This window comes from Pleurodeles waltl, chromosome 1_1 (genome assembly GCF_031143425.1).
Source record: "Pleurodeles waltl isolate 20211129_DDA chromosome 1_1, aPleWal1.hap1.20221129, whole genome shotgun sequence".
In the NCBI taxonomy this organism is placed as follows: domain Eukaryota; kingdom Metazoa; phylum Chordata; class Amphibia; order Caudata; family Salamandridae; genus Pleurodeles; species Pleurodeles waltl.
In genome coordinates this window covers 474,627,034-474,915,391 of record NC_090436.1, presented here as the reverse complement: position 1 = coordinate 474,915,391, position 288,358 = coordinate 474,627,034, and positions in this window count along the sequence as shown.

The window sequence follows — 288,358 nt, the reverse complement described above, 5'->3', positions numbered from 1 at the left end:
TCTCCCGATACAAAGGATACCTCACTTGTGTGGGTAGGCCTAGCGCCCGCGACAGGAAACGCCCCAAAGCGCAACGTGGACACATCCAAATTTTTGAAAGAAAACAGGTGTTTTTTGCGAAGTGCCTACCTATATATTTTGGCCTCTAGCTCAGCCGGCACCTAGAGAAACCTACCAAACCTGTGCATTTCTGAAAACTAGAGACATAGGGGAATCCAAGATGGGTGACTTGCGGGGCTCGGACCAGGTTCTGTTACCCAGAATCATTTGCGAAACTCAAAATTTGGCTAAAAAAACACATGTTCCTCACATTTCTGTGGCAGAAAGTTCTGGAATCTGAGAGGAGCCACAAATGTCCTTCCACCCAGCGTTCCCCCAAGTCTCCCGATAAAAATGATACCTCACTTGTGTGGGTAGGCCTAGCGCCCGCGACAGGAAATGCCCCAAAGCGCAACGTGGACACATCCAAATTTTTGAAAGAAAACAGAGGTGTTTTTTGCAAAGTGCCTACCTGTAGATTTTGGCCTCTAGCTCAGCCGGCACCTAGGGAAACCTACCAAACCTGTGCATTTCTGAAAACTAGGGACCTAGGGGAATCCAAGATGGGGTGACTTGCGGGGCTCGGACCAGGTTCTGTTACCCAGAATCCTTTGCAAACCTCAAAATTTGGCTAAAAAAACACATGTTCCTCACATTTCTGTGGCAGAAAGTTCTGGAATCTGAGAGGAGCCACAAATTTCCTTCCACCCAGCGTTCCCCCAAGTCTCCCGATAAAAATGATACCTCACTTGTGTGGGTAGGCCTAGCGCCCGCGACAGGAAACGCCTCAAAGCGCAACGTGGACACATCCAAATTTTTGAAAGAAAACAGAGGTGTTTTTTGCGAAGTGCCTACCTGTAGATTTTGGCCTCTAGCGCAGCCGGCACCTAGGGAAATCTAACAATCCTGTGCATTTCTGAAAACTAGAGACCTAGGGGAATCCAAGATGGGGTGACTTGCGGGGCTCGGACCAGAGTCTGTTACCCAGAATCCTTTGCAAACCTCAAAATTTGGCTAAAAAAACACATGTTCCTCACATTTCTGTGGCAGAAAGTTCTGGAATCTGAGAGGAGCCACAAATTTCCTTCCACCCAGCGTTCCCCCAAGTCTCCCGATAAAAATGATACCTCACTTGTGTGGGTAGGCCTAGCGCCCGCGACAAGAAACGCCCCAAAGCGCAACGTGGACACATCCAAATTTTTTAAAGAAAACAGAGGTGTTTTTTGCGAAGTGCCTACCTGTAGATTTTGGCCTCTAGCTCAGCCGGCACCTAGGGAAACCTAACAAACCTGTGCATTTCTGAAAACTAGAGACCTAGGGGAATCCAAGATGGGGTTTCTTGCGGGGCTCGGACCAGGTTCTCTTACCCAGAATCCTTTGCAAACCTCAAAATTTGGCTAAAAAAACACATATTCCTCACATTTCTGTGGCAGAAAGTTCTGGTATCTGATAGGAGCCACAAATTTCCTTCCACCCAGCGTTCCCCCAAGTCTCCCAATAAAAATGATACCTCACTTGTGTGGGTAGGCCTAGCGTTCGCGACAGGAAATGCCCCAAAGCGCAACGTGGACACATCCAAATTTTTGAAAGAAAACAGAGGTGTTTTTTGCGAAGTGCCTACCTGTAGATTTTGGCCTCTAGCTCAGCCGGCACCTAGGGAAACCTACCAAACCTGTGCATTTCTGAAAACTAGAGACCTAGGGGAATCCAAGATGGGGTGACTTGCGGGGCTCGGACCAGGTTCTGTTACCCAGAATCCTTTGCGAACCTCAAAATTTGGCTAAAAAAACACATGTTCCTCACATTTCTGTGGCAGAAAGTTCTGGAATCTGAGAGGAGCCACAAATTTCCTTCCACCCAGCGTTCCCCCAAGTCTCCCGATAAAAATGATACCTCACTTGTGTGAGTAGGCCTAGCACCCACGACAGGAAACGCCCCAAAGCGCAACGTGGACACATCCAAATTTTTGAAAGAAAATAGAGGTGTTTTTTGCGAAGTGCCTACCTGTAGATTTTGGCCTCTAGCTCAGCCGGCACCTAGGGAAACCTAACAAACCTGTGCATTTCTGAAAACTAGAGACCTAGGGGAATCCAAGATGGGGTGACTTGCGGGGCTCGGACCAGGTTCGGTTACCAGAATCCTTTGCAAACCTCAAAATTTGGCTAAAAAAACACATGTTCCTCACATTTCTGTGGCAGAAAGTTCTGGAATCTGAGAGGAGCCACAAATTTCCTTCCACCCAGCGTTCCCCCAAGTCTCCCGATAAAAATGATACCTCACTTGTGTGGGTAGGCCTAGCGCCCACGACAGGAACCGCCCCAAAGCGCAAGGTGGACACATCCAAATTTTTGAAAGAAATAAGAGGTGTTTTTTGCAAAGTGCCTACCTGTAGATTTTGGCCTCTAGCTCAGCCGGCACCTAGGGAAACATAACAAACCTGTGCATTTCTGAAAACTAGTGACCTAGTGGAATCCAAGGAGTGGTGACTTGCGGGGCTCGGACCAGGTTCTGCTAACCAGAATCCTTTGCGAACCTCAAAATTTGGCTAAAAAAACACATGTTCCTCACATTTCTGTTTCAGAAAGTTCTGGAATCTGAGAGGAGCCACAAATTTCCTCCACCCAGCGTTCCCCCAAGTCTCCCGATAAAAATGATACCTCACTTGTGTGGGTAGGCAAGCGCCCGCGATAGGAAACGCCCGAAAGTGCAACGTGCACACATCCAAATTTTTGAAAGAAAACAGAGGTGTTTTTTGCGAAGTGCCTACCTGTAGATTTTGGCCTCTAACTCAGCCGGCACCTAGGGAAACCTACCAAACCTGTGCATTTCTGAAAACTAGAGACCTAGGGGAATCCAAGATGGGGAGACTTGCGGGGCACGGACCAGCTTCTGTTACCCAGAATCCTTTGCAAACCTCAAAATTTGGCTAAAAAAACACATGTTCCTCACATTTCTGTGGCAGAAAGTTCTGGAATCTGAGAGGAGCCACAAATTTCCTTCCACCCAGCGTTCCCCCAGGTCTCCCGATAAAAATGATACCTCACTTGTGTGGGTAGGCCTAGCGCCCGCGACAGGAAACGCCCCAAAGCGCAACGTGGACACATCCAAATTTTTGAAAGAAAACAGAGGTGTTTTTTGCGAAGTGCCTACCTGTAGATTTTGGCCTCTAGTTCAGCCGGCACCTAGGGAAACCTAACAAACCTGTGCATTTCTGAAAACTAGAGACCTAGGGGAATCCAAGATGGGGTGACTTGTGGGGCTCAGACCAGGTTCTGTTACCCAGAATCCTTTGCAAACCTCAAAATTTGGCTAAAAAAACACATCTTCCTCACATTTCTGTGGCAGAAAGTTCTGGAATCTGAGAGGAGCCACAAATTTCCTTCCACCCAGCGTTCCCCCAAGTCTCCCGATAAAAATGATACCTCAATTGTGTGGGTAGGCCTAGCGCCCGCGACAGGAAACGCCCCAAAGCGCAACGTGGACACATCCAAATTTTTGAAAGAAAACAGAGGTGTTTTTTGCGAAGTGCCTACCTGTAGATTTTGGCCTCTAGCTGTGCCGGCACCTAAGGAAACCTAACAAACCTGTGCATTTCTGAAAATTAGAGACCTGGGGGAATCCAAGATGGGGTGACTTGCGGGGCTCGGACCAGGTTCTGTTACCCAGAATCCTTTGCAAACCTCAAAATTTGGCTAAAAAAACACATGTTCCTCACATTTCTGTGGCAGAAAGTTCAGGAATCTGAGAGGAGCCACAAATTTCCTTCCACCCAGCGTTCCCCCAAGTCTCCTGATAAAAATGATACCTCACTTGTGTGGGTAGGCGAGCGCCCGCGATAGGAAACGCCCGAAAGTGCAACGTGCACACATCCAAATTTTTGAAAGAAAACAGAGGTGTTTTTTGCGAAGTGCCTACCTGTAGATTTTGGCCTCTAACTCAGCCGGCACCTAGGGAAACCTACCAAACCTGTGCATTTCTGAAAACTAGAGACCTAGGGGAATCCAAGATGGGGAGACTTGCGGGGCACGGACCAGCTTCTGTTACCCAGAATCCTTTGCAAACCTCAAAATTTGGCTAAAAAAACACATGTTCCTCACATTTCTGTGGCAGAAAGTTCTGGTATCTGATAGGAGCCACAAATTTCCTTCCACCCAGCGTTCCCCCAAGTCTCCCAATAAAAATGATACCTCACTTGTGTGGGTAGGCCTAGCGTTCGCGACAGGAAATGCCCCAAAGCGCAACGTGGACACATCCAAATTTTTGAAAGAAAACAGAGGTGTTTTTTGCGAAGTGCCTACCTGTAGATTTTGGCCTCTAGCTCAGCCGGCACCTAGGGAAACCTACCAAACCTGTGCATTTCTGAAAACTAGAGACCTAGGGGAATCCAAGATGGGGTGACTTGCGGGGCTCGGACCAGGTTCTGTTACCCAGAATCCTTTGCGAACCTCAAAATTTGGCTAAAAAAACACATGTTCCTCACATTTCTGTGGCAGAAAGTTCTGGAATCTGAGAGGAGCCACAAATTTCCTTCCACCCAGCGTTCCCCCAAGTCTCCCGATAAAAATGATACCTCACTTGTGTGAGTAGGCCTAGCACCCACGACAGGAAACGCCCCAAAGCGCAACGTGGACACATCCAAATTTTTGAAAGAAAATAGAGGTGTTTTTTGCGAAGTGCCTACCTGTAGATTTTGGCCTCTAGCTCAGCCGGCACCTAGGGAAACCTAACAAACCTGTGCATTTCTGAAAACTAGAGACCTAGGGGAATCCAAGATGGGGTGACTTGCGGGGCTCGGACCAGGTTCGGTTACCAGAATCCTTTGCAAACCTCAAAATTTGGCTAAAAAAACACATGTTCCTCACATTTCTGTGGCAGAAAGTTCTGGAATCTGAGAGGAGCCACAAATTTCCTTCCACCCAGCGTTCCCCCAAGTCTCCCGATAAAAATGATACCTCACTTGTGTGGGTAGGCCTAGCGCCCACGACAGGAACCGCCCCAAAGCGCAAGGTGGACACATCCAAATTTTTGAAAGAAATAAGAGGTGTTTTTTGCAAAGTGCCTACCTGTAGATTTTGGCCTCTAGCTCAGCCGGCACCTAGGGAAACATAACAAACCTGTGCATTTCTGAAAACTAGTGACCTAGTGGAATCCAAGGAGTGGTGACTTGCGGGGCTCGGACCAGGTTCTGCTAACCAGAATCCTTTGCGAACCTCAAAATTTGGCTAAAAAAACACATGTTCCTCACATTTCTGTTTCAGAAAGTTCTGGAATCTGAGAGGAGCCACAAATTTCCTCCACCCAGCGTTCCCCCAAGTCTCCCGATAAAAATGATACCTCACTTGTGTGGGTAGGCAAGCGCCCGCGATAGGAAACGCCCGAAAGTGCAACGTGCACACATCCAAATTTTTGAAAGAAAACAGAGGTGTTTTTTGCGAAGTGCCTACCTGTAGATTTTGGCCTCTAACTCAGCCGGCACCTAGGGAAACCTACCAAACCTGTGCATTTCTGAAAACTAGAGACCTAGGGGAATCCAAGATGGGGAGACTTGCGGGGCACGGACCAGCTTCTGTTACCCAGAATCCTTTGCAAACCTCAAAATTTGGCTAAAAAAACACATGTTCCTCACATTTCTGTGGCAGAAAGTTCTGGAATCTGAGAGGAGCCACAAATTTCCTTCCACCCAGCGTTCCCCCAGGTCTCCCGATAAAAATGATACCTCACTTGTGTGGGTAGGCCTAGCGCCCGCGACAGGAAACGCCCCAAAGCGCAACGTGGACACATCCAAATTTTTGAAAGAAAACAGAGGTGTTTTTTGCGAAGTGCCTACCTGTAGATTTTGGCCTCTAGTTCAGCCGGCACCTAGGGAAACCTAACAAACCTGTGCATTTCTGAAAACTAGAGACCTAGGGGAATCCAAGATGGGGTGACTTGTGGGGCTCAGACCAGGTTCTGTTACCCAGAATCCTTTGCAAACCTCAAAATTTGGCTAAAAAAACACATCTTCCTCACATTTCTGTGGCAGAAAGTTCTGGAATCTGAGAGGAGCCACAAATTTCCTTCCACCCAGCGTTCCCCCAAGTCTCCCGATAAAAATGATACCTCAATTGTGTGGGTAGGCCTAGCGCCCGCGACAGGAAACGCCCCAAAGCGCAACGTGGACACATCCAAATTTTTGAAAGAAAACAGAGGTGTTTTTTGCGAAGTGCCTACCTGTAGATTTTGGCCTCTAGCTGTGCCGGCACCTAAGGAAACCTAACAAACCTGTGCATTTCTGAAAATTAGAGACCTGGGGGAATCCAAGATGGGGTGACTTGCGGGGCTCGGACCAGGTTCTGTTACCCAGAATCCTTTGCAAACCTCAAAATTTGGCTAAAAAAACACATGTTCCTCACATTTCTGTGGCAGAAAGTTCAGGAATCTGAGAGGAGCCACAAATTTCCTTCCACCCAGCGTTCCCCCAAGTCTCCTGATAAAAATGATACCTCACTTGTGTGGGTAGGCGAGCGCCCGCGATAGGAAACGCCCGAAAGTGCAACGTGCACACATCCAAATTTTTGAAAGAAAACAGAGGTGTTTTTTGCGAAGTGCCTACCTGTAGATTTTGGCCTCTAACTCAGCCGGCACCTAGGGAAACCTACCAAACCTGTGCATTTCTGAAAACTAGAGACCTAGGGGAATCCAAGATGGGGAGACTTGCGGGGCACGGACCAGCTTCTGTTACCCAGAATCCTTTGCAAACCTCAAAATTTGGCTAAAAAAACACATGTTCCTCACATTTCTGTGGCAGAAAGTTCTGGAATCTGAGAGGAGCCACAAATTTCCTTCCACCCAGCGTTCCCCCAGGTCTCCCGATAAAAATGATACCTCACTTGTGTGGGTAGGCCTAGCGCCCGCGACAGGAAACGCCCCAAAGCGCAACGTGGACACATCCAAATTTTTGAAAGAAAACAGAGGTGTTTTTTGCGAAGTGCCTACCTGTAGATTTTGGCCTCTAGTTCAGCCGGCACCTAGGGAAACCTAACAAACCTGTGCATTTCTGAAAACTAGAGACCTAGGGGAATCCAAGATGGGGTGACTTGTGGGGCTCAGACCAGGTTCTGTTACCCAGAATCCTTTGCAAACCTCAAAATTTGGCTAAAAAAACACATCTTCCTCACATTTCTGTGGCAGAAAGTTCTGGAATCTGAGAGGAGCCACAAATTTCCTTCCACCCAGCGTTCCCCCAAGTCTCCCGATAAAAATGATACCTCAATTGTGTGGGTAGGCCTAGCGCCCGCGACAGGAAACGCCCCAAAGCGCAACGTGGACACATCCAAATTTTTGAAAGAAAACAGAGGTGTTTTTTGCGAAGTGCCTACCTGTAGATTTTGGCCTCTAGCTCTGCCGGCACCTAAGGAAACCTAACAAACCTGTGCATTTCTGAAAATTAGAGACCTAGGGGAATCCAAGATGGGGTGACTTGCGGGGCTCGGACCAGGTTCTGTTACCCAGAATCCTTTGCAAACCTCAAAATTTGGCTAAAAAAACACATATTCCTCACATTTCTGTGGCAGAAAGTTCTGGAATCTGAGAGGAGCCACAAATTTCCTTCCACCCAGCGTTCCCCCAAGTCTCCCGATAAAAATGATACCTCACTTGTGTGGGTAGGCGAGCGCCCGCGATAGGAAACGCCCGAAAGTGCAACGTGCACACATCCAAATTTTTGAAAGAAAACAGAGGTGTTTTTTGCGAAGTGCCTACCTGTAGATTTTGGCCTCTAACTCAGCCGGCACCTAGGGAAACCTAACAAACCTGTGCATTTCTGAAAACTAGAGACCTAGGGGAATCCAAGATGGGGTGACTTGCGGGGCTCGGACTAGGTTCTGTTACCCAGAATCCTTTGCAAACCTCAAAATTTGGCTAAAAAAATACATGTTCCTCACATTTCTGTGGCAGAAAGTTCTGGAATCTGAGAGGAGCCACAAATTTCCTTCCACCCAGTGTTCCCCCAATTCTCCCGATAAAAATGATACCTCACTTGTGTGGGTAGGCCTAGCGCCCGCGACAAGAAACGCCCCAAAGCGCAACGTGGACACATCCAAATTTTTTAAAGAAAACAGAGGTGTTTTTTGCGAAGTGCCTACCTGTAGATTTTGGCCTCTAGTTCAGCCGGCACCTAGGGAAACCTAACAAACCTGTGCATTTCTGAAAACTAGAGACCTAGGGGAATCCAAGATGGGGTTTCTTGCGGGGCTCGGACCAGGTTCTCTTACCCAGAATCCTTTGCAAACCTCAAAATTTGGCTAAAAAAACACATATTCCTCACATTTCTGTGGCAGAAAGTTCTGGTATCTGATAGGAGCCACAAATTTCCTTCCACCCAGCGTTCCCCCAAATCTCCCGATAAAAATGATACCTCACTTGTGTGGGTAGGCCTAGCGTTCGCGACAGGAAATGGCCCAAAGCGCAACGTGGACACATCCAAATTTTTGAAAGAAAACAGAGGTGTTTTTTGCGAAGTGCCTACCTGTAGATTTTGGCCTCTAGCTCAGCCGGCACCTAGGGAAACCTACCAAACCTGTGCATTTCTGAAAACTAGAGACCTAGGGGATTCCAAGATGGGGTGACTTGCGGGGCTCGGACGAGGTTCTGTTACCCAGAATCCTTTGCGAACCTCAAAATTTGGCTAAAAAAACACATGTTCCTCACATTTCTGTGGCAGAAAGTTCTGGAATCTGAGAGGAGCCACAAATTTCCTTCCACCCAGCGTTCCCCCAAGTCTCCCGATAAAAATGATACCTCACTTGTGTGAGTAGGCCTAGCACCCACGACAGGAAACGCCCCAAAGCGCAACGTGGACACATCCAAATTTTTGAAAGAAAATAGAGGTGTTTTTTGCGAAGTGCCTACCTGTAGATTTTGGCCTCTAGCTCAGCCGGCACCTAGGGAAACCTAACAAACCTGTGCATTTCTGAAAACTAGAGACCTAGGGGAATCCAAGATGGGGTGACTTGCGGGGCTCGGACCAGGTTCGGTTACCAGAATCCTTTGCAAACCTCAAAATTTGGCTAAAAAAACACATGTTCCTCACATTTCTGTGGCAGAAAGTTCTGGAATCTGAGAGGAGCCACAAATTTCCTTCCACCCAGCGTTCCCCCAAGTCTCCCGATAAAAATGATACCTCACTTGTGTGTGTAGGCCTAGCGCCCACGACAGGAACCGCCCCAAAGCGCAACGTGGACACATCCAAATTTTTGAAAGAAATAAGAGGTGTTTTTTGCAAAGTGCCTACCTGTAGATTTTGGCCTCTAGCTCAGCCGGCACCTAGGGAAACATAACAAACCTGTGCATTTCTGAAAACTAGTGACCTAGTGGAATCCAAGGAGTGGTGACTTGCGGGGCTCGGACCAGGTTCTGCTAACCAGAATCCTTTGGGAACCTCAAAATTTGGCTAAAAAAACACATGTTCCTCACATTTCTGTTTCAGAAAGTTCTGGAATCTGAGAGGAGCCACAAATTTCCTCCACCCAGCGTTCCCCCAAGTCTCCCGATAAAAATGATACCTCACTTGTGTGGGTAGGCAAGCGCCCGCGATAGGAAACGCCCGAAAGTGCAACGTGCACACATCCAAATTTTTGAAAGAAAACAGAGGTGTTTTTTGCGAAGTGCCTACCTGTAGATTTTGGCCTCTAACTCAGCCGGCACCTAGGGAAACCTACCAAACCTGTGCATTTCTGAAAACTAGAGACCTAGGGGAATCCAAGATGGGGAGACTTGCGGGGCACGGACCAGCTTCTGTTACCCAGAATCCTTTGCAAACCTCAAAATTTGGCTAAAAAACACATGTTCCTCACATTTCTGTGGCAGAAAGTTCTGGAATCTGAGAGGAGCCACAAATTTCCTTCCACCCAGCGTTCCCCCAGGTCTCCCGATAAAAATGATACCTCACTTGTGTGGGTAGGCCTAGCGCCCGCGACAGGAAACGCCCCAAAGCGCAACGTGGACACATCCAAATTTTTGAAAGAAAACAGAGGTGTTTTTTGCGAAGTGCCTACCTGTAGATTTTGGCCTCTAGTTCAGCCGGCACCTAGGGAAACCTAACAAACCTGTGCATTTCTGAAAACTAGAGACCTAGGGGAATCCAAGATGGGGTGACTTGTGGGGCTCAGACCAGGTTCTGTTACCCAGAATCCTTTGCAAACCTCAAAATTTGGCTAAAAAAACACATCTTCCTCACATTTCTGTGGCAGAAAGTTCTGGAATCTGAGAGGAGCCACAAATTTCCTTCCACCCAGCGTTCCCCCAAGTCTCCCGATAAAAATGATACCTCAATTGTGTGGGTAGGCCTAGCGCCCGCGACAGGAAACGCCCCAAAGCGCAACGTGGACACATCCAAATTTTTGAAAGAAAACAGAGGTGTTTTTTGCGAAGTGCCTACCTGTAGATTTTGGCCTCTAGCTCTGCCGGCACCTAAGGAAACCTAACAAACCTGTGCATTTCTGAAAATTAGAGACCTAGGGGAATCCAAGATGGGGTGACTTGCGGGGCTCGGACCAGGTTCTGTTACCCAGAATCCTTTGCAAACCTCAAAATTTGGCTAAAAAAACACATGTTCCTCACATTTCTGTGGCAGAAAGTTCTGGAATCTGAGAGGAGCCACAAATTTCCTTCCACCCAGCGTTCCCCCAAGTCTCCCGATAAAAATGATACCTCACTTGTGTGGGTAGGCGAGCGCCCGCGATAGGAAACGCCCGAAAGTGCAACGTGCACACATCCAAATTTTTGAAAGAAAACAGAGGTGTTTTTTGCGAAGTGCCTACCTGTAGATTTTGGCCTCTAACTCAGCCGGCACCTAGGGAAACCTAACAAACCTGTGCATTTCTGAAAACTAGAGACCTAGGGGAATCCAAGATGGGGTGACTTGCGGGGCTCGGACTAGGTTCTGTTACCCAGAATCCTTTGCAAACCTCAAAATTTGGCTAAAAAAATACATGTTCCTCACATTTCTGTGGCAGAAAGTTCTGGAATCTGAGAGGAGCCACAAATTTCCTTCCACCCAGTGTTCCCCCAATTCTCCCGATAAAAATGATACCTCACTTGTGTGGGTAGGCCTAGCGCCCACGACAGGAAACGCCCCAAAGTGCAACGTGCACACATCCAAATTTTTTAAAGAAAATAGAGGTGTTTTTTGCGAAGTGCCTACCTGTAGATTTTGGCCTCTAGCTTATCCGGCACCTAGGGAAACCTAACAAACCTGTGCATTTCTGAAAACTAGAGACCTAGGGGAATCCAAGATGGGGTTACTTGCGGGGCTCGGACCAGGTTCTCTTACCCAGAATCCTTTGCAAACCTCAAAATTTGGATAAAAAAAACAAATGTTCCTCACATTTCTGTGGCAGAAAGTTCTGGTATCTGAGAGGAGCCACAAATTTCCTTCCACCCAGCGTTCCCCCAAGTCTTCCGATAAAAATGATACCTCACTTGTGTGGGTAGGCCTAGCGCCCGCGATAGGAAACGCCCCAAAGCGCAACGTGGACACATCCAAATTTTTTAAAGAAAATAGAGTTGTTTTTTGAGAAGTGCCTACCTGTAGTTTTTGGCCTCTAGCTCAGCCGGCACCTAGGGAAACCTACCAAACCTGTGCATTTCTGAAAACTAGAGACCTAGGGGCATCCAAGATGGGGTGACTTGCGGGGCTCGGACCAGGTTCTGTTACCCAGAATCCTTTGCGAACCTCAAAATTTGGCTAAAAAAACACATGTTCCTCACATTTCTGTGGCAGAAAGTTCTGGAATCTGAGAGGAGCCACAAATTTCCTTCCACCCAGCGTTCCCCCAAGTCTCCCGATAAAAATGATACCTCACTTGTGTGGGTAGGCCTAGCGCCCACGACAGGAAACGCCCCAATGCGCAACGTGGACACATCCACATTTTTTAAAGAAAACAGAGGTGTTTTTTGTGAAGTGCCTAACTGTAGATTTTGGCTTCTAGCTCAGCCGGCACCTAGGGAAACCTATCAAACCTGAGCATTTCTGAAAACTACAGACCTAGGGGAATCCAAGGAGGGGTGACTTGCGGGGCTCGGACCAGGTTCTGTTACCCAGAATCCTTTGCAAACCTCAAAATCTGGCTAAAAAAATACATGTTCCTCACATTTCTGTGGCAGAAAGTTCTGGAATCTGAGAGGAGCCAAAAATTTCCTTCCACCCAGCGTTCCCCCAAGTCTCCCGATAAAAATGATACCTCACTTGTGTGGGTAGGCCTAGCGCCCGCGACAGGAAACGCCCCAAAGCGCAACCTGGACACATCCAAATTTTTGAAAGAAAACAGAAGTGTTTTTTGCGAAGTGCCTACCTGTAGATTTTGGCCTCTAGCTCAGCGGGCACCTAGGGAAACCTAACAAACCTGTGCATTTCTGAAAACTAGAGACCTAGGGGAATCCAAGATGGGGTGACTTGTGGGGCTCGGACCAGGTTCTGTTACCCAGAATCCTTTGCAAACCTCAAAATTTGGCTAAAAAACACATGATCCTCACATTTCTGTGGCAGAAAGTTCTGGAATCTGAGAGGAGCCACAAATTTCCTTCCACCCAGTGTTCCCCCAAGTCTCCCGATAAAAATGATACCTCACTTGTGTGGGTAGGCCTAGCGCCCGCGACAGGAAACGCCCCAAAGCGCAACGTGGACACATCCAAATTTTTGAAAGAAAACAGAGGTGTTTTTTGCGAAGTGCCTACCTGTAGATTTTGGCCTCTAGCTCTGCCGGCACCTAGGGAAACCTAACAAACCTGTGCATTTCTGAAAATTAGAGACCTAGGGGAATCCAAGATGGCGTGACTTTCGGGGCTCGGACCAGGTTCTGTTACCCAGAATCCTTTGCAAACCTCAAAATTTGGCTAAAAAAACACATGTTCCTCACATTTCTGTGGCAGAAAGTTCTGGAATCTGAGAGGAGCCACAAATTTCCTCCCACCCAGCGTTCCCCCAAGTCTCCCGATAAAAATGATACCTCACTTGTGTGGGTAGGCGAGCGCCCGCGATAGGAAACGCCCGAAATTGCAACGTGCACACATCCAAATTTTTGAAAGAAAACAGAGGTGTTTTTTGCGAAGTGCCTACCTGTAGATTTTGGCCTCTAGCTCTGCCGGCACCTAGGGAAACCTAACAAACCTGTGCATTTCTGAAAATTAGAGACCTAGGGGAATCCAAGATGGGGTGACTTGCGGGGCTCGGACCAGGTTCTGTTACCCAGAATCCTTTGCAAACCTCAAAATTTGGCTAAAAAAACACATGTTCCTCACATTTCTGTGGCAGAAAGTTCTGGAATCTGAGAGGAGCCACAAATTTCCTTCCACCCAGCGTTCCCCCAAGTCTCCCGATAAAAATGATACCTCACTTGTGTGGGTAGGCGAGCGCCCGCGATAGGAAACGCCCGAAAGTGCAACGTGCACACATCCAAATTTTTGAAAGAAAACAGAGGTGTTTTTTGCGAAGTGCCTACCTGTAGATTTTGGCCTCTAACTCAGCCGGCACCTAGGGAAACCTAACAAACCTGTGCATTTCTGAAAACTAGAGACCTAGGGGAATCCAAGATGGGGTGACTTGCGGGGCTCGGACTAGGTTCTGTTACCCAGAATCCTTTGCAAACCTCAAAATTTGGCTAAAAAAACACATGTTCCTCACATTTCTGTGGCAGAAAGTTCTGGAATCTGAGAGGAGCCACAAATTTCCTTCCACCCAGTGTTCCCCCAATTCTCCCGATAAAAATGATACCTCACTTGTGTGGGTAGGCCTAGCGCCCACGACAGGAAACGCCCCAAAGTGCAACGTGCACACATCCAAATTTTTTAAAGAAAATAGAGGTGTTTTTTGCGAAGTGCCTACCTGTAGATTTTGGCCTCTAGCTTATCCGGCACCTAGGGAAACCTAACAAACCTGTGCATTTCTGAAAACTAGAGACCTAGGGGAATCCAAGATGGGGTTACTTGCGGGGCTCGGACCAGGTTCTCTTACCCAGAATCCTTTGCAAACCTCAAAATTTGGATAAAAAAAACAAATGTTCCTCACATTTCTGTGGCAGAAAGTTCTGGTATCTGAGAGGAGCCACAAATTTCCTTCCACCCAGCGTTCCCCCAAGTCTCCCGATAAAAATGATACCTCACTTGTGTGGGTAGGCCTAGCACCCGCGACAGGAAACGCCCCAAAGCGCAACGTGGACACATCCAAATTTTTTAAAGAAAATAGAGTTGTTTTTTGCGAAGTGCCCACCTGTAGTTTTTGGCCTCTAGCTCAGCCGGCACCTAGGGAAACCTACCAAATCTGTGCATTTCTGAAAACTAGAGACCTAGGGGAATCCAAGATGGGGTGACTTGCGGGGCTCGGACCAGGTTCTGTTACCCAGAATCCTTTGCGAACCTCAAAATTTGGCTAAAAAAACACATGTTCCTCACATTTCTGTGGCAGAAAGTTCTGGAATCTGAGAGGAGCCACAAATTTCCTTCCACCCAGCGTTCCCCCAAGTCTCCCGATAAAAATGATACCTCACTTGTGTGGGTAGGCCTAGCGCCCACGACAGGAAACGCCCCAAAGCGCAACGTGGACACATCCACATTTTTTAAAGAAAACAGAGGTGTTTTTTGTGAAGTGCCTAACTGTAGATTTTGGCTTCCAGCTCAGCCGGCACCTAGGGAAACCTACCAAACCTGAGCATTTCTGAAAACTAGAGACCTAGGGGAATCCAAGGAGGGGTGACTTGCGGGGCTCGAACCAGGTTCTGTTACCCAGAATCCTTTGCAAACCTCAAAATCTGGCTAAAAAAATACATGTTCCTCACATTTCTGTGGCAGAAAGTTCTGGAATCTGAGAGGAGCCAAAAATGTCCTTCCACCCAGCGTTCCCCCAAGTCTCCCGATAAAAATGATACCTCACTTGTGTGGGTAGGCCTAGCGCCCACGACAGGAAACGCCCCAAAGTGCAACGTGCACACATCCAAATTTTTTAAAGAAAATAGAGGTGTTTTTTGCGAAGTGCCTACCTGTAGATTTTGGCCTCTAGCTTATCCGGCACCTAGGGAAACCTAACAAACCTGTGCATTTCTGAAAACTAGAGACCTAGGGGAATCCAAGATGGGGTTACTTGCAGGGCTCGGACCAGGTTCTCTTACCCAGAATCCTTTGCAAACCTCAAAATTTGGATAAAAAAAACAAATGTTCCTCACATTTCTGTGGCAGAAAGTTCTGGTATCTGAGAGGAGCCACAAATTTCCTTCCACCCAGCGTTCCCCCAAGTCTCCCGATAAAAATTATACCTCACTTGTGTGGGTAGGCCTAGCACCCGCGACAGGAAACGCCCCAAAGCGCAACGTGGACACATCCAAATTTTTTAAAGAAAATAGAGTTGTTTTTTGCGAAGTGCCCACCTGTAGTTTTTGGCCTCTAGCTCAGCCGGCACCTAGGGAAACCTACCAAATCTGTGCATTTCTGAAAACTAGAGACCTAGGGGAATCCAAGATGGGGTGACTTGCGGGGCTCGGACCAGGTTCTGTTACCCAGAATCCTTTGCGAACCTCAAAATTTGGCTTAAAAAACACATGTTCCTCACATTTCTGTGGCAGAAAGTTCTGGAATCTGAGAGGAGCCACAAATTTCCTTCCACCCAGCGTTCCCCCAAGTCTCCCGATAAAAATGATACCTCACTTGTGTGGGTAGGCCTAGCGCCCACGACAGGAAACGCCCCAAAGCGCAACGTGGACACATCCACATTTTTTAAAGAAAACAGAGGTGTTTTTTGTGAAGTGCCTAACTGTAGATTTTGGCTTCTAGCTCAGCCGGCACCTAGGGAAACCTACCAAACCTGAGCATTTCTGAAAACTAGAGACCTAGGGGAATCCAAGGAGGGGTGACTTGCGGGGCTCGGACCAGGTTCTGTTACCCAGAATCCTTTGCAAACCTCAAAATCTGGCTAAAAAAATACATGTTCCTCACATTTCTGTGGCAGAAAGTTCTGGAATCTGAGAGGAGCCAAAAATTTCCTTCCACCCAGCGTTCCCCCAAGTCTCCCGATAAAAATGATACCTCACTTGTGTGGGTAGGCCTAGCGCCCGCGACAGGAAACGCCCCAAAGCGCAACGTGGACACATCCACATTTTTTAAAGAAAACAGAGGTGTTTTTTGCGAAGTGCCTATCTGTAGATTTTGGCCTCTAGCTCTGCCGGCACCTAGGGAAACCTAACAAACCTGTGCATTTCTGAAAATTAGAGACCTAGGGGAATCCAAGATGGGGTGACTTGCGGGGCTCGGACCAGGTTCTGTTACCCAGAATCCTTTGCAAACCTCAAAATTTGGCTAAAAAAACACATGTTCCTCACATTTCTGTGGCAGAAAGTTCTGGAATCTGAGAGGAGCCACAAATTTCCTTCCACCCGGCGTTCCCCCAAGTCTCCCGATAAAAATGATACCTCACTTGTGTGGGTAGGCGAGCGCCCGCGATAGGAAACGCCCGAAAGTGCAACGTGCACACATCCAAATTTTTTAAAGAAAACAGAGGTGTTTTTTGCGAAGTGCCTACCTGTAGATTTTGGCCTCTAACTCAGCGGGCACCTAGGGAAACCTAACAAACCTGTGCATTTCTGAAAACTAGAGACCTAGGGGAATCCAAGATGGGGTGACTTGCGGGGCTCGAACCAGGTTCTGTTACCCAGAATCCTTTGCAAACCTCAAAATTTGGCTAAAAAAACACATGTTCCTCACATTTCTGTGGCAGAAAGTTCTGGAATCTGAGAGGAGCCACAAATTTCCTTCCACCCAGTGTTCCCCCAATTCTCCCGATAAAAATGATACCTCACTTGTGTGGGTAGGCCTAGCGCCCACGACAGGAAACGCCCCAAAGTGCAACGTGCACACATCCAAATTTTTTAAAGAAAATAGAGGTGTTTTTTGCGAAGTGCCTACCTGTAGATTTTGGCCTCTAGCTTATCCGGCACCTAGGGAAACCTAACAAACCTGTGCATTTCTGAAAACTAGAGACCTAGGGGAATCCAAGATGGGGTTACTTGCGGGGCTCGGACCAGGTTCTCTTACCCAGAATCCTTTGCAAACCTCAAAATTTGGATACAAAAAACAAATGTTCCTCACATTTCTGTGGCAGAAAGTTCTGGTATCTGAGAGGAGCCACAAATTTCCTTCCACCCAGCGTTCTCCCAAGTCTCCCGATAAAAATGATACCTCACTTGTGTGGGTAGGCCTAGCGCCGGCGACAGGAAACGCCCCAAAGCGCAACGTGGACACATCCAAATTTTTTAAAGAAAATAGAGTTTTTTTTTGCGAAGTGCCTACCTGTAGTTTTTGGCCTCTAGCTCAGCCGGCACCTAGGGAAACCTACCAAACCTGTGCATTTCTGAAAACTAGAGACCTAGGGGAATCCAAGATGGGGTGACTTGCGGGGCTCGGACCAGGTTCTGTTACCCAGAATCCTTTGCGAACCTCAAAATTTGGCTAAAAAAACACATGTTCCTCACATTTCTGTGGCAGAAAGTTCTGGAATCTGAGAGGAGCCACAAATTTCCTTCCACCCAGCGTTCCCCCAAGTCTCCCGATAAAAATGATACCTCACTTGTGTGGGTAGGCCTAGCGCCCGCGACAGGAAACGCCCCAAAGCGCAACCTGGACACATCCAAATTTTTGAAAGAAAACAGAAGTGTTTTTTGCGAAGTGCCTACCTGTAGATTTTGGCCTCTAGCTCAGCGGGCACCTAGGGAAACCTAACAAACCTGTGCATTTCTGAAAACTAGAGACCTAGGGGAATCCAAGATGGGGTGACTTGTGGGGCTCGGACCAGGTTCTCTTACCCAAAATCCTTTGCAAACCTCAAAATTTGGCTAAAAAAAACACATGATCCTCACATTTCTGTGGCAGAAAGTTCTGGAATCTGAGAGGAGCCACAAATTTCCTTCCACCCAGTGTTCCCCCAAGTCTCCCGATAAAAATGATACCTCACTTGTGTGGGTAGGCCTAGCGCCCGCGACAGGAAACGCCCCAAAGCGCAACGTGGACACATCCAAATTTTTGAAAGAAAACAGAGGTTTTTTTTGCGAAGTGCCTACCTGTAGATTTTGGCCTCTAGCTCAGCCGGCACCTAGGGAAACCTAACAAACCTGTGCATTTCTGAAAACTAGAGACCTAGGGGAATCCAAGGAGGGGTGACTTGCGGGGCTCGGACCAGGTTCTGTTACCCAGAATCCTTTGCGAACCTCAAAATTTGGCTAAAAAAAACATGTTCCTCACATTTTTGTGGCAGAAAGTTCTGGAATCTGAGAGGAACCACAAATTTCCTTCCACCCAGCGTTCCCCCAAGTCTCCCGATAAAAATGATACCTCACTTGTGAGGGTAGGCCTAGCGCCCGCGTCAGGAAACGCCCCAAAGCGCAACGTGGACACATTCAAATTTTTGAAAGAAAACAGAGGTATTTTTTGCGAAGTGCCTACCTGTAGATTTTGGCCTCTATCTCAGCCGGCACCTAGGGAAACCTAACAAACCTGTGCATTTCTGAAAACTAGAGACCTAGGGGAATCCAAGATGGGGTGACTTGCGGGGCTCGGACCAGGTTCTGTTACCCAGAATCCTTTGCAAACCTCAAAATTTGGCTAAAAAAACACATGTTCCCCACATTTCTGTGGCAGAAAGTTCTGGAATCTGAGAGGAGCCACAAATTTCCTTCCACCCAGCATTCCCCCAAGTCCCCCGATAAAAATGATACCTCACTTGTGTGGGTAGGCCTAGCGCCCGCGACAGGAAACGCCCCAAAGCGCAACGTGAACACATCCAAATTTTTGAAAGAAAACAGAGGTGTTTTTTGCGAAGTGCCTACCTGTAGATTTTGGCCTCTAGCTCAGCCGGCACCTAGGGAAACCTAACAAACCTGTGCATTTCTGAAAACTAGAGACCTAGGGGAATAAAATATGGGGTTACTTGCAGGGCTCAGACCAGGTTCTCTTACCCAGAATCCTTTGCAAACCTCAAAATTTGGCTAAAAAAACACTTGTTCCTCACATTTCTGTGGCAGAAAGTTGTGGTATCTGAGAGGAGCTACAAATTTCCTTCCACCCAGCGTTCCCCCAAGTCTCCCGATAAAAATGATACCTGACTTGTGTGGGTAGGCCTAGCGCCCGCGACAGGAAACGCCCCAAAGCGCAACGTGGACACATCCAAATTTTTGAAAGAAAACAGAGGTGTTTTTTGCAAAGTGCCTACCTGTAGATTTTGGCCTCTAGCTCAGCCGGCACCTAGGGAAACCTACCAAACCTGTGCATTTCTGAAAACTAGAGACCTAGGGAAATCCAAGATGGGGTGACTTGCGGGGCTCGGACCAGGTTCTGTTACCCAGAATCCTTTGCGAACCTCAAAATTTGGCTAAAAAAACACAGGTCCCTCACATTTCTGTGGCAGAAAGTTCTGGAATCTGAGAGGAGCCACGAATTTCCTCCACCCAGCGTTCCCCCAAGTCTCCCGATAAAAATGATACCTCACTTGTGTGGGTAGGCCTAGCGCCCACGACAGGAAATGCCCCAAAGCGCAACATGGACACATCCAAATTTTTGAAAGAAAATAGAGGTGTTTTTTGCGAAGTGCCTACCTGTAGATTTTGGCCTCTAGCTCAGCCGGCACCTAGGAAAACCTTACAAACCTGTGCATTTCTGAAAACTAGAGACCTAGGGGAATCCAAGGAGGGGTGACTTGCGGGGCTCGGACCAGGTTCTGTTACCCAGATTCCTTTGCGAACCTCAAAATTTGGCTTAAAAAAACACATGTTCCTCACATTTCTGTGGCAGAAAGTTCTGGAATCTGAGAGGAGCCACAAATTTCCTCCACCCAGCGTTCCCCCAAGTCTCCCGATAAAAATGATACCTCACTTGTGTGGGTAGGCCTAGCGCCCGCGATAGGAAACGCCCCAAAGTGCAACGTGCACACATCCACATTTTTGAAAGAAAACAGAGGTGTTTTTTGCGAAGTGCCTACCTGTAGATTTTGGCCACTAGCTCAGCCAGCACCTAGGGAAACCTACCAAACCTGTGCATTTCTGAAAACTAGAGTCCTAGGGGAATCCAAGATGGGGTGACTTGCGGGGCTCGGACCAGGTTCTGTTACCCAGAATCCTTTGCAAACCTCAAAATATGGCTAAAAAAACACAGGTTCCTCACATTTCTGTGGCAGAAAGTTCTGGAATCTGAGAGGAGCCACAAATTTCCTTCCACCCAGCGTTCCCCTAAGTCTCCCGATAAAAATTATACCTCACTTGTGTGGGTAGGCCTAGCGCCCGCGACAGGAAACGGCCCAAAGCGCAACGTGGACACATCCAAATTTTTGAAAGAAAACAGAGGTGTTTTTTGCGAAGTGCCTACCTGTAGATTTTGGCCTCTAGCTCTGCCGGCACCCAGGGAAACCTAACAAACATGTGCATTTCTGAAAACTAGAGACCTAGGGGAATCCAAGATGGGGTGACATGCGGGACTCGGACCAGGTTCTGTTACCCAGAATCCTTTGCAAACCTCAAAATTTGGCTAAAAAAACACATGTTCCTCACATTTCTGTGGCAGAAAGTTCTGGAATCTGAGAGGAGCCACAAATTTCCTTCCACCCAGCGTTCCCCCAAGTCTCCTGATAAAAATGATACCTCACTTGTGTGGGTAGGCCTAGCGCCCGCGACAGGAAACGCCCCAAAGCGCAACGTGGACACATCCACATTTTTGAAAGAAAACAGAGGTGTTTTTTGCGAAGTGCCTACCTGTAGATTTTGGCCTCTAGCTCAGCCGGCACCTAGGGAAACCTAACAAACCTGTGCTTTTCTGAAAACTAGAGACCTAGGGGAATCCAAGATGGGGTGACTTGCGGGAGCTCGGACCAGTTTCTCTTACCCAGAATCCTTTGCAAACCTCAAAATTTGGCTAAAAAAACACATGTTCCTTACATTTCTGTGGCAGAAAGTTCTGGTATCTGAGAGGAGCGACAAATTTGCTTCCACCCAGCGTTCCCCCAAGTCTCCCGATAAAAATTATACCTCACTTGTGTGGGTAGGCCTAGCGCCCGCGAAAGGAAACGCCCCAAAGCGCAACGAGGACACATCCGAATTTTTGAAAGAAAACAGAGGTGTTTTTTGCGAAGTGCCTACCTGTAGATTTTGGCCTCTAGCTCAGACAGCACCTAGGGAAACCTAACAAACCTGTGCTTTTCTGAAAACTAGAGACCTAGGGGAATCCAAGATGGGGTGACTTGCGGGGCTCGGACCAGGTTCTGTTACCCAGAATCCTTTGCGAACCTCAAAATTTGGCTAAAAAAACACATGTTCCTCACATTTCTGTGGCAGAAAGTTCTGGAATCTGAGAGGAGCCACAAATTTCCTTCCACCCAGCATTCCCCCAAGTCCCCCGATAAAAATGATACCTCACTTGTGTGGGTAGGCCTAGCGCCCGCGACAGGAAACGCCCCAAAGCGCAACGTGGACACATCCAAATTTTTGAAAGAAAACAGAGGAATTTTTTGCGAAGTGCCTACCTGTAGATTTTGGCCTCTAACTCAGCCGGCACCTAGGGAAACCTAACAAACCTGTGCATTTCTGAAAACTAGAGACCTAGGGGAATCCAAGATGGGGTTACTTGCGGGGCTCGGACCAGGTTCTCTTACCCAGAATCCTTTGCAAACCTCAAAATTTGGATAAAAAAAACAAATGTTCATCACATTTCTGTGGCAGAAAGTTCTGGTATCTGAGAGGAGCCACAAATTTCCTTCCACCCAGCGTTCCCCCAAGTCTCCCGATAAACATGATACCTCACTTGTGTGGGTAGGCCAAGCGTCCGCGACAGGAAACGCCCCAAAGCGCAACGTGGACACATCCACATTTTTGAAAGAAAACAGAGGTGTTTTTTGCGAAGTGCCTACCTGTAGATTTTGCCCTCTAGCTCAGCCGGCACCTAGGGAAAGCTAACAGACCTGTGCATTTCTGAAAACTAGAGACCTAGGGGAATCCAAGGAGGGGTGACTTGCGGGGCTCGGACCAGGTTCTGTTACCCAGAATCCTCTGCAAACCTCAAAATTTAGCTAAAAAAAACATGTTCCTCACATTTCTGTGGCAGAAAGTTCTGGAATCTGAGAGGAGCCACAAATTTCCTTCCACCCAGCGTTCCCCTAAGTCTCCCGATAAAAATGATACCTCACTTGTGTGGGTAGGCCTAGCGCCCGCGACAGGAAACACCCCAAAGCGCAACGTGGACACATCCAAATTTTTGAAAGAAAACAGGTGTTTTTTGCGAAGTGCCTACCTGTATATTTTGGCCTCTAGCAAAGCCGGCACCTAGAGAAACCTACCAAACCTGTGCATTTCTGAAAACTAGAGACATAGGGGAATCCAAGATGGGTGACTTGCGGGGCTCGGACCAGGTTCTGTTACCCAGAATCATTTGCGAAACTCAAAATTTGGCTAAAAAAACACATGTTCCTCACATTTCTGTGGCAGAAAGTTCTGGAATCTGAGAGGAGCCACAAATTTCCTTCCACCCAGCGTTCCCCCAAGTCTCCCGATAAAAATGATACCTCACTTGTGTGGGTAGGCCTAGCGCCCACGACAGGAGTCTCCCCAAAGCGCAACGTGGACACATCCAAATTTTTGAAAGAAAACAGAAGTGTTTTTTGCGAAGTGCCTACCTGTTGATTTTGGCCTCTAGCTCAGCCGGCACCTAGGGAAACCTAACAAACCTGTGCATTACTGAAAACTAGAGACCTAGGGGAATCCAAGGAGGGGTGACTTGCGGGGCTCGGACCAGGTTCTGTTACCCAGAATCCTTTGCGAACCTCAAAATTTAGCTAAAAAAACACATGTTCCTCACATTTCTGTGGCAGAAAGTTCTGGAATCTGAGAGGAGCCACAAATTTCCTCCACCCAGCGTTCCACCAAGTCTCCCGATAAAAATGATACCTCACTTGTGTGGGTAGGCCTAGCGCCCGCGATAGGAAACGCCCCAAAGTGCAACGTGCACACATCCAAATTTTTGAAAGAAAACAGAGGTGTTTTTTGCGAAGTGCCTACCTGTAGATTTTGGCCTCTAGCTCAGCCAGCACCTAGGGAAACCTACTAAACCTGTGCATTTCTGAAAACTAGAGACCTAGGGGAATCCAAGATGGGGTGACTTGCGGGGCTCGGACCAGGTTCTGTTACCCAGAATCCTTTGCAAACCTCAAAATTTGGCTAAAAAAACACATGTTCCTTACATTTCTGTGGCAGAAAGTTCTGGTATCTGAGAGGAGCCACAAATTTCCTTCCACCCAGCGTTCCCCCAAGTCTCCCGATAAAAATGATACCTCACTTGTGTGGGTAGGCCTAGCGCCCGCGACAGGAAACGCCCCAAAGCGCAACGTGGACACATCCACATTTTTGAAAGAACAGAGGTGTTTTTTGCGAAGTGCCTACCTGTAGATTTTGGCCTCTAGCTCAGACGGCACCTAGGGAAACCTAACAAACCCGTGCTTTTCTGAAAACTAGAGACCTAGGGCAATCCAAGATGGGGTGACTTGCGGGGCTCGGACCACGTTCTGTTACCCAGAATCCTTTGCGAACCTCAAAATTTGGCTAAAAAAACACATGTTCCTCACATTTCTGTGGCAGAAAGTTCTGGAATCTGAGAGGAGCCACAAATTTCCTTCCACCCAGCATTCCCCCAAGTCCCCCGATAAAAATGATACCTCACTTGTGTGGGTAGGCCTAGCGCCCGCGACAGGAAACACCCCAAAGAGCAACCTGGACACATCCAATTTTTTGAAAGAAAACAGAAGTGTTTTTTGCGAAATGCCTACCTGTAGATTTTGGCCTCTAGCTCAGCCGGCACCTAGGGAAACCTAACAAACCTGTGCATTTCTGAAAACTAGAGACCTAGGGGAATCCAAGATGGGGTGACTTGTGGGGCTCGGACCAGGTTCTGTTACCCAGAATCCTTTGCAAACCTCAAAATTTGGCTAAAAAAAACATGTTCCTCACATTTCTGTGGCAGAAAGTTCTGGAATCTGAGAGGAGCCACAAATTTCCTTCCACCCAGCATTCCCCCAAGTCCCCCGATAAAAATGATACCTCACTTGTGTGGGTAGGCCTAGCGCCCGCGACAGGAAACACCCCAAAGAGCAACCTGGACACATCCAATTTTTTGAAAGAAAACAGAAGTGTTTTTTGCGAAATGCCTACCTGTAGATTTTGGCCTCTAGCTCAGCCGGCACCTAGGGAAACCTAACAAACCTGTGCATTTCTGAAAACTAGAGACCTAGGGGAATCCAAGATGGGGTGACTTGTGGGGCTCGGACCAGGTTCTGTTACCCAGAATCCTTTGCAAACCTCAAAATTTGGCTAAAAAAACACATGTTCCTCACATTTCTGTGGCAGAAAGTTCTGGAATCTGAGAGGAGCCACAAATTTCCTTCCACCCAGCGTTCCCCCAAGTCTCCCGATAAAAATGATACCTCACTTGTGTGGGTAGGCATAGCGCCCGCAACAGGAAACGCCCCAAAGCGCAACGTGGACACATCAACATTTTTGAAAGAAAACAGAGGTGTTTTTTGCGAAGTGCCTACCTGTAGATTTTGGCCTCTAGCTCAGCCGGCACCTAGGGAAACCAAACAAACCTGTGCATTTCTGAAAACTAGAGACCTAGGGGAATCCAAGATGGGGTGACTTGCGGGGCTCGGACCCGGTTCTCTTACCCAGAATCCTTTGCAAACCTCAAAATTTGGCTAAAAAAACACATGTTCTTTACATTTCTGTGGCAGAAAGTTCTGGTATCTGAGAGGAGCCACAAATTTCCTTCCACCCAGCGTTCCCCCAAGTCTCCAGATAAAAATGATACCTCACTTGTGTGGGTAGGCCTAGCGCCCGCGACAGGAAACGCCCCAAAGCGCAACGTGGACACATCCACATTTTTGAAAGAACAGAGGTGTTTTTTGCGAAGTGCCTACCTGTAGATTTTGGCCTCTAGCTCAGACGGCACCTAGGGAAACCTAACAAACCCGTGCTTTTCTGAAAACTAGAGACCTAGGGCAATCCAAGATGGGGTGACTTGCGGGGCTCGGACCAGGTTCTGTTACCCAGAATCCTTTGCAAACCTCAAAATTTGGCTAAAAAAACACATGTTCCTCACATTTCTGTGGCAGAAAGTTCTGGAATCTGAGAGGAGCCACAAATTTCCTTCCACCCAGCGTTCCCCCAAGTCTCCCGATAAAAATTATACCTCACTTGTGTGGGTAGGCTTAGCGCCCACGACAGGAAACGCCCCAAAGCGCAACGTGGACACATCCAAATTTTTGAAAGAAAACAGAGGTGTTTTTTGCGAAGTGCCTACCTGTAGATTTTGGCCTCTAGCTCAGCCGACACCTAGGGAAACCTAACAAACCTGTGCATTTCTGAAAACTAGAGACCTTGGGGAATCCAAGGAGGGGTGACTTGCGGGGCTCGGACCAGGTTCTGTTACCCAGAATCCTTTGCGAACCTCAAAATTTGGCTAAAAAAAACATGTTCCTCACATTTCTGTGGCAGAAAGTTCTGGAATCTGAGAGGAGCCACAAATTTCCTTCCACCCAGCGTTCCCTCAAGTCTCCCGATAAAAATGATACCTCACTTGTGTGGGTAGGCCTAGCGCCCGCGACAGGAAACGCCCCAAAGCGCAACGTGGACACATCCAAATTTTTGAAAGAAAACAGAGGTATTTTTTGCGAAGTGCCTACCTGTAGATTTTGGCCTCTAGCTCAGCCGGCACCTAGGGAAACCTAACAAACCTGTGCATTTCTGAAAACTAGAGACCTAGGGGAATCCAAGATGGGGTGACTTGCGGGGCTCGGACCAGGTTCTGTTACCCAGAATCCTTTGCAATCCTCAAAATTTGGATAAAAAAACACATGTTCCTCACATTTCTGTGGCAGAAAGTTCTGGCATCTGAGAGGAGCCACAAATTTCCTTCCACCCAGCGTTCCCCCAAGTTTCCCGATAAAAATGATACCTCACTTGTGTGGGTAGGCCTAGCGCCCGCGACAGGAAACGCCCCAAAGCGCAACGTGGACACATCCAAATTTTTGAAAGAAAACAGAGGTGTTTTTTGTGAAGTGCCTACCTGTAGATTTTGGCCTCTAGCTCAGCCGTCACCTAGGGAAACCTACCAAACCTGTGCATTTCTGAAAACTAGAGACCTAGGGGAATCCAAGATGGGGTGACTTGCGGGGCTCGGACCAGGTTCTGTTACCCAGAATCCTTTGCAAACCTCAAAATTTGGCTTTAAAAACATATGTTCCTCACATTTCTGTGGCAGAAAGTTCTGGAATCTGAGAGGAGCCACAAATTTCCTTCCACCCAGCGTTCCCCCAAGTCTCCCGATAAAAATGATACCTCACTTGTGTGGGTAGGCATAGCGCCCGCAACAGGAAACGCCCCAAAGCGCAACGTGGACACATCCAAATTTTTGAAAGAAAACAGAGGTATTTTTTGCGAAGTGCCTACCTGTAGATTTTGGCCTCTAGCTCAGCCGGCACCTAGGGAAACCTAACAAACCTGTGCATTTCTGAAAACTAGAGACCTAGGGGAATCCAAGATGGGGTGACTTGCGGGGCTCGGACCAGGTTCTGTTACCCAGAATCCTTTGCAAACCTCAAAATTTGGATAAAAAAACACATGTTCCTCACATTTCTGTGGCAGAAAGTTCTGGCATCTGAGAGGAGCCACGAATTTCCTTCCACCCAGCGTTCCCCCAAGTTTCCCGATAAAAATGATACCTCACTTGTGTGGGTAGGCCTAGCGCCCGCGACAGGAAACGCCCCAAAGCGCAACGTGGACACATCCAAATTTTTGAAAGAAAACAGAGGTGTTTTTTGTGAAGTGCCTACCTGTAGATTTTGGCCTCTAGCTCAGCCGTCACCTAGGGAAACCTACCAAACCTGTGCATTTCTGAAAACTAGAGACCTAGGGGAATCCAAGATGGGGTGACTTGCGGGGCTCGGACCAGGTTCTGTTACCCAGAATCCTTTGCAAACCTCAAAATTTGGCTTTAAAAACATATGTTCCTCACATTTCTGTGGCAGAAAGTTCTGGAATCTGAGAGGAGCCACAAATTTCCTTCCACCCAGCGTTCCCCCAAGTCTCCCGATAAAAATGATACCTCACTTGTGTGGGTAGGCATAGCGCCCGCAACAGGAAACGCCCCAAAGCGCAACGTGGACACATCAAAATTTTTGAAAGAAAACAGAGGTGTTTTTTGCGAAGTGCCTACCTGTAGATTTTGGCCTCTAGCTCAGCCGGCACCTAGGGAAACCAAACAAACCTGTGCATTTCTGAAAACTAGAGACCTAGGGGAATCCAAGATGGGGTGACTTGCGGGGCTCGGACCCGGTTCTCTTACCCAGAATCCTTTGCAAACCTCAAAATTTGGCTAAAAAAACACATGTTCCTTACATTTCTGTGGCAGAAAGTTCTGGTATCTGAGAGGAGCCACAAATTTCCTTCCACCCAGCGTTCCCCCAAGTCTCCCGATAAAAATGATACCTCACTTGTGTGGGTAGGCCTAGCGCCCGCGACAGGAAACGCCCCAAAGCGCAACGTGGACACATCCACATTTTTGAAAGAACAGAGGTGTTTTTTGCGAAGTGCCTACCTGTAGATTTTGGCCTCTAGCTCAGACGGCACCTAGGGAAACCTAACAAACCCGTGCTTTTCTGAAAACTAGAGACCTAGGGCAATCCAAGATGGGGTGACTTGCGGGGCTCGGACCACATTCTGTTACCCAGAATCCTTTGCGAACCTCAAAATTTGGCTAAAAAAACACATGTTCCTCACATTTCTGTGGCAGAAAGTTCTGGAATCTGAGAGGAGCCACAAATTTCCTTCCACCCAGCATTCCCCCAAGTCCCCCGATAAAAATTATACCTCACTTGTGTGGGTAGGCCTAGCGCCCGCGACAGGAAACACCCCAAAGAGCAACCTGGACACATCCAATTTTTTGAAAGAAAACAGAAGTGTTTTTTGAGAAATGCCTACCTGTAGATTTTGGCCTCTAGCTCAGCCGGCACCTAGGGAAACCTAACAAACCTGTGCATTTCTGAAAACTAGAGACCTAGGGGAATCCAAGATGGGGTGACTTGTGGGGCTCGGACCAGGTTCTGTTACCCAGAATCCTTTGCAAACCTCAAAATTTGGCTAAAAAAACACATGTTCCTCACATTTCTGTGGCAGAAAGTTCTGGAATCTGAGAGGAGCCACAAATTTCCTTCCACCCAGCGTTCCCCCAAGTCTCCCGATAAAAATTAAACCTCACTTGTGTGGGTAGGCCTAGCGCCCGCGACAGGAAACGCCCCAAAGCGCAACGTGGACACATCCAAATTTTTGAAAGAAAACAGAGGTGTTTTTTGCGAAGTGCCTACCTGTAGATTTTGGCCTCTAGCTCAGCCGGCACCTAGGGAAACCTAACAAACCTGTGCATTTCTGAAAACTAGAGACCTAGGGGAATCCAAGGAGGGGTGACTTGCGGGGCTCGGACCAGGTTCTGTTACCCAGAATCCTTTGCGAACCTCAAAATTTGGCTAAAAAAAACATGTTCCTCACATTTCTGTGGCAGAAAGTTCTGGAATTTGAGGGGAGCCACAAATTTCCTTCCACCCAGCGTTCCCCCAAGTCTCCCGATAAAAATGATACCTCACTTGTGTGGGTAGGCCTAGCGCCCGCGACAGGAAACGCCCAAAAGCGCAATGTGGACACATCCAAATTTTTGAAAGAAAACAGAGGTATTTTTTGCGAAGTGCCTACCTGTAGATTTTGGCCTCTAGCTCAGCCGGCACCTAGGGAAACCTAACAAACCTGTGCATTTCTGAAAACTAGAGACCTAGGGGAATAAAATATGGGGTTACTTGCGGGGCTCAGACCAGGTTCTCTTACCCAGAATCCTTTGCAAACCTCAAAATTTGGCTAAAAAAACACTTGTTCCAAACATTTCTGTGGCAGAAAGTTCTGGTATCTGAGAGGAGCTACAAATTTCCTTCCACCCAGCGTTCCCCCAAGTCTCCCGATAAAAATGATTCCTCACTAGTGTGGGTAGGCCTATCGCCCGCGACAGGAAACGCCCCAAAGCGCAACGTGAACACATCCAAATTTTTGAAAGAAAACAGAGGTGTTTTTTGCGAAGTGCCTACCTGTAGATTTTGGCCTCTAGCTCAGCCGGCACCTAGGGAAACCTACCAAACCTGTGCATTTCTGAAAACTAGAGACCTAGGGAAATCCAAGATGGGGTGACTTGCGAGGCTCAGACCAGGTTCTGTTGCCCAGAATCCTTTGCAAACCTCAAAATTTGGCTAAAAAAAACATGTCCCTCACATTTCTGTGGCAGAAAGTTCTGGAATCTGAGAGGAGCCACGAATTTCCTCCACCCAGCGTTCCCCCAAGTCTCCCGATAAAAATGATACCTCACTTGTGTGGGTAGGCCTAGCGCCCACGACAGGAAATGCCCCAAAGCGCAACGTGGACACATCCAAATTTTTGAAAGAAAATAGAGGTGTTTTTTGCGAAGTGCCTACCTGTTGATTTTGGCCTCTAGCTCAGCCGGCACCTAGGGAAACCTAACAAACCTGTGCATTTCTGAAAACTAGAGACCTAGGGGAATCCAAGGAGGGGTGACTTGCGGGGCTCGGACCAGGTACTGTTACCCAGAATCCTTTGCGAACCTCAAAATTTAGCTAAAAAAACACATGTTCCTCACATTTCTGTGGCAGAAAGTTCTGGAATCTGAGAGGAGCCACAAATTTCCTCCACCCAGCGTTCCACCAAGTCTCCCGATAAAAATGATACCTCACTTGTGTGGGTAGGCCTAGCACCCGCGATAGGAAACGCCCCAAAGTGCAACGTGCACACATCCAAATTTTTGAAAGAAAACAGAGGTGTTTTTTGCTAAGTGCCTACCTGTAGATTTTGGCCTCTAGCTCAGCCAGCACCTAGGGAAACCTACTAAACCTGTGCATTTCTGAAAACTAGAGACCTAGGGGAATCCAAGATGGGGTGACTTGCGGGGCTCGGACCAGGTTCTGTTACCCAGAATCCTTTGCAAACCTCAAAATATGGCTAAAAAAACACATGTTCCTCACATTTCTGTGGCAGAAAGTTCTGGAATCTGAGAGGAGCCACAAATTTCCTTCCACCCAGTGTTCCCTTAAGTCTCCCGATAAAAATGATACCTCACTTGTGTGGGTAGGCATAGCGCCCGCGACAGGAAACACCCCAAAGCGCAACGTGGACACATCCAAATTTTTGTAAGAAAACAGAGGTGTTTTTTGCGAAGTGCCTACCTGTAGATTTTGGCCTCTAGCTCAGCCGGCACCTAGGGAAACCTAACAAACCTGTGCTTTTCTGAAAACTAGAGACCTAGGGGAATCCAAGATGGGGTGACTTGCGGGGCTCGGACCAGGTTCTGTTACCCAGAATCCTTTGCGAACCTCAAAATTTGGCTAAAAAAACACATGTTCCTCACATTTCTGTGGCAGAAAGTTCTGGAATCTGAGAGGAGCCACAAATTTCCTTCCACCCAGCATTCCCCCAAGTCCCCCGATAAAAATGATACCTCACTTGTGTGGGTAGGCCTAGCGCCCGCGACAGGAAACGCCCCAAAGCGCAACGTGGACACATCCAAATTTTTGAAAGAAAACAGAGGTATTTTTTGCGAAGTGCCTACCTGTAGATTTTGGCCTCTAACTCAGCCGGCACCTAGGGAAACCTAACAAACCTGTGCATTTCTGAAAACTAGAGACCTAGGGGAATCCAAGATGGGGTTACTTGCGGGGCTCGGACCAGGTTCTCTTACCCAGAATCCTTTGCAAACCTCAAAATTTGGATAAAAAAAACAAATGTTCCTCACATTTCTGTGGCAGAAAGTTCTGGTATCTGAGAGGAGCCACAAATTTCCTTCCACCCAGCGTTCCCCCAAGTCTCCCGATAAACATGATACCTCACTTGTGTGGGTAGGCCTAGCGCCCGCGACAGGAAACGCCCCAAAGCACAACGTGGACACATCCAAATTTTTTAAAGAAAACAGAGGTGTTTTTTGTGAAGTGCCTAACTGTAGATTTTGGCTTCTAGCTCAGCCGGCACCTAGGGAAACCTAACAAACCTGTGCATTTCTGAAAACTAGAGACCTAGGGGAATCCAAGATGGGGTGACTTGTGGGGCTCGGACCAGGTTCTGTTACCCAGAATCCTTTGCAAACCTCAAAATTTGGCTAAAAAAACACATGTTCCTCACATTTCTGTGGCAGAAAGTTCTGGAATCTGAGAGGAGCCACAAATTTCCTTCCACCCAGCGTTCCCCCATGTCTCCCGATAAAAATGATACCTCACTTGTGTGGGTAGGCCTAGCGCCCACGACAGGAGTCCCCCAAAGCGCAACGTGGACACATCCAAATTTTTGATAGAAAATAGAGGTGTTTTTTGCAAAGTGCCTACCTGTAGATTTTGGCCTCTAGCTCAGCCGGCACCTAGGGGAACCTTACAAACCTGTGCATTTCTGAAAACTAGAGACCTAGGGGAATCCAAGATGGGGTGACTTGCGGGGCTCGGAACAGGTTCTGTTACCCAGAATCCTTTGCAAACCTCAAAATTTGGCTAAAAAAACACATGTTCCTCACATTTCTGTGGCAGAAAGTTCTGGAATCTGAGAGGAGCCACAAATTTCCTTCCACCCAGCGTTCCCCCAAGTCTCCCGATAAAAATGATACCTCACTTGTGTGGGTAGGCCTAGCGCCCGCGACAGGAAACACCCCAAAGTGCAACGTGGACACATCCAAATTTTTGAAAGAAAACAGAGGTGTTTTTTGTGAAGTGCCTAACTGTAGATTTTGGCTTCTAGCTCAGCCGGCACCTAGGGAAACCTACCAAACATGTGCATTTCTGAAAACTAGAGACCTAGGGGAATCCAAGGAGGGGTGACTTGCGGGGCTCGGACCAGGTTCTGTTACCCAGAATCCTTTGCAAACCTCAAAATTTGACTAAAAAAACACATGTTCCTCACATTTCTGTGGCAGAAAGTTCTGGAATCTGAGAGGAGCCACAAATTTCTTCCACCCAGCGTTCCCCCAAGTCTCCCGATAAAAATTATACCTCACTTGTGTGGGTAGGCCTAGCGCCCGCGACAGGAAACGCCCCAAAGCGCAACGTGGACACATCCACATTTTTTAAAGAAAACAGAGGTGTTTTTTGCGAAGTGCCTTCCTGTAGATTTTGGCCTCTAGCTCAGCCGGCACCAAGGGAAACCTAACAAACCTGTGCATTTCTGAAAACTAGAGACCTAGGGGTATCCAAGATGGGGTGACTTGCGGGGCTCGGACCAGGTTCTGTTACCCAGAATCCTTTGCAAACCTCAAAATGTGGCTAAAAAAACACATGTTCCTCACATTTGTGTGGCAGAAAGTTCTGGCATCTGAGAGGAGCCACAAATTTCCTTCCACCCAGCGTTCCCCCAAGTTTCCCAATAAAAATGATACCTCACTTGTGTGGGTAAGCCTAGCGCCCGCGACAGGAAACGCCCCAAAGCGCAACGTGGACACATCCAAATTTTTGAAAGAAAACAGAAGTGTTTTTTGTGAAGTGCCTACCTGTAGATTTTGGACTCTAGCTCAGCCGGCACCTAGGGAAACCTAACAAACCTGTGCATTTCTGAAAACTAGAGACCTAGGGGAATCCAAGATGGGGTGACTTGTGGGGCTCGGACCAGGTTCTGTTCCCCAGAATCCTTTGCAAACCTCAAAATTTGGCTAAAAAAACACATGTTCCTCACATTTCTGTGGCAGAAAGTTCTGGAATCTGAGAGGAGCCACAAATTTCCTTCCACCCAGCGTTCCCCCAAGTCTCCCGATAAAAATTATACCTCACTTGTGTGGGTAGGCCTAGCGCCCGCGACAGGAAACGCCCCAAAGCGCAACGTGGACACATCCACATTTTTTAAAGAAAACAGAGGTGTTTTTTGCGAAGTGCCTACCTGTAGATTTTGGCCTCTAGCTCAGCCGGCACCTAGGGAAACCTAACAAACCTGTTCATTTCTGAAAACTAGAGACCTAGGGGTATCCAAGATGGGGTGACTTGCGGGGCTCGGACCAGGTTCTGTTACCCAGAATCCTTTGCAAACCTCAAAATTTGGCTAAAAAAACACATGTTCCTCACATTTCTGTGGCAGAAAGTTCTGGCATCTGAGAGGAGCCACAAATTTCCTTCCACCCAGCGTTCCCCCAAGTTTCCCAATAAAAATGATACCTCACTTGTGTGGGTAAGCGTAGCGCCCGCGACAGGAAACGCCCCAAAGCGCAACGTGGACACATCCACATTTTTGAAAGAAAACAGAGGTGTTTTTTGCGAAGTGCCTACCTGTAGATTTTGGCCTCTAGCTCAGCCGTCACCTAGGGAAACCTACCAAACCTGTGCATTTCTGAAAACTAGAGACCTAGGGGAATCCAAGATGGGGTGACTTGTGGGGCTCGGACCAGGTTCTGTTATCCAGAATCCTTTGCAAACCTCAAAATTTGGCTAAAAAAACACATGTTCCTCACATTTCTGTGGCAGAAAGTTCTGGAATCTGAGAGGAGCCACAAATTTCCTTCCACCCAGCGTTCCCCCATGTCTCCCGATAAAAATGATACCTCACTTGTGTGGGTAGGCCTAGCGCCCACGACAGGAGTCCCCCAAAGCGCAACGTGGACACATCCAAATTTTTGAAAGAAAATAGAGGTGTTTTTTGCAAAGTGCCTACCTGTAGATTTTGGCCTCTAGCTCAGCCGGCACCTAGGGGAACCTTACAAACCTGTGCATTTCTGAAAACTAGAGACCTAGGGGAATCCAAGATGGGGTGACTTGCGGGGCTCGGAACAGGTTCTGTTACCCAGAATCCTTTGCAAACCTCAAAATTTGGCTAAAAAAACACATGTTCCTCACATTTCTGTGGCAGAAAGTTCTGGAATCTGAGAGGAGCCACAAATTTCCTTCCACCCAGCGTTCCCCCAAGTCTCCCGATAAAAATGATACCTCACTTGTGTGGGTAGGCCTAGCGCCGCGACAGGAAACACCCCAAAGTGCAACGTGGACACATCCAAATTTTTGAAAGAAAACAGAGGTGTTTTTTGTGAAGTGCCTAACTGTAGATTTTGGCTTCTAGCTCAGCCGGCACCTAGGGAAACCTACCAAACATGTGCATTTCTGAAAACTAGAGACCTAGGGGAATCCAAGGAGGGGTGACTTGCGGGGCTCGGACCAGGTTCTGTTACCCAGAATCCTTTGCAAACCTCAAAATTTGACTAAAAAAACACATGTTCCTCACATTTCTGTGGCAGAAAGTTCTGGAATCTGAGAGGAGCCACAAATTTCTTCCACCCAGCGTTCCCCCAAGTCTCCCGATAAAAATTATACCTCACTTGTGTGGGTAGGCCTAGCGCCCGCGACAGGAAACGCCCCAAAGCGCAACGTGGACACATCCACATTTTTTAAAGAAAACAGAGGTGTTTTTTGCGAAGTGCCTTCCTGTAGATTTTGGCCTCTAGCTCAGCCGGCACCAAGGGAAACCTAACAAACCTGTGCATTTCTGAAAACTAGAGACCTAGGGGTATCCAAGATGGGGTGACTTGCGGGGCTCGGACCAGGTTCTGTTACCCAGAATCCTTTGCAAACCTCAAAATGTGGCTAAAAAAACACATGTTCCTCACATTTCTGTGGCAGAAAGTTCTGGCATCTGAGAGGAGCCACAAATTTCCTTCCACCCAGCGTTCCCCCAAGTTTCCCAATAAAAATGATACCTCACTTGTGTGGGTAAGCCTAGCGCCCGCGACAGGAAACGCCCCAAAGCGCAACGTGGACACATCCAAATTTTTGAAAGAAAACAGAAGTGTTTTTTGTGAAGTGCCTACCTGTAGATTTTGGACTCTAGCTCAGCCGGCACCTAGGGAAACCTAACAAACCTGTGCATTTCTGAAAACTAGAGACCTAGGGGAATCCAAGATGGGGTGACTTGTGGGGCTCGGACCAGGTTCTGTTACCCAGAATCCTTTGCAAACCTCAAAATTTGGCTAAAAAAACACATGTTCCTCACATTTCTGTGGCAGAAAGTTCTGGAATCTGAGAGGAGCCACAAATTTCCTTCCACCCAGCGTTCCCCCAAGTCTCCCGATAAAAATTATACCTCACTTGTGTGGGTAGGCCTAGCGCCCGCGACAGGAAACGCCCCAAAGCGCAACGTGGACACATCCACATTTTTTAAAGAAAACAGAGGTGTTTTTTGCGAAGTGCCTACCTGTAGATTTTGGCCTCTAGCTCAGCCGGCACCTAGGGAAACCTAACAAACCTGTTCATTTCTGAAAACTAGAGACCTAGGGGTATCCAAGATGGGGTGACTTGCGGGGCTCGGACCAGGTTCTGTTACCCAGAATCCTTTGCAAACCTCAAAATTTGGCTAAAAAAACACATGTTCCTCACATTTCTGTGGCAGAAAGTTCTGGCATCTGAGAGGAGCCACAAATTTCCTTCCACCCAGCGTTCCCCCAAGTTTCCCAATAAAAATGATACCTCACTTGTGTGGGTAAGCGTAGCGCCCGCGACAGGAAACGCCCCAAAGCGCAACGTGGACACATCCACATTTTTGAAAGAAAACAGAGGTGTTTTTTGCGAAGTGCCTACCTGTAGATTTTGGCCTCTAGCTCAGCCGTCACCTAGGGAAACCTACCAAACCTGTGCATTTCTGAAAACTAGAGACCTAGGGGAATCCAAGATGGGGTGACTTGCGGGGCTCGGACCAGGTTCTGTTACCCAGAATCCTTTGCAAACCTCAAAATTTGGCTTAAAAAACATATGTTCCTCACATTTCTGTGGCAGAAAGTTCTGGAATCTGAGAGGAGCCACAAATTTCCTTCCACCCAGCGTTCCCCCACGTCTCCCGATAAAAATGATACCTCACTTGTGTGGGTAGGCATAGCGCCCGCGACAGGAAACGCCCCAAAGCGCAACGTGGACACATCAAAATTTTTTAAAGAAAACAGAGGTGTTTTTTGCGAAGTGCCTACCTGTAGATTTTGTCCTCTAGCTCAGCCGGCACCAGGGAAACCAAACAAACCTGTGCATTTCTGAAAACTAGAGACCTAGGGGAATCCAAGATGGGGTGACTTGCGGGGCTCGGACCCGGTTCTCTTACCCAGAATCCTTTACAAACCTCAAAATTTGGCTAAAAAAACACATGTTCCTTACATTTCTGTGGCAGAAAGTTCTGGTATCTGAGAGGAGCCACAAATTTCCTTCCACCCAGCGTTCCCCCAAGTCTCCCGATAAAAATGATACCTCACTTGTGTGGGTAGGCCTAGCGCCCGCGACAGGAAACGCCCCAAAGCGCAACGTGGAAAAATCCAAATTTTTGAAAGAACAGAGGTGTTTTTTGCGAAGTGCCTACCTGTAGATTTTGGCCTCTAGCTCAGACGGCACCTAGGGAAACCTAACAAACCCGTGCTTTTCTGAAAACTAGAGACCTAGGGGAATCCAAGATGGGGTGACTTGCGGGGCTCGGACCACGTTCTGTTACCCAGAATCCTTTGCGAACCTCAAAATTTGGCTAAAAAAACACATGTTCCTCACATTTCTGTGGCAGAAAGTTCTGGAATCTGAGAGGAGCCACAAATTTCCTTCCACCCAGCATTCCCCCAAGTCCCCCGATAAAAATGATACCTCACTTGTGTGGGTAGGCCTAGCGCCCGCGACAGGAAACGCCACAAAGCGCAACGTGAACACATCCAAATTTTTGAAAGAAAACAGTGGTGTTTTTTGCGAAGTGCCTACCTGTAGATTTTGGCCTCAAGCTCTGCCGGCACCTAGGGAAACCTAACAAACCTGTGCATTTCTGAAAACTAGAGACCTAGGGGAATCCAAGATAGGGTGACTTGCGGGGCTCGGACCAGGTTCTGTTACCCAGAATCCTTTGCAAACCTCAAAATTTGGCTTAAAAAAACATGTTCCTCACATTTCTGTGGCAGAAAGTTCTGGAATCTGAGAGGAGCCACAAATTTCCTTCCACCCAGCGTTCCCCCAAGTCTCCCGATAAACATGATACCTCACTTGTGTGGGTAGGCCTAGCGACCGCGACAGGAAACGCCCCAAAGCGCAACGTGGACACATCCAAATTTTTTAAAGAAAACAGATATGTTTTTTGCGAAGTGCCTACCTGTAGATTTTGTCCTCTAGCTCAGCCGGCACCTAGGGAAAGCTAACAGACCTGTGCATTTCTGAAAACTAGAGACCTAGGGGAATCCAAGATGGGGTGACTTGTGGGGCTCGGACCAGGTTCTGTTACCCAGAATCCTTTGCAAACCTCAAAATTTGGCTAAAAAAACACATGTTCCTCACATTTCTGTGGCAGAAAGTTCTGGAATCTGAGAGGAGCCACAAATTTCCTTCCACCCAGCGTTCCCCCAAGTCTCCCGATAAAAATTATACCTCACTTATGTGGGTAGGCCTAGCGCCCGCGACAGGAAACGCCCCAAAGCGCAACGTGGACACATCCACATTTTTTAAAGAAAACAGAGGTGTTTTTTGTGAAGTGCCTACCTGTAGATTTTGGCCTCTAGCTCAGCCGGCACCTAGGGAAACCTAACAAACCTGTGCATTTCTGAAAACTAGAGACCTAGGGGAATCCAAGATGGGGTGACTTGTGGGGCTCGGACCAGGTTCTGTTACCCAGAATCCTTTGCAAACCTCAAAATTTGGCTAAAAAAACACATGTTCCTCACATTTCTGTGGCAGAAAGTTCTGGAATCTGAGAGGAGCCACAAATTTCCTTCCACCCAGCGTTCCCCCAAGTCTCCCGATAAAAATTATACCTCACTTGTGTGGGTAGGCCTAGCGCCCGCGACAGGAAACGCCCCAAAGCGCAACGTGGACACATCCACATTTTTTAAAGAAAACAGAGGTGTTTTTTGCGAAGTGCCTTCCTGTAGATTTTGGCCTCTAGCTCAGCCGGCACCAAGGGAAACCTAACAAACCTGTGCATTTCTGAAAACTAGAGACCTAGGGGTATCCAAGATGGGGTGACTTGCGGGGCTCGGACCAGGTTCTGTTACCCAGAATCCTTTGCAAACCTCAAAATTTGGCTAAAAAAACACATGTTCCTCACATTTCTGTGGCAGAAAGTTCTGGCATCTGAGAGGAGCCACAAATTTCCTTCCACCCAGCGTTCCCCCAAGTTTCCCAATAAAAATGATACCTCACTTGTGTGGGTAAGCCTAGCGCCCGCGACAGGAAACGCCCCAAAGCGCAACGTGGACACATCCAAATTTTTAAAAGAAAACAGAAGTGTTTTTTGTGAAGTGCCTACCTGTAGATTTTGGCCTCTAGCTCAGCCGGCACCTAGGGAAACCTAACAAACCTGTGCATTTCTGAAAACTAGAGACCTAGGGGAATCCAAGATGGGGTGACTTGTGGGGCTCGGACCAGGTTCTGTTACCCAGAATCCTTTGCAAACCTCAAAATTTGGCTAAAAAAACACATGTTCCTCACATTTCTGTGCAGAAAGTTCTGGAATCTGAGAGGAGCCACAAATTTCCTTCCACCCAGCGTTCCCCCAAGTCTCCCGATAAAAATTATACCTCACTTGTGTGGGTAGGCCTATCGCCCGCGACAGGAAACGCCACAAAGCGCAACGTGAACACATCCAAATTTTTGAAAGAAAACAGTGGTGTTTTTTGCGAAGTGCCTACCTGTAGATTTTGGCCTCAAGCTCTGCCGGCACCTAGGGAAACCTAACAAACCTGTGCCTTTCTGAAAACTAGAGACCTAGGGGAATCCAAGATAGGGTGACTTGCGGGGCTCGGACCAGGTTCTGTTACCCAGAATCCTTTGCAAACCTCAAAATTTGGCTAAAAAAAAATGTTCCTCACATTTCTGTGGCAGAAAGTTCTGGAATCTGAGAGGAGCCACAAATTTCCTTCCACCCAGCGTTCCCCCAAGTCTCCCGATAAAAATGATACCTCAGTTGTGTGGGTAGGCCTAGCGCCCGCGACAGGAAACGCCACAAAGCGCAACGTGGACACATCCAAATTTTTGAAAGAAAACAGAGGTATTTTTTGCGAAGTGCCTACCTGTAGATTTTGGCCACTAACTCAGCCGGCACCTAGGGAAACCTAACAAACCTGTGCATTTCTGAAAACTAGAGACCTAGGGGAATCCAAAATGGGGTTACTTGCGGGGTCGGACCAGGTTCTCTTACCCAGAATCCTTTGCAAACCTCAAAATTTGGATAAAAAAAACACATGTTCCTCACATTTCTGTGGCAGAAAGTTCTGGTATCTGAGAGGAGCCACAAATTTCCTTCCACCCAGCGTTCCCCCAAGTCTCCCGATAAACATGATACCTCACTTGTGTGGGTAGGCCTAGCGCCCGCGACAGGAAATGCCCCAAAGCGCAACGTGGACACATCCAAATTTTTTAAAGAAAACAGACGTGTTTTTTGCGAAGTGCCTACCTGTAGATTTTGTCCTCTAGCTCAGCCGGCACCTAGGGAAAGCTAACAGACCTGTGCATTTCTGAAAACTAGAGACCTAGGGGAATCCAAGATGGGGTGACTTGTGGGGCTCGGACCAGGTTCTGTTACCCAGAATCCTTTGCAAACCTCAAAATTTGGCTAAAAAAACACATGTTCCTCACATTTCTGTGGCAGAAAGTTCTGGAATCTGAGAGGAGCCACAAATTTCCTTCTACCCAGCGTTCCCCCAAGTCTCCCGATAAACATGATACCTCACTTGTGTGGGTAGGCCTAGCGCCCGCGACAGGAAACGCCCCAAAGCACAACGTGGACACATCCAAATTTTTTAAAGAAAACAGAGGTGTTTTTTGTGAAGTGCCTAACTGTAGATTTTGGCTTCTAGCTCAGCCGGCACCTAGGGAAACCTAACAAACCTGTGCATTTCTGAAAACTAGAGACCTAGGGGAATCCAAGATGGGGTGACTTGTGGGGCTCGGACCAGGTTCTGTTACCCAGAATCCTTTGCAAACCTCAAAATTTGGCTAAAAAAACACATGTTCCTCACATTTCTGTGGCAGAAAGTTCTGGAATCTGAGAGGAGCCACAAATTTCCTTCCACCCAGCGTTCCCCCATGTCTCCCGATAAAAATGATACCTCACTTGTGTGGGTAGGCCTAGCGCCCACGACTAGAGTCCCCCAAAGCGCAACGTGGACACATCCAAATTTTTTAAAGAAAATAGAGGTGTTTTTTGCAAAGTGCCTACCTGTAGATTTTGGCCTCTAGCTCAGCCGGCACCTAGGGGAACCTTACAAACCTGTGCATTTCTGAAAACTAGAGACCTAGGGGAATCCAAGATGGGGTGACTTGCGGGGCTCGGAACAGGTTCTGTTACCCAGAATCCTTTGCAAATCTCAAAATTTGGCTAAAAAAACACATGTTCCTCACATTTCTGTGGCAGAAAGTTCTGGAATCTGAGAGGAGCCACAAATTTCCTTCCACCCAGCGTTCCCCCAAGTCTCCCGATAAAAATGATACCTCACTTGTGTGGGTAGGCCTAGCGCCCGCGACAGGAAACACCCCAAAGTGCAACGTGGACACATCCAAATTTTTGAAAGAAAACAGAGGTGTTTTTTGTGAAGTGCCTAACTGTAGATTTTGGCTTCTAGCTCAGCCGGCACCTAGGGAAACCTACCAAACATGTGCATTTCTGAAAACTAGAGACCTAGGGGAATCCAAGGAGGGGTGACTTGCGGGGCTCGGACCAGGTTCTGTTACCCAGAATCCTTTGCAAACCTCAAAATTTGACTAAAAAAACACATGTTCCTCACATTTCTGTGGCAGAAAGTTCTGGAATCTGAGAGGAGCCACAAATTTCTTCCACCCAGCGTTCCCCCAAGTCTCCCGATAAAAATTATACCTCACTTGTGTGGGTAGGCCTAGCGCCCGCGACAGGAAACGCCCCAAAGCGCAACGTGGACACATCCACATTTTTTAAAGAAAACAGAGGTGTTTTTTGCGAAGTGCCTTCCTGTAGATTTTGGCCTCTAGCTCAGCCGGCACCAAGGGAAACCTAACAAACCTGTGCATTTCTGAAAACTAGAGACCTAGGGGTATCCAAGATGGGGTGACTTGCGGGGCTCGGACCAGGTTCTGTTACCCAGAATCCTTTGCAAACCTCAAAATGAGGCTAAAAAAACACATGTTCCTCACATTTCTGTGGCAGAAAGTTCTGGCATCTGAGAGGAGCCACAAATTTCCTTCCACCCAGCGTTCCCCCAAGTTTCCCAATAAAAATGATACCTCACTTGTGTGGGTAAGCCTAGCGCCCGCGACAGGAAACGCCCCAAAGCGCAACGTGGACACATCCAAATTTTTGAAAGAAAACAGAAGTGTTTTTTGTGAAGTGCCTACCTGTAGATTTTGGACTCTAGCTCAGCCGGCACCTAGGGAAACCTAACAAACCTGTGCATTTCTGAAAACTAGAGACCTAGGGGAATCCAAGATGGGGTGACTTGTGGGGCTCGGACCAGGTTCTGTTACCCAGAATCCTTTGCAAACCTCAAAATTTGGCTAAAAAAACACATGTTCCTCACATTTCTGTGGCAGAAAGTTCTGGAATCTGAGAGGAGCCACAAATTTCCTTCCACCCAGCGTTCCCCCAAGTCTCCCGATAAAAATTATACCTCACTTGTGTGGGTAGGCCTAGCGCCCGCGACAGGAAACGCCCCAAAGCGCAACGTGGACACATCCACATTTTTTAAAGAAAACAGAGGTGTTTTTTGCGAAGTGCCTACCTGTAGATTTTGGCCTCTAGCTCAGCCGGCACCTAGGGAAACCTAACAAACCTGTTCATTTCTGAAAACTAGAGACCTAGGGGTATCCAAGATGGGGTGACTTGCGGGGCTCGGACCAGGTTCTGTTACCCAGAATCCTTTGCAAACCTCAAAATTTGGCTAAAAAAACACATGTTCCTCACATTTCTGTGGCAGAAAGTTCTGGCATCTGAGAGGAGCCACAAATTTCCTTCCACCCAGCGTTCCCCCAAGTTTCCCAATAAAAATGATACCTCACTTGTGTGGGTAAGCGTAGCGCCCGCGACAGGAAACGCCCCAAAGCGCAACGTGGACACATCCACATTTTTGAAAGAAAACAGAGGTGTTTTTTGCGAAGTGCCTACCTGTAGATTTTGGCCTCTAGCTCAGCCGTCACCTAGGGAAACCTACCAAACCTGTGCATTTCTGAAAACTAGAGACCTAGGGGAATCCAAGATGGGGTGACTTGCGGGGCTCGGACCAGGTTCTGTTACCCAGAATCCTTTGCAAACCTCAAAATTTGGCTTAAAAAACATATGTTCCTCACATTTCTGTGGCAGAAAGTTCTGGAATCTGAGAGGAGCCACAAATTTCCTTCCACCCAGCGTTCCCCCACGTCTCCCGATAAAAATGATACCTCACTTGTGTGGGTAGGCATAGCGCCCGCGACAGGAAACGCCCCAAAGCGCAACGTGGACACATCAAAATTTTTTAAAGAAAACAGAAGTGTTTTTTGCGAAGTGCCTACCTGTAGATTTTGGCCTCTAGCTCAGCCGGCACCTAGGGGAACCTTACAAACCTGTGCATTTCTGAAAACTAGAGACCTAGGGCAATCCAAGATGGGGTGACTTGCGGGGCTCGGAACAGGTTCTGTTACCCAGAATCCTTTGCAAACCTCAAAATTTGGCTAAAAAAACACATGTTCCTCACATTTCTGTGGCAGAAAGTTCTGGAATCTGAGAGGAGCCACAAATTTCCTTCCACCGAGCGTTCCCCCAAGTCTCCCGATAAAAATGATACCTCACTTGTGTGGGTAGGCCTAGCGCCCGCGACAGGAAACACCCCAAAGTGCAACGTGGACACATCCAAATTTTTGAAAGAAAACAGAGGTGTTTTTTGTGAAGTGCCTAACTGTAGATTTTGGCTTCTAGCTCAGCCGGCACCTAGGGAAACCTACCAAACATGTGCATTTCTGAAAACTAGAGACCTAGGGGAATCCAAGGAGGGGTGACTTGCGGGGCTCGGACCAGGTTCTGTTACCCAGAATCCTTTGCAAACCTCAAAATTTGACTAAAAAAACACATGTTCCTCACATTTCTGTGGCAGAAAGTTCTGGAATCTGAGAGGAGCCACAAATTTCTTCCACCCAGCGTTCCCCCAAGTCTCCCGATAAAAATTATACCTCACTTGTGTGGGTAGGCCTAGCGCCCGCGACAGGAAACGCCCCAAAGCGCAACGTGGACACATCCACATTTTTTAAAGAAAACAGAGGTGTTTTTTGCGAAGTGCCTTCCTGTAGATTTTGGCCTCTAGCTCAGCCGGCACCAAGGGAAACCTAACAAACCTGTGCATTTCTGAAAACTAGAGACCTAGGGGTATCCAAGATGGGGTGACTTGCGGGGCTCGGACCAGGTTCTGTTACCCAGAATCCTTTGCAAACCTCAAAATGTGGCTAAAAAAACACATGTTCCTCACATTTCTGTGGCAGAAAGTTCTGGCATCTGAGAGGAGCCACAAATTTCCTTCCACCCAGCGTTCCCCCAAGTTTCTCAATAAAAATGATACCTCACTTGTGTGGGTAAGCCTAGCGCCCGCGACAGGAAACGCCCCAAAGCGCAACGTGGACACATCCAAATTTTTGAAAGAAAACAGAAGTGTTTTTTGTGAAGTGCCTACCTGTAGATTTTGGACTCTAGCTCAGCCGGCACCTAGGGAAACCTAACAAACCTGTGCATTTCTGAAAACTAGAGACCTAGGGGAATCCAAGATGGGGTGACTTGTGGGGCTCGGACCAGGTTCTGTTACCCAGAATCCTTTGCAAACCTCAAAATTTGGCTAAAAAAACACATGTTCCTCACATTTCTGCGGCAGAAAGTTCTGGAATCTGAGAGGAGCCACAAATTTCCTTCCACCCAGCGTTCCCCCAAGTCTCCCGATAAAAATTATACCTCACTTGTGTGGGTAGGCCTAGCGCCCGCGACAGGAAACGCCCCAAAGCGCAACGTGGACACATCCACATTTTTTAAAGAAAACAGAGGTGTTTTTTGCGAAGTGCCTACCTGTAGATTTTGGCCTCTAGCTCAGCCGGCACCTAGGGAAACCTAACAAACCTGTTCATTTCTGAAAACTAGAGACCTAGGGGTATCCAAGATGGGGTGACTTGCGGGGCTCGGACCAGGTTCTGTTACCCAGAATCCTTTGCAAACCTCAAAATTTGGCTAAAAAAACACATGTTCCTCACATTTCTGTGGCAGAAAGTTCTGGCATCTGAGAGGAGCCACAAATTTCCTTCCACCCAGCGTTCCCCCAAGTTTCCCAATAAAAATGATACCTCACTTGTGTGGGTAAGCGTAGCGCCCGCGACAGGAAACGCCCCAAAGCGCAACGTGGACACATCCACATTTTTGAAAGAAAACAGAGGTGTTTTTTGCGAAGTGCCTACCTGTAGATTTTGGCCTCTAGCTCAGCCGTCACCTAGGGAAACCTACCAAACCTGTGCATTTCTGAAAACTAGAGACCTAGGGGAATCCAAGATGGGGTGACTTGCGGGGCTCGGACCAGGTTCTGTTACCCAGAATCCTTTGCAAACCTCAAAATTTGGCTTAAAAAACATATGTTCCTCACATTTCTGTGGCAGAAAGTTCTGGAATCTGAGAGGAGCCACAAATTTCCTTCCACCCAGCGTTCCCCCACGTCTCCCGATAAAAATGATACCTCACTTGTGTGGGTAGGCATAGCGCCCGCGACAGGAAACGCCCCAAAGCGCAACGTGGACACATCAAAATTTTTTAAAGAAAACAGAGGTGTTTTTTGCGAAGTGCCTACCTGTAGATTTTGGCCTCTAGCTCAGCCGGCACCTAGGGAAACCAAACAAACCTGTGCATTTCTGAAAACTAGAGACCTAGGGGAATCCAAGATGGGGTGACTTGTGGGGCTCGGACCCGGTTCTCTTACCCAGAATCCTTTACAAACCTCAAAATTTGGCTAAAAAAACACATGTTCCTTACATTTCTGTGGCAGAAAGTTCTGGTATCTGAGAGGAGCCACAAATTTCCTTCCACCCAGCGTTCCCCCAAGTCTCCCGATAAAAATGATACCTCACTTGTGTGGGTAGGCCTAGCGCCCGCGACAGGAAACGCCCCAAAGCGCAACGTGGAAAAATCCAAATTTTTGAAAGAACAGAGGTGTTTTTTGCGAAGTGCCTACCTGTAGATTTTGGCCTCTAGCTCAGACGGCACCTAGGGAAACCTAACAAACCCGTCCTTTTCTGAAAACTAGAGACCTAGGGGAATCCAAGATGGGGTGACTTGCGGGGCTCGGACCACGTTCTGTTACCCAGAATCCTTTGCGAACCTCAAAATTTGGTTAAAAAAACACATGTTCCTCACATTTCTGTGGCAGAAAGTTCTGGAATCTGAGAGGAGCCACAAATTTCCTTCCACCCAGCATTCCCCCAAGTCCCCCGATAAAAATGATACCTCACTTGTGTGGGTAGGCCTAGCGCCCGCGACAGGAAACGCCACAAAGCGCAACGTGAACACATCCAAATTTTTGAAAGAAAACAGTGGTGTTTTTTGCGAAGTGCCTACCTGTAGATTTTGGCCTCAAGCTCTGCCGGCACCTAGGGAAACCTAACAAACCTGTGCATTTCTGAAAACTAGAGACCTAGGGGAATCCAAGATAGGGTGACTTGCGGGGCTCGGACCAGGTTCTGTTACCCAGAATCCTTTGCAAACCTCAAAATTTGGCTTAAAAAAACATGTTCCTCACATTTCTGTGGCAGAAAGTTCTGGAATCTGAGAGGAGCCACAAATTTCCTTCCACCCAGCGTTCCCCCAAGTCTCCCGATAAACATGATACCTCACTTGTGTGGGTAGGCCTAGCGACCGCGACAGGAAACGCCCCAAAGCGCAACGTGGACACATCCAAATTTTTTAAAGAAAACAGACGTGTTTTTTGCGAAGTGCCTACCTGTAGATTTTGTCCTCTAGCTCAGCCGGCACCTAGGGAAAGCTAACAGACCTGTGCATTTCTGAAAACTAGAGACCTAGGGGAATCCAAGATGGGGTGACTTGTGGGGCTCGGACCAGGTTCTGTTACCCAGAATCCTTTGCAAACCTCAAAATTTGGCTAAAAAAACACATGTTCCTCACATTTCTGTGGCAGAAAGTTCTGGAATCTGAGAGGAGCCACAAATTTCCTTCCACCCAGCGTTCCCCCAAGTCTCCCGATAAACATGATACCTCACTTGTGTGGGTAGGCCTAGCGCCCGCGACAGGAAATGCCCCAAAGCGCAACGTGGACACATCCAAATTTTTTAAAGAAAACAGACGTGTTTTTTGCGAAGTGCCTACCTGTAGATTTTGTCCTCTAGCTCAGCCGGCACCTAGGGAAAGCTAACAGACCTGTGCATTTCTGAAAACTAGAGACCTAGGGGAATCCAAGATGGGGTGACTTGTGGGGCTCGGACCAGGTTCTGTTACCCAGAATCCTTTGCAAACCTCAAAATTTGGCTAAAAAAACACATGTTCCTCACATTTCTGTGGCAGAAAGTTCTGGAATCTGAGAGGAGCCACAAATTTCCTTCCACCCAGCGTTCCCCCAAGTCTCCCGATAAAAATGATACCTCACTTATGTGGGTAGGCCTAGCGCCCGCGACAGGAAACGCCCCAAAGCGCAACGTGGACACATCCACATTTTTTAAAGAAAACAGAGGTGTTTTTTGTGAAGTGCCTACCTGTAGATTTTGGCCTCTAGCTCAGCCGGCACCTAGGGAAACCTAACAAACCTGTGCATTTCTGAAAACTAGAGACCTAGGGGAATCTAAGATGGGGTGACTTGTGGGGCTCGGACCAGGTTCTGTTACCCACAATCCTTTGCAAACCTCAAAATTTGGCTAAAAAAACACATGTTCCTAACATTTCTGTGGCAGAAAGTTCTGGAATCTGAGAGGAGCCACAAATTTCCTTCCACCCAGCGTTCCCCCAAGTCTCCCGATAAAAATTATACCTCACTTGTGTGGGTAGGCCTAGCGCCCGCGACAGGAAACGCCCCAAAGCGCAACGTGGACACATCCACATTTTTTAAAGAAAACAGAGGTGTTTTTTGCGAAGTGCCTACCTGTAGATTTTGTCCTCTAGCTCAGCCGGCACCTAGGGAAACCTACCAAACCTGTGCATTTCTGAAAACTAGAGACCTAGGGGAATCCAAGATGGGGTGACTTGCGGGGCTCGGACCAGGTTCTGTTACCCAGAATCCTTTGCAAACCTCAAAATTTGGCTTAAAAAACATATGTTCCTCACATTTCTGTGGCAGAAAGTTCTGGAATCTGAGAGGAGCCACAAATTTCCTTCCACCCAGCGTTCCCCCAAGTCTCCCGATAAAAATGATACCTCATTTGTGTGGGTAGGCATAGCGCCCGTGACAGGAAACGCCCCAAAGCGCAACGTGGACACATCAAAATTTTTTAAAGAAAACAGAGGTGTTTTTTGCGAAGTGCCTACCTGTAGATTTTGGCCTCTAGCTCAGCCGGCACCTAGGGAAACCAAACAAACCTGTGCATTTCTGAAAACTAGAGACCTAGGGGAATCCAAGATGGGTGACTTGCGGGGCTCGGACCCGGTTCTCTTACCCAGAATCCTTTACAAACCTCAAAATTTGGCTAAAAAAACACATGTTCCTTACATTTCTGTGGCAGAAAGTTCTGGTATCTGAGAGGAGCCACAAATTTCCTTACACCCAGCGTTCCCCCAAGTCTCCCGATAAAAATGATACCTCACTTGTGTGGGTAGGCCTAGCGCCCGCGACAGGAAACGCCCCAAAGCGCAACGTGGACACATCCAAATTTTTGAAAGAAGAGAGGTGTTTTTTGCGAAGTGCCTACCTGTAGATTTTGGCCTCTAGCTCAGACGGCACCTAGGGAAACCTAACAAACCCGTGCTTTTCTGAAAACTAGAGACCTAGGGGAATCCAAGATGGGGTGACTTGCGGGGCTCGGACCACGTTCTGTTACCCAGAATCCTTTGCGAACCTCAAAATTTGGCTAAAAAAACACATGTTCCTCACATTTCTGTGGCAGAAAGTTCTGGAATCTGAGAGGAGCCACAAATTTCCTTCCACCCAGCATTCCCCCAAGTCCCCCGATAAAAATGATACCTCACTTGTGTGGGTAGGCCTAGCGCCCGCGACAGGAAACGCCACAAAGCGCAACGTGAACACATCCAAATTTTTGAAAGAAAACAGTGTTGTTTTTTGCGAAGTGCCTACCTGTAGATTTTGGCCTCAAGCTCTGCCGGCACCTAGGGAAACCTAACAAACCTGTGCATTTCTGAAAACTAGAGACCTAGGGGAATCCAAGATAGGGTGACTTGCAGGGCTCGGACCAGGTTCTGTTACCCAGAATCCTTTGCAAACCTCAAAATTTGGCTAAAAAAAACATGTTCCTCACATTTCTGTGGCAGAAAGTTCTGGAATCTGAGAGGAGCCACAAATTTCCTTCCACCCAGCGTTCCCCCAAGTCTCCCGATAAAAATGATACCTCAGTTGTGTGGGTAGGCCTAGCGCCCGCGACAGGAAACGCCCCAAAGCGCAACGTGGACACATCCACATTTTTGAAAGAAAACAGAGGTATTTTTTGCGAAGTGCCTACCTGTAGATTTTGGCCTCTAACTCAGCCGGTACCTAGGGAAACCTAACAAACCTGTGCATTTCTGAAAACTAGAGACCTAGGGGAATCCAAGATGGGGTTACTTGCGGGGTCGGACCAGGTTCTCTTACCCAGAATCCTTTGCAAACCTCAAAATTTGGATAAAAAAAACACATGTTCCTCACATTTCTGTGGCAGAAAGTTCCTTCCACCCAGCGTTCCCCCAAGTCTCCCGATAAACATGATACCTCACTTGTGTGGGTAGGCCTAGCGCCCGCGACAGGAAATGCCCCAAAGCGCAACGTGGACACATCCACATTTTTTAAAGAAAACAGACGTGTTTTTTGCGAAGTGCCTACCTGTAGATTTTGTCCTCTAGCTTAGCCGGCACCTAGGGAAAGCTAACAGACCTGTGCATTTCTGAAAACTAGAGACCTAGGGGAATCCAAGATGGGGTGACTTGCGGGGCTTGGACCAGGTTCTCTTACCCAGAATCCTTTACAAACCTCAAAATTTGGCTAAAAAAACACATGTTCCTTACATTTCTGTGGCAGAAAGTTCTGGTATCTGAGAGGAGCCACAAATTTCCTTACACCCAGCGTTCCCCCAAGTCTCCCGATAAAAATGATACCTCACTTGTGTGGGTAGGCCTAGCGCCCGCGACAGGAAACGCCCCAAAGCGCAACGTGGACACATCCAAATTTTTGAAAGAAGAGAGGTGTTTTTTGCGAAGTGCCTACCTGTAGATTTTGGCCTCTAGCTCAGACGGCACCTAGGGAAACCTAACAAACCCGTGCTTTTCTGAAAACTAGAGACCTAGGGGAATCCAAGATGGGGTGACTTGCGGGGCTCGGACCACGTTCTGTTACCCAGAATCCTTTGCGAACCTCAAAATTTGGCTAAAAAAACACATGTTCCTCACATTTCTGTGGCAGAAAGTTCTGGAATCTGAGAGGAGCCACAAATTTCCTTCCACCCAGCATTCCCCCAAGTCCCCCGATAAAAATGATACCTCACTTGTGTGGGTAGGCCTAGCGCCCGCGACAGGAAACGCCACAAAGCGCAACGTGAACACATCCAAATTTTTGAAAGAAAACAGTGGTGTTTTTTGCGAAGTGCCTACCTGTAGATTTTGGCCTCAAGCTCTGCCGGCACCTAGGGAAACCTAACAAACCTGTGCATTTCTGAAAACTAGAGACCTAGGGGAATCCAAGATAGGGTGACTTGCGGGGCTCGGACCAGGTTCTGTTACCCAGAATCCTTTGCAAACCTCAAAATTTGGCTAAAAAAAACATGTTCCTCACATTTCTGTGGCAGAAAGTTCTGGAATCTGAGAGGAGCCACAAATTTCCTTCCACCCAGCGTTCCCCCAAGTCTCCCGATAAAAATGATACCTCAGTTGTGTGGGTAGGCCTAGGGCCCGCGACAGGAAACGCCCCAAAGCGCAACGTGGACACATCCAAATTTTTGAAAGAAAACAGAGGTATTTTTTGCGAAGTGCCTACCTGTAGATTTTGGCCTCTAACTCAGCCGGTACCTAGGGAAACCTAACAAACCTGTGCATTTCTGAAAACTAGAGACCTAGGGGAATCCAAGATGGGGTTACTTGCGGGGTCGGACCAGGTTCTCTTACCCAGAATCCTTTGCAAACCTCAAAATTCGGATAAAAAAAACACATGTTCCTCACATTTCTGTGGCAGAAAGTTCCTTCCACCCAGCGTTCCCCCAAGTCTCCCGATAAACATGATACCTCACTTGTGTGGGTAGGCCTAGCGCCCGCGACAGGAAATGCCCCAAAGCGCAACGTGGACACATCCAAATTTTTTAAAGAAAACAGACGTGTTTTTTGCGAAGTGCCTACCTGTAGATTTTGTCCTCTAGCTCAGCCGGCACCTAGGGAAAGCTAACAGACCTGTGCATTTCTGAAAACTAGAGACCTAGGGGAATCCAAGATGGGGTGACTTGCGGGGCTCGGACCAGGTTCTGTTACCCAGAATCCTTTGCAAACCTCAAAATTTGGCTAAAAAAACACATGTTCCTCACATTTCTGTGGCAGAAAGTTCTGGCATCTGAGAGGAGCCACAAATTTCCTTCCACCCAGCGTTCCCCCAAGTTTCCCAATAAAAATGATACCTCACTTGTGTGGGTAAGCGTAGCGCCCGCGACAGGAAACGCCCCAAAGCGCAACGTGGACACATCCACATTTTTGAAAGAAAACAGAGGTGTTTTTTGCGAAGTGCCTACCTGTAGATTTTGGCCTCTAGCTCAGCCGTCACCTAGGGAAACCTACCAAACCTGTGCATTTCTGAAAACTAGAGACCTAGGGGAATCCAAGATGGGGTGACTTGCGGGGCTCGGACCAGGTTCTGTTACCCAGAATCCTTTGCAAACCTCAAAATTTGGCTTAAAAAACATATGTTCCTCACATTTCTGTGGCAGAAAGTTCTGGAATCTGAGAGGAGCCACAAATTTCCTTCCACCCAGCGTTCCCCCACGTCTCCCGATAAAAATGATACCTCACTTGTGTGGGTAGGCATAGCGCCCGCGACAGGAAACGCCCCAAAGCGCAACGTGGACACATCAAAATTTTTTAAAGAAAACAGAGGTGTTTTTTGCGAAGTGCCTACCTGTAGATTTTGGCCTCTAGCTCAGCCGGCACCTAGGGAAACCAAACAAACCTGTGCATTTCTGAAAACTAGAGACCTAGGGGAATCCAAGATGGGGTGACTTGTGGGGCTCGGACCCGGTTCTCTTACCCAGAATCCTTTACAAACCTCAAAATTTGGCTAAAAAAACACATGTTCCTTACATTTCTGTGGCAGAAAGTTCTGGTATCTGAGAGGAGCCACAAATTTCCTTCCACCCAGCGTTCCCCCAAGTCTCCCGATAAAAATGATACCTCACTTGTGTGGGTAGGCCTAGCGCCCGCGACAGGAAACGCCCCAAAGCGCAACGTGGAAAAATCCAAATTTTTGAAAGAACAGAGGTGTTTTTTGCGAAGTGCCTACCTGTAGATTTTGGCCTCTAGCTCAGACGGCACCTAGGGAAACCTAACAAACCCGTGCTTTTCTGAAAACTAGAGACCTAGGGGAATCCAAGATGGGGTGACTTGCGGGGCTCGGACCACGTTCTGTTACCCAGAATCCTTTGCGAACCTCAAAATTTGGTTAAAAAAACACATGTTCCTCACATTTCTGTGGCAGAAAGTTCTGGAATCTGAGAGGAGCCACAAATTTCCTTCCACCCAGCATTCCCCCAAGTCCCCCGATAAAAATGATACCTCACTTGTGTGGGTAGGCCTAGCGCCCGCGACAGGAAACGCCACAAAGCGCAACGTGAACACATCCAAATTTTTGAAAGAAAACAGTGGTGTTTTTTGCGAAGTGCCTACCTGTAGATTTTGGCCTCAAGCTCTGCCGGCACCTAGGGAAACCTAACAAACCTGTGCATTTCTGAAAACTAGAGACCTAGGGGAATCCAAGATAGGGTGACTTGCGGGGCTCGGACCAGGTTCTGTTACCCAGAATCCTTTGCAAACCTCAAAATTTGGCTTAAAAAAACATGTTCCTCACATTTCTGTGGCAGAAAGTTCTGGAATCTGAGAGGAGCCACAAATTTCCTTCCACCCAGCGTTCCCCCAAGTCTCCCGATAAACATGATACCTCACTTGTGTGGGTAGGCCTAGCGACCGCGACAGGAAACGCCCCAAAGCGCAACGTGGACACATCCAAATTTTTTTAAGAAAACAGACGTGTTTTTTGCGAAGTGCCTACCTGTAGATTTTGTCCTCTAGCTCAGCCGGCACCTAGGGAAAGCTAACAGACCTGTGCATTTCTGAAAACTAGAGACCTAGGGGAATCCAAGATGGGGTGACTTGTGGGGCTCGGACCAGGTTCTGTTACCCAGAATCCTTTGCAAACCTCAAAATTTGGCTAAAAAAACACATGTTCCTCACATTTCTGTGGCAGAAAGTTCTGGAATCTGAGAGGAGCCACAAATTTCCTTCCACCCAGCGTTCCCCCAAGTCTCCCGATAAAAATGATACCTCAGTTGTGTGGGTAGGCCTAGCGCCCGCGACAGGAAACGCCACAAAGCGCAACGTGGACACATCCAAATTTTTGAAAGAAAACAGAGGTATTTTTTGCGAAGTGCCTACCTGTAGATTTTGGCCACTAACTCAGCCGGCACCTAGGGAAACCTAACAAACCTGTGCATTTCTGAAAACTAGAGACCTAGGGGAATCCAAAATGGGGTTACTTGCGGGGTCGGACCAGGTTCTCTTACCCAGAATCCTTTGCAAACCTCAAAATTTGGATAAAAAAAACACATGTTCCTCACATTTCTGTGGCAGAAAGTTCTGGTATCTGAGAGGAGCCACAAATTTCCTTCCACCCAGCGTTCCCCCAAGTCTCCCGATAAACATGATACCTCACTTGTGTGGGTAGGCCTAGCGCCCGCGACAGGAAATGCCCCAAAGCGCAACGTGGACACATCCAAATTTTTTAAAGAAAACAGACGTGTTTTTTGCGAAGTGCCTACCTGTAGATTTTGTCCTCTAGCTCAGCCGGCACCTAGGGAAAGCTAACAGACCTGTGCATTTCTGAAAACTAGAGACCTAGGGGAATCCAAGATGGGGTGACTTGTGGGGCTCGGACCAGGTTCTGTTACCCAGAATCCTTTGCAAACCTCAAAATTTGGCTAAAAAAACACATGTTCCTCACATTTCTGTGGCAGAAAGTTCTGGAATCTGAGAGGAGCCACAAATTTCCTTCCACCCAGCGTTCCCCCAAGTCTCCCGATAAAAATTATACCTCACTTATGTGGGTAGGCCTAGCGCCCGCGACAGGAAACGCCCCAAAGCGCAACGTGGACACATCCACATTTTTTAAAGAAAACAGAGGTGTTTTTTGTGAAGTGCCTACCTGTAGATTTTGGCCTCTAGCTCAGCCGGCACCTAGGGAAACCTAACAAACCTGTGCATTTCTGAAAACTAGAGACCTAGGGGAATCTAAGATGGGGTGACTTGTGGGGCTCGGACCAGGTTCTGTTACCCACAATCCTTTGCAAACCTCAAAATTTGGCTAAAAAAACACATGTTCCTAACATTTCTGTGGCAGAAAGTTCTGGAATCTGAGAGGAGCCACAAATTTCCTTCCACCCAGCGTTCCCCCAAGTCTCCCGATAAAAATTATACCTCACTTGTGTGGGTAGGCCTAGCGCCCGCGACAGGAAACGCCCCAAAGCGCAACGTGGACACATCCACATTTTTTAAAGAAAACAGAGGTGTTTTTTGCGAAGTGCCTACCTGTAGATTTTGTCCTCTAGCTCAGCCGGCACCTAGGGAAACCTACCAAACCTGTGCATTTCTGAAAACTAGAGACCTAGGGGAATCCAAGATGGGGTGACTTGCGGGGCTCGGACCAGGTTCTGTTACCCAGAATCCTTTGCAAACCTCAAAATTTGGCTTAAAAAACATATGTTCCTCACATTTCTGTGGCAGAAAGTTCTGGAATCTGAGAGGAGCCACAAATTTCCTTCCACCCAGCGTTCCCCCAAGTCTCCCGATAAAAATGATACCTCATTTGTGTGGGTAGGCATAGCGCCCGTGACAGGAAACGCCCCAAAGCGCAACGTGGACACATCAAAATTTTTTAAAGAAAACAGAGGTGTTTTTTGCGAAGTGCCTACCTGTAGATTTTGGCCTCTAGCTCAGCCGGCACCTAGGGAAACCAAACAAACCTGTGCATTTCTGAAAACTAGAGACCTAGGGGAATCCAAGATGGGTGACTTGCGGGGCTCGGACCCGGTTCTCTTACCCAGAATCCTTCACAAACCTCAAAATTTGGCTAAAAAAACACATGTTCCTTACATTTCTGTGGCAGAAAGTTCTGGTATCTGAGAGGAGCCACAAATTTCCTTACACCCAGCGTTCCCCCAAGTCTCCCGATAAAAATGATACCTCACTTGTGTGGGTAGGCCTAGCGCCCGCGACAGGAAACGCCCCAAAGCGCAACGTGGACACATCCAAATTTTTGAAAGAAGAGAGGTGTTTTTTGCGAAGTGCCTACCTGTAGATTTTGGCCTCTAGCTCAGACGGCACCTAGGGAAACCTAACAAACCCGTGCTTTTCTGAAAACTAGAGACCTAGGGGAATCCAAGATGGGGTGACTTGCGGGGCTCGGACCACGTTCTGTTACCCAGAATCCTTTGCGAACCTCAAAATTTGGCTAAAAAAACACATGTTCCTCACATTTCTGTGGCAGAAAGTTCTGGAATCTGAGAGGAGCCACAAATTTCCTTCCACCCAGCATTCCCCCAAGTCCCCCGATAAAAATGATACCTCACTTGTGTGGGTAGGCCTAGCGCCCGCGACAGGAAACGCCACAAAGCGCAACGTGAACACATCCAAATTTTTGAAAGAAAACAGTGGTGTTTTTTGCGAAGTGCCTACCTGTAGATTTTGGCCTCAAGCTCTGCCGGCACCTAGGGAAACCTAACAAACCTGTGCATTTCTGAAAACTAGAGACCTAGGGGAATCCAAGATAGGGTGACTTGCGGGGCTCGGACCAGGTTCTGTTACCCAGAATCCTTTGCAAACCTCAAAATTTGGCTAAAAAAAACATGTTCCTCACATTTCTGTGGCAGAAAGTTCTGGAATCTGAGAGGAGCCACAAATTTCCTTCCACCCAGCGTTCCCCCAAGTCTCCCGATAAAAATGATACCTCAGTTGTGTGGGTAGGCCTAGCGCCCGCGACAGGAAACGCCCCAAAGCGCAACGTGGACACATCCACATTTTTGAAAGAAAACAGAGGTATTTTTTGCGAAGTGCCTACCTGTAGATTTTGGCCTCTAACTCAGCCGGTACCTAGGGAAACCTAACAAACCTGTGCATTTCTGAAAACTAGAGACCTAGGGGAATCCAAGATGGGGTTACTTGCGGGGTCGGACCAGGTTCTCTTACCCAGAATCCTTTGCAAACCTCAAAATTTGGATAAAAAAAACACATGTTCCTCACATTTCTGTGGCAGAAAGTTCCTTCCACCCAGCGTTCCCCCAAGTCTCCCGATAAACATGATACCTCACTTGTGTGGGTAGGCCTAGCGCCCGCGACAGGAAATGCCCCAAAGCGCAACGTGGACACATCCAAATTTTTTAAAGAAAACAGACGTGTTTTTTGCGAAGTGCCTACCTGTAGATTTTGTCCTCTAGCTTAGCCGGCACCTAGGGAAAGCTAACAGACCTGTGCATTTCTGAAAACTAGAGACCTAGGGGAATCCAAGATGGGGTGACTTGCGGGGCTTGGACCAGGTTCTCTTACCCAGAATCCTTTACAAACCTCAAAATTTGGCTAAAAAAACACATGTTCCTTACATTTCTGTGGCAGAAAGTTCTGGTATCTGAGAGGAGCCACAAATTTCCTTACACCCAGCGTTCCCCCAAGTCTCCCGATAAAAATGATACCTCACTTGTGTGGGTAGGCCTAGCGCCCGCGACAGGAAACGCCCCAAAGCGCAACGTGGACACATCCAAATTTTTGAAAGAAGAGAGGTGTTTTTTGCGAAGTGCCTACCTGTAGATTTTGGCCTCTAGCTCAGACGGCACCTAGGGAAACCTAACAAACCCGTGCTTTTCTGAAAACTAGAGACCTAGGGGAATCCAAGATGGGGTGACTTGCGGGGCTCGGACCACGTTCTGTTACCCAGAATCCTTTGCGAACCTCAAAATTTGGCTAAAAAAACACATGTTCCTCACATTTCTGTGGCAGAAAGTTCTGGAATCTGAGAGGAGCCACAAATTTCCTTCCACCCAGCATTCCCCCAAGTCCCCCGATAAAAATGATACCTCACTTGTGTGGGTAGGCCTAGCGCCCGCGACAGGAAACGCCACAAAGCGCAACGTGAACACATCCAAATTTTTGAAAGAAAACAGTGGTGTTTTTTGCGAAGTGCCTACCTGTAGATTTTGGCCTCAAGCTCTGCCGGCACCTAGGGAAACCTAACAAACCTGTGCATTTCTGAAAACTAGAGACCTAGGGGAATCCAAGATGGGGTGACTTGCGGGGCTCGGACCAGGTTCTGTTACCCAGAATCCTTTGCAAACCTCAAAATTTGGCTAAAAAAAACATGTTCCTCACATTTCTGTGGCAGAAAGTTCTGGAATCTGAGAGGAGCCACAAATTTCCTTCCACCCAGCGTTCCCCCAAGTCTCCCGATAAAAATGATACCTCAGTTGTGTGGGTAGGCCTAGGGCCCGCGACAGGAAACGCCCCAAAGCGCAACGTGGACACATCCAAATTTTTGAAAGAAAACAGAGGTATTTTTTGCGAAGTGCCTACATGTAGATTTTGGCCTCTAACTCAGCCGGTACCTAGGGAAACCTAACAAACCTGTGCATTTCTGAAAACTAGAGACCTAGGGGAATCCAAGATGGGGTTACTTGCGGGGCCGGACCAGGTTCTCTTACCCAGAATCCTTTGCAAACCTCAAAATTTGGATAAAAAAAACACATGTTCCTCACATTTCTGTGGCAGAAAGTTCCTTCCACCCAGCGTTCCCCCAAGTCTCCCGATAAACATGATACCTCACTTGTGTGGGTAGGCCTAGCGCCCGCGACAGGAAATGCCCCAAAGCGCAACGTGGACACATCCAAATTTTTTAAAGAAAACAGACGTGTTTTTTGCGAAGTGCCTACCTGTAGATTTTGTCCTCTAGCTCAGCCGGCACCTAGGGAAAGCTAACAGACCTGTGCATTTCTGAAAACTAGAGACCTAGGGGAATCCAAGATGGGGTGACTTGCGGGGCTCGGACCAGGTTCTGTTACCCAGAATCCTTTGCAAACCTCAAAATTTGGCTAAAAAAACACATGTTCCTCACATTTCTGTGGCAGAAAGTTCTGGCTTCTGAGAGGAGCCACAAATTTCCTTCCACCCAGCGTTCCCCCAAGTCTCCCGATAAAAATTATACCTCACTTATGTGGGTAGGCCTAGTGCCCGCGACAGGAAACACCCCAAAGCGCAACGTGGACACATCCACATTTTTTAAAGAAATCAGAGGTGTTTTTTGCGAAGTGCCTACCTGTAGATTTTGGCCTCTAGCTCAGCCGGCACCTAGGGAAACCTAACAAACCTGTGCATTTCTGAAAACTAGAGACCTAGGGGAATCCAAGATGGGGTGACTTGCGGGGCTCGGACCAGGTTCTGTTACCCAGAATCCTTTGCAAACCTCAAAATTTGGCTAAAAAAACACATGTTCCTCACATTTCTGTGGCAAAAAGTTCTGGCATCTGAGAGGAGCCACAAATTTCCTTCCACCCAGCGTTCCCCCAAGTTTCCCGATAAAAATGATACCTCACTTGTGTGGGTAAGCCTAGCGCCCGCGACAGGAAACGCCCCAAAGCGCAACGTGGACACATCCAAATTTTTGAAAGAAAACAGAGGTGTTTTTGGCGAAGTGCCTACCTGTAGATTTTGGCCTCTAGCTCAGCCGTCACCAAGGGAAACCTACCAAACCTGTGCATTTCTGAAAACTAGAGACCTAGGGGAATCCAAGATGGGGTGACTTGCGGGGCTCGGACCAGGTTCTGTTACCCAGAATCCTTTGCAAACCTCAAAATTTGGCTTAAAAAACACATGTTCCTCACATTTCTGTGGCAGAAAGTTCTGGAATCTGAGAGGAGCCACAAATTTCCTTCCACCCAGCGTTCCCCCAAGTCTCCCGATAAAAATGATACCTCACTTGTGTGGGTAGGCATAGCGCCCGCGACAGGAAACGCCCCAAAGCGCAACGTGGACACATCAACATTTTTTAAAGAAAACAGAGGTGTTTTTTGCGAAGTGCCTACCTGTAGATTTTGGCCTCTAGCTCAGCCGGCACCTAGGGAAACCAAACAAACCTGTGCATTTCTGAAAACTAGAGACCTAGGGGAATCCAAGATGGGGTGACTTGCGGGGCTCGGACCCGGTTCTCTTACCCAGAATCCTTTGCAAACCTCAAAATTTGGCTAAAAAAACACATGTTCCTTACATTTCTGTGGCAGAAAGTTCTGGTATCTGAGAGGAGCCACAAATTTCCTTCCACCCAGCGTTCCCCCAAGTCTCCCGATAAAAATGATACCTCACTTGTGTGGGTAGGCCTAGCGCCCGCGACAGGAAACGCCCCAAAGCGCAACGTGGACACATCCACATTTTTGAAAGAACAGATGTGTTTTTTGCGAAGTGCCTACCTGTAGATTTTGGCCTCTAGCTCAGACGGCACCTAGGGAAACCTAACAAACCTGTGATTTTCTGAAAACTAGAGACCTAGGGGAATCCAAGATGGGGTGACTTGCGGGGCTCGGACCACGTTCTGTTACCCAGAATCCATTGCGAACCTCAAAATTTGGCTAAAAAAACACATGTTCCTCACATTTCTGTGGCAGAAAGTTCTGGAATCTGAGAGGAGCCACAAATTTCCTTCCACCCAGCATTCCCCCAAGTCCCCCGATAAAAATGATACCTCACTTGTGTGGGTAGGCCTAGCGCCCGCGACAGGCAACGCCCCAAAGCGCAACGTGGACACATCCAAATTTTTGAAAGAAAACAGGTGTTTTTTGCGAAGTGCCTACCTGTAGATTTTGGCCTCTAGCTCTGCCGGCACCTAGGGAAACCTAACAAACCTGTGCATTTCTGAAAACTAGAGACCTAGGGGAATCCAAGATAGGGTGACTTGCGGGTCTCGGACCAGGTTCTGTTACCCAGAATCCTTTGCAAACCTCAAAATTTGGCTAAAAAAAACATGTTCCTCACATTTCTGTGGCAGAAAGTTCTGGAATCTGAGAGGAGCCACAAATTTCCTTCCACCCAGCGTTCCCCCAAGTCTCCCGATAAAAATGATACCTCAGTTGAGTGGGTAGGCCTAGCGCCCGCGACAGGAAACGCCCCAAAGCGCAACGTGGACACATCCAAATTTTTGAAAGAAAACAGAGGTATTTTTTGCGAAGTGCCTACCTGTAGATTTTGGCCTCTAACTCAACCGGCACCTAGGGAAACCTAACAAACCTGTGCATTTCTGAAAACTAGAGACCTAGGGGAATCCAAGATGGGGTTACTTGCGGGGTCGGACCAGGTTCTCTTACCCAGAATCCTTTGCAAACCTCAAAATTTGGATAAAAAAAACACATGTTCCTCACATTTCTGTGGCAGAAAGTTCTGGTATCTGAGAGGAGCCACAAATTTCCTTCCACCCAGCGTTCCCCCAAGTCTCCGGATAAACATGATACCTCACTTGTGTGGGTAGGCCTAGCGCCCGCGACAGGAAACGCCCCAAAGCGCAACGTGGACACATCCAAATTTTTTAAAGAAAACAGAGGTGTTTTTGCGAAGTGCCTACCTGTAGATTTTGGCCTCTAGCTCAGCCGGCACCTAGGGAAAGCTAACAGACCTGTGCATTTCTGAAAACTAGAGACATAGGGGAATCCAAGATGGGTGACTTGCGGGGCTCGGACCAGGTTCTGTTACCCAGAATCATTTGCGAAACTCAAAATTTGGCTAAAAAAACACATGTTCCTCACATTTCTGTGGCAGTAAGTTCTGGAATCTGAGAGGAGCCACAAATTTCCTTCCACCCAGCGTTCCCCCATGTCTCCCGATAAAAATGATACCTCACTTGTGTGGGTAGGCCTAGCGCCCACGACAGGAGTCTCCCCAAAGCGCAACGTGGACACATCCAAATTTTTGAAAGAAAATAGAGGTGTTTTTTGCAAAGTGCCTACCTGTAGATTTTGGCCTCTAGCTCAGCCGGCACCTAGGGGAACCTTACAAACCTGTGCATTTCTGAAAACTAGAGACCTAGGGGAATCCAAGATGGGGTGACTTGCGGGGCTCGGAACAGGGTCTGTTACCCAGAATCGTTTGCAAACCTCAAAATTTGGCTAAAAAAACACATGTTCCTCACATTTCTGTGGCAGAAAGTTCTGGAATCTGAGAGGAGAAACAAATTTCCTTCCACCCAGCGTTCCCCCAAGTCTCCCGATAAAAATGATACCTCACTTGTGTGGGTAGGCCTAGCGCCCGCGACAGGAAACACCCCAAAGTGCAACGTGGACACATCCAAATTTTTGAAAGAAAACAGAGGTGTTTTTTGTGAAGTGCCTAACTGTAGATTTTGGCTTCTAGCTCAGCCGGCACCTAGGGAAACCTACCAAACATGTGCATTTCTGAAAACTAGAGACCTAGGGGAATCCAAGGAGGGGTGACTTGCGGGGCTCGGACCAGGTTCTGTTACCCAGAATCCTTTACAAATCTCAAAATCTGGCTAAAAAAACACATGTTCCTCACATTTCTGTGGCAGAAAGTTCTGGAATATGAGAGGAGCCACAAATTTCCTTCCACCCAGAGTTCCCCCAAGTCTCCCGATAAAAATGATACCTCACTTGTGTGGGTAGGCCTAGCTCCCGCGACAGGAAACGCCCCAAAGCGCAACCTGGACACATCCAAATTTTTGAAAGAAAACAGAAGTGTTTTTTGCGAAGTGCCTACCTGTAGATTTTGGCCTCTAGCTCAGCCGGCACCTAGGTAAACCTAACAAACCTGTGCATTTCTGAAAACTAGAGACCTAGGGGAATCCAAGATGGGGTGACTTGTGGGGCTCGGACCAGGTTCTGTTACCCAGAATCATTTGCGAAACTCAAAATTTGGCTAAAAAAACACATGTTCCTCACATTTCTGTGGCAGTAAGTTCTGGAATCTGAGAGGAGCCACAAATTTCCTTCCACCCAGCGTTCCCCCATGTCTCCCGATAAAAATGATACCTCACTTGTGTGGGTAGGCCTAGCGCCCGCGACAGGAAACGCCACAAAGCGCAACGTGAACACATCCAAATTTTTGAAAGAAAACAGAGGTGTTTTTTGCGAAGTGCCTACCTGTAGATTTTGGCCTCTAGCTCTGCCGGCACCTAGGGAAACCTAACAAACCTGTGCATTTCTGAAAACTAGAGACCTAGGGGAATCCAAGATAGGGTGACTTGCGGGGCTCGGACCAGGTTCTGTTACCCAGAATCCTTTGCAAACCTCAAAATTTGGCTAAAAAAAACATGTTCCTCACATTTCTGTGGCAGAAAGTTCTGGAATCTGAGAGGAGCCACAAATTTCCTTCCACCCAGCGTTCCCCCAAGTCTCCCGATAAAAATGATACCTCAGTTGTGTGGGTAGGCCTAGCGCCCGCGACAGGAAACGCCCCAAAGCGCAACGTGGACACATCCAAATTTTTGAAAGAAAACAGAGGTATTTTTTGCGAAGTGCCTACCTGTAGATTTTGGCCTCTAACTCAGCCGGCACCTAGGGAAACCTAACAAACCTGTGCATTTCTGAAAACTAGAGACCTAGGGGAATCCAAGATGGGGTTACTTGCGGGGTCGGACCAGGTTCTCTTACCCAGAATCCTTTGCAAACCTCAAAATTTGGATAAAAAAAACACATGTTCCTCACATTTCTGTGGCAGAAAGTTCTGGCATCTGAGAGGAGCCACAAATTTCCTTCCACCCAGCGTTCCCCCAAGTTTCCCAATAAAAATGATACCTCACTTGTGTGGGTAAGCCTAGCGCCCGCGACAGGAAACGCCCCAAAGCGCAACGTGGACACATCCAAATTTTTGAAAGAAAACAGAAGTGTTTTTTGTGAAGTGCCTACCTGTAGATTTTGGCCTCTAGCTCAGCCGGCACCTAGGGAAACCTAACAAACCTGTGCATTTCTGAAAACTAGAGACCTAGGGGAATCCAAGATGGGGTGACTTGTGGGGCTCGGACCAGGTTCTGTTACCCAGAATCCTTTGCAAACCTCAAAATTTGGCTAAAAAAACACATGTTCCTCACATTTCTGTGGCAGAAAGTTCTGGAATCTGAGAGGAGCCACAAATTTCCTTCCACCCAGCGTTCCCCCAAGTCTCCCGATAAAAATTATACCTCACTTGTGTGGGTAGGCCTAGCGCCCGCGACAGGAAACGCCCCAAAGCGCAACTTGGACACATCCACATTTTTTAAAGAAAACAGAGGTGTTTTTTGCGAAGTGCCTACCTGTAGATTTTGGCCTCTAGCTCAGCCGGCACCTAGGGAAACCTAACAAACCTGTTCATTTCTGAAAACTAGAGACCTAGGGGTATCCAAGATGGGGTGACTTGCGGGGCTCGGACCAGGTTCTGTTACCCAGAATCCTTTGCAAACCTCAAAATTTGGCTAAAAAAACACATGTTCCTCACATTTCTGTGGCAGAAAGTTCTGGCATCTGAGAGGAGCCACAAATTTCCTTCCACCCAGCGTTCCCCCAAGTTTCCCAATAAAAATGATACCTCACTTGTGTGGGTAAGCGTAGCGCCCGCGACAGGAAACGCCCCAAAGCGCAACGTGGACACATCCACATTTTTGAAAGAAAACAGAGGTGTTTTTTGCGAAGTGCCTACCTGTAGATTTTGGCCTCTAGCTCAGCCGTCACCTAGGGAAACCTACCAAACCTGTGCATTTCTGAAAACTAGAGACCTAGGGGAATCCAAGATGGGGTGACTTGCGGGGCTCGGACCAGGTTCTGTTACCCAGAATCCTTTGCAAACCTCAAAATTTGGCTTAAAAAAACATGTTCCTCACATTTCTGTGGCAGAAAGTTCTGGAATCTGAGAGGAGCCACAAATTTCCTTCCACCCAGCGTTCCCCCAAGTCTCCCGATAAACATGATACCTCACTTGTGTGGGTAGGCCTAGCGACCGCGACAGGAAACGCCCCAAAGCGCAACGTGGACACATCCAAATTTTTTAAAGAAAACAGACGTGTTTTTTGCGAAGTGCCTACCTGTAGATTTTGTCCTCTAGCTCAGCCGGCACCTAGGGAAAGCTAACAGACCTGTGCATTTCTGAAAACTAGAGACCTAGGGGAATCCAAGATGGGGTGACTTGTGGGGCTCGGACCAGGTTCTGTTACCCAGAATCCTTTGCAAACCTCAAAATTTGGCTAAAAAAACACATGTTCCTCACATTTCTGTGGCAGAAAGTTCTGGAATCTGAGAGGAGCCACAAATTTCCTTCCACCCAGCGTTCCCCCAAGTCTCCCGATAAAAATTATACCTCACTTATGTGTGTAGGCCTAGCGCCCGCGACAGGAAACGCCCCAAAGCGCAACGTGGACACATCCACATTTTTTAAAGAAAACAGAGGTGTTTTTTGTGAAGTGCCTACCTGTAGATTTTGGCCTCTAGCTCAGCCGGCACCTAGGGAAACCTAACAAACCTGTGCATTTCTGAAAACTAGAGACCTAGGGGAATCCAAGATGGGGTGACTTGTGGGGCTCGGACCAGGTTCTGTTACCCAGAATCCTTTGCAAACCTCAAAATTTGGCTAAAAAAACACATGTTCCTCACATTTCTGTGGCAGAAAGTTCTGGAATCTGAGAGGAGCCACAAATTTCCTTCCACCCAGCGTTCCCCCAAGTCTCCCGATAAAAATTATACCTCACTTGTGTGGGTAGGCCTAGCGCCCGCGACAGGAAACGCCCCAAAGCGCAACGTGGACACATCCACATTTTTTAAAGAAAACAGAGGTGTTTTTTGCGAAGTGCCTTCCTGTAGATTTTGGCCTCTAGCTCAGCCGGCACCAAGGGAAACCTAACAAACCTGTGCATTTCTGAAAACTAGAGACCTAGGGGTATCCAAGATGGGGTGACTTGCGGGGCTCGGACCAGGTTCTGTTACCCAGAATCCTTTGCAAACCTCAAAATTTGGCTAAAAAAACACATGTTCCTCACATTTCTGTGGCAGAAAGTTCTGGCATCTGAGAGGAGCCACAAATTTCCTTCCACCCAGCGTTCCCCCAAGTTTCCCAATAAAAATGATACCTCACTTGTGTGGGTAAGCCTAGCGCCCGCGACAGGAAACGCCCCAAAGCGCAACGTGGACACATCCAAATTTTTTAAAGAAAACAGAAGTGTTTTTTGTGAAGTGCCTACCTGTAGATTTTGGCCTCTAGCTCAGCCGGCACCTAGGGAAACCTAACAAACCTGTGCATTTCTGAAAACTAGAGACCTAGGGGAATCCAAGATGGGGTGACTTGTGGGGCTCGGACCAGGTTCTGTTACCCAGAATCCTTTGCAAACCTCAAAATTTGGCTAAAAAAACACATGTTCCTCACATTTCTGTGCAGAAAGTTCTGGAATCTGAGAGGAGCCACAAATTTCCTTCCACCCAGCGTTCCCCCAAGTCTCCCGATAAAAATTATACCTCACTTGTGTGGGTAGGCCTATCGCCCGCGACAGGAAACGCCACAAAGCGCAACGTGAACACATCCAAATTTTTGAAAGAAAACAGTGGTGTTTTTTGCGAAGTGCCTACCTGTAGATTTTGGCCTCAAGCTCTGCCGGCACCTAGGGAAACCTAACAAACCTGTGCCTTTCTGAAAACTAGAGACCTAGGGGAATCCAAGATAGGGTGACTTGCGGGGCTCGGACCAGGTTCTGTTACCCAGAATCCTTTGCAAACCTCAAAATTTGGCTAAAAAAAAATGTTCCTCACATTTCTGTGGCAGAAAGTTCTGGAATCTGAGAGGAGCCACAAATTTCCTTCCACCCAGCGTTCCCCCAAGTCTCCCGATAAAAATGATACCTCAGTTGTGTGGGTAGGCCTAGCGCCCGCGACAGGAAACGCCACAAAGCGCAACGTGGACACATCCAAATTTTTGAAAGAAAACAGAGGTATTTTTTGCGAAGTGCCTACCTGTAGATTTTGGCCTCTAACTCAGCCGGCACCTAGGGAAACCTAACAAACCTGTGCATTTCTGAAAACTAGAGACCTAGGGGAATCCAAAATGGGGTTACTTGCGGGGTCGGACCAGGTTCTCTTACCCAGAATCCTTTGCAAACCTCAAAATTTGGATAAAAAAAACACATGTTCCTCACATTTCTGTGGCAGAAAGTTCCTTCCACCCAGCGTTCCCCCAAGTCTCCCGATAAACATGATACCTCACTTGTGTGGGTAGGCCTAGCGCCCGCGACAGGAAATGCCCCAAAGCGCAACGTGGACACATCCAAATTTTTTAAAGAAAACAGACGTGTTTTTTGCGAAGTGCCTACCTGTAGATTTTGTCCTCTAGCTCAGCCGGCACCTAGGGAAAGCTAACAGACCTGTGCATTTCTGAAAACTAGAGACCTAGGGGAATCCAAGATGGGGTGACTTGCGGGGCTCGGACCAGGTTCTGTTACCCAGAATCCTTTGCAAACCTCAAAATTTGGCTAAAAAAACACATGTTCCTCACATTTCTGTGGCAGAAAGTTCTGGCTTCTGAGAGGAGCCACAAATTTCCTTCCACTCAGCGTTCCCCCAAGTCTCCCGATAAAAATTATACCTCACTTATGTGGGTAGGCCTAGTGCCCGCGACAGGAAACACCCCAAAGCGCAACGTGGACACATCCACATTTTTTAAAGAAATCAGAGGTGTTTTTTGCGAAGTGCCTACCTGTAGATTTTGGCCTCTAGCTCAGCCGGCACCTAGGGAAACCTAACAAACCTGTGCATTTCTGAAAACTAGAGACCTAGGGGAATCCAAGATGGGGTGACTTGCGGGGCTCGGACCAGGTTCTGTTACCCAGAATCCTTTGCAAACCTCAAAATTTGGCTAAAAAAACACATGTTCCTCACATTTCTGTGGCAGAAAGTTCTGGCATCTGAGAGGAGCCACAAATTTCCTTCCACCCAGCGTTCCCCCAAGTTTCCCGATAAAAATGATACCTCACTTGTGTGGGTAAGCCTAGCGCCCGCGACAGGAAACGCCCCAAAGCGCAACGTGGACACATCCAAATTTTTGAAAGAAAACAGAGGTGTTTTTGGCGAAGTGCCTACCTGTAGATTTTGGCCTCTAGCTCAGCCGTCACCTAGGGAAACCTACCAAACCTGTGCATTTCTGAAAACTAGAGACCTAGGGGAATCCAAGATGGGGTGACTTGCGGGGCTCGGACCAGGTTCTGTTACCCAGAATCCTTTGCAAACCTCAAAATTTGGCTTAAAAAACATATGTTCCTCACATTTCTGTGGCAGAAAGTTCTGGAATCTGAGAGGAGCCACAAATTTCCTTCCACCCAGCGTTCCCCCAAGTCTCCCGATAAAAATGATACCTCACTTGTGTGGGTAGGCATAGCGCCCGCGACAGGAAACGCCCCAAAGCGCAACGTGGACACATCAACATTTTTTAAAGAAAACAGAGGTGTTTTTTGCGAAGTGCCTACCTGTAGATTTTGGCCTCTAGCTCAGCCGGCACCTAGGGAAACCAAACAAACCTGTGCATTTCTGAAAACTAGAGACCTAGGGGAATCCAAGATGGGGTGACTTGCGGGGCTCGGACCCGGTTCTCTTACCCAGAATCCTTTGCAAACCTCAAAATTTGGCTAAAAAAACACATGTTCCTTACATTTCTGTGGCAGAAAGTTCTGGTATCTGAGAGGAGACACAAATTTCCTTCCACCCAGCGTTCCCCCAAGTCTCCCGATAAAAATGATACCTCACTTGTGTGGGTAGGCCTAGCGCCCGCGACAGGAAACGCCCCAAAGCGCAACGTGGACACATCCACATTTTTGAAAGAACAGATGTGTTTTTTGCGAAGTGCCTACCTGTAGATTTTGGCCTCTAGCTCAGACGGCACCTAGGGAAACCTAACAAACCTGTTATTTTCTGAAAACTAGAGACCTAGGGGAATCCAAGATGGGGTGACTTGCGGGGCTCGGACCACGTTCTGTTACCCAGAATCCTTTGCGAACCTCAAAATTTGGCTAAAAAAACACATGTTCCTCACATTTCTGTGGCAGAAAGTTCTGGAATCTGAGAGGAGCCACAAATTTCCTTCCACCCAGCATTCCCCCAAGTCCCCCGATAAAAATGATACCTCACTTGTGTGGGTAGGCCTAGCGCCCGCGACAGGCAACGCCCCAAAGCGCAACGTGGACACATCCAAATTTTTGAAAGAAAACAGGTGTTTTTTGCGAAGTGCCTAACTGTAGATTTTGGCCTCTAGCTCTGTCGGCACCTAGGGAAACCTAACAAACCTGTGCATTTCTGAAAACTAGAGACCTAGGGGAATCCAAGATAGGGTGACTTGCGGGGCTCGGACCAGGTTCTGTTACCCAGAATCCTTTGCAAACCTCAAAATTTGGCTAAAAAAAACATGTTCCTCACATTTCTGTGGCAGAAAGTTCTGGAATCTGAGAGGAGCCACAAATTTCCTTCCACCCAGCGTTCCCCCAAGTCTCCCGATAAAAATGATACCTCAGTTGTGTGGGTAGGCCTAGCGCCCGCGACAGGAAACGCCCCAAAGCGCAACGTGGACACATCCAAATTTTTGAAAGAAAACAGAGGTATTTTTTGCGAAGTGCCTACCTGTAGATTTTGGCCTCTAACTCAACCGGCACCTAGGGAAACCTAACAAACCTGTGCATTTCTGAAAACTAGAGACCTAGGGGAATCCAAGATGGGGTTACTTGCGGGGTCGGACCAGGTTCTCTTACCCAGAATCCTTTGCAAACCTCAAAATTTGGATAAAAAAAACACATGTTCCTCACATTTCTGTGGCAGAAAGTTCTGGTATCTGAGAGGAGCCACAAATTTCCTTCCACCCAGCGTTCCCCCAAGTCTCCGGATAAACATGATACCTCACTTGTGTGGGTAGGCCTAGCGCCCGCGACAGGAAACGCCCCAAAGCGCAACGTGGACACATCCAAATTTTTTAAAGAAAACAGAGGTGTTTTTGCGAAGTGCCTACCTGTAGATTTTGGCCTCTAGCTCAGCCGGCACCTAGGGAAAGCTAACAGACCTGTGCATTTCTGAAAACTAGAGACATAGGGGAATCCAAGATGGGTGACTTGCGGGGCTCGGACCAGGTTCTGTTACCCAGAATCATTTGCGAAACTCAAAATTTGGCTAAAAAAACACATGTTCCTCACATTTCTGTGGCAGTAAGTTCTGGAATCTGAGAGGAGCCACAAATTTCCTTCCACCCAGCGTTCCCCCATGTCTCCCGATAAAAATGATACCTCACTTGTGTGGGTAGGCCTAGCGCCCACGACAGGAGTCTCCCCAAAGCGCAACGTGGACACATCCAAATTTTTGAAAGAAAATAGAGGTGTTTTTTGCAAAGTGCCTACCTGTAGATTTTGGCCTCTAGCTCAGCCGGCACCTAGGGGAACCTTACAAACCTGTGCATTTCTGAAAACTAGAGACCTAGGGGAATCCAAGATGGGGTGACTTGCGGGGCTCGGAACAGGGTCTGTTACCCAGAATCGTTTGCAAACCTCAAAATTTGGCTAAAAAAACACATGTTCCTCACATTTCTGTGGCAGAAAGTTCTGGAATCTGAGAGGAGCAACAAATTTCCTTCCACCCAGCGTTCCCCCAAGTCTCCCGATAAAAATGATACCTCACTTGTGTGGGTAGGCCTAGCGCCCGCGACAGGAAACACCCCAAAGTGCAACGTGGACACATCCAAATTTTTGAAAGAAAACAGAGGTGTTTTTTGTGAAGTGCCTAACTGTAGATTTTGGCTTCTAGCTCAGCCGGCACCTAGGGAAACCTACCAAACATGTGCATTTCTGAAAACTAGAGACCTAGGGGAATCCAAGGAGGGGTGACTTGCGGGGCTCGGACCAGGTTCTGTTACCCAGAATCCTTTACAAATCTCAAAATCTGGCTAAAAAAACACATGTTCCTCACATTTCTGTGGCAGAAAGTTCTGGAATATGAGAGGAGCCACAAATTTCCTTCCACCCAGAGTTCCCCCAAGTCTCCCGATAAAAATGATACCTCACTTGTGTGGGTAGGCCTAGCTCCCGCGACAGGAAACGCCCCAAAGCGCAACCTGGACACATCCAAATTTTTGAAAGAAAACAGAAGTGTTTTTTGCGAAGTGCCTACCTGTAGATTTTGGCCTCTAGCTCAGCCGGCACCTAGGGAAACCTAACAAACCTGTGCATTTCTGAAAACTAGAGACCTAGGGGAATCCAAGATGGGGTGACTTGTGGGGCTCGGACCAGGTTCTGTTACCCAGAATCATTTGCGAAACTCAAAATTTGGCTAAAAAAACACATGTTCCTCACATTTCTGTGGCAGTAAGTTCTGGAATCTGAGAGGAGCCACAAATTTCCTTCCACCCAGCGTTCCCCCATGTCTCCCGATAAAAATGATACCTCACTTGTGTGGGTAGGCCTAGCGCCCGCGACAGGAAACGCCACAAAGCGCAACGTGAACACATCCAAATTTTTGAAAGAAAACAGAGGTGTTTTTTGCGAAGTGCCTACCTGTAGATTTTGGCCTCTAGCTCTGCCGGCACCTAGGGAAACCTAACAAACCTGTGCATTTCTGAAAACTAGAGACCTAGGGGAATCCAAGATAGGGTGACTTGCGGGGCTCGGACCAGGTTCTGTTACCCAGAATCCTTTGCAAACCTCAAAATTTGGCTAAAAAAAACATGTTCCTCACATTTCTGTGGCAGAAAGTTCTGGAATCTGAGAGGAGCCACAAATTTCCTTCCACCCAGCGTTCCCCCAAGTCTCCCGATAAAAATGATACCTCAGTTGTGTGGGCTGGCCTAGCGCCCGCGACAGGAAACGCCCCAAAGCGCAACGTGGACACATCCAAATTTTTGAAAGAAAACAGAGGTATTTTTTGCGAAGTGCCTACCTGTAGATTTTGGCCTCTAACTCAGCCGGCACCTAGGGAAACCTAACAAACCTGTGCATTTCTGAAAACTAGAGACCTAGGGGAATCCAAGATGGGGTTACTTGCGGGGTCGGACCAGGTTCTCTTACCCAGAATCCTTTGCAAACCTCAAAATTTGGATAAAAAAAACACATGTTCCTCACATTTCTGTGGCAGAAAGTTCTGGTATCTGAGAGGAGCCACAAATTTCCTTCCACCCAGCGTTCCCCCAAGTCTCCCGATAAACATGATACCTCACTTGTGTGGGTAGGCCTAGCGCCCGCGACAGGAAACGCCCCAAAGCGCAACGTGGACACATCCACATTTTTGAAAGAACAGAGGTGTTTTTTGCGAAGTGCCTACCTGTAGATTTTGGCCTCTAGCTCACACGGCACCTAGGGAAACCTAACAAACCCGTGCTTTTCTGAAAACTAGAGACCTAGGGGAATCCAAGATGAGGTGACTTGCGGGGCTCGGACCATGTTCTGTTACCCAGAATCCTTTGCGAACCTCAAAATTTGGCTAAAAAAACACATGTTCCTCAAATTTCTGTGGCAGAAAGTTCTGGAATCTGAGAGGAGCCACAAATTTCCTTCCACCCAGCATTCCCCCAAGTCCCCCGATAAAAATGATACCTCACTTGTGTGGGTAGGCCTAGCGCCCACGACAGGAAATGCCACAAAGCGCAACGTGAACACATCCAAATTTTTGAAAGAAAACAGAGGTGTTTTTTGCGAAGTGCCTACCTGTAGATTTTGGCCTCTAGCTCTGCCGGCACCTTGGGAAACCTAACAAACCTGTGCATTTCTGAAAACTAGAGACCTAGGGGAATCCAAGATAGGGTGACTTGCGGGGCCGGACCAGGTTCTGTTACCCAGAATCCTTTGCAAACCTCAAAATTTGGCTAAAAAAACATGTTCCTCACATTTCTGTGGCAGAAAGTTCTGGAATCTGAGAGGAGCCACAAATTTCCTTCCACCCAGCGTTCCCCCAAGTCTCCCGATAAAAATGATACCTCAGTTGTGTGGGTAGGCCTAGCGCCCGCGACAGGAAACGCCCCAAAGCGCAACGTGGACACATCCAAATTTTTGAAAGAAAACAGAGGAATTTTTTGCGAAGTGCCTACCTGTAGATTTTGGCCTCTAACTCAGCCGGCACCTAGGGAAACCTAACAAACCTGTGCATTTCTGAAAACTAGAGACCTAGGGGAATCCAAGATGGGGTTACTTGCGGGGTCGGACCAGGTTCTCTTACCCAGAATCCTTTGCAAGCCTCAAAATTTGGATAAAAAAAACACATGTTCCTCACATTTCTGTGGCAGAAAGTTCTGGTATCTGAGAGGAGCCACAAATTTCCTTCCACCCAGCGTTCCCCCAAGTCTCCCGATAAACATGATACCTCACTTGTGTGGGTAGGCCTAGCGCCCGCGACAGGAAACGCCCCAAAGCGCAACGTGGACACATCCAAATTTTTTAAAGAAAACAGAGGTGTTTTTGCGAAGTGCCTACCTGTAGATTTTGGCCTCTAGCTCAGCCGGCACCTAGGGAAAGCTAACAGTCCTGTGCATTTCTGAAAACTAGAGACCTAGGGGAATCCAAGGAGGGGTGACTTGCGGGGCTCGGACCAGGTTCTGTTACCCAGAATCCTCTGCAAACCTCAAAATTTAGCTAAAAAAAACATGTTCCTCACATTTCTGTGGCAGAAAGTTCTGGAATCTGAGAGGAGCCACAAATTTCCTTCCACCCAGCGTTCCCCTAAGTCTCCCGATAAAAATGATACCTCACTTGTGTGGGTAGGCCTAGCGCCCGCGACAGGAAACGCCCCAAAGCGCAACGTGGACACATCCAAATTTTTGAAAGAAAACAGGTGTTTTTTGCGAAGTGCCTACCTGTATATTTTGCCCTCTAGCTTAGCCGGCACCTAGAAAAACCTACCAAACCTGTGCATTTCTGAAAACTAGAGACATAGGGGAATCCAAGATGGGTGACTTGCGGGGCTCGGACCAGGTTCTGTTACCCAGAATCATTTGCGAAACTCAAAATTTGGCTAAAAAAACACATGTTCCTCACATTTCTGTGGCAGTAAGTTCTGGAATCTGAGAGGAGCCACAAATTTCCTTCCACCCAGCGTTCCCCCATGTCTCCCGATAAAAATGATAACTCACTTGTGTGGGTAGGCCTAGCGCCCACGACAGGAGTCTCCCCAAAGCGCAACGTGTACACATCCAAATTTTTGAAAGAAAATAGAGGTGTTTTTTGCAAAGTGCCTACCTGTAGATTTTGGCCTCTAGCTCAGCCGGCACCTAGGGGAACCTTACAAACCTGTGCATTTCTGAAAACTAGAGACCTAGGTGAATCCAAGATGGGGTGACTTGCGGGGCTCGGAACAGGTTCTGTTACCCAGAATCGTTTGCAAACCTCAAAATTTGGCTAAAAAAACACATGTTCCTCACATTTCTGTGGCAGAAAGTTCTGGAATCTGAGAGGAGCAACAAATTTCCTTCCACCCAGCGTTCCCCCAAGTCTCCCGATAAAAATGATACCTCACTTGTGTGGGTAGGCCTAGCGCCCGCGACAGGAAACACCCCAAAGTGCAACGTGGACACATCCAAATTTTTGAAAGAAAACAGAGGTGTTTTTTGTGAAGTGCCTAACTGTAGATTTTGGCTTCTAGCTCAGCCGGCACCTAGGGAAACCTACCAAACATGTGCATTTCTGAAAACTAGAGACCTAGGGGAATCCAAGGAGGGGTGACTTGCGGGGCTCGGACCAGGTTCTGTTACCCAGAATCCTTTACAAATCTCAAAATCTGGCTAAAAAAACCCATGTTCCTCACATTTCTGTGGCAGAAAGTTCTGGAATATGAGAGGAGCCACACATTTCCTTCCACCCAGCGTTCCCCCAAGTCTCCCGATAAAAATGATACCTCACTTGTGTGGGTAGGCCTAGCGCCCGCGACAGGAAACGCCCCAAAGCGCAACCTGGACACATCCAAATTTTTTAAAGAAAACAGAAGTGTTTTTTGCGAAGTGCCTACCTGTAGATTTTGGCCTCTAGCTCAGCCGGCACCCTGGGAAACCTAACAAACCTGTGCATTTCTGAAAACTAGAGACCTAGGGGAATCCAAGATGGGGTGACTTGTGGGGCTCGGACCAGGTTCTCTTACCCAGAATCCTTTGCAAACCTCAACATTTGGCTAAAAAAACACATGTTCCTTACATTTCTGTGGCAGAAAGTTCTGGTATCTGAGAGGAGCCACAAATTTCCTTCCACCCAGCGTTCCCCCAAGTCTCCCGATAAAAATGATACCTCACTTGTGTGGGTAGGCCTAGCGCCCGCGACAGGAAACTCCCCAAAGCGCAACGTGGACACATCCAAATTTTTGAAAGAAAACAGAGTTGTTTTTTGCGAAGTGACTACCTGTAGATTTTGGCCTCTAGCTCAGACGGCACCTAGGGAAACCTAACAAACCTGTGCTTTTCTGAAAACTAGAGACCTAGGGGAATCCAAGATGGGGTGACTTGCGGGGCTCGGACCAGGTTCTGTTACCCAGAATCCTTTGCGAACCTCAAAATTTGGCTTAAAAAACACATGTTCCTCACATTTCTGTGGCAGAAAGTTCTGGAATCTGAGAGCAGCCACAAATTTCCTTCCACCCAGTGTTCCCCCAAGTCTCCCGATAAAAATGATACCTCACTTGTGTGGGTAGGCCTAGCGCCCACGACAGGAAACGCCCCAAAGCGCAACGTGGACACATAAAAATTTTTGAAAGAAAATAGAGGTGTTTTTTGCGAAGTGCCTACCTGTAGATTTTGGCTCTAGCTCAGCCGGCACCTAGCGAAACCTAACAAACCTGTGCATTTCTAAAAACTAGAGACCTAGGGGAATCCAAGATGGGGTAACTTGCGGAGCTCGGACCAGGTTCTGTTGCCCAGAATCCTTTGCAAACCTCAAAATTTGGCTAAAAAAACACATGTTCCTCACATTTCTGTGGCAGAAAGTTCTGGAATCTGAGAGGAGCCACAAATTTCCTCCACCCAGCGTTCCCCCAAGTCTCCCGATAAAAATGATACCTCACTTGTGTGGGTAGGCCTAGCGCCCGCAATAGGAAACGCCCCAAAGTGCAACGTGCACACATCTACATTTTTGAAAGAAAACAGAGGTGTTTTTTGCGAAGTGCCTACCTGTAGATTTTGGCCTCTAGCTCAGACGGCACCTAGGGAAACCTAACAAACCTGTGCTTTTCTGAAAACTAGAGACCTAGGGGAATCCAAGATGGGGTGACTTGCGGGGCTCGGACCAGGTTCTGTTACCCAGAATCCTTTGCAAACCTCAAAATTTGGCTAAAAAAACACATGTTCCTCACATTTCTGTGGCAGAAAGTTCTGGAATCTGAGAGGAGCCACAAATTTCCTCCACCCAGCGTTCCCCCTAGTCTCCCGATAAAAATGATACCTCACTTGTGTGGGTAGGCCTAGCGCCCGTGATAGGAAACGCCCCAAAGTGCAATGTGCACACATCCAAATTTTTGAAAGAAAACAGAGGTGTTTTTTGTGAAGTGCCTACCTGTAGATTTTGGCCTCTAGCTCAGACGGCACCTAGGGAAACCTACCAAACCTGTGCATTTCTGAAAACTAGAGACCTAGGGGAATCCAAGATGGGGTGACTTGCGGGGCTCGGACCAGGTTCTGTTACCCAGAATCTTTTGCGAACCTCAAAATTTGGCTAAAAAACCACATGTTCCTCACATTTCTGTGGCAGAAAGTTCTGGAATCTGAGAGGAGCCACAAATTTCCTTCCACCCAGTGTTCCCCTAAGTCTCCGGATAAAAATGATACCTCACTTGTGTGGGTAGGCCTAGCGCCCACGACAGGAAACGCCCCAAAGCGCAACGTGAACACATCCAAATTTTTGAATGAAAATAGAGGTGTTTTTTGCGAAGTGCCTACCTGTAGATTTTGGCCTCTAGCTCAGCCGGCACCTAGCGAAACCTAACAAACCTGTGCATTTCTGAAAACTAGAGACCTAGGGGAATAAAATATGGGGTTACTTGCAGGGCTCAGACCAGGTTCTCTTACCCAGAATCCTTTGCAAACCTCAAAATTTGGCTAAAAAAACACATGTTCCTCACATTTCTGTGGCAGAAAGTTCTGGAATCTGAGAGGAGCCACAAATTTCCTTCTACCCAGCGTTCCCCCAAGTCTCCCGATAAAAATGATACCTCACTTGTGTGGGTAGGCATAGCGCCCGCGACAGGAAACACCCCAAAGCGCAACGTGGACACATCCAAATTTTTGAAAGAAAACAGAGGTGTTTTTTGCGAAGTGCCTACCTGTAGATTTTGGCCTCTAGCTCAGCCGGCACCTAGGGAAACCAAACAAACCTGTGCATTTCTGAAAACTAGAGACCTAGGGGAATCCAAGATGGGGTTACTTGCGGGGCTCGGACCAGCTTCTCTTACCCAGAATCCTTTGCAAACCTCAAAATTTGGCTAAAAAAACACATGTTCCTCACATTTCTGTGGCAGAAAGTTCTGGTATCTGAGAGGAGCCACAAATTTCCTTCCACCCAGCGTTCCCCCGAGTCTCCCGATAAAAATGATACCTCACTTGTGTGGGTAGGCCTAGCGCCCGCGACAGGAAACTCCCCAAAGCGCAACGTGGACACATCCAAATTTTTGAAAGAAAACAGAGGTGTTTTTTGCGAAGTGCCTTCCTGTAGATTTTGGCCTCTAGCTCAGCCGGCACCTAGGGAAACCTACCAAACATGTGCATTTCTGAAAACTAGAGACCTAGGGGAATCCAAGGAGGGGTGACTTGTGGGGCTCGGACCAGGTTCTGTTACCCAGAATCCTTTACAAATCTCAAAATCTGGCTAAAAAAACACATGTTCCTCACATTTCTGTGGCAGAAAGTTCTGGAATATGAGAGGAGCCACAAATTTCCTTCCACCCAGAGTTCCCCCAAGTCTCCCGATAAAAATGATACCTCACTTGTGTGGGTAGGCCTAGCTCCCGCGACAGGAAACGCCCCAAAGCGCAACCTGGACACATCCAAATTTTTGAAAGAAAATAGAGGTGTTTTTTGCGAAGTGCCTACCTGTAGATTTTGGCTCTAGCTCAGCCGGCACCTAGCGAAACCTAACAAACCTGTGCATTTCTAAAAACTAGAGACCTAGGGGAATCCAAGATGGGGTAACTTGCGGAGCTCGGACCAGGTTCTGTTGCCCAGAATCCTTTGCAAACCTCAAAATTTGGCTAAAAAAACACATGTTCCTCACATTTCTGTGGCAGAAAGTTCTGGAATCTGAGAGGAGCCACAAATTTCCTCCACCCAGCGTTCCCCCAAGTCTCCCGATAAAAATGATACCTCACTTGTGTGGGTAGGCCTAGCGCCCGCAATAGGAAACGCCCCAAAGTGCAACGTGCACACATCTACATTTTTGAAAGAAAACAGAGGTGTTTTTTGCGAAGTGCCTACCTGTAGATTTTGGCCTCTAGCTCAGACGGCACCTAGGGAAACCTAACAAACCTGTGCTTTTCTGAAAACTAGAGACCTAGGGGAATCCAAGATGGGGTGACTTGCGGGGCTCGGACCAGGTTCTGTTACCCAGAATCCTTTGCAAACCTCAAAATTTGGCTAAAAAAACACATGTTCCTCACATTTCTGTGGCAGAAAGTTCTGGAATCTGAGAGGAGCCACAAATTTCCTCCACCCAGCGTTCCCCCTAGTCTCCCGATAAAAATGATACCTCACTTGTGTGGGTAGGCCTAGCGCCCGTGATAGGAAACGCCCCAAAGTGCAATGTGCACACATCCAAATTTTTGAAAGAAAACAGAGGTGTTTTTTGTGAAGTGCCTACCTGTAGATTTTGGCCTCTAGCTCAGACGGCACCTAGGGAAACCTACCAAACCTGTGCATTTCTGAAAACTAGAGACCTAGGGGAATCCAAGATGGGGTGACTTGCGGGGCTCGGACCAGGTTCTGTTACCCAGAATCTTTTGCGAACCTCAAAATTTGGCTAAAAAACCACATGTTCCTCACATTTCTGTGGCAGAAAGTTCTGGAATCTGAGAGGAGCCACAAATTTCCTTCCACCCAGTGTTCCCCTAAGTCTCCGGATAAAAATGATACCTCACTTGTGTGGGTAGGCCTAGCGCCCACGACAGGAAACGCCCCAAAGCGCAACGTGAACACATCCAAATTTTTGAATGAAAATAGAGGTGTTTTTTGCGAAGTGCCTACCTGTAGATTTTGGCCTCTAGCTCAGCCGGCACCTAGCGAAACCTAACAAACCTGTGCATTTCTGAAAACTAGAGACCTAGGGGAATAAAATATGGGGTTACTTGCAGGGCTCAGACCAGGTTCTCTTACCCAGAATCCTTTGCAAACCTCAAAATTTGGCTAAAAAAACACATGTTCCTCACATTTCTGTGGCAGAAAGTTCTGGAATCTGAGAGGAGCCACAAATTTCCTTCTACCCAGCGTTCCCCCAAGTCTCCCGATAAAAATGATACCTCACTTGTGTGGGTAGGCATAGCGCCCGCGACAGGAAACACCCCAAAGCGCAACGTGGACACATCCAAATTTTTGAAAGAAAACAGAGGTGTTTTTTGCGAAGTGCCTACCTGTAGATTTTGGCCTCTAGCTCAGCCGGCACCTAGGGAAACCAAACAAACCTGTGCATTTCTGAAAACTAGAGACCTAGGGGAATCCAAGATGGGGTTACTTGCGGGGCTCGGACCAGCTTCTCTTACCCAGAATCCTTTGCAAACCTCAAAATTTGGCTAAAAAAACACATGTTCCTCACATTTCTGTGGCAGAAAGTTCTGGTATCTGAGAGGAGCCACAAATTTCCTTCCACCCAGCGTTCCCCCGAGTCTCCCGATAAAAATGATACCTCACTTGTGTGGGTAGGCCTAGCGCCCGCGACAGGAAACTCCCCAAAGCGCAACGTGGACACATCCAAATTTTTGAAAGAAAACAGAGGTGTTTTTTGCGAAGTGCCTTCCTGTAGATTTTGGCCTCTAGCTCAGCCGGCACCTAGGGAAACCTACCAAACATGTGCATTTCTGAAAACTAGAGACCTAGGGGAATCCAAGGAGGGGTGACTTGTGGGGCTCGGACCAGGTTCTGTTACCCAGAATCCTTTACAAATCTCAAAATCTGGCTAAAAAAACACATGTTCCTCACATTTCTGTGGCAGAAAGTTCTGGAATATGAGAGGAGCCACAAATTTCCTTCCACCCAGCGTTCCCCCAAGTCTCCCGATAAAAATGATACCTCACTTGTGTGGGTAGGCCTAGCGCCCGCGACAGGAAACGCCCCAAAGCGCAACGTGGACACATCCAAATTTTTGAAAGAAAACAGAGGTGTTTTTTGCGAAGTGCCTACCTGTAGATTTTGGCCTCTAGCTCAGCCAGCACCTAGGGAAACCTAACAAACCTGTGCATTTCTGAAAACTAGAGACCTCTGGGAATCCAAGGAGGGGTGACTTGCAGGGCTCGGACCAGGTTCTGTTACCTAGAATCCTTTGCGACCCTCAAAATTTGGCTAAAAAAAACATGTTCCTCACATTTCTGTGGCAGAAAGTTCTGGAAACTGAGAGGAGCCACAAATTTCCTTCCACCCAGCGATCCCCCAAGTCTCCTGATAAAAATGATACCTCACTTGTGTGGGTAGGCCTAGCGCCCGCTACAGGAAACGCCCCAAAGCGCAACGTGGACACATCCACATTTTTGAAAGAAAACAGAGGTATTTTTTGCGAAGTGCCTACCTGTAGATTTTGGCCTCTAGCTCAGCCGGCACCTAGGGAAACCTAACAAACCTGTGCATTTCTGAAAACTAGAGACCTAGTGACTTGCGGGGCTCGGACCAGGTTCTGTTACCCAGAATCCTTTGCAAACCTCAAAATTTGGCTAAAAAAACACATGTTCCTAACATTTCTGTGGCAGAAAGTTCTGGAATCTGAGAGGAGCCACAAATTTCCTTCCACCCAGCGTTCCCCCAAGTTTCCCGATAAAAATGATACCTCACTTGTGTGGGTAGGCCTAGCACCCGCGACAGGAAACGCCCCAAAGCGCAACGTGGACACATCCACATTTTTGAAAGAAAACAGAGGTGTTTTTTGCGAAGTGCCTACCTGTAGATTTTGGCCTCTAGCTCAGCCGTCACCTAGGGAAACCTACCAAACCTGTGCATTTCTGAAAACTAGAGACCTAGGGGAATCCAAGATGGGGTGACTTGCAGGGCTCGGACCAGGTTCTGTTACCCAGAATCCTTTGCGAACCTCAAAATTTGGCTAAAAAAACACATGTTCCTCACATTTCTGTGGCAGAAAGTTCTAGAATCTGAGAGGAGCCACAAATTTCCTTCCACCCAGCATTCCCCCAAGTCCCCCGATAAAAATGATACCTCACTTGTGTGGGTAGGCCTAGCACCCGCGACAGGAAATGCCCCAAAGCGCAACGTGAACACATCCAAATTTTTGAAAGAAAACAGAGGTGTTTTTTGCAAAGTGCCTACCTGTAGATTTTGGCCACTAGCTCAGCCGGCACCTAGGGAAACCTAACAAACCTGTGCATTTCTGAAAACTAGAGACATAGGGGAATAAAATATGGGGTTACTTGCGGGGCTCAGACCAGGTTCTCTTACCCAGAATCCTTTGCAAATCTCAAAATTTGGCTAAAAAAACACATGTTCCTCACATTTCTGTGGCAGAAAGTTCTGGAATCTGAGAGGAGCCACAAATTTCCTTCCACCCAGCGTTCCCCCAAGTCTCCCGATAAAAATGATACCTCACTTGTGTGGGTAGGCATAGCGCCCGCGACAGGAAACGCCCCAAAGCGCAACGTGGACACATCCAAATTTTTGAAAGAAAAGAGAGGTGTTTTTTGCGAAGTGCCTACCTGTAGATTTTGGCCTCTAGCTCAGCCGGCACCTAGGGAAACCAAACAAACCTGTGCATTTCTGAAAACTAGAGACCTAGGGGAATCCAACATGGGGTTACTTGCGGGGCTCAGACCAGGTTCTGTTACCCAGAATCCTTTGCAAACCTCAAAATTTGGCTAAAAAAACACATGTTCCTCACATTTCTGTGGCAGAAAGTTCTGGAATCTGAGAGGAGCCACAAATTTCCTTCCACCCAGCGTTCCCCCAAGTCTCCCGATAAAAATGATACCTCACTTGTGTGGGTAGGCCCAGCGCCCGCGACAGGAAACGCCCCAAAGCGCAACGTGGACACATCCACATTTTTGAAAGAAAACAGAGGTGTTTTTTGCGAAGTGCCTACCTGTAGATTTTGGCCTCTAGCTCAGCCGGCACCTAGGGAAACCAAACAAACCTGTGCATTTCTGAAAACTAGAGACCTAGGGGAATCCAAGATGGGGTTACTTGCGGGGCTCGGACCAGGTTCTCTTACCCAGAATCCTTTGCAAACCTCAACATTTGGCTAAAAAAACACATGTTCCTTACATTTCTGTGGCAGAAAGTTCTGGTATCTGAGAGGAGCCACAAATTTCCTTCCACCCAGCGTTCCCCCAAGTCTCCCGATAAAAATGATACCTCACTTGTGTGGGTAGGCCTAGCGCCCGCGACAGGAAACTCCCCAAAGCGCAACGTGGACACATCCAAATTTTTGAAAGAAAACAGAGTTGTTTTTTGCGAAGTGCCTACCTGTAGATTTTGGCCTCTAGCTCAGACGGCACCTAGGGAAACCTAACAAACCTGTGCTTTTCTGAAAACTAGAGAACTAGGGGAATCCAAGATGGGGTGACTTGCGGGGCTCGGACCAGGTTCTGTTACCCAGAATCCTTTGCGAACCTCAAAATTTGGCTTAAAAAACACATGTTCCTCACATTTCTGTGGCAGAAAGTTCTGGAATCTGAGAGGAGCCACAAATTTCCTTCCACCCAGTGTTCCCCCAAGTCTCCTGATAAAAATGATACCTCACTTGTGTGGGTAGGCCTAGCGCCCACGACAGGAAACGCCCCAAAGCGCAACGTGGACACATAAAAATTTTTGAAAGAAAATAGAGGTGTTTTTTGCGAAGTGCCTACCTGTAGATTTTGGCCTCTAGCTCAGCCGGCACCTAGCGAAACCTAACAAACCTGTGCATTTCTAAAAACTAGAGACCTAGGGGAATCCAAGATGGGGTAACTTGCGGGGCTCGGACCAGGTTCTGTTGCCCAGAATCCTTTGCAAACCTCAAAATTTGGCTAAAAAAACACATGTTCCTCACATTTCTGTGGCAGAAAGTTCTGGAATCTGAGAGGAGCCACAAATTTCCTCCACCCAGCGTTCCCCCAAGTCTCCCGATAAAAATGATACCTCACTTGTGTGGGTAGGCCTAGCGCCCGCAATAGGAAACGCCCCAAAGTGCAATGTGCACACATCTACATTTTTGAAAGAAAACAGAGGTGTTTTTTGCGAAGTGCCTACCTGTAGATTTTGGCCTCTAGCTCAGACGGCACCTAGGGAAACCTAACAAACCTGTGCTTTTCTGAAAACTAGAGACCTAGGGGAATCCAAGATGGGGTGACTTGCGGGGCTCGGACCAGGTTCTGTTACCCAGAATCCTTTGCAAACCTCAAAATTTGGCTAAAAAAACACATGTTCCTCACATTTCTGTGGCAGAAAGTTCTGGAATCTGAGAGGAGCCACAAATTTCCTCCACCCAGCGTTCCCCCTAGTCTCCCGATAAAAATGATACCTCACTTGTGTGGGTAGGCCTAGCGCCCGTGATAGGAAACGCCCCAAAGTGCAATGTGCACACATCCAAATTTTTGAAAGAAAACAGAGGTGTTTTTTGTGAAGTGCCTACCTGTAGATTTTGGCCTCTAGCTCAGACGGCACCTAGGGAAACCTACCAAACCTGTGCATTTCTGAAAACTAGAGACCTAGGGGAATCCAAGATGGGGTGACTTGCGGGGCTCGGACCAGGTTCTGTTACCCAGAATCTTTTGCGAACCTCAAAATTTGGCTAAAAAAACACATGTTCCTCACATTTCTGTGGCAGAAAGTTCTGGAATCTGAGAGGAGCCACAAATTTCCTTCCACCCAGTGTTCCCCTAAGTCTCCGGATAAAAATGATACCTCACTTGTGTGGGTAGGCCTAGCGCCCACGACAGGAAACGCCCCAAAGCGCAACGTGGACACATCCAAATTTTTGAATGAAAATAGAGGTGTTTTTTGCGAAGTGCCTACCTGTAGATTTTGGCCTCTAGCTCAGCCGGCACCTAGCGAAACCTAACAAACCTGTGCATTTCTGAAAACTAGAGACCTAGGGGAATAAAATATGGGGTTACTTGCGGGGCTCAGACCAGGTTCTCTTACCCAGAATCCTTTGCAAACCTCAAAATTTGGCTAAAAAAACACATGTTCCTCACATTTCTGTGGCAGAAAGTTCTGGAATCTGAGAGGAGCCACAAATTTCCTTCTACCCAGCGTTCCCCCAAGTCTCCTGATAAAAATGATACCTCACTTGTGTGGGTAGGCATAGCGCCCGCGACAGGAAACGCCCCAAAGCGCAACGTGGACACATCCAAATTTTTGAAAGAAAACAGAGGTGTTTTTTGCGAAGTGCCTACCTGTAGATTTTGGCCTCTAGCTCAGCCGGCACCTAGGGAAACCAAACAAACCTGTGCATTTCTGAAAACTAGAGACCTAGGGGAATCCAAGATGGGGTTACTTGCGGGGCTCGGACCAGCTTCTCTTACCCAGAATCCTTTGCAAACCTCAAAATTTGGCTAAAAAAACACATGTTCCTTACATTTCTGTGGCAGAAAGTTCTGGTATCTGAGAGGAGCCACAAATTTCCTTCCATCCAGCGTTCCCCCAAGTCTCCCGATAAAAATGATACCTCACTTGTGTGGGTAGGCCTAGCGCCCGCGACAGGAAACTCCCCAAAGCGCAACGTGGACACATCCAAATTTTTGAAAGAAAACAGAGGTGTTTTTTGCGAAGTGCCTACCTGTAGATTTTGGCCTCTAGCTCAGACGGCACCTAGGGAAACCTAACAAACCTGTGCTTTTCTGAAAACTAGAGACCTAGGGGAATCCCATCCCATCCGCAAGATGGGGTGACTTGCGGGGCTCGGACCAAGTTCTGTTACCCAGAATCCTTTGCGAACCTCAAAATTTGGCTTAAAAAACACATGTTCCTCACATTTCTGTGGCAGAAAGTTCTGGAATCTGAGAGGAGCCACAAATTTCCTTCCACCCAGTGTTCCCCCAAGTCTCCCGATAAAAATGATACCTCACTTGTGTGGGTAGGCCTAGCGCCCACGACAGGAAACGCCCCAAAGTGCAACGTGGACACATCAACATTTTTGAAAGAAAATAGAGGTGTTTTTTGCGAAGTGCCTACCTGTAGATTTTGGCCTCTAGCTCAGCCGGCACCTAGCGAAACCTAACAAACCTGTGCATTTCTAAAAACTAGAGACCTAGGGGAATCCAAGATGGGGTATCTTGCGGGGCTCGGACCAGGTTCTGTTGCCCAGAATCCTTTGCAAACCTCAAAATTTGGCTAAAAAAACACATGTTCCTCACATTTCTGTGGCAGAAAGTTCTGGAATCTGAGAGGAGCCACAAATTTCCTCCACCCAGCGTTCCCCCAAGTCTCCCGATAAAAATGATACCTCACTTGTGTGGGTAGGCCTAGCGCCCGCAATAGGAAACACCGCAAAGTGCAACATGCACACATCCACATTTTTGAAAGAAAATAGAGGTGTTTTTTGCGAAGTGCCTACCTGTAGATTTTGGCCTCTAGCTCAGCAGGCACCTAGCGAAACCTAACAAACCTGTGCATTTCTAAAAACTAGAGACCTAGGGGAATCCAAGATGGGGTAACTTGCGGGGCTCGGACCAGGTTCTCTTACCCAGAATCCTTTGCAAACCTCAAAATTTGGCTAAAAAAACACATGTTCCTCACATTTCTGTGGCAGAAAGTTCTGGAATCTGAGAGGAGCCACAAATTTCCTTCCACCCAGCGTTCCCCCAAGTCTCCCGATAAAAATGATACCTCACTTGTGTGGGTAGGCATAGCGCCCGCGACAGGAAACGCCCCAAAGCGCAACGTGGACACATCCAAATTTTTGAAAGAAAACAGAGGTGTTTTTTGCGAAGTGCCTACCTGTAGATTTTGGCCTCTAGCTCAGCCGGCACCTAGGGAAACCAAACAAACCTGTGCATTTCTGAAAACTAGAGACCTAGGGGAATCCAAGATGGGGTTACTTGCGGGGCTCGGACCAGGCTCTCTTACCCAGAATCCTTTGCAAACCTCAAAATTTGGCTAAAAAAACACATGTTCCATACATTTCTGTGGCAGAAAGTTCTGGTATCTGAGAGGAGCCACAAATTTCCTTCCACCCAGCGTTCCCCCAAGTCTCCCGATAAAAATGATACCTCACTTGTGTGGGTAGGCCTAGCGCCCGCGACAGGAAACGCCCCAAAGCGCAACGTGGACACATCCAAATTTTTTAAAGAAAACAGAGGTGTTTTTTGCGAAGTGCCTACCTGTAGATTTTGGCCTCTAGCTCAGACGGCACCTAGGGAAACCTAACCAACCTGTGCTTTTCTGAAAACTAGAGACCTAGGGGAATCCAAGATGGGGTGACTTGCGGGGCTCGGACCAGGTTCTGTTACCCAGAATCCTTTTCGAACCTCAAAATTTGGCTTAAAAAACACATGTTCCTCACATTTCTGTTCCAGAAAGTTCTGGAATCTGAGAGGAGCCACAAATTTCCTTCCACCCAGTGTTCCCTCAAGTCTCCCGATAAAAATGATACCTCACTTGTGTGGGTAGGCCTAGCGCCCGCAACAGGAAACACCCCAAAGTGCAACGTGGACACATCCAAATTTTTGAAAGAAAACAGAGGTGTTTTTTGTGAAGTGCCTAACTGTAGACTTTGCTTCTAGCTCAGCCGGCACCTTGGGAAACCTACAAAACATGTGCATTTCTGAAAACTAGAGACCTAGGGGAATCCAAGGAGGGGTGACTTGTGGGGCTCGGACCAGGTTCTGTTACCCAGAATCCTTTGCGAACCTCAAAATTTGGCTTAAAAAACACATGTTCCTCACATTTCTGTGGCAGAAAGTTCTGGAATATGAGAGGAGCCACAAATTTCCTTCCACCCAGCGTTCCCTCAAGTCTCCCGATAAAAATGATACCTCACTTGTGTGGGTAGGCATAGCGCCCGCAACAGGAAACGCCCCAAAGCGCAACGTGGACACATCAAAATTTTTGAAAGAAAACAGAGGTGTTTTTTGCGAAGTGCCTACCTGTAGATTTTGGCCTCTAGCTCAGCCGGCACCTAGGGAAACCAAACAAACCTGTGCATTTCTGAAAACTAGAGACCTAGGGGAATCTAAGATGGGGTGACTTGCGGGGCTCGGACCCGGTTCTCTTACCCAGAATCCTTTGCAAACCTCAAAATTTGGCTAAAAAAACACATGTTCCTTACATTTCTGTGGCAGAAAGTTCTGGTATCTGAGAGGAGCCAGAAATTTCCTTCCACCCAGCGTTCCCCCAAGTCTCCTGATAAAAATGATACCTCACTTGTGTGGGTAGGCCTAGCGCCCACGACAGGAAACGCCCCAAAGCGCAACGTGGACACATCCAAATTTTTGAATGAAAATAGAGGTGTTTTTTGCGAAGTGCCTACCTGTAGATTTTGGCCTCTAGCTCAGCCGGCACCTAGCGAAACCTAACAAACCTGTGCATTTCTGAAAACTAGAGACCTAGGGGAATAAAATATGGGGTTACTTGCGGGGCTCAGACCAGGTTCTCTTACCCAGAATCCTTTGCAAACCTCAAAATTTGGCTAAAAAAACACATGTTCCTCACATTTCTGTGGCAGAAAGTTCTGGAATCTGAGAGGAGCCACAAATTTCCTTCTACCCAGCGTTCCCCCAAGTCTCCTGATAAAAATGATACCTCACTTGTGTGGGTAGGCATAGCGCCCGCGACAGGAAACGCCCCAAAGCGCAACGTGGACACATCCAAATTTTTGAAAGAAAACAGAGGTGTTTTTTGCGAAGTGCCTACCTGTAGATTTTGGCCTCTAGCTCAGCCGGCACCTAGGGAAACCAAACAAACCTGTGCATTTCTGAAAACTAGAGACCTAGGGGAATCCAAGATGGGGTTACTTGCGGGGCTCGGACCAGCTTCTCTTACCCAGAATCCTTTGCAAACCTCAAAATTTGGCTAAAAAAACACATGTTCCTTACATTTCTGTGGCAGAAAGTTCTGGTATCTGAGAGGAGCCACAAATTTCCTTCCACCCAGCGTTCCCCCAAGTCTCCCGATAAAAATGATACCTCACTTGTGTGGGTAGGCCTAGCGCCCGCGACAGGAAACTCCCCGAAGCGCAACGTGGACACATCCAAATTTTTGAAAGAAAACAGAGGTGTTTTTTGCGAAGTGCCTACCTGTAGATTTTGGCCTCTAGCTCAGACGGCACCTAGGGAAACCTAACAAACCTGTGCTTTTCTGAAAACTAGAGACCTAGGGGAATCCAAGATGGGGTGACTTGCGGGGCTCGGACCAAGTTCTGTTACCCAGAATCCTTTGCGAACCTCAAAATTTGGCTTAAAAAACACATGTTCCTCACATTTCTGTGGCAGAAAGTTCTGGAATCTGAGAGGAGCCACAAATTTCCTTCCACCCAGTGTTCCCCCAAGTCTCCCGATAAAAATGATACCTCACTTGTGTGGGTAGGCCTAGCGCCCACGACAGGAAACGCCCCAAAGTGCAACGTGGACACATCAACATTTTTGAAAGAAAATAGAGGTGTTTTTTGCGAAGTGCCTACCTGTAGATTTTGGCCTCTAGCTCAGCCGGCACCTAGCGAAACCTAACAAACCTGTGCATTTCTAAAAACTAGAGACCTAGGGGAATCCAAGATGGGGTATCTTGCGGGGCTCGGACCAGGTTCTGTTGCCCAGAATCCTTTGCAAACCTCAAAATTTGGCTAAAAAAACACATGTTCCTCACATTTCTGTGGCAGAAAGTTCTGGAATCTGAGAGGAGCCACAAATTTCCTCCACCCAGCGTTCCCCCAAGTCTCCCGATAAAAATGATACCTCACTTGTGTGGGTAGGCCTAGCGCCCGCAATAGGAAACGCCGCAAAGTGCAACATGCACACATCCACATTTTTGAAAGAAAATAGAGGTGTTTTTTGCGAAGTGCCTACCTGTAGATTTTGGCCTCTAGCTCAGCAGGCACCTAGCGAAACCTAACAAACCTGTGCATTTCTAAAAACTAGAGACCTAGGGGAATCCAAGATGGGGTAACTTGCGGGGCTCGGACCAGGTTCTCTTACCCAGAATCCTTTGCAAACCTCAAAATTTGGCTAAAAAAACACATGTTCCTCACATTTCTGTGGCAGAAAGTTCTGGAATCTGAGAGGAGCCACAAATTTCCTTCCACCCAGCGTTCCCCCAAGTCTCCCGATAAAAATGATACCTCACTTGTGTGGGTAGGCATAGCGCCCGCGACAGGAAACGCCCCAAAGCGCAACGTGGACACATCCAAATTTTTGAAAGAAAACAGAGGTGTTTTTTGCGAAGTGCCTACCTGTAGATTTTGGCCTCTAGCTCAGCCGGCAGCTAGGGAAACCAAACAAACCTGTGCATTTCTGAAAACTAGAGACCTAGGGGAATCCAAGATGGGGTTACTTGCGGGGCTCGGACCAGGCTCTCTTACCCAGAATCCTTTGCAAACCTCAAAATTTGGCTAAAAAAACACATGTTCCATACATTTCTGTGGCAGAAAGTTCTGGTATCTGAGAGGAGCCACAAATTTCCTTCCACCCAGCGTTCCCCCAAGTCTCCCGATAAAAATGATACCTCACTTGTGTGGGTAGGCCTAGCGCCCGCGACAGGAAACGCCCCAAAGCGCAACGTGGACACATCCAAATTTTTGAAAGAAAACAGAGGTGTTTTTTGCGAAGTGCCTACCTGTAGATTTTGGCCTCTAGCTCAGACGGCACCTAGGGAAACCTAACCAACCTGTGCTTTTCTGAAAACTAGAGACCTAGGGGAATCCAAGATGGGGTGACTTGCGGGGCTCGGACCAGGTTCTGTTACCCAGAATCCTTTTCGAACCTCAAAATTTGGCTTAAAAAACACATGTTCCTCACATTTCTGTTCCAGAAAGTTCTGGAATCTGAGAGGAGCCACAAATTTCCTTCCACCCAGTGTTCCCTCAAGTCTCCCGATAAAAATGATACCTCACTTGTGTGGGTAGGCCTAGCGCCCGCAACAGGAAACACCCCAAAGTGCAACGTGGACACATCCAAATTTTTGAAAGAAAACAGAGGTGTTTTTTGTGAAGTGCCTAACTGTAGACTTTGCTTCTAGCTCAGCCGGCACCTTGGGAAACCTACAAAACATGTGCATTTCTGAAAACTAGAGACCTAGGGGAATCCAAGGAGGGGTGACTTGTGGGGCTCGGACCAGGTTCTGTTACCCAGAATCCTTTGCGAACCTCAAAATTTGGCTTAAAAAACACATGTTCCTCACATTTCTGTGGCAGAAAGTTCTGGAATATGAGAGGAGCCACAAATTTCCTTCCACCCAGCGTTCCCTCAAGTCTCCCGATAAAAATGATACCTCACTTGTGTGGGTAGGCATAGCGCCCGCAACAGGAAACGCCCCAAAGCGCAACGTGGACACATCAAAATTTTTGAAAGAAAACAGAGGTGTTTTTTGCGAAGTGCCTACCTGTAGATTTTGGCCTCTAGCTCAGCCGGCACCTAGGGAAACCAAACAAACCTGTGCATTTCTGAAAACTAGAGACCTAGGGGAATCCAAGATGGGGTGACTTGCGGGGCTCGGACCCGGTTCTCTTACCCAGAATCCTTTGCAAACCTCAAAATTTGGCTAAAAAAACACATGTTCCTTACATTTCTGTGGCAGAAAGTTCTGGTATCTGAGAGGAGCCAGAAATTTCCTTCCACCCAGCGTTCCCCCAAGTCTCCTGATAAAAATGATACCTCACTTGTGTGGGTAGGCCTAGCGCCCGCGACAGGAAATGCCCCAAAGCGCAACGTGGACACATCCAAATTTTTGAAAGAAAACAGAGGTATTTTTTGCGAAGTGCCTACCTGTAGATTTTGGCCTCTAGCTCAGACGGCACCTAGGGAAACCTAACAAACCTGTGCATTTCTGAAAACTAGAGACCTAGGGGAATCCAAGATGGGGTGACTTGCGGGGCTCGGACCAGGTTCTCTTAACCAGAATCCTTTGCAAACCTCAAAATTTGGCTAAAAAAACACATGTTCCTCACATTTCTGTGGCAGAAAGTTCTGGAATCTGAGAGGAGCCACAAATTTCCTTCCACCCAGCGTTCCCCCAAGTTTCCCGATAAAAATGATACCTCTCTTGTGTGGGTAGGCCTAGCGCCCGCGACAGGAAACGCCCCAAAGCGCAACGTGGACACATCCAAATTTTTGAAAGAAATCAGAGGTGTTTTTTGCGAAGTGCCTACCTGTAGATTTTGGCCTCTAGCTCAGCCATCACCTAGGGAAACCTACCAAACCTGTGCATTTCTGAAAACTAGAGACCTAGGGGAATCCAAGATGGTGTGACTTGCGGGGCTCGGACCAGGTTCTGTTACCCAGAATCCTTTGCGAACCTCAAAATTTGGCTAAAAAAACACATGTTCCTCACATTTCTGTGGCAGAAAGTTCTGGAATCTGAGAGGAGCCACAAATTTCCTTCCACCCAGCATTCCCCCAAGTCCCCCGATAAAAATTATACCTCACTTGTGTGGGTAGGCCTAGCACCCGCGACAGGAAACGCCCCAAAGCGCAACGTGAACAAATCCAAATTTTTGAAAGAAAACAGAGGTGTTTTTTGCAAAGTGCCTACCTGTAGATTTTGGCCTCTAGCTCAGCCGGCACCTAGGGAAACCTAACAAACCTGTGCATTTCTGAAAACTAGAGACATAGGGGAATAAAATATGGGGTTACTTGCGGGGCTCAGACCAGGTTCTCTTACCCAGAATCCTTTGCAAACCTAAAAATTTGGCTAAAAAAACACATGTTCCTCACATTTCTGTGGCAGAAAGTTCTAGAATCTGAGAGGAGCCACAAATTTCCTTCCACCCAGCGTTCCCCCAAGTCTCCCGATAAAAATGATACCTCACTTGTGTGGGTAGGCATAGCGCCCGCGACAGGAAACGCCCCAAAGCGCAACGTGGACACATCCAAATTTTTGAAAGAAAAGAGAGGTGTTTTTTGCGAAGTGCCTACCTGTAGATTTTGGCCTCTAGCTCAGCCGGCACCTAGGGAAACCAAACAAACCTGTGCATTTCTGAAAACTAGAGACCTAGGGGAATCCAACATGGGGTTACTTGCGGGGCTCAGACCAGGTTCTCTTACCCAGAATCCTTTGCAAACCTCAAAATTTGGCTAAAAAAACACATGTTCCTCACATTTCTGTGGCAGAAAGTTCTGGAATCTGAGAGGAGCCACAAATTTCCTTCCACCCAGCGTTCCCCCAAGTCTCCCGATAAAAATGATACCTCACTTGTGTGGGTAGGCCCAGCGCCCGCGACAGGAAACGCCCCAAAGCGCAACGTGGACACATCCACATTTTTGAAAGAAAACAGAGGTGTTTTTTGCGAAGTGCCTACCTGTAGATTTTGGCCTCTAGCTCAGCCGGCACCTAGGGAAACCAAACAAACCTGTGCATTTCTGAAAACTAGAGACCTAGGGGAATCCAAGATGGGGTTACTTGCGGGGCTCGGACCAGGTTCTCTTACCCAGAATCCTTTGCAAACCTCAAAATTTGGCTAAAAAAACACATGTTCCTTACATTTCTGTGGCAGAAAGTTCTGGTATCTGAGAGGAGCCACAAATTTCCTTCCACCCAGCGTTCCCCCAAGTCTCCCGATAAAAATGATACCTCACTTGTGTGGGTAGGCCTAGCGCCCGCGACAGGAAACTCCCCAAAGCGCAACGTGGACACATCCAAATTTTTGAAAGAAAACAGAGGTGTTTTTTGCGAAGTGCCTACCTGTAGATTTTGGCCTCTAGCTCAGACGGCACCTAGGGAAACCTAACAAACCTGTGCTTTTCTGAAAACTAGAGACCTAGGGGAATCCAAGATGGGGTGACTTGCGGGGCTCGGACCAGGTTCTGTTACCCAGAATCCTTTGCGAACCTCAAAATTTGGCTTAAAAAACACATGTTCCTCACATTTCTGTGGCAGAAAGTTCTGGAATCTGAGAGGAGCCACAAATTTCCTTCCACCCAGTGTTCCCCCAAGTCTCCCGATAAAAATGATACCTCACTTGTGTGGGTAGGCCTAGCGCCCACGAAAGGAAACGCCCCAAAGCGCAACGTGGACACATAACATTTTTTGAAAGAAAATAGAGGTGTTTTTTGCGAAGTGCCTACCTGTAGATTTTGGCCTCTAGCTCAGCCGGCACCTAGCGAAACCTAACAAACCTGTGCATTTCTAAAAACTAGAGACCTAGGGGAATCCAAGATGGGGTAACTTGCGGGGCTCGGACCAGGTTCTGTTGCCCAGAATCCTTTGCAAACCTCAAAATTTGGCTAAAAAAACACATGTTCCTCAAATTTCTGTGGCAGAAAGTTCTGGAATCTGAGAGGAGCCACAAATTTCCTCCACCCAGTCGTTCCCCCAAGTCTCCCGATAAAAATGATACCTCACTTGTGTGGGTAGGCCTAGCGCCCACCACAGGAAACGCCCCAAAGCGCAACGTGGACACATCAAAGTGCCTACCTGTAGATTTTGGCCTCTAGCTCAGCCGGCACCTACCGAAACCTAACAAACCTGTGCATTTCTGAAAACTAGAGACCTAGGGGAATCCAAGATGGGGTAACTTGCGGGGCTCAGACCAGGTTCTGTTGCCCAGAATCCATTGCAAACCTCAAAATTTGGCTAAAAAAACACATGTTCCTCACATTTCTGTGGCAGAAAGTTCTGGAATCTGAGAGGAGCCACAAATTTCCTCCACCCAGCGTTCCCCCAAGTCTCCCGATAAAAATGATACCTCACTTGTGTGGGTAGGCCTAGCGCCCGCAATAGGAAACGCCCCAAAGTGCAACGTGCACACATCCACATTTTTGAAAGAAAACAGAGGTGTTTTTTGCGAAGTGCCTACCTGTAGATTTTGGCCTCTAGCTCAGACGGCACCTAGGGAAACCTACCAAACCTGTGCATTTCTGAAAACTAGAGACCTAGGGGAATCCAAGATGGGGTGACTTGCGGGGCTCGGACCAGGTTCTGTTACCCAGAATCCTTTGCGAACCTCAAAATTTGGCTAAAAAAACACATGTTCCTCACATTTCTGTGGCAGAAAGTTCTGGAATCTGAGAGGAGCCACAAATTTCCTTCCACCCAGTGTTCCCCGAAGTCTCCGGATAAAAATGATACCTCACTTGTGTGGGTAGGCCTAGCGCCCACGACAGGAAACGCCCCAAAGCGCAACGTGGACACATCCAAATTTTTGAAAGAAAATAGAGGTGTTTTTTGCGAAGTGCCTACCTGTAGATTTTGGCCTCTAGCTCAGCAGGCACCTAGCGAAACCTAACAAACCTGTGCATTTCTGAAAACTAGAGACCTAGGGGAATCCAAGATGGGGTAACTTGCGGGGCTCGGACCAGGTTCTCTTACCCAGAATCCTTTGCAAACCTCAAAATTTGGCTAAAAAAACACATGTTCCTCACATTTCTGTGGCAGAAAGTTCTGGAATCTGAGAGGAGCCACAAATTTCCTTCCACCCAGCGTTCCCCCAAGTCTCCCGATAAAAATGATACCTCACTTGTGTGGGTAGGCATAGCGCCCGCGACAGGAAACGCCCCAAAGCGCAACGTGGACACATCCAAGTTTTTGAAAGAAAACAGAGGTGTTTTTTGCGAAGTGCCTACCTGTAGATTTTGGCCTCTAGCTCAGCCGGCACCTAGGGAAACCAAACAAACCTGTGCATTTCTGAAAACTAGAGACCTAGGGGAATCCAAGATGGGGTTACTTGCAGGGCTCGGACCAGGTTCTCTTACCCAGAATCCTTTGCAAACCTCAAAATTTGGCTAAAAAAACACATGTTCCTTACATTTCTGTGGCAGAAAGTTCTGGTATCTGAGAGGAGCCACAAATTTCCTTCCACCCAGCGTTCCCCCAAGTCTCCTGATAAAAATGATACCTCACTTGTGTGGGTAGGCCTAGCGCCCGCGACAGGAAACGCCCCAAAGCGCAACGTGGACACATCCAAATTTTTGAAAGAAAACAGAGGTGTTTTTTGCGAAGTGCCTACCTGTTGATTTTGGCCTCTAGCTCAGACGGCACCTAGGGAAACCTAACAAACCTGTGCTTTTCTGAAAACTAGAGACCTAGGGGAATCCAAGATGGGGTAACTTGCGGGGCTCGGACCAGGTTCTGTTGCCCAGAATCCTTTGCGAACCTCAAAATTTGGCTTAAAAAACACATGTTCCTCACATTTCTGTGGCAGAAAGTTCTGGAATCTGAGAGGAGCCACAAATTTCCTTCGACCCAGTGTTCCCTCAAGTCTCCCGATAAAAATGATACCTCACTTGTGTGGGTAGGCCTAGCGCCCGCGACAGGAAACACCCCAAAGTGCAACGTGGACACATCCAAATTTTTGAAAGAAAACAGAGGTGTTTTTTGTGAAGTGCCTAACTGTAGATTTTGCTTCTAGCTCAGCCGGCACCTAGGGAAACCTACCAAACATGTGCATTTCTGAAAACTAGAGACCTAGGGGAATCCAAGGAGGGGTGACTTGCGGGGCTCGGACCAGGTTCTGTTACCCAGAATCCTTTACAAATCTCAAAATCTGGCTAAAAAAACACATGTTCCTCACATTTCTGTGGCAGAAAGTTCTGGAATATGAGAGGAGCCACAAATTTCCTTCCACCCAGCGTTCCCCCAAGTCTCCCGATAAAAATGATACCTCACTTGTGTGGGTAGGCCTAGCGCCCGCGACAGGAAACGCCCCAAAGCGCAACCTGGACACATCCAAATTTTTGAAAGAAAACAGAAGTGTTTTTTGCGAAGTGCCTACCTGTAGATTTTGGCCTCTAGCTCAGCCGGCACCTAGGGAAACCTAACAAACCTGTGCATTTCTGAAAACTAGAGACCTAGGGGAATCCAAGATGGGGTGACTTGCGGGGCTCGGACCAGGTTCTGTTACCCAGAATCCTTTGCGAACCTCAAAATTTGGCTAAAAAAACACATGTTCCTCACATTTCTGTGGCAGAAAGTTCTGGAATCTGAGAGGAGCCACAAATTTCCTTCCACCCAGCATTCCCCCAAGTCCCCCGATAAAAATTATACCTCACTTGTGTGGGTAGGCCTAGCACCCGCGACAGGAAACGCCCCAAAGCGCAACGTGAACACATCCAAATTTTTGAAAGAAAACAGAGGTGTTTTTTGCAAAGTGCCTACCTGTAGATTTTGGCCTCTAGCTCAGCCGGCACCTAGGGAAACCTAACAAACCTGTGCATTTCTGAAAACTAGAGACCTAGGGGAATCCAAGATGGGGTGACTTGTGGGGCTCGGACCAGGTTCTGTTACCCAGAATCCTTTGCAAACCTCAAAATTTGGCTAAAAAAACACATGTTCCTCACATTTCTGTGGCAGAAAGTTCTGGAATCTGAGAGGAGCCACAAATTTCCTTCCAACCACCGTTCCCCCAAGTCTCCCGATAAAAATTATACCTCACTTGTGTGAGTAGGCCTAGCGCCCGCGACAGGAAACGCCCCAAAGCGCAACGTGGACACATCCAAATTTTTGAAAGAAAACAGAGGTGTTTTTTGCGAAGTGCCTACCTGTAGATTTTGGCCTCTAGCTCAGACGGCACCTAGGGAAACCTAACAAACCTGTGCTTTTCTGAAAACTAGAGACCTAGGGGAATCCAAGATGGGGTGACTTGCGGTGCTCGGACCAGGTTCTGTTACCCAGAATCCTTTGCGAACCTCAAAATTTGGCTTAAAAAACACATGTTCCTCACATTTCTGTGGCAGAAAGTTCTGGAATCTGAGAGGAGCCACAAATTTCCTTCCACCCAGTGTTCCCCCAAGTCTCCCGATAAAAATGATACCTCACTTGTGTGGGTAGGCCTAGCGCCCACCACAGGAAACGCCCCAAAGCGCAACGTGGACACATCAAAGTGCCTACCTGTAGATTTTGGCCTCTAGCTCAGCCGGCACCTACCGAAACCTAACAAACCTGTGCATTTCTGAAAACTAGAGACCTAGGGGAATCCAAGATGGGGTAACTTGCGGGGCTCGGACCAGGTTCTGTTGCCCAGAATCCATTGCAAACCTCAAAATTTGGCTAAAAAAACACATGTTCCTCACATTTCTGTGGCAGAAAGTTCTGGAATCTGAGAGGAGCCACAAATTTCCTCCACCCAGCGTTCCCCCAAGTCTCCCGATAAAAATGATACCTCACTTGTGTGGGTAGGCCTAGCGCCCGCAATAGGAAACGCCCCAAAGTGCAACGTGCACACATCCACATTTTTGAAAGAAAACAGAGGTGTTTTTTGCGAAGTGCCTACCTGTAGATTTTGGCCTCTAGCTCAGACGGCACCTAGGGAAACCTACCAAACCTGTGCATTTCTGAAAACTAGAGACCTAGGGGAATCCAAGATGGGGTGACTTGCGGGGCTCGGACCAGGTTCTGTTACCCAGAATCCTTTGCGAACCTCAAAATTTGGCTAAAAAAACACATGTTCCTCACATTTCTGTGGCAGAAAGTTCTGGAATCTGAGAGGAGCCACAAATTTCCTTCCACCCAGTGTTCCCCCAAGTCTCCGGATAAAAATGATACCTCACTTGTGTGGGTAGGCCTAGCGCCCACGACAGGAAACGCCCCAAAGCGCAACGTGGACACATCCAAATTTTTGAAAGAAAATAGAGGTGTTTTTTGCGAAGTGCCTACCTGTAGATTTTGGCCTCTAGCTCAGCAGGCACCTAGCGAAACCTAACAAACCTGTGCATTTCTGAAAACTAGAGACCTAGGGGAATCCAAGATGGGGTAACTTGCGGGGCTCGGACCAGGTTCTCTTACCCAGAATCCTTTGCAAACCTCAAAATTTGGCTAAAAAAACACATGTTCCTCACATTTCTGTGGCAGAAAGTTCTGGAATCTGAGAGGAGCCACAAATTTCCTTCCACCCAGCGTTCCCCCAAGTCTCCCGATAAAAATGATACCTCACTTGTGTGGGTAGGCATAGCGCCCGCGACAGGAAACGCCCCAAAGCGCAACGTGGACACATCCAAATTTTTGAAAGAAAACAGAGGTGTTTTTTGCGAAGTGCCTACCTGTAGATTTTGGCCTCTAGCTCAGCCGGCACCTAGAGAAACCAAACAAACCTGTGCATTTCTGAAAACTAGAGACCTAGGGGAATCCAAGATGGGGTTACTTGCAGGGCTCGGACCAGGTTCTCTTACCCAGAATCCTTTGCAAACCTCAAAATTTGGCTAAAAAAACACATGTTCCTTACATTTCTGTGGCAGAAAGTTCTGGTATCTGAGAGGAGCCACAAATTTCCTTCCACCCAGCGTTCCCCCAAGTCTCCTGATAAAAATGATACCTCACTTGTGTGGGTAGGCCTAGCGCCCGCGACAGGAAACGCCCCAAAGCGCAACGTGGACACATCCAAATTTTTGAAAGAAAACAGAGGTGTTTTTTGCGAAGTGCCTACCTGTTGATTTTGGCCTCTAGCTCAGACGGCACCTAGGGAAACCTAACAAACCTGTGCTTTTCTGAAAACTAGAGACCTAGGGGAATCCAAGATGGGGTAACTTGCGGGGCTCGGACCAGGTTCTGTTGCCCAGAATCCTTTGCGAACCTCAAAATTTGGCTTAAAAAACACATGTTCCTCACATTTCTGTGGCAGAAAGTTCTGGAATCTGAGAGGAGCCACAAATTTCCTTCGACCCAGTGTTCCCTCAAGTCTCCCGATAAAAATGATACCTCACTTGTGTGGGTAGGCCTAGCGCCCGCGACAGGAAACACCCCAAAGTGCAACGTGGACACATCCAAATTTTTGAAAGAAAACAGAGGTGTTTTTTGTGAAGTGCCTAACTGTAGATTTTGCTTCTAGCTCAGCCGGCACCTAGGGAAACCTACCAAACATGTGCATTTCTGAAAACTAGAGACCTAGGGGAATCCAAGGAGGGGTGACTTGCGGGGCTCGGACCAGGTTCTGTTACCCAGAATCCTTTACAAATCTCAAAATCTGGCTAAAAAAACACATGTTCCTCACATTTCTGTGGCAGAAAGTTCTGGAATATGAGAGGAGCCACAAATTTCCTTCCACCCAGCGTTCCCCCAAGTCTCCCGATAAAAATGATACCTCACTTGTGTGGGTAGGCCTAGCGCCCGCGACAGGAAACGCCCCAAAGCGCAACCTGGACACATCCAAATTTTTGAAAGAAAACAGAAGTGTTTTTTGCGAAGTGCCTACCTGTAGATTTTGGCCTCTAGCTCAGCCGGCACCTAGGGAAACCTAACAAACCTGTGCATTTCTGAAAACTAGAGACCTAGGGGAATCCAAGATGGGGTGACTTGCGGGGCTCGGACCAGGTTCTGTTACCCAGAATCCTTTGCGAACCTCAAAATTTGGCTAAAAAAACACATGTTCCTCACATTTCTGTGGCAGAAAGTTCTGGAATCTGAGAGGAGCCACAAATTTCCTCCCACCCAGCATTCCCCCAAGTCCCCCGATAAAAATTATACCTCACTTGTGTGGGTAGGCCTAGCACCCGCGACAGGAAACGCCCCAAAGCGCAACGTGAACACATCCAAATTTTTGAAAGAAAACAGAGGTGTTTTTTGCAAAGTGCCTACCTGTAGATTTTGGCCTCTAGCTCAGCCGGCACCTAGGGAAACCTAACAAACCTGTGCATTTCTGAAAACTAGAGACATAGGGGAATAAAATATGGGGTTACTTGCGGGGCTCAGACCAGGTTCTCTTACCCAGAATCCTTTGCAAACCTCAAAATTTGGCTAAAAAAACACATGTTCCTCACATTTCTGTGGCAGAAAGTTCTAGAATCTGAGAGGAGCCACAAATTTCCATCCACCCAGCGTTCCCCCAAGTCTCCCGATAAAAATGATACCTCACTTGTGTGGGTAGGCCTAGCGCCCGCGACAGGAAACGCCCCAAAGCGCAACCTGGACACATCCAAATTTTTGAAAGAAAACAGAAGAGTTTTTTGCGAAGTGCCTACCTGTAGATTTTGGCCTCTAGCTCAGCCGGCACCTAGGGAAACCTAACAAACCTGTGCATTTCTGAAAACTAGAGACCTAGGGGAATCCAAGATGGGGTGACTTGTGGGGCTCGGACCAGGTTCTGTTACCCAGAATCCTTTGCAAACCTCAAAATTTGGCTAAAAAAACACATGTTCCTCACATTTCTGTGGCAGAAAGTTCTGGAATCTGAGAGGAGCCACAAATTTCCTTCCACCCAGCGTTCCCCCAAGTCTCCCGATAAAAATTATACCTCACTTGTGTGAGTAGGCCTAGCGCCCGCGACAGGAAACGCCCCAAAGCGCAACGTGGACACATCCAAATTTTTGAAAGAAAACAGAGGTGTTTTTTGCGAAGTGCCTACCTGTAGATTTTGGCCTCTAGCTCAGCCGTCACCTAGGGAAACCTACCAAACCTGTGCATTTCTGAAAACTAGAGACCTAGGGGAATCCAAGATGGGGTGACTTGCGGGGCTCGGACCAGGTTCTGTTACCCAGAATCCTTTGCGAACCTCAAAATTTGGCTAAAAAAACACATGTTCCTCACATTTCTGTGGCAGAAAGTTCTGGAATCTGAGAGGAGCCACAAATTTCCTTCCACCCAGCATTCCCCCAAGTCCCCCGATAAAAATTATACCTCACTTGTGTGGGTAGGCCTAGCACCCGCGACAGGAAACGCCCCAAAGCGCAACGTGAACACATCCAAATTTTTGAAAGAAAACAGAGGTTTTTTTTGCAAAGTGCCTACCTGTAGATTTTGGCCTCTAGCTCAGCCGGCACCTAGGGAAACCTAACAAACCTGTGCATTTCTGAAAACTAGAGACATAGGGGAATAAAATATGGGGTTACTTGCGGGGCTCAGACCAGGTTCTCTTACCCAGAATCCTTTGCAAACCTCAAAATTTGGCTAAAAAAACACATGTTCCTCACATTTCTGTTGCAGAAAGTTCTAGAATCTGAGAGGAGCCACAAATTTCCTTCCACCCAGCGTTCCCCCAAGTCTCCCGATAAAAATGATACCTCACTTGTGTGGGTAGGCATAGCGCCCGCGACAGGAAACGCCCCAAAGCGCAACGTGGACACATCCAAATTTTTGAAAGAAAAGAGAGGTGTTTTTTGCGAAGTGCCTACCTGTAGATTTTGGCCTCTAGCTCAGCCGGCACCTAGGGAAACCAAACAAACCTGTGCATTTCTGAAAACTAGAGACCTAGGGGAATCCAACATGGGGTTACTTGCGGGGCTCAGACCAGGTTCTCTTACCCAGAATCCTTTGCAAACCTCAAAATTTGGCTAAAAAAACACATGTTCCTCACATTTCTGTGGCAGAAAGTTCTGGAATCTGAGAGGAGCCACAAATTTCCTTCCACCCAGCGTTCCCCCAAGTCTCCCGATAAAAATGATACCTCACTTGTGTGGGTAGGCCCAGCGCCCGCGACAGGAAACGCCCCAAAGCGCAACGTGGACACATCCACATTTTTGAAAGAAAACAGAGGTGTTTTTTGCGAAGTGCCTACCTGTAGATTTTGGCCTCTAGCTCAGCCGGCACCTAGGGAAACCAAACAAACCTGTGCATTTCTGAAAACTAGAGACCTAGGGGAATCCAAGATGGGGTTACTTGCGGGGCTCGGACCAGGTTCTCTTACCCAGAATCCTTTGCAAACCTCAAAATTTGGCTAAAAAAACACATGTTCCTTATATTTCTGTGGCAGAAAGTTCTGGTATCTGAGAGGAGCCACAAATTTCCTTCCACCCAGCGTTCCCCCAAGTCTCCCGATAAAAATGATACCTCACTTGTGTGGGTAGGCCTAGCGCCCGCGACAGGAAACTCCCCAAAGCGCAACGTGGACACATCCAAATTTTTGAAAGAAAACAGAGGTGTTTTTTGCGAAGTGCCTACCTGTAGATTTTGGCTTCTAGCTCAGACGGCACCTAGGGAAACCTAACAAACCTGTGCTTTTCTGAAAACTAGAGACCTAGGGGAATCCAAGATGGGGTGACTTGCGGGGCTCGGACCAGGTTCTGTTACCCAGAATCCTTTGCGAACCTCAAAATTTGGCTTAAAAAACACATGTTCCTCACATTTCTGTGGCAGAAAGTTCTGGAATCTGAGAGGAGCCACAAATTTCCTTCCACCCAGTGTTCCCCCAAGTCTCCCGATAAAAATGATACCTCACTTGTGTGGGTAGGCCTAGCGCCCACGAAAGGAAACGCCCCAAAGCGCAACGTGGACACATACATTTTTTTTAAAGAAAATAGAGGTGTTTTTTGCGAAGTGCCTACCTGTAGATTTTGGCCTCTAGCTCAGCCGGCACCTAGCGAAACCTAACAAACCTGTGCATTTCTAAAAACTAGAGACCTAGGGGAATCCAAGATGGGGTAACTTGCGGGGCTCGGACCAGGTTCTGTTGCCCAGAATCCTTTGCAAACCTCAAAATTTGGCTAAAAAAACACATGTTCCTCACATTTCTGTGGCAGAAAGTTCTGGAATCTGAGAGGAGCCACAAATTTCCTCCACCCAGCGTTCCCCCAAGTCTCCCGATAAAAATGATACCTCACTTGTGTGGGTAGGCCTAGCTCCCGCAATAGGAAACGCCCCAAAGTGCAACGTGCACACATCTACATTTTTTAAAGAAAACAGAGGTGTTTTTTGCGAAGTGCCTACCTGTAGATTTTGGCCTCTAGCTCAGACGGCACCTTGGGAAACCTAACAAACCTGTGCTTTTCTGAAAACTAGAGACCTAGGGGAATCCAAGATGGGGTGACTTGCGGGGCTCGGACCAGGTTCTGTTACCCAGAATCCTTTGCGAACCTCAAAATTTGGCTTAAAAAACACATGTTCCTCACATTTCTGTGGCAGAAAGTTCTGGAATCTGAGAGGAGCCACAAATTTCCTTCCACCCAGTGTTCCCCCAAGTCTCCCGATAAAAATGATACCTCACTTGTGTGGGTAGGCCTAGCGCCCACGAAAGGAAACGCCCCAAAGCGCAACGTGGACACATACATTTTTTTTAAAGAAAATAGAGGTGTTTTTTGCGAAGTGCCTACCTGTAGATTTTGGCCTCTAGCTCAGCCGGCACCTAGCGAAACCTAACAAACCTGTGCATTTCTAAAAACTAGAGACCTAGGGGAATCCAAGATGGGGTAACTTGCGGGGCTCGGACCAGGTTCTGTTGCCCAGAATCCTTTGCAAACCTCAAAATTTGGCTAAAAAAACACATGTTCCTCACATTTCTGTGGCAGAAAGTTCTGGAATCTGAGAGGAGCCACAAATTTCCTCCACCCAGCGTTCCCCCAAGTCTCCCGATAAAAATGATACCTCACTTGTGTGGGTAGGCCTAGCTCCCGCAATAGGAAACGCCCCAAAGTGCAACGTGCACACATCTACATTTTTTAAAGAAAACAGAGGTGTTTTTTGCGAAGTGCCTACCTGTAGATTTTGGCCTCTAGCTCAGACGGCACCTTGGGAAACCTAACAAACCTGTGCTTTTCTGAAAACTAGAGACCTAGGGGAATCCAAGATGGGGTGACTTGCGGGGCTCGGACCAGGTTCTGTTACCCAGAATCCTTTGCGAACCTCAAAATTTGGCTTAAAAAACACATGTTCCTCACATTTCTGTGGCAGAAAGTTCTGGAATCTGAGAGGAGCCACAAATTTCCTTCCACCCAGTGTTCCCCCAAGTCTCCCGATAAAAATGATACCTCACTTGTGTGGGTAGGCCTAGCGCCCACCACAGGAAACGCCCCAAAGCGCAACGTGGACACATCAAAGTGGCTACCTGTAGATTTTGGCCTCTAGCTCAGCCAGCACCTACCGAAACCTAACAAACCTGTGCATTTCTGAAAACTAGAGACCTAGGGGAATCCAAGATGGGGTAACTTGCGGGGCTCGGACCAGGTTCTGTTGCCCAGAATCCATTGCAAACCTCAAAATTTGGCTAAAAAAACACATGTTCCTCACATTTCTGTGGCAGAAAGTTCTGGAATCTGAGAGGAGCCACAAATTTCCTCCACCCAGCGTTCCCCCAAGTCTCCCGATAAAAATGATACCTCACTTGTGTGGGTTGGCCTAGCGCCCGCAATAGGAAACGCCCCAAAGTGCAACGTGCACACATCCACATTTTTGAAAGAAAACAGAGGTGTTTTTTGCGAAGTGCCTACCTGTAGATTTTGGCCTCTAGCTCAGACGGCACCTAGGGAAACCTACCAAACCTGTGCATTTCTGAAAACTAGAGACCTAGGGGAATCCAAGATGGGGTGACTTGCGGGGCTCGGACCAGGTTCTGTTACCCAGAATCCTTTGCGAACCTCAAAATTTGGCTAAAAAAACACATGTTCCTCACATTTCTGTGGCAGAAAGTTCTGGAATCTGAGAGGAGCCACAAATTTCCTTCCACCCAGTGTTCCCCCAAGTCTCCGGATAAAAATGATACCTCACTTGTGTGGGTAGGCCTAGCGCCCACGACAGGAAACGCCCCAAAGCGCAACGTGGACACATCCAAATGTTTGAAAGAAAATAGAGGTGTTTTTTGCGAAGTGCCTACCTGTAGATTTTGGCCTCTAGCTCAGCAGGCACCTAGCGAAACCTAACAAACCTGTGCATTTCTGAAAACTAGAGACCTAGGGGAATCCAAGATGGGGTAACTTGCGGGGCTCGGACCAGGTTCTCTTACCCAGAATCCTTTGCAAACCTCAAAATTTGGCTAAAAAAACACATGTTCCTCACATTTCTGTGGCAGAAAGTTCTGGAATCTGAGAGGAGCCACAAATTTCCTTCCACCCAGCGTTCCCCCAAGTCTCCCGATAAAAATGATACCTCACTTGTGTGGGTAGGCCTAGCGCCCACCACAGGAAACGCCCCAAAGCGCAACGTGGACACATCAAAGTGGCTACCTGTAGATTTTGGCCTCTAGCTCAGCCAGCACCTACCGAAACCTAACAAACCTGTGCATTTCTGAAAACTAGAGACCTAGGGGAATCCAAGATGGGGTAACTTGCGGGGCTCGGACCAGGTTCTGTTGCCCAGAATCCATTGCAAACCTCAAAATTTGGCTAAAAAAACACATGTTCCTCACATTTCTGTGGCAGAAAGTTCTGGAATCTGAGAGGAGCCACAAATTTCCTCCACCCAGCGTTCCCCCAAGTCTCCCGATAAAAATGATACCTCACTTGTGTGGGTTGGCCTAGCGCCCGCAATAGGAAACGCCCCAAAGTGCAACGTGCACACATCCACATTTTTGAAAGAAAACAGAGGTGTTTTTTGCGAAGTGCCTACCTGTAGATTTTGGCCTCTAGCTCAGACGGCACCTAGGGAAACCTACCAAACCTGTGCATTTCTGAAAACTAGAGACCTAGGGGAATCCAAGATGGGGTGACTTGCGGGGCTCGGACCAGGTTCTGTTACCCAGAATCCTTTGCGAACCTCAAAATTTGGCTAAAAAAACACATGTTCCTCACATTTCTGTGGCAGAAAGTTCTGGAATCTGAGAGGAGCCACAAATTTCCTTCCACCCAGTGTTCCCCCAAGTCTCCGGATAAAAATGATACCTCACTTGTGTGGGTAGGCCTAGCGCCCACGACAGGAAACGCCCCAAAGCGCAACGTGGACACATCCAAATGTTTGAAAGAAAATAGAGGTGTTTTTTGCGAAGTGCCTACCTGTAGATTTTGGCCTCTAGCTCAGCAGGCACCTAGCGAAACCTAACAAACCTGTGCATTTCTGAAAACTAGAGACCTAGGGGAATCCAAGATGGGGTAACTTGCGGGGCTCGGACCAGGTTCTCTTACCCAGAATCCTTTGCAAACCTCAAAATTTGGCTAAAAAAACACATGTTCCTCACATTTCTGTGGCAGAAAGTTCTGGAATCTGAGAGGAGCCACAAATTTCCTTCCACCCAGCGTTCCCCCAAGTCTCCCGATAAAAATGATACCTCACTTGTGTGGGTAGGCATAGCGCCCGCGACAGGAAACGCCCCAAAGCGCAACGTGGACACATCCAAATTTTTGAAAGAAAACAGAGGTGTTTTTTGCGAAGTGCCTACCTGTAGATTTTGGCCTCTAGCTCAGCCGGCACCTAGGGAAACCAAACAAACCTGTGCATTTCTGAAAACTAGAGACCTAGGGGAATCCAAGATGGGGTTACTTGCAGGGCTCGGACCAGGTTCTGTTGCCCAGAATCCTTTGCGAACCTCAAAATTTGGCTTAAAAAACACATGTTCCTCACATTTCTGTGGCAGAAAGTTCTGGAATCTGAGAGGAGCCACAAATTTCCTTCGACCCAGTGTTCCCTCAAGTCTCCCAATAAAAATGATACCTCACTTGTGTGGGTAGGCCTAGTGCCCGCGACAGGAAACACCCCAAAGTGCAACGTGGACACATCCAAATTTTTGAAAGAAAACAGAGGTGTTTTTTGTGAATTGCCTAACTGTAGATTTTGCTTCTAGCTCAGCCGGCACCTAGGGAAACCTACCAAACATGTGCATTTCTGAAAACTAGAGACCTAGGGGAATCCAAGGAGGGGTGACTTGCGGGGCTCGGACCAGGTTCTGTTACCCAGAATCCTTTACAAATCTCAAAATCTGGCTAAAAAAACACATGTTCCTCACATTTCTGTGGCAGAAAGTTCTGGAATATGAGAGGAGCCACACATTTCCTTCCACCCAGCGTTCCCCCAAGTCTCCCGATAAAAATGATACCTCACTTGTGTGGGTAGGCCTAGCGCCCGCGACAGGAAACGCCCCAAAGCGCAACCTGGACACATCCAAATTTTTGAAAGAAAACAGAAGTGTTTTTTGCGAAGTGCCTACCTGTAGATTTTGGCCTCTAGCTCAGCCGGCACCTAGGGAAACCTAACAAACCTGTGCATTTCTGAAAACTAGAGACCTAGGGGAATCCAAGATGGGGTGACTTGTGGGGCTCGGACCAGGTTCTGTTACCCAGAATCCTTTGCAAACCTCAAAATTTGGCTAAAAAAACACATGTTCCTCACATTTCTGTGGCAGAAAGTTCTGGAATCTGAGAGGAGCCACAAATTTCCTTCCACCCAGCGTTCCCCCAAGTCTCCCGATAAAAATTATACCTCACTTGTGTGGGTAGGCCTAGCGCCCGCGACAGGAAACGCCCCAAAGCGCAACGTGGACACATCCAAATTTTTGAAAGAAAACAGAGGTGTTTTTTGCGAAGTGCCTACCTGTAGATTTTGGCCTCTAGCTCAGCCGTCACCTAGGGAAACCTACCAAACCTGTGCATTTCTGAAAACTAGAGACCTAGGGGAATCCAAGATGGGGTGACTTGCGGGGCTCGGACCAGGTTCTGTTACCCAGAATCCTTTGCAAACCTCAAAATTTGGCTAAAAAAACACATGTTTCTCACATTTCTGTGGCAGAAAGTTCTGGAATCTGAGAGGAGCCACAAATTTCCTTCCACCCAGCATTCCCCCAAGTCCCCCGATAAAAATGATACCTCACTTGTGTGGGTAGGCCTAGCACCCGCGACAGGAAACGCCCCAAAGCGCAACGTGAACAAATCCAAATTTTTGAAAGAAAACAGAGGTGTTTTTTGCAAAGTGCCTACCTGTAGATTTTGGCCTCTAGCTCAGCCGGCACCTAGGGAAACCTAACAAACCTGTGCATTTCTGAAAACTAGAGACATAGGGGAATAAAATATGGGGTTACTTGCGGGGCTCAGACCAGGTTCTCTTACCCAGAATCCTTTGCAAACCTCAAAATTTGGCTAAAAAAACACATGTTCCTCACATTTCTGTGGCAGAAAGTTCTAGAATCTGAGAGGAGCCACAAATTTCCTTCCACCCAGCGTTCCCCCAAGTCTCCCGATAAAAATGATACCTCACTTGTGTGGGTAGGCATAGCGCCCGCGACAGGAAACGCCCCAAAGCGCAACGTGGACACATCAAAATTTTTGAAAGAAAAGAGAGGTGTTTTTTGCGAAGTGCCTACCTGTAGATTTTGGCCTCTAGCTCATCCGGCACCTAGGGAAACCAAACAAACCTGTGCATTTCTGAAAACTAGAGACCTAGGGGAATCCAACATGGGGTTACTTGCGGGGCTCAGACCAGGTTCTCTTACCCAGAATCCTTTGCAAACCTCAAAATTTGGCTAAAAAAACACATGTTCCTCACATTTCTGTGGCAGAAAGTTCTGGAATCTGAGAGGAGCCACAAATTTCCTTCCACCCAGCGTTCCCCCAAGTCTCCCGATAAAAATGATACCTCACTTGTGTGGGTAGGCCCAGCGCCCGCGACAGGAAACGCCCCAAAGCGCAACGTGGACACATCCACATTTTTGAAAGAAAACAGAGGTGTTTTTTGCGAAGTGCCTACCTGTAGATTTTGGCCTCTAGCTCAGCCGGCACCTATGGAAACCAAACAAACCTGTGCATTTCTGAAAACTAGAGACCTAGGGGAATCCAAGATGGGGTTACTTGCGGGGCTCGGACCAGGTTCTCTTACCCAGAATCCTTTGCAAACCTCAAAATTTGGCTAAAAAAACACATGTTCCTTACATTTCTGTGGCAGAAAGTTCTGGTATCTGAGAGGAGCCACAAATTTCCTTCCACCCAGCGTTCCCCCAAGTCTCCCGATAAAAATGATACCTCACTTGTGTGGGTAGGGCTAGCGCCCGCGACAGGAAACTCCCCAAAGCGCAACGTGGACACATCCAAATTTTTGAAAGAAAACAGAGGTGTTTTTTGCGAAGTGCCTACCTGTAGATTTTGGCCTCTAGCTCAGACGGCACCTAGGGAAACCTAACAAACCTGTGCTTTTCTGAAAACTAGAGACCTAGGGCAATCCAAGATGGGGTGACTTGCGGGGCTCGGACCAGGTTCTGTTACCCAGAATCCTTTGCGAACCTCAAAATTTGGCTTAAAAAACACATGTTCCTCACATTTCTGTGGCAGAAAGTTCTGGAATCTGAGAGGAGCCACAAATTTCCTTCCACCCAGTGTTCCCCCAAGTCTTCCGATAAAAATGATACCTCACTTGTGTGGGTAGGCCTAGCGCCCACGACAAGAAACGCCCCAAAGCGCAACGTGGACACATAAAAATTTTTGAAGGAAAATAGAGGTGTTTTTTGCGAAGTGCCTACCTGTAGATTTTGGCCTCTAGCTCAGCCGGCACCTAGCGAAACCTAACAAACCTGTGCATTTCTAAAAACTAGAGACCTAGGAGAATCCAAGATGGGGTAACTTGCGGGGCTCGGACCAGGTTCTGTTGCCCAGAATCCTTTGCAAACCTCAAAATTTGGCTAAAAAAACACATGTTCCTCACATTTCTGTGGCAGAAAGTTCTGGAATCTGAGAGGAGCCACAAATTTCCTCCACCCAGCGTTCCCCCAAGTCTCCCGATAAAAATGATACCTCACTTGTGTGGGTAGGCCTAGCGCCCGCAATAGGAAACGCCCCAAAGTGCAACGTGCACACATCTACATTTTTGAAAGAAAACAGAGGTGTTTTTTGCGAAGTGTCTACCTGTAGATTTTGGCCTCTAGCTCAGACGGCACCTAGGGAAACCTAACAAACCTGTGCTTTTCTGAAAACTAGAGACCTAGGGGAATCCAAGATGGGGTGACTTGCGGGGCTCGGACCAGGTTCTGTTACCCAGAATCCTTTGCGAACCTCAAAATTTGGCTTAAAAAACACATGTTCCTCACATTTCTGTGGCAGAAAGTTCTGGAATCTGAGAGGAGCCACAAATTTCCTTCCACCCAGTGTTCCCCCAAGTCTCCCGATAAAAATGATACCTCACTTGTGTGGGTAGGCCTAGCGCCCACCACAGGAAACGCCCCAAAGCGCAACGTGGACACATCAAAATTTTTGAAAGAAAATAGAGGTGTTTTTTGCAAAGTGCCTACCTGTAGATTTTGGCCTCTAGCTCAGCCGGCACCTAGCGAAACCTAACAAACCTGTGCATTTCTGAAAACTAGAGACCTAGGGGAATCCAAGATGGGGTAACTTGCGGGGCTCGGACCAGGTTCTGTTGCCCAGAATCCATTGCAAACCTCAAAATTTGGCTAAAAAAACACATGTTCCTCACATTTCTGTGGCAGAAAGTTCTGGAATCTGAGAGGAGCCACAAATTTCCTCCACCCAGCGTTCCCCCAAGTCTCCCGATAAAAATGATACCTCACTTGTGTGTTTAGGCCTAGCGCCCGCAATAGGAAACGCCCCAAAGTGCAACGTGCACACATCCACATTTTTGAAAGAAAACAGAGGTGTTTTTTGCGAAGTGCCTACCTGTAGATTTTGGCCTCTAGCTCAGACGGCACCTAGGGAAACCTACCAAACCTGTGGATTTCTGAAAACTAGAGACCTAGGGGAATCCAAGATGGGGTGACTTGCGGGGCTCGGACCAGGTTCTGTTACCCAGAATCCTTTGCGAACCTCAAAATTTGGCTAAAAAAACACATGTTCCTCACATTTCTGTGGCAGAAAGTTCTGGAATCTGAGAGGAGCCACAAATTCCCTTCCACCCAGTGTTCCCCCAAGTCTCCGGATAAAAATGATACCTCACTTGTGTGGGTAGGCCTAGCGCCCACGACAGGAAACGCCCCAAAGCGCAACGTGGACACATCCAAATTTTTGAAAGAAAATAGAGGTGTTTTTTGCGAAGTGCCTACCTGTAGATTTTGGCTTCTAGCTCAGCAGGCACCTAGCGAAACCTAACAAACCTGTGCATTTCTGAAAACTAGAGACCTAGGGGAATCCAAGATGGGGTAACTTGCGGGGCTCGGACCTGGTTCTCTTACCCAGAATCCTTTGCAAACCTCAAAATTTGGCTAAAAAAACACATGTTCCTCACATTTCTGTGGCAGAAAGTTCTGGAATCTGAGAGGAGCCACAAATTTCCTTCCACCCAGCGTTCCCCCAAGTCTCCCGATAAAAATAATACCTCACTTGTGTGGGTAGGCATAGCGCCCGCGACAGGAAACGCCCCAAAGCGCAACGTGGACACATCCAAATTTTTGAAAGAAAACAGAGGTGTTTTTTGCGAAGTGCCTACCTGTAGATTTTGGCCTCTAGCTCAGCCGGCACCTAGGGAAACCAAACAAACCTGTGCATTTCTGAAAACTAGAGACCTAGGGGAATCCAAGATGGGGTTACTTGCAGGGCTCGGACCAGGTTCTCTTACCCAGAATCCTTTGCAAACCTCAAAATTTGGCTAAAAAAACACATGTTCCTTACATTTCTGTGGCAGAAAGTTCTGGTATCTGAGAGGAGCCACAAATTTCCTTCCACCCAGCGTTCCCCCAAGTCTCCCGATAAAAATGATACCTCACTTGTGTGGGTAGGCCTAGCGCCCGCGACAGGAAACGCCCCAAAGCGCAACGTGGACACATCCAAATTTTTGAAAGAAAACAGAGGTGTTTTTTGCGAAGTGCCTACCTGTAGATTTTGGCCTCTAGCTCAGACGGCACCTAGGGAAACCTAACAAACCTGTGCTTTTCTGAAAACTAGAGACCTAGGGGAATCCAAGATGGGGTAACTTGCGGGGCTCGGACCAGGTTCTGTTGCCCAGAATCCTTTGCGAACCTCAAAATTTGGCTTAAAAAACACATGTTCCTCACATTTCTGTGGCAGAAAGTTCTGGAATCTGAGAGGAGCCACAAATTTCCTTCCACCCAGTGTTCCCTCAAGTCTCCCGATAAAAATGATACCTCACTTGTGTGGGTAGGCCTAGCGCCCGCGACAGGAAACGCCCCAAAGCGCAACGTGGACACATCCAAATTTTTGAAAGAAAACAGAGGTGTTTTTTGTGAAGTGCCTACCTGTAGATTTTGGCCTCTAGCTCAGCCAGCACCTAGGGAAACCTAACAAACCTGTGCATTTCTGAAAACTAGAGACCTCTGGGAATCCAAGGAGGGGTGACTTGCAGGGCTCGGACCAGGTTCTGTTACCTAGAATCCTTTGCGAACCTCAAAATTTGGCTAAAAAAAACATGTTCCTCACATTTCTGTGGCTGAAAGTTCTGGAATCTGAGAGGAGCCACAAATTTCCTTCCACCCAGCGTTCCCCCAAGTCTCCTGATAAAAATGATACCTCACTTGTGTGGGTAGGCCTAGCGCCCGCGACAGGAAACGCCCCAAAGCGCAACGTGGACACATCCAAATTTTTGAAAGAAAACAGAGGTATTTTTTGCGAAGTGCCTACCTGTAGATTTTGGCCTCTAGCTCAGCCGGCACCTAGGGAAACCTAACAAACCTGTGCATTTCTGAAAACTAGAGACCTAGGGGAATCCAAGATGGGGTGACTTGCGGGGCACGGACCAGGTTCTGTTACCCAGAATCCTTTGCAAACCTCAAAATTTGGCTAAAAAAACACATGTTCCTAACATTTCTGTGGCAGAAAGTTCTGGAATCTGAGAGGAGCCACAAATTTCCTTCCACCCAGCGTTCCCCCAAGTTTCCCGATAAAAATGATACCTCACTTGTGTGGGTAGGCCTAGCGCCCGCGTCAGGAAACGCCCCAAAGCACAACGTTGACACATCCAAATTTTTGAAAGAAAACAGAGGTGTTTTTTGCGAAGTGCCTACCTGTAGATTTTGGCCTCTAGCTCAGCCGTCACCTAGGGAAACCTACCAAACCTGTGCATTTCTGAAAACTAGAGACCTAGGGGAATCCAAGATGGGGTGACTTGCAGGGCTCGGACCAGGTTCTGTTACCCAGAATCCTTTGCGAACCTCAAAATTTGGCTAAAAAAACACATGTTCCTCACATTTCTGTGGCAGAAAGTTCTAGAATCTGAGAGGAGCCACAAATTTCCTTCCACCCAGCGTTCCCCCAAGTCTCCCGATAAACATGATACCTCACTTGTGTGGGTAGGCCTAGCACCCGCGACAGGAAACGCCCCAAAGCGCAACGTGAACACATCCAAATTTTTGAAAGAAAACAGAGGTGTTTTTTGCAAAGTGCCTACCTGTAGATTTTGGCCTCTAGCTCAGCCGGCACCTAGGGAAACCTAACAAACCTGTGCATTTCTGAAAACTAGAGACATAGGGGAATAAAATATGGGGTTACTTGCGGGGCTCAGACCAGGTTCTCTTACCCAGAATCCTTTGCAAATCTGAAAATTTGGCTAAAAAAACACATGTTCCTCACATTTCTGTGGCAGAAAGTTCTGGAATCTGAGAGGAGCCACAAATTTCCTTCCACCCAGCGTTCCCCCAAAGTCTCCCGATAAAAATGATACCTCACTTGTGTGGGTAGGCATAGCGCCCGCGACAGGAAACGCCCCAAAGCGCCACGTGGACACATCCAAATTTTTGAAAGAAAAGAGAGGTGTTTTTTGCGAAGTGCCTACCTGTAGATTTTGGCCTCTAGCTCAGCCGGCACCTAGGGAAACCAAACAAACCTGTGCATTTCTGAAAACTAGAGACCTAGAGGAATCCAACATGGGGTCACTTGCGGGGCTCAGACCAGGTTCTGTTACCCAGAATCCTTTGCAAACCTCAAAATTTGGCTAAAAAAACACATGTTCCTCACATTTCTGTGGCAGAAAGTTCTGGAATCTGAGAGGAGCCACAAATTTCCTTCCACCCAGCGTTCCCCCAAGTCTCCCGATAAAAATGATACCTCACTTGTGTGGGTAGGCCCAGCGCCCGCGACAGGAAACGCCCCAAAGCGCAACGTGGACACATCCACATTTTTGAAAGAAAACAGAGGTGTTTTTTGCGAAGTGCCTACCTGTAGATTTTGGCCTCTAGCTCAGCCGGCACCTAGGGAAACCAAACAAACCTGTGCATTTCTGAAAACTAGAGACCTAGGGGAATCCAAGATGGGGTTACTTGCGGGGCTCGGACCAGGTTCTCATACCCAGAATCCTTTGCAAACCTCAAAATTTGGCTAAAAAAACACATGTTCCTTACATTTCTGTGGCAGAAAGTTCTGGTATCTGAGAGGAGCCACAAATTTCCTTCCACCCAGCGTTCCCCCAAGTCTCCCGATAAAAATGATACCTCACTTGTGTGGGTAGGCCTAGCGCCCGCGACAGGAAACTCCCCAAAGCGCAACGTGGACACATCCAAATTTTTGAAAGAAAACAGAGGTGTTTTTTGCGAAGTGCCTACCTGTAGATTTTGGCCTCTAGCTCAGACGGCACCTAGGGAAACCTAACAAACCTGTGCTTTTCTGAAAACTAGAGACCTAGGGGAATCCAAGATGGGGTGACTTGCGGGGCTCGGACCAGGTTCTGTTGCCCAGAATCCTTTGCAAACCTCAAAATTTGGCTAAAAAAACACATGTTCCTCACATTTCTGTGGCAGAAAGTTCTGGAATCTGAGAGGAGCCACAAATTTCCTCCACGCAGCGTTCCCCCAAGTCTCCCGATAAAAATGATACCTCACTTGTGTGGGTAGGCCTAGCGCCCGCAATAGGAAACGCCCCAAAGTGCAACGTGCACACATCTACATTTTTGAAAGAAAACAGAGGTGTTTTTTGCGAAGTGCCTACCTGTAGATTTTGGCCTCTAGCTCAGCCAGCACCTAGGGAAACCTAACAAACCTGTGCATTTCTGAAAACTAGAGACCTCTGGGAATCCAAGGAGGGGTGACTTGCAGGGCTCGGACCAGGTTCTGTTACCTAGAATCCTTTGCGAACCTCAAAATTTGGCTAAAAAAAACATGTTCCTCACATTTCTGTGGCAGAAAGTTCTGGAATCTGAGAGGATCCACAAATTTCCTTCCACCCAGCGTTCCCCCAAGTCTCCTGATAAAAATGATACCTCACTTGTGTGGGTAGGCCTAGCGCCCGCGACAGGAAACGCCCCAAAGCGCAACGTGGACACATCCAAATTTTTGAAAGAAAACAGAGGTATTTTTTGCGAAGTGCCTACCTGTAGATTTTGGCCTCTAGCTCAGCCGGCACCTAGGGAAACCTAACAAACCTGTGCATTTCTGAAAACTAGAGACCTAGGGGAATCCAAGATGGGGTGACTTGCGGGGCTCGGACCAGGTTCTGTTACCCAGAATCCTTTGCGAACCTCAAAATTTGGCTTAAAAAACACATGTTCCTCACATTTCTGTGGCAGAAAGTTCTGGAATCTGAGAGGAGCCACAAATTTCCTTCCACCCAGTGTTCCCCCAAGTCTCCCGATAAAAATGATACCTCACTTGTGTGGGTAGGCCTAGCGCCCACGACAAGAAACGCCCCAAAGCGCAACGTGGACACATAAAAATTTTTGAAGGAAAATAGAGGTGTTTTTTGCGAAGTGCCTACCTGTAGATTTTGGCCTCTAGCTCAGCCGGCACCTAGCGAAACCTAACAAACCTGTGCATTTCTAAAAACTAGAGACCTAGGAGAATCCAAGATGGGGTAACTTGCGGGGCTCGGACCAGGTTCTGTTGCCCAGAATCCTTTGCAAACCTCAAAATTTGGCTAAAAAAACACATGTTCCTCACATTTCTGTGGCAGAAAGTTCTGGAATCTGAGAGGAGCCACAAATTTCCTCCACCCAGCGTTCCCCCAAGTCTCCCGATAAAAATGATACCTCTCTTGTGTGGGTAGGCCTAGCGCCCGCAATAGGAAACGCCCCAAAGTGCAACGTGCACACATCTACATTTTTGAAAGAAAACAGAGGTGTTTTTTGCGAAGTGTCTACCTGTAGATTTTGGCCTCTAGCTCAGACGGCACCTAGGGAAACCTAACAAACCTGTGCTTTTCTGAAAACTAGAGACCTAGGGGAATCCAAGATGGGGTGACTTGCGGGGCTCGGACCAGGTTCTGTTACCCAGAATCCTTTGCGAACCTCAAAATTTGGCTTAAAAAACACATGTTCCTCACATTTCTGTGGCAGAAAGTTCTGGAATCTGAGAGGAGCCACAAATTTCCTTCCACCCAGTGTTCCCCCAAGTCTCCCGATAAAAATGATACCTCACTTGTGTGGGTAGGCCTAGCGCCCACCACAGGAAACGCCCCAAAGCACAACGTGGACACATCAAAATTTTTGAAAGAAAATAGAGGTGTTTTTTGCAAAGTGCCTACCTGTAGATTTTGGCCTCTAGCTCAGCCGGCACCTAGCGAAACCTAACAAACCTGTGCATTTCTGAAAACTAGAGACCTAGGGGAATCCAAGATGGGGTAACTTGCGGGGCTCGGACCAGGTTCTGTTGCCCAGAATCCATTGCAAACCTCAAAATTTGGCTAAAAAAACACATGTTCCTCACATTTCTGTGGCAGAAAGTTCTGGAATCTGAGAGGAGCCACAAATTTCCTCCACCCAGCGTTCCCCCAAGTCTCCCGATAAAAATGATACCTCACTTGTGTGTTTAGGCCTAGCGCCCGCAATAGGAAACGCCCCAAAGTGCAACGTGCACACATCCACATTTTTGAAAGAAAACAGAGGTGTTTTTTGCGAAGTGCCTACCTGTAGATTTTGGCCTCTAGCTCAGACGGCACCTAGGGAAACCTACCAAACCTGTGGATTTCTGAAAACTAGAGACCTAGGGGAATCCAAGATGGGGTGACTTGCGGGGCTCGGACCAGGTTCTGTTACCCAGAATCCTTTGCGAACCTCAAAATTTGGCTAAAAAAACACATGTTCCTCACATTTCTGTGGCAGAAAGTTCTGGAATCTGAGAGGAGCCACAAATTCCCTTCCACCCAGTGTTCCCCCAAGTCTCCGGATAAAAATGATACCTCACTTGTGTGGGTAGGCCTAGCGCCCACGACAGGAAACGCCCCAAAGCGCAACGTGGACACATCCATATTTTTGAAAGAAAATAGAGGTGTTTTTTGCGAAGTGCCTACCTGTAGATTTTGGCCTCTAGCTCAGCAGGCACCTAGCGAAACCTAACAAACCTGTGCATTTCTGAAAACTAGAGACCTAGGGGAATCCAAGATGGGGTAACTTGCGGGGCTCGGACCAGGTTCTGTTGCCCAGAATCCTTTGCGAACCTCAAAATTTGGCTTAAAAAACACATGTTCCTCACATTTCTGTGGCAGAAAGTTCTGGAATCTGAGAGGAGCCACAAATTTCCTTCCACCCAGCGTTCCCCCAAGTCTCCCGATAAAAATAATACCTCACTTGTGTGGGTAGGCATAGCGCCCGCGACAGGAAACGCCCCAAAGCGCAACGTGGACACATCCAAATTTTTGAAAGAAAACAGAGGTGTTTTTTGCGAAGTGCCTACCTGTAGATTTTGGCCTCTAGCTCAGCCGGCACCTAGGGAAACCAAACAAACCTGTGCATTTCTGAAAACTAGAGACCTAGGGGAATCCAAGATGGGGTTACTTGCAGGGCTCGGACCAGGTTCTCTTACCCAGAATCCTTTGCAAACCTCAAAATTTGGCTAAAAAAACACATGTTCCTTACATTTCTGTGGCAGAAAGTTCTGGTATCTGAGAGGAGCCACAAATTTCCTTCCACCCAGCGTTCCCCCAAGTCTCCCGATAAAAATGATACCTCACTTGTGTGGGTAGGCCTAGCGCCCGCGACAGGAAACGCCCCAAAGCGCAACGTGGACACATCCAAATTATTGAAAGAAAACAGAGGTGTTTTTTGCGAAGTGCCTACCTGTAGATTTTGGCCTCTAGCTCAGACGGCACCTAGGGAAACCTAACAAACCTGTGCTTTTCTGAAAACTAGAGACCTAGGGGAATCCAAGATGGGGTAACTTGCGGGGCTCGGACCAGGTTCTGTTGCCCAGAATCCTTTGCGAACCTCAAAATTTGGCTTAAAAAACACATGTTCCTCACATTTCTGTGGCAGAAAGTTCTGGAATCTGAGAGGAGCCACAAATTTCCTTCCACCCAGTGTTCCCTCAAGTCTCCCGATAAAAATGATACCTCACTTGTGTGGGTAGGCCTAGCGCCCGCGACAGGAAACGCCCCAAAGCGCAACGTGGACACATCCAAATTTTTGAAAGAAAACAGAGGTGTTTTTTGTGAAGTGCCTACCTGTAGATTTTGGCCTCTAGCTCAGCCAGCACCTAGGGAAACCTAACAAACCTGTGCATTTCTGAAAACTAGAGACCTCTGGGAATCCAAGGAGGGGTGACTTGCAGGGCTCGGACCAGGTTCTGTTACCTAGAATCCTTTGCGAACCTCAAAATTTGGCTAAAAAAAACATGTTCCTCACATTTCTGTGGCAGAAAGTTCTGGAATCTGAGAGGAGCCACAAATTTCCTTCCACCCAGCGTTCCCCCAAGTCTCCTGATAAAAATGATACCTCACTTGTGTGGGTAGGCCTAGCGCCCGCGACAGGAAACGCCCCAAAGCGCAACGTGGACACATCCAAATTTTTGAAAGAAAACAGAGGTATTTTTTGCGAAGTGCCTACCTGTAGATTTTGGCCTCTAGCTCAGCCGGCACCTAGGGAAACCTAACAAACCTGTGCATTTCTGAAAACTAGAGACCTAGGGGAATCCAAGATGGGGTGACTTGCGGGGCACGGACCAGGTTCTGTTACCCAGAATCCTTTGCAAACCTCAAAATTTGGCTAAAAAAACACATGTTCCTAACATTTCTGTGGCAGAAAGTTCTGGAATCTGAGAGGAGCCACAAATTTCCTTCCACCCAGCGTTCCCCCAAGTTTCCCGATAAAAATGATACCTCACTTGTGTGGGTAGGCCTAGCGCCCGCGTCAGGAAACGCCCCAAAGCGCAACGTTGACACATCCAAATTTTTGAAAGAAAACAGAGGTGTTTTTTGCGAAGTGCCTACCTGTAGATTTTGGCCTCTAGCTCAGCCGTCACCTAGGGAAACCTACCAAACCTGTGCATTTCTGAAAACTAGAGACCTAGGGGAATCCAAGATGGGGTGACTTGCAGGGCTCGGACCAGGTTCTGTTACCCAGAATCCTTTGCGAACCTCAAAATTTGGCTAAAAAAACACATGTTCCTCACATTTCTGTGGCAGAAAGTTCTAGAATCTGAGAGGAGCCACAAATTTCCTTCCACCCAGCGTTCCCCCAAGTCTCCCGATAAACATGATACCTCACTTGTGTGGGTAGGCCTAGCACCCGCGACAGGAAACGCCCCAAAGCGCAACGTGAACACATCCAAATTTTTGAAAGAAAACAGAGGTGTTTTTTGCAAAGTGCCTACCTGTAGATTTTGGCCTCTAGCTCAGCCGGCACCTAGGGAAACCTAACAAACCTGTGCATTTCTGAAAACTAGAGACATAGGGGAATAAAATATGGGGTTACTTGCGGGGCTCAGACCAGGTTCTCTTACCCAGAATCCTTTGCAAATCTCAAAATTTGGCTAAAAAAACACATGTTCCTCACATTTCTGTGGCAGAAAGTTCTGGAATCTGAGAGGAGCCACAAATTTCCTTCCACCCAGCGTTCCCCCAAAGTCTCCCGATAAAAATGATACCTCACTTGTGTGGGTAGGCATAGCGCCCGCGACAGGAAACGCCCCAAAGCGCAACGTGGACACATCCAAATTTTTGAAAGAAAAGAGAGGTGTGTTTTGCGAAGTGCCTACCTGTAGATTTTGGCCTCTAGCTCAGCCGGCACCTAGGGAAACCAAACAAACCTGTGCATTTCTGAAAACTAGAGACCTAGAGGAATCCAACATGGGGTCACTTGCGGGGCTCAGACCAGGTTCTGTTACCCAGAATCCTTTGCAAACCTCAAAATTTGGCTAAAAAAACACATGTTCCTCACATTTCTGTGGCAGAAAGTTCTGGAATCTGAGAGGAGCCACAAATTTCCTTCCACCCAGCGTTCCCCCAAGTCTCCCGATAAAAATGATACCTCACTTGTGTGGGTAGGCCCAGCGCCCGCGACAGGAAACGCCCCAAAGCGCAACGTGGACACATCCACATTTTTGAAAGAAAACAGAGGTGTTTTTTGCGAAGTGCCTACCTGTAGATTTTGGCCTCTAGCTCAGACGGCACCTAGGGAAACCTACCAAACCTGTGGATTTCTGAAAACTAGAGACATAGGGGAATAAAATATGGGGTTACTTGCGGGGCTCAGACCAGGTTCTCTTACCCAGAATCCTTTGCAAATCTCAAAATTTGGCTAAAAAAACACATGTTCCTCACATTTCTGTGGCAGAAAGTTCTGGAATCTGAGAGGAGCCACAAATTTCCTTCCACCCAGCGTTCCCCCAAAGTCTCCCGATAAAAATGATACCTCACTTGTGTGGGTAGGCATAGCGCCCGCGACAGGAAACGCCCCAAAGCGCAACGTGGACACATCCAAATTTTTGAAAGAAAAGAGAGGTGTTTTTTGCGAAGTGCCTACCTGTAGATTTTGGCCTCTAGCTCAGCCGGCACCTAGGGAAACCAAACAAACCTGTGCATTTCTGAAAACTAGAGACCTAGAGGAATCCAACATGGGGTCACTTGCGGGGCTCAGACCAGGTTCTGTTACCCAGAATCCTTTGCAAACCTCAAAATTTGGCTAAAAAAACACATGTTCCTCACATTTCTGTGGCAGAAAGTTCTGGAATCTGAGAGGAGCCACAAATTTCCTTCCACCCAGCGTTCCCCCAAGTCTCCCGATAAAAATGATACCTCACTTCTGTGGGTAGGCCCAGCGCCCGCGACAGGAAACGCCCCAAAGCGCAACGTGGACACATCCACATTTTTGAAAGAAAACAGAGGTGTTTTTTGCGAAGTGCCTACCTGTAGATTTTGGCCTCTAGCTCAGCCGGCACCTAGGGAAACCAAACAAACCTGTGCATTTCTGAAAACTAGAGACCTAGGGGAATCCAAGATGGGGTTACTTGCGGGGCTCGGACCAGGTTCTCTTACCCAGAATCCTTTGCAAACCTCAAAATTTGGCTAAAAAAACACATGTTCCTTACATTTCTGTGGCAGAAAGTTCTGGTATCTGAGAGGAGCCACAAATTTCCTTCCACCCAGCGTTCCCCCAAGTCTCCCGATAAAAATGATACCTCACTTGTGTGGGTAGGCCTAGCGCCCGCGACAGGAAACTCCCCAAAGCGCAACGTGGACACATCCAAATTTTTGAAAGAAAACAGAGGTGTTTTTTGCGAAGTGCCTACCTGTAGATTTTGGCCTCTAGCTCAGACGGCACCTAGGGAAACCTAACAAACCTGTGCTTTTCTGAAAACTAGAGACCTAGGGGAATCCAAGATGGGATGACTTGCGGGGCTCGGACCAGGTTCTGTTGCCCAGAATCCTTTGCAAACCTCAAAATTTGGCTAAAAAAACACATGTTCCTCACATTTCTGTGGCAGAAAGTTCTGGAATCTGAGAGGAGCCACAAATTTCCTCCACGCAGCGTTCCCCCAAGTCTCCCGATAAAAATGATACCTCACTTGTGTGGGTAGGCCTAGCGCCCGCAATAGGAAACGCCCCAAAGTGCAACGTGCACACATCTACATTTTTGAAAGAAAACAGAGGTGTTTTTTGCGAAGTGCCTACCTGTAGATTTTGGCCTCTAGCTCAGCCAGCACCTAGGGAAACCTAACAAACCTGTGCATTTCTGAAAACTAGAGACCTCTGGGAATCCAAGGAGGGGTGACTTGCAGGGCTCGGACCAGGTTCTGTTACCTAGAATCCTTTGCGAACCTCAAAATTTGGCTAAAAAAAACATGTTCCTCACATTTCTGTGGCAGAAAGTTCTGGAATCTGAGAGGATCCACAAATTTCCTTCCACCCAGCGTTCCCCCAAGTCTCCTGATAAAAATGATACCTCACTTGTGTGGGTAGGCCTAGCGCCCGCGACAGGAAACGCCCCAAAGCGCAACGTGGACACATCCAAATTTTTGAAAGAAAACAGAGGTATTTTTTGCGAAGTGCCTACCTGTAGATTTTGGCCTCTAGCTCAGCCGGCACCTAGGGAAACCTAACAAACCTGTGCATTTCTGAAAACTAGAGACCTAGGGGAATCCAAGATGGGGTGACTTGCGGGGCTCGGACCAGGTTCTGTTACCCAGAATCCTTTGCAAACCTCAAAATTTGGCTAAAAAAACACATGTTCCTAACATTTCTGTGGCAGAAAGTTCTGGAATCTGAGAGGAGCCACAAATTTCCTTCCACCCAGCGTTCCCCCAAGTTTCCCGATAAAAATGATACCTCACTTGTGTGGGTAGGCCTAGCGCCCGCGACAGGAAACGCCCCAAAGCGCAACGTTGACACATCCAAATTTTTGAAAGAAAACAGAGGTGTTTTTTGCAAAGTGCCTACCTGTAGATTTTGGCCTCTAGCTCAGCCGTCACCTAGGGAAACCTACCAAACCTGTGCATTTCTGAAAACTAGAGACCTAGGGGAATCCAAGATGGGGTGACTTGCAGGGCTCGGACCAGGTTCTGTTACCCAGAATCCTTTGCGAACCTCAAAATTTGGCTAAAAAAACACATGTTCCTCACATTTCTGTGGCAGAAAGTTCTAGAATCTGAGAGGAGCCACAAATTTCCTTCCACCCAGCGTTCCCCCAAGTCTCCCGATAAACATGATACCTCACTTGTGTGGGTAGGCCTAGCACCCGCGACAGGAAACGCCCCAAAGCGCAACGTGAACACATCCAAATTTTTGAAAGAAAACAGAGGTGTTTTTTGCAAAGTGCCTACCTGTAGATTTTGGCCTCTAGCTCAGCCGGCACCTAGGGAAACCTAACAAACCTGTGCATTTCTGAAAACTAGAGACATAGGGGAATAAAATATGGGGTTACTTGCGTGGCTCAGACCAGGTTCTCTTACCCAGAATCCTTTGCAAATCTCAAAATTTGGCTAAAAAAACACATGTTCCTCACATTTCTGTGGCAGAAAGTTCTGGAATCTGAGAGGAGCCACAAATTTCCTTCCACCCAGCGTTCCCCCAAAGTCTCCCGATAAAAATGATACCTCACTTGTGTGGGTAGGCATAGCGCCCGCGACAGGAAACGCCCCAAAGCGCAACGTGGACACATCCAAATTTTTGAAAGAAAAGAGAGGTGTTTTTTGCGAAGTGCCTACCTGTAGATTTTGGCCTCTAGCTCAGCCGGCACCTAGGGAAACCAAACAAACCTGTGCATTTCTGAAAACTAGAGACCTAGGGGAATCCAACATGGGGTCACTTGCGGGGCTCAGACCAGGTTCTGTTACCCAGAATCCTTTGCAAACCTCAAAATTTGGCTAAAAAAACACATGTTCCTCACATTTCTGTGGCAGAAAGTTCTGGAATCTGAGAGGAGCCACAAATTTCCTTCCACCCAGCGTTCCCCCAAGTCTCCCGATAAAAATGATACCTCACTTGTGTGGGTAGGCCCAGCGCCCGCGACAGGAAACGCCCCAAAGCGCAACGTGGACACATCCACATTTTTGAAAGAAAACAGAGGTGTTTTTTGCGAAGTGCCTACCTGTAGATTTTGGCCTCTAGCTCAGCCGGCACCTAGGGAAACCAAACAAACCTGTGCATTTCTGAAAACTAGAGACCTAGGGGAATCCAAGATGGGGTTACTTGCGGGGCTCGGACCAGGTTTTCTTACCCAGAATCCTTTGCAAACCTCAAAATTTGGCTAAAAAAACACATGTTCCTTACATTTCTGTGGCAGAAAGTTCTGGTATCTGAGAGGAGCCACAAATTTCCTTCCACCCAGCGTTCCCCCAAGTCTCCCGATAAAAATGATACCTCACTTGTGTGGGTAGGCCTAGCGCCCGCGACAGGAAACTCCCCAAAGCGCAACGTGGACACATCCAAATTTTTGAAAGAAAACAGAGGTGTTTTTTGCGAAGTGCCTACCTGTAGATTTTGGCCTCTAGCTCAGACGGCACCTAGGGAAACCTAACAAACCTGTGCTTTTCTGAAAACTAGAGACCTAGGGGAATCCAAGATGGGGTGACTTGCGGGGCTCGGACCAGGTTCTGTTGCCCAGAATCCTTTGCAAACCTCAAAATTTGGCTAAAAAAACACATGTTCCTCACATTTCTGTGGCAGAAAGTTCTGGAATCTGAGAGGAGCCACAAATTTCCTCCACGCAGCGTTCCCCCAAGTCTCCCGATAAAAATGATACCTCACTTGTGTGGGTAGGCCTAGCGCCCGCAATAGGAAACGCCCCAAAGTGCAACGTGCACACATCTACATTTTTGAAAGAAAACAGAGGTGTTTTTTGCGAAGTGCCTACCTGTAGATTTTGGCCTCTAGCTCAGATGGCACCTAGGGAAACCTAACAAACCTGTGCTTTTCTGAAAACTAGAGACCTAGGGGAATCCAAGATGGGGTGACTTGCGGGGCTCGGACCAGGTTCTGTTACCCAGAATCCTTTGCAAACCTCAAAATTTGGCTAAAAAATCACATGTTCCTCACATTTCTGTGGCAGAAAGTTCTGGAATCTGAGAGGAGCCACAAATTTCCTCCACCCAGCGTTCCCCCTAGTCTCCCGATAAAAATGATACCTCACTTGTGTGGGTAGGCCTAGCGCCCGTGATAGGAAACGCCCCAAAGTGCAATGTGCACACATCCAAATTTTTGAAAGAAAACAGAGGTGTTTTTTGCGAAGTGCCTACCTGTAGATTTTGGCCTCTAGCTCAGACGGCACCTAGGGAAACCTACCAAACCTGTGCATTTCTGAAAACTAGAGACCTAGGGGAATCCAAGATGGGGTGACTTGCGGGGCTCGGACCAGGTTCTGTTACCCAGAATCTTTTGCGAACCTCAAAATTTGGCTAAAAAAACACATGTTCCTCACATTTCTGTGGCAGAAAGTTCTGGAATCTGAGAGGAGCCACAAATTTCCTTCCACCCAGTGTTCCCCTAAGTCTCCGGATAAAAATGATACCTCACTTGTGTGGGTGGGCCTAGCGCCCACGACAGGAAACGCCCCAAAGCGCAACGTGGACACATCCAAATTTTTGAAAGAAAATAGAGGTGTTTTTTGCGAAGTGCCTACCTGTAGATTTTGGCCTCTAGCTCAGCCGGCACCTAGCGAAACCTAACAAACCTGTGCATTTCTGAAAACTAGAGACGTAGGGGAATCCAAGATGGGGTAACTTGCGGGGCTCGGACCAGGTTCTCTTACCCAGAATCCTTTGCAAACCTCAAAATTTGGCTAAAAAAACACATGTTCCTTACATTTCTGTGGCAGAAAGTTCTGGTATCTGAGAGGAGCCACAAATTTACTTCCACCCAGCGTTCCCCCAAGTCTCCCGATAAAAAGGATACCTCACTTGTGTGGGTAGGCAAGCGCAGGCGACAGGAAACGCCCCAAAGCGCAACGTGAACACATCCAAATTTTTTAAAGAAAACAGAGGTGATTTTTGCGAAGTGCCTACCTGTAGATTTTGGCCTCTAGCTCAGCCGGCACCTAGGGAAACCTAACAAACCTGTGCATTTCTGAAAACTAGAGACCTAGGGGAATAAAATATGGGGTTACTTGCGGGGCTCAGACCAGGTTCTCTTACCCAGAATCCTTTGCAAACCTCAAAATTTGGCTAAAAAAACACATGTTCCTCACATTTCTGTGGCAGAAAGTTCTGGAATCTGAGAGGAGCCACAAATTTCCTTCTACCCAGCGTTCCCCCAAGTCTCCCGATAAAAATGATACCTCACTTGTGTGGGTAGGCATAGCGCCCGCGACAGGAAACGCCCCAAAGCGCAACGTGGACACATCCAAATTTTTGAAAGAAAACAGAGGTGTTTTTTGCGAATTGCCTACCTGTAGATTTTGGCCTCTAGCTCAGCCGGCACCTAGGGAAACCAAACAAACCTGTGCATTTCTGAAAACTAGAGACCTAGGGGAATCCAAGATGGGGTTACTTGCGGGGCTCGGACCAGCTTCTCTTACCCAGAATCCTTTGCAAACCTCAAAATTTGGCTAAAAAAACACATGTTCCTTACATTTCTGTGGCAGAAAGTTCTGGTATCTGAGAGGAGCCACAAATTTCCTTCCACCCAGCGTTCCCCCAAGTCTCCCGATAAAAATGATACCTCACTTGTGTGGGTAGGCCTAGCGCCCGCGACAGGAAACTCCCCAAAGCGCAACGTGGACACATCCAAATTTTTGAAAGAAAACAGAGGTGTTTTTTGCGAAGTGCCTACCTGTAGATTTTGGCCTCTAGCTCAGACGGCACCTAGGGAAACCTAACAAACCTGTGCTTTTCTGAAAACTAGAGACCTAGGGGAATCCAAGATGGGGTAACTTGCGGGGCTCGGACCAGGTTCTGTTGCCCAGAATCCATTGCAAACCTCAAAATTTGGCTAAAAAAACACATGTTCCTCACATTTCTGTGGCAGAAAGTTCTGGAATCTGAGAGGAGCCACAAATTTCCTCCACCCAGCGTTCCCCCAAGTCTCCCGATAAAAATGATACCTCACTTGTGTGTTTAGGCCTAGCGCCCGCAATAGGAAACGCCCCAAAGTGCAACGTGCACACATCCACATTTTTGAAAGAAAACAGAGGTGTTTTTTGCGAAGTGCCTACCTGTAGATTTTGGCCTCTAGCTCAGACGGCACCTAGGGAAACCTACCAAACCTGTGGATTTCTGAAAACTAGAGACCTAGGGGAATCCAAGATGGGGTGACTTGCGGGGCTCGGACCAGGTTCTGTTACCCAGAATCCTTTGCGAACCTCAAAATTTGGCTAAAAAAACACATGTTCCTCACATTTCTGTGGCAGAAAGTTCTGGAATCTGAGAGGAGCCACAAATTCCCTTCCACCCAGTGTTCCCCCAAGTCTCCGGATAAAAATGATACCTCACTTGTGTGGGTAGGCCTAGCGCCCACGACAGGAAACGCCCCAAAGCGCAACGTGGACACATCCAAATTTTTGAAAGAAAATAGAGGTGTTTTTTGCGAAGTGCCTACCTGTAGATTTTGGCCTCTAGCTCAGCAGGCACCTAGCGAAACCTAACAAACCTGTGCATTTCTGAAAACTAGAGACCTAGGGGAATCCAAGATGGGGTAACTTGCGGGGCTCGGACCAGGTTCTCTTACCCAGAATCCTTTGCAAACCTCAAAATTTGGCTAAAAAAACACATGTTCCTCACATTTCTGTGGCAGAAAGTTCTGGAATCTGAGAGGAGCCACAAATTTCCTTCCACCCAGCGTTCCCCCAAGTCTCCCGATAAAAATAATACCTCACTTGTGTGGGTAGGCATAGCGCCCGCGACAGGAAACGCCCCAAAGCGCAACGTGGACACATCCAAATTTTTGAAAGAAAACAGAGGTGTTTTTTGCGAAGTGCCTACCTGTAGATTTTGGCCTCTAGCTCAGCCGGCACCTAGGGAAACCAAACAAACCTGTGCATTTCTGAAAACTAGAGACCTAGGGGAATCCAAGATGGGGTTACTTGCAGGGCTCGGACCAGGTTCTCTTACCCAGAATCCTTTGCAAACCTCAAAATTTGGCTAAAAAAACACATGTTCCTTACATTTCTGTGGCAGAAAGTTCTGGTATCTGAGAGGAGCCACAAATTTCCTTCCACCCAGCGTTCCCCCAAGTCTCCCGATAAAAATGATACCTCACTTGTGTGGGTAGGCCTAGCGCCCGCGACAGGAAACGCCCCAAAGCGCAACGTGGACACATCCAAATTATTGAAAGAAAACAGAGGTGTTTTTTGCGAAGTGCCTACCTGTAGATTTTGGCCTCTAGCTCAGACGGCACCTAGGGAAACCTAACAAACCTGTGCTTTTCTGAAAACTAGAGACCTAGGGGAATCCAAGATGGGGTAACTTGCGGGGCTCGGACCAGGTTCTGTTGCCCAGAATCCTTTGCGAACCTCAAAATTTGGCTTAAAAAACACATGTTCCTCACATTTCTGTGGCAGAAAGTTCTGGAATCTGAGAGGAGCCACAAATTTCCTTCCACCCAGTGTTCCCTCAAGTCTCCCGATAAAAATGATACCTCACTTGTGTGGGTAGGCCTAGCGCCCGCGACAGGAAACGCCCCAAAGCGCAACGTGGACACATCCAAATTTTTGAAAGAAAACAGAGGTGTTTTTTGTGAAGTGCCTACCTGTAGATTTTGGCCTCTAGCTCAGCCAGCACCTAGGGAAACCTAACAAACCTGTGCATTTCTGAAAACTAGAGACCTCTGGGAATCCAAGGAGGGGTGACTTGCAGGGCTCGGACCAGGTTCTGTTACCTAGAATCCTTTGCGAACCTCAAAATTTGGCTAAAAAAAACATGTTCCTCACATTTCTGTGGCAGAAAGTTCTGGAATCTGAGAGGAGCCACAAATTTCCTTCCACCCAGCGTTCCCCCAAGTCTCCTGATAAAAATGATACCTCACTTGTGTGGGTAGGCCTAGCGCCCGCGACAGGAAACGCCCCAAAGCGCAACGTGGACACATCCAAATTTTTGAAAGAAAACAGAGGTATTTTTTGCGAAGTGCCTACCTGTAGATTTTGGCCTCTAGCTCAGCCGGCACCTAGGGAAACCTAACAAACCTGTGCATTTCTGAAAACTAGAGACCTAGGGGAATCCAAGATGGGGTGACTTGCGGGGCACGGACCAGGTTCTGTTACCCAGAATCCTTTGCAAACCTCAAAATTTGGCTAAAAAAACACATGTTCCTAACATTTCTGTGGCAGAAAGTTCTGGAATCTGAGAGGAGCCACAAATTTCCTTCCACCCAGCGTTCCCCCAAGTTTCCCGATAAAAATGATACCTCACTTGTGTGGGTAGGCCTAGCGCCCGCGTCAGGAAACGCCCCAAAGCGCAACGTTGACACATCCAAATTTTTGAAAGAAAACAGAGGTGTTTTTTGCGAAGTGCCTACCTGTAGATTTTGGCCTCTAGCTCAGCCGTCACCTAGGGAAACCTACCAAACCTGTGCATTTCTGAAAACTAGAGACCTAGGGGAATCCAAGATGGGGTGACTTGCAGGGCTCGGACCAGGTTCTGTTACCCAGAATCCTTTGCGAACCTCAAAATTTGGCTAAAAAAACACATGTTCCTCACATTTCTGTGGCAGAAAGTTCTAGAATCTGAGAGGAGCCACAAATTTCCTTCCACCCAGCGTTCCCCCAAGTCTCCCGATAAACATGATACCTCACTTGTGTGGGTAGGCCTAGCACCCGCGACAGGAAACGCCCCAAAGCGCAACGTGAACACATCCAAATTTTTGAAAGAAAACAGAGGTGTTTTTTGCAAAGTGCCTACCTGTAGATTTTGGCCTCTAGCTCAGCCGGCACCTAGGGAAACCTAACAAACCTGTGCATTTCTGAAAACTAGAGACATAGGGGAATAAAATATGGGGTTACTTGCGGGGCTCAGACCAGGTTCTCTTACCCAGAATCCTTTGCAAATCTCAAAATTTGGCTAAAAAAACACATGTTCCTCACATTTCTGTGGCAGAAAGTTCTGGAATCTGAGAGGAGCCACAAATTTCCTTCCACCCAGCGTTCCCCCAAAGTCTCCCGATAAAAATGATACCTCACTTGTGTGGGTAGGCATAGCGCCCGCGACAGGAAACGCCCCAAAGCGCAACGTGGACACATCCAAATTTTTGAAAGAAAAGAGAGGTGTGTTTTGCGAAGTGCCTACCTGTAGATTTTGGCCTCTAGCTCAGCCGGCACCTAGGGAAACCAAACAAACCTGTGCATTTCTGAAAACTAGAGACCTAGAGGAATCCAACATGGGGTCACTTGCGGGGCTCAGACCAGGTTCTGTTACCCAGAATCCTTTGCAAACCTCAAAATTTGGCTAAAAAAACACATGTTCCTCACATTTCTGTGGCAGAAAGTTCTGGAATCTGAGAGGAGCCACAAATTTCCTTCCACCCAGCGTTCCCCCAAGTCTCCCGATAAAAATGATACCTCACTTGTGTGGGTAGGCCCAGCGCCCGCGACAGGAAACGCCCCAAAGCGCAACGTGGACACATCCACATTTTTGAAAGAAAACAGAGGTGTTTTTTGCGAAGTGCCTACCTGTAGATTTTGGCCTCTAGCTCAGACGGCACCTAGGGAAACCTACCAAACCTGTGGATTTCTGAAAACTAGAGACATAGGGGAATAAAATATGGGGTTACTTGCGGGGCTCAGACCAGGTTCTCTTACCCAGAATCCTTTGCAAATCTCAAAATTTGGCTAAAAAAACACATGTTCCTCACTTTTCTGTGGCAGAAAGTTCTGGAATCTGAGAGGAGCCACAAATTTCCTTCCACCCAGCGTTCCCCCAAAGTCTCCCGATAAAAATGATACCTCACTTGTGTGGGTAGGCATAGCGCCCGCGACAGGAAACGCCCCAAAGCGCAACGTGGACACATCCAAATTTTTGAAAGAAAAGAGAGGTGTTTTTTGCGAAGTGCCTACCTGTAGATTTTGGCCTCTAGCTCAGCCGGCACCTAGGGAAACCAAACAAACCTGTGCATTTCTGAAAACTAGAGACCTAGAGGAATCCAACATGGGGTCACTTGCGGGGCTCAGACCAGGTTCTGTTACCCAGAATCCTTTGCAAACCTCAAAATTTGGCTAAAAAAACACATGTTCCTCACATTTCTGTGGCAGAAAGTTCTGGAATCTGAGAGGAGCCACAAATTTCCTTCCACCCAGCGTTCCCCCAAGTCTCCCGATAAAAATGATACCTCACTTGTGTGGGTAGGCCCAGCGCCCGCGACAGGAAACGCCCCAAAGCGCAACGTGGACACATCCACATTTTTGAAAGAAAACAGAGGTGTTTTTTGCGAAGTGCCTACCTGTAGATTTTGGCCTCTAGCTCAGCCGGCACCTAGGGAAACCAAACAAACCTGTGCATTTCTGAAAACTAGAGACCTAGGGGAATCCAAGATGGGGTTACTTGCGGGGCTCGGACCAGGTTCTCTTACCCAGAATCCTTTGCAAACCTCAAAATTTGGCTAAAAAAACACATGTTCCTTACATTTCTGTGGCAGAAAGTTCTGGTATCTGAGAGGAGCCACAAATTTCCTTCCACCCAGCGTTCCCCCAAGTCTCCCGATAAAAATGATACCTCACTTGTGTGGGTAGGCCTAGCGCCCGCGACAGGAAACTCCCCAAAGCGCAACGTGGACACATCCAAATTTTTGAAAGAAAACAGAGGTGTTTTTTGCGAAGTGCCTACCTGTAGATTTTGGCCTCTAGCTCAGACGGCACCTAGGGAAACCTAACAAACCTGTGCTTTTCTGAAAACTAGAGACCTAGGGGAATCCAAGATGGGATGACTTGCGGGGCTCGGACCAGGTTCTGTTGCCCAGAATCCTTTGCAAACCTCAAAATTTGGCTAAAAAAACACATGTTCCTCACATTTCTGTGGCAGAAAGTTCTGGAATCTGAGAGGAGCCACAAATTTCCTCCACGCAGCGTTCCCCCAAGTCTCCCGATAAAAATGATACCTCACTTGTGTGGGTAGGCCTAGCGCCCGCAATAGGAAACGCCCCAAAGTGCAACGTGCACACATCTACATTTTTGAAAGAAAACAGAGGTGTTTTTTGCGAAGTGCCTACCTGTAGATTTTGGCCTCTAGCTCAGCCAGCACCTAGGGAAACCTAACAAACCTGTGCATTTCTGAAAACTAGAGACCTCTGGGAATCCAAGGAGGGGTGACTTGCAGGGCTCGGACCAGGTTCTGTTACCTAGAATCCTTTGCGAACCTCAAAATTTGGCTAAAAAAAACATGTTCCTCACATTTCTGTGGCAGAAAGTTCTGGAATCTGAGAGGATCCACAAATTTCCTTCCACCCAGCGTTCCCCCAAGTCTCCTGATAAAAATGATACCTCACTTGTGTGGGTAGGCCTAGCGCCCGCGACAGGAAACGCCCCAAAGCGCAACGTGGACACATCCAAATTTTTGAAAGAAAACAGAGGTATTTTTTGCGAAGTGCCTACCTGTAGATTTTGGCCTCTAGCTCAGCCGGCACCTAGGGAAACCTAACAAACCTGTGCATTTCTGAAAACTAGAGACCTAGGGGAATCCAAGATGGGGTGACTTGCGGGGCTCGGACCAGGTTCTGTTACCCAGAATCCTTTGCAAACCTCAAAATTTGGCTAAAAAAACACATGTTCCTAACATTTCTGTGGCAGAAAGTTCTGGAATCTGAGAGGAGCCACAAATTTCCTTCCACCCAGCGTTCCCCCAAGTTTCCCGATAAAAATGATACCTCACTTGTGTGGGTAGGCCTAGCGCCCGCGACAGGAAACGCCCCAAAGCGCAACGTTGACACATCCAAATTTTTGAAAGAAAACAGAGGTGTTTTTTGCGAAGTGCCTACCTGTAGATTTTGGCCTCTAGCTCAGCCGTCACCTAGGGAAACCTACCAAACCTGTGCATTTCTGAAAACTAGAGACCTAGGGGAATCCAAGATGGGGTGACTTGCAGGGCTCGGACCAGGTTCTGTTACCCAGAATCCTTTGCGAACCTCAAAATTTGGCTAAAAAAACACATGTTCCTCACATTTCTGTGGCAGAAAGTTCTAGAATCTGAGAGGAGCCACAAATTTCCTTCCACCCAGCGTTCCCCCAAGTCTCCCGATAAACATGATACCTCACTTGTGTGGGTAGGCCTAGCACCCGCGACAGGAAACGCCCCAAAGCGCAACGTGAACACATCCAAATTTTTGAAAGAAAACAGAGGTGTTTTTTGCAAAGTGCCTACCTGTAGATTTTGGCCTCTAGCTCAGCCGGCACCTAGGGAAACCTAACAAACCTGTGCATTTCTGAAAACTAGAGACATAGGGGAATAAAATATGGGGTTACTTGCGGGGCTCAGACCAGGTTCTCTTACCCAGAATCCTTTGCAAATCTCAAAATTTGGCTAAAAAAACACATGTTCCTCACATTTCTGTGGCAGAAAGTTCTGGAATCTGAGAGGAGCCACAAATTTCCTTCCACCCAGCGTTCCCCCAAAGTCTCCCGATAAAAATGATACCTCACTTGTGTGGGTAGGCATAGCGCCCGCGACAGGAAACGCCCCAAAGCGCAACGTGGACACATCCAAATTTTTGAAAGAAAAGAGAGGTGTTTTTTGCGAAGTGCCTACCTGTAGATTTTGGCCTCTAGCTCAGCCGGCACCTAGGGAAACCAAACAAACCTGTGCATTTCTGAAAACTAGAGACCTAGGGGAATCCAACATGGGGTCACTTGCGGGGCTCAGACCAGGTTCTGTTACCCAGAATCCTTTGCAAACCTCAAAATTTGGCTAAAAAAACACATGTTCCTCACATTTCTGTGGCAGAAAGTTCTGGAATCTGAGAGGAGCCACAAATTTCCTTCCACCCAGCGTTCCCCCAAGTCTCCCGATAAAAATGATACCTCACTTGTGTGGGTAGGCCCAGCGCCCGCGACAGGAAACGCCCCAAAGCGCAACGTGGACACATCCACATTTTTGAAAGAAAACAGAGGTGTTTTTTGCGAAGTGCCTACCTGTAGATTTTGGCCTCTAGCTCAGCCGGCACCTAGGGAAACCAAACAAACCTGTGCATTTCTGAAAACTAGAGACCTAGGGGAATCCAAGATGGGGTTACTTGCGGGTCTCGGACTAGGTTTTCTTACCCAGAATCCTTTGCAAACCTCAAAATTTGGCTAAAAAAACACATGTTCCTTACATTTCTGTGGCAGAAAGTTCTGGTATCTGAGAGGAGCCACAAATTTCCTTCCACCCAGCGTTCCCCCAAGTCTCCCGATAAAAATGATACCTCACTTGTGTGGGTAGGCCTAGCGCCCGCGACAGGAAACTCCCCAAAGCGCAACGTGGACACATCCAAATTTTTGAAAGAAAACAGAGGTGTTTTTTGCGAAGTGCCTACCTGTAGATTTTGGCCTCTAGCTCAGACGGCACCTAGGGAAACCTAACAAACCTGTGCTTTTCTGAAAACTAGAGACCTAGGGGAATCCAAGATGGGGTGACTTGCGGGGCTCGGACCAGGTTCTGTTGCCCAGAATCCTTTGCAAACCTCAAAATTTGGCTAAAAAAACACATGTTCCTCACATTTCTGTGGCAGAAAGTTCTGGAATCTGAGAGGAGCCACAAATTTCCTCCACGCAGCGTTCCCCCAAGTCTCCCGATAAAAATGATACCTCACTTGTGTGGGTAGGCCTAGCGCCCGCAATAGGAAACGCCCCAAAGTGCAACGTGCACACATCTACATTTTTGAAAGAAAACAGAGGTGTTTTTTGCGAAGTGCCTACCTGTAGATTTTGGCCTCTAGCTCAGATGGCACCTAGGGAAACCTAACAAACCTGTGCTTTTCTGAAAACTAGAGACCTAGGGGAATCCAAGATGGGGTGACTTGCGGGGCTCGGACCAGGTTCTGTTACCCAGAATCCTTTGCAAACCTCAAAATTTGGCTAAAAAATCACATGTTCCTCACATTTCTGTGGCAGAAAGTTCTGGAATCTGAGAGGAGCCACAAATTTCCTCCACCCAGCGTTCCCCCTAGTCTCCCGATAAAAATGATACCTCACTTGTGTGGGTAGGCCTAGCGCCCGTGATAGGAAACGCCCCAAAGTGCAATGTGCACACATCCAAATTTTTGAAAGAAAACAGAGGTGTTTTTTGCGAAGTGCCTACCTGTAGATTTTGGCCTCTAGCTCAGACGGCACCTAGGGAAACCTACCAAACCTGTGCATTTCTGAAAACTAGAGACCTAGGGGAATCCAAGATGGGGTGACTTGCGGGGCTCGGACCAGGTTCTGTTACCCAGAATCTTTTGCGAACCTCAAAATTTGGCTAAAAAAACACATGTTCCTCACATTTCTGTGGCAGAAAGTTCTGGAATCTGAGAGGAGCCACAAATTTCCTTCCACCCAGTGTTCCCCTAAGTCTCCGGATAAAAATGATACCTCACTTGTGTGGGTGGGCCTAGCGCCCACGACAGGAAACGCCCCAAAGCGCAACGTGGACACATCCAAATTTTTGAAAGAAAATAGAGGTGTTTTTTGCGAAGTGCCTACCTGTAGATTTTGGCCTCTAGCTCAGCCGGCACCTAGCGAAACCTAACAAACCTGTGCATTTCTGAAAACTAGAGACGTAGGGGAATCCAAGATGGGGTAACTTGCGGGGCTCGGACCAGGTTCTCTTACCCAGAATCCTTTGCAAACCTCAAAATTTGGCTAAAAAAACACATGTTCCTTACATTTCTGTGGCAGAAAGTTCTGGTATCTGAGAGGAGCCACAAATTTACTTCCACCCAGCGTTCCCCCAAGTCTCCCGATAAAAAGGATACCTCACTTGTGTGGGTAGGCAAGCGCAGGCGACAGGAAACGCCCCAAAGCGCAACGTGAACACATCCAAATTTTTTAAAGAAAACAGAGGTGATTTTTGCGAAGTGCCTACCTGTAGATTTTGGCCTCTAGCTCAGCCGGCACCTAGGGAAACCTAACAAACCTGTGCATTTCTGAAAACTAGAGACCTAGGGGAATAAAATATGGGGTTACTTGCGGGGCTCAGACCAGGTTCTCTTACCCAGAATCCTTTGCAAACCTCAAAATTTGGCTAAAAAAACACATGTTCCTCACATTTCTGTGGCAGAAAGTTCTGGAATCTGAGAGGAGCCACAAATTTCCTTCTACCCAGCGTTCCCCCAAGTCTCCCGATAAAAATGATACCTCACTTGTGTGGGTAGGCATAGCGCCCGCGACAGGAAACGCCCCAAAGCGCAACGTGGACACATCCAAATTTTTGAAAGAAAACAGAGGTGTTTTTTGCGAATTGCCTACCTGTAGATTTTGGCCTCTAGCTCAGCCGGCACCTAGGGAAACCAAACAAACCTGTGCATTTCTGAAAACTAGAGACCTAGGGGAATCCAAGATGGGGTTACTTGCGGGGCTCGGACCAGCTTCTCTTACCCAGAATCCTTTGCAAACCTCAAAATTTGGCTAAAAAAACACATGTTCCTTACATTTCTGTGGCAGAAAGTTCTGGTATCTGAGAGGAGCCACAAATTTCCTTCCACCCAGCGTTCCCCCAAGTCTCCCGATAAAAATGATACCTCACTTGTGTGGGTAGGCCTAGCGCCCGCGACAGGAAACTCCCCAAAGCGCAACGTGGACACATCCAAATTTTTGAAAGAAAACAGAGGTGTTTTTTGCGAAGTGCCTACCTGTAGATTTTGGCCTCTAGCTCAGACGGCACCTAGGGAAACCTAACAAACCTGTGCTTTTCTGAAAACTAGAGACCTAGGGGAATCCAAGATGGGGTGACTTGCGGGGCTCGGACCAAGTTCTGTTACCCAGAATCCTTTGCGAACCTCAAAATTTGGCTTAAAAAACACATGTTCCTCACATTTCTGTGGCAGAAAGTTCTGGAATCTGAGAGGAGCCACAAATTTCCTTCCACCCAGTGTTCCCCCAAGTCTCCCGATAAAAATGATACCTCACTTGTGTGGGTAGGCCTAGCGCCCACAATAGGAAACGCCCCAAAGTGCAACGTGGACACATCAAAATTTTTGAAAGAAAATAGAGGTGTTTTTTGCGAAGTGCCTACCTGTAGATTTTGGCCTCTAGCTCAGCCGGCACCTAGCGAAACCTAACAAACCTGTGCATTTCTAAAAACTAGAGACCTAGGGGAATCCAAGATGGGGTAACTTGCGGGGCTCGGACCAGGTTCTGTTGCCCAGAATCCTTTGCAAACCTCAAAATTTGGCTAAAAAAACACATGTTCCTCACATTTCTGTGGCAGAAAGTTCTGGAATCTGAGAGGAGCCACAAATTTCCTCCACCCAGCGTTCCCCCAAGTCTCCCGATAAAAATGATACCTCACTTGTGTGGGTAGGCCTAGCGCCCGCAATAGGAAACGCCGCAAAGTGCAACGTGCACACATCCACATTTTTGAAAGAAAATAGAGGTGTTTTTTGCGAAGTGCCTACCTGTAGATTTTGGCCTCTAGCTCAGCAGGCACCTAGCGAAACCTAACAAACCTGTGCATTTCTAAAAACTAGAGACCTAGGGGAATCCAAGATGGGGTAACTTGCGGGGCTCGGACCAGGTTCTCTTACCCAGAATCCTTTGCAAACCTCAAAATTTGGCTAAAAAAACACATGTTCCTCTCATTTCTGTGGCAGAAAGTTCTGGAATCTGAGAGGAGCCACAAATTTCCTTCCACCCAGCGTTCCCCCAAGTCTCCCGATAAAAATGATACCTCACTTGTGTGGGTAGGCATAGCGCCCGCGACAGGAAACGCCCCAAAGCGCAACGTGGACACATCCAAATTTTTGAAAGAAAACAGAGGTGTTTTTTGCGAAGTGCCTACCTGTAGATTTTGGCCTCTAGCTCAGCCGGCACCTAGGGAAACCAAACAAACCTGTGCATTTCTGAAAACTAGAGACCTAGGGGAATCCAAGATGGGGTTACTTGCGGGGCTCGGACCAGGTTTCTCTTACCCAGAATCCTTTGCAAACCTCAAAATTTGGCTAAAAAAACACATGTTCCTTACATTTCTGTGGCAGAAAGTTCTGGTATCTGAGAGGAGCCACAAATTTCCTTCCACCCAGCGTTCCCCCAAGTCTCCCGATAAAAATGATACCTCACTTGTGTGGGTAGGCCTAGCGCCCGCGACAGGAAACTCCCCAAAGCGCAACGTGGACACATCCAAATTTTTGAAAGAAAACAGAGGTGTTTTTTGCGAGTGCCTACCTGTAGATTTTGGCCTCTAGCTCAGACGGCACCTAGGGAAACCTAACAAACCTGTGCTTTTCTGAAAACTAGAGACCTAGGGGAATCCAAGATGGGGTGACTTGCGGGGCTCGGACCAGGTTCTGTTACCCAGAATCCTTTGCGAACCTCAAAATTTGGCTTAAAAAACACATGTTCCTCACATTTCTGTGGCAGAAAGTTCTGGAATCTGAGAGGAGCCACAAATTTCCTTCCACCCAGTGTTCCCCCAAGTCTCGCGATAAAAATGATACCTCACTTGTGTGGGTAGGCCTAGCGCCCACGACAGGAAACGCCCCAAAGCGCAACGTGGACACATAAAAATTTTTGAAAGAAAATAGAGGTGTTTTTTGCGAAGTGCCTACCTGTAGATTTTGGCCTCTAGCTCAGCCGGCACCTAGCGAAACCTAACAAACCTGTGCATTTCTAAAAACTAGAGACCTAGTGGAATCCAAGATGGGGTAACTTGCGGGGCTCGGACCAGGTTCTGTTGCCCAGAATCCTTTGCAAACCTCAAAATTTGGCTAAAAAAACACATGTTCCTCACATTTCTGTGGCAGAAAGTTCTGGAATCTGAGAGGAGCCACAAATTTCCTCCACCCAGCGTTCCCCCAAGTCTCCCGATAAAAATGATACCTCACTTGTGTGGGTAGGCCTAGCTCCCGCAATAGGAAACGCCCCAAAGTGCAACGTGCACACATCTACATTTTTTAAAGAAAACAGAGGTGTTTTTTGCGAAGTGCCTACCTGTAGATTTTGGCCTCTAGCTCAGACGGCACCTAGGGAAACCTAACAAACCTGTGCTTTTCTGAAAACTAGAGACCTAGGGGAATCCAAGATGGGGTGACTTGCGGGGCTCGGACCAGGTTCTGTTACCCAGAATCCTTTGCGAACCTCAAAATTTGGCTTAAAAAACACATGTTCCTCACATTTCTGTGGCAGAAAGTTCTGGAATCTGAGAGGAGCCACAAATTTCCTTCCACCCAGTGTTCCCCCAAGTCTCCCGATAAAAATGATACCTCACTTGTGTGGGTAGGCCTAGCGCCCACCACAGGAAACGCCCCAAAGCGCAACGTGGACACATCAAAATTTTTGAAGAAAATAGAGGTGTTTTTTGCGAAGTGCCTACCTGTAGATTTTGGCCTCTAGCTCAGACGGCACCTAGGGAAACCTACCAAACCTGTGCATTTCTGAAAACTAGAGACCTAGGGGAATCCAAGATGGGGTGACTTGCGGGGCTCGGACCAGGTTCTGTTACCCAGAATCCTTTGCGAACCTCAAAATTTGGCTAAAAAAACACATGTTCCTCACATTTCTGTGGCAGAAAGTTCTGGAATCTGAGAGGAGCCACAAATTTCCTTCCACCCAGTGTTCCCCCAAGTCTCCGGATAAAAATGATACCTCACTTGTGTGGGTAGGCCTAGCGCCCACGACAGGAAATGCCCCAAAGCGCAACGTGGACACATCCCAATTTTTTAAAGAAAATAGAGGTGTTTTTTGCGAAGTGCCTACCTGTAGATTTTGGCCTCTAGCTCAGCAGGCACCTAGCGAAACCTAACAAACCTGTGCATTTCTGAAAACTAGAGACCTAGGGGAATCCAAGATGGGGTAACTTGCGGGGCTCGGACCAGGTTTTCTTACCCAGAATCCTTTGCAAACCTCAAAATTTGGCTAAAAAAACACATGTTCCTCACATTTCTGTGGCAGAAAGTTCTGGAATCTGAGAGGAGCCACAAATTTCCTTCCACCCAGCGTTCCCCCAAGTCTCCCGATAAAAATGATACCTCACTTGTGTGGGTAGGCATAGCGCCCGCGACAGGAAACGCCCCAAAGCGCAACGTGGACACATCCAAATTTTTGAAAGAAAACAGAGGTGTTTTTTGCGAAGTGCCTACCTGTAGATTTTGGCCTCTAGCTCAGCCGGCACCTAGGGAAACCAAACAAACCTGTGCATTTCTGAAAACTAGAGACCTAGCGGAATCCAAGATGGGGTTACTTGCAGGGCTCGGACCAGGTTCTCTTACCCAGAATCCTTTGCAAACCTCAAAATTTGGCTAAAAAAACACATGTTCCTTACATTTCTGTGGCAGAAAGTTCTGGTATCTGAGAGGAGCCACAAATTTCCTTCCACCCAGCGTTCCCCCAAGTCTCCTGATAAAAATGATACCTCACTTGTGTGGGTAGGCCTAGCGCCCGCGACAGGAAACGCCCCAAAGCGCAACGTGGACACATCCAAATTTTTGAAAGAAAACAGAGGTGTTTTTTGCGAAGTGCCTACCTGTTGATTTTGGCCTCTAGCTCAGACGGCACCTAGGGAAACCTAACAAACCTGTGCTTTTCTGAAAACTAGAGACCTAGGGGAATCCAAGATGGGGTAACTTGCGGGGCTCGGACCAGGTTCTGTTGCCCAGAATCCTTTGCGAACCTCAAAATTTGGCTTAAAAAACACATGTTCCTCACATTTCTGTGGCAGAAAGTTCTGGAATCTGAGAGGAGCCACAAATTTCCTTCGACCCAGTGTTCGCTCAAGTCTCCCGATAAAAATGATACCTCACTTGTGTGGGTAGGCCTAGCGCCCGCGACAGGAAACACCCCAAAGTGCAACGTGGACACATCCAAATTTTTGAAAGAAAACAGAGGTGTTTTTTGTGAAGTGCCTAACTGTAGATTTTGCTTCTAGCTCAGCCGGCACCTAGGGAAACCTACCAAACATGTGCATTTCTGAAAACTAGAGACCTAGTGGAATCCAAGGAGGGGTGACTTGCGGGGCTCGGACCAGGTTCTGTTACCCAGAATCCTTTACAAATCTCAAAATCTGGCTAAAAAAACACATGTTCCTCACATTTCTGTGGCAGAAAGATCTGGAATATGAGAGGAGCCACAAATTTCCTTCCACCCAGCGTTCCCCCAAGTCTCCCGATAAAAATGATACCTCACTTGTGTGGGTAGGCCTAGCGCCCGCAACAGGAAACGCCCCAAAGCGCAACCTGGACACATCCAAATTTTTGAAAGAAAACAGAAGTGTTTTTTGCGAAGTGCCTACCTGTAGATTTTGGCCTCTAGCTCAGCCGGCACCTAGGGAAACCTAACAAACCTGTGCATTTCTGAAAACTAGAGACCTAGGGGAATCCAAGATGGGGTGACTTGTGGGGCTCGGACCAGGTTCTGTTTCCCAGAATCCTTTGCAAACCTCAAAATTTGGCTAAAAAAACACATGTTCCTCACATTTCTGTGGCAGAAAGTTCTGGAATCTGAGAGGAGCCACAAATTTCCTTCCACCCAGCGTTCCCCCAAGTCTCCCGATAAAAATTATACCTCACTTGTGTGGGTAGGCCTAGCACCCGCGACAGGAAACGCCCCAAAGCGCAACGTGGACACATCCAAATTTTTGAAAGAAAACAGAGGTGTTTTTTGCGAAGTGCCTACCTGTAGATTTTGGCCTCTAGCTCAGCCGTCACCTAGGGAAACCTACCAAACCTGTGCATTTCTGAAAACTAGAGACCTAGGGGAATCCAAGATGGGGTGACTTGCGGGGCTCGGACCAGGTTCTGTTACCCAGAATCCTTTGCAAACCTCAAAATTTGGCTAAAAAAACACATGTTTCTCACATTTCTGTGGCAGAAAGTTCTGGAATCTGAGAGGAGCCACAAATTTCCTTCCACCCAGCATTCCCCCAAGTCCCCCGATAAAAATGATACCTCACTTGTGTGGGTAGGCCTAGCACCCGCGACAGGAAACGCCCCAAAGCGCAACGTGAACACATCCAAATTTTTGAAAGAAAACAGAGGTGTTTTTTGCAAAGTGCCTACCTGTAGATTTTGGCCTCTAGCTCAGCCGGCACCTAGGGAAACCTAACAAACCTGTGCATTTCTGAAAACTAGAGACATAGGGGAATAAAATATGGGGTTACTTGCGGGGCTCAGACCAGGTTCTCTTACCCAGAATCCTTTGCAAACCTCAAAATTTGGCTAAAAAAACACATGTTCCTCACATTTCTGTGGCAGAAAGTTCTAGAATCTGAGAGGAGCCACAAATTTCCTTCCACCCAGCGTTCCCCCAAGTCTCCCGATAAAAATGATACCTCACTTGTGTGGGTAGGCATAGCGCCCGCGACAGGAAACGCCCCAAAGCGCAACGTGGACACATCCAAATTTTTGAAAGAAAAGAGAGGTGTTTTTTGCGAAGTGCCTACCTGTAGATTTTGGCCTCTAGCTCAGCCGGCACCTAGGGAAACCAAACAAACCTGTGCATTTCTGAAAACTAGAGACCTAGGGGAATCCAACATGGGGTTACTTGCGGGGCTCAGACCAGGTTCTCTTACCCAGAATCCTTTGCAAACCTCAAAATTTGGCTAAAAAAACACATGTTCCTCACATTTCTGTGGCAGAAAGTTCTGGAATCTGAGAGGAGCCACAAATTTCCTTCCACCCAGCGTTCCCCCAAGTCTCCCGATAAAAATGATACCTCACTTGTGTGGGTAGGCCCAGCGCCCGCGACAGGAAACGCCCCAAAGCGCAACGTGGACACATCTACATTTTTGAAAGAAAACAGAGGTGTTTTTTGCGAAGTGCCTACCTGTAGATTTTGGCCTCTAGCTCAGCCGGCACCTAGGGAAACCAAACAAACCTGTGCATTTCTGAAAACTAGAGACCTAGGGGAATCCAAGATGGGGTTACTTGCGGGGCTCGGACCAGGTTCTCTTACCCAGAATCCTTTGCAAACCTCAAAATTTGGCTAAAAAAACACATGTTCCTTACATTTCTGTGGCAGAAAGTTCTGGTATCTGAGAGGAGCCACAAATTTCCTTCCACCCAGCGTTCCCCCAAGTCTCCCGATAAAAATGATACCTCACTTGTGTGGGTAGGCCTAGCGCCCGCGACAGGAAACTCCCCAAAGCGCAACGTGGACACATCCAAATTTTTGAAAGAAAACAGAGGTGTTTTTTGCGAAGTGCCTACCTGTAGATTTTGGCCTCTAGCTCAGACGGCACCTAGGGAAACCTAACAAACCTGTGCTTTTCTGAAAACTAGAGACCTAGGGGAATCCAAGATGGGGTGACTTGCGGGGCTCGGACCAGGTTCTGTTACCCAGAATCCTTTGCGAACCTCAAAATTTGGCTTAAAAAACACATGTTCCTCACATTTCTGTGGCAGAAAGTTCTGGAATCTGAGAGGAGCCACAAATTTCCTTCCACCCAGTGTTCCCCCAAGTCTCCCGATAAAAATGATACCTCACTTGTGTGGGTAGGCATAGCGCCCACGACAAGAAACGCCCCAAAGCGCAACGTGGACTCATAAAAATTTTTGAAGGAAAATAGAGGTGTTTTTTGCGAAGTGCCTACCTGTAGATTTTGGCCTCTAGCTCAGCCGGCACCTAGCGAAACCTAACAAACCTGTGCATTTCTAAAAACTAGAGACCTAGGAGAATCCAAGATGGGGTAACTTGCGGGGCTCGGACCAGGTTCTGTTGCCCAGAATCCTTTGCAAACCTCAAAATTTGGCTAAAAAAACACATGTTCCTCACATTTCTGTGGCAGAAAGTTCTGGAATCTGAGAGGAGCCACAAATTTCCTCCACCCAGCGTTCCCCCAAGTCTCCCGATAAAAATGATACCTCACTTGTGTGGGTAGGCCTAGCGCCCGCAATAGGAAACGCCCCAAAGTGCAACGTGCACACATCTACATTTTTGAAAGAAAACAGAGGTGTTTTTTGCGAAGTGCCTACCTGTAGATTTTGGCCTCTAGCTCAGACGGCACCTAGGGAAACCTAACAAACCTGTGCTTTTCTGAAAACTAGAGACCTAGGGGAATCCAAGATGGGGTGACTTGCGGGGCTCGGACCAGGTTCTGTTACCCAGAATCCTTTGCGAACCTCAAAATCTGGCTAAAAAACACATGTTCCTCACATTTCTGTGGCAGAAAGTTCTGGAATCTGAGAGGAGCCACAAATTTCCTTCCACCCAGTGTTCCCCCAAGTCTCCCGATAAAAATGATACCTCACTTGTGTGGGTAGGCCTAGCGCCCACCACAGGAAATGCCCCAAAGCGCAACGTGGACACATCAAAATTTTTGAAAGAAAATAGAGGTGTTTTTTGTGAAGTGCCTACCTGTAGATTTTGGCCTCTAGCTCAGACGGCACCTAGGGAAACCTACCAAACCTGTGGATTTCTGAAAACTAGAGACCTAGGGGAATCCAAGATGGGGTGACTTGCGGGGCTCGGACCAGGTTCTGTTACCCAGAATCCTTTGCGAACCTCAAAATTTGGCTAAAAAAACACATGTTCCTCACATTTCTGTGGCAGAAAGTTCTGGAATCTGAGAGGAGCCACAAATTCCCTTCCACCCAGTGTTCCCCCAAGTCTCCGGATAAAAATGATACCTCACTTGTGTGGGTAGGCCTAGCGCCCACGAAAGGAAATGGCCCAAAACACAACGTGGACACATCAAATTTTTTTACAGAAAACAGAGGTGTTTTTTGCGAAGTGCCTACCTGTAGATTTTGGCCTCTAGCTCAGCCGGCACCTAGGGAAACCAAACAAACCTGTGCATTTCTGAAAACTAGAGACCTAGGGGAATCCAAGATGGGGTTACTTGCGGGGCTCGGACCAGGTTCTCTTACCCAGAATCCTTTGCAAACCTCAAAATTTGGCTAAAAAAACACATGTTCCTCACATTTCTGTGGCAGAAAGTTCTGGAATCTGAGAGGAGCCACAAATTCCCTTCCACCCAGTGTTCCCCCAAGTCTCCGGATAAAAATGATACCTCACTTGTGTGGGTAGGCCTAGCGCCCACGAAAGGAAATGGCCCAAAACACAACGTGGACACATCAAATTTTTTTACAGAAAACAGAGGTGTTTTTTGCAAAGTGCCTACCTGTAGATTTTGGCCTCTAGCTCAGCCGGCACCTAGGGAAACCAAACAAACCTGTGCATTTCTGAAAACTAGAGACCTAGGGGAATCCAAGATGGGGTTACTTGCGGGGCTCGGACCAGGTTCTCTTACCCAGAATCCTTTGCAAACCTCAAAATTTGGCTAAAAAAACACATGTTCCGTGCATTTCTGTGGCAGAAAGTTCTGGTATCTGAGAGGAGCCACAAATTTCCTTCCACCCAGCGTTCCCCCAAGTCTCCCGATAAAAATGATACCTCACTTGTGTGGGTAGGCCTAGCGCACGCGACAGGAAACTCCCCAAAGCGCAACGTGGACACATCCAAATTTTTGAAAGAAAACAGAGGTGTTTTTTGCGAAGTGCCTACCTGTAGATTTTGGCCTCTAGCTCAGACGGCACCTAGGGAAACCTAACAAACCTGTGCTTTTCTGAAAACTAGAGACCTAGGGGAATCCAAGATGGGGTGACTTGCGGGGCTCGGACCAGGTTCTGTTACCCAGAATCCTTTGCGAACCTCAAAATTTGGCTTAAAAAACACATGTTCCTCACATTTCTGTGGCAGAAAGTTCTGGAATCTGAGAGGAGCCACAAATTTCCTTCCACCCAGTGTTCCCCCAAGTCTCCTGATAAAAATGATACCTCACTTGTGTGGGTAGGCCTAGCGCCCACGACAAGAAACGCCCCAAAGCGCAACGTGGACACAAAAATTTTTGAAGGAAAATAGAGGTGTTTTTTGCGAAGTGCCTACCTGTAGATTTTGGCCTCTAGCTCAGCCGGCACCTAGCGAAACCTAACAAACCTGTGCATTTCTAAAAACTAGAGACCTAGGAGAATCCAAGATGGGGTAACTTTCGGGGCTCGGACCAGGTTCTGTTGCCCAGAATCCTTTGCAAACCTCAAAATTTGGCTAAAAAAACACATGTTCCTCACATTTCTGTGGCAGAAAGTTCTGGAATCTGAGAGGAGCCACAAATTTCCTCCACCCAGCGTTCCCCCAAGTCTCCCGATAAAAATGATACCTCACTTGTGTGGGTAGGCCTAGCGCCCGCAATAGGAAACGCCCCAAAGTGCAACGTGCACACATCCACATTTTTTAAAGAAAACAGAGGTGTTTTTTGCGAAGTGCCTACCTGTAGATTTTGGCCTCTAGCTCAGACGGCACCTAGGGAAACCTACCAAACCTGTGGATTTCTGAAAACTAGAGACCTAGGGGAATCCAAGATGGGGTGACTTGCGGGGCTCGGACCAGGTTCTGTTACCCAGAATCCTTTGCGAACCTCAAAATTTGGCTAAAAAAACACATGTTCCTCACATTTCTGTGGCAGAAAGTTCTGGAATCTGAGAGGAGCCACAAATTCCCTTCCACCCAGTGTTCCCCCAAGTCTCCGGATAAAAATGATACCTCACTTGTGTGGGTAGGCCTAGCGCCCACGACAGGAAACGCCCCAAAGCGCAACGTGGACACATCCAAATTTTTGAAAGAAAATAGAGGTGTTTTTTGCGAAGTGCCTACCTGTAGATTTTGGCCTCTAGCTCAGCAGGCACCTAGCGAAACCTAACAAACCTGTGCAATTCTGAAAACTAGAGACCTATTGGAATCCAAGATGGGGTAACTTGCGGGGCTCGGACCAGGTTCTCATACCCAGAATCCTTTGCAAACCTCAAAATTTGGCTAAAAAAACACATGTTCCTCACATTTCTGTGGCAGAAAGTTCTGGAATCTGAAAGGAGCCACAAATTTCCTTCCACCCAGCGTTCCCCCAAGTCTCCCGATAAAAATAATACCTCACTTGTGTGGGTAGGCATAGCGCCCGCGACAGGAAACGCCCCAAAGCGCAACGTGGACACATCCAAATTTTTGAAAGAAAACAGAGGTGTTTTTTGCGAAGTGCCTACCTGTAGATTTTGGCCTCTAGCTCAGCCGGCACCTAGGGAAACCAAACAAACCTGTGCATTTCTGAAAACTAGAGACCTAGTGGAATCCAAGATGGGGTTACTTGCAGGGCTCGGACCAGGTTCTCTTACCCAGAATCCTTTGCAAACCTCAAAATTTGGCTAAAAAAACACATGTTCCTTACATTTCTGTGGCAGAAAGTTCTGGTATCTGAGAGGAGCCACAAATTTCCTTCCACCCAGCGTTCCCCCAAGTCTCCCGATAAAAATGATACCTCACTTGTGTGGGTAGGCCTAGCGCCCGCGACAGGAAACGCCCCAAAGCGCAACGTGGACACATCCAAATTTTTGAAAGAAAACAGAGGTGTTTTTAGCGAAGTGCCTACCTGTAGATTTTGGCCTCTAGCTCAGACGGCACCTAGGGAAACCTAACAAACCTGTGCTTTTCTGAAAACTAGAGACCTAGGGGAATCCAAGATGGGGTAACTTGCGGGGCTCGGACCAGGTTCTGTTGCCCAGAATCCTTTGCGAACCTCAAAATTTGGCTTAAAAAACACATGTTCCTCACATTTCTGTGGCAGAAAGTTCTGGAATCTGAGAGGAGCCACAAATTTCCTTCCACCCAGTGTTCCCTCAAGTCTCCCGATAAAAATGATACCTCACTTGTGTGGGTAGGCCTAGCGCCCGCGACAGGAAACACCCCAAAGTGCAACGTGGACACATCCAAATTTTTGAAAGAAAACAGAGGTGTTTTTTGTGAAGTGCCTAACTGTAGATTTTGCTTCTAGCTCAGCCGGCACCTAGGGAAACCTACCAAACATGTGCATTTCTGAAAACTAGAGACCTAGTGGAATCCAAGGAGGGGTGACTTGCGGGGCTCGGACCAGGTTCTGTTACCCAGAATCCTTTACAAATCTCAAAATCTGGCTAAAAAAACACATGTTCCTCACATTTCTGTGGCAGAAAGTTCTGGAATATGAGAGGAGCCACAAATTTCCTTCCACCCAGCGTTCCCCCAAGTCTCCCGATAAAAATGATACCTCACTTGTGTGGGTAGGCCTAGCGCCCGCAACAGGAAACGCCCCAAAGCGCAACCTGGACACATCCAAATTTTTGAAAGAAAACAGAAGTGTTTTTTGCGAAGTGCCTACCTGTAGATTTTGGCCTCTAGCTCAGCCGGCACCTAGGGAAACCTAACAAACCTGTGCATTTCTGAAAACTAGAGACCTAGGGGAATCCAAGATGGGGTGACTTGTGGGGCTCGGACCAGGTTCTGTTACCCAGAATCCTTTGCAAACCTCAAAATTTGGCTAAAAAAACACATGTTCCTCACATTTCTGTGGCAGAAAGTTCTGGAATCTGAGAGGAGCCACAAATTCCCTTCCACCCAGTGTTCCCCCAAGTCTCCGGATAAAAATGATACCTCACTTGTGTGGGTAGGCCTAGCGCCCACGAAAGGAAATGGCCCAAAACACAACGTGGACACATCAATTTTTTTTACAGAAAACAGAGGTGTTTTTTGCGAAGTGCCTACCTGTAGATTTTGGCCTCTAGCTCAGCCGGCACCTAGGGAAACCAAACAAACCTGTGCATTTCTGAAAACTAGAGACCTAGGGGAATCCAAGATGGGGTTACTTGCGGGGCTCGGACCAGGTTCTCTTACCCAGAATCCTTTGCAAACCTCAAAATTTGGCTAAAAAAACACATGTTCCTCACATTTCTGTGGCAGAAAGTTCTGGAATCTGAGAGGAGCCACAAATTCCCTTCCACCCAGTGTTCCCCCAAGTCTCCGGATAAAAATGATACCTCACTTGTGTGGGTAGGCCTAGCGCCCACGAAAGGAAATGGCCCAAAACACAACGTGGACACATCAAATTTTTTTACAGAAAACAGAGGTGTTTTTTGCAAAGTGCCTACCTGTAGATTTTGGCCTCTAGCTCAGCCGGCACCTAGGGAAACCAAACAAACCTGTGCATTTCTGAAAACTAGAGACCTAGGGGAATCCAAGATGGGGTTACTTGCGGGGCTCGGACCAGGTTCTCTTACCCAGAATCCTTTGCAAACCTCAAAATTTGGCTAAAAAAACACATGTTCCTTACATTTCTGTGGCAGAAAGTTCTGGTATCTGAGAGGAGCCACAAATTTCCTTCCACCCAGCGTTCCCCCAAGTCTCCCGATAAAAATGATACCTCACTTGTGTGGGTAGGCCTAGCGCACGCGACAGGAAACTCCCCAAAGCGCAACGTGGACACATCCAAATTTTTGAAAGAAAACAGAGGTGTTTTTTGCGAAGTGCCTACCTGTAGATTTTGGCCTCTAGCTCAGACGGCACCTAGGGAAACCTAACAAACCTGTGCTTTTCTGAAAACTAGAGACCTAGGGGAATCCAAGATGGGGTGACTTGCGGGGCTCGGACCAGGTTCTGTTACCCAGAATCCTTTGCGAACCTCAAAATTTGGCTTAAAAAACACATGTTCCTCACATTTCTGTGGCAGAAAGTTCTGGAATCTGAGAGGAGCCACAAATTTCCTTCCACCCAGTGTTCCCCCAAGTCTCCTGATAAAAATGATACCTCACTTGTGTGGGTAGGCCTAGCGCCCACGACAAGAAACGCCCCAAAGCGCAACGTGGACACAAAAATTTTTGAAGGAAAATAGAGGTGTTTTTTGCGAAGTGCCTACCTGTAGATTTTGGCCTCTAGCTCAGCCGGCACCTAGCGAAACCTAACAAACCTGTGCATTTCTAAAAACTAGAGACCTAGGAGAATCCAAGATGGGGTAACTTTCGGGGCTCGGACCAGGTTCTGTTGCCCAGAATCCTTTGCAAACCTCAAAATTTGGCTAAAAAAACACATGTTCCTCTCATTTCTGTGGCAGAAAGTTCTGGAATCTGAGAGGAGCCACAAATTTCCTCCACCCAGCGTTCCCCCAAGTCTCCCGATAAAAATGATACCTCACTTGTGTGGGTAGGCCTAGCGCCCGCAATAGGAAACGCCCCAAAGTGCAACGTGCACACATCCACATTTTTTAAAGAAAACAGAGGTGTTTTTTGCGAAGTGCCTACCTGTAGATTTTGGCCTCTAGCTCAGACGGCACCTAGGGAAACCTACCAAACCTCTGGATTTCTGAAAACTAGAGACCTAGGGGAATCCAAGATGGGGTGACTTGCGGGGCTCGGACCAGGTTCTGTTACCCAGAATCCTTTGCGAACCTCAAAATTTGGCTAAAAAAACACATGTTCCTCACATTTCTGTGGCAGAAAGTTCTGGAATCTGAGAGGAGCCACAAATTCCCTTCCACCCAGTGTTCCCCCAAGTCTCCGGATAAAAATGATACCTCACTTGTGTGGGTAGGCCTAGCGCCCACGACAGGAAACGCCCCAAAGCGCAACGTGGACACATCCAAATTTTTGAAAGAAAATAGAGGTGTTTTTTGCGAAGTGCCTACCTGTAGATTTTGGCCTCTAGCTCAGCAGGCACCTAGCGAAACCTAACAAACCTGTGCAATTCTGAAAACTAGAGACCTATTGGAATCCAAGATGGGGTAACTTGCGGGGCTCGGACCAGGTTCTCATACCCAGAATCCTTTGCAAACCTCAAAATTTGGCTAAAAAAACACATGTTCCTCACATTTCTGTGGCAGAAAGTTCTGGAATCTGAAAGGAGCCACAAATTTCCTTCCACCCAGCGTTCCCCCAAGTCTCCCGATAAAAATAATACCTCACTTGTGTGGGTAGGCATAGCGCCCGCGACAGGAAACGCCCCAAAGCGCAACGTGGACACATCCAAATTTTTGAAAGAAAACAGAGGTGTTTTTTGCGAAGTGCCTACCTGTAGATTTTGGCCTCTAGCTCAGCCGGCACCTAGGGAAACCAAACAAACCTGTGCATTTCTGAAAACTAGAGACCTAGTGGAATCCAAGATGGGGTTACTTGCAGGGCTCGGACCAGGTTCTCTTACCCAGAATCCTTTGCAAACCTCAAAATTTGGCTAAAAAAACACATGTTCCTTACATTTCTGTGGCAGAAAGTTCTGGTATCTGAGAGGAGCCACAAATTTCCTTCCACCCAGCGTTCCCCCAAGTCTCCCGATAAAAATGATACCTCACTTGTGTGGGTAGGCCTAGCGCCCGCGACAGGAAACGCCCCAAAGCGCAACGTGGACACATCCAAATTTTTGAAAGAAAACAGAGGTGTTTTTAGCGAAGTGCCTACCTGTAGATTTTGGCCTCTAGCTCAGACGGCACCTAGGGAAACCTAACAAACCTGTGCTTTTCTGAAAACTAGAGACCTAGGGGAATCCAAGATGGGGTAACTTGCGAGGCTCGGACCAGGTTCTGTTGCCCAGAATCCTTTGCGAACCTCAAAATTTGGCTTAAAAAACACATGTTCCTCACATTTCTGTGGCAGAAAGTTCTGGAATCTGAGAGGAGCCACAAATTTCCTTCCACCCAGTGTTCCCTCAAGTCTCCCGATAAAAATGATACCTCACTTGTGTGGGTAGGCCTAGCGCCCGCGACAGGAAACACCCCAAAGTGCAACGTGGACACATCCAAATTTTTGAAAGAAAACAGAGGTGTTTTTTGTGAAGTGCCTAACTGTAGATTTTGCTTCTAGCTCAGCCGGCACCTAGGGAAACCTACCAAACATGTGCATTTCTGAAAACTAGAGACCTAGTGGAATCCAAGGAGGGGTGACTTGCGGGGCTCGGACCAGGTTCTGTTACCCAGAATCCTTTACAAATCTCAAAATCTGGCTAAAAAAACACATGTTCCTCACATTTCTGTGGCAGAAAGTTCTGGAATATGAGAGGAGCCACAAATTTCCTTCCACCCAGCGTTCCCCCAAGTCTCCCGATAAAAATGATACCTCACTTGTGTGGGTAGGCCTAGCGCCCGCAACAGGAAACGCCCCAAAGCGCAACCTGGACACATCCAAATTTTTGAAAGAAAACAGAAGTGTTTTTTGCGAAGTGCCTACCTGTAGATTTTGGCCTCTAGCTCAGCCGGCACCTAGGGAAACCTAACAAACCTGTGCATTTCTGAAAACTAGAGACCTAGGGGAATCCAAGATGGGGTGACTTGTGGGGCTCGGACCAGGTTCTGTTACCCAGAATCCTTTGCAAACCTCAAAATTTGGCTAAAAAAACACATGTTCCTCACATTTCTGTGGCAGAAAGTTCTGGAATCTGAGAGGAGCCACAAATTTCCTTCCACCCAGCGTTCCCCCAAGTCTCCCGATAAAAATTATACCTCACTTGTGTGGGTAGGCCTAGCACCCGCGACAGGAAACGCCCCAAAGCGCAACGTGGACACATCCAAATTTTTGAAAGAAAACAGAGGTGTTTTTTGCGAAGTGCCTACCTGTAGATTTTGGCCTCTAGCTCAGCCGTCACCTAGGGAAACCTACCAAACCTGTGCATTTCTGAAAACTAGAGACCTAGGGGAATCCAAGATGGGGTGACTTGCGGGGCTCGGACCAGGTTCTGTTACCCAGAATCCTTTGCGAACCTCAAAATTTGGCTAAAAAAACACATGTTTCTCACATTTCTGTGGCAGAAAGTTCTGGAATCTGAGAGGAGCCACAAATTTCCTTCCACCCAGCATTCCCCCAAGTCCCCCGATAAAAATGATACCTCACTTGTGTGGGTAGGCCTAGCACCCGCGACAGGAAACGCCCCAAAGCGCAACGTGAACACATCCAAATTTTTTAAAGAAAACAGAGGTGTTTTTTGCAAAGTGCCTACCTGTAGATTTTGGCCTCTAGCTCAGCCGGCACCTAGGGAAACCTAACAAACCTGTGCATTTCTGAAAACTAGAGACATAGGGGAATAAAATATGGGGTTACTTGCGGGGCTCAGACCAGGTTCTCTTACCCAGAATCCTTTGCAAACCTCAAAATTTGGCTAAAAAAACACATGTTCCTCACATTTCTGTGGCAGAAAGTTCTAGAATCTGAGAGGAGCCAAACATTTCCTTCCACCCAGCGTTCCCCCAAGTCTCCCGATAAAAATGATACCTCACTTGTGTGGGTAGGCATAGCGCCCGCGACAGGAAACGCCCCAAAGCGCAACGTGGACACATCCAAATTTTTGAAAGAAAAGAGAGGTGTTTTTTGCGAAGTGCCTACCTGTAGATTTTGGCCTCTAGCTCAGCCGGCACCTAGGGAAACCAAACAAACCTGTGCATTTCTGAAAACTAGAGACCTAGGGGAATCCAACATGGGGTTACTTGCGGGGCTCAGACCAGGTTCTCTTACCCAGAATCCTTTGCAAACCTCAAAATTTGGCTAAAAAAACACATGTTCCTCACATTTCTGTGGCAGAAAGTTCTGGAATCTGAGAGGAGCCACAAATTTCCTTCCACCCAGCGTTCCCCCAAGTCTCCCGATAAAAATGATACCTCACTTGTGTGGGTAGGCCCAGCGCCCGCGACAGGAAACGCCCCAAAGCGCAACGTGGACACATCTACATTTTTGAAAGAAAACAGAGGTGTTTTTTGCGAAGTGCCTACCTGTAGATTTTGGCCTCTAGCTCAGCCGGCACCTAGGGAAACCAAACAAACCTGTGCATTTCTGAAAACTAGAGACCTAGGGGAATCCAAGATGGGGTTACTTGCGGGGCTCGGACCAGGTTCTCTTACCCAGAATCCTTTGCAAACCTCAAAATTTGGCTAAAAAAACACATGTTCCTTACATTTCTGTGGCAGAAAGTTCTGGTATCTGAGAGGAGCCACAAATTTCCTTCCACCCAGCGTTCCCCCAAGTCTCCCGATAAAAATGATACCTCACTTGTGTGGGTAGGCCTAGCGCCCGCGACAGGAAACTCCCCAAAGCGCAACGTGGACACATCCAAATTTTTGAAAGAAAACAGAGGTGTTTTTTGCGAAGTGCCTACCTGTAGATTTTGGCCTCTAGCTCAGACGGCACCTAGGGAAACCTAACAAACCTGTGCTTTTCTGAAAACTAGAGACCTAGGGGAATCCAAGATGGGGTGACTTGCGGGGCTCGGACCAGGTTCTGTTACCCAGAATCCTTTGCGAACCTCAAAATTTGGCTTAAAAAACACATGTTCCTCACATTTCTGTGGCAGAAAGTTCTGGAATCTGAGAGGAGCCACAAATTTCCTTCCACCCAGTGTTCCCCCAAGTCTCCCGATAAAAATGATACCTCACTTGTGTGGGTAGGCATAGCGCCCACGACAAGAAACGCCCCAAAGCGCAACGTGGACACATAAAAATTTTTGAAGGAAAATAGAGGTGTTTTTTGCGAAGTGCCTACCTGTAGATTTTGGCCTCTAGCTCAGCCGGCACCTAGCGAAACCTAACAAACCTGTGCATTTCTAAAAACTAGAGACCTAGGAGAATCCAAGATGGGGTAACTTGCGGGGCTCGGACCAGGTTCTGTTGCCCAGAATCCTTTGCAAACCTCAAAATTTGGCTAAAAAAACACATGTTCCTCACATTTCTGTGGCAGAAAGTTCTGGAATCTGAGAGGAGCCACAAATTTCCTCCACCCAGCGTTCCCCCAAGTCTCCCGATAAAAATGATACCTCACTTGTGTGGGTAGGCCTAGCGCCCGCAATAGGAAACGCCCCAAAGTGCAACGTGCACACATCCACATTTTTGAAAGAAAACAGAGGTGTTTTTTGCGAAGTGCCTACCTGTAGATTTTGGCCTCTAGCTCAGACGGCACCTAGGGAAACCTACCAAACCTGTGGATTTCTGAAAACTAGAGACCTAGGGGAATCCAAGATGGGGTGACTTGCGGGGCTCGGACCAGGTTCTGTTACCCAGAATCCTTTGCGAACCTCAAAATTTGGCTAAAAAAACACATGTTCCTCACATTTCTGTGGCAGAAAGTTCTGGAATCTGAGAGGAGCCACAAATTCCCTTCCACCCAGTGTTCCCCCAAGTCTCCGGATAAAAATGATACCTCACTTGTGTGGGTAGGCCTAGCGCCCACGAAAGGAAATGGCCCAAAACACAACGTGGACACATCAAATTTTTTTACAGAAAACAGAGGTGTTTTTTGCGAAGTGCCTACCTGTAGATTTTGGCCTCTAGCTCAGCCGGCACCTAGGGAAACCAAACAAACCTGTGCATTTCTGAAAACTAGAGACCTAGGGGAATCCAAGATGGGGTTACTTGCGGGGCTCGGACCAGGTTCTCTTACCCAGAATCCTTTGCAAACCTCAAAATTTGGCTAAAAAAACACATGTTCCTCACATTTCTGTGGCAGAAAGTTCTGGAATCTGAGAGGAGCCACAAATTCCCTTCCACCCAGTGTTCCCCCAAGTCTCCTGATAAAAATGATACCTCACTTGTGTGGGTAGGCCTAGCGCCCACGAAAGGAAATGGCCCAAAACACAACGTGGACACATCAAATTTTTTTACAGAAAACAGAGGTGTTTTTTGCGAAGTGCCTACCTGTAGATTTTGGCCTCTAGCTCAGCCGGCACCTAGGGAAACCAAACAAACCTGTGCATTTCTGAAAACTAGAGACATAGGGGAATAAAATATGGGGTTACTTGCGGGGCTCAGACCAGGTTCTCTTACCCAGAATCCTTTGCAAACCTCAAAATTTGGCTAAAAAAACACATGTTCCTCACATTTCTGTGGCAGAAAGTTCTAGAATCTGAGAGGAGCCACAAATTTCCTTCCACCCAGCGTTCCCCCAAGTCTCCCGATAAAAATGATACCTCACTTGTGTGGGTAGGCATAGCGCCCGCGACAGGAAACGCCCCAAAGCGCAACGTGGACACATCCAAATTTTTGAAAGAAAAGAGAGGTGTTTTTTGCGAAGTGCCTACCTGTAGATTTTGGCCTCTAGCTCAGCCGGCACCTAGGGAAACCAAACAAACCTGTGCATTTCTGAAAACTAGAGACCTAGGGGAATCCAACATGGGGTTACTTGCGGGGCTCAGACCAGGTTCTCTTACCCAGAATCCTTTGCAAACTTCAAAATTTGGCTAAAAAAACACATGTTCCTCACATTTCTGTGGCAGAAAGTTCTGGAATCTGAGAGGAGCCACAAATTTCCTTCCACCCAGCGTTCCCCCAAGTCTCCCGATAAAAATGATACCTCACTTGTGTGGGTAGGCCCAGCGCCCGCGACAGGAAACGCCCCAAAGCGCAACGTGGACACATCTACATTTTTGAAAGAAAACAGAGGTGTTTTTTGCGAAGTGCCTACCTGTAGATTTTGGCCTCTAGCTCAGCCGGCACCTAGGGAAACCAAACAAACCTGTGCATTTCTGAAAACTAGAGACCTAGGGGAATCCAAGATGGGGTTACTTGCGGGGCTCGGACCAGGTTCTCTTACCCAGAATCCTTTGCAAACCTCAAAATTTGGCTAAAAAAACACATGTTCCTTACATTTCTGTGGCAGAAAGTTCTGGTATCTGAGAGGAGCCACAAATTTCCTTCCACCCAGCGTTCCCCCAAGTCTCCCGATAAAAATGATACCTCACTTGTGTGGGTAGGCCTAGCGCCCGCGACAGGAAACTCCCCAAAGCGCAACGTGGACACATCCAAATTTTTGAAAGAAAACAGAGGTGTTTTTTGCGAAGTGCCTACCTGTAGATTTTGGCCTCTAGCTCAGACGGCACCTAGGGAAACCTAACAAACCTGTGCTTTTCTGAAAACTAGAGACCTAGGGGAATCCAAGATGGGGTGACTTGCGGGGCTCGGACCAGGTTCTGTTACCCAGAATCCTTTGCGAACCTCAAAATTTGGCTTAAAAAACACATGTTCCTCACATTTCTGTGGCAGAAAGTTCTGGAATCTGAGAGGAGCCACAAATTTCCTTCCACCCAGTGTTCCCCCAAGTCTCCCGATAAAAATGATACCTCACTTGTGTGGGTAGGCATAGCGCCCACGACAAGAAACGCCCCAAAGCGCAACGTGGACACATAAAAATTTTTGAAGGAAAATAGAGGTGTTTTTTGCGAAGTGCCTACCTGTAGATTTTGGCCTCTAGCTCAGCCGGCACCTAGCGAAACCTAACAAACCTGTGCATTTCTAAAAACTAGAGACCTAGGAGAATCCAAGATGGGGTAACTTGCGGGGCTCGGACCAGGTTCTGTTGCCCAGAATCCTTTGCAAACCTCAAAATTTGGCTAAAAAAACACATGTTCCTCACATTTCTGTGGCAGAAAGTTCTGGAATCTGAGAGGAGCCACAAATTTCCTCCACCCAGCGTTCCCCCAAGTCTCCCGATAAAAATGATACCTCACTTGTGTGGGTAGGCCTAGCGCCCGCAATAGGAAACGCCCCAAAGTGCAACGTGCACACATCTACATTTTTGAAAGAAAACAGAGGTGTTTTTTGCGAAGTGCCTACCTGTAGATTTTGGCCTCTAGCTCAGACGGCACCTAGGGAAACCTAACAAACCTGTGCTTTTCTGAAAACTAGAGACCTAGGGGAATCCAAGATGGGGTGACTTGCGGGGCTCGGACCAGGTTCTGTTACCCAGAATCCTTTGCGAACCTCAAAATCTGGCTTAAAAAACACATGTTCCTCACATTTCTGTGGCAGAAAGTTCTGGAATCTGAGAGGAGCCACAAATTTCCTTCCACCCAGTGTTCCCCCAAGTCTCCCGATAAAAATGATACCTCACTTGTGTGGGTAGGCCTAGCGCCCACCACAGGAAATGCCCCAAAGCGCAACGTGGACACATCAAAATTTTTGAAAGAAAATAGAGGTGTTTTTTGCGAAGTGCCTACCTGTAGATTTTGGCCTCTAGCTCAGCCGGCACCTAGCGAAACCTAACAAACCTGTGCTTTTCTGAAAACTAGAGACCTAGGGGAATCCAAGATGGGGTAACTTGCGGGGCTCGGACCAGGTTCTGTTGCTCAGAATCCATTGCAAACCTCAAAATTTGGCTAAAAAAACACATGTTCCTCACATTTCTATGGCAGAAAGTTCTGGAATCTGAGAGGAGCCACAAATTTCCTCCACCCAGCGTTCCCCCAAGTCTCCCGATAAAAATGATACCTCACTTGTGTGGGTAGGCCTAGCGCCCGCAATAGGAAACGCCCCAAAGTGCAACGTGCACACATCCACATTTTTGAAAGAAAACAGAGGTGTTTTTTGCGAAGTGCCTACCTGTAGATTTTGGCCTCTAGCTCAGACGGCACCTAGGGAAACCTACCAAACCTGTGGATTTCTGAAAACTAGAGACCTAGGGGAATCCAAGATGGGGTGACTTGCGGGGCTCGGACCAGGTTCTGTTACCCAGAATCCTTTGCGAACCTCAAAATTTGGCTAAAAAAACACATGTTCCTCACATTTCTGTGGCAGAAAGTTCTGGAATCTGAGAGGAGCCACAAATTCCCTTCCACCCAGTGTTCCCCCAAGTCTCCGGATAAAAATGATACCTCACTTGTGTGGGTAGGCCTAGCGCCCACGAAAGGAAATGGCCCAAAACACAACGTGGACACATCAAATTTTTTTACAGAAAACAGAGGTGTTTTTTGCGAAGTGCCTACCTGTAGATTTTGGCCTCTAGCTCAGCCGGCACCTAGGGAAACCAAACAAACCTGTGCATTTCTGAAAACTAGAGACCTAGGGGAATCCAAGATGGGGTTACTTGCGGGGCTCGGACCAGGTTCTCTTACCCAGAATCCTTTGCAAACCTCAAAATTTGGCTAAAAAAACACATGTTCCTCACATTTCTGTGGCAGAAAGTTCTGGAATCTGAGAGGAGCCACAAATTCCCTTCCACCCAGTGTTCCCCCAAGTCTCCGGATAAAAATGATACCTCACTTGTGTGGGTAGGCCTAGCGCCCACGAAAGGAAATGGCCCAAAACACAACGTGGACACATCAAATTTTTTTACAGAAAACAGAGGTGTTTTTTGCAAAGTGCCTACCTGTAGATTTTGGCCTCTAGCTCAGCCGGCACCTAGGGAAACCAAACAAACCTGTGCATTTCTGAAAACTAGAGACCTAGGGGAATCCAAGATGGGGTTACTTGCGGGGCTCGGACCAGGTTCTCTTACCCAGAATCCTTTGCAAACCTCAAAATTTGGCTAAAAAAACACATGTTCCTTACATTTCTGTGGCAGAAAGTTCTGGTATCTGAGAGGAGCCACAAATTTCCTTCCACCCAGCGTTCCCCCAAGTCTCCCGATAAAAATGATACCTCACTTGTGTGGGTAGGCCTAGCGCACGCGACAGGAAACTCCCCAAAGCGCAACGTGGACACATCCAAATTTTTGAAAGAAAACAGAGGTGTTTTTTGCGAAGTGCCTACCTGTAGATTTTGGCCTCTAGCTCAGACGGCACCTAGGGAAACCTAACAAACCTGTGCTTTTCTGAAAACTAGAGACCTAGGGGAATCCAAGATGGGGTGACTTGCGGGGCTCGGACCAGGTTCTGTTACCCAGAATCCTTTGCGAAGCTCAAAATTTGGCTTAAAAAACACATGTTCCTCACATTTCTGTGGCAGAAAGTTCTGGAATCTGAGAGGAGCCACAAATTTCCTTCCACCCAGTGTTCCCCCAAGTCTCCTGATAAAAATGATACCTCACTTGTGTGGGTAGGCCTAGCGCCCACGACAAGAAACGCCCCAAAGCGCAACGTGGACACAAAATTTTTTGAAGGAAAATAGAGGTGTTTTTTGCGAAGTGCCTACCTGTAGATTTTGGCCTCTAGCTCAGCCGGCACCTAGCGAAACCTAACAAACCTGTGCATTTCTAAAAACTAGAGACCTAGGAGAATCCAAGATGGGGTAACTTTCGGGGCTCGGACCAGGTTCTGTTGCCCAGAATCCTTTGCAAACCTCAAAATTTGGCTAAAAAAACACATGTTCCTCACATTTCTGTGGCAGAAAGTTCTGGAATCTGAGAGAAGCCACAAATTTCCTCCACCCAGCGTTCCCCCAAGTCTCCCGATAAAAATGATACCTCACTTGTGTGGGTAGGCCTAGCGCCCGCAATAGGAAACGCCCCAAAGTGCAACGTGCACACATCCACATTTTTTAAAGAAAACAGAGGTGTTTTTTGCGAAGTGCCTACCTGTAGATTTTGGCCTCTAGCTCAGACGGCACCTAGGGAAACCTACCAAACCTGTGGATTTCTGAAAACTAGAGACCTAGGGGAATCCAAGATGGGGTGACTTGCGGGGCTCGGACCAGGTTCTGTTACCCAGAATCCTTTGCGAACCTCAAAATTTGGCTAAAAAAACACATGTTCCTCGCATTTCTGTGGCAGAAAGTTCTGGAATCTGAGAGGAGCCACAAATTCCCTTCCACCCAGTGTTCCCCCAAGTCTCCGGATAAAAATGATACCTCACTTGTGTGGGTAGGCCTAGCGCCCACGACAGGAAACGCCCCAAAGCGCAACGTGGACACATCCAAATTTTTGAAAGAAAATAGAGGTGTTTTTTGCGAAGTGCCTACCTGTAGATTTTGGCCTCTAGCTCAGCAGGCACCTAGCGAAACCTAACAAACCTGTGCAATTCTGAAAACTAGAGACCTATTGGAATCCAAGATGGGGTAACTTGCGGGGCTCGGACCAGGTTCTCTTACCCAGAATCCTTTGCAAACCTCAAAATTTGGCTAAAAAAACACATGTTCCTCACATTTCTGTGGCAGAAAGTTCTGGAATCTGAAAGGAGCCACAAATTTCCTTCCACCCAGCGTTCCCCCAAGTCTCCCGATAAAAATAATACCTCACTTGTGTGGGTAGGCATAGCGCCCGCGACAGGAAACGCCCCAAAGCGCAACGTGGACACATCCAAATTTTTGAAAGAAAACAGAGGTGTTTTTTGCGAAGTGCCTACCTGTAGATTTTGGCCTCTAGCTCAGCCGGCACCTAGGGAAACCAAACAAACCTGTGCATTTCTGAAAACTAGAGACCTAGTGGAATCCAAGATGGGGTTACTTGCAGGGCTCGGACCAGGTTCTCTTACCCAGAATCCTTTGCAAACCTCAAAATTTGGCTAAAAAAACACATGTTCCTTACATTTCTGTGGCAGAAAGTTCTGGTATCTGAGAGGAGCCACAAATTTCCTTCCACCCAGCGTTCCCCCAAGTCTCCCGATAAAAATGATACCTCACTTGTGTGGGCAGGCCTAGCGCCCGCGACAGGAAACGCCCCAAAGCGCAACGTGGACACATCCAAATTTTTGAAAGAAAACAGAGGTGTTTTTAGCGAAGTGCCTACCTGTAGATTTTGGCCTCTAGCTCAGACGGCACCTAGGGAAACCTAACAAACCTGTGCTTTTCTGAAAACTAGAGACCTAGGGGAATCCAAGATGGGGTAACTTGCGGGGCTCGGACCAGGTTCTGTTGCCCAGAATCCTTTGCGAACCTCAAAATTTGGCTTAAAAAACACATGTTCCTCACATTTCTGTGGCAGAAAGTTCTGGAATCTGAGAGGAGCCACAAATTTCCTTCCACCCAGTGTTCCCTCAAGTCTCCCGATAAAAATGATACCTCACTTGTGTGGGTAGGCCTAGCGCCCGCGACAGGAAACACCCCAAAGTGCAACGTGGACACATCCAAATTTTTGAAAGAAAACAGAGGTGTTTTTTGTGAAGTGCCTAACTGTAGATTTTGCTTCTAGCTCAGCCGGCACCTAGGGAAACCTACCAAACATGTGCATTTCTGAAAACTAGAGACCTAGTGGAATCCAAGGAGGGGTGACTTGCGGGGCTCGGACCAGGTTCTGTTACCCAGAATCCTTTACAAATCTCAAAATCTGGCTAAAAAAACACATGTTCCTCACATTTCTGTGGCAGAAAGTTCTGGAATATGAGAGGAGCCACAAATTTCCTTCCACCCAGCGTTCCCCCAAGTCTCCCGATAAAAATGATACCTCACTTGTGTGGGTAGGCCTAGCGCCCGCAACAGGAAACGCCCCAAAGCGCAACCTGGACACATCCAAATTTTTGAAAGAAAACAGAAGTGTTTTTTGCGAAGTGCCTACCTGTAGATTTTGGCCTCTAGCTCAGCCGGCACCTAGGGAAACCTAACAAACCTGTGCATTTCTGAAAACTAGAGACCTAGGGGAATCCAAGATGGGGTGACTTGTGGGGCTCGGACCAGGTTCTGTTACCCAGAATCCTTTGCAAACCTCAAAATTTGGCTAAAAAAACACATGTTCCTCACATTTCTGTGGCAGAAAGTTCTGGAATCTGAGAGGAGCCACAAATTTCCTTCCACCCAGCGTTCCCCCAAGTCTCCCGATAAAAATTATACCTCACTTGTGTGGGTAGGCCTAGCACCCGCGACAGGAAACGCCCCAAAGCGCAACGTGGACACATCCAAATTTTTGAAAGAAAACAGAGGTGTTTTTTGCGAAGTGCCTACCTGTAGATTTTGGCCTCTAGCTCAGCCGTCACCTAGGGAAACCTACCAAACCTGTGCATTTCTGAAAACTAGAGACCTAGGGGAATCCAAGATGGGGTGACTTGCGGGGCTCGGACCAGGTTCTGTTACCCAGAATCCTTTGCGAACCTCAAAATTTGGCTAAAAAAACACATGTTTCTCACATTTCTGTGGCAGAAAGTTCTGGAATCTGAGAGGAGCCACAAATTTCCTTCCACCCAGCATTCCCCCAAGTCCCCCGATAAAAATGATACCTCACTTGTGTGGGTAGGCCTAGCACCCGCGACAGGAAACGCCCCAAAGCGCAACGTGAACACATCCAAATTTTTGAAAGAAAACAGAGGTGTTTTTTGCAAAGTGCCTACCTGTAGATTTTGGCCTCTAGCTCAGCCGGCACCTAGGGAAACCTAACAAACCTGTGCATTTCTGAAAACTAGAGACATAGGGGAATAAAATATGGGGTTACTTGCGGGGCTCAGACCAGGTTCTCTTACCCAGAATCCTTTGCAAACCTCAAAATTTGGCTAAAAAAACACATGTTCCTCACATTTCTGTGGCAGAAAGTTCTAGAATCTGAGAGGAGCCACAAATTTCCTTCCACCCAGCGTTCCCCCAAGTCTCCCGATAAAAATGATACCTCACTTGTGTGGGTAGGCATAGCGCCCGCGACAGGAAACGCCCCAAAGCGCAACGTGGACACATCCAAATTTTTGAAAGAAAAGAGAGGTGTTTTTTGCGAAGTGCCTACCTGTAGATTTTGGCCTCTAGCTCAGCCGGCACCTAGGGAAACCAAACAAACCTGTGCATTTCTGAAAACTAGAGACCTAGGGGAATCCAACATGGGGTTACTTGCGGGGCTCAGACCAGGTTCTCTTACCCAGAATCCTTTGCAAACCTCAAAATTTGGCTAAAAAAACACATGTTCCTCACATTTCTGTGGCAGAAAGTTCTGGAATCTGAGAGGAGCCACAAATTTCCTTCCACCCAGCGTTCCCCCAAGTCTCCCGATAAAAATGATACCTCACTTGTGTGGGTAGGCCCAGCGCCCGCGACAGGAAACGCCCCAAAGCGCAACGTGGACACATCTACATTTTTGAAAGAAAACAGAGGTGTTTTTTGCGAAGTGCCTACCTGTAGATTTTGGCCTCTAGCTCAGCCGGCACCTAGGGAAACCAAACAAACCTGTGCATTTCTGAAAACTAGAGACCTAGGGGAATCCAAGATGGGGTTACTTGCGGGGCTCGGACCAGGTTCTCTTACCCAGAATCCTTTGCAAACCTCAAAATTTGGCTAAAAAAACACATGTTCCTTACATTTCTATGGCAGAAAGTTCTGGTATCTGAGAGGAGCCACAAATTTCCTTCCACCCAGCGTTCCCCCAAGTCTCCCGATAAAAATGATACCTCACTTGTGTGGGTAGGCCTAGCGCCCGCGACAGGAAACTCCCCAAAGCGCAACGTGGACACATCCAAATTTTTGAAAGAAAACAGAGGTGTTTTTTGCGAAGTGCCTACCTGTAGATTTTGGCCTCTAGCTCAGACGGCACCTAGGGAAACCTAACAAACCTGTGCTTTTCTGAAAACTAGAGACCTAGGGGAATCCAAGATGGGGTGACTTGCGGGGCTCGGACCAGGTTCTGTTACCCAGAATCCTTTGCGAACCTCAAAATTTGGCTTAAAAAACACATGTTCCTCACATTTCTGTGGCAGAAAGTTCTGGAATCTGAGAGGAGCCACAAATTTCCTTCCACCCAGTGTTCCCCCAAGTCTCCCGATAAAAATGATACCTCACTTGTGTGGGTAGGCATAGCGCCCACGACAAGAAACGCCCCAAAGCGCAACGTGGACACATAAACATTTTTGAAGGAAAATAGAGGTGTTTTTTGCGAAGTGCCTACCTGTAGATTTTGGCTTCTAGCTCAGCCGGCACCTAGCGAAACCTAACAAACCTGTGCATTTCTAAAAACTAGAGACCTAGGAGAATCCAAGATGGGGTAACTTGCGGGGCTCGGACCAGGTTCTGTTGCCCAGAATCCTTTGCAAACCTCAAAATTTGGCTAAAAAAACACATGTTCCTCACATTTCTGTGGCAGAAAGTTCTGGAATCTGAGAGGAGCCACAAATTTCCTCCACCCAGCGTTCCCCCAAGTCTCCCGATAAAAATGATACCTCACTTGTGTGGGTAGGCCTAGCGCCCGCAATAGGAAACGCCCCAAAGTGCAACGTGCACACATCTACATTTTTGAAAGAAAACAGAGGTGTTTTTTGCGAAGTGCCTACCTGTAGATTTTGGCCTCTAGCTCAGACGGCACCTAGGGAAACCTAACAAACCTGTGCTTTTCTGAAAACTAGAGACCTAGGGGAATCCAAGATGGGGTGACTTGCGGGGCTCGGACCAGGTTCTGTTACCCAGAATCCTTTGCGAACCTCAAAATCTGGCTTAAAAAACACATGTTCCTCACATTTCTGTGGCAGAAAGTTCTGGAATCTGAGAGGAGCCACAAATTTCCTTCCACCCAGTGTTCCCCCAAGTCTCCCGATAAAAATGATACCTCACTTGTGTGGGTAGGCCTAGCGCCCACCACAGGAAATGCCCCAAAGCGCAACGTGGACACATCAAAATTTTTGAAAGAAAATAGAGGTGTTTTTTGCGAAGTGCCTACCTGTAGATTTTGGCCTCTAGCTCAGCCGGCACCTAGCGAAACCTAACAAACCTGTGCTTTTCTGAAAACTAGAGACCTAGGGGAATCCAAGATGGGGTAACTTGCGGGGCTCGGACCAGGTTCTGTTGCTCAGAATCCATTGCAAACCTCAAAATTTGGCTAAAAAAACACATGTTCCTCACATTTCTATGGCAGAAAGTTCTGGAATCTGAGAGGAGCCACAAATTTCCTCCACCCAGCGTTCCCCCAAGTCTCCCGATAAAAATGATACCTCACTTGTGTGGGTAGGCCTAGCGCCCGCAATAGGAAACGCCCCAAAGTGCAACGTGCACACATCCACATTTTTGAAAGAAAACAGAGGTGTTTTTTGCGAAGTGCCTACCTGTAGATTTTGGCCTCTAGCTCAGACGGCACCTAGGGAAACCTACCAAACCTGTGGATTTCTGAAAACTAGAGACCTAGGGGAATCCAAGATGGGGTGACTTGCGGGGCTCGGACCAGGTTCTGTTACCCAGAATCCTTTGCGAACCTCAAAATTTGGCTAAAAAAACACATGTTCCTCACATTTCTGTGGCAGAAAGTTCTGGAATCTGAGAGGAGCCACAAATTCCCTTCCACCCAGTGTTCCCCCAAGTCTCCGGATAAAAATGATACCTCACTTGTGTGGGTAGGCCTAGCGCCCACGAATGGAAATGGCCCAAAACACAACGTGGACACATCAAATTTTTTTACAGAAAACAGAGGTGTTTTTTGCGAAGTGCCTACCTGTAGATTTTGGCCTCTAGCTCAGCCGGCACCTAGGGAAACCAAACAAACCTGTGCATTTCTGAAAACTAGAGACCTAGGGGAATCCAAGATGGGGTTACTTGCGGGGCTCGGACCAGGTTCTCTTACCCAGAATCCTTTGCAAACCTCAAAATTTGGCTAAAAAAACACATGTTCCTCACATTTCTGTGGCAGAAAGTTCTGGAATCTGAGAGGAGCCACAAATTCCCTTCCACCCAGTGTTCCCCCAAGTCTCCTGATAAAAATGATACCTCACTTGTGTGGGTAGGCCTAGCGCCCACGAAAGGAAATGGCCCAAAACACAACGTGGACACATCAAATTTTTTTACAGAAAACAGAGGTGTTTTTTGCGAAGTGCCTACCTGTAGATTTTGGCCTCTAGCTCAGCCGGCACCTAGGGAAACCAAACAAACCTGTGCATTTCTGAAAACTAGAGACCTAGGGGAATCCAAGATGGGGTTACTTGCGGGGCTCGGACCAGGTTCTCTTACCCAGAATCCTTTGCAAACCTCAAAATTTGGCTAAAAAAACACATGTTCCTTACATTTCTGTGGCAGAAAGTTCTGGAATCTGAGAGGAGCCACAAATTTCCTTCCACCCAGCATTCCCCCAAGTCCCCCGATAAAAATGATACCTCACTTGTGTGGGTAGGCCTAGCACCCGCGACAGGAAACGCCCCAAAGCGCAACGTGAACACATCCAAATTTTTGAAAGAAAACAGAGGTGTTTTTTGCAAAGTGCCTACCTGTAGATTTTGGCCTCTAGCTCAGCCGGCACCTAGGGAAACCTAACAAACCTGTGCATTTCTGAAAACTAGAGACATAGGGGAATAAAATATGGGGTTACTTGCGGGGCTCAGACCAGGTTCTCTTACCCAGAATCCTTTGCAAACCTCAAAATTTGGCTAAAAAAACACATGTTCCTCACATTTCTGTGGCAGAAAGTTCTAGAATCTGAGAGGAGCCACAAATTTCCTTCCACCCAGCGTTCCCCCAAGTCTCCCGATAAAAATGATACCTCACTTGTGTGGGTAGGCATAGCGCCCGCGACAGGAAACGCCCCAAAGCGCAACGTGGACACATCCAAATTTTTGAAAGAAAAGAGAGGTGTTTTTTGCGAAGTGCCTACCTGTAGATTTTGGCCTCTAGCTCAGCCGGCACCTAGGGAAACCAAACAAACCTGTGCATTTCTGAAAACTAGAGACCTAGGGGAATCCAACATGGGGTTACTTGCGGGGCTCAGACCAGGTTCTCTTACCCAGAATCCTTTGCAAACCTCAAAATTTGGCTAAAAAAACACATGTTCCTCACATTTCTGTGGCAGAAAGTTCTGGAATCTGAGAGGAGCCACAAATTTCCTTCCACCCAGCGTTCCCCCAAGTCTCCCGATAAAAATGATACCTCACTTGTGTGGGTAGGCCCAGCGCCCGCGACAGGAAACGCCCCAAAGCGCAACGTGGACACATCTACATTTTTGAAAGAAAACAGAGGTGTTTTTTGCGAAGTGCCTACCTGTAGATTTTGGCCTCTAGCTCAGCCGGCACCTAGGGAAACCAAACAAACCTGTGCATTTCTGAAAACTAGAGACCTAGGGGAATCCAAGATGGGGTTACTTGCGGGGCTCGGACCAGGTTCTCTTACCCAGAATCCTTTGCAAACCTCAAAATTTGGCTAAAAAAACACATGTTCCTTACATTTCTGTGGCAGAAAGTTCTGGTATCTGAGAGGAGCCACAAATTTCCTTCCACCCAGCGTTCCCCCAAGTCTCCCGATAAAAATGATACCTCACTTGTGTGGGTAGGCCTAGCGCCCGCGACAGGAAACTCCCCAAAGCGCAACGTGGACACATCCAAATTTTTGAAAGAAAACAGAGGTGTTTTTTGCGAAGTGCCTACCTGTAGATTTTGGCCTCTAGCTCAGACGGCACCTAGGGAAACCTAACAAACCTGTGCTTTTCTGAAAACTAGAGACCTAGGGGAATCCAAGATGGGGTGACTTGCGGGGCTCGGACCAGGTTCTGTTACCCAGAATCCTTTGCGAACCTCAAAATTTGGCTTAAAAAACACATGTTCCTCACATTTCTGTGGCAGAAAGTTCTGGAATCTGAGAGGAGCCACAAATTTCCTTCCACCCAGTGTTCCCCCAAGTCTCCCGATAAAAATGATACCTCACTTGTGTGGGTAGGCATAGCGCCCACGACAAGAAACGCCCCAAAGCGCAACGTGGACACATAAAAATTTTTGAAGGAAAATAGAGGTGTTTTTTGCGAAGTGCCTACCTGTAGATTTTGGCCTCTAGCTCAGCCGGCACCTAGCGAAACCTAACAAACCTGTGCATTTCTAAAAACTAGAGACCTAGGAGAATCCAAGATGGGGTAACTTGCGGGGCTCGGACCAGGTTCTGTTGCCCAGAATCCTTTGCAAACCTCAAAATTTGGCTAAAAAAACACATGTTCCTCACATTTCTGTGGCAGAAAGTTCTGGAATCTGAGAGGAGCCACAAATTTCCTCCACCCAGCGTTCCCCCAAGTCTCCCGATAAAAATGATACCTCACTTGTGTGGGTAGGCCTAGCGCCCGCAATAGGAAACGCCCCAAAGTGCAACGTGCACACATCTACATTTTTGAAAGAAAACAGAGGTGTTTTTTGCGAAGTGCCTACCTGTAGATTTTGGCCTCTAGCTCAGACGGCACCTAGGGAAACCTAACAAACCTGTGCTTTTCTGAAAACTAGAGACCTAGGGGAATCCAAGATGGGGTGACTTGCGGGGCTCGGACCAGGTTCTGTTACCCAGAATCCTTTGCGAACCTCAAAATCTGGCTTAAAAAACACATGTTCCTCACATTTCTGTGGCAGAAAGTTCTGGAATCTGAGAGGAGCCACAAATTTCCTTCCACCCAGTGTTCCCCCAAGTCTCCCGATAAAAATGATACCTCACTTGTGTGGGTAGGCCTAGCGCCCACCACAGGAAATGCCCCAAAGCGCAACGTGGACACATCAAAATTTTTGAAAGAAAATAGAGGTGTTTTTTGCGAAGTGCCTACCTGTAGATTTTGGCCTCTAGCTCAGCCGGCACCTAGCGAAACCTAACAAACCTGTGCTTTTCTGAAAACTAGAGACCTAGGGGAATCCAAGATGGGGTAACTTGCGGGGCTCGGACCAGGTTCTGTTGCTCAGAATCCATTGCAAACCTCAAAATTTGGCTAAAAAAACACATGTTCCTCACATTTCTATGGCAGAAAGTTCTGGAATCTGAGAGGAGCCACAAATTTCCTCCACCCAGCGTTCCCCCAAGTCTCCCGATAAAAATGATACCTCACTTGTGTGGGTAGGCCTAGCGCCCGCAATAGGAAACGCCCCAAAGTGCAACGTGCACACATCCACATTTTTGAAAGAAAACAGAGGTGTTTTTTGCGAAGTGCCTACCTGTAGATTTTGGCCTCTAGCTCAGACGGCACCTAGGGAAACCTACCAAACCTGTGGATTTCTGAAAACTAGAGACCTAGGGGAATCCAAGATGGGGTGACTTGCGGGGCTCGGACCAGGTTCTGTTACCCAGAATCCTTTGCGAACCTCAAAATTTGGCTAAAAAAACACATGTTCCTCACATTTCTGTGGCAGAAAGTTCTGGAATCTGAGAGGAGCCACAAATTCCCTTCCACCCAGTGTTCCCCCAAGTCTCCGGATAAAAATGATACCTCACTTGTGTGGGTAGGCCCAGCGCCCACGAAAGGAAATGGCCCAAAACACAACGTGGACACATCAAATTTTTTTACAGAAAACAGAGGTGTTTTTTGCGAAGTGCCTACCTGTAGATTTTGGCCTCTAGCTCAGCCGGCACCTAGGGAAACCAAACAAACCTGTGCATTTCTGAAAACTAGAGACCTAGGGGAATCCAAGATGGGGTTACTTGCGGGGCTCGGACCAGGTTCTCTTACCCAGAATCCTTTGCAAACCTCAAAATTTGGCTAAAAAAACACATGTTCCTCACATTTCTGTGGCAGAAAGTTCTGGAATCTGAGAGGAGCCACAAATTCCCTTCCACCCAGTGTTCCCCCAAGTCTCCTGATAAAAATGATACCTCACTTGTGTGGGTAGGCCTAGCGCCCACGAAAGGAAATGGCCCAAAACACAACGTGGACACATCAAATTTTTTTACAGAAAACAGAGGTGTTTTTTGCGAAGTGCCTACCTGTAGATTTTGGCCTCTAGCTCAGCCGGCACCTAGGGAAACCAAACAAACCTGTGCATTTCTGAAAACTAGAGACCTAGGGGAATCCAAGATGGGGTTACTTGCGGGGCTCGGACCAGGTTCTCTTACCCAGAATCCTTTGCAAACCTCAAAATTTGGCTAAAAAAACACATGTTCCTTACATTTCTGTGGCAGAAAGTTCTGGTATCTGAGAGGAGCCACAAATTTCCTTCCACCCAGCGTTCCCCCAAGTCTCCCGATAAAAATGATACCTCACTTGTGTGGGTAGGCCTAGCGCACGCGACAGGAAACTCCCCAAAGTGCAACGTGGACACATCCAAATTTTTGAAAGAAAACAGAGGTGTTTTTTGCGAAGTGCCTACCTGTAGATTTTGGCCTCTAGCTCAGACGGCACCTAGGGAAACCTAACAAACCTGTGCTTTTCTGAAAACTAGAGACCTAGGGGAATCCAAGATGGGGTGACTTGCGGGGCTCGGACCAGGTTCTGTTACCCAGAATCCTTTGCGAACCTCAAAATTTGGCTTAAAAAACACATGTTCCTCACATTTCTGTGGCAGAAAGTTCTGGAATCTGAGAGGAGCCACAAATTTCCTTCCACCCAGTGTTCCCCCAAGTCTCCTGATAAAAATGATACCTCACTTGTGTGGGTAGGCCTAGCGCCCACGACAAGAAACGCCCCAAAGCGCAACGTGGACACAAAAATTTTTGAAGGAAAATAGAGGTGTTTTTTGCGAAGTGCCTACCTGTAGATTTTGGCCTCTAGCTCAGCCGGCACCTAGCGAAACCTAACAAACCTGTGCATTTCTAAAAACTAGAGACCTAGGAGAATCCAAGATGGGGTAACTTTCGGGGCTCGGACCAGGTTCTGTTGCCCAGAATCCTTTGCAAACCTCAAAATTTGGCTAAAAAAACACATGTTCCTCACATTTCTGTGGCAGAAAGTTCTGTAATCTGAGAGGAGCCACAAATTTCCTCCACCCAGCGTTCCCCCAAGTCTCCCGATAAAAATGATACCTCACTTGTGTGGGTAGGCCTAGCGCCCGCAATAGGAAACGCCCCAAAGTGCAACATGCACACATCCACATTTTTTAAAGAAAACAGAGGCGTTTTTTGCGAAGTGCCTACCTGTGGATTTTGGCCTCTAGCTCAGACGGCACCTAGGGAAACCTACCAAACCTGTGGATTTCTGAAAACTAGAGACCTAGGGGAATCCAAGATGGGGTGACTTGCGGGGCTCGGACCAGGTTCTGTTACCCAGAATCCTTTGCGAACCTCAAAATTTGGCTAAAAAAACACATGTTCCTCACATTTCTGTGGCAGAAAGTTCTGGAATCTGAGAGGAGCCACAAATTCCCTTCCACCCAGTGTTCCCCCAAGTCTCCGGATAAAAATGATACCTCACTTGTGTGGGTAGGCCTAGCGCCCACGACAGGAAACGCCCCAAAGCGCAACGTGGACACATCCAAATTTTTGAAAGAAAATAGAGGTGTTTTTTGCGAAGTGCCTACCTGTAGATTTTGGCCTCTAGCTCAGCAGGCACCTAGCGAAACCTAACAAACCTGTGCATTTCTGAAAACTAGAGACCTAGGGGAATCCAAGATGGGGTAACTTGCGGGGCTCGGACCAGGTTCTCTTACCCAGAATCCTTTGCAAACCTCAAAATTTGGCTAAAAAAACACATGTTCCTCACATTTCTGTGGCAGAAAGTTCTGGAATCTGAAAGGAGCCACAAATTTCCTTCCACCCAGCGTTCCCCCAAGTCTCCCGATAAAAATAATACCTCACTTGTGTGGGTAGGCATAGCGCCCGCGACAGGAAACGCCCCAAAGCGCAACGTGGACACATCCAAATTTTTGAAAGAAAACAGAGGTGTTTTTTGCGAAGTGCCTACCTGTAGATTTTGGCCTCTAGCTCAGCCGGCACCAAAGGAAACCAAACAAACCTGTGCATTTCTGAAAACTAGAGACCTAGTGGAATCCAAGATGGGGTTACTTGCAGGGCTCGGACCAGGTTCTCTTACCCAGAATCCTTTGCAAACCTCAAAATTTGGCTAAAAAAACACATGTTCCTTACATTTCTGTGGCAGAAAGTTCTGGTATCTGAGAGGAGCCACAAATTTCCTTCCACCCAGCGTTCCCCCAAGTCTCCCGATAAAAATGATACCTCACTTGTGTGGGTAGGCCTAGCGCCCGCGACAGGAAACGCCCCAAAGCTCAACGTGGACACATCCAAATTTTTGAAAGAAAACCGAGGTGTTTTTTGCGAAGTGCCTACCTGTAGATTTTGGCCTCTAGCTCAGACGGCACCTAGGGAAACCTAACAAACCTGTGCTTTTCTGAAAACTAGAGACCTAGGGGAATCCAAGATGGGGTAACTTGCGGGGCTCGGACCAGGTTCTGTTGCCCAGAATCCTTTGCGAACCTCAAAATTTGGCTTAAAAAACACATGTTCCTCACATTTCTGTGGCAGAAAGTTCTGGAATCTGAGAGGAGCCACAAATTTCCTTCCACCCAGTGTTCCCTCAAGTCTCCCGATAAAAATGATACCTCACTTGTGTGGGTAGGCCTAGCGCCCGCGACAGGAAACACCCCAAAGTGCAACGTGGACACATCCAAATTTTTTAAAGAAAACAGAGGTGTTTTTTGTGAAGTGCCTAACTGTAGATTTTGCTTCTAGCTCAGCCGGCACCTAGGGAAACCTACCAAACATGTGCATTTCTGAAAACTAGAGACCTAGGGGAATCCAAGGAGGGGTGACTTGCGGGGCTCGGACCAGGTTCTGTTACCCAGAATCCTTTACAAATCTCAAAATCTGGCTAAAAAAACACATGTTCCTCACATTTCTGTGGCAGAAAGTTCTGGAATATGAGAGGAGCCACAAATTTCCTTCCACCCAGCGTTCCCCCAAGTCTCCCGATAAAAATGATACCTCACTTGTGTGGGTAGGCCTAGCGCCCGCGACAGTAAACGCCCCAAAGCGCAACCTGGACACATCCAAATTTTTGAAAGAAAACAGAAGTGTTTTTTGCGAAGTGCCTACCTGTAGATTTTGGCCTCTAGCTCAGCCGGCACCTAGGGAAACCTAACAAACCTGTGCATTTCTGAAAACTAGAGACCTAGGGGAATCCAAGATGGGGTGACTTGTGGGGCTCGGACCAGGTTCTGTTACCCAGAATCCTTTGCAAACCTCAAAATTTGGCTAAAAAAACACATGTTCCTCACATTTCTGTGGCAGAAAGTTCTGGAATCTGAGAGGAGCCACAAATTTCCTTCCACCCAGCGTTCCCCCAAGTCTCCCGATAAAAATTATACCTCACTTGTGTGGGTAGGCCTAGCGCCCGCGACAGGAAACGCCCCAAAGCGCAACGTGGACACATCCAAATTTTTTAAAGAAAACAGTGGTGTTTTTTGCCAAGTGCCTACCTGTAGATTTTGGCCTCTAGCTCAGCCGGCACCTAGGGAAACCTAACAAACCTGTGCATTTCTGAAAACTAGAGACCTAGGGGAATCCAAGGAGGGGTGACTTGCGGGGCTCGGACCAGGTTCTGTTACCTAGAATCCTTTGCGAACCTCAAAATTTGGCTAAAAAAAACATGTTCCTCACATTTCTGTGGCAGAGAGTTCTGGAATCTGAGAGGAGCCACAAATTTCCTTCCACCCAGCGTTCCCCCAAATCTCCTGATAAAAATGATACCTCACTTGTGTGGGTAGGCCTAGCGCCCGCGACAGGAAACGCCCCAAAGCGCAACGTGGACACATCCAAATTTTTGAAAGAAAACAGAGATATTTTTTGCGAAGTGCCTACCTGTAGATTTTGGCCTCTAGCTCAGCTGGCACCTAGGGAAACCTAACAAACCTGTGCATTTCTGAAAACTAGAGACCTAGGGGAATCCAAGATGGGGTGACTTGCGGGGCTCGGACCAGGTTCTGTTACCCAGAATCCTTTGCAAACCTCAAAATTTGGCTAAAAAAACACATGTTCCTCACATTTCTGTGGCAGAAAGTTCTGGAATCTGAGCGGAGCCACAAATTTCCTTCCACCCAGCGTTCCCCCAAGTTTCCCGATAAAAATGATACCTCACTTGTGTGGGTAGGCCTAGCGCCCGCGACAGGAAGCGCCCCAAAGCGCAACGTGGACACATCCACATTTTTGAAAGAAAACAGAGGTGCTTTTTGCGAAGTGCCTACCTGTAGATTTTGGCCTCTAGCTCAGCCGGCACCTAGGGAAACCTAACAAACCTATGCATTTCTGAAAACTAGAGACCTAGGGGAATCCAAGATGGGGTGACTTGCGGGGCTCGGACCAGGTTCTGTTACCCAGAATCCTTTGCAAACCTCAAAATTTGGCTAAAAAAACACATGTTCCTCACATTTCTGGGGCAGAAAGTTCTGGAATCTGAGAGGAGCCACAAATTTCCTTCCACCCAGCGTTCCCCCAAGTTTCCCGATAAAAATGATACCTCACTTGTGTGGGTAGGCCTAGCGCCCGCGACAGGAAGCGCCCCAAAGCGCAACGTGGACACATCCACATTTTTGAAAGAAAACAGAGGTGCTTTTTGCGAAGTGCCTACCTGTAGATTTTGGCCTCTAGCTCAGCCGGCACCTAGGGAAACCAAACAAACATGTGCATTTCTGAAAACTAGAGACCTAGGGGAATCCAACATGGGGTTACTTGCGGGGCTCAGACCAGGTTCTCTTACCCAGAATCCTTTGCAAACCTCAAAATTTGGCTAAAAAAACACATGTTCCTCACATTTCTGTGGCAGAAAGTTCTGGAATCTGAGAGGAGCCACAAATTTCCTTCCACCCAGCGTTCCCCCAAGTCTCCCGATAAAAATGATACCTCACTTGTGTGGGTAGGCCTAGCGCCCGCGACAGGAAACGCCCCAAAGCGCAACGTGAACACATCCAAATTTTTGAAAGAAAACAGAGGTGTTTTTTGCGAAGAGCCTACCTGTAGATTTTGGCCTCTAGCTCAGCCGGCACCTAGGGAAACCTAACAAACCTGTGCATTTCTGAAAACTAGAGACCTAGGGGAATAAAATATGGGGTTACTTGCGGGGCTCAGACCAGGTTCTCTTACCCAGAATCCTTTGCAAAACTCAAAATTTGGCTAAAAAAACACATGTTCCTCACATTTCTGTGGCAGAAAGTTCTGGAATCTGAGAGGAGCCACAAATTTCCTTCCACCCAGCGTTCCCCCAAGTCTCCCGATAAAAATGATACCTCACTTGTGTGGGTAGGCATAGCGCCCGCGACAGGAAACGCCCCAAAGCGCAACGTGGACACATCCAAATTTTTGAAAGAAAACAGAGGTGTTTTTTGCGAAGTGCCTACCTGTAGATTTTGGCCTCTAGCTCAGCCGGCACCTAGGGAAACCAAACAAACCTGTGCATTTCTGAAAACTAGAGACCTAGGGGAATCCAACATGTGGTTACTTGCGGGGCTCGGACCAGGTTCTCTTACCCAGAATCCTTTGCAAACCTCAAAATTTGGCTAAAAAAACACATGTTCCTTACATTTCTGTGGCAGAAAGTTCTGGTATCTGAGAGGAGCCACAAATTTCCTTCCACCCAGCGTTCCCCCAAGTCTCCCGATAAAAATGATACCTCACTTGTGTGGGTAGGCCTAGCGCCCGCGACAGGAAACGCCCCAAAGCGCAACGTGGACACATCCAAATTTTTGAAAGAAAACAGAGGTGTTTTTTGCGAAGTGCCTACCTGTAGATTTTGGCCTCTAGCTCAGACGGCACCTAGGGAAACCTAACAAACCTGTGCTTTTCTGAAAAATAGAGACCTAGGGGAATCCAAGATGGGGTGACTTGCGGGGCTCGGACCAGGTTCTGTTACCCAGAATCCTTTGCGAACCTCAAAATTTGGCTAAAAAAACACATGTTCCTCACATTTCTGTGGCAGAAAGTTCTGGAATCTGAGAGGAGCCACAAATTTCCTTCCACCCAGTGTTCCCCCAAGTCTCCCGATAAAAATGATACCTCACTTGTGTGGGTAGGCCTAGCGCCCACGACAGGAAACGCCCCAAAGCGCAACATGGACACATCAAATTTTTTTAAAGAAAATAGAGGTGTTTTTTGCGAAGTGCCTACCTGTAGATTTTGGCCTCTAGCTCAGCCGGCACCTAGCGAAACCTAACAAACCTGTGCATTTCTGAAAACTAGAGACCTAGGGGAATCCAAGATGGGGTAACTTGCGGGGCTCGGACCAGGTTCTGTTGCCCAGAATCCTTTGCAAACCTCAAAATTTGGCTAAAAAAACACATGTTCCTCACATTTCTGTGGCAGAAAGTTCTGGAATCTGAGAGGAGCCACAAATGTCCTCCACCCAGCGTGCCCCCAAGTCTCCCGATAAAAATGATACCTCACTTGTGTGGGTAGGCCTAGCGCCCGCAATAGGAAACGCCCTAAAGTGCAACGTGCACACATCCACATTTTTGAAAGAAAACAGAGGTGTTTTTTGCGAAGTGCCTACCTGTAGATTTTGGCCTCTAGCTCAGACGGCACCTAGGGAAACCTAACAAACCTGTGCATTTCTGAAAACTAGAGACCTAGGGGAATCCAAGATGGGGTGACTTGCGGGGCTCGGACCAGGTTCTGTTACCCAGAATCCTTTGCGAACCTCAAAATTTGGCTAAAAAAACACATGTTCCTCACATTTCTGTGGCAGAAAGTTCTGGAATCTGAGAGGAGCCACAAATTTCCTTCACCCAGTGTTCCCCCAAGTCTCCGGATAAAAATGATACCTCACTTGTGTGGGTAGGCCTAGCGCCCACGACAGGAAACGCCCCAAAGCGCAACGTGGACACATCCAAATTTTTGAAAGAAAATAGAGGTGTTTTTTGCGAAGTGCCTACCTGTAGATTTTGGCCTCTAGCTCAGCTGGCACCTAGCGAAAACCTAACAAACCTGTGCATTTCTGAAAACTAGAGACGTAGGGGAATCAAAGATGGGGTAACTTGCGGGGCTCGGACCAGGTTTTCTTACCCAGAATCCTTTGCAAACCTCGAAATTTGGCTAAAAAAACACATGTTCCTCACATTTCTGTGGCAGAAAGTTCTGGAATTTGAGAGGAGCCACAACTTTCCTTCCACCCAGCGTTCCCCCAAGTCTCCCGATAAAAATGATACCTCACTTGTGTGGGTAGGCATAGCGCCCGCGACAGGAAACGCCCCAAAGCGCAACGTGGACACATCCAAATTTTTGAAAGAAAACAGAGGTGTTTTTTGCGAAGTGCCTACCTGTAGATTTTGGCCTCTAGCTCAGCCGGCACCTAGGGAAACCAAACAAACCTGTGCATTTCTGAAAACTAGAGACCTAGGGGAATCCAAGATGGGGTTACTTACGGGGCTCGGACCAGGTTCTCTTACCCAGAATCCTTTGCAAACCTCAAAATTTGGCTAAAAAAACACATGTTCCTTACATTTCTGTGGCAGAAAGTTCTGGTATCTGAGAGGAGCCACAAATTTCCTTCCACCCAGCGTTCCCCCAAGTCTCCCGATAAAAATGATACCTCACTTGTGTGGGTAGGCCTAGCGCCCGCGACAGGAAACGCCCCAAAGCGCAACGTGGACACATCCAAATTTTTGAAAGAAAACAGAGGTGTTTTTTGCGAAGTGCCTACCTATAGATTTTGGCCTCTAGCTCAGACGGCACCTAGGGAAACCTAGCAAACCTGTGCTTTTCTGAAAACTAGAGACCTAGGGGAATCCAAGATGGGGTGACTTGCGGGGCTCAGACCAGGTTCTGTTACCCAGAATCCTTTGCGAACCTCAAAATTTGGCTTAAAAAACACATGTTCCTCACATTTCTGTGGCAGAAAGTTCTGGAATCTGAGAGGAGCCACAAATTTCCTTCCACCCAGTGTTCCCTCAAGTCTCCCGATAAAAATGATACCTCACTTGTATGGGTAGGCCTAGCGCCCACGACAGGAAACGCCCCAAAGCGCAACGTGGACACATCAAAATTTTTGAAAGAAAATAGTGGTGTTATTTGCGAAGTGCCTACCTGTAGATTTTGGCCTCTAGCTCAGCCGGCACCTAGCGAAACCTAACAAACCTGTGCATTTCTGAAAACTAGAGACCTAGGGGAATCCAAGATGGGGTAACTTGCGGGGCTCGGACCAGGATCTGTTGCCCAGAATCCTTTGCAAACCTCAAAATTTGGCTAAAAAAACACATGTTCCTCACATTTCTGTGGCAGAATGTTCTGGAATCTGAGAGGAGCCACAAATTTCCTCCACCCAGCATTCCCCCAAGTCTCCCGATAAAAATGATACCTCACTTGTGTGGGTAGGCCTAGCGCCCGCGATAGGAAACGCCCCAAATTGCAACGTGCACACATCCACATTTTTGAAAGAAAACAGAGGTGTTTTTTGCGAAGTGCCTACCTGTAGATTTTGGCCTCTAGCTCAGACGGCACCTAGGGAAACCTACCAAACCTGTGAATTTCTGAAAACTAGAGACCTAGGGGAATCCAAGATGGGGTGAATTGCGGGGCTCGGACCAGGTTCTGTTACCCAGAATCCTTTGCGAACCTCAAAATTTGGCTAAAAAAACACATGTTCCTCACATTTCTGTGGCAGAAAGTTCTGGAATCTGAGAGGAGCCACAAATTTCCTTCCACCCAGTGTTCCCCCAAGTCTCCGGATAAAAATGATACCTCACTTGTGTGGGTAGGCCTAGCGCCCACGACAGGAAACTCCCCAAAGTGCAACGTGGACACATCCAAATTTTTGAAAGGAAATAGAGGTGTTTTTTGCGAAGTGCCTACCTGTAGATTTTGGCCTCTAGCTCAGCCGGCACCTAGCGAAACCTAACAAACCTGTGCATTTCTGAAAACTAGAGACCTAGGGGAATCCAAGATGGGGTAACTTGCGGGGCTCGGACCAGGTTCTGTTGCCCAGAATCCTTTGCAAACCTCAAAATTTGGCTAAAAAAACACATGTTCCTCACATTTCTGTGGCAGAAAGTTCTGGAATATGAGAGGAGCCACAAATTCCTCCACCCAGCGTTCCCCCAAGTCTCCCGATAAAAATGATACCTCACTTGTGTGGGTAGGCCTAGCGCCCGCGATAGGAAACGCCCCAAAGTACAACGTGCACACATCAAAATTTTTGAAAGAAAACAGAGGTGTTTTTTGCGAAGTGCCTACCTGTAGATTTTGGCCTCTAGCTCAGCCGGCACCTTGGGAAACCTACCAAAGCTGTGAATTTCTGAAAACTAGAGACCTAGGGGAATCCAAGGAGGGGTGACTTGCGGGGCTCGGACCAGGTTCTGTTACCCAGAATCCTTTGCAAACCTCAAAATTTGGCTAAAAAAACACATGTTCCTCACATTTCTGTGGCAGAAAGTTCTGGAATCTGAGAGGAGCCACAAATTTCCTTCCACCCAGTGTTCCCCCAAGTCTCCCGATAAAAATGATACCTCACTTGTGTGGGTAGGCCTAGCGCCCACAACAGGAAACCCCCCAAAGCGCAACGTGGACACATCCAAATTTTTTAAAGAAAATAGAGGTGTTTTTTGCGAAGTGCCTACCTGTAGATTTTGGCCTCTAGCTCAGCCGGCACCTAGCGAAACCTAACAAACCTGTGCATTTCTGAAAACTAGAGACCTAGGGGAATCCAAGATGGGGTGACTTGCGGGGCTCGGACCAGGTTCTGTTGCCCAGAATCCTTTGCAAACCTCAAAATTTGGCTAAAAAAACACATGTTCCTCACATTTCTGTGGCAGAAAGTTCTGGAATATGAGAGGAGCCACAAATTCCTCCACCCAGCGTTCCCCCAAGTCTCCCGATAAAAATGATACCTCACTTGTGTGGGTAGGCCTAGCGCCCGCGATAGGAAACGCCCCAAAGTACAACGTGCACACATCAAAATTTTTGAAAGAAAACAGAGGTGTTTTTTGCGAAGTGCCTACCTGTAGATTTTGGCCTCTAGCTCAGACGGCACCTAGGGAAACCTAACAAACCTGTGCATTTCTGAAAACTAGAGACCTAGGGGAATCCAAGATGGGGTGACTTGCGGGGCTCGGACCAGGTTCTGTTACCCAGAATCCTTTGCGAACCTCAAAATTTGGCTAAAAAAACACATGTTCCTCACATTTCTGTGGCAGAAAGTTCTGGAATCTGAGAGGAGCCACAAATTTCCTTCCACCCAGTGTTCCCCCAAGTCTCCGGATAAAAATGATACCTCACTTGTGTGGGTAGGCCTAGCGCCCACGACAGGAAACGCCCCAAAGCGCAACGTGGACACATCCAAATTTTTGAAAGAAAATAGAGGTGTTTTTTGCGAAGTGCCTACCTGTAGATTTTGGCCTCTAGCTCAGCCGGCACCTAGCGAAACCTAACAAACCTGTGCATTTCTGAAAACTAGAGACGTAGGGGAATCAAAGATGGGGTAACTTGCGGGGCTCGGACCAGGTTTTCTTACCCAGAATCCTTTGCAAACCTCGAAATTTGGCTAAAAAAACACATGTTCCTCACATTTCTGTGGCAGAAAGTTCTGGAATCTGAGAGGAGCCACAACTTTCCTTCCACCCAGCGTTCCCCCAAGTCTCCCGATAAAAATGATACCTCACTTGTGTGGGTAGGCATAGCGCCCGCGACAGGAAACGCCCCAAAGCGCAACGTGGACACATCCAAATTTTTGAAAGAAAACAGAGGTGTTTTTTGCGAAGTGCCTACCTGTAGATTTTGGCCTCTAGCTCAGCCGGCACCTAGGGAAACCAAACAAACCTGTGCATTTCTGAAAACTAGAGACCTAGGGGAATCCAAGATGGGGTTACTTACGGGGCTCGGACCAGGTTCTCTTACCCAGAATCCTTTGCAAACCTCAAAATTTGGCTAAAAAAACACATGTTCCTTACATTTCTGTGGCAGAAAGTTCTGGTATCTGAGAGGAGCCACAAATTTCCTTCCACCCAGCGTTCCCCCAAGTCTCCCGATAAAAATGATACCTCACTTGTGTGGGTAGGCCTAGCGCCCGCGACAGGAAACGCCCCAAAGCGCAACGTGGACACATCCAAATTTTTGAAAGAAAACAGAGGTGTTTTTTGCGAAGTGCCTACCTATAGATTTTGGCCTCTAGCTCAGACGGCACCTAGGGAAACCTAGCAAACCTGTGCTTTTCTGAAAATTAGAGACCTAGGGGAATCCAAGATGGGGTGACTTGCGGGGCTCAGACCAGGTTCTGTTACCCAGAATCCTTTGCGAACCTCAAAATTTGGCTTAAAAAACACATGTTCCTCACATTTCTGTGGCAGAAAGTTCTGGAATCTGAGAGGAGCCACAAATTTCCTTCCACCCAGTGTTCCCTCAAGTCTCCCGATAAAAATGATACCTCACTTGTATGGGTAGGCCTAGCGCCCACGACAGGAAACGCCCCAAAGCGCAACGTGTACACATCAAAATTTTTGAAAGAAAATAGTGGTGTTATTTGCGAAGTGCCTACCTGTAGATTTTGGCCTCTAGCTCAGCCGGCACCTAGCGAAACCTAACAAACCTGTGCATTTCTGAAAACTAGAGACCTAGGGGAATCCAAGATGGGGTAACTTGCGGGGCTCGGACCAGGATCTGTTGCCCAGAATCCTTTGCAAACCTCAAAATTTGGCTAAAAAAACACATGTTCCTCACATTTCTGTGGCAGAATGTTATGGAATCTGAGAGGAGCCACAAATTTCCTCCACCCAGCGTTCCCCCAAGTCTCCCGATAAAAATGATACCTCACTTGTGTGGGTAGGCCTAGCGCCCGCGATAGGAAACGCCCCAAAGTGCAACGTGCACACATCCACATTTTTGAAAGAAAACAGAGGTGTTTTTTGCGAAGTGCCTACCTGTAGATTTTGGCCTCTAGCTCAGACGGCACCTAGGGAAACCTACCAAACCTGTGAATTTCTGAAAACTAGAGACCTAGGGGAATCCAAGATGGGGTGACTTGCGGGGCTCGGACCAGGTTCTGTTACCCAGAATCCTTTGCGAACCTCAAAATTTGGCTAAAAAAACACATGTTCCTCACATTTCTGTGGCAGAAAGTTCTGGAATCTGAGAGGAGCCACAAATTTCCTTCCACCCAGTGTTCCCCCAAGTCTCCGGATAAAAATGATACCTCACTTGTGGGGGTAGGCCTAGCGCCCACGACAGGAAACTCCCCAAAGTGCAACGTGGACACATCCAAATTTTTGAAAGGAAATAGAGGTGTTTTTTGCGAAGTGCCTACCTGTAGATTTTGGCCTCTAGCTCAGCCGGCAGCTAGCGAAACCTAACAAACCTGTGCATTTCTGAAAACTAGAGACCTAGGGGAATCCAAGATGGGGTAACTTGCGGGGCTCGGACCAGGTTCTGTTGCCCACAATCCTTTGCAAACCTCAAAATTTGGCTAAAAAAACACATGTTCCTCACATTTCTGTGGCAGAAAGTTCTGGAATATGAGAGGAGCCACAAATTCCTCCACCCAGCGTTCCCCCAAGTCTCCCGATAAAAATGATACCTCACTTGTGTGGGTAGGCCTAGCGCCCGCGATAGGAAACGCCCCAAAGTACAACGTGCACACATCAAAATTTTTGAAAGAAAACAGAGGTGTTTTTTGCGAAGTGCCTACCTGTAGATTTTGGCCTCTAGCTCAGCCGGCACCTTGGGAAACCTACCAAACCTGTGAATTTCTGAAAACTAGAGACCTAGGGGAATCCAAGGAGGGGTGACTTGCGGGGCTCGGACCAGGTTCTGTTACCCAGAATCCTTTGCAAACCTCAAAATTTGGCTAAAAAAACACATGTTCCTCACATTTCTGTGGCAGAAAGTTCTGGAATCTGAGAGGAGCCACAAATTTCCTTCCACCCAGTGTTCCCCCAAGTCTCCCGATAAAAATGATACCTCACTTGTGTGGGTAGGCCTAGCGCCCACAACAGGAAACCCCCCAAAGCGCAACGTGGACACATCCAAATTTTTTAAAGAAAATAGAGGTGTTTTTTGCGAAGTGCCTACCTGTAGATTTTGGCCTCTAGCTCAGCCGGCACCTAGCGAAACCTAACAAACCTGTGCATTTCTGAAAACTAGAGACCTAGGGGAATCCAAGATGGGGTGACTTGCGGGGCTCGGACCAGGTTCTGTTGCCCAGAATCCTTTGCAAACCTCAAAATTTGGCTAAAAAAACACATGTTCCTCACATTTCTGTGGCAGAAAGTTCTGGAATGTGAGAGGAGCCACAAATTTCCTCCACCCAGCGTTCCCCCAAGTCTCCCGATAAAAATGATACCTCACTTGTGTGGGTAGGCCTAGCGCCCGCGATAGGAAACGCCCCAAAGTGCAACGTGCACACATCCAAATTTTTTAAAGAAAACAGAGGTGTTTTTTGCGAAGTGCCTACCTGTAGATTTTGGCCTCTAGCTCAGCCGGCACCTAGGGAAACCTACCAAACCTGTGCATTGCTGAAAACTAGAGACCTAGGGGTATCCAAGGAGGGGTGGCTTGAGGGGCTCGGACCAGATTCTGTTACCCAGAATCCTTTGCAAACCTCAAAATTTGGCTAAAAAAACACATGTTCCTCACATTTCTGTGGCAGAAAGTTCTGGAATCTGAGAGGAGCCACAAATTTCCTTCCACCCAGTGTTCCCCCAAGTCTCCCAATAAAAATGAAACCTCACTTGTGTGGGTAGGCCTAGCGCCCGCGACAGGAAACGCCCCAAAGCGCAACGTGGACACATCCAAATTTTTGAAAGAAAACAGGTGATTTTTGCGAAGTGCCTACCTGTAGATTTTGGCCTCTAGCTCAGCCGGCACCTAGAGAAACCTACCAAACCTGTGCATTTCTGAAAACTAGAGACATAGGGGAATCCAAGATGGGTGACTTGCGGGGCTCGGACCAGGTTCTGTTACCCAGAATCATTAGCGAACCTCAAAATTTGGCTAAAAAAACACATGTTCCTCACATTTCTGTGGCAGAAAGTTCTAGAATCTGAGAGGAGCCACAAATTTCCTTCCACCCAGCGTTCCCCCAAGTCTCCCGATAAAAATGCTACCTCACTTGTGTGGGTAGGCCTAGCGCCCATGACAGGAAACGCCCCAAAGCGCAACGTGGACACATCCAAATCTTTTAAAGAAAACAGATGTGTTTTTTGCGAAGTGCCTACCTGTAGATTTTGGCCTCTAGCTCAGCCGGCACCTACGGAAACCTAACAAACCTGTGCATTTCAGAAAACTAGAGACCTAGGGGAATCCAAGATGGGGTGACTTGCGGGGCTCGGACCAGGTTCTGTTACCCAGAATCCTTTGAGAACCTCAAAATTTGGCTAAAAAAACACATGTTCCTCATATTTCTGTGGCAGAAAGTTCTGGAATCTGAGAGGAGCCACAAATTTCCTTCCACCCAGCGTTTCCCCAAGTCTCCCGATAAAAATTATACCTCACTTGTGTGGGTAGGCCTAGCGCCCGCGACAGGAAACGCCCCAAAGCGCAACGTGGACACATCCAAATTTTTGAAAGAAAACAGAGGTGTTTTTTGCGAAGTGCCTACCTGTAGATTTTGGCTCTAGCTCAGCCGGCACCTAGGGAAACCTCACAAACCTGTGCATTTCTGAAAACTAGAGACCTAGGGGAATCCAAGGAGGGGTGACTTGCGGGGCTCGGACCAGGTTCTGTTACCCAGAATCCTTTGAGAACCTCAAAATTTGGCTAAAAAAACACATGTTCCTCACATTTCTGTGGCAGAAAGTTCTGGAATCTGAGAGGAACCACAAATTTCCTTCCGCCCAGCGTTCCCCTAAGTCTCCCGATAAAAATGATACCTCACTTGTGTGGGTAGGCCTAGCGCCCGCGACAGGAAACGCCCCAAAACGCAACGTGGACACATCCAAATTTTTGAAAGAAAAGAGAGGTGTTTTTTGCGAAGTGCCTACCTGTAGATTTTGGCTCTAGCTCAGCCGGCACCTAGGGAAACCTAACAAACCTGTGCATTCCTGAAAACTAGAGACCTAGGGGAATCCAAGATGGGGTGACTTGCGAGGCTCGGACCAGGTTTTGTTACCCAGAATCCTTTGCAAACCTCAAAATTTGGTTAAAAAAACACATGTTCCTCACATTTCTGTGGCAGAAAGTTCTGGCATCTGAGAGGAGCCACAAATTTCCTTCCACCCAGCGTTGCCCCAAGTTTCCCGATAAAAATGGTACCTCACTTGTGTGGGTAGGCCTAGCGCCCGCGACAGGAAACGCCCCAAAGCGCAACGTGGACACATCCATATTTTTGAAAGAAAACAGAGGTTTTTTTTGCGAAGTGCCTACCTGTAGATTTTGGCCTCTAGCTCAGCCGGCACCTAGGGAAACCTAACAAACCTGTGCATTTCTGAAAACTAGAGACCTAGGGGAATCCAAGATGGGGTGACTTGCAGGGCTCGGACCAGGTTCTGTTACCCAGAAGCCTTTGCAAACCTCAAAATTTGGCTAAAAAAACACATGTTTCTCACATTTCTGTGGCAGAAAGTTCTGGAATCTGAGGGGAGCCACAAATTTCCTTCCACCCAGCGTTCCCCCAAGTCCCCCGATAAAAATGATTCCTCACTTGTGTGGGTAGGCCTAGCGCCCGCGACAGGAAACGCCCCAAAGCGCAACGTGGACACATCCAAATTTTTGAAAGAAAACAGAGGTGTTTTTTGCGAAGTGCCTACCTGTAGATTTTGGCCTCTAGCTCAGCCGGCACCTAGGGAAACCTACCAAACCTGTGCATTTCTGAAAACTAGAGACCTAGGGGAATCCAAGATGGGTTGACTTGCGGGGCTCGGACCAGGTTCTGTTACCCAGAATCCTTTGCGAACCTCAAAATTTGGCTAAAAAAACACATGTTCCTCACATTTCTGTGGCAGAAAGTTCTGGAATCTGAGAGGAGCCACAAATTTCCTTCCACCTTGCATTCCACCAAGTCTCCCGATAAAAATGATACCTCACTTGTGTGGGTAGGCCTAGCGCCCGCGACAGGAAACGCCCCAAAATGCAACGTGGACACATCCAAATTTTTGAAAGAAAACAGAGGTGTTTTTTGCAAAGTGCCTACCTGTAGATTTTGGCCTCTAGCTCAGCCGGCACCTAGGGAAACCTAACAAACCTGTGCATTTCTGAAAACTAGAGACCTAGGGGAATCCAAGATGGGGTAACTTGCGGGGCTCGGACCAGGTTCTGTTACCCAGAATCCTTTGCAAACCTCAAAATTTGGCTAAAAAAACACATGTTCCTCACATTTCTGTGGCAGAAAGTTCTGGAATCTGAGAGGACCCACAAATTTCCTTCCACCCAGCGTTCCCCCAAGTTTCCCGATAAAAATGATACCTCACTTGTGTGGGTAGGCCTAGCGCCTGCGACAGGAAACGCCCCAAAGCGCAACGTGGACACATCCAAATTTTTGAAAGAAAACAGAGGTGTTTTTTGCGAAGTGCCTACCTGTAGATTTTGGCCTCTAGCTCAGCCGGCACCTAGGGAAACCTACCAAACCTGTGCATTTCTGAAAACTAGAGACCTAGGGGAATCCAAGATGGGGTGACTTGCAGGGCTCGACCCAGGTTCTGTTACCCAGAATCCTTTGCAAACCTCAAAATTTGGCTAAAAAAACACATGTTTCTCACATTTCTGTGGCAGAAAGTTCTGGAATCTGAGAGGAGCCACAAATTTCCTTCCACCCAGCGTTCCCCCAAGTCTCCCGATAAAAATGATACCTCAGTTGTGTGGGTAGGCCTTGCGCCTGCGACAGGAAATGCCCCAAAGCGCAACGTGGACACATCCCATTTTTTGAAAGAAAACAGTGCCTACCTTTGGATTTTGGCCTGTAGCTCAGCCGGCACCTAGGGAAACCTACCAACCCTGTGCATTTTTGAAAACTAAAGTCCTTGGGGAATCCAAGATGGGGTGACTTGTGGGGCTCGGACCAGGTTCTGTTATCCAGAATCCTTTGCAAACCTCAAAATTTGGCTAAAAAAACACCCTTTCCTCTCTTTTCGGTGACAGAAAGTTCTGGAATCTGAGAGGAGCCACAAATTTCCTTCCACCCAGCATTCCCCTAAGTCTCGAGATAAAAATGATACCTCACTTGTGTGGGTGGGCCAGGTGCCTGCAACAGAATAAGGCCCAAAACTTGAAGGGATAGAAGGGATAGCACAGCGAGTTTATAAGGGCATAAGTGAGGTGTCATTTTACTTGGGAGACTGAGGGGAAAACTGGGGACTAGGGATTTTGTGCTGGAGCGGTGATCCTACTAAGAAAAGTCAGGAAAATATGCTTTTTTATGCAAATTTTGAGGTTTACAGAGGAGTCTGGGTAAGAAAATCCTTGGGGTGTCTAGTTTTAAAAAAATTCTGGGTTTTGTAGGTTTACCTAGATGAAGGCCGCACCCAGGACCAAAAACATAGGTGGGCCCTCCCCCCCAAACACAGGTATTTTTGTAATATATCATTTTGATGTGTGCACGTACGTCCGTGATGTGCCAAACACTAAAATTGTGAAAAGAAACACACTTAGGTTATGTGAAGAAGACCCCTCACCCACCAACCAAGTTGGTGGAATGCTTTATCATCGGGGTCCCACCCGAGGCACCTAGCGTGTCACAGGTGTGCCGCGACGCCTGATTACAGCGGGGCAGGTTTTGTCATTTTTTAGCACACATACAGGTTGGATTTGGCACGAGGGTGAGTGATGGTTCAGTGGATCAAATTTTATTAACAAGAGATTTAAAAAAAAAAGAAATGCACTGCTAATAACCGGAAGGCAAAAAAGTGAACCAATTACTCACAGCTCGTGAGCTGTAAAGCCGCGACAAGGCACCAACCGCTTTACAGTCCATTCACACACCTTTCATACATGACACGCACAAGACCATTCACACCGCCAGCCACGGGCCCAGCACATTACAACACTCACATCGACAGACCGCGCCACTCAAGGGCCCATCACTTACATACACCCACATGCCTGATACAAGAATCACACCAGCTGATGGGAGTGTGGACTGCCGTTTGGCCGGCACCGCCAGCCAAGCGCCACCCCACGCACACCGCCAGCCAAGCGCCCCCTCAGCACACCGCCAGCCTAGCGCCACCCCACGCATACCGCCAGCCAAGCGCCACCCCAAGCACACCGCCAGCTAAATGCCACCCCACGCACACCGCCAGCCAAGCACCACCCCACGCACACCGCCAGCCAAGCGCCACCCCAAGCACACCGCCAGCCAAGCGCCACCCCACGCACACCGCCAGCCAAGCGCCACCCCACGCACACCGCCAGCCAAGCGCCACCCCACGCACACCGCCAGCCAAGCGCCACCCCACACACACCGCCAGCCAAGCGCCACCCCAAGCACACCACCAGCCAAGCGCCACCCCAAGCACACCGCCAGCCAAGCGCCACCCCACGCACACCGCCAGCCAAGCGCCACCCCAAGCACACCGCCAACCAAGCGCCACCCCTAGCACACCGCCAGCCAAGCGCCACCCCACGCACACCGCCATCACTTTTTTTATTTATAAACAACAAAGAAACCACTAATTATAAAATAAGCACAAAACTACAAACACAAAAGGTCTAACTAAATACACGACAGAGATGCCAACTGTGAAACATATGAAAATATAAAACAGACAGCTTAGGCACACGGTATTTCCCAAAAGTTTTTCCTTGTGTGGTAACTTCTAAAACAGCTGGGCACACACAGCCCAGGCTTTGAAGGGCATTCGGGGCAGTACATCCGGCTCTCCCTCCGGATTGATCTCCGGGCACATACTCTACATTTCTTTGAGGGCATGTCTTTTTTTGGAGTGGGAGGAATGTGATCTGGAAAGTGCGGATCTTTCAATCTAGCCACATCCTCCACCACTTCTACTCTAGGAACTCTTTCCGGTTCCACCACAGTAAGGCTTTCTATCACCGACTCCTGAAATTGAACAAATGTCATCCTTGACTCAGGTGAACAATCCTTGTATACAATAAAGGCATTAAAAGTTGCCAAATGAAATAAATATAGGGCCAACTTTTTATACCACACATAAGACTTACGAAGAGCAGTGTAAGGTTCCAACCTCTGATCTACTCTATCAACACCACCCATGTGCCTATTGTAGTCCAAAATGCACGCAGGCTTGCGCACTTCCGCAACCTGACCCCAAACAGCCACAGGGGAAGTACTCTCATCATGGATGGTCGATAGCATGTACACATCCCTCCTGTCTGAAAATTTCAGAGCTAGCAGCTCATTATTCCGCAAGGCACTGCACTGTCCCCTCTCAAGTTTTTTACAGACAAGCTCCCTTGGATAGCCTTTCCGGTTAGAATGGATTGTGCCACAAGCAACAGTGTCCACCCTAAACAACTCCTTGAACAACTGCACTCCAGTGTAGAAATTATCTACGTACAAATGGTGACCTTTGTTAAACAGCCGTCTAGCAAGTTCCCACACAATTTTTTCGCTAACTCCAAAAGTGGCCGGACAACTAGGAGGGTCAATACTGGAATCCCTACCAGTGTAGACCCGGAAATTATACACATATCCTGTACTGCTTTTTGACAGCAGATACAATTTAATCCCATACCGTGCCCTCTTACTAGGAATGTACTGCTTAAAAACTAAACGCCCCTTGAAAAGGACCAAAGACTCGTCCACACTTATCTCTTTGCCTGGAACATAGACCTCTGAAAACCGATCCACAAAATGATCAAGGACAGGCCTAATCTTAAAAAGGCGGTCACAATCAGGGTGATCTCGTGGCAAGGCTAAAGCATTGTCTACAAAATGCAGCATACGAAGAAGAAGCAAAAACCGATTACGTGTCATAGTTGCAGGAAATATAGCAGTTGCCATCAAGGGACTAGTAGACCAATAAGAAGCCAGTGACGGCTTCCTGATCAACCCCATCAAAAAAGACAAACCTAAAAACCTTTTCATCTCTTCCAGATATGTGGGAACCCAATGAGTAGCTCTAGACTCAGGCTTAAGTCTGGCAGCGTTGTCCCGTAAAAATATTGCTCTGCATACACATTTGTCTGCTCCACAATCTCTTCCAAAAATACATCGTCCATAAACAAGTGAAAGAAATGGACAGGCAAAAAGTTTTCCGTATTAACTCTACACCCTGGGAGACCAGTAAATGCAGGTAACTGTGGCTGCTCCATGTTTGGGGCAATCCAGGTGTCAGGTCTTCTAATGGGAAACCCTTCAGCCCCAGGCTGCTGCACTCTTGGCACATCAATGTCCTCCTCTAACACAGGCCCTTCATCTGCACTGAGAGTAGCTTCCTCATCAGAAGAATACTCTCGGACAGAAAACTCACTTCCAGAATCTTCTGCTTCCTCCTCTGCCTCAGATGCAGAGTCAGTGTCGTAATCATGGTCTGAAGACGACTCAAAGAGCATGCGAACAACCTGCTGAGCCGTCACTTTGCAGCTAGCCATGATCCTAACAACAAATGGATTGCCAACAACAACTAGCACTAAAATAAGTAATAAACAAAGTGTAGCTTTATCACAAAGAGTTATGTACTACAAAAGACTATACCACTCACTTGCCTGAAATAGCTACTCACCAAGCAACTACTCTGCACAGACACAGCAATCACCAATGATATCCCACTAAAAAGAAAAAAGCAAATTAGACATATGACAACACAAACATCACTGTGCTCAAATCTAAGGACAATGTCAAACACACAATACTGCATTTAGTACACCACCTACAAACATGTCATTCATGCATGTCAACAATACTCCTTTGGAGTAAATTGGTTTCACTTACCTAAAACATGCAACTATGCAAACCGCAGGACAACTACTGCCAAAACCGCAAAGATCCACAACAAAGGAAGCAAAAGCGTTGAACTAGAAGAAAAAGAAGAAATAAATTGTTATAATCACAAATACAAATACTTTGCCAGTTGACAAACACCCCACCACCAAGAACATAGAAGTTGTCCCTGGTACCTAAGTGGATCCTGCCCCCCTCGGGGGTAGATGGGCGTAAAAAAATTGGCCAATCTGCCCCCAAGGGGGGCAGAAATGGGCAACACCTCTGTGCCCCCTTTAGGGGGCGACCCTTCCCAAAGGGGGCACCCCCAGCACAACACAAAACAAAACAAAAAAATTCCTGCCATATTGGTGGTTTCTGCCCTCCTTGGGGGCAGATGGGCCTACAAAAATAGGGGCAGAGATGGCCAATACGAACTTTCCCCACTTTAGGGGGGCAACCGTTGCCCAAGGGGTGCCCCCAAACACACACCACACACACACACACACACCACACAATCCCTGGCGCCTAGTGTGCTTCCACCCCCCCGGGGGCCAGATCGTCCAAAAAATGGCTGGTCTGCCATCGGGGGGCCGAAACAGAAAAAAAAAACAGCTCCCCAGGGGAGAGACCCTTGCCCAAGGGGTTTCCCCCAAAATAAACAAGAAAAACAAAATCCCTGGTGTCTAGTGGATTTGCCCCCCCCCCCTTGGCGGCAGATCAGCCCAAAAATTGGCAATCTGCCCCCGGGGTGAGGGGGGTGAAATACAAAAAAAATAGCCCCCAGTGGGGCGCCCCTTGCCCAAGGGGTCGCCCCCCAAAAAAACTTTACAATAAAACTAAATCCCTGGTGTCTAGTGGATTTCGCCCCCCCCCCTGGGGGCAGATCAGCTGAAAAAAAGGCGATCTGCCCCTGGGGGGGGGGCGAAACACTAAATAAATTGACCCGGGGGGGCGACCCTTGCCCAAGGGGTCGCCCCCAAAATACACACCAAAAATAAAATCCCTGGTGTCTAGTGGTTTTCTCCCCCCCCTGGTGGCAGATCCGCTGAAAAATCCGGGAATCTGCACCCATGGGGGAGCAAAATACACAAAAAAATTGCCCCCTGGGTGGGCGACTCTTGCCCAAGGGGTCGCCCCCAAAATACACACAAAAAAAAACATCCCTGGTGTCTAGTGGTTTTCACCCCCTCCCCCCCCCCCGGGGGCAGATCCACCGAAAAATCGGCGGATCTGCCCCCGGGGGGGGCAAAATACAAAAAAAATTGCCCCCGGGGGGGCGACCCTTGCCCAAGGGGTCGCCCCCAAAATACACATAAAAAATAAAATCCCTGGTGTCTAGTGGTTTTCGCCCCCCCCCCCCCCCGGGCAGATCTGCCGAAAAATCGAAATACTGAAAAAATTGCCCCCAAGGGGTCGCCCCCAAAATAAACCTATTTTCTAAAAATCCCTGGGGTCTAGTGGAGATTCCTGCTCCACGATCGCGGGCCCTGCCCGCGATCGTGGAGCAGGAATCTTGTGAAAACAGGCACAGAGGGAAAGGAAAAACCCTTTCCTTTCCCCCGTGTCTGTTTTCACCACCCCCTGCCCCCCAAAAACAGAAAGGACTCACCTTTTGTGTCCTTTCACGACGACGCGCTGGAAGCAAATGGCTTCTAGCACGCCCGGCAACACTAGATGACGTCGGCGCGCTGTGCGCGCGCTGACGTCATCGGATTGCCGGGGGGGGGTGCGGGTGGAAGGGGAAGGTCTTCCCCTTCCATCCCCGCCTTGGGGGGGGAGGTGGGTGCACGGGGGGCGCACTAGCGCTCCCCCAAGTTCCCCTGTGCCTTGGACGAGATCATCTCGTCCAAGGCACAGGGGAACTGTAGCCTTGGACGAGATCATCTCGTCAAGGCATAGAAGCGGTTAAGAGTCATGTTACCCCCATGTTCCTCTTTATTTATTTGTGCCAAACCAAAAAACCTGGGCCCATATTTATACTTTTTGACACAAAACTGCGCTAACGCAGTTTTGCGTCAAAAAAATTAGCGCCGGCTAACGCCATTCTGAAGCGCCATGCAGGCGACGTATTTATTGAATGACGTTAGCCGGCGTCAGCCACCGGCGCTGCCTGGTGAGCGTGTAAAAAAACGACGTACACCAGGCAGCGCCGGCGTAGGGGGATATGGGGCTTGGGCGTCAAGAAATGGGGCAAGTCAGGTTGATGCAATTTTTTCGCCTCAACCCGATTTGCGCCATTTTTTTTTCACTCCCAACCCCCATAGAAATGACTCCTGTCTTATCAAAGACAGGAGTCATGCCCCCTTGCCCAATGGCCATGCCCAGGGGACTTCTGTCCCATGGGCATGGTCATTGGGCATAGTGGCATGTAGGGGGGCACAAATCAGGCCCCCCTATGCCCCAAATTTTTTTTTTTTTTAAACTTACCTGAACTTACCTTAATGTCCCTGGGATGGGTCCCTCCAGCCTTGGGTGTCCTCCTGGGGTGGGCAAGGGTGACAGGTGGGATCCCTGGGGGCATGGGAGGGCACCTCTGGGCTCCTTCAGAGCCCACAGGTCCCTTAACGCCTGCCTTTTGCAGGCGCAAAAAAACGGCGCAAAATCGGTCGTACGTAATTTTTTTTGACCCGCCTACTCCAGGGCGTAAATTTTGCCCGGGAGTATAAATCCGACGCACATGCCTCGGAGTCGATTTTTTAGACGGGAATGCCTACCTTGCATATAATTAACGCAAAGTAGGTGTCCACGCTAAAAAATTACGCTAACTCCATGGACTTTGGCGCTAGATGCGTCTAACGCCAAAGTATAAATATGGAGTTAGTTTTGCGTCGGAATTGCGTAAAAAAAAACGACGCAATTCCGGCGCAAACGGAGTATAAATATGCCACCTGATACTTTTCCAATCTTCCATATGTTGTGTCATATAGGCCCTCATTCTGACCCTGGCGGTCGGTGATAAAGCGGCGGCCAACCCGCCAACAGGCCGGCGGTTCAAAATATGCAATTCTGACCCTGGCGGGAACCGCCAACACAGCCCGCCGCATTAACACTCCGCCCGCCACGGCGGAACAAACAAACAGCGCGGCGGTCCCCGCCAACAGCCAGGCGGCAGACAATGTACCGCCCACCCTATCACGACCCACCAATCCGCCACCTTTTCCGGGGCGGGAGCACCGCCGATAAAAACACGGCGGAAACAGACTACGAACGGGAAAACGCTCACCTCCACATACTCCACGCGAGATTCCGGCAGTATGGAACCCGAGTTACAGGTCATCCCCGCACTCCTATACCTGCTCCTGTACCAGGAGCACGCCCGGCGGCGCGGAAGACATCGGTGACTACTGCACCTACGACACAGGGGAGGGAAAAGATTACCGGCACACACCCACCCACCCACACCCACTACAACACACACATCAATGCATTCCCACAGATCACTGTCACAACCCACAAACCCCCCCCTCCGAAATAATGCAAAGACCAAAAGAAGAGATCTTATACGGGCAGATATATTGAAAAATGGACAGCAGTAATCCAAATAAATAAATAAACTATGTACAAAATATATACATCTACTATATGTAGTCCAACCACTGTCCGTGGACCACAGGGGTCCTGAGCAAAGGGGCAAGGCCCAGTCCCACGACAAGAACTCCACGGAGAGAACACTGCAGGGGCATCAGAAAGAAAAAAGGACAGGCACCTCAGGGGGAAGGGAAGGGGGGGCACCTCAGCCACTTGAGTACACGACGCCAGATCCACGAGGGGACTCCATGACCACTGGCCCATCCTGGGGAGAGCAAAGCCACAGGTGGCCTGCCCACTGGGCCATCCTGGGGAGAGCAAAGCCACAGTCCATACAGTCCATACAGTGGGTGGCCTGCCCACTGGGCCATCCTGGGGAGAGCAAAGCCACAGTCCATACAGTCCATACAGTGGGTGGCCTGCCCACTGGGCCATCCTGGGGAGAGCAAAGCCACAGTCCATACAGTCCATACAGTGGGTGGCCTGCCCACTGGGCCATCCTGGGAAGAGCAAAGCCACAGTCCATACAGTCCATACAGTGGTTGGCCTGCCCACTGGGCCATCCTGGGGAGAGCAAAGCCACAGTCCATACAGTCCATACAGTGGGTGGCCTGCCCACTGGGCCATCCTGGGGAGTGCAAAGCCACAGTCCATACAGTCCATACAGTGGGTGGCCTGCCCACTGGGCCATCCTGGGGAGTGCAAAGCCACAGTCCAAACAGTCCATAACAGACTCCACTGCCACTGGAGGAGGCATGTTGGCCAGAGGACATCCTGCAGCCCTGCCCGAGACAGATCCTGCCCTGCCACGTCTGCCAAAGGGCCAGCGGTTCTTGCCTGGAAGGGCCCAGTTCAGCGGTTCTTGCCTTGAAGGGCCCAGTTCAGCGGTTCTTGCCTTGAAGGGCCCAGTTCAGCGGTTCTTGCCTTGAAGGGCCCAGTTCAGCGGTTCCTGAGACGGCGGTCCCCAGAGGAGCGGTGCTGGAGACGGCGGGGCCCAGTTCAGCGGTTCTTGCCTTGAAGGGCCCAGTTCAGCGGTTCCTGAGACGGCGGTCCCCAGCGGAGCGGTGCTGGAGACGGCGGGGCCCAGTTCAGCGGTTCTTGCCTTGAAGGGCCCAGTTCAGCGGTTCTTGCCTGGAAGGGCCCAGTTCAGCGGTTCTTGCCTTGAAGGGCCCAGTTCAGCGGTTCTTGAGACGGCGGTCCCCAGCGGAGCGGTGCTGGAGACGGCGGGGCCCAGTTCAGCGGTTCTTGCCTTGAAGGGCCCAGTTCAGCGGTTCTTGCCTGGAAGGGCCCAGTTCAGCGGTTCTTGCCTTGAAGGGCCCAGTTCAGCGGTTCTTGAGACGGCGGTCCCCAGCGGAGCGGTGCTGGAGACGGCGGGGCCCAGTTCAGCGGTTCTTGCCTGGAAGGGCCCAGTTCAGCGGTTCTTGCCTTGAAGGGCCCAGTTCAGCGGTTCTTGCCTTGAAGGGCCCAGTTCAGCGGTTCCTGAGACGGCGGTCCCCAGCGGAGCGGTGCTGCAGACGGCGGGGCCCAGTTCAGCGGTTCTTGCCTGGAAGGGCCCAGTTCAGCGGTTCTTGCCTGGAAGGGCCCAGTTCAGCGGTTCTTGCCTTGAAGGGCCCAGTTCAGCGGTTCTTGAGACGGCGGTCCCCAGCGGAGCGGTGCTGGAGACGGCGGGGCCCAGTTCAGCGGTTCTTGCCTGGAAGGGCCCAGTTCAGCGGTTCTTGCCTTGAAGGGCCCAGTTCAGCGGTTCTTGCCTTGAAGGGCCCAGTTCAGCGGTTCCTGAGACGGCGGTCCCCAGCGGAGCGGTGCTGGAGACGGCGGGGCCCAGTTCAGCGGTTCTTGCCTGGAAGGGCCCAGTTCAGCGGTTCCTGAGACGGCGGTCCCCAGCGGAGCGGTGCTGGAGACGGCGGGGCCCAGTTCAGCGGTTCTTGAGACGGCGGTCCCCAGCGGAGCGGTGCTGGAGACGGCGGCCATTCTATGGCCAACTGCTCATTGCCTGGTGGTGCCCTCCTGGGCAGCAGGGATGGTGCTCCTTCAATGCCCACCTGGGCTGTGGGTGGTGGGGCCCTCCTGGCCAGCTGGGCTGGGTCCTCCCTGGGCAGCGGCTATGGGGGTGGTGGGCTCTCCCGGGGCAGCTGTGCCGGTTCCTCCCTGGGCAGCGGCTATGGGGGTTGGGGGCTCCTCCTGGGCAGCTGTGACGGGTCCTCCATGGGCAGCAGGCCTGCTGCCTGACTTCTCCGCCTTGCTGCCCTTGCCCTCCTTAGTCGGGAGTCTGTGGCCCATTCCTCCCTTTGGAGCTGTGGCTGTTGACGGTGGCTGGCTAGTGTCCTGGGGGGATATAGAACCCGGGCTCCTGCGGCGCCCCTTCCGCCTTCTGCTCCTCTTCCCAGGGGGTGGGCTGGCTGTCCCCTTGCTGCTGGGCGAAGATCCAGACCTGCGGGCTGGTGGGCTCCAATACCCCTGCACCCTTGTCAAGGGGGCTGCAGGGCTGGTGGTGGCTGAGGTGCTCTTCTTACCCCGACGAGAAGGAGTGGGGGGCTCAGGGTCAGGAAAGAAGGTAGCAGTAGAGAGATAGATTTTCCTGGGACAATGGATAGTGGTAGGTACAGTGGGTATGGGAGTGAAGGGAGAGGATGTGGTTGTAGGCGAGACAAGTTTGCTGTCTTTGGGTGCAGGTGCAGGAGCGGGAAGCTGTCGTGAGGTGGATGGCTGTTGGGTGGGTGGGTGGCTGCGTTTGTGTGGTGTGGAAGAGGGGGTGACAGACACAGTGGGAGAGGACACAGGGGACGTGTAAATGGCAGTGGGGGTGGTGACTGCACGTGTGCGGACTGTACTGGAGGGTGTGCTGGTGATGGTAACACTGGCTGATGGTGAGGTGAATGAAGGTGTGAGTGTAGACGTCACAGGGAGGGAGGAGGGAGACAAGGAGGTGGGGGTCACAGAGGTGGTAGTGACTGTTGGCATGTCTGCATCGGAATGTTGCTTGTGTGAATGTCTGCGTGATCTGTGGTGCTTATGTTTGGATGAGCTGCTCTTGGGTGTTGAGGTGTGTGCAGGCTGGTCTGATGGTGTGGGTGGGACAGGCAGAGGAACAGGAGACTGGGAGGAGGGAGTTAGTAGAGGGAGGCAGGAGACAGGGACAATGGCTGCCGTCAGTGCTGAGGCCAGAGCCTGGAACGATCGCTGATGGGCAGCCTGACCCGAATGAATGCCCTCCAGGTACGCATTGCTGCGATGAACCTCCCTCTCCACCCCCTGGATGGCATTCAAAAGGGTAGTCTGCCCAACAATGAGCGTTCGGAGGAGGTCAATGACCTCCTCACTGAGGGCAGCGGGGGTAACAGGGGCAGGGCCTGAGGTGCCTGGGGCGAAGGAGATGCCCGGCTTCCTGGCAGAGCGGGCACGGGGCGAACGCTGAGGGGCTGCTGAGAGGGCGGAGATGGTGCGCTGGGTGGCGGCTGTACCTGTAATGGCGGGGGGCACGGATGGTGCCACCCCCGCAAGGGAGCTCCCTTCCGAGGACGTGTCCGTGTCGCTGCAGGGTCCAGTCGTCCCCGTTGTGGAGCTCCCATCGCCCTCCGTCTCACTGGTCCAGTCAGACTCTGTGGCATGGCCCTCCTGGGCCATGTGAGATGCAGCTCCCTCCTGCGCCGATGCCACTTCTCCTCCGCCTGATGATGCTGATGCACACAAGCACAGAAAGACAAACAAAAAGGGGGGGGGGAGAGAAATAAAGAGATTTTGAGTACATGGATCACCGGTACAGTTAGCGGACATGACAGACACAGATGCCCCCTGCACTAAGTTGCGCACTTGGGGTCCCCTACGCATTCCGTGGAACATGCCCTACACGCCTAGAGTTGACAACTGCACCCATGGATGACACGGCCCAGGGATGGCTGTACTGGCACACTACTGAGGGTGGTGGCTGGGGACACAGGGGATTACGGGGGTGCCCAGCCTACAGATATCGCCCTGGCCTAGGGGGACCCACAGCCCTCCTCCCCCACCCAGACACCTCCACTGCGCGACAACAGAGTAGATTATGCTTGTACTCACCCCCTTGTGTCTGCTGTGCTGCCCTCAAGCGCCCATCCAAATCAGGGTAGGCCACCGCCAGGATCCGGAACATCAGGGGGGTCAGTTGACGGCAGGCACCACGCCTACGTTGGGAGGCCATCCCCAGCAGAGACTCGGCGGTCTTCTTGGTCCCGCGGCGGATGTCCTCCCACCTCTTGCGGCAGTGGGTGCCCCGTCGATGGTGGACCCCCAGGGTCCGGACTTCCTTGGCGATGGCACGCCAAATCCCGATCTTCTCATGGGCGCGGACCTATGTGACACGTACAGGGAGGGAGAAATACCACGTTCAAGTTTGTCTGCATTATCGTTGCCAGTGGCCCAACGCCCCCCATCCCCGCCAGGCCCCCCGCCATGCCCCCCGCCAGGCCCAACATGCCCCCCATCCCCGCCAGGCCCCCCGCCAGGCCCCCCGCCAGGCCCAACATGCCCCCCATCCCCGCCAGGCCCCCCGCCATGCCCCCCGCCAGGCCCAACATGCCCCCCATCCCCGCCAGGCCCCCCGCCAGGCCCAACATGCCCCTCATCCCCGCCAGGCCCCCCGCCAGGTCCAACATGCCCCCCATCCCTGCCAGGCTCCCCGCCAGGCCCCCCGCCAGGCCCAACATGCCCCCCATCCCCGCCAGGCCCCCCGCCAGGCCCCCGCCAGGCCCCCGCCAGGCCCAACATGCCCCCCATCCCCGCCAGGCCCCCGCCATGCCCCCCGCCAGACCCAACATGCCCCCCATCCCCACCAGGCCCCCCGCCATGCCCCCCGCCAGGCCCAACATGCCCCCCATCCCCACCAGGCCCCCCGCCAGGCCCCCCGCCAGGCCCAACATGCCCCCCATCCCCGCCAGGCCCCCCGCCAGGCCCAACATGCCCCCCATCCCCGCCAGGCCCCTCGCCAGGCCCCCCGCCAGGCCCAACATGCTCCCCATCCCCGCCAGGCCCCCAAGCCAGCCAGCGGCCCCAAATCCATATTGAATTAAACCCACTTGTTGGTCTGGAGGACCGTAGAGTAGCGCATACTGGGGGAGGACCCCATCCACAAGTTTCTCCAACTCTTCTCCAGTGAAGGCAGGGGCCCTTTCCCCAGGCGCAGCAGCCATTGTCCCTTCCAGACCGAGGTCACAGCAACACTTGCAGTATAGGTCCTCTCCTGTGAAAGTTCAAGTCGCAAGTGAATAAGTAGATAGAAAATGGCGGTCACGTCCGCGGCGGTGCGTACCGCGGCGGTGCGTACCGCCACCGCCGGCGCCCTTCGCCATTGGCTCCTGAAACCCATAGGCTTCAATGTTAACCAATGCGGCTTCGCGCCGCGGTCTTCGACCGCCTACCGCCACGGTGTGCCACGCCAGCGCATTGACCTCACATCCCATTGTCACACTTCACAGGTCAGGCAGCCGCCATTTCGAGGATCCACATGGCTCAATTTCAACTGCGTCACACAGGCCTAGGCCTTGCATAGCCACTCAGACACGCCATTCACTGCATAGAGAATCGTTTACTGTGCAAGCTGTGAGTACGTACCTGTGGGTTGCTTGACTGTGTGCTCCATGTTGTCCTTCCTAGGCACCGTCCGCTGGGTTTGGCGAGGAGACGGATGAATCCTCCCGTGTACAGGCCGCTGGTGGACCTGTCGACAATGGAAGCACGCCACATTATCCTGACCTACCGGCTTGACCGTGCCACTATACATGAACTGTGTGCCCAGCTGGAGCCCGACCTGATGTCCCCCATCCGCCAACCCACAGGGATTCCCCCTCTGGTGCAGGTCCTGTCAGTACTCCACTTCTTTGCAAGTGGGTCATTTCAGACAACAGTGGGAATTGCTTCTGGGATGTCTCAGCCCATGTTTTCGAAGGTGTTATCCAGAGTGTTGTCGGCCCTGATGAAATACATGAGGAGCTACATCCTTTTCCCTGAGGTGGGCGAATTGGCTGCAGTGAAGGGTGATTTCTATGCCCTTGGACATATTCCCAACGTCATTGGTGCCATTGATGGGAGCCATGTGGCTTTGGTTCCCCCAAGAGACAGGGAGCAGGTGTACAGGAACAGAAAAAGTTACCATTCCATGAACATCCAGGTGGTGTGTTTGGCTGACCAGTACATCTCGCATGTAAATGCCAAATTCCCTGGGTCAGTGCATGACGCCTACATCCTAAGGAATAGCAGCATCCCTTACGTGATGGAACAGCTAGAGAGACACCGTGTATGGCTATTGGGGGACTCTGGGTACCCCAACCTGTCGTGGCTACTGACCCCAGTAAGGAATCCCCGGACCAGGGCAGAGGAACGGTACAATGAGGCCCATGGGCGTACTAGGAGGGTGATCGAACGCACCTTCGGCCTCCTAAAGGCCAGGTTTCGGTGCCTGCATATGACAGGTGGATCCCTAATGTACTCACCTAAGAAGGTGTGTCACATCATCGTGGCCTGCTGCATGCTTCACAACCTGGCTTTGCGCCGCCAGGTGCCTTTCCTGCAGGAGGATGGTCCAGATGGTGGTGTTGTGGCAGCTGTGGAACCTGTGGAGAGTGAAGAGGAGGAAGACGACGGGGATGAAACAGACAACAGGGACAGAATCATTGCACAGTACTTCCAATAGGACACAGGTAACAATTCAAACATAATTTTGTTAATGTAAACTACTCTCCTGCATCTCTGCTGCCTGTCTATTTGCCCCAGTTTATGATGACTGAGTTGTGGCTTTTCCCTCCCTATTTCAGATCTGGGGTCCCCACTACGAGTCCTGTGCTTCGTTTCCCCATGGACTACAGCTTTGTGGCAGCTGTTTGTTGACTTCACTATGTACAAGGACATATTTGCACTGTCATGTCAATTACAATATTTTGAATTCACAGCCAGACTCCAGATAGTTTTGTGCAAAATAGGTGTTTATTTCAGTGCTCAAAATGGGATGGGTGGTTTCAAGTGGGTGGGGGCTATGGTGAAGGAATGTCCATGGCAGAGTCCAGAGTAACAGTCACACAGGTGCATTTTCCATAGGCCTGTGGAGAGATGGAGCATGGGCAGTTCAAGGATGGACAGGGTGACAATGTGGGACAGTGGGATGACATCAGGTGGTATCCTTTGCTGGCGGGGGTCTTGACATCCTACTCTGTCTTCTTGCGAGATCTCAGGGCCCTCTTGCGGGGTGGTTCTTCTCCTGCAGGAGGTGGGGGTCTGGTGGGCTGCTGTTGTGCGGGGGCCTCCTGTCCACTAGCGCCGGCGGAGGTGGTTGGCTGTTCTTGGTCCAGGCTAGTGGCAGGGGCCCTTTGTTGTTGTTGAGTGTCCGTCCTGGTGTTGATGAGTTCCTGCAGCAGCCCTACCATGGTAACCAGGGTGGAGGTGAGGGCTCTGATGTCCTCCCTGTACCCCCGATAGTGTTCCTCCTGCAGTACCTGGATCTCCTGGAACCGGGCCAGTACCGTCGCCATCGTCTCCTGGGAGCGGTTGTATGCTCCCATGATGGTGGTGAGGGCCTTGTGGAGAGTGGGTTCCCTGGGCCCGTCCCCCCCCTGTCGCACAGCTGCCCTCCGAGTTGCCCTGTTTCCCTGGGCCTCTGCCCCCTGGCCGGTGTGCCCACTACCACTGCCCCCAGGTCCCTGTTGTTGTTGGGGTGGTGGGTTATCCTGGGTGCCCTGTAGTGGTAGACACACCGCAGATTGACGCGCCCTGGAGACAGAGGCATGGGCCCGCTGGGTGGGAGCTGTGCTGGTGTTCCCAGAGGGGTTTGGGTCTGTAGTGGCCTGTGCCTGTGTGAGGGGAACCGACTGTCCAGAGGTCCCCGATGGTCCGGGCTGGTCATCAGTTTCCAGGTCGACAGAGCTGCTGTCATCGCTGACGGCCTCTTGGGTGGGGGGTGTGGAGAATTCTGGGCCCTCCGTGGCGGTGTGTTGGCGGTCGGGTCCTGCAGGGGTATAGAGGTATGGTTATAGTTTCAATGTGTGCCATATGGGTGTATCTGTGGGTTCCCGTGTCCCCAAGTGCTGGCATTCGTGTGTGGGGGCTTTGGTGAGGATGGCTTGTGGGGGGGATGTGTATATGCATTGGGCATGCTTTGGTGATGGGTGTCCATGCTTAGTGGACGCATGCAGGCCTAGGTTTTGGGATGTGTGGGTTGTGATGGTGAGACATTGGCAGGGAATAGGTGTGCTGGGGGTGGGGGTGAGGATGGTGGTGGGGGTGAGGATGGTGGTGGGGGTGATGGTGGGGGTGAGGATGGGGGTGGGGGTGAGGGTGGGGTTCGAGGATGGGGGTGAGGGTTGGGGTATGATTTGGCATGCAGGTGGGGGGGAAGCAGTATTGAAGCTTCAACTTACCAGAATCCATTCCTCCGCCGACTCCTGCGAGGCCGTCAGGATGCAGGATGTTCAAGACTTCCTCCTCCCATGTTGTAAATTGTGGGGGTTGAGGTGGGGGTCCTCCGCCAGTCTTCTGCACGGCGATGTTGTGCCTGGATACCATGGAACGCACCTTCCCCCGTAGGTCGTTCCATCGCTTCCTGATGTCTTCCCGATTTCTGGGGTGCTGTCCCACAGCGTTGACCCTGTCGACAATCCTCTGCCATAGCTCCGTCCTCCGGGCAATGCTGGTGTATTGGATCTGTGTGCCGAAGAGCTGGGGCTCTACCCGAACGATTTCCTCCACCATGACCCTGAGTTCTTCGTCTGAGAAGCGGGGGTGTCTTTGGGGTGCCATGGAGTGGTGTGTATGATGTGTGGGGTGGAGTATGTGTAGTTAAGTGTGTTGAGTGTGGTGGTGTGTGTTGTTTTGTGTGTGGATATTGTGTGGGTAATGGTGTAGTGTGCCTCTGTGTGATGGTGTTCTGCGATCGCTGCTGTGTCTCTCAGTGCTTCTTTTTGGATTTTGGTCGAAGGGGTTTGTGGGTGATGTGGGTGTGTGTTTTATATTGTATTGTGTGTGTGGGAGTGGTGTGTGTATGTGTATCAGGTGTGTGGAATTCAAATCGGCCAATGTGGCTGAGTTTTGTTCGTTTGTGTGTATTCTGACCGCGGCGGTGTGTAACGCCAATGGAAAACCGCGTTTGAAAGACCGCCGCGTGGATTCGTGGGTCGTAATGGCATGGGCGTATTTCTGTTGGCGTGACGGTGGAGGTTTTGTCACCTCCACTTTTCCGCCGACCGCTGGTCTGGCGGTCTGTTGTGGCTGTCGGATTTTCGGAGGTTTGGCTGCTGCGGGTCAGAATGACCGTGGCGGGTTACCGCGACCGCGGCAGAATTATGGAGGATTTCTGACCGGCGGTAGGCGCCTTTTACCGCCGAGGTCAGAATGACCACCATAGTGTCTTGCAACAGCATCGCTTTGATCTTTATGCTGTATTGCCCTTACATGTTCAAGTATTCTTTTCTTTAGGGACTAGCTATATACTGCAAACCAAATATACATTCAATGAACTAGACCACATATTGGCTGTCACAGGTTATTTTCTGTGTTATTTGCATAATTTTTCCCTTATAGTCTTTGAGTGTCTTCACATTTCTTGCAATTTGACAGACTTTACATTCAATACATTTATAAAAGCCTCTATTTTCATTACTTAGCCAGTTTGTTGTGATCGGTGCAACATAATGACTTTTAACAAGTATGTCTTTAACAGAAAGTGATTTCCTGTAAGTGACCAGCGGTGTGGGTCCCACAATTTGTGCAATGTCATGATCATTTCTCAATATTCCCCAATGTATTTTGAATATTCTCACAATGTCTTTGCTTTCCTTACTATACGTAAGTATCAAACGCAGGCAATTATCTGCTATTACAACTTTTTTAGTCGTCTTTTCCACCAAAACTTGTTGTCAGGTTCTTGATCTACCTCTTATTGCACCTAGTTCAATGTTGGTTTTTGGATACCCTCTACATATGAATCTTTGTTTTATATCTGCAAATTGAGTCTCCATTCCATTATCACCTGAGCAATTGCTTCTATATATCATACTGGCAGTCACCAGTAGGTAGTTATAGTTAGGACCTATGACCACATTACAAGCCTGGCGGTCACTTGACAGCAAGACTGGAAGATAGCGGTCCGTGAGCCACATTACTACCCTGGCGGTCAGGCCACCAGGGAACCACCAGCTGTGCCAGTATCGAAGATCCCGGCAGTCTAGAGGTGGTGGCGGTCCTCATCAACCAGGGGATAACAACCCACTTCTCTGCCAGCGGTTTCATGGTGGTACCACTGCCATGCAAAGGCTGGTGGAGGACGGGTGCAGGTGGCCCCAGAGGGGCCTCTACACAGCCCATGCACTTGGCATGGGCAGTGCAGGGGCCCACCTGACCAGCACAGTCACAATGTTCACTGTCCGGTCAGCAGACAGTGAACATAGCAAGGGTGCTGGTGCACCCTGCTAGCTACAGCGTTGCCGCCGGCTCGATTACGAGCCAGACACAATGCTGTAGGCTGTTTCCTGCTGGGCCAGTGGGCGGAAACTCAGGTTTCAGCCCCCTGACCTAGCAGTAAACTCACAATGGGTCCAGTGGGGAGATAGCCTGTGTGGCGGCAACTTCCCCATCGGAAGTTCAACGGACGGTAAATACCATCTGCCAAACTCATTATGACCCCCCTAGATTCTATAGAAAAAAGCAGTTTTTTGCTTGTCTATATCTTTGGTGCCGCTTCACGAATCTTCATGAAATTCTTCCAAACAAATTCAACTATCAAGTGAGCTGTTGTCTGGAAAGTTTTGAGATCATCCGTCAAGCAGGGGTCGAGATAAAGGGTGGGGGTGACATTTAGAGCATGTCTAATGTTAATTCCAATAGGGAAAATTGAACAGTGATAGAACAAAAACAAATGGACGGAATTACACCAAATTTGACAGAAAGGTAGCTCTAGGTCTAGAAAGAGCCTGTGAGAAAACTGGGCAGATTGAAAAGGGCCCCAACCATTTTGGCCCTATTTTTCATTTTTTGCTAGTGTTACCCTAACTGCGATAGTGCCCTAGGCACTGCTAACCAGTCCCAGGGACTGTGCTCTATGTTAAATGAGTATGCAAATTAGGCTAATTATAATTGCAGTATCAACCTACCTATAAGTCCCTAATATATAGTAGGGCATGTAGATTTAGGGACACCAGCATAGGAAGTACACCCATAGGTGAACTGCTGAGGTGTCCAGTGTCATTTTAAAGGCAAGCCTGCCTTCCTGGCTGCTTTTAACCCCTTCGCTGCCTGGCCTTTTCCCCCTCAGGTGCCAGGCCTTTCTTTGGCTGTTTGGGGCAGTTCGCACTTAGGCCCTCATAGCTTTTTGTTCACATAAGCTACCCACACCAAATTTGCGTCCTTTTTTCTAACATCCTACGGATTCTAGAGGTACCCAGACTTTGTGGATTCCCCTGAAGAAGACCAAGAAATTAGCCAAAATACAGCAAAAATATAGTTTTTTCCCAAAACATTGGAAAAAAGGGCTGCAGAAGGATGCTTGTGATTTTTTCCCTGAAAATGGCATCAACAAAGGGTTTGCGGTGCTAAAATTATCATCTTCCCAGCTTTCTGGAACAGGCAGACGTGAATCAGAAAACCCAATTTTTCAACACAATTTTGGCATTTTACTGGGACATACTCCATTTTTACTATTTCTTGTGCTTTCAGCCTCCTATCAGTTAGTGACAGAAATGGGTGCGAAACCAATGCTGGATCCCAGAAAGCTAAACATTTCTGAAAAGTAGACAAAATTCAGAATTCTGCAAAGGGGAAATTTGTGTAGATCCTAAAAGGGTTTCCTACAGAAAATAACAGCTGAAATAAAAATATTTTGAAATTGAGGTGTGAAAAACAGCCATTATTCTCTATGTTTTACTCTGTAACTTTTTCCTGTGATGTCAGATTTTTTTAAAGCAATATACCATCACGCCTGTTGGACTCTTCTGGTTTCAGGAATATATAGGGCTTGTAGGTTCATCAAGCACCCTAGGTACACAGAGCCAATAAATGAGCTGCACCTTGCAATGGTTTTTCATTCTTTACCGGGTATACAGCAATTCATTTGCTGAAATATAAAGAGTGAAGAATGGGTATCAAGAAAACCTTTGTATTTCCAAATGGGCACAAGATAAGGTGTTGAGAAGCAGTGGATATTTGCACATCTCTGAATTCCGGGATGCCCATACTACCATGTGAATTACAGGGCATTTCTCAAATAGACGTCTTTTTTTCCCACTCTCCTACATTTGGAAGGAAAAAATGTAGAGGAAGACAAAGGGCAGTAAGACTTGTATTACCATTCTGTTTTCCCCCAAGTCTCCCAATAAAAATGGTACTTCACTCGGGTGGCTAGGCCTAATGCTAATTGGCCTCTATGGAAACCTACAATACCTGTGCATTTTTGAAAACTAGACATCTAGGGCAATCCAAGATGGGGTGACTTGTGGGGCTCTCACCAGGTTCGGTTACCAAGAATCCTTTGCAAACATTAACATTTGGCAACAAAACACTTTTTCCTCACATTTTGGTGACGGAAAATTCTGGAATCTGAGAGGAACCACAAATAGCCTTCCACCCAGCGTTCCCCCAAGTCTTCCGATAAAAATAGTACCTCATTTGTGTGGGTAGGCCTAGTGCCAGCGAAAGGAAATGCCCCAAAACACTATCTGGACACCTCAAAATTATCAAATACACAACTGTTTTTGCGAGGGACAACTGCATTTTTGGTCCTGGGCTCAACAGCCATATGGGGAAACCTACCAAACCCAGACATTTCTGAAAACTACACACCCTAGTGAGTCCATGGAGGTGTGACTTGCGTGGATCCCCCAGTGTTTTCTTACCCAGCATCCTCAGCAAAACTCAAATTTAGCTAAAAAAAATCAAATTTTTCCCACATCTCTGTGTGGTATCACCGCACCGGGACACATTTCCTACCACCCAACATTCCCCTCAGTCTCCCAGTGAAAATTATACCTCACTTGTGTAAGTTGGCCAGGTGCCTCTGACAGGGAAGACCACAAACATGTCGAAACTGAGGGGGAACCAAAGTGTGTCCAAAAGGGCAGTTGGAAAAAAATAATTTTTAGGATGTTGGGGCAGAATTTTTATCGGTATAGATGAGACAATGCTGGGTGGTAGGAATTTTGTGGATTCCTGCAGATTCTGGAAGGTTCCATCACAGAAATATGGAAAAAATGTGTGATTTCCAGCAAAGTTGGAGGTTTGCAGGGCATTGTGGGTAATAAAATGGTGCAGGGTGCATCTGAGGCACACCGTCCTGGACTCACTCCAGATGTTTAGTTTTCAGATGTGTCTAGGTCTTGTGGATTTTTCTACATGGCAGCGTCCCAAAGTCAGAAAAGTGCAGCCCTCACCATTCCAAGGGGTACGATTTTGAGAGTTAGCCAAGCTCTCATGGCCCAAATGTAAAACCAAAACCCAAAATAATCAAATGTCCCCTTGCTTGCCGTTAGATAACATGTTTTAGTGTGTGGGGTGAGAGCAGAAAGACTGTTACCTCCTTCAGTTGGGGTGGGGGCATAACCAGGCCCATGCTGGTTAGTAGCCACCACCCCACAATTTTTTTTTTTTTTTTTAATTCCCTGGCATCTAGTAAACTCTCTGCCCCCCATTCCACGGGTGTGGTTCGGGGTTAATTGCCCTATTTGCGCACTGGTGGGCAGAACATCTTTGGACCCATTTTTTTGGGGTGAGGTTATGGCCATACCCCCACCCTCTTATTTTGGAAAAAAATCTTCTCTGGTGGGCTTTCTGCCCCCCTTGGGGGCAGATGGGCCTTTCAAAAATAGGCCGATTTGCCCCATATGGGGGCAGATATGGCCAACAGTAATGTGCCCCCACTGGGCACCAGCATTCCCTGGTGCCTATGTGCTTTCTGCCCCCTGGGGGCAGATGGGCCTAATAGAAATAGGCCCCCATATGGGGGCAGATATGGCCAACAGTAATGTGCCCCCACTGGGCACCAGCATTCCCTGGTGCCTATGTGCTTTCTGCCCCCTGGGGGCAGATGGGCCTAATAGAAATAGGCCCCCCTGGCGAGCAGCCATAGCCCAAGGGGCCACTCCGCTCATTCAATAATATAAAAAAAAAATTGCTGGTGTTTAGTGGGTTGATAAAAATAGACCGATCTGCCCCAAGGGAAGAAATAGCCTAAAATAAATGTTTTCCCCGAGGAGCGACCCTTGCCTAAGGGGTCACTCCCCACATATAAAAAATAAAAATAAACAAAAAAATTATCCCTGATGTCAAAGGGGCTTCTGGCCCAAATGGCCTAAAAATAATTTGCCCCTCTGGGGAGTGTTCCTTGCCCAAGGGGACGCTCCCCTCATGTCAATAACAAAAAACAAATTCCCTGGTGTCTACTGGTTTCTGCCCCCCTTGGGGTCAGATTGGCCTAATAAAAAGGCCGATCTGCCCCCAATGGGGGCAGAAATGGCCTAAAAGTAATTTTGCCCCCCTGGGGAACAACCTTTGCCTATGGGGTCGCTCCCCACATAGCCAGACCAGTGGGTGGGCTCAGCCAGATCTAATCTCCAAAAATCAGTTTCAGCCATGTTGGATTTTTCAAAAAATGATTCAATTGATTTTTGCCACACTTCCCAGGATGTGGTCACCCAAGGGTGTAGTTGCTTGCCTGTGATTGGACAGTCGCCCCCCCGCTTTTCACCAGAGGAGCAAGGATAAATATGGAAGAGCTGCACCCACATCTCAGATCTCTACAAGGAACGAGACAAGAAGAAAAAGGACTGCCCTGTTGGACCCCTGAGCTGCACCTGGACATTGCAAACTGAACGACTGCACCAACTGCACATTTGGGCTTCACCACTAAAAGGACTTTGCAAGTCTTCTACTGCTTCAAGAAAGGACTCCCTGTAAGCTACAGGCATAAAGGAGCTGCCCAGAGTCCCCTGCATCAAGTCCTGCAAGCAGAGCCCAGATGACCAGTGTTCAGGAGCCAATTGGGGATTCTGACCAGATGCCTTCTGGGAATTGTAGTCCCAACTCCTGAGGAGCAAGTCAGAGCTTGTAGAACCTTGGATCAAGTTGTGGACACTTCAAGGACCGAAAAAGGACCTCTGAAAGAAGATACATAAGATTGAAGATGTTTGGAGCAAGTCCATAAGTTGAAGAGTTACATTGTGGGAGTTGTAGTCTAAGACCCCAAGAGGCAAACCAGAGCCTCTGAACCTTTAGCCAGTGCTGTGGACTACTTTTCTGAATCAAGAAACACTTCTGAAAGTAAGTGCAACAGTGTTACCTTGTGGGTGGCCTGAACTCTGGAGTTTGTCTCTGTCCAATGTGACCTGTCGCAGGGACCACTACCTTCCTAAGGCTACAATCAATTATGAGCAGCGTGGCTGCGTGGTTCCCCCTTACCCCGGGGATCACTATCTCCTCAGGGCACATAATAATGTAAAGGGGGTCTGTTTTGGACTCCCATCAACCCTGGAGACCACCACCTCCCAGGGGTCTATGTGCACATGGGAGGGGGGCTGGGAGGCCCCCCCTCCCGGAGCCACAGATGACCCTGCGGAGACCAACCCACAGCACTGAGGGTTCGAGTCCAGCTGGACTTGTTTCTCTCTTTTTTTTTAACGACAACTGTTTAAATATAAAATTGAAGATGAATTATATATATATTTTTTAAATACATTTCCCTTTTCAAATTGAACAGAAATATGTCACTCTAAGTATATCATACATCAAAGCGTAAAAAAGTCTCTGGCCCTCATTATGACATTGATGGTCTTTCCCGACCACGATTGCAGTGGTGGCGGCAGTCCGCCTGCCCAATTACAACACATAAAGACTAAATCGCCAGAACACAGCCACAAAACTGACACCGTCAGGCTGCGTGGTGACTGCAGAGATGTAGAGCCACCACAGAGACCGACACAGCAGAACAAGACTGCACACCCTAATAAGACCCATAGAACAGCACAGCTGACATAACGTGGCAGTAATCTTTTGGCAGTCGGGACTGCAGCAGCCTATATGTAACCTCCACTGCAACACAACACCATATAGGCCAATTTGAACACCCCACACCAGAAACACATACACACACCACCTCCCCGCTATAAAACACACACCCAACCCCTTGCCATGACAAACAACTGAAAGACATTGCACGCCCTCGCTGAAGTCCGCACACAGACATCACAGGCACCCGCACACCTCTCACACATCACACTTCACGTCCATATTTAATAGTCACACCCACATCTCACTCACCATGTCCTAACAGAAGAACCCTTGTTTCACTGATGATGAACTAAGGACCATGGTGGACGAAATTATCAGGGTAGAGCCACAGCTGTTCGCGGCACGAGTCCAGCAAACATCACTGGCAAAGAAGATGGAGTTATGGCAGGGGATCATCAACAAGATGAATTCAGTGGGAAGCCAAAGGACGACATACGCAAGAGGTCGAACGAAGCCAGATGTATCAAGGGATTTTACCCAATCTGTGCCTATGGGAAAAAGCTTTCGTACACATGGCCCCAAATCGCCTTCATGAAAACTGGCGATGGGCCCCCACCACCTCCCCTGGAGCTCACATTATGGGAGGAGAAGGTCTTGGTGATGCTGAACCCTGAGGGCCTCAGTGGGATCGTCGGAGGACTGGAAACTGGTAAGTCACCTATACCCTTGTATGAAGTGTAGCTGTAAGGCATGCATTCCCATCCCCTGTATGCCCACCCTACCCCACTTACACCAATCCCAAAGTCCGCACTCCCAAATGCACCCAATGCATGTACAGCATGCAGCACTATGACTCCCACAATGCACCACCCTGTAGCCACCTAACAATGCACATTCGCATCGCACAACTACACCTGAGTACTAAAGCATGACACATAGCACTCACCCTGCAGCCGATGTAAAGTACGTCAGGCAGATGCAAATAACAATCCCTGTTATCCACAGGTGTCACTGAGAATGTCATCAGACAGCCAGTGCCACTTACAGCAAGTCCCTGACCTGATGAAGAACCCAGTGATGACAGCGACACAGGATGTCTGGAACTGGAAGACCTACCTGGTCCATCTAGGCTCTCTGGGCAGTCCACCTCTACCAGCCTCACCCAGGACACAATGGAGCCCCCCACAATCTCTGCCACCACAACACCTGTCATCCAATGCCCCCACACCAGTGCCTCAAGGCCACGTCAATCCACTGTGTGCCCACCTGTAGAGGGACCTGAGCCAGCACCCACCACACAAGACAATGAACGTCCTGGAGTAGGTGGGAGTGGGCACACCATGCCGGAGACACAGCTACAAAGGGCTAGGGCAAGAGGGAGTGTACCTAGTTGTCACAGGGCAGGACAACCCAGAGAGCCACCTGCCCATGAGGCTAGAGCACAAGTCATGGGAGCATACAACCAATCGAAGGACAAGATGGGACAGTTATTACACCTGTTGGGGGAAAACCAGAGTACCACCAGGGGGCCATGCAGGAGTGGCATGCCCTTAATGCCACCATGGCCTCCATGAAAGGCTTGATGCAAGAGCTCATCACAGTACTGCGTGAGTCCTCCACCCACCACCAGGCCCCTCCCACTTGCCAACCTACTGACCAGCCCTCTACATCTGCACCAGCTTGTGGGATGATGGTCATGCCTGAGGACTCACAAGCCACTAATGAGCCACCCCCTTGTTTTGGGGAACCCCATGCAAATATGGTCACAGACCCAGACATCCTGCAGGGACAGAAGCCAAGACCAACCTCACCGCCAGGAAATGAGTCTCTCAAAAACTGTCTCCCTTGTGTGCCACTGAGACGCCTTGTTGGTTTCCTACTGCCATAGCCTCATTTCCAAATGCCACATGGATACTGGAACTGTGCTACCAACTGCTGGACCTTACAGACTGATGGAATCAATAACCATGGCCCCATTGCTTTACATCCTATCCACCCTTTGGTATACACAATAAATGCACTTAGGCACAAGTTTTGGTGCAATATGTTTACTCATTGTAAAAGTGCAACAAGTGTGTGACATGACACAGAAATTGAGTCCTAAACCACATTGAACATGTGTCTGTAGCATGATGTCATCCAGCTTCCTGCAGCAAAGTCAGTGTCCACACAACCCTGGGTCCTCGGGTAGGAGACTGGGAAGAGTGGTGATACATCATCCATAGTACATCTGCAATTGATAGACCAGAATGTTCAACACACATTATGTTCACTTTTGCCAACTGTATATACCAGCACATCATGATGGTTAAACAATTCACACCACATACTGATAGACAATCCAGTGCTATTGGACACATGCCCACAACCCTGTTCATGTACAATGTGACTAGTTAATTGTTGCATCTAACATGAATGACCTGAGTAATAGGCACTCAATTAGTGCCACACAGCTCACACCCTTGGATGCCAAGTATTGACAGCACTTGAAGTCACAAGAAGCTACAAACTATGCCAATGAAAATGTGATTCTAGAGCAATCACAAATTTGTGAAGAAGTAGATAGGATGTCAGAGCTATATGTAACCCAGACAGATGGGCTTGCTAATATCACAGACCACTCCTGTGTGTACTCACCTGAAACACAAATGGGGTCAACACCTACTGATAAAAGGGATGGATAATGAAGTATGTACACCAACATGTGACATGTCAAACGTAGAGAAGTACCTACCAGAAGCTTAGCTGAAGCACTGATGGATGTGGTCTGTCCCTGTGCCGCACATTCCTCATCTCCATCTTCGTCACTCATGTTTCCTACCTCCTCTGCCACTGGATTGTCCCAACCTCCTACCTCCTCCAGCAATGGGATGTTCCTCCTTAGTGCCAGATTGTGGAGCGTGTAGCAGGCCACCACAATCTGGCACACCTTCTGTGGTGAGTACTGCAGGTAACATCAAGAGATGTGCAGGCATCTAAACCTTGCCTTCAAGATACAAAGGGCCCGATTTATGAAAGGTTAGCGCATCCTTTGATGCAAAAGTGGTGCAAACTTACAAAATATATTGACCTAATTGTCCTTTAGACCACACTTCTTGCCCTCCCATGAGCCTCATGTACTGTTCCTCAGCCCTGGTCCTTGGATTCCTCACCGGTGTCAGTAGCCAGGAGAGATTGGGATAACCTGAATCACCTGTGTATGGGGTAAACCAACATATACATTCCACAATGTCACATGCAGAATGAGTATAATGGCTGGGGTAACAATGATGACATATACACTCATCATACGTACAGCTGAGGTAGGCTGTCACTCTTTGTAGAGGTGCCATCAACGTGGGACACTGCTATTCCTGAGCATGTGGAAATCAAGGACAGACTCTGGAAACCTTGCAGTTGCCTGGGAGATGTACTGGTCAGCTAAGCAGACCATCTGCACATTTATAGAGTGAAAGACCTTAGGGGCATATTTATACTCCATCTGCGCCGAATGTGCGCCAAACATTTTGACGCACATCCAGCGCAAATCTTGCCCCATATTTAAACTTTGACGCCCAAGCCAGCGGATGCCAAAATTCTGCTGTGTGCATAATTTTTTGGATGCGGCAACCTGCCTTGCGTTAATCATATTCAAGGTAGGCATTCCTTCCTAAAAAATGACTTAAGCGGCAGTGCATCCTATTTATGCTTTCGGGCAAAAATGATGCGCAGCCGGGAGGCAGAGCCAGAAAATAATGCACATCCCGAAGTCAAAAATTAACGCCTGGGTCAGGGCAGGCATTAAAATGGGGCAAGCACACTTGTATTTAATCAGAACACACAGAAGCAACAGCAGAGCAGCAGTGCAGCAAAAGGGAGACATGGAGGTGCTTCTCATCCAGCATACATGCAGACACAGAGACCAGCAACAACAACAGCAGCTACCACAACACCAGCAGGGACCCCAAAGGCAGCGCAGAAGGCAGGAGAGGATATTCGCACCAGAACAACCCTTTATGGCCTCAGGGAACATGACATCATCCAGAGGTACAGGTTGAACTGGCAGGCCATTCAGCAGCTGCTGCAAAACATTGAGCCACAGTTGGCACCCACCTTGCTGACACCCTGCACCATCCCAACAGAAACCAAGCTGCTTGCCGTACTTCACATGCTGGCAAGTGTCTCTTTTCAAACAACTGGTGCCCTGGTTGCCGGAATATCACAGCCATCATTCTCTGCCTTTTTGCCCAAAGTACTGGATGCCATCATTGGACTCACACCCCGCCACATCTGCTTCCCTAACACACTGCAGCAGCAGCAGGAAACAAAACAGGGGTTCTAACTCATTAGTGACTTCCCACACGTCCTTGGTGCAATCAACTGCACACATGCACGCCTTGTGCCACCTGCTGCAACTGAACACCTCTACCGCAACAGGAAGCACACACATTCCATCAATGTGCAGGCCATTGTCGATCACCAAGGATTGATCACCAACATTGTGGCAAAATATGCTGGGAGTGTCCATGACTCATTCATCTTCCGTCACAGCACCATCAATCAACACTTCCAGGATGGACGGTATGGCAATGTACTACTTGTTGGTAAGTACAAAAACCTACTTATATACACACTGCACAACAACCCTAGAGGACACACAACACATACATCACAACAGCAACATGTGGACAGGAACACACTGAGCTCATCACATCGCTAACCATTTTTCACAGGTCAGCATTGAACCTGTTACACATCTGAAATTAGTGTACAGCCTAATGTTAAGACGTCAATGATCACAACGTTTGGAGTGGGTTGCCTAAACGTCACCTTGCAAAATGTAAGCGTCTCAATTATGTTTACATTAATCCATTGCATAAGTCTAAAGGTATGTGATGTCCAGGGTACATTGATATGAACATGTTAACAACACTGTCAAATTGAACCTGTGTATGGAACTATCATCTCACCCCCAGTGAAGACACAGGGACACCTGTATCACAAGTCACAATGCTAGGGAGGGCACACTATACTGCAAATCCCAAAACATACTGCTGACAACCGGTCAGCAGCCAAACACTTGTTCAGCCAAGGAAACAACACAATGCAGATGGTACACCCTACAAGCCTAGGATGCAACACAATAACACAAAAGAGTCACAGACAACACAAGACACCTACTGCCATGCAAGGTGATTTCAATGGGGCAAGCTATATCAACATGATCCCATTCATTTTCTCTTTCAGCTGATCAGGGGTATGGGATCCAGCCATGGATCATGACACCATTTGGCAACCCAAGCACTGCAGCAGAGTGTGCCTACAATGATGCACATTGGAGGACATGCAGCATAGTCGAGAGGACCTTTGGCATCCTCAAGTCGAGATTCAGGTGCCTCGACATCACTGGTGGTAGCCTCCTATATTCCCCTGAAATGGTCTGTAAGATCATTCTAACATGTGCCATCCTGCACAACATTTGCATAAGAATGAACATTCCCCTCTTGGAACCAGAGCCACACATGCCTGAAGAGGAGGAAGAGGAGGACGGTGGCCTGCAACATGAGGGGGAACAACAAAACACGGCTGCTGGAGTGCGTAGACGCCAACATATCGTGAACAATTTATTTTAAAAATAATCACCATCACCACTTTATTAACTAATGTAAATAAACACCAATAATAATCACCATATCATGGTCTGGCTAATCATTTGTGCTTACCTTTATCTCTAGCTATCACAATAAGAGTGTTGCCTCATGGAGCATTGCTGATATACTGATAGGGACATAGAAAATCCCATAGCAATTGTGATGTGTATCATACAACAGTCACATACACACACACTGTAAATGACATATATCCTGCACATTTCACCTTTGAAGGGCAATAGCAGAGGACCACACCTATTTCACGGCAACATGGTTTATCGCAGCATATGGCACACAACTAAGACACCATCACTCAATAAGGGGAAAACAAGCCTCCTACATGAGGCAGTTGATGTGCTATTGCATCGGTAACAGGAATGTATGACCAGACCCTTGACAGCAGTAAGTACAACTGCATCCAATCTTTGCAAGGACTATCTGTGACTAGAGTTCCATATAAGCAGAACATAGACAGCACAAGTGCCACATTTATGACAAGCACTGCGCACATGACATTCCATTTACATGTCAGCCCATTTCCTAACTCCTGGCACACCCATGCTCCTGGTCACAACCCACCTGTCTGAAGAGGTCCCTGGAATAGTAATATGTGTACCCCGATATTCCCTCCTCTACACACACAGACTAACAATAATAATCCAGTGTGCTACACCCTTTCCTATGGTATACCATTGTCATAGTACTGCATGGAGGTCAGGTCAATTAATACACTGGCTTGTAGTTTCTAAGCCCTGTTATCACCTGTAGATTGCTTCCCATGTGAAAGATACTGTTGGCCATTTGAATGCAAATCTCACCTACAGGACTTGTGATAAACTGATGCAGCACACACCTGTGATCACGTCCATGCACACCACCCATTTCAACATGCACTGCCCCTGCTGATGCCTGGAACAGCATAGAAGTTGTCATTTTGTCAAATACACCATTATGCATTGCTAGTAATGAAGCCGTATAACACAACCCTTGGGTTCATGTGTCACCTTCAAAAACACAGGACATACACAGTTTTACATGTCAACTGTCTTGTTCCTCCTCCAACCAGTCTTAGGCAGACCACTGATTATGTAACTTGTGAAATTGCTGGATCCTGATTGAACCTGCATCCTGTCAGCCTGTCTGTGCATTACCCTAAAGATTCCCTGTGGCTACATACAGGGAGTGCAGAATTATTAGGCACATGAGTATTTTGACCACATCATCCTCTTTATGCATGTTGTCTTACTCCAAGCTGTATAGGCTCGAAAGCCTACTACCAATTAAGCATATTAGGTGATGTTCATCTCTGTAATGAGAAGGGGTGTGGTCTAATGACATCAACACCCTATATCAGGTGTGCATAATTATTAGGCAACTTCCTTTCCTTTGGCAAAATGGGTCAAAAGAAGGACTTGACAGGCTCCGAAAAGTCAAAAATAGTGAGATATCTTGCAGAGGGATGCAGCACTCTTAAAATTGCAAAGCTTCTGAAGCGTGATCATCGAACAATCAAGCGTTTCATTCAAAATAGTCAACAGGGTTGCAAGAAGCGTGTGGAAAAACCAAGGCGCAAAATAACTGCCCATGAACTGAGAAAAGTCAAGCGTGCAGCTGCCACGATGCCACTTGCCACCAGTTTGGCCATATTTCAGAGCTGCAACATCACTGGAGTGCCCAAAAGCACAAGGTGTGCAATACTCAGAGACATGGCCAAGGTAAGAAAGGCTGAAAGACGACCACCACTGAACAAGACACACAAGCTGAAACGTCAAGACTGGGCCAATAAATATCTCAAGACTGATTTTTCTAAGGTTTTATGGACTGATGAAATGAGAGTGAGTCTTGATGGGCCAGATGGATGGGCCCGTGCCTGGATTGGTAAAGGGCAGAGAGCTCCAGTCCGACTCAGACGCCAGCAAGGTGGAGGTGGAGTACTGGTTTGGGCTGGTATCATCAAAGATGAGCTTGTGGGGCCTTTTCGGGTTGAGGATGGAGTCAAGCTCAACTCCCAGTCCTACTGCCAGTTCCTGGAAGACACCTTCTTCAAGCAGTGGTACAGGAAGAAGTCTGCATCCTTCAAGAAAAACATGATTTTCATGCAGGACAATGCTCCATCACACGCGTCCAAGTACTCCACAGCGTGGCTGGCAAGAAAGGGTATAAAAGAAGGAAATCTAATGACATGGCCTCCTTGTTCACCTGATCTGAACCCCATTGAGAACCTGTGGTCCATCATCAAATGTGAGATTTACAAGGAGGGAAAACAGTACACCTCTCTGAACAGTGTCTGGGAGGCTGTGGTTGTTGCTGCACGCAATGTTGATGGTGAACAGATCAAAACACTGACAGAATCCATGGATGGCAGGCTTTTGAGTGTCCTTGCAAAGAAAGGTGGCTATATTGGTCACTGATTTGTTTTTGTTTTGTTTTTGAATGTCAGAAATGTATATTTGTGAATGTTGAGATGTTATATTGGTTTCACTGGTAATAATAAATAATTGAAATGGGTATATATTTTTTTTTGTTAAGTTGCCTAATAATTATGCACAGTAATAGTCACCTGCACACACAGATATCCCCCTAACATAGCTAAAACTAAAAACAAACTAAAAACTACTTCCAAAAATATTCAGCTTTGATATTAATGAATTTTTTGGGTTCATTGAGAACATGGTTGTTGTTCAATAATAAAATTAATCCTCAAAAATACAACTTGCCTAATAATTCTGCACTTCCTGTATTTACCAAACTTGCTTTATCAAACCTCTCATTCCTCAGAGGGCATTTTGTCATGTGCTTCATCAATGCATACCCAACTACATTGTAGAGCATCATCTGCCTTTTAATTGTACCATATTTGTTAAATTGTCTTTGAATACCAAAATCATGGCCCATCCCTTGTCTGGGTCTCATGTATGCATGAACGAAAGTGTGACAGTGTCCCAGGGCCATATGCAGGGATTAGGTACGGTGCCTCCAGCAGAACCAGCAACCTCTGATAATGTCCATGAAAAGTCCACACATGTTAGGACCCTGACAGATCACACGTTGAATCACATTGCTCACAACATATTGATGGGCCCTGCGTGGAGAATAGCTACGAGAATAAACAGCACAGAGGCTATGATGCTCCCAGGTGCAGTGGGAATTTCAGAGGCCAACCAGTGTACAAATGTTGTAATGACACCTGAGACATTATCTCACTCAGCACACGAAGGTTGCTCTGTTGACAGTATCATTACACGTCTTCAGTGACAGGGTGGGACCATACCCATGTAGGTTCTCTTTTCATTGACTTTACTCACATTGATCTCTGAAGGATACTCAGTAGATACAGGATTAGCTGCCACTGACTCATGATGAGACCTGGACATAACTGTGACAACATACAACCCTAAAAATATACAGGATCGACATTGGACCACACACATGAACAAGACACCTTTGTGAAATTGATCACTGGAAATATGTGGACACATGCTGCCTCGTCTGCTGGTCCACCACAGCCACTGGAGAGTTGTGGCTGTTATATGACCTCAACTATGGTGTCATAATACATTTGTGGTTCACCTTTGGCTGTCTTGGCCAATTACATGGTACCCACTTCGTCTATGCATGTGCCTAACTCACTTTGGGATTCACCAACAAGTGCCTAGGAAGCAGTTACCAAAAATCTAGGACATGGGATGGCGAAATTGTGGACCATTGACATGAACAAGTGTCTGCCATCTATCTGGTGCATGCTTTTCCATTTGTGGTGTCTATGTTACCCAAAATCTTGGAAGTGTACACACCGGATGTTGCTAAATGTATGACTAACACATGTCCTCTCTCATTTCCACAATGACTTGCATCTAAGGTGAGGACACATTGACTTCACATTCATACAAGCAAATTAGCAGTAATACATCTTGTGATGCACACACACTGGGTCAACAACTACATTAGTAGCCACTGCACACACATTGTACCATAGGCATTGAGGCATTGTACTTATGTGCATCACCTTGCTATCCTCGCCTGATGCCAAACATGCCCAAATTGTGCAATACATATATGTAGGCCACACATATGGCCCTCTAGTGCGTCAGCTAAGTGTCAAAATCCTATTAAGGAAGTAGCGGGTCATGGTCCGCTGCAGTATGATGTCTCACATGGGAACATACACCATCAACACCAAAATGGGTGCAATCAGCCTATCTCAGTTGTGTCACAAATGTAACATTACATTAAAATTGACAAAATCCCCAAAACCAGTTCATGCACTGAAATGTTGATGTTTCTAGCGTTATGCGTCATATTTTTTTCACCATTATAGATTGTGAGTCATATTTTTCCACGCACAGGAGTGAAAATTAAGCTGCATCCAAATAATTGTAAAGACTATTTACTATTATTTGGATGCGGCCTAATTTTCACTCCTGTGCGCTGAAAAATATGACGCACAATCTGTATGCGTGAAAAGATATTACGGACAGCGGTAAAAATGGCGGCCATTTTATGCAGGAAGTGATATCCGAAGTGATATCCTGTTTACAGATTATGTACAGTGGGTGTGCTTTCACTTTCCCTTTGCAGTCTGTGAATCTTCTAGACTGTGTGGCTTTGTTCAGAGTGTTGTCCAGTGATTTTGTGCTTTGGTGTCCTGTGTGCTATCTTACTTCTTACTGTGTGAAATAAATATTGTTGTTGTATACTGTCTGAGTGTGTTTTGTTTACAATTGTCAGGTATTGTAGTGTATTTGTTGTTTGTGGGAGTCTGTTGTGGGTGGTGCTAGTTTGGGGATACTTGGGCTCTTTTAGTTGTTCAGTTTACTTCTTTTTTTGTACTTCTACTTTCCCCCTTTTCTCCTTTCTTCTTCTTTATCCCCTATTCCCCTTTTCAGTGCTGAGATGTTGGGTACGCCACATTTTGGCAGGATGGGTGAGGAGGAGCTTGGGAGGTTTATATGGCTGGTGTGCCATTTCCTCCCACTCATGATCGAGGCAGGGTGATACAGGGGTATCACACTGAGGCGCGAAGAATCCGGTGGGGAAAGGTGCTGCAACACTTGCAGCGCGTGTATAGGAGCCAGAGGAATGACCACCAGCTGAAGCACCGCTGGGCTGACCTCATCACCAGGGAGCAAGATCTGATGGACCACCTGGGAATAGTGATTGGTGGCCCTGTTGGTGACTACAAATCATGTAAATGTGCACAATTAAAAGCTCTGTAGTGACGTCAGATGATTTGTACAATATCTGCCGGCTAAGTTGCTGACTGTGTGGAATTCTGCAGAAACATACAGGGTCATTGATGCACTATGTGAAGGAGCACAATTGCTAGCTGTCAGGAAGCACGTGCTCTGCAAACTTACAGAATACTTTTGCTTAATGTAATTTGGTGCCGCCTTTGTGTCAGACAGCAACACAAAATGGGAGCCAATCACGTCTATGTAGGTTACATTTGCCAGTGAGGCATAGATTTACTGAAATATTGGCAACCTTTGTTGACGCAATAGCTAGACTGACTTTAGAAACACTACATGATGCAGAAATTTAGTGATGGCTTCATGTCAATTGATGATAGCAATGTGGCCCAGACATATGTCTCATGTGTGTCTGGTGAGTGTGTAAGGAAAGTGTTTTTGGAAGTTCTATGAATGTTAGGGATTATTGTGGTCCTTCATCTTTTTGGATACATGTCAGATCTGGATTTAAAAACATCGGGAAAAGGTGTAAGGTGCCCTCAGCTAACATCTTAGACTGGTATTTGGAGTTTGTTGTGCCACATTCTAATTAGAGATGGCAGTCCAAAGGTATGCACATGGGTTCATATCTCTATGTTTGGTGAAAATCACCATTGCTGGGCCACATCAAATGAAGAAACTGTAACAACATGAGGGCTTACAAAAGTCCCTGTCCCTCTCTACATTGTACCTATGTGTCATAAATGTGTCATGGCCACATAGGCTGTTTGACTGGTAATGCAGTCCTCAAGTAACCAGGCTTTGGATCTCTCTCTTGGATGCACATGATGAGACGATTGCACACCATTATTATTTCTGCTCACAAATGAAGGAGCATGTTTGCCACCACATGATAGTTAGGGCTACTGCATGTGTGCAGATATGTGTGTAATTGTCACAGGAGACCTGTGCTATGTACATGTTGGCTGTGATATATCAGATGCAGTATCATCATGTCTGAATGGCTTTCATTCTTATGTCAGCTTACACATTGTTTTTGTCTTTGAAAATGTTGGTCAGCGAACAAATTCTGAGCACATTTCTTCCTTCCATGCCTTACAGGTGGACCGGCACCCTACACTGTGGGAGAGGTGGCTACATTTGAGGACACCGACCACTCCAGTAAGTGTTGATATGTCTGTTATGTGTTGTGTTTGCTGGTGATGTGTGATGGACTCCTGTGTGTTGAACACATAGCAAGGTGTGATGCGCTGGCCAATCATTTGTCTTGTTCCATGAGTGGGATTTCAGTTTCTCACCATTTTTGATTTAGCCAATGCTTATCCTATTGTATTATCTAGGGATTGCAGGTTATTCCTGTAGGCCCTGCAATGAGAACTGGGTGAGTCATGTGGATAACATTTGTATCAAGAAGAGTAGCACTGGAACTCATCTCAGATTTAGTCTGCCTGTCAGACCCACATTCTCCCAGATTGGAACTAATAATCGCTTTCCAACACACTTCTGCTTCCCTATTCACCAAAGTACTTATTCAAATGTAGGTTGAACTTCCTAGCAGCATGTAGTTCCACATGTAGTGCTACAAATATGTGGCACTTGAGTGCAATGGCCTAGGTGTGCATGCAAATCATGGGTGTTCTTGAAACTCTGTGTCTGTTGTAAGTCATGCCTTCCTGGAAGTATATGATGTGGACCAAGGTCTGCATTTCCTGACATGTGTGGCGCCAGGATTGGTCAAGGGTTTGCTGTCTCATAATTGTTGATAGACCTTACCTGTGGTGTGCGTGTAGAGCCCAACACGTGTCGAGCTTCCTATACACTCCTGGGTGTCCATGTTGTTTGGAATTGTTTGTTGTTTCTCCACCCCCCTCAAACACAGGCATGGGTTTGTGAATAGGGTACCTAGGACTGATGCTACCACTATGTTACACATACATGTGAATAAGGGAATGTTTGGTCGGAACCTAGTATACACACTCAGGTATGGCACATGAGTACTATACTAGCAAGTCCAATTACAACTTGCAGACCATGTGGCTTTAGATTTCCATCCTGTACACTGACATCTGTAGCCCAGGCATTGGCGGAGAATGTGCAGCATGATTGTTAGCTGACAACTGGCAGAACTCAGATGCCAAGTTAATGCCAGTTGATACCCATCTTGAAGGGTTTGAATGTGCTATATGTGATATGACCTTTGTAGGCTGGCCTGCCATGTACTTCCTTAGGGACATTCAATGATCTATATGGTGATATGAGCTGTTACAAGTACAGTAGATGTACTGTCTGATTTACTTCTTGTGCCATTTCACACAATGCAGTTCCTAATGTAAATTGTATGCCTTTGTCTTCACAGCTGCGAACATGACACCAATCCAGGTCTGTGAGTTCCAGAGACGGGCCATGAGGTACCAACACATCCTGCTGGTAGAGTCGGGGTTCAGAAGGATGGCCCGAAGATACCGGAATGAACGAGCATCCTGAGCATGGACGGCTTTCCTATAGGGTGGGCTTACTTTGCCCACCACAGCCACCACCAGCACAACCACCAGTTCCACCCAGGTGGCACCACCCACAGCTGGGACTGTTGTCCCAACATCTGCTGTTGCTCCAGGCCCTAGCAGTGCAACACCTTCAGGGCAGCCCACAGGCATTGCTTCTACACGTCCACACACATCCTCCACCGGTACCCAGACTGCCCCAGCTGCTACAGTTGACCCTGCAGCTTTCCAGGCAATTGAACATAAAATGGACCGTGTGCTACAGTCACCTGCAGCGTGATGTTCGACATATGAACAGGCGTGTGCGGTCCATTAAGCGGACCATCCGGAGGGCCAACCTCCAGACTTTTGGATATAGACATGATTAACTCCCCTCCCTCCTCTTTCCTTGTTCTCATACTTAGTGGGCTTTAGGGGGCTTAGAGTTAGGTTAGGATAGGCTGTTAGTTTAGTTAGTGTTAGTGGGTGGGGGTTGAGGGGTCCTGAATCTTTCTATTTTTACTTATTAAGTGTGTGGGTGAGGGGCTATGTTGGGGTTCTTGTGTGTCCCTTCTCATAAGGGGGATGGATGGTTGATGTTTAGAACGTTTCGTTACATGCGATAAGTACGTTTAGGTTAGGTTAGTTAGGGACAGTTGTGGGTACTGAGTAGTCAGGGTAGATTAGGGTAGGTAAGACTTTTCCCTCAGTTTCCTCTTCTGTTATTACTGTTTACTAAATATATAGTGAACCCTTTACAGTATGTGTTAAATGCTTGTTGATCAGGGCCTTGGCATTAGTGTACATGAATTTTGTTCTATTACATTTGTGTCCTATGCTACAAACAAATCCCAACTGAGCTGTAAGATTGGCAGCTACCCCAGAGCTACCTTGCAAAGATTCCACCATTCGTTGCAACCACCAATCACAGTTAATATGGATCCCAACCTGTTTTTGTCAATAAGTATGTTTTCTAAGTCACAAACAGTGCTTCCAGATTTGGTATAGAGGGAACAGTTTTAGGTCTGACTGCAGTGTGATGTTCAAGGACACCCTTATAAGGTGAGTTGTCGTAAGCACTCTTGTAGTATTGTCTTCATGACTCACATAGATCATTTGTGACACTGTTCAGCATGATTACCTATTTGGATGTAAACTCAGACACCTTCATTCATGCAGTTTTTGGAGTGTTTAGATTTGTGTGCACTGTTATATGTGTTAGCATTGCATGGTGACAACATTTTGGTGCCACTATTTTATGACTTAGATATCCCTTGAGGGAGCATTATTCTGTCCAGCACGGCATGATGGTGTATGTTATCTCACTTCATCAGATATTACCTTCAGTAAGGGCAGAGTATGATACAATCCTGGCTACTGTGCAAATTTATCTGACTACATATTTCAGGACAGTTGTATTGACAAGCTTTGTTATTTGATAGGAGGCACATTTCAGTTATCTACTGCACAGCTGATGTGTCACATTACACAGAGACAAATTTGTTGTGTAAGTGCTATTTATTGAAAAGTGCTGGAGTGCTATATGTACATTGCCCATGATTGTGAGCCCATTATAGTGACATCTTCCATCTTCCATTGTGATCCTACACAAGAGGTAAAGGAAAATGCTTTTGACATGCTGGGGTGATGTGTCAGACATTGCAGAGGGACAGGATTTGCCAATGAGTAAGAGAGAGACAATCACTGGGCAGGCTGACAAGATATACAGTGGTTTGCAGAACAGTCATTGAGTACAGTTGTTGTAAGACTGGCATGTTACTAAATGCTGGACCTTGGTAATAGTTGGCCATGTGGCAGGGACTAGTGCTTCTGGGTACTTTCCATGTGAATGTGATCTGTTCCATGTCTTCTTCTTCTGATGTGTGTTTTGCCTCCTCTGTCCTTGGTGGTGGTGGTTGTGAAGGGGCAACACACACCAGTGTTAGAAGACGTGGAATCAGTCACTGCTACCTGTGAAGGTCTTAAGGGCAGTACTGCAGCAAGGAGGATCTGCTGATTCTTAAGAATAGCAGCCACAGCACGATGGTAGGCAGCCAGGTCGGCCCTGAGGGGGTCATGATTGCATTTGTGCATGCACTGAAAGGTTTGGGGTGCGAGGTGTTGTGGTGAATTCCTTGACAGTTTATTGTAGTCCTTGCAGGATGGATGTTAGGGCTTGCATAGCTGCTGCCTGATCTGCAGATGACATCATGCACGAACGCACCCCCTCTATGCTGGCTGCCATAGTTTGCATCCCCACCCGCACCTAATTGGCCAGCTCCCGCTGTACCCCAACTACTCTCAAAGCTGGTGCCTGTGTCGACTGAGTCCTCAGCTGCATTGGAGCTGGCATGTCTTACAATTGGGGTGGTGGGTGAATCCTCTGTGATGGCTGCTTGTTCTGTGCTCCTCCTTGTGACTGAAGGTGGGGTCTGGATGGTTCCAAGGACATCTTGGATGGTCTGCTGGGGAATGTTTGTCAGCTCATCATCCATGTCATCAGGGTATTCCGGGACAGGCATATCCGCAGGAGATCCATCGTCCTCTGTAATGAAATGGCGTACAATTAGTGTGTGTGTGTTGTGACTTTTGTGATGTGACATGCCTGCCTTGTGATGATTTCACATTGCGATCTTGTTTCCTGTTCATTGCTCCAGTCTTTCAGATGGGCATTCTCTCAGGCCCATGGCCCACCTGCATATCACATGTATATTATTAAGTTCTTGGACTTCTCAGCATCATCTCCTCTAGTCTAGTTTTATGCTGAATAGTGAATTGCCACCTTCTTGTCCTACTCAGCCCTCCATCTACATCCATTCTCATGGTGAGACCTTTCACTGGCTGTGGGTGTTCTGATGGCACTAGTAGCACACTTAACAATCTGGACCTGCCCCAGACTCTGATCTTTCACATCCACTTATATTTAGTTGACATGTAGCGTATCCTATGCATAGCATTGTTATGGCACGATATGGATGTTGGCATTGGTAATGTGTACAGCTGATGTTAGGGAATGTGTGGTATATTGGATTGCCCTGATAGTCGTAGCAGTGACCTATTTCCTCCTCTGACTGTGCAGGTGTATTTCAGTGACCAGTTACATGTGTCCTCCCCCTCAATGCTGTTGCCTGAGCAGTATGACATTTGGGATGTTACATTGTGACCCAGGCACAGGAGGGACCGTGACATATGCAGCATGGGTGTGACCTTAGTGCTGTGTAGCTCCTAATGTTGATGACATTGGCTGGTGTTTGTGACAACTATGGGCATTGACATTTGACAGGACTGGAGCCTTTGTCTTGTTTCAGGGGATTATTGGAGTTGTCATCCTCAACCCTCTAATTTAGGGGTGTATGATCCATGGGGAAGTTACTGCCATTGGCTACTTGAGCTGAACACAGAGCGGAGGTGGTAGTGGCAACTGGTGTCACTATTACATTCCAGTTGTCGGTATGACTAGAGGTTGTTAATTGAGCCCTAGTTAATGTAGGGGGTATAGTGGCTGACGTGTGCCGGGATGTCAGTTTGACGCTGTGCCCTTCCCTCCTGGCGTGGCTTTTCCTTTGCTCCATCGTTGGCATGGCAGCATGCCCCCATGGGACTGTTGTTGGTGTAGTGTAATGGTGTGCCCCAGCTTCTCTCTGTGCAGGCCATGCCCCCATGCCATACCCCTTTACCCATGCCACTCCATGTATATGATGACTTCCATGCATTTTGTGGTCGGTATCCCCCCTGCTTACAGTTGACATTAGTGCATTTTAATTCCCCATGCGATTCACCCTGTATGTGCGTTGTCTCCTGGTAGTCTGCGCTGTCCTGTCCTTGAATCCTTGTGACAATCTACTCAGGGATGACGGCTGCGACCATCTCCTCCATGTGGTCCATGGCCTCCCGGTGTGCTGGATTCCCACCTCCAGTCTGCAGTGCTGCCTTCCCGTTCCTGCCCATCTTTTCCTTGGTCCTGTACTTGCAGTCATGCCAGCGTTTCTTGCACTCGATGACTGTTCTGCGTACTTCTGCCACACTGTTAATCTTGTCAACAATTTGTTGCCATATTGCTTCTCTCCTACTGATTGGCAACTTTGAGGTGACAAACAGTTGGTGCTAGTGTTCCGTCACCTCTTTAACCAGAATTACCTGCTCCTCTGCACTGAAGCGACACTTTCTTTTTTTCTTAAAAGTGTCCTTGTTCTTGTGTGGGTCCTCCTGGCTGGTTCCTGGTCTGTTGTCACCTTCCTGGGGTCTGTACAGGTATCTGGGATCCATGAGGGATATGTCCTAATGCATAGAAATCAGCCTTAACACTGGGCATATCTACAGATTAGGTAAATTGAATGTAGCTGTCCATATGTTTGTCTAAGGTGGACAAGACTTTCCCAACACATTGCTGAACCTAGGTTGAGACATGCCTGTTGCCATTCCCACTATCTCCTGAATGAGCCAGTGGCCGAGAAGTAAGGACGGAGACCACCTGCACAGTTGGTGGAATGGCTGTAGGTTGTCAAATGGCTGGCAGCAGATCAGACTCCAACTGGGTATACTGCTCCCTGATTGTAGCACTGTTCAGTCGATAGTGAGAGATGATGTGGCATTCTTCTATTGTTGCCAAGTCAACCAGGGGCTGGTACACAGGTGCACGCCTCACCCTTTATAATAGTTGGCATCTACACATGGCATACAATAAAAGTATATCAACGATTACCATTCATGCATCCTACTGCAGGGTGACAAACAGTGAATCAACGTCACATATGCTGCCACTTATTGCATCCAAAGTAGACTTCAATGTGCCAAGGCGTTGTAATTCACATGTCAGTTCACATACTTTTGGGATGACAATAGTGAGATGCTTGCCTGTCACTGCTACTCTACAGTCACCATCAATATGTAAGAGCATTCCCACAATGTCAGAGTGTCATTACCAGAGTATGTGCACACTCCAAGTTCATGCTACCTAATTGTACTTAACGCTGTCCCAGGGTGTACCTCATCACATATCCATGATGGAAATGAGTAGTGACTTCATTAATTAATGTATTTGTTACAGTTGCTTTGCAAATTGGCTGCTGCCTGTCCTGCATACAAGGGACAGATGTCAGTGAGCTCATTCTGCTGGCATATGCAGTCATGACGGTAGGCTGTTGGAACCGCTGTGCAACTCCTCATTGGTTAACATTGATGTCTATGCTATACAGGGACCAATGACAACTACTACCGGTGGTGACAGTGCCGACCGCTGTGGCGGTGACCTCCATTTTTTACAGTGTATCTTACTTGACTTCTGACTCTCCAGCCATTAAGACCTCCACTGAGTGTGCTGTTCTGTCATGTTCTTGGAAGCCACGATGGCACGTATTACAAGGGATAGGGCCCCCCTCCCTTTCACTTTGGAAGAACTGGAGAAAATTGTGGATGGGGTCCTCCCCCTGTACACAAAGCTTATGGGGTTCATGAACAGCAGGTATGTCAAATAATAGGTATGTATGTTGCTACATGGGTATGTAAGTGTGTAATGGTATATGTATGCAGGATGTTACAGTGGAGGGTGTATCTATGGATATGACTGCTAGGAATGTTGTGGAAGTGTGAAGTCATATATGATGCTGATTTGTGTACTGTTGGTAGGCCTATGAATGTCGTAGGTTGTTGTGCCTACATTAATGTGCCTTTCCTTCTGTGTCTCCCATGCAGGTCAGAGCCCATCAGAAGAAGGGTTTGTGGAAAGCCATCATCATGGATGTGCGGACCCTGAGGGTCCATACCCGGCGGAGCACCTACTGCAGGAAGTGGTGGGAGGACCTGAGGCGATGGACCTTGAAGACTGCAGAGGCCCAGTTGGGGATGGCCTCCCAACAAGAAAGGGGTGCCCATCGGACCCTAACCCCCCTGATGGCTCACATACTGGTAGTGGCCTACCCGCAGTTGGATGGGCGCTTGAGGGCAACACAACAGCCACAAGGGGTGAGTGACATAGTGCATGTCCTGTACAGTTTGCAATTGACTGGATGTGTGTGTTAGCCATGGAATCAAGGATGTAAACTGTAGGTATGACAGTTAATGTTGGTCGGATACAGTTGTGCTGTGAACAGAAGTTGCTGTGATAGCTGAGTATCTGAGCAGCAGGTGTTCATGGCATTTTTGCAGTGCCAAATATTTGGACATGACATGAACATACAGGATTTTCAGTTGGTATCCATACCTTTCTATACATGTCCATAATGGGTGACATGGGTAGGTATGACAATGTAGAAATGTCACTCATTGACAGGTTTCTCACAGAAATGGTCCTGTATACAAGAACCCTAACAGTGTAGATAAATACTCAGTGTAATTGTAGCGGTATTATGATTGTGCATGCACATCAGAGTGTATGTACAGTGGTTGTTGGGAGATCTCCATTGACGTTGTAGGGAGTGTATTCAGTAATGTACATAGAGGCATGTTGTTGTGATGTACATACGTGCAATGGGGATTGGTATTGACCCTATGCTCCTATCCGTTTCACTCCCTCCCCTCCTTTTTGTACAATCCCATCCTTGTGCATTAGCATCAGCAGGTGAAGGAGTAGGGGCACCGTTGAGTGGGTAGGCTGCAGCCCACAGGACCCAGGAGGCAGAGACCACCGAAGCCGAGGGGACCAGTGGGACAGAGGATGAGGGGAGCACTATGGGGGGTACTGGAGCTGATACCACTGATACAGATTCCTCCTCCGATGGAAGCTTTCTGGAGGTGGTGGCTCCTTCTGGGACCATCCCAGCACTATCTTCGTCTGCCACTCCCCTTACCAGCACCACCCTCCCAGTAGCTCCCCACCTAGTTGACTGTGCCCGCTCACCCAGGAAGGTGGGTGTCTCCTTCGCCTCAGACACCTCTGCCCCTGCCTGAGTCAGCCCTGCTGCCCTCAATGATGAGACTATTGTCCTCCTGAGGTCCATCTCTATAGGGCAGTCAACCATCGTGAATGCCATGCAGGGCCTGGCATCCCAGATGCAGCAGACTAATGCCTACCTGCAAGGCATACACAGTGCCTTGCATTTCAGGCTCAGGCCTCTTCATTGATGGCAGCCAGTCTCCCTAGAACTTCCGTCCTCCCTCCTGCTACCTATGCCCCATCCCAAAGCCCTCTCCCCTCTCCTAGACAAGCACACACCCAAATCAACAGACAAGGTATGCAAAGACAAACACAGGCACCACAAATCGCATAACAAGCATGCAGACACTCAACACACAAAGGCAGACACAACATCAGCCACTACCTCACCTGTCTCACCAGAACCTTATCCCTTGCTGTCACAACACCACTCACACCTGCCAGAACTGGATCCTCACTCCCAGTCCCTGTCACCACTTTGCCCTCAATCACTACAACAGCAGGCACTCATACATGCACCTCACATACCACATCCACACTCACCACAACACCATCATTCACACATGCAGCACGCCCACCTTACATGCAGACACCACCCCAACATTCATCCACATGGCCTGTCTGTCTATTCCCACCCCCTCTTCCATCCCTCCTCCAAGGACACATAAACACCCACACTCAGACACTTAACATTCCTCCACTTCACACATACATACTCTGCATACATTTGCACCCATATCCAGCACACCTACATGTCCTTAGATCACTCCCTCTACCCCCACTCTCAAACCAGTTTCCCTCACCATCCCCCTTGTTCCTAAGAAGCGTTTATTTTCCTGCCTTGACCTGTTCCCTGACCCTGTCCCATCCTGTGTTGCCCCTCTCCCTCATGGTTCCATCCCCAACCAAGGTTCCACCACCTCCAAGTCTTCCCATGACCCCCCTTCTACCTCTTCAGAAGATGCCGTCCCCTGTCCAAGAAGAAAGCTGCCCCAAAACTTGGTTCCAAGGCACCTGCACCTCTGTCAAGAGCAAGAGTGAAACCCCCAACACCTCCCAAGCCAAAGCCCAAATCCCTCCTCCCAAACCCCCTAGCCCCAGACCCTTGAGATGTCTGCCTGCCCTGTTGATGTCCCTGTCTTGTGGAGGCCATTAGGCTGTCAGGAGTCAGGTTGGGGACTTTGACAGGCACAGTTGTGCCCATTGGGCTTTGGGTTTTATGACCTCATGCACCTGCATTTGCCATTTATAATTTAATGTTTCCAATGCAAGGTTGCTGTTGTTTTACTTCACATACAGTTGTCGAGTATTTTTGTTCTCTGATGAGTTTCCATCTATCTATCATGTGCTGTTAAAAGTGCATTTTTTGGCATATTTTCATTCAGATTCACAGTTTTTTCTTGTATTTGTGCATTGTATACAGTGGTGTGCCTTTATATTGGTTTGTGTGTCTCTGCTTGTTGGTGCTATTGGTGTGGTTGTGTAGTTGTGACCTGGGGTGTGTGTATGTGAGGTGTGTGTTTGGCATGGCTGTGTTCTGTGTATGTCTCGGTACAGGTGTTGTGTTGTGTGTGTGCACGTGTGTGGGTGCTAGAGTTCATGCATGGTGTGTATGGTGTGTGTGGATGTGTCACTCTCCACTTCATCCCCTTGTGTGCTCTGCAGGTGTACTTACTGATGACGTTGGCGGTCATAGAGGAGAAAGGCGAGGAAGAGGGCTGGGAAGATTCAGAAGTGGTGTTCCATGACTTTCGCTGAGTCTGCATCCCTGGAGGTGAGTCGTTCCTTTACTACTTGCTGTTTCTGCCAGGCTTTGGGTGGCGGGCATCCCGCCCCAGAAATCGTTGTGGTCTGCAGTGTCGTATTAGGGTGGGCGGTGCAGTGGCTACCGTCAGCCTGGGGATGGGAACCGCCATCGGTGGCGATCTGGCCACACTGGTGGTACTGTTGGCAAACCAAACTGTCAATGTTATAAAGAGGGCCTCTATCTCTATCACTCTCCCTCTCCCTCTCTTTCTCTCTCTCTCTCTTTCAATCTCTTTCTCCCACTCACACACCCACTGAGATACTTACGCACCCACTCACAAACCCACTCAGACACTCATGCACCCACTCACAGACCCACTGAGACCATCCTGCACCCTCTCACAGCCCCATCAGACCCTTACTCACTCACTCACAGTCCCACTCAGAAATTCACACACCCACTCACAGACCCACTGACACCCTCATGCAACAAACCATAGACCCGTGCACACACTGACTCACCCACTAAAACACTGATGTATGCACTCTCACACCCAGACAGGCACTCTCACAGCCACTCTCATCCACAGCATGAGGTTGGGTGATTAAGAGGGGTTGGCCGTAGGGACTGGTTGCAGGTGAGCACTCTCGGACAACCCCTACTGCGCACAGGCGAAGGCTGTGCACAGTAAAAGGTTGGGTGCTGATAGAGGGTTGGCCTCAGTGCCCTGAGGGCCTGCCACAGGCCAGCCCCTGGCCGTGCACAGAAGTGGGTGGATTAACTTATAGTAATGAAAATTACTATACATTAAAAAACATTGAAATTCACTGAAGAAATGTTAATGGGATGTGAGAATAGGAAATAGAATTTTTTTTAAACCATCGACATTCACTTTAAAAAAAAATGTTACAGGGGCATCATATGTAGGCTCACACTCTAAACTCACAAAACCAAAGACATTCACCAGTTATAGTTAGAGTTACCTCAAGTAACTATAACTAAAGCCCTAAGGTACCTATAACTCGCACCCTCGCCAGCGCCATAACTATAACAACCATATAACCTTTGGTTCTTTCAGTAAATATATATGTATACATCACCACTGAATAGTTATAGAACACAATGTACTGCCCACACTATTACAAGAGGCCTATTCGCCACCTTTTCCGGAGCGGTACCAACGTGATCAGAAGCACGGCGGAAACGGGACTTGAAAGGGAAACCTCTCACCTCTCGAGGAACCAGGACGCCATGGAGCCCGAACTACATGTCCTGTCCATGCTGGTCTTCCTCCTTCTGTTTCAGGAGCATGAAAGACGCCATCGACGACCACGGTGAGTACTGCACCTACAACACAGGGGGGGAGGGAAAAGAGAGTGACACACACATGTAACACGCAATACCCCAACCCCCACCCTCACCCACAACACCATACACACAAATACATGCAGCAACATTACATTTACACCCCCTGGAAGAACGCAAGGACAAAATTAAATGATTGCAACGATTGTAATCAATAAAAATCAGATAATGCAAGTTAAAAAATCACTATATACAAATATGTACACCAACTACACTAGTCCAGATATTATTCAAACATCGTCCATGGATCAGTGTCCCAAGATCCATGGGCAAAGCCCACACAAGATACCTGACTCAAAACGGAGAGAACACTGCAGGGGCATCAGATCGAAATGAAACAGGCAACTCATGGGATGAGGGAGGGGGACTCTATCCTGGGGAGTGCAAAGCCACAGTCTCACAAGTCTTTCCAGTGGGTGATTTGCTCACTGCTCTATCCTGGGGAGTGCAAAGCCACAGTCTCACAATTCTTTACAGTGGGTGGTTTTCCCACTTACTGTATCCTGGGGAGTGCAAGGCCACAGTCTCACAAGTCTCTCCAGTGGGTGGTTTGCCCTCTGCTCGATCCTGGGGAGTGCAAAGCTGCAGTTTCACAAGTTTTTCCAGTGGGTGGTTTGCCCACTGCTCTATCCTGGGGAGTGCAAAGCCACAGTCTCACAAGTCTTTACAATGGGTGGTTTGCCCACTGCACTATCTTGGGGAGTGCAAAGCCACAGTCTCACAAGTGGATAACAGTCTCCACTGGTTCTGGAGAGGGCTTGGTGCCCAGAGTGCTTCATCTTGCCAAGGACTGAGGAAGTGGATCTGAATCTCAACTGGTTCTGGAGGGGGCATGGTGCCCAGAGTGCTTCATTCTGCCAAGGACTGGGATAGTGGATGTGAATCTCCACTGGTTCTGGAGGGGGCTTGGTGCCCAGAGTACTTCATCCTGCCAAGGCCTGAGGAAGTGGATGTGAATCTCCACTAGTTCTGGAGTAGTGGACAGGAGGCACTGCCACAGGACCAACAGGCCACCAGCACCCCACCCCCTACAGAAGGAGAACCAGCCCACAAACGGTCCCTGAGATCCAGGAACAAGACAGAGAACATTGCCAAGACCCCCGCCAGGAAATAAGACCCTCCTGAGTGTCACCCCTCTGTCCCACTTTGTCATCCTGTCCACCTTAAACTGCCATAGCTCACCTTCCTATGCCCCATTGGATAATGCACCTGTGAGACCAAGAGACTGGACCCTGCCATGGACATTCCTCTACCATCACCCCATCCCATTTCACACACCCCTCCACTTATTTGCACAGAAATAAACACACTTGAATCACAAATCAATCTGGAGTCAATCTGTGCTTTCACAAATGTGTAATTGCAAAATCTCTGGAATATAGCAATGCCAATGTACTTGTTCACATACCAAGGTTACACAGCTGTAGGCCAGGAGTAAACATAGCAGACAGCACAAATTGGGAGCCACATCTGTGAAATGGAAAGCCAAAGTGACAAATCAGGGTCCGTACACCGAGTGAAAAGGCAGATTTATGCTAGCTCCTACAGTAGTATGAGATGTGGGAAGGAGTTCCATCTTCTTACCTGTGTCTCACTGGAAGTATTGCATGATGATGTTGTTTCGGTTGTCTACATCTTCTTCTACCTCCTCTTCTTCACTATCCACAGGCTCCACAGGTGCCCCAAGACCAACATCAGGCCCATCCTCCTGCAGAAAAGGCACCTGGTGTCGCAAAGCTAGGTTGTGAAACATACAGCAGGCCATGACGATCTGGCACACCTTCTTCGGTGAGTAGTGCAAGGATCCACCTGTAAGATGGAGGCACCGGAATCAGGCCTTCAGAAGGCCAGAGGTGTGCTCTATAATCCTCCTAGTTCGCCCATGTGCTTCATTTTAGCGTTCCTCTGCTCTTGTCCTGGGATTCCTCACTGGGGTCAGTAGCCATGACAGGTTGGGGGTAACCAGAGTCACCTGCAAATATCGAGGGACAACAGTTAGACATCCTCCAAACATTAGGGAATCTCCCATACCCAGAAACCAAATGGAACTGTGTGGGGACTTTAGGCTCACCTATTAGCCACACACGGTGCCTCCGGAGTTGCCCCATCACATAAGGGATGCTGCTATTTCTCAAAATGTAAGCGTCTTGCACTGAGCCCGGATACTTGGCATTCACATGGGAGATGTACTTGTCTGCCAAACACACCATCTGCACATTCATAGAATGGTAGCTTTTGCAGTTTCTGTACACCTGTTCATTCCTGCATGGGGGACAAATGCCACATTTGTACTGTCAATGGCACCAAAGATGTTGGGGATATGTCCCAGGGCATAGAAGTCACCTTTCATTGTTGGCAAATCCTCCATTTGAGGGAAAACTATGTATCTGTGCATGTGTTTCAGCAGGGCGGACAACACTCTGGACAATATGTTAGAGAACATTGGCTGGGACATCCCTGATGCCATGGCCACTGTTGTTTGAAAAGACCCACTGGACAGGAAATGGAGTACAGACAGAACCTGCACTAGAGGGGGGGATTCCTGTGGGATGGCGGATAGCTGAAATCAGGTCTGGCTCCAACTGGGCACACAGTTCCTGGATTGTTGCACAATCAAGTCTGTAAGTGATAATGATGTGTTTCTCATCCATTGTCGACAGGTCCACCAGGGGTCTGTACACCAGAGGATGCTGCCATCTCATCATCTGCCCCAGTGGACGAGCCCTATGGAGGAGAACAGTGAGCAGAGGGTCATCCAACACTTAGGTATCACAATGTGTTTTTTGCAAAAACGTTACAAATTTGCCTCTGCCTCTCTCTGTCCGTATTCCTGGCCTATATAGGTGTGATGCAGTTTTTTTGCCTGCCATGTGGCCCCCTGAAATGGCGGCTGTCTGACGTGTAAGGTGGGACAAGGGGAAATGAGGTAACTGCACTGGAGGCAGTCAAAGACTGTGGTGCAATTCAGCTTTGGTTAACATTGGGCCCTATGGGTTCCAGGAGCCAATAACAATGTACGCCGGTGGTGACGGTACGCACCGCCGCGGACGTGGCCGCCATTTTCTAACTGTTCCCTCACTTGATACCTGACATTCAACAGGAGAGGACCTACACTGCAAGTGCTGCTGTGACCTGTATCTGGAAGCGACGATGGCTACAGTGTCTGGGGAAGGGCCCCTGCCTTCACTTCGGAGGAGTTGGAGAAACTGGTGGATGGGGTCCTCCCCAGTGCACGCAACTGTACGGTTCTCCAGACAAACAGGTGAGTACACTGTGAGCATTGTGGATGGCACATGATTGTATGGAGTGTCGTGGATGGAAGAGGGTGGGGAGGGGGACAGGCCAGCATGTGAGGATAGTGTGTGTGTATGTATGTCTGGGCCAGGGTGGGAGGTCTTTAGGCAATGCTTGAGATGAACTGTACGGGATAGTAACATCCATTCTAACTTCACTTTTTCTCTAGGTCAGCACCCACCAGAAGAAGGGTATTTGGCGTGCCATCGCCAAGGACCCGGCCGGACCATGGGGGTCTACCAGAGACGGAGCACCCACTGCCAAAAAAAGATGGGAGGACCTGCTCCGCTGGAGCAAGAAGACGGTGGAGGCCCAGCTGGGGATGGCCTCCCAACGTGGAAGGGGTGCCCGTTGCACCATGACCCCCCTGATGTACCGGATCCTGGCGGTGGCCTATCCGGAGTTGGATGGGCGCTTGATGGCATCACAGCAGCCACAAGGGTTGAGCACAGTCTAATTCAGCTGACTCAGTGCACTCTACGAAGTGTCTGGCTGGGGGAAGTGGGCTGTGGGTTCCCCTAGGCCAGGGCGAACTTGGTAGGGTAGGTCCCTTGTTAGGCAGGCTCTGTGGCACTCCAACCTCAATAGTGGTAATAGCCATCTACACCTAGTCAGGCTCCTGTGGGTTCCAGGTGTGCAGCAAATGGGCTTAGGAATCGGTCCCCATGGGCATGTGGATTTCCTAAGAACTGTTAGTGCATGGCTTAGTGCATTTGGCTGCTCCCTGTGTGTTGTGTCCACCAACGGTAGTGGTGTTATATGCACTGAACATGTGTTTCTTCTGTCTTTCCCCCCTTTTTGTTTTGTCATCCTGTTCTTGCGTGAATTAGCATCATCTGGCGGAGGAGCAGTGGCACCGGAGCAGGAGGGAGCTGCATCCCAGATGGCCCTGGAGGGTGAAGTAACGGAGTCTGAAGCCAACAGTGGGATAGAGGGCAAGGGGAGCTCCACAACGGGGACAGGAGCATACACCAGTGACAGCGACTCCTACTCTGATGGGAGCTCCCTTACAGTGGCAGGCACCTCTGTGCCCACCGCATCAACAGGTGCAGCCGCCACCCCCCCTACCAGCACCGCCCTCCCAGCAGCCCCTCAGCGTGTGTCCCGTGCCCACTCACCCAGGAGGGTGGGCATCTCTTTCGCCCCAGGCACCTCAGCCCCTGCCCCAGTCAGCCATGCTGCCCTCAGTGAGGAGGCTATTGTCCTCCTGAGATCCCTCACTGTTGGGCAATCTACCATTTTGAATGCCATCCAGGGTGTTGAGAGGCATTTGCAACAAACAAATGCATACCTGGAGGGCATTCATTCTGGGCAGGCGGGCCAACAGAGAGCATTTCAGGCTCTGGCCTCAGTACTGATGGCAGCCATTTTCCCGGTGTCCAGCCTCCCCCCTCCAACGTCCTCCACCCAGACCCAGTACCTCAGCCTATCCCAAGCACACCATCAAACCAGCATGCACACTCATCAACACACAAGAGTGGACATGGCAAACATAAGCACCACACATCCCACAGGCACTCACACAAGCACCATCCCCATGCAGACACAGCAACATACACTGCTTCCACTGTGTCCCCCTCCTCCACGTCCTCCTCCTCCCTCCCTGTCTCATCTCCACTCACTCCTGCATGCACTACATCCTCAGCCACTACCTCCATCACCAGCACGCCCATCACCAAACACCGCTCACGTGCAATCACCTCCCCCACTACCATTCACACATCCCCAGTGTCATCTCCCAGTGTGTCTATGAGCCCTCCTCCCAAAGTACACCAACGCAGGCACACACCCACCCAACAGCCATCCACCTCACAACAGCTTCCGGCCCATGCACCTCCACTCAAATTCAGCAAACGTACACCTCCTACAACCACTACCTCTTCCTCCACTCCCAAACCCCCTCCATCTTCCTGTCCCAGTGTGTCTAAGAAACCTTTCCTGGCTAACATTGACCTCTTCCCTACACCTCCCCTGTTCTTCCCCTAGGGCCAGGCTTTCCAGGTCCCAGCCATCACCTCAGTCACCAAATCCCCAAGCACAGTGGTGCCAGCAACTCTGGTCTCATCGAGTGCGCCACCCATCAGGGCTTCCAGTGTGCCACCTAGTGAGGCCAAGGAGCATGCCATTCCGCCACCTGCCAAGGTGTAGAAGGTGCCCACTTCCCAGAGGGAGAATCCACACCTACCAGCAAGCAAGGGCTCCTCCAAACCAATAGGGAACAGTGGCAAGACACCAGTGGCAACATCAAAGGTGGGGAAGGGACACAAGGCGATGAGCAGGTCAGTACAGGGCACGGTGGCTCCGACTGAGGGACTAGAGTCACCCCTTCTGTCTACCACTGCACCAACCTGTACGGCGGTGGACTCCGCCACCTGCACTGCCACCACCACTGCCACCTGCATCGCCACCAGCACTGCCACCTGCACGTCTGCTGCCTCAGCAACAGTCCCTGGCATCATCCCCAGTGGGCAGCCATCCAAGGCTGCAGGAGACATCCTGCTGTGTCCCTCAACAGGTGCAGACATATGCACCACCGCCAGCACCTCCGCCACAGACACAGCCGCAAGCACCGCCACCAGCCCCACAACATGCTCAGACAGTGCCACCATGGCTGACATGGCTATCATCCCCAGTGGGCAGCCGTCTGAGGCTGCAGGAGAAGTCGTGGACTCTGCCCAGATCCATGAGACATGACTCTCATCACTGTTTGCTCCTGCAGATGGCAGGCGAAGCCGCAGCAGGGTGCGGTATGTCTCTGCCTCCATGGCGTATCATGCTACCTGTTCCCAGGCAATCTCGTGGCACACACACCTATTTGAGGCACTTTGGGCATCAAGCCACCTCCAGAATCAGTGGAGATTAACATCCACTTCCTCAGTCCTTGGCAGGATGAAGCACTCTGGGCACCAAGCCCGCTCCAGAGCCAGTGTAGAGTCACATCCACTTCCTCAGTCCTGGGCAGGACTTCTTGGCGGAGGTGGAGGGCTGTTCATCGTCCAGGCAAGTGTCAGGGGCCTGTTTGTGTGCCAGTGTGTCCCTCATGGTGTTGACAAGGTCTCCCAGCATCCCTGCAATGGTGACCAGGGTGATGTTAATGGACTTCAAGTCCTCCCTGATCCCAAGGTAGTGTTGCGCTGCGTCTCCTGAAACTTGGCCAGAACAGTGCCCTTGGTCTCCTGGGAATGGTGGTATGCTCCCATGATGTTGGAGAGTGCCTTGTGGAGAGTGGGTTCCCTGGGCCTGTCCTCCCCCTGTCGCACAGCAGTCCTCCCAGCTTCCCTGTTATCCTGTGCCTCTGTCCCCTGAGCCGTGTGCTCACTGCCACTGACCCCAGGTCCCTGATTGTCTTGGGTTAGTGGGTTTGCCTGGGGTCTCTGTAGTGGTGGACACACTGCTGATTGACGTGTCCTGGGGACAGAGGAATGGGACCGCTGGGTGGGTGCTGTGGTGGTGTTTCCTGAGGGGGAGGCTCTGTGGTGGTTTGTGACTGTGTCAGGGGAACCGACTGTCCCGAGGTCCCTGATGAGCCGGGCTGGTCATCTTGATCCAGGCGTGCAGAGCTGCTGTCATCACTGTGGGCATCTTCTGTAGGGGGACTGGATATGTCTGGCACCTCCTGTCCGGTGACGTTGGGTATGGATCCTGTTGGGGTGGAAATGCATAATTTTAGTATCTGTGTGTGCCATCTTGTGCATGGGTGTGGTACCGTCTACTCCTGTGCTTGCGTCATTGTGTTAGCACTTTTGTGATAGTTGTTTTGGAGTCTGTGTGGGTTTCTGTACTGGACATGCTTTGGTGACTGTGGTCCATGCATAGGTGTTGCATGCAGAGCCTTGGTATTGAGATGTGTGGGTTGTGATTGTGGGACATATGGAGTTGATGGAGTGATGGGGGTGAGGGTAAGAGTGGGGGTATGTGATGACATGCAGGTGGGGTGGGGGGATATGGTAGTAAAGAGTTGTCTTACCAGAGTACAGTCCTCCTGCTACTCCTGCGAGGCCCTCAGGATGCATGATCACCAAGACTCCTCCCATGCTGTTAGTTGTGGGGGAAGAGGTGGGGGTCCACCGCCAGTCCTCTGTATAGCAATCTGGTGTCTGGATACCACGGAACGCACCTTCCCCCATAGGTCGTTCCACCTCTCCTGATGTCATCCCGTGTTCTTGGATGCTGTGCCACTGTGTTGACCCTGTTAACAATTCTCCTCCATAGCTCCATCTTCCTAGCAATGGATGTCTGCTGCACCTGTGATCCCAATAGCTGTGGCTCTACCCGGATGATTTTCTCCACCATGACCCAGAGCTCCTCAGAAAACCTGGGGTGTCTTTGAGGTGCCATGATATGGTGTGGGTGATGTGTGAGGTGCTGTCTGTTGTGATGTGTGAGGGGATATGATGGTGTGTGTTGTTTGAGGTGGGTGGATGTTGTATGAGTGATGGTGTTGTGTATCTGTGGATGCTGGTGTTGTGTTAGCTAATCTCTCTCCTCTCGCCTTCTTTCAGATTTTTGGTTGTAAGGGTTTGTGGCTAATGTGGGTGTGTGCTTTATATTGGATTGGGTGTGTGGTGTCTTGTGTGTTTGTGTATCAGGTGTGTGTATTTCGAAATTCCAATGTAGTTGTGTTTTGTAAATGTGTGTGTATTTTGAGCGCGGCTGTGTGTACCGCCAATGGATTACCGCGGTTGAAAGACCGTTGCGTTGATTCATGGGTCGTGATAGTGTGGGCGTATTCTTGGTGGCGTGACGGTGTAGGTTTTGGTATCACCAGTTTATCACTGACCTTGGGTGTGGCAGACTTGTGTTGGTGTCTGTATTGTGGCGGATTCTGAGATGTGGGTTGTGATACCTGTAGCGGAATTCCGCTGCCGTAACAGTATGTTGGTGGTCTTCAGCATGGCGGAAAGCATGATTTCCTGCCAGGGTTGTAATGAGGGCCATTATGTGTTACATAGTATACTTATGAAAGAAACAGGCTGATTGGTTACATCTGAGACTGGGCAGGAGAGATAGTCCAAACAATATTAGGGAAGCACATTCACTGCTAAAAAAGCCAAGACTGTATACATCATAAAAGTAGAGTGTAGCATCAGCTAATTCTGTGAAAAGTAAAGTCATATGACCATATGAACAAATAGGAGATAGTTTTAGAAGGGTAACCCACCAATTCTGTGTTATGTACTTGGTGATTTGCGTAAAACAGATGTGAAAGACATACTTTACCACACAAGAAAATGTACCAATAATATGCTTTGTCATTAATACCATTTGGATGTCACATAAATTATTATTGTTTTACAATTACCATTAGCCAACAAACGTAGCCCAACACTGCTAGATTTATGCAACTACCATTTACATTATTTGAATGACTGTACAAGAACTACACCTATTTATTGACAGTATTGTCTTGTTAGAAAAAGAATAACACCATTTACTTTGTAAAACATTTGTTAGATATATAGTTATATTTCACTGTAACTATTAGTAATAGTACTCTTGCTTTTTTAATTTGTTTATATCTATGTGTAGATAAAACAATGCCTTCAACATATTACCAGAAAAAAAGGAAAATTAAAATGCACTCTAGATATATTAGAGATCAAGTATCAATATTTGCACAAGGACAAACTGGACTTTAGAAAAAAAATGGTAAGAGTATTTCTGTATGTTTGCAAATTGAGAAAGGAGTTTGTGCTGATAATATGCTAGTGCAGGGAGAACAATTATTCCCCCACATGCTAATATGGGCCTGATTATGACCCTGGCGGACGGCGGAGGCCGTCCGCCAAGGTACCGCCGCTGAATGACCGCACCGCGGTCAAAAGACTCTCCAAAAGCGCGCCCGCCGGCCCAGAGGAAATGCCCCTGCAACGAGGACGCCGGCTCAGAATTGAGCCGGCGGAGTTGCAGGGGTGCGACGGGTGCAGTTGCACCCGTCGCGTATTTCAGTGTCTGCTTAGCAGACACTGAAATACTTTGCGGGGCCCTCTTACGGGGGCCCCTGCCGTGCCCATGCCACTGGCATGGGCACGGCAGGGGCCCCCAGGGGCCGCGTGGCACCCCCTACCGCCATCCTGTTCCTGGCGGGCGAACCGCCAGGAACAGGATGGCGGTAGGGGGTGTCAGAATCCCCCATGGCGGCGCAGGGGTGCGACGGGTGCAGTTGCACCCGTCGCGTATTTCAGTGTCTGCTTAGCAGACACTGAAATACTTTGCGGGGCCCTCTTACGGGGGCCCCTGCCGTGCCCATGCCATTGGCCCCCAGGGCCCCGTGGCACCCCCTACCGCCATCCTGTTCCTGGCGGGCGAACCGCCAGGAACAGGATGGCGGTAGGGGGTGTCAGAATCCCCCATGGCGGCGCAGCAAGCTGCGCCGCCATGGGGGATTCTAAGGGCAGCGGTAAACCGGCAGGAGACCGCCGGTTTGCCTCTTCTGACCGCGGCCGAACCACCGCGGTCAGAATGCCCTGCGGGGCACCGCCGGCCTGTCGGCGGTGCTCCCGCCGACCCTGGCCCCGGCGGTCTTGTACCGCCGGGGTCAGAATCACCCCCAATGTCTAGAGAACACACCAACAAAAAGAAACAGGTGAATTTTTCTCTGTTATACACTAGTACAGGGAGAGAAAATATTAGAAATATTGGGCCTCATTTACAAGGCTCTAGTGACATTCTGCACCACAGGAACATCATTTTGTTGACTCTCTGATGGCTCAGTGTACCAGCCCATATTTACAAGGCCACGCAAAGCCACCTTGTGTGGCTTTTCATGGCCTTGTAAATATGGCCCCTTTCAAGAATAACTCTGCATGAAAGAGGTGTTCCATGGGTGTTGCCACGCAGAACCCATGGATCCTGAAGGAATCTGATATATTCCCAGATTTACAAGTCTGCGAATGCGTCAGATTCCTAGGCCACTTTAGGCATAGCATAGAAGGGATGCAACGGGGAGAAGTATCTTTATTAATCCCAGTTTTTTTCCTCTTTCTATGTGTGCATTCTGCAGCACACATGGAAAGAGGAAAACACCTCTTGTGATTGTTGTGATTGTTTTTGTGCAAGAAGGTGTCCGTTCCTGCACAAAAACAATTATCTTCGCAATGCAGGCACCTTTGCATCTTTCTCCTTTGCACCTTTACACTCTAATCCTGTGAATGTCATTTCAGTTTATACAATCTAGATACTTTGGTGGTGAGTCTGAAGATATGGTGTGTCCAAATATTGTATACCCAGAAAGTACAATGGCCATCCAATTTTGGAATTTAAACAGTATGATTTAGATATTTTGCAATTCCACTACATCATTTCTAGAATTGAAAATAAAGTGTGCATTTGCGATAGAGGCACACATTATGGGAAACAAAAAAAATATAAAATATACTGACTTACTACAAGAAGACAGAGGATCTCATTATGAGTCTGGCAGCCGGACAAGATGACCACCAGACTCACAATAAGGAGACCGCCACAGAACTGGCAGTATCCCTATCAGCCCTATTACAAGGTTTCCACAGGGCTGACTGGTGGAAACCAAGGTTTCCGCCAGTCAGCCCAGTGGAAACTATGCAGTGGCATTGGCCACGGCTCCACGTGGAGCTGAGGCCAATGCAGTTGCACAGGAGGGCACCCCAGCACCCTAGGAATTTTGCAGACAATGAGCATTCTGACGGCATTGGGCACAGAGGCCCCTACACTGCCCTTGTCTGTGGCCCTCAGCACTGACTTACTGCCAGCCTTTCCATGCGGTCAGACCATCCTGGAAAGGCTGGCAGTAAATAGAGTTGTAATCAGCCAGGCCCTGGCAGGGTACATCTCAGACTGTCATCGGAGCATAGGGAACCATGTTCTCAGCGGGGGTGGTGGTCCAACAGCCCAGGTTGTAATGTGGCAGTCCGACTGTCACCACGAGGCTGGTGGTACCTGGAACACCAGCCTCAAATGAGGCCCAGAGTCACTTGGAGAAAGCTTGCTATTTATCGTATTGTGGAAATCAGATATGTTTGTTCTGATCAAATTATGTCCTTATTTTCTTGAGAAATGTAACCACAATTTCATGCCTTCACTTGCAATTTGGAATAAATTGGAAAGTTACCTGATTTCTTCAGATTACAACATTTGAATTTACATGAAAGTATCTTAATTCAAAACCTTACATCCTTTTCAAACTATAATTAGAGTGCAACCTAAATCTGGGATGTATAAAGTTCAAGAATTAGGGAGTGCTCTGAAAGAAAAAGTTGGTTTTCTACCATTAGATTTATTTTAAAGTACAGTGCAAACTACAAGGACCTTTTGTTGTATTAGTTAATGGAGTGCCAACAAATGATCAACTAATGCAAAAAATAATGAGCATTTTCAGAATACAAGAATCTATTTAATATTTTTTAGAAAATGATATAAGCTGCAGAGTTTGAAACTGAATGTCTTTATGGACACCAATGGTCTACTAATTCTAGTTGAAAGTAATGTGGGCCTGTTTTAGAAATTTAGTAAAGGATACTCAAAAGAAATTTGTGAGGACTATAGTATACACCCACTGCATTAAAACATTTTAATGTGTGATGTCTTAGAACTCTACCAAATGAGAGAGGCTACAGGAAATCATGTTAGTATTTGGGAAAGAAACATCAGAGGCTCAATATCATCCAATTTATTTTCCAGCTGAAATAAGAGGGCGATATGATGATTATCCTATTCCAATTCTTGCATCAGTGTTTCATTGTAAAAGACTGCTGAAGAACCACGTTTTAAGCAAAACCTACCTTATATTTTCACTTTACGATATGAAAATGATTTATCAGGTGACTGAGGGTTGGGCTGGGGTGGTACACAAAAAAAAATACAAAAGTCAGAAGCATGCAGCAAACAATTGTGTAATGGAAAGGATTGATAATCTCTTGGTTGGATGCGAGGAAAAATTTACTTCTTCCCGGGATATCTTCTCTAAAGGCACCCAGAGCGAGCACACCCCAGCTAGGTTGGGGGCATTGAATAAGAAAATTACAGACATGTGTAAAAAATGTGGAACACAGATTTTAGCTCCTACAGGGCAGGGGAAAGGGAGAAATGTTATTACCCACATTTCCTCAGTATTGGCGAATGAGTTATCACTTGTTGATAGGGTTGCCCTTCAAGGTAACAACAGCTTCAGCCCTCTAAACGATACTTCAGACCTACACGACAATGCTGACCTAAGTACTATGGTGAGTTGGACAGTAGATACAAAAGTAAACCCAGATTTGCCTAAAGCTCAGTACATCTCATGCATACAAGATCTAAAGAGCAAGGTGCTTGAGCTTAAATCCTTGTTTAATAATTTAATTCCAATAGTTATACAGTTAATACCTTTAGATGCGATGACCACTATGGATCATATTCAAAGCTCCACACTCAATACTCTAGGCTCCCCAGTGATGTTGCCCAAATTGCCCTTGACAACTTGCAGTAACAATCATATTTGTGTTTCCTGCCCTGTCGACGTTGGTTTGGTCCTTTGTGCTGGCCATTATCCCGCAGACGGCAGGACTGGGAACCCTTGTCAGGCTTCCACACGTAATAGTTTAGGCTCGGGCAAGGAACCAAGACCCAGTTGTCAACTTTCTAAACCTATAGATGATAATGTCCCAAATTGTGCTACAGAGCCTCTGCTGACTGGTTCAAATTTAACAACATTGTCCTAATGGTTAATGTGCCTAAATGACATCCATCGGCTCAAACGGAAGCAGGACACTTGGGGACCGGAGAATGGTGGATAACTTGGTGACCTTAGATGCTAGGACAAGTGCACCTCATTACTTGTATTCTGTTTAAATACCCTAGGCTCCCCTCGTATCATAGGGCCCAGCTCACCCACCATTCGGTGGGTAGCTCATCTTCTCTAAATGAGAAAGATTTACTGGGAGTACCATCTGAAACCCTTGTAAACTTACCATTCCGGGCTTCCTTCTCACATGGCATAACTAACCCTGGTATGGTTGTTTCTTCTGCCGCTGATTGTAAACGTACTTGCTCTCCTCTTTTGGATAGACTTCACCAGTCAACTCAGGACCAGTTGTTCAATTGTGACAATATTGCACCCTTTTCCCCTCACCAAATTCATCTGTCAGATGAGGATCAGGTAGTCAATTGTGCGAACACTACATCTATGGTCAAGGCAGTTCTTCAAAGTGTTGTGGTATAATATATTTCCTGGAATATGGTAGGTTTAAGATCTGTTCTTACAGTTTGAGCTTTTACCTCTTGAGGAACACAATCTATGTCTCCTCCAGGAAACACGGTCGATCAATTCACTCTTTCGTTCTGGCTATTTAATTTTTTACATTCCAGCCTTCTCTAGTAGTAGGGTTAGACCTTCTGGTGGCTTAACTATATGGGTCAGAACATCATTAAACTGCCGTATATCTCAGCTATCTATTGATTCCCCTGACATATTAGGTATCTGGCTATCATTTGGGGTAAATGCAGGTGTTATTATCTTTAACATCTATGCAAGAGGTGTTGGGGGGGGTCAGGTCTCTCTGAAACCGTTTGTATTTTGGGGACAGTCCTGCAGCAATGTTCCTAGCATTTTAAAATCATTGTGGCAGGTGATTTCAATGTCACGTTTGAACCTCTTGAATGGGAGGATCTGGGGTTTACTCATGAGGAGGATCGGGCATGGTCTGTCCCCTCCTTGGACATTACACCCATTAAAAGGTGGTCACAAGTTGCTGTCCAGGCAAAAACCTTGACTATTAAATTTGTGCTCAGAGCACTCAATGGCAGGACAACATCTGATACAAAGGGCAGTCATACTTACAACAAGGTCAATCACACAAGCAGAATTGATTATTGTTTAGTTGATGTAAGTCTGTGGCCTTTAGTTATTGATATGAAGGTTATTGAGAAAACTGAGAGTGATCATAATCCACTCTCAATCCAAATGCGTGCCTTGTGTAACCAAATGTTCACAATCAATACCCCTGCTATATAATCTTTGGGAATCAGTATGGTCAATGACAAAGGCCACTGAAAGTGGAACAATGTATCGGCCCGGACAGATATTATTAGCACTGCAAATGGTGTTTTGAAGACCACATTTGATGCATTTAGAGACAGCCTCAGCAACGTCTAGTGAGCAAATAAGTAGATCTCATGCTTTCTGTTTCAAGAGTATTGTGGGCCATTTTACAGCAGGTATTGACTCTGGTGGTGGAAGGCCTAAGGGAAAACATAGCTGGTGTAATGAAGAATGTCGAACATCAAACAAACTTCTAATCCAAGCCATTAAATCTAAGGATGAAGTTGCTATTCGTACAGCTAGAAAGTCTTATGATGTAGCAGTTTGTAAAGCTAAACGTGGCACTTTTTGAGGCTTTGTGTGAGAAGAATTGCATCAGATTTTGTTTTTTTGTGGCGCCACATTGTCAAGTGACTTTGTTGATTTGAAATATATAAGCAGATCTGAGGCTTATTGGGATGTAATTCTGGTTCCCAGAGACAGGAAGTTGTACTTCTAGTTTTGTTTAGGAACTTTGCCATTAAGATTATTTAACCATCATTGGTCATCGGAGGCGATAACCACTTGTCCACCTTGTAATGCCCCTATCAAAAATCTGCCTCATGTTTTATTTGTTTTCACTGCCTGTGTAACCCCTCACAGGAAATGGCTTGGTCCACCTGCAGATTGCTTGGAACCCACAGGTCCCTTGTTGCTCTTTGAATCCTCAGATCAGACACTCGCTTGGCATTGGGTATTGCTGCCACCAAGTTTCTCGGGCAAGTTGGGTTCTTAGAACAAAATCTTTATCTGCACCTATATGATAGTTTTAGCAATTATGTATTGAAAATGCTTAGGAAGAAGCACATAGTTGTTTATTCTTTTATAAAATGTGCTGTAACTGTTGCATTCTTATATATTTGTTAATGTATTTATTGTTTGCATTGCAATGTGCTTTTATGGCCCTTGTGGCCGAAATGACGTTTTTTGATGATGATGATTTATCAGTTACCTCTTATGCTGTTGTGCATGTCATGTGAACTGGAAGAAGATCTAATAACATAAGAGCTAAAGATTTCTTAAATAAAGTGGAAAGCAATGCAGAAAACCTGGAATACAACATAATAAATTTCATGGCATGTCAGTTAGGTACAAATGAATATTGGTTCCAAAGAAATGGAAAACTAAAATGTATGCTGAGGAATTTGGGACCACCAACTTGGCTTCTTAATTGTGCAGAATATCTATGTGATGAGTTATACACTTTATTACTTGAAAATAACAACAGTTTGACAGATGTGGCTGTGAAAACACCAGGGGAATTATGTTCTTTACATACAGCAAATATTTTCATATTTTCTAAAAACAAACTCCACACAATGCCTAAGTCCCTAACAAATAAAAAAAACATCCCCTAGGAGAGTTTGTTGAATTCTTTTTGAGATAAGAGTACCGAACAAGAGGTGCATCTCATGTTCATAAGCTTCAACATTTGGATATGACTCTGATTAATCTGTTCTTTAGTTTGTTGATCAATATGTTACTTGTAACCTCCAAATAAAAAAGATTAACAAAATAATTGTTTGAATACGTTATAAAATTTGAAATCACAAATGTGGAAAATACTGTAAGAAAATTTACAAACAAATCTAAACAGTATACCATATGTCATTTTGTATTCCCAAGATCAGGTTTAAAAAAGGAACAGTGAATAATCTTATGTCTTCTGTGAGGCATGTGGTTAAATGGAAGTTCCCCAAAACACACACATTTTAAAAAGAGGACACTCATCACAGTGGATAAATGACTGCAATCCTTTAATACCACATAGTGGTGGGTGAAGGTTTCCACTCTACTGGCGGAGTTCACAGGGCTTTCCTCACTTCGCGTGGAGTGCGGAGTTCCCCAACAAATCCATGAAGTGACGCAGAGAGGAGTTTTTCTGTTGCTCATCAATATTAAGTTGGCGAGTGATAGAAATTGCTAAGTTGCCAGTGGGATTTCTGAACACGAGCAGTCGCAGTAGGCTGCAACCGCTTGCGATGAGAAAGATGCCACTCGGAATTTAAAAAGCTGCTGTTTGAGTAGAAAACCTACTCGAGTGGCAGAAAGAAGTTAGCATCCCCTGGCGCTCTGCGAGATGCCGTTTGCACTGATTTTACAGCAGAGCAGAAACCCCTGGTGCTGAAAATCAGCGCAAACACTGCAACTTACCCAAACTTCACCACTTGCAAAACTTTGTGTAGCGCAACAGAGTTTTTCAGCACTTCGCAGAGTTTCACATAGCAGAACGGTGCAAACTCTCCGGCCTAATACCACATATGTCGAATGCAAATATTGATATCCAGTTGTTTGCTGATAATTCTACTGCTGTTGCCTGGTATGTGACTTTACATATAACTGGAACTGAGAAAATTTATATGAAGGAAGTATGGGAAGAAACATCTACTGAGGAATCTTTAACTAAAAGGCTGTATCGATTTAGCCTTCAAATGCTATCTCACAGAGAAGTTAGCAGTTATGATGCATCTGACTGCTTAAACTTTGTATGGTAAATCTCGGGCTGTAGCTCAGTTTAGGATTAGCGTCCTCTTGAAGAAGAGTTTTAAAAAGTTTACTTGAAATTGAATATCTTACTCACTTTGATCATGAAAACAAGAAAATTGTCAAAACGAATTTCAGAGATACATATCACCGTAGCAGAAGCCCTTTGTTTGGAACAATATTACTATATGAGGTAGCTCAATTATATACTTGCAGCAATGATGTTGTCGATGATTTTAATACTGGAAAATGTCATGTCTATTTAACGGATGGCTGTTTAATACATCATTCAAAACCTACACTAATTAATCACCACAAACCATTGCATGGTAATCCTGCAAAAAACGTATTTTATTGTTTGGCACTGTAACAGCTTTTAAATCCATGGCAACAAGAGGAAGAATTGATTGGAACATTTATATTATATGAGGAGACCTTTTATCAATATAAAACAAACATTATAATAGCAGATTTTTGATGACATGTTGGACCAAGAAATTTAATATGAAAAATGTAACCGGCCACAAATATTATGCAATACTGAAAGTACCAATAACCTTTCAAACACAGGTCTCCTCCAGGCCTACTTGGTGTACCAAATATTCTGAATGAAGGAACAATTGCTATGGGTGAGCTTGAACTTCCAAGGGGCAAAATGCATGAGGCTGGTGAAAAGTTTGATTACCTCTTATCATAACTGAATAGTGATCAACGTGAAATATTTAAGTAGCTAAAACAAATGTTGATCATGGAATTCAAAATGAACATGGTTGATGTATATCTTCAGAATTTCAGCCTATAATAAAATATACAGTAGTCCAGACTGGTACTGGTAAAAGTTTTTTCATAAAGGCTCTAACTGCTTAGCTTCATAAAGTATTTGGATTAGTGGCATGCAATATTAAAGGACTAGCATTACTCAGACTCCTACTACTACCAATGAACATAATAATAAAGTGGAATACTTAAAATGAAATTGTGATAACTCACATGTTCTGAAACAAATTCACATTTGATAATAAACAAGGTTATTATGGTTTCCACCTTAATGATGGCTTTTTTTTTTACTTACGTATGACAGAAGGACTGAAGACAGCACATGATAATCTATTTGATGAAAACGTGTTCTTGTTTTGGAGATCTACTTTAACCTGCTCTAGTTGAAAGGAACCCAATTTTTAAAACTGTGACAGATGAAGAAACTCAAAACTCCTTAGGAAGTATAGGTAATGTTAATATTCGGTTACCTTTCTCATACAGTGAACTTACACAGAATTTGAGGCAAGCAAACTATAAAGAATACAGGAAACTATATTATGCTAGGAATTGTTACAGAAAATGCAAATACTGCTTGATGTACTTTATTGCCACAATTGTAAACTCAAGGAATAAAAATGAATGCAATGAAAACAAAATGATATATTTACTTTGCAAAGATTCTTACAAACTTGTGGAATAAATATTCCTATCAAATTGAACATAGAGAAATCTGTGTTGCAAGCAGTTGGATTAGAAAAAAAGACGTATTTCTTTGCAAAAATAGTTGTGTTATTTTACAACACAATTTGAATGTAGAATGAGGACTTGTAAATTGAGCTATGGACGTGTACTAAAATGTATACAATACAAAAGCAATAATCAGATTGATTTTTTTTTCCAATTTGACAAAATTAAGGACCCAAAACACAAGATCAAGGGTATTTTTTTCACTAATGAAAGGCTTATATATATGAAGAAGAGAACAATTTCCTTTATATTTAGCTTATCCTGTTACAATACATACATTTCAAGGTTTAAGCTTGGATTATGCAGTAATTAACATTGCCTCAACAGTTTTTAAAGAGTGTATGTCATATGCTGCTTTATCCTGCGTGAAAACATTACAAGGAATATTTATTTTAGATCTAGATGACACCAAAATTAATGCAAACATATCATGAGTATGCAATTATAATCACTTAAGATTGACATATACTCTTTCTCTTGGTAAATATCTAGTGGTGTGTAACCCTAAAATATAACTGAAAAACGAAAGACCACTTCACAAGTAATGAAGTGTTGAACTGTGTAGGAAAAAAAAGAAAGAACACAATCTTGAAATTTTAGGCTTTCAGTTTAGTAAAACAAATGGTATCAGCTACCATAGTAATGTGGTAGTTAATTTGATGTTATATTACCTTTTGTGAAATAATTATTTATTGAAAATACAGATAATCCTTTTTGTGAGACGGTAAGTAACTAGTAGTCCCTACTCCAGTTCAATTAACTATTATGCCAGTCTGCAAGTAGTGTAAAAGATATTGTGAATGTTTGTACAGGAACTGTTCATTTCTAAATAAATGAGCAACAGGATGCCCAGAAATTGTGTACAGTTATTCTGAAAATAGTAGCAAAGGAGAGATTATTTTAGTTTAAGCTACTATTGGGAACATGCTTTGTCAATAGTGATGGAATTTGAAAGATTTGTGTACCTTTCTATTCCTGATTGTAAATCATTGTGATCTTAAAAGGTAAGTTATCAAGCCTTGCACTCTAACTTTTGTTCAAATTGTGAGTCTAAATGTATCTCAACACTTGTTTTGACTATGGTGAAAAATTAGATATGTCTAATCATGCAAATTTCACTGCAAATTACATTTCAATGTCTGGATGTACTTTTCCTTGTCCTGCAAATATTTTCCATCATAGAGAAAATACTATTTCTTGCCGTTATATCCGTATGCTTAAGAAACAATACTGGGTGGAAGAATGCTATGACACAAATTTAACCTTTGAACACCGACTGCCTAAAAATGAAATGAACTGTTGTTACCTTCTCCTAGTAATTTCAGAACTTTAATTGTAGGTGAACAATTCAAGATTTGTGAATTATGAAGTAAATATACTAAATACAACCTACAGTAGTTAAATCATTATGTTGCCTAGCATGGTTGATGACTTGTAAAGAAATCTACTGGTGTAGGTAAGAAAGTATGCCTAGATTTGAGAAAACTGGTGCTTCACATCATGAAGCACCACTTTTCTTGTTCCTGCTTGTGCCCACTAACGCCACCATGTGTACACCATACTTAAGATACAGTGCACCATGGTGGTATTAGGAACAATATTTTCAAATAAAAATTTTGATCCTATCGTGGTAATTTGCTCCACTAGCGTCAAACATTCTGACACTAGTAGAGCAAAGTGCAAGGAGACCCATTGATTCCAATGGATGCGCCCTTCAAACACTTGCTTTTGAAAGGTGTTAAAAATGACGCCAAAAATGGTGCAATTAAATCTTGTAGATTTAATTGCATTATTTTTGTGGGCCTCCTTGCACCAGAACACCATACATACATACATTTTGCATGGCGCATGCATAATGTGGTACAAAAGGTCAGAAAGCGGCGCTATGTATGGATGGCGCCACTTTTTAGATATGGCGCAGCATTTTCAGAAATCTCGTGCCACATTAGTATCAGAAAAATATCACTAACACGCCATTAGATGGTGCAAAGCCATCCTTAAATCTGGGCTTTTAGGTACCTCTGTACCAGTGATAGTGCAAATCACATGTGAATATGCGCAGTATTGCAAAGGGTTTTTTAACAATCCATTTGATTTGTGTTTTTCCCCAGAGTTTGGTTAGGGACAAATTATAATACTTACCTGGACCCTGGTGGGTGGTAAATGATAGCATACATTAGGAACATCCCTGTTACCGTCATGCAAATAACACCAAAGAAAAACATTTACTTAGACTATATTTGTAGCTGAATTGAAGTTGATTAAATATTTTGTATTGTAATGTTTAACATTAACAAAATAAATTACATTTGTAATTCTGAAAGTACTTATTTACTACAGGTATCTACTTAGTGAGCCTTACTGGACACTTACCTTCTCCTTTCCTCTTGTTTGGTATATATTAGTACCAGCTTATGTATGTGAAACATTTGCAACAATAACCAATCAATGAATGTGAAAATAGCTCTACAAAGTTATTTTTTATCTTCTTTTTGTTTCGTGTTTTTTTCCAGAAACTAAGGTCAACCAGACCAACAATAAACTGAGAAAAAACACAAGCAGAAGGGTAGAAAAATCAATTGCAACAAACAAAATGACTACAGGTTTTAGAGAGAACATTGATGAGCTATCACAAGCTGTCATGGATATTCAAGTCACTCTCCCCTGTGACAATATCTGTTTGGCAGTATGTACAGTACCTGCATTCTGCTCTATATTGCTCTGTTGTTGGTGAAGGCAGATTGGGTGGCCACATCAGAAGTGGAAGGCACAGCAGCAGGTGGAATATCCCCAGGTCCAGCAGAGGTTCCCTCCTCAAGTTGGGCCAAATCCAACTCTTGTCTCCTTTCTGCATGAGTCAACCTGGTAGAATGCATTGCATGCACATGCTTCCACATCCATGTGGTGCATAAGGAGTATTGCTGTCCTGTTCCACATGAGATGACTTTTTGGCATAATAAACAAGACACCTGCTGGGCATTCACCGCCTTCTTCCCTGGTGGAATACTGAAGAATTGCCTGACCACTGACTTCTTCAGTTGCTTACACTACTCCAACCTCCTGTTCCTCAATAACAATGGCCTTCTCTTCCTCCTTCAATGCAGCACAAGCAACAGCAGTGGGTTGTCCTCTATCTGTTGTGTCTCCAAAAGTTACACAAACAAAGGAAATGCAGGCGAAAGGCTACTGTTCACTTCTGATAACCTCAAAAGTACAATAGTAAAAGCCACAAATACAATCCAGCTTGCTATAGGGGGAAGAAGAAATGATTCCAGACTATCAGAATGTTTGTTATTTTTGTGAAGTACTGCGGTGCTCCAAAGACTGTACCAACGAAATTCCGAAAAAAAAAACCAAACAATTAATAACAATGCTTATTGGTACTAAACAACCTACACTGTGGTTATCAGTTCAACATTTTAGATATAAATAGTAACATATAGTTATGCAATATTTTACATAACTATATGCAGAACAAATTGGGCCACAAAACTAGAACCCAATTCTACCAAAAAACCCTAATAAAATACAATGTCACCAAACATCTGAATGCAATTATTAACATAGGATCACAAGTTAAAAAACACCTTACTACTAAAAACCAAGGACATTAAAAAAAAGCAAAAAGACAAAGGTTATAACTTATAGCTAGTGGCAATTAAATTACAACAATATAACACAACACATTTAGACTACACAAACATTATAAATACTTTAGCTAAAGTTATTTTCAAAGGCATCATTGAAACTTCCGTTCTCTGACTTGTACTACTTTATACAGTAGTGTAATACAGCTTAAACAACGTTAGTTCTCAAATTTATACTATGGTCCACAATGTAACATCTAATGTCAACGTCACTCATGCAGCCAAACAACTATACCTCCCCAATTGCACATGTATTATTTACACCACAAAAAATATCTTCATAATAGATGTAATAAGTTTGAAATTATACATACTTATACTTGGGGCTCCCGGTTTTCAATTTTTACTGATTTTTAGAGATAAATACAGACAGAAAACTATTCATTTTCCTCTCTATATTTATTTTTCAAATACAGAAAAATACAGAAAATAGACCCTCTTTGTATGATTTTTTCAACTGTCATTCATGAGCTTAATTAAGTTCAGATCAAAAAACAGTTATCTGTGCTCTTGAAAAATCAAAGTGTTTTCAGAAAACACTGTATGCTGCTGAAACCTTTCGGATATTCAAATGCGAGTATACATTTATAAGTTAAATACATTTGGAAACATACCTATTGCAGCTTCATTTATACGGTGAACCCAAAATAAAAATGGATAAGTACAGAAGAATTAGCAAAAAATAAATATGGATAAATACAGACAGAAACGTTAACAGAAAAAATACTATAATATCAGAAGCCCTATATATACTATACTATAATTGGCAAGCTATAATAGTTTGACTAGGCATTGGGTAAATGAAACCACTGTTTTTGTGGTATATGTTGTTTTAAAACATCTATGATTTAGGCCAGGGCTGGCTTTGAATTAAATGCAAAATGTGTTTTTTGTATTTCACATTTGTTTCTGCAGAAAATAGTATTTTGGTGGGGTAAAATTTTGATTCCTTTGGACAATGTGTGTTGTTAAAAAATGTTTATAGCTGACCTCATTTTCATTCTTGAGTTGCTAAATGTTAGAGTTTTCTTCTTTGTTTACCCTGCCGCCTTTGTTTCCTGGTCAACTGGGCATTTTCTTTGTCTGGTCAGCATGTGTGTGTTTACCATAGGTCACCATTCAGCTTTTCTCTCCATGCCATGTGGCAAGCCGCCATTTTTTTTAGTTGATGTGCATAGGCCTGTGCTTGCTCTATGTTGTCCACGCTCCTTGCTTGTTGTTGTTTAAACCTGGGGCTGGTAGCCATTTTGTATAGCTGGCCAGTGTAATTTTGCCATAGGCCTACATGTGTTCTTTGTTGCTCATGCCTTCTTGCTTATTGCGTTTTGAACATGTGGCTGATGGCCATTTAGTTTAGCCAGCCAGTGTGCTTTTTCCATAGGTCTGCAGGTGTTCTTTGCTGTCTATGCCTTCTTGCTTTTTGTTGTTCGAACATGTTCCCGTTGGACCATTTTGTGTAGTCATCTAGTGTGCTTTTGCCATAGGTCTACAGGTCTCTTTGTTGTCTATGCCTTCTTGCTAGTTTTTGTTTGAACAACGTGGCCAGCGACCATTTTGTGTAGCCAGTCAGCATGTGAAATCCTTTTTTTCCAGTTTTCAAAGTAATTTTCTGGGGACACTGCTAGAAGAGGGTTATGCCTTATTTCATGTTTTACTTCTTTCCCTGATATAGGTCTAAAATGCTTTAGGCTCATTGTAGTATGTATGTATAGTGTTTATATATTTTTCCAATGTTCCCCTGCACCTCCTTACCTCCCATAGGATTTCTCATATTCCCTAGTGAGACACTGGCAAATGCTTGTTTTACATTGTTTGATTTTTCACTGTAGTCCTTGCCAGCCATAGGCTCACACCAGCATTCATTTAATTAAGGATTATTTTATATTTCCCTGCAATCCCCACCTGCCATAGGTGTCTCAAGCCATAGGCACACCCAGCATTAATTTTTTAAGGAGTATATCACTGTACCCTACACCCCGTGACTTTCATAGGTGCACACCAGCATTCATTTCTTAGAGATCATGTCATTTTCTCCTGCACCCCCTGCCTACCATTGGTACACACCAAAAGTCGTTTTTTAATGATTATTCTGTTTGCCCCTGCACCCCTTGCCTGCCATAGGTCTCTTAGGCCACATGCACATACCAGCATTAGGTTTGTACGGACTATTCCATTTTTCCCTGTACTCCCTGCCTGACACAGGTGTCTCACTTTAAAGGTGCATAATGCAAACTTTTATGATCTTAATTGAAATTGTATGTTATGATTTGGATTGGAATAGATACATTATTGTTTAAAATTATTTGGGATAACCTCACTAAATTATACTGTCTGTATGAATAATTCAAACTGCAAAAATGTCCCATGTCACTGGATGTTCTTCTTGTTTGTTTACTTTTAGGTGCAAAAGCGACATTACCCAGAGTACTGCAGGACAGAAGGTCAGCAGAAAGTGACACCACAGCACCTGAGTCCTCCTCTATTTCCACTTATGGAATTCAGTGCTAACTGACAGAGCTTGAAGATGGCCCCGAAAAACAGATCTTCCTATCAAGAAAGTGGCTAGCAATAAGGGGAAAAAAATGCAGGTTTCCACCAATAGTGTGCCACACTCCAGAAGGAAAACTCCAACATCTTCTTCTAGCCCCCTTTCTGATAATATGGATATGGATTGGACCCCGGGTGATTCTAAAAACCTGCCCCAAGAGATAAGGGAAGAAGAAAGTCCCTGAAAGCCTTGTGTAGGAAAGTACCATCTTGCCTGTCATGTTACCCCCATTTTTACATGTTTGTTTTTGCCTCACTCACTGGGATCCTGCTAGCCAGGGCACCAGTGCTCATAGTCTGTGGCCTGAATGTGTATACCTATGTAGTGACTAACTGTGTCACTGAGGCTCTGCTAATCAGAACTTCACTGCTTATCCTCTCTCTGCCTTTAAATTTGTCACTATAGGCTAGTGATCACTTTTACCAATTTCAATAGGCACACTGGAACACCCTTATAATTCCCTAGTATAGTGTCTCCAGGTACCCAGGGTATTGGGGTTCCAGGAGATCCCTATGGGATGCAGCATTTCTTTTGCCACCCATAAGGAGCTCAGGCAATTCTTACACAGGACTGCCACTGCAGCCTGAGTGAAATAACATCCACGTTATTTCACAGCCATTTTACACTGCACTTAAGTAACTTAGAAGTCACCTATATGTCTAACCCTCACTTAGTGAAGGGTAGGTGCAAAGTTACTAAGTGTGAGGGCACCCTGGCACTAGCCAAGGTGCCCCCATATTGTTCAGGGCAATATCCCCAGATTTGTGATTGCAGGGACACCATGACACGCGTGAACTATATATAGGTCAATACCTATGTGTAGCTTCACAATGGTAACTCTGAACATGGCCTTGTAACGTGTCTAAGATCATGGAATTGTCCCCCATTCCAAATCTGGTATTGGGGAGCCAATTCCATGCATCCTCGGGGCTCCACCATGGAACCCGGGTACTGCCAAACAAGCTCTCTGGGGTTTTCTCTGCAGCTACCGCTGCTGCCAACACTCAGACAGGTTTCTGCCCTCCTGGGATCTGGACAGCCCAGTCCCAGGAAGGCAGAACAAAGAATTTCCTCTGAGAGAGGGTGTTGCACACTTTCCCTATGGAAATAGGTGTAAAGGCCTGTGGAAATGCTTTGTAGGGCACAGATGGTGCCCTTCTTGCATAAGCCAGTCTACACCAGTTTAGGCGTGAAACTGGGCAAAGAAAAGGGGAGTGACCACTCCCCTGTCCAACACCACTCCAGGGGAGGTGCTCAGAGCACTTCCAGTGTGTCCCAGACCTCTGCCATCTTGAATGCAGAGGTGTGAGGGCACAATGGAGACCTCTGAGTGCCAGTGCCAGCAGGTGACGTCAGAGATCCCTCCTGATAGGCTCTTACCTGGTTAGGTAGCGAATCCTCCTCTGAGGGCTATTTAGGGTCTCTCCTGTGGGTTTCTCGCAGGATAATGAATGCAAGAGCTCACCAGAGTTCCTCTGCATCTCCCTCTTCGACTTCTGCCAAGGATCGACCGCTGACTGTTCCAGGACGCCTGCAAAACCTCAACAAAGTAGCAAGAAGACTACCAGCAACATTTTAGCGCCTAATCCTGCCGGCTTTCTTGACTGTTTCCTGGTGGTGCATGCTCTGGGGGCTGTCTGCCTTTACCCTGCACTGGAAGCCAAGAAGAAGTCTCCCGTGGGTCAACGGAATCTTCCCCCTGCTAACGCAGGCACCAAACTTCTGCTTCACTGGTCCTCTGGATCCCCTCTCATCTTGATTAGCGTGGTCCCTGGAACCCAGGAGCTGGATCCAAGTGACCCCGACAGTCCAGTGGTCCTTCTGTCCAAATTTGGTGGAGGTAAGTCCTTGCCTCCCCACGCCAGACAGTAATCCTGTGTACTGCATGATATGCAGCTGCTAGTGCTTCTGTGCACTTTTGCAAGGATTCCTTGGTGCACAGCACAGCCCAGGTCCCCTGCACTTCATCCTGCATTGCTCAACTTGCTGAATTGACCACCGGCTTCGTGGGACCCTCCTTTGTAGTGTTGAAATGACCCCCATGCTCAGTTTTCTTCAACCCATATTCAAGTACTTCTGTGGGTGCTGCCTTCTTCTCCATGGCTCTCTGTGTTTCTCAGGGCTCCCTCTGTGTCCTCTTCCAAGTGTCGACCTCCTGGTCCTTCCTGGGCCCAGGCAGCACCCACTTCCTTCAACCGTGACCTTTTTGCTTGTTTGCAGTCTTTCTGCAAGGAAACAACTCTGCATCCTCCAGCATTCCATGGACATCTTCTGTGCAAAGGAGAAGTTCCTGCCATTTCCATTGTTGCAGAATCTTCAGCTTCTTCCACCCAGAGGAAGCCATTTTGCACCTTCATCCAGAGTTTAGTGGGCTCCTGCCCCCCCTGGACACTTTTGTGACTCTTGCAGGTCCTCAGGTCCAGGAATCCATCTTCAGTGCTTTGCAGTCAGTTGTGGTCTTTGCAGAATCTTTATAGTAGTACTTTACTCCTACTTTCTAGGGTCTTGGGGTAGGGTATCTTGGACACCCTTAGTGTTTTCATACACTTCCAGCAACCCTCTACACACTACACTAGCCTAGGGGTCCATTCGTGGTTCGCATTCTACTTTCTTAAATATGGTTTGTGTTGCCCCAGGCCTATTGCATCCTATTGTATTCCACAGTGTTTGCACTACTTTCTGACTGTTTTACTTACCTGATTTGGTTTGTGTGTATATTTTGGGTATTTTACTTACCTCCTAAGGGGGTATATCCTCTGAGATATTTTTGGCACATTGTCACTAAAATAAAGTACCTTTATTTTTAGTAACCCTGAGTATTGTATTTCTTATAACATAGTACCTATATGATATACGTGGTGTAGGAAGTTGGCTCTGTATGCACTATTTCAAAGTAAGGAATAGTATGCACAGAGTCCAAGGGTTCCCCTTAGAGGTAAGATAGTGGCAAAAGAGATAATACTAATGCTCTATTTTGTGGTAGTGTGGTCGAGCAGTAGGCTTATCAAAGGAGTAGTGTTAAGCATTTGTTGTACATACACACAGGCAATAAATGAGGAACACACACTCAGAGACAAATCCAGCCAATAGGTTTTGTTATAGAAAAATATCTTTTCTTAGTTTATTTTAAGAACCACAGGTTCAAATTTTACATGTAATATCTCATTTGAAAGGTATTGCAGGTAAGTACTCTAGGAACTTTGAATCATTACTTTAGCATGTATACTTTTTACATAAAACACAATAAGCTGTTTTAAAAGTGGACACAGTGCAATTTTCACAGTTCCTGGGGGAGGTAAGTTTTTGTTAGTTTTGTCAGGTAAGTAAATCACTTACAAGTCTCAGGTTTGGGTCCAAGGTAGCCCACCGTTGGGGGTTCAGAGCAACCCCAAAGTTATCACACCAGCAGCTCAGGGCCGGTCAGGTGCAAAGGTCAAAGAGGTGCCCAAAACACATAGGCTTCAATGGAGAGAAGGGGGTGCCCCGGTTCCAGTCTGCCAGCAGGTAAGTACCTGTGTCTTCGGAGGGCAGACCAGGGGGGTTTTGTAGGGCACCTGGGGGGGACACAAGTCAGCACAAAAAGTACACCCTCAGCAGCGCGGGGGCGGCCGGGTGCAGTGTGCAAACACGCATTGGGTTTGTAATGGTTTTCAATGAGAGATCAAGGGATCTCTTCAGCGTCGCAGGCAGGCAAGGGGGGGGCTCCTCGGGGTAGCCACCACCTGGGCAAGGGAGAGGGCCTCCTGGGGGTCACTCCTGCACAGAAGTTCCAGTCCTTCAGGTGCTGGGGGCTGCGGGTGCAGGGTCTTTTCCAGCCGTCGGGAAATGGAGTTCAGACAGTCGCGGTCAGGGGGAGCCTGGGGATTCCCTCTGCAGGCGTCGCTGTGGGGGCTCAGGGGGGACAACTTTGGTTACTCACAGTCGTAGAGTCGCCGGAGGGTCCTCCCTGAAGCGTTGTTTCTCCCCCAGTCGAGTCGGGGTCGCCGGGTGCAGTGTTGCAAGTCTCACGCTTCTTGCGGGGAGTTGCAGGGGTCTTTAAATCTGCTACTTGAAACAAAGTTGCAGTTCTTTTGGAGCAGTGCCGCTGTCCTCGGGAGTTTCTAGTCTTTCTTGAAGCAGGGCAGTCCTCAGAGGATTCAGAGGTCGCTGGTCCCTTGGAAAGCGTCGCTGGAGCACGTTTCTTTTGGAAGGCAGGAGACAGGCCGGTAGGACTGGGGCCAAAGCAGTTGGTGTCTTCTGTTCTTCCTCTGCAGGGGTTTTTCAGCTCAGCAGTCTTCTTCTTCAGGTAAGTTGCATGAATCTAAATTCTTAGGTTCAGGGAAGCCGTTAAATACTAAATTTAAGGGCGTGTTTAGGTCTGGGGGGTTAGTAGCCAATGGCTACTATCCCTGAGGGTGGGTACACCCTCTTTGTGCCTCCTCCCAAGGGGAGGGGGTCACATCCCTAATCCTATTGGGGGAATCCTCCATCTGCAAGATGGAGGATTTCTAAAAGTTAGAGTCACTTCAAAAGTGGGGGCCGTGGCCGGAGGGGGCGGGCAACTCCACTAGCTGGAGTGTCCTGCGGTGCTGGAACAAAGGGGTGAGCCTTTGAGGCTCACCGCCAGGTGTTACAGCTCCTGTCTGGGGGAGGTGTTAGCATCTCCACCCAGTGCAGGCTTTGTTACTGGCCTCAGAGTGACAAAGGCACTCTCCCCATGGGGCCAGCAACATGTCTCTAGTGTGGCAGGCTGCTGGAACCAGTCAGCCTACACTGAACAATTGGGTAAAATACAGGGGGTATCTCTAAGATGCCCTCTGTGTGCATTTTTTTATAAATCCAACACTGGCATCAGTGTGGGTTTATTATTCTGAGAAGTTTGATACTAAACTTCCCAGTATATAGTGTAGCCATTATGGAGCTGTGGAGTTCGTTTTTGACAGACTCCCAGCCCATATACTCTTATGGCTACCCTGCACTTACAATGTCTAAGGTTTTGCTTAGACACTGTAGGGGCATAGTGCTCCTGCACATATGCCCTCATCTGTGGTATAGTGCACCCTGCCTTAGGGCTGTAAGGCCTACTAGAGGGGTGACTTACCTATGCCACAGGCAGTGGGAGGTTGGCATGGCACCCTGAGGGGAGTGCCATGTCGACTTAGTCATTTTCTCCCCATCAGCACACACAAGCTGGCAAGCAGTGTGTCTGTGCTGAGTGAGGGGTCCTTAGGGTGGCATAAGACATGCTGCAGCCCTTAGAGACCTTCCCTGGCATCAGGGCCCTTCTTACCAGTGGTAGCAGTTACAAGGGACTTACCTAGGTGCCAGGGTTGTGCCAATTGTGGAAACAATGGTACATTTTAGGTGAAAGAACACTGGTGCTGGGGCCTGGTTAGCAGGGTCCCAGCACACTTCTCAGTCAAGTCAGCATCAGTATCAGGCAAAAAGTGGGGGGTAACTGCAACAGGGAGCCATTTCTTTACACAAGCCCCCCCCAGCCCACAGGCCAGGAGACTCAGCCAAAGCTGGGAGAGTCTTCCTAGTCTGTCAGGCGAGGAAGAGTAGAGGAAATAGGCTGGTTTGTTGCAGGGCCTACTCTGCCTTACATCCTCCTGCTCAGGTCATTCCCTCTGGGGAACTGACCCACTTCCACAGTGATAGGACCTAGTCTGAACTGCCTCTTGTCTGTTCTTTTTATGTCTTCACCCATTCTCTCTATTTTGGGGTTAGAGGTATCCACCTCTGCTAATCTTATCTTAGCCAGGGTCACCCCTAGCTTATCCAAAGAGGTTACCCAGAGCTGGAGTAACCCCACCATGACCAACAGGGTCAGGGGGCCTAACTTGCTATTTGGCATGGGGTCAGACCACCATGCCAAGGATAGTGCAGCCATAAAGGCTAACACCCAGCAGAGGCCACTGACAGCTGTCAGTGCCCAGAACCACACCTTTAGCTCTTCACCTACAAGGGAAGGGGCTAAGTTACAGGCTTCTTTGGGTTCAGGGTGCCTGTCTGCTGTATTAGAGTGGGGGGTTACCACATCTTGTAGTAAACACCCTTCTTCCACTCTTTCTTCTGTTAGCTGAGGAGCCACCCACTCAGACTTAACAGTTGCCTGACTAGCCAGGACTTCTTGTGGGTCAGGTTCGACTTTATCAGAGCCACTTTTGGAGTTCTCCCCTACTGGAGCAGAATCTCCTTGGCTTGCTGGAACCTTGGCTAAAGGTTGTCCACCTTTCCTACTCTGTTTCCTTTTCTTTTTCTTCTGGGGCCTACTTGCATTTACTGCAGAGGCAGGAACTCCAGAATCCTTGGGAGAGGACTGGCACTGGACCCGTTCCTCTCTTGGGCTCTGACTAACCTCTGGGTAGTCATTTCCAAGGAGACAATCAAGGGGGAGGTCTGTACTGACTACCACCCTTCTCCAGCTAAAAGTCCCACCCACTTCTATGGGCACAAAAGCCACAGGCCTATCAGTGACCCTGTCTGGGCTAACTCTTACTCTGGCCATCTCACCTGGGATGTACTGGTTTGAGAACACCAGCCTGTCATGCACAATAGTGTGACTGGCACAAGTGTCTCTCAGGGCAGTGGCTGGGATTCCATTCACCAGTAGGTGGTGGAAGTGTCTACTTCCCTCTGGAATCTCCAACTCACCTGATGGGCCCTTTTTCCAGTTGAAGGCTATGAAGACCTCCTCATCTGAGGAGTCATCCCCAATGGCTACACTGGTCACCCCTGGGATTTTGCTAGGGGGTTTGTTTTTGGGACAAGAAGTGTCCTTGGTGTGGTGCCCTGTCTGTCTACAGTTATGGCACCATGCCTTAGTGGCATCCCAGTTCTTACCCTGGTACCCACCTTTGTTTTGGGTTGTGTCTCGGGGCCCACCCACCTGGTCTGGTTTTTGGGGGCCTACAGAGGACTCTTTTTCTTTGTTTCTAGTGTCACCCACTTTCTCCTGAGGAGGTTTTGTAACCCCTTTCTTTTGGTCACCCGCAGTGGAAGTTTTGGTTACCCTAGTCTTGACCCAATGGTCCGCCTTCTTTCCCAATTCTTGGGGAAAAATTGGTCCTAGGTCTACCAGATACTGATGCAACTTTTCATTGAAGCAGTTACTTAAAATGTGTTCTTTCATAAACAAATTATAAAGCCCAACATAGTCATGCACTTCATTTCCAGTTACCCAACCATCCAGTGTTTTCACTAAGTAGTCTACAAAATCAACCCAGGTCTGGCTCGAGGATTTTTGAACCCCCTTAATCTAATTCTATACTCCTCAGTGGAGAATCCAAAGCACTCAATCAGGGTTCCCTTCATGAGGTCATAAGATTCTGCATCTTTTCCAGAGAGTGTGAGGAGTCTATCCCTACACTTTCCAGTGAACATTTCCCAAAGGAGAGCACCCCAGTGAGATTTGCTTACTTTTCTGGTTACACAAGCCCTCTCCAAAGCTGTGAACCATTTGGTGATGTCATCACCATCTTCATATTTAGTTACAATCCCTTTAGGGATTTTCAACATGTCAGGAGAATCTCTGACCCTATTTATGTTGCTGCCCCCATTGATGGGTCCTAAGCCCATCTCTTGTCTTTCCCTTTCTATGGCTAGGATCTGCCTTTCCAAAGCCAATCTTTTGGCCATCCTCGCTAACTGGATGTCCTCTTCACTGGAGTTATCCTCAGTGATTTCAGAGAGGTTGGTCCCTCCTGTGAGGGAGCCAGCATCTCTGACTATTATGCTTAGAGTCAGGGCTTGAGAGGCCCTGTCTTCCCTAGATAGGACTGGTAGGGGGGAATCACCCTCCAAGTCACTATACTCATCCTCTGTGTTGCCATCCTCAGAGGGGTTGGCTCTTTCAAACTCTGCCAACAGCTCCTGGAGCTGTAGTTTGGAAGGTCTGGAGCCCATTGCTATTTTCTTTAGTTTACAGAGTGACCTTAGCTCTCTCATCTGTAGATGGAGGTAAGGTGTGGTGTCGAGTTCCACCACATTCACATCTGTATTAGACATTATGCTTCTAAAAGTTGGAATACTTTTTAAGAAACTAAAACTAGTTCTAGGATCTAATTCAAACTTTTACCAAACTTTTAAACTCTAAAAGGAAATGCTAGCAGGGACTAACACAAGGCCCTAGCAGGACTTTTAAGAATTTAGAAAAATTTCAAATTGCAAAAATCAATTTCTAATGACAGTTTTTGGAATTTGTCGTGTGATCAGGTATTGGCTGAGTAGTCCAGCAAATGCAAAGTCTTGTACCCCACCGCTGATCCCCCAATGTAGGAAGTTGGCTCTGTATGCACTATTTCAAAGTAAGGAACAGTATGCACAGAGTCCAAGGGTTCCCCTTAGAGGAAAGATAGTGGCAAAAGAGATAATACTAATGCTCTATTTTGTGGTAGTGTGGTCGAGCAGTAGGCTTATCAAAGGAGTAGTGTTAAGCATTTGTTGTACATACACACAGGCAATAAATGAGGAACACACACTCAGAGACAAATCCAGCCAATAGGTTTTGTTTTAGAAAAATATATTTTCTTAGTTTATTTTAAGAACCACAGGTTCAAATTTTACATGTAATATCTCATTTGAAAGGTATTGCAGGTAAGTACTCTAGGAACTTTGAATCATTACTTTAGCATGTATACTTTTTACATAAAACACAATAAGCTGTTTTAAAAGTGGACACAGTGCAATTTTCACAGTTCCTGGGGGAGGTAAGTTTTTGTTAGTTTTGTCAGGTAAGTAAATCACTTACAAGTCTCAGGTTTGGGTCCAAGGTAGCCCACCGTTGGGGGTTCAGAGCAACCCCAAAGTTATCACACCAGCAGCTCAGGGCCGGTCAGGTGCAAAGGTCAAAGAGGTGCCCAAAACACATAGGCTTCAATGGAGAGAAGGGGGTGCCCCGGTTCCAGTCTGCCAGCAGGTAAGTACCTGCGTCTTCGGAGGGCAGACCAGGGGGGTTTTGTAGGGCACCTGGGGGGACACAAGTCAGCACAAAAAGTACACCCTCAGCAGCGCGGGGGCGGCCGGGTGCAGTGTGCAAACACGCGTCGGGTTTGTAATGGTTTTCAATGAGAGATCAAGGGATCTCTTCAGCGTCGCAGGCAGGCAAGGGGGGGGCTCCTCGGGGTAGCCACCACCTGGGCAAGGGAGAGGGCCTCCTGGGGGTCACTCCTGCACAGAAGTTACGGTCCTTCAGGTGCTGGGGGCTGCGGGTGCAGGGTCTTTTCCAGCCGTCGGGAAATGGAGTTCAGACATTCGCGGTCAGGGGGAGCCTGGGGATTCCCTCTGCAGGCGTCGCTGTGGGGGCTCAGAGGGGACAACTTTGGTTACTCACAGTCGTAGAGTCGCCGGAGGGTCCTCCCTGAAGCGTTGTTTCTCCACCAGTCGAGTCGGGGTCGCCGGGTGCAGTGTTGCAAGTCTCACGCTTCTTGCGGGGAGTTGCAGGGGTCTTTAAATCTGCTACTTGAAACAAAGTTGCAGTTCTTTTGGAGCAGTGCCGCTGTCCTCGGGAGTTTCTAGTCTTTCTTGAAGCAGGGCAGTCCTCAGAGGATTCAGAGGTCGCTGGTCCCTTGGAAAGCGTCGCTGGAGCAGGTTTCTTTTGGAAGGCAGGAGACAGGCCGGTAGGACTGGGGCCAAAGCAGTTGGTGTCTTCTGTTCTTCCTCTGCAGGGGTTTTTCAGCTCAGCAGTCTTCTTCTTCAGGTAAGTTGCATGAATCTAAATTCTTAGGTTCAGGGAAGCCCTTAAATACTAAATTTAAGGGCGTGTTTAGGTCTGGGGGGTTAGTAGCCAATGGCTACTATCCCTGAGGGTGGGTACACCCTCTCTGTGCCTCCTCCCAAGGGGAGGGGGTCACATCCCTAATCCTATTGGGGGAATCCTCCATCTGCAAGATGGAGGATTTCTAAAAGTTAGAGTCACTTCAAAAGTGGGGGCCGTGGCCGGAGGGGGCTGGCAACTCCACTAGCTGGAGTGTTCTGCGGTGCTGGAACAAAGGGGTGAGCCTTTGAGGCTCACCGCCAGGTGTTACAGCTCCTGTCTGGGGGAGGTGTTAGCATCTCCACCCAGTGCAGGCTTTGTTACTGGCCTCAGAGTGACAAAGGCACTCTCCCCATGGGGCCAGCAACATGTCTCTAGTGTGGCAGGCTGCTGGAACCAGTCAGCCTACACTGAACAATTGGGTAAAATACAGGGGGTATCTCTAAGATGCCCTCTGTGTGCATTTTTTTATAAATCCAACACTGGCATCAGTGTGGGTTTATTATTCTGAGAAGTTTGATACTAAACTTCCCAGTATTCAGTGTAGCCATTATGGAGCTGTGGAGTTCGTTTTTGACAGACTCCCAGCCCATATACTCTTATGGCTACCCTGCACTTACAAAGTCTAAGGTTTTGCTTAGACACTGTAGGGGCATAGTGCTCCTGCACATATGCCCTCACCTGTGGTATAGTGCACCCTGCCTTAGGGCTGTAAGGCCTACTAGAGGGGTGACTTACCTATGCCACAGGCAGTGGGAGGTTGGCATGGCACCCTGAGGGGAGTGCCATGTCGACTTAGTCATTTTCTCCCCATCAGCACACACAAGCTGGCAAGCAGTGTGTCTGTGCTGAGTGAGGGGTCCTTAGGGTGGCATAAGACATGCTGCAGCCCTTAGAGACCTTCCCTGGCATCAGGGCCCTTCGTACCAGTGGTAGCAGTTACAAGGGACTTACCTACGTGCCAGGGTTGTGCCAATTGTGGAAACAATGGTACATTTTAGGTGAAAGAACACTGGTGCTGGGGCCTGGTTAGCAGGGTCCCAGCACACTTCTCAGTCAAGTCAGCATCAGTATCAGGCAAAAAGTGGAGGGTAACTGCAACAGGGAGCCATTTCTTTACAAGTGGTATTGTAGGAGCTTTGCATGTCTCCTAGTTCAGCCTTGGGTGCTCTGCTATAGCTACCTCTAACAGCCTAAGCTGCTAGAATACTACTAATCTTCTAATAAGGGATAACTGGACCTGGCACAACACCCACTATAAGCCAGGTCAGCCTCCTACACCTTAGAATTTTGGAAAGTGGCATTGATGAGGTTGAGCCAGTGATTATTGGTATGTAAGATGGCTCTGAGGACATGCAGATGAGCACACCTATTTATCTTGCTTGGAAGGATGCACCACTGGTTTCATCACCACCACCTCCAGCTTCCATATTTGTAAGGCCCCCATTGAGACTTGTATCCACCACTACCTCAGTCGAAGTACGCACTGACTAGTGACAAACAACACACCAACCTACCTCCAGTTCTTCTGCATTGGCAGTGGCACTCCCCAGTTTGGGACATTTTTACAATTAGTAATCAGGAGGATAACATCACAACTTGCTCCATTTGCCACACAAGTGTTTGTTGATGTAAGCCTGGATCACAGTAAATTACTGGAGGCCAAATGTCCCTTATGAAAAAAACATCAAGCAATCGAGTGGGAGGAACACATAAAAAAGGTACATGATGGTGGTGATAAGAGAAAGGAAGCAGCTCTGATCACAGATAGAAGGAGAGGATGAGGAAGATGCAGATGATAGCTTTACACAAAGCAGTCCTGTCCCCTGCAGTGTACCTGCATTACCCGCATCAGAAACCTCCAAATGGTACAAGACTCAGATGCAGACGTCCCCACATACATTTATTCCACCAAGCAGCACATTGGGTCTACCACTTCCTTGTTCTCTCCAGACGTTGCCTGTGTCAGTGGTATCGCAAAAGAAAAATATCCAAGCTACTATGATGGACATGTTTAGGCAGGAGGGGCTCTACAAACACAAACACCCAACTGCACGTTTGTAAAAAGAGAAGCTGGCTAAAATGTTAGTGCTGGACCTACTCCCTTTTTCGTTTGTGAAAGGAGTTGAATTTTTAGAATTTGTGGTGGCCCTCTGTCCAAAATGGAAGGTACCCAGCTGGGCCTATTTTGCCCTAGTTTCAGATCCAGCACTACATCATGATATGCTGCAATTAGTTTGTCAAGCTATGCAGCAGAGCGCTGTTCATACTATCCACCTGACACCAGATGTGTGGAACAGATGTCAAGCTCACTGCACATTGGATGTCTTTTGAGGGGGTGAGGTGACACCAATCTGCTGGCCTCAGTACCAAAGAAAGTTTTAAGGCCATTTGGCAGCATGCAATAGTAGCGATGTTCAAAATGGAAAAATCCCATACAGCTGCAAACCTATTGGAAGGTTTTAACAGCAAGGTATTTGAATAACTTTGACCCAGATGTCTCAGATTTGGATTTGTTGCCACAGACAATGGCAGTAATATAGTCAGGACCATGGCAGATGACGGATAATTTACAATCCTGTGTTTGTCGCATTGAATCATTCTGATTGTGCATGGCTTTCTAAAAAAAAAATATATTCAGCAAGATACTAGCCATCTGCATAAGAGTCTGCACTTATTTCGGACTTTCTTTTAAAACCCATAAGCAGTTGAAGATCACTCATCATGCTAATAGAGTACCAATTGAAGCCCTTGCACAGAAGGTGCCAAAACATTCGACCTTGACATACTATAATGTTGCAACGTCTATTTGAGCAGTCCATCATCGACTATGTCCTTCAAAGAGTACAGGATGCAACTGGGAAAGCTTGACCATGGAGCTGGACAAAGGGGGGTAGTCAAATGCCTGACACAAATGCTGCTTCAGTTTGGGGTTTTCACATGGGAAGCCAGCAAGGAGGACAGTACGATGAGCCAAGCAATCCCATTGCTACATCTGTTACAGAACTAGTTCAAAAAGGTGTCACAGAGGTTCGCCGGTGTGAACAAAGATGCATATAAGTTGGTTCAGAGCTTAGTCCTTCAATTGGCTGTGAACACAAGGCTGCAAAGAGAGATCATGTCCTCCATGAAATAAAAAATGCTGCCCACTTTATTTTTCACAATGCAAGACCTGGCTTATTGAGCAAGCAAAAGACCTGTAAGAGGAACATCTAGAAGTTAGAGTTGCGGGCAGACGTTCTAGTGTGTAGCTTTCAACCGCCAGAGACAGGACTTAAGTTGAGGGCAGAGGAGAAGGAAACAAAAGTTGAACATGTTGCAGCACCAATGACCATTCAGTGGTTTGTCCAAGACTATATAGATGACCCAAAAGATGGGTCAACAAAGGGCCGGAGGCTGTTGTGAGGTGGATGGCTGTTGGGTGGGTGTGTGCCTGTGCTTGTGTACTTTGGGAGGAGGGCTCATAGACATGCTGGGAGAGGACACAGGGGATGTGTGAGTGGTAGTGGGGGTGGTGAGTGCACGTGAGCGGTGTGTGGTGATGGGCGTGCTGGTGATGGACGTAGTGGCTGAGGATGTAGTAAATGCAGGTGTGAGTGGAGATGAGACAGGGAGGGAGGAGGAGGGCGTGGAGGAGGGGGACACAGTGGAGGCAGTGGGTGTTGCTGTGTCTGCATGTGAGGGCCTGTGGGATGTGTGATGCTTATGTTTGCCATGTCCACTCTTGTGTGTTTATGAGTGTGCATGCTGGTCTCATGGTGTGCATGGGATAGGCTGAGGTACAGGGGATTGGGTCTGGGTGGAGGGAGTTGGAGGGGGGAGGCTGGACACCAGGACAATGGCTGCCATCAGTGCTGAGGCCAGAGCCTGAAATGCTCTCTGTTGGGCCCCCTGCCCAGAATGAATGCCCTCCAGGTATGCATTTGTTTGTTGCAAATGCCTCTCAACACCCTGGATGGAATTAAAAATGGTAGATTGCCCAACAGTGAGGGATCTCAGGAGGTCAATAGCCTCCTCACTGAGGGCAGCAGGGCTGACTGGGGCAGGGGCTGAGGTGCCTAGGGAGAAAGAGATGCTCACCCTCCTGGGTGAGCTGGCATGGGACACATGCTGAGGGGCTGCTGGGAGGGCGGTGCTGGTAGGGGGGGTGGCGGCTGTAACTGTTGATGCAGTTGGCACAGAGGTGCCCACCATCGCAAGGGAACTCCCAACAGAGGAGGAGTCGCTATTGCTGGTGTATGCTCCTGTCCCCATCGTGGAGCTCCCCTCGCCCTCGCTCCCACTGGTGCCTTAAGACTCCGTTACTTCACCCTCCAGGGCCATGTGGGATGCAGCTCCCTCCTGCTCCGGTGCCACTGCTCCTCTGCCAGATGATGCTAATGCACGCAAGAACAGGGTGACAAAACAAAAAGGGGGGGAAAACAGAGGATACACATGGTCAGTGCATGCAACACCACTACCGTTGGGGACACAACACACAGGGAGCAGCCCTATGCACTAAGCCGTGCACTAACAGTGCATGGGAAAAGCAAATGCCCAAGAGGGACTCTGTCTAGACCCATTTCATGCACAGCTGGTACCCATGGGAGCCTGACTAGGTGTAGAGGACAAATACCACCTTTGGGGATGGACTGGGAATGAGGCTGAAAAACAATGGATCTACCTTTGCGCGTATGCCCTTGCCTAGGGGAACCCACAGCCCACCACCCCCAACCAGACACCTCGTCAAGCGTGCAGAGTCAGCTGAATGAGAGTGCACTCAACACCTTGTGGCTGCTGTGATGCCCTCAAGCGCCCATCCAACTCCGGATATGCAAAGACAGCCCAGGTTCTCGGAGGAGGAGCTCAGGGTCCGGTGGAGGAAATCGTCCGGGTAGAGCCACAGCTATTTGGGTCACAGGTGCAGCACACCTCAATTACAAGGAAGATGGAGCTATGGCGAAGAATAGTTGACAGGGTCAACGCAGTGGGACAACACCCAAGAAATCGGGAGGACATCAGGAAAAGGTGGAACAACCTACGGGGGAAAGTGCTTTCCGTGGTCTCAAGACACCACCAGGCGGTTTAGCGGACTGGCAGCGGACCCCCACCTCCCCACCCACAACTAACAACATGGGAGGAGCAGGTCTTGGCGATTCTGCATCCTGAGGGCCTCGCAGGAGTCGGTGGAGGAATGGACTCTGGTAAGTCAAATCTTAACTATTACATCCCCCAACCTACATTCATGCCATCACATACCCCCACCCTCGCCCTCACCCCTATCATTCCAACTCCTCACAAATGTACCAATATCACAAACCACACATCCCAACACCAAGCCCTGCATGCAACAACAACGCATGGAGACCCATCACTAAAGCATGCCCACTGCACATACCCATACAACCCCCTAAACCATCATCACACAAGCTCACACACAGGAATTCCAGCACTGGGGTCACCCACCCATTGCACACCATGCCACACACAGATGCAATAATCTTGCCTTTCCACCCCTGCAGGACCACTACCCAACGTCACCAGACAGGAGAGTCCAGAAATGTCCACTCCACCCACAGAAGAGGCCCACAGTGATGACAGCACCTCTGTCCACCTGGATCTAGATGACCAGCCCGGACCATTGGGGGCCTAGGGACAGTTGGTTCCTCTCACACAGACACAGGCCACCACAGACCTTCACCCTGAGGTGCCTGTTGTATTTCTGTCTGATGACCCTGCAGTGTTCTCTCTGTTTTGATCTGGTATCGAGTGTGGGCCTCGCCCATGCATTTTGGGCCCAGTGGTCCACGGACTATAAATGGTGCAATACCTGGACTACTTTCTTGGTGTATATTTTGTTAATAGTAGACATATGTATATTTTTGCGTACTGCATTTTAATATATTACAATGGTTACACTCATTTCCTTTTGTCTTTGCATTCTTCCGGAGGGGTTGGGGGGTGTTACTATAATGTATGGATATGTATTAGTGTGTGTGTTGTAGTGGGTGAGGGTGAGGGTGAGGGTGGGCGTCATACACGTGTGTGTCCCTGTTTTTTGCCTCCTTCCTCCCCTGTGTCATAGGTGCAGCACTCACAGTGGTCTTCGCCGCCGGCGTTGGGGCTCCTGGTACAGGAGCAGGAAGACTATCGCAGGTGAGATTTGGAGTTCCGGGTCCGTGGTGTCCTCATTCCTCGTGGAGTGTGTAGAGGTGAGCGTTTTCCCTTCGAAATTCCTGTTTCTGCCGTGTTTTTATCTGTGGTGAATCCGCCCCGGAAAAGGTGGCGGATTGGCCTGTCATAATAGTGTGGGCTTTACATTGTCCTCCGCCTGTCTGTTGGCGGTGACTGCTGCGCTGTTTGTTTGTACCGCTGTGACGGTCGGAGTGTTAAAGTGGCTGTCTTTGTTGGCGGTTTCCGCCACAGTCGTAATTGCTAAATTTTTACCGCCGCTTTAACACCGACCGCCAGGGTTGTAATGACCACCTTAATCTGTACCAAAATACAATTCAATGTGACACAATATTTTATATACATAACAGTTGTCAACAAATCCTGTGTAGTCACAAAAATGAAAAAGTCATCTATTGTATGAAATGTCCTTGCAGATGAAATGATAAAGACCCAATCTGTAAAATCACAGAATGGAGCAATTATACATTATTTAAAAGTTAAATATTATTACAAATAGAATAGTAGGAACCAAGCCTACGCGTGTTTTGGCGAAATTCCTCTAGTAAGGAGGCAGCCTTCTTCAGGGCAGTTCCATTTCCAGTTGATAGTGAAGAAACAACGCAGGTTCCACAACAATGGAAATACTTCAGGTGGCTTATAGCCTACAACACAGAAGATGATAAAACGTACTGCCAATCAAAGAAAAAAGAAGAGAGAGCAGTCCCATTCAAATAATCTTAACAGAAGACCTTTTCGGGTGACCAACCCCCTAAGATGGCATATCCAATTATCTTTTAATTGACGAATCTAACGAGTATAATGAACAAACCTAAACAAGGGGGTCCTTGATACCATCCATGCCGGTCATCAAGATACTACTTATGTCTTCCAATTTACTCTAATCTCAAACCGGCGTGTTACGAAAATGACAGCGTGTCACCTATTTAGGCCAGGAATATGGACAGACAAAGGCACATGGAGAAATTGTAACGTTTTTGCAAAAAAACATTGTGATACCTAAGTGTTGTATGACCCTCTGCTCACCGTTCTCCTCCATAGGGCACATCCGCTGGGGCAGGTGATGAGATGGCGGCATCCTCCGGTGTACAGACCCCTGGTGGACCTGTAGAAAATGGAAGAGAGACATAATTACCACTTACAGACTTGATCGTGCAACAATCCAGGAACTGTGTGCCCAGTTGGAGCCAGACCTGATTTCAGCTATCCGCCATCCCACAGGAATACCCCCTCTAGTGCAGGTCCTGTCTGTACTCCAGTTCCTGGCCAGTGGGTCTTTTCAAACAACAGTGGGCATGGCATCAGGGATGTCCCAGCCAATGTTATCTAACGTGTTGTCTAGAGTGTTGTCTGCCCTGCTGAAACACATGCGCAGCTACATTGTTTTCCCTTAAGTGGAGGATTTTCCCACAGTGAAAGGTGACTTCTATCAAGTGGAGGATTTTCCCACAGTGAAAGGTGACTTCTGTGCCCTGGGACATATCCCCAACATCATTGGTGCCATTGATGGTACACATGAGGCATTTGTACCCACCCCCTCCCGCAGGAATGAACAGGTGTACAGAAACCGGAAAAGCTACCATTCAATGAATGTGCTGATGGTGTGTTTGGCAGACCAGTACATCTCTCATGTGAATGCCAAGTATCCTGGCTCAGTGCATGACACTTACGTTTTGAGAAATAGCAGCATCCCTTCTGTGATGGGGCAAATCCAGAGGCACCGTGTCTGGCTAATAGGTGAGCCTAAAGTCCCCACACAGTTTCATTTGGTGTCTGGGTATGGGAGATTCCCTAAAGTTTGGATGATGTCTAACAGTTGTCCCTCGATATTTGCAGGTGACTCTGCTTACCCCAACCTGTCATGGCTACTGATCCCAGTGAGGAATCCCAGGACAAGGGCAGAGGAACGCTACAATGAGGCACATGGGCGAACTAGGAGATTAATAGAGTGCACTTTCGGCCTCCTGAAGGCCAGATTCCGGTCCCTCCATCTGACAGGTGGATCCCTATCCTATTCACCGAAGAAGGTGTGCCAGATCATCGTTGCCTGCTGTATGTTGCACAACCTGGCTTTGCGATGCCAGGTGCCTTTTCTGCAGGACGATGGGCCTGATGGTGGTCTTGTGGCAGCTGTGGAGCCTGTGGACAGTGAAGATGAGGAGGCAGAAGAAGAAGATGTAGGCAACAGAAACAATATCATCATGCAATACTTCCAGTGAGACACAGGTAAGAAGATGGAACTGCTTCCCACATCTCATACTATTGTAGGACCTAGCATAAGTCTAGCTTTTTCACTCCGTGTATGGACCCTGACTTGTCACTTTGGCTTTCCATTTCACAGATCTGGGTCCCAATTTGGGTCCCAATTTGTGCCCTCTGCTGTGTTTACTCCTGGCCTACAGCTGTGTAACATTGGTTTGTGAACAAGTACATTGACATTGCTATATTCCAGAGATTTTGCAATTACACATTTGTGAAAACACAGATTGACTCCAGATTGATTTGTGATTCCAGTGTGTTTATTTCTGTGCAAATAAGTGGAGGGGTGTGTGAAATGGGCTGGGGTGATGGTGGAGGAATGTCCATGGCAGAGTCCAGTCTCACAGGTGCATTATCCAATGGGGTATAGGAAGGTGAGCTATGGCAGTTTAAGGTGGACAGGGTGAAAAGTGGGACAGAAGGGTGACATTCAGGAGAGTCTTATTTCCTGGCGGGGGTCTTGGCAATGTTCTCTGTTTTGTTCCTGGATCTCAGGGACAATTTGCTGGGTGGTTCTCCTTCTGCAGGGGGTAGATGTGCTGGTGGCCTGTTGTTCCTGTGGTGGTGTCTCCTGTCCATTAGCCCCGGTGGAGGTGGAGGGCTCTTCATCATCCAGCGTAGTGTCAGGGGCCAGTTTGTGTGCCACTGTGTCCCTCATGGTGTTGACAAGGTCTGCCAGCACCCCTGCAATGGTGACCAAGGTGGTGTTAATGGACTTCAAGTCCTCCCTATTTTCCAGGTAGTGTTCCTCCTGCAGCCACTGGGTCTCCTGAAACTTGGCCAGTACCATGCCCATGGTCTCCTGAAAATGGTGGTATGCTCTCATGATGTTAGAGAGTGCCTCGTAGAGAGTTGGTTTCCTGGGCTGTCCTCCCCCAGTCGCACAGCAGTCCTCTAAGCTTCCCTGTTATCCTGTGCCTCTGTCCCTGAACCGTGTGCCCACTGCCACTGACCCCTGGTCCCTGATTGTCTTGGGTTGGTGGGTTTACCTGGGGTTCCTGTAGTGGTGGACACACTGCTGATTGACGTGTCCTGGGAACAGAGGGATGGGCCTGCTGGGTGTGTGCTGTGCTGGTGTTTCCTGAGGGGGAGGCTCTGTGGTGGTTTGGGACTGTGTCAGGGGAACCGACTGCCCGAGGTCCCTGATGGGCTGGGCTGGTCATCTTGATCCAGGCATGCAGAGCTGCTGTCATCACTGTGGGCCTCTTCTGTGAGGGGAATTGATATGTCTGGCACCTCCTGTCTGGTGACTTTGGGTAGGGGTCCTTTTGGGGTGTAAATGCATAGTTTTAGTATTTGTGTGTGCCATCTTGTGCATTGGGTGAGGTACCCTCTACTCCTGTGCTTGTGTCATTGTGTTATGCCTTTTGTGATAGTTGGTTTGGGGTCTGTGTGGGTTTCTGTACTGGATATGCTTTGGTGATGGTGGTCCATGCATAAGTGTTGAATGCAGGGCCTTGGTATTGAGATGTGTGGGTTGTGATAGTGAGACATATGGAGTTGATGTTGTGATGGGGTGAGGGTAAGAGTGGGAGAATGTGATGGCATTCAGGTGGAGTGGGGGGATGAAGTAGTTAAGATATGACTTACCAGAGTCCAGTCCTTCAGCTACTCCTGCGAGGCCCTCAGGATGCATTATTGCTAAGACTTGCTCCTCCCATGTTGTTAGTTGTGGGGGAGGAGGTGGGGGTCCACCGCCAGTCCTCTGTACAGCAATCTGGTGTCTGGATACCACGGAACGTACCATCCCCTGTAGGTCGTTCCACCTCTTCCTGATGTCATCCTGTGTTCTTGGATGCTGTCCCACTGCGTTGACCCTGTCGACAATTCTCCGCCATAGCTCCATCTTCCTTGCAATGCAGGTCTGCTGCACCTGTGATCCTAATAGCTGTGGCTCTACCAGGATGATTTCCTCCACCATGACCCTGAGCTCCTCCTCTGAAAACCTGGGGTGAATTTGAGGTGCCATGATTTTGGTGTGGGTGATGTGTGAGGTGCTGTCTGTTGTGATGTGTGGGGGGATGTGTTGGTGTGTGTTGTTTGATGTGCGTGGATGTTGTATAAGTGATGGTGTTGTGTGTCTGTGGATTCTGGTGTTGTGTTATCTAATCTCTCTCTCTGGCCTTCTTCCAAATTTTTGGTTGTAAGGGTTTGTGGGTAATGTGGGTGTGTGCTTTTTATTGGATTGGGTGTGTGGGTGTGGTGTGTGCATGTGTATCAGGTGTATGTATTTTGAATTGTCCAATGTTGTTGTGTTTTGTAATTGTGTGTGTATTTTGAGCGCAGCGGTGTGTACCGCCAAAGGATTACCGCGGTTGAAAGACCGCCGTGTTGATTCGTGGGTCGTGATAGTGTGGGTGTATTCTTGTTGGTGTGACGGTGGAGGTTTTGCTATCGCCAGTTTATCATTGACCTTTGGTGTGGCGGACTTGTGTGGGTGTTTGTATTGTGGCTGATTCCAAGATGTGGGTCGTAATACCTTTAGACGATTTCCACCGTCGTAACGGTATGTTGGCGGTCTTCAGCACGGCAGAAAGCGGGATTTACTGACGGGGTTGTAACGAGGGCCTTAATTTTTAGAAAGCAGTGAGAATGCTGTTGTTCCACTAAGTACCTGGTTAGAGTAAAAAATAATGCCGCGCAGGCGAGCGTGCTTCAGCAAAGGTTAGCGATGCGTCAGCAATGGGTGCGAAGCGTCAATTCCTTACTCGCAAGTGAGGCGGTGTGCCATTTCCTTCTCTGGTGGGGTCGGCGGTGCGTCAGTTTTCTCCCTCGCAAGAGAGCGATGCGTCGACTACTTATACCTCTTTCTGCCTTTGAAGCAGGTAAACTTCAAAGGAAAGTCTCTCTTGTTTGTCAATTTCTGCCTTGCCCAGGCCAGGCCCCAGGCACACATCAGGGGGTTGGAGACTGTATTGTGTGAGGGCAGGCACAGCCCTTTCATGTGTGAGTGACCACTCCTCCCTTCCCTATTAGCACAGATGGCTCATTAGGATATGCAGGCTACAACTCAGGTCCCTTTTTGTCACTGTCTAGAGGAGAGGTGCAAACAGCCCACCTTTTAAACTGACCCAGACAGGGAATCCGCACACAGGCAGAGTCACAGAATGGTTTAAGCAAGAAAATGTCTACTTTCTGAAAGGGGCATTTTCAAATACACACTCTAAAAACAAACTTTACTATAAGATGTATTTTTAAATTCTGTGTTCAGGGACCCTAAACTCCAAATTTCTATCTGCTCCCAAAGTGAAACTGCACTTTAATAAAATGTAATAATATTTAAAGGCAGCCCCCAGATTAACCTGTGAGAGGGATAGGCCTTGTACAGTGAAAACCGAATTTAGCAGTATTTCACTGTTAGGACATCTAAAACACACTTGTATATGTCCTACCTTAAACATACATTGCACCCTGCCCATGGGGCTTCCTAGGGCCTACCTTAGGGGTTCCTTATATGTAAGAAACGGGAAGGTTTAGGCCTCGCAAGTGGGTACATTTGCCAAGTTGAATTGGCAGTTTAAAACTCCACATACAGACACTACAGTGGCAGGTCTGAGCCACATAAACAGTGCTACTTGCGTGGGTGGCAAAACCAGTGCTGCAGGACCACTAGTAGTATTTGATTTACAGGCCCTGGGCACCTCTAGTGCACTGTAATAGGGACTTACTAGTAAATGAAATATGCCAATCATGGAAAGCCAATTATACATACATACATAGGAACACTTGCACTTTAGCCCTGAATAGCAGTGGTAAAGTGCCCAGAGTATAAAAACAGAGTCCAGCACACATCAAAAACCTGGGAAACAGAGACAAAAGGTTAGGGGGGACCACACCAAGGATGCCAAGTCTAAAAATATATATAAATAAATATATATATATATAAATATATCTATACATGTTACTTACACGTTATACCAGGTACAGATATCCCCTGTCAGCTTTCAGTGAAGTGTAGGCAGTGTCTAGAAGCCAGGATCTCTAGAGCTATCTGAGGATGAACAGCCAAGGCTTATCTACGAGACATGCAAAGCTCATGCAATACCACTACTGCCACACAGTACTTACACACAAGAAAGAAAACACTTGGTTGTTAAAAAATAAAGGTACTTTATTTTTCGAACACAGGATCAGAAAATACTAGAGAGGCAGCTCTTCAATAGGAGGTAAGTAAATACACCATATATGTATATATATATATATATATATATATATATATATATATATATTAATAAACAGTAAGAGGCATACAAAGTGTAAAATAGCAATATGCAAGAGTAGCCCTAGGGGGAGCCCAAACCATATACCAAGAAAGAAGAAAGTGGAATGTGAACACAGGGCCCCCACCTAGGTAAGTAAATCATGTAGGGGGGAGCTGGGAGTACTAGGAAACCATACAGGTAAGTAATGTTGTACTCCCCAGTGACCAGGAATGCAGAAGTAAAACATTGGATTTCCCCAAAACCACCCCAAGGGATGAAAAGAAGAAAATTACGACACCCAGAACAGCCTGCAAGGAACCAGCACTTGAAAACCGAAGATGGAGACCTGTGAAAAGAGGGGACCAACTCCAGAAGTCTATGTGGAATCCTGAGGGTGTAGGAGATACTACCCACTCAGAGGTACCTTTTGGAGTTGGTCGACGAAGAAAGAAGACAGGTCAGCACTGCAGGACAGAAGCTGGAGAGTTCCTGATGTGTGCAAAAGCTGTCACAATCTCGAAGCTGGATTGCAGATGAGAGTCGGTAACGGATTTCCACCAACACGCCTTGGCAAAGGCAAACTCATGGTTGGAGGAAAAAGGGTGCTGACGGGGTCCAGCAAGGTACAGGAGGCCTCTACCAATGAGGGAGAGTCACAAGGGACCCTCTGTGTTGCAGAACACCCACAGGAGCAGAGGCAGCACCCACAAGTGTCCCACAGGACAGAGACACAGAAGTTGTGAAGCAGCCCATGCAGCACCATAGAAGTTGCTCCCATTCCGCCATAGGACACCACAGAGGTGCAGAAGTCTTCGTGTTGCTAAAGTTTCACTTTAAGGTGAAGCAACAAGCCTTGGCAGCTTCAAAGGATGCAATGCATAATGGTACTGTCTTGCATGGAGTGGAAAGGGCTTACCACCACTGAAGTGCCACAGTTGGTAGAGAGAAACAAGTGCAACTCTCTGGACCGCAACCCCTGATGCAGGACCCACGACACTTAGGATGTGGGGAGTTTCACACAGCCGGTCATCGATGCAGGCAGGTACCTATAGTTAGAGGAGAGTGATGACTTCACCCTAAAGAAGATCCCTCTTCTTCTCATGCAGTCTTCTTCGGATGCACAACTGGGGAAACATTTCAAAGCTGGCAGGAGTTCCGGATACAAAGTTGTAGAAGAGTCTTCCTAGTGGATCTGCAGCTTGTAGGTTCCTGGAGGGTTCAGTCACGGTTCCTGTGTTCCAGGGACCATGCTCGTCAAGATGAGAGGGGACCCAGAGGACCGGTGATGCAGAAGTTTGGTGCTTGCATTAGCAGGGGGAAGATTCCGTCGACCCAAGGGAGATTTCTTCTTGGCTTCCAGTGCAGGATGAAGGCAGACTGCCCTCAGAGCATGCACTACCAGGAAACAGTTGAGAAAGCCGGCAGGATTAGGAGCTACAAGGTTGCTGGTAGTCGTCTTGCTACTTTGCTGCAGTTTTGCAGGCGTCCTGGAGCAGTCAGCGGTCGATACTTCGCAGAAGTTGAAGAAAGAAGTGCAGAGGAACTCTGGTGAGCTCTTGCATTCATTATCTCACGAGAAACCCACAGGACAGACCCTAAATAGCCCTCAGAGGAGGATTGGCTACCTAACCAGTTAAGTCTGACGTGACCTGCTGGCACTGGCCACTCAGAGTTCTCCATTGTGCTCTCACACCTCTGCATTCAAGATGGCAGAGGTCTGGGACACAATGGAGGAGCTCTGGGCACCACCCCTGGGGTGGTGATGGACAGGGGAGTGGTCACTCCCCTTATCTTTGTCCAGTTTCACGCCAGAGCAGGGGCCGGGGGATCACTGAATCGGTGTCGACTGGTTTATGCAAGGAGGTCACCATCTGTGCCCTTCAAAGCATTTCCAGAGGCCAGGAGAGGCTACTCCTCTCAGGCCCTTGACACCTATTTCCAAAGGGAGAGGGTATAACACGCTTTCTCAGAGGAAATGTTTTGTTCTGCCTTCCTGGGACTGGGCTGCCCAGGCCCCAGGGGGCAGAAACCTGTCTGAGGGTTGGCAGCAGCGGTAGCTGCAGAGAAAACCCCAGATAGCTAGTTTGGCAGTACCCAGGGTCCATGCTGGAGCCCCGGGGATGCATGGGATTGGCACCCCAATACCAGATTTCGCTTGGAGTCAATTCCATGATCTTAGACAGGTTACATTGCCATGTTCGGAGTTACCATTGTGGTCCAGCAACATGGGTGGTGGACTGAAGTTATTCTGGTGGTCCTAAGGTCCAGCTGTCCAACTTTGGTGGAGTTAAGAGCTTGCCTCCCCAAGAAAGACAGTACTCTGTGCACCACATGTTTTGCAGTTGCACAGCACAGCTCCCGCCCCAGCACTCCTTCCTGTGACGCATAGCTTCCTGAGTGGTTCTCCATTGGCGTGGGATCTCTTTCTGTCTTGCTGTGTGGGCGTCCTTTTGCACCTTCTTTCTCCCTGTGCTGTGGGACTCCTGTGTGTGCTTCCTGGTCTTCTGAGGGCTCTCTGAGTTGCTGAGAGTCCCCTCTGTCTCCCTCTCCTGGGTAGAGGCCACCAGGTCCCTGGGCCGCGTCATTTTCAACTAACCGAAAGCTTTGCTTGTGCCAAGGCTTGTCGGTGGAATCCAGCGACGAAATCCAGGAAATGGGACCCACGCCACCAGTCGTCGCTGCAGAGGGGTGCCTGCTGAAGCAGGGAAGTGACTCTTTCAATTCAAGGGAGATTCCTTTGTTCTTCGGGTGCAGGCTGAAGACAGGCAGTTCTTGGAGAATGCACGACCTGGAAACAGTTGCAGTGCCTGGCAGGAGCTGAAGATGCAATGTTGCAGAAGTCGTCTTTGCTTCTTTGTTGCAGTTTGTAGAGTTCCTGGAGGGTCCAGATGCACTTTTCTCGGTAGAAGGTGAAATAAAGGATACAGAGGATTCCTGCTGGAGTGTTGCAATCCGAATCTGAGGAAACACCCAGAGGAGAGGCTCCAAATAGCCCTGGAAGTGGGATTTGTCAGCCAAACAGGTAAGCACCTATCAGGGGAGGGTTCTGATTTAACCTGCTGGCACTGGCCACTCAGATACTCCCAGAGGGCCCCACCACCTTGGAATCCAAGATGGCAAAACTCAGGGACACTCTCGAGGAGCTCTGGCCACCACCCCTGGGGTGGTGATGAACAGGGGTGTGGTCACTTCCCTTTCCTTTGTAAGTTTGGTACCCAGAGCAGGGACTGGGGGTCCCTGAACCGGTGTAGACTGGATTATGCAAGGAGGGCACCATCTGTGCCCTTCAGAGAATTTCCAGAGGCTCGGGGAGGCTTCCCCTTCCATGCCTGTAACACTTATTTCCAAAGGATAAGGGTGTAACACCCCTCTCCCAAGGGAAATGCTTTGTTCTGCCTTCCTGAGCAGCTGCTTGAGCAACAGGAGGGCAGAAACCTGTCTGTGAGGTGGCAGCAGCTGGGGCTGCCTGGAAAACCTCAGAAGGCTGGTATGGCAGTACTGGGGGTCAACTTTCGAGGCCCCAGCGTGCATGGAATTGTGAAACCAATACTAAAACCAGTATTGGGGTACAATTCCCAGTTGTTAGACACCTTTCAAGACCATATTTGGAGTTACCATTGTGAAGCTGGACATAGGTATTAACCTATGTCCAGTACACAAGTAAAATGGAGTCCCCTCACTCATGAAGTCTGAGAAAGTGGTCCTGGGTGATGTGGGGCACCTCTGCTAGTTCAGGGGTGCCCTCACACACAGGTACTTTGCACCCAGTCTTCTGGGTGGGAAGGTCTGACATTTAGATGACTCAGAAGTGACCTGATGCAGTGAAAATGGCTGTGAAGGGGTGCATGCACCATTTCACGCAGGCAGCAATGGCACTCCTGCAGAAGCCTTTGCATGGGCTCCCTATGGGTGGCAAAGGTAATGCTGCAGCCCATAGGGATCCCCTGGAACCCCAATGCCCTGGGTAACTAAGCACCATATACTAGGGACTCACAAGGGGGCACCAGTATGCCAATTGTGGGTGAAATACTGGGTTACTAGTATGCAACAATCAATTTAGAGGAAAGAGAACATAATCAATGGGGTCCTGGTTAGCAGGATCCCTGTGAACACAGTCAAGCACACTGACATCAGGCAGAAAATAGGGGTAACAATGGCAAAAAGAGGGTACTTTCCTTCAAAATCAGTACATGGCAGTGACAGCAGTCAAGACCACCATCAACTACAAAGCAAAAAAATACAATAGCAACTTTCAACAGACCCAAAAACTAGTAGTTGTCAAGAAACTGTCAATGCCATTACTGGTCAGAAATTGAAGGCAATGATGGCAAACAACCATGTGTACCACCACTACTATACCATCATGTAACACACTTCTTCTCACTCCACATGTATCTCTAGTACTGCTACACAGCACAAAATGTCAGAGACTGAAGGACAGGCCCTGGAAGTAGGTCCAGGAGGAAGATTACCCTAGATGTCTGGAAAGGGACGACTCACCTGGCCCAACAGGCATGACTGGTCAGTCCACCATCACCAGTCTCACCCTGCCCACAACTGAATCCCACTCCCTTATGGCACCTACAGCACAGCTGAATCCACATTTCCAAACCTGTGTCCCAAGGGCAGGTTAATCATCAGTGTTCCCCACAGTTTGAAGAGCACTGTCGACACCCCAAGCCCAGGACAATGAAGGCCCTGGTGTCAGTGGGAGGGAGTACACTGTGCCAGGGGTGCGGGAATAGGGGGCAAGGGCCAGTGAGAGGGCAACTGTGGGCCAAGGGATGACCCAACAATATGACACCACTTTCCAGGACACTATCTCCAGAGTTGTGGGAGCCTACCAGCAATCCCAGGATACAATGGGCCAGATTCTCACCACCTTGCAGGAGAACCAGAGGCTGCATAAGGAATACCATCAGGAGGCCATGCAGCAATGGCAGACACACAATGCCACCATGGTCTCCGTTGTAGGGGTGCCACTGAACTCCAAGAATCCAGCATGCGTCCTCCACCCAACAGCAGGCCCAATCCAGTAGTGCAACAACACCTGTGCGCTCAACATCTGCCCCAACTACTGGAATGGAGACCCAGCAAAAAGACCTACAGGCCACTGGCAGCCCTGCCCCTGCAGCTGAGGAACCCCCCGCAAAAGAGGCAATCCATCAAGACATCCTGCAGGAACTGATGCCAAGACCAAACACACTGCCAGGAAGTGATCCCTCTCTTGAACATTCTCCCTTGTGTGCCACTGATGCACCCTGTTGCCTGTCCAATGCCAACCCCCATTATACCCAGGTTCGTGGATACAGGACCTGGGGAACCAACAGCTGGACAACCCACTGTGTGTCAGTGTGCTCCACTGTGCGTACTGGGGTCCTGCTAATCAGGACCCCAGTAGTTAAGCCTTCACCCTTAAATTATGGTTATAGGATACAGGTACCCCCTCAGAAGTCCCTAGTATATGATACATAGGTACCCAGGGCATTGGGTGTCCAGGGGATCCCTAGAGGCTACTGCATTTCTTTTTCCACCCATGGGGAGCCCATATAAAGGCTTCTACAGGACTGCCACTGCAGCCTGTGTGAAATGGTGCATGCACCCGTTTACTGCCATTTACTTGCACCAGGTCACTTATAAGTCACCCCTATTGCAGGCCTTCCAGTCCTGAAGGCTGGGTGCAAAGTACCTGTGTGTGGGGCACCCATGCACTAGAAGAGGTGACCCCATAACATCCAGGACTGTTTTCACGGACTTTGTGAAAGTAGGGTCCCCATTCTACGTGTGCACTGGACATAGGTCACCACCTATGTCCAGCTTCACATTGGAACTCCGAATATAGCCATGTTTAGTATCAAACATGTTGAAATCATACCCCAAGGCTTTTGCAAGCATTGGTTGTATGATTCTATGCACTCTGGGGGCTAAGTAGAGGACCCCCAGTATTGCCATTATAGCCTTCTGTTTTCCAGGCAGTCCCAGCTGCTGCCACCTCACAGACATGTTTCTACCCTCCTGTTGCTTGAGCATCTCAAGCCCAGGAAAGCAGAACAAATGATTCCCTTTGGGAGAGTGATGTTACACCCTCTCCCCTTGTAAATAGGTGTTTATCACATGTAATTGTCATGATTGCCTTTACACTTCCCCTCATGTTAGGTAAGCATCACTTCAAGTTTGAAACCAAAGATGGAAGTCAGTAGTCTCCTCGTACACCTTGATGCATGCAACATTGAAGGACAAAATCACATCTCCCATACAGGTTCAATTGTTCTTTAAACTTTAGACCACACATACCTGAGAATCATTGAAAGTATTGGCGAATTAGGTCAGTCCTGTTGTCAGCTGCCTCCTCCTCGTCTGCCTACTCGTCAGTATCAGGATCACCAGCCTCAGCCACAGCTCCTGCAGCAATGTCCCCCTTCTCCAACATTGGAATGTGCCTTCTGAGGGCCAGATTATGTAGCATGCAGCATGCAACAACGATCTTGCAGACTTTCCCTGGTCAGTACTGTAGGGCACCACCGGACACATGAGGCAACACAATCTTGCTTACAATAGACCGAAAGTCCTCTATCACACGGCTGTGTGCCTCACTGTACCTGTCCTTTCCATCTGTAATTGGATATCTAACTGGAGTCAGGAGCCAGGACAAATGGAAGTAACCTCTTTCTGCCTGCATGGCGGAAGGCGGTCGGAACTGCAGTGCAACTCCTCATTGGTTAACATTGATAGGAAACTGAGGCCAATGATGATCTCCACCGGGGGTGACAGTCATGACCGCCGTCGGCTGTGACCGCCATTTTCTATAGTCCAGCTCACTTGACTCCTGGCACTCGAGCAAGGAAGACCTCCACTTCATGGGCAGCTGTGTTCTGTATCTAGGAGCCACAATGGCACGCACTGCAGGTGATAGGGTCCCAGCCTTCACTTCAGACGAACTGGAAAAACTGGTGGAAGGGGTCCTACGCCAGTATGGACAGTTATATGGGGCTTCAGGTAAACAGGTTGGTACAATGTCTGATTACTGATTTCTTGGGTAGTGTTTGACGGCGAAAGTGTGTGCACATTGAAATGGGATGTCTGAAAGATGGAATAGTATACTAATCATGTATGTGGTGTACAGTTTACTGGGTATGTGCATGTGCTGTGTATGCTGTATGTCGGAAAATGCAGATGATGTTTTGTATCATCTACATGATGTTCTCCTTTTTTCTATGTGTCCCATGGAGATCAGTGCCCATCAGAAGAAAGGGTTATGGAGAGCTATCATCAAGCAAGTGCGGAACCTGGGAGTCCATAGCTGGCAGAGCACCCACTGCAGGAAACAGTGGGAAGACTAAGACGCTAGGCCCAGAAGACCGCAGAGGCCCAGTTGGGGACGGCTTCCCAGTGAGGAAGGGGTGCTCATTAGACCCTGTCCCCCCTAATGGGCTGCATACTGGCAGTGGCCTACCTGAGTTGGATAGGTGCTTGATGGCAGCACAGCAACCACAAGCGGTAAGTGCAGACTGTTAGGTGACGTTTGTATGGATTTCTACTGTGTCCCTTACTGGACTTAGGTATTGACGAGATCTAATGGAATTAGCGGAGCATACATTCATGGTTGTCACTCCAATTGTGTTGCAGTGATATGCATTAGTTTTGTAAAGCCATGCAAGCACTGATGTGGTGGTGCAGTACCACATTGTCAACTGTAATTAAGACAAACTTCAATGTTGAGACATTCTACAACTTTCATTCTCTAGCCCTGATTCTACTTTATTCAGCCAAAGTTATCTTGTTAGCTCTGTATTTGGGTTATAAGAAGTGTGTGTAGTAAACATTGAAAGAGGATTCATTGGGGGGCGTGGCCTGGCCACGAAACAAGATGGCCGCTTAGAGCGAGAGCTCCGCGCCGAGGCGGTCCCGGAGGGGCGACGGGGGCGAGAAGACAGCCGGACAACACACCGGGTTCGGTGCCCCTCCACCCCTACAACAGCGGCGACACGGAACCATGTCCGGGGACCCCGTAGGAGCGGGACGCAAGGCAGGAAACTCGCGACTCGCCCCAGGCCGATAAGGCCTGGAAAAAGGGGCGGAGTCGCGTCTTCGGAAGACCGGGGACGGCGTGCCCGTAGCGGCAAGGAGCAAGCTGAACAGGTCGCAGGGACTGCGGGAGCCATGACGACCCGCATCCATCTCCCTACAATGTCAACAAACACCCGTGGACCTTCCCCCCCCCCACAGGGAGACGGGAAGACGCAGCAAAGGGGTGCGGCCCCTTCGACAGCCGGGAGAGAAACCCAAAGAGAGGTAGGATCGAATCTCTTCAAAATAAGAACGGCATCGCCGGAGGCAGAGGCACGACTTCTCCCCTCTTTTCCATCACAGAGGGACAACAAAAACCCTCCCGCTGAGATAATAAACTTTCTCCCCCCCCCTCCAGACAACTAATACTGAGGAGGGCAGAGGGGAACGACGGGAGGCACATGGAGGCGAGGGGACGAGAGGGGTGAGCGACTGGAGGGGCACCGGAGATGAGGAGAGCCAGAGGGAGCCAAGAGAACAGAGATACAGGAGAAGGGAGTGGACTGACACCAGTGTAAGCCACCGAACATCTATATCCTTATCGGAATCTACGGAGGGAATCTCGGGCGCCACGTGGTCAGACTCTGTAGACAATTGAGGCGATGCCCGGCAACAAACCGAACCATAAACCTGTCAGCAAGCCTGCACGACAACTATTATTCTCAGAAGCGCTACAACACAAACGCCTAACCCCCACGAAGATAAACCCTCAAACATCGCCACCTTTAAACGAGTCCACCACGATGCCTGATAAAGATCAATCCACGACCATGGCCAGGATACTACAAGAGATCACCACCGTCAGCCGCCGCATAGAGGGGATGGACGCCTCTATAACTTCATTGACACTAGAAACCAAATCCATGCGATCTGACATTGCCGGCTTCCAATCTAGAGTGACAGGGCTAGAACAACGCATGGGATCACTAGAGACGCAGATCAACACTTCTCAGGTGCGAGAACAAGACTTCATCTACCTCAGGAGCAAACTAACGGACATGGAGGACAGGAGCCGGAGAGACAATATCCGCATACTTGGGATCCCGGAAAACGAAGAAGGCTCGGATATGCAGACTTTTCTGACCTCCACTCTTCCAAAAATGATTTCATTGGACTTTGACCCGCCGCTAGAATTCCAACGGGCACACAGGATAGGCCCAAAACGCTCTGACAACTCCTCAAGGCCCCGCCCAATCATCGCATGCTTGCTGCGGCATAATCAAACCCGACAAATACTCCAAGTAGCACGCAACCACGGCCCTTTCCGAATAGACCAGCACGAGATCCGAATAACCGCCGATTATTCCAAGGAAACCAACGAACGTAGAAAGGCTTTCCTAGCCCTACGACCCCGGCTTTGCAAACTAGAGATGAAATACGGTCTCTTTGACCCTGCAAGAATGTGGGTTACAAAAAATGGAGTATCCAAGGACTTTTATAACCCCGACGAATTGAGACTCTTCCTTGACTCTTTCCAATCCCAGCCTATGGACTCTTACAACACAGACAGTGAGCATGACATTGTAGGAGGCAGTGATAGGGCCGAAACCCCCCACCCGGGAATAGAAAAGGTGAAGACGGCTCTACACAACACCGGAGCCAGTCATAGAGGTAGAGACATGGAGAGACTAACTAGATCATATGATGACAGGGGTCAGATTTTACACGCAGTAGTAACCCACACCCAACTATCGGAAAGAGACAAATCCCGCTCCCCTTTAAAGCCTACAACTGGGTCTTCTTGAGAAGGTAACGCGACAAGACGATTTATGGGACTATCGCCAGAGAGTCAAAAATAGCAACTATAGACTCTGCGGAAGGATGACTACCTTTCCAGATCATATGTGTATTACTATTGTAATTGTCTAAGACTGCTAGTATCAATGTTAAAACCAGATACATGAAACATCTATGCTCTTTATGACTAGAGCCGAGGCCCTATAATGGAAAACTACCAGTAAATCGTTATTTGCCCTCAGTACACAACAGATGATGATTACTAGAACAGGGATCAGACCCCACCAACTCACTGTATGTTGAATA